Here is a 229,963-nt window from a genome sequence, read left to right as displayed (position 1 = left end):
TGACAGAACTTGCTAGACGGTACAAGTCTTCTGATTTGCTTCTTTGCTATAGCTACTGCAACATCACTGACAGCAAATTGTGCCCACTTGAATGCAGGTGTTGCAGATTTGTTGTGCAATATGAATAACTCTATTTTTTTGAGAGGTTGATTGATGCCTCATTTATAGTTGTCATTTTGTTGAGCTGGGTGTCCTTTATCACCAGAATAATCCCATCAGGTGTGTTGTTGGTAGCACCACAAGTAGTTCTATTAGTATTACTCAATTCTGATTTGATAACACTCCAAGCACCATTGCAGTTGTTTTGTGATTGCTGATAATAATTATCATTTGCCATTCGTTTCTGTTTTATGATTTCTGATCTGTATCTCTTCGTTAGTTGAACATACTGAAGTCTATCTTTGTCACTATTCTTTGCTCTATTATAGAAATGGATAACCTGTGTTCTTAATTTTTTGAGGTCAGGTGTGAACTGTTGATGCAAGGTTCTGTGACTACCTTTGATCTGTTACCCCTTGTATCTTTTTAATACTTTGGTACAGCAATTATTAAACATTCTGGAAATTAGATTGACAAACCTGTCAAAAGCTTCATCTGCTTTTGTAAACTGAGATAGGAAGCTGGACCATTCTAGGATACACAGTTATAGTGTGAATGCATTGATATGAGTATAACTAAAAATTCTAATGTATTTGGGTTGTTCACATTGCTCTGTAGGAATTTTCTCTGCAATTTTAACCATATCTCTTAATGATGTGGTTGATACACAGATTACCTCATGGTCAGGCAGAGATTCCAAAATCAAATGATGGATTGTGAGGCACACTCAGGAGCAATACATTTAGTAATAATGATGAGCAGGCTGATATTTGAGAGACTTTTCAGGAAGAATCAATATGCAAAGAAGTGGGATATGGAAGTATTAAGGAATGAAGAGACAAGTTTGAAGTTTTCTGAGGCTAAAGGTACTGCTATAGTGAATAGCACAGTAGGTACTTAAGCTGAAGAGGCATGCACATCTCTAAAAGAGCAATCACAGAAGTAGAGGAGAAAAACATAGGTGCAAAGAAGGTAAATGTGAAGAAACCATGGGTAACAGAAGAAATACATGAATTGATCAATGAAAGAAGGAAGTACAAGGGCATTCATGAAAATTAAGGAACACTGGAATACTTGGGAATGAAATAAGCAGGAAGTGCAGCAAAGATGAAGTGAAATGACATATGAAAAATATGATGAAATTGAAGAAGAAATGACTGTTGGAAGGACTGATCCAGCATACAGAAAAGTCTAAACAACCTTTGATAAAATTAAAAGCAAGGGTTGTAACATTAAGAGTGCAATGGGAATTCCACTGTTAAATGCAGAGGAGAGAGTGGATAGGTGAAAACAGTGTATTGAAGGCCTCCATGAGGGAAGGACTTGTGTGATGAAGTAACAGAAAAAGAAACTGTAGTTAACAGGGAAGAAATAAGGAATCTAGTATTAGAATCAGAATTTAATAGAGCTCTGAATGACTTAAGATCAACTAAGGGAGAAGAGATAGATAACATTCCAGTGGCATTTCTAAAATCATTGTGGGATGTGGCAACAAAACAACTTTTTATGTTGGCATGTAGGACCTATGAGACTGGCGATATACCATCAGACTTTCAGAAAAACATCATCCACATAATTCTGAAGACAGAAGAGCTGACAAATGCAAAAATTATTGCATGTTCAGCTTAATAACTCATGCACCCAAGTTGCTAATAAGAATAATATACAGAAGAATGGCAAAGAAAATTGAGGATCTGTGAGGTGACAATTGGTTTGGCTTTAGCAAAGGCAAAGGTGTGAGACAAGCAGTTCTGATGTTGCAGTTGATGATGGAAGCAACACTAAAGAAATATCAAGACTCGTTCATAGGGTCTGTTGACCTGAAGAAAGCCTTTGACAATGTAAGATGGTGCAGGGTGTTCAACATTTTTAGAGAAACAGGATAAGCTCTAGGGAAAGATGAGTAATTACAATTTGTACACGAACAAAGAGGGAACAATAAGACTGGAAGACCAAGAACAAAGTGCTGATTAAAAAGAGTGTAAGACGGTCTTTCACCCCTACTGTCCAATCTGTGCATTGAAGCAGTGATGATAGAAATAAAAGAAAGGTTCAACAGTAGGCTTAAAATTCTTGGTAAAAGGATATCAATGATAAGATTCACTGACAACATTGCAAAGCGAAGAAGAATTACAGGATTTGCTGAATGGAATGAGTAGTCTAATGAGTACAGAATATGGACTGAGAATAAATCAAAGAAAGATGAAAGTAATGAGAAGTAGCAGAGAAGAGAACAATAATAAACTTAACATCAAAATTGGGGATCATGAAGTAGATGAACTTAAGGAATTCCACTACCTAGACAGCAAAATAATCCTTGACAGACAGAACAAGGAGTACATAAAAAGCAGACTATCGCTGGAAAAAAAGGCATTCCTGCCCAAGAGATGGCTACTAATGTCAGATTAGGCCTTAATTTGAGAAAGAAAGCTCTGAGAATATTTGTTTGGAGCACAGCATTGTATGATAGGGAAAAAAGGGCTGCCAGAAAATTGAAATACATACATCAAAAAAGTTTTGTATTACCCCGGCTCCCAGAACTGCTGAAGATACACGTTGATTGTGGGTATTGTATCACAGACACAGTCCCTTTGACTGTTCAGAGATATCACTCAACCCACCTAAAGATGTAAACAACCATGCATGAGCAGTGCCTATTAGACAGAGGGGGTTCAACAGCCGATCAGCTCCAGTAATTCCACCAGGAAGGAGGTACACAGCTTGTGTTGTCTGTAGTTCAACCATGCCTAGATGGTCAATAGTGCAGTTCAATCGCATCCGCATTGTTACTTTGAGCCAGGAAGGGCTCCCATCAAGGGAAGTGTCCAGGCGTCTCGGAGTGAACCAAAGCAATGTTGTTCGGACAAGGAGGAGATACAGAGAGAGACAGGAACTGTCAATGAAATGCCTCGCTCAGGCCGCCTAAGGGCTACTACTACAGTGGATGACCACTACCTATGGATTATGGCTCGGAGGAACCCTGACAGCAACACTACCATGCTGAATAATGCTTTTCGGTCAGCAACAGGATGTTGTGTTACGACTCAAACTGTGTGCAATAGGCTGCATGATGCACAACTTCACTCCCGACATCCATGGCGAAGTCCATCTTTGCAACCAAGACATCATGCTTCACAGTACAGATGGGCCAACGACATGCTGAATGGACTGTCGGGATTGGCATCATGTTCTCTTTACCAATGAGTGTCGCATATGCCTTCAACCAGACAATCGTCAGAGATGTGTTTGGGGGCAACCTGGTCAGGCTTAACACCTTAGACACATTGTCCAGTGAGTGCAGCAAGGTGGAGGTTCCCTGCTGTTTTGGGTGGCATTATGTGAGGCTGATGTACTCCGCTGGTGGTCATGGAAGACACCGTAATGGCTGTACAATATATGAATGCCATCATTCGACTGATAGTACAACCACATCGGCAGCTTATTGGCAAGGTATTCGTCTTCATGGATGACAGTTCTCACTCCCATCATGCACATCTTGTGAATGACTTCCTTCAGGATAATGATGTCGCTCAACTAGAGTGGCCAGCATATTCTCCAGACATGAACCCTATCAAACACGCCTGGGATAGATTGAAAAGGGCTGTTTATGGATGATGTGATCCACCAGCCACTCTGAGGGATCTACACCAAATTGCTGTTGAGGAATGGGACAATCTAGACCAACAGTGCCTTGATAAACTTGTGGATAGTATGCCACTATGAATGCAGGCATGCATCAATGCAAGAGGACATGCTACTGAGTACTAGAGGTACTGGTGTGTACAGCAATCTGGACCACCACATGTGAAGGCCTCACTGTATGGTGGTTTTCATAAGCAATAAAAAGGGCAGAAGTGATGTTTATGTTGATCTCTATTCCAATTTTCTGTACAGGTTCTGAAACTCTCGGAACCAAGGTGATGCAAAATCTTATTTTGATGTGTGTAGAAGAGAATCAAAGCATTTGAGATGTGTTGCTACAGAAGAATGTTGAAATTTAGTTGGACTGATGAGGTAAGGAATGATGAGATTCTCTGCAGAATCGACAAGAAAAGTAATATAAGGAAAACTCTGACAAGAGGATGATAGGACATCTGTTAAGACATCATGGAATAACTTCCATGGTACTACAGGGAGCTGTAGTGGGTAAAAACTGTAGAGGTAGACAGAGATTTGAATACATCCAGCAAGTAATTGAGGACATAGGTTGCAGCTGCTGGTCTGAGACAAAAAGGTTGATACAGGACAGGAATTCATGGTGAGCCACATCAAACCAGTCAGAAGAGTGGTAACACAAAAAAAGGGACAACATGAAGATTTCAGTACAATGGCGAATGTATCATCAAGGACCAGACGCCAGCTGATAATGTGTTCGAAGTGTGTGGAGACCAGTGACATGATATAGGTGAACAGTGTAAAAGACAATATTGTGTATGCCTGAATTAGTTAGTTTTTCAACATTGTTTCCATTTTCAGTTAACATGACATGTCTGACACCATTTTGAAAATCATCTATGGACAAATAAACAAGTAACTAAGTGAACTCATTTCAAACTGATAAAATTCTGTTAACCATTCTTTTAAAAATCTTAATTATCCCTCTGACTGAAGTGCCAAGCATTTGACTGGATGTTACTGGGAAATGGACATGAGGGAGTGCAGGTTTTGAGAGGTGAAGGGTAAGTTAATTTATATCAGCTGCCCACTGAGGAAATCAACTGAATAAACCCATATTGAATAATTATGTCAACATCTTCTGTAATAATAAGAAGGCCCACACGACAGTTTTAGCAAATTCACTTTTTATTTTGAATTTTTGTGATGCGGGCCCCTATGCTGTAGCCTAGATAGCCTGTAAATAAATGTTGCACCGGTCTTCTGTGTGAGACTTTAATAGGGTATCAAAGGTGGCCAAAATATTTGCAATGTTTACAGGAAGAATGACACTAAATCACCACAGTAGTAGTATGCTTATACAACTATGAACTGAGACACTTTCACTTGATCAATAACTCACATTCAGGAAAGCCATCACCAGGCCTGATGATTAATCTGGTGACACATTTTAGTTGAATAAAGCATTATGAGATGTGTTGACATATGAGCATTTACATGATGTATAGCATTTGTGTTCTATGGGCAAGGTTAAAAAAAGTCATACATGGTTATCAAGCTTTAAACAAAAGCCAGAAAATAGAATGACTGACATTTTGCAGTGTTTTGTTTGCTCATTGTGAGTCAGCTCCTGAATAACATTGATCATTCCTGTACTACAAGGGGCATTGAATAAGTAATGTGACACCTTTTTTTCTGAAAGCAGGTTGGTTTTATTCAGGATTCCAATACTCCATATTATTCCCCAATCTCTTGGCTACAAAACCCTATTTTTTCAGCATAATCTACGTTCAATGCGATGACCTTACACCACCTTACTGGGAAGGCTTGTATGCCCATATGCTAGCACTCAACTGGTTGACATTGAAGCAGCTTTTGTATCAATCAGTGGATCTATTAGCTAGCTGAAGGTGGTGTTTGAATCCAAGAGATGATCATGAGAAGTGTAAAATAATAAATGGTGCTTGTTCCTGTGGACATTTGCAGTGTTCCCACATAGCTTTGAACTGTTATCCTGTTTTGTCTCCATGGAGATTTCTGTGGCAGTTGCAAGGAATCAGTTTGGAGAATATTTATTCTCTGTCAGCAGCATATCTTTTCCAGTTAAACCTCCATTCAGTCCCCATAGATTAGTCTGCTGTTGAAACTAAGTCATAAAGCAGAAATATGAAATTTCTCATTTTATAAATGTATCTACACATGATACTCCGACACCAATGTCTCACTGCTGCACAGGCTCCCAAATGACAGAGATGGCTTTGATTAAAATAACTTAATTAATTCATAATTGTCACAAAGGGACAGAAAGTTGGGTGATAGGCTTATACATAAAATGGCTTATAAGTCAGCTTTATCTGTTGTATTATGCTTGTCTTTTTTGGAAGTAAGTATCTCTTATGATGTTTTGAATGACATTTTTCTTTTACTTATTGCACTGTATTAAAACAGCCTTAATTTGATTGCATATTACTTGCTACAAAGATGCGAGTGAATAGTGTTCTTACAAAAAATGAAAATAATGACAGTAAAAGCAAAGTTTGTGCAAATTGTAGGAATGAAATCATGAAGTTAAAGGAGCATGTTTCTAGCCTTCATTTAATCATTAGTGCACTGAGCAGTGATATGTTCAAACTGAAAAGAAATGAATGAACTGTGCGGCAAAAAAAGTACACTTCTTTTCTGCCAAAAAATCCTAATGAGTGGACTAAAATACCATACAAAAACAAAACTGCGAACACAAAAGAAATCACCAGAAAGTGAAAGCATTGAATGAATGGCAGTTAAAAATGAATGTCATCCTTTTTCCATCAGTGATGAGACTGGGCCAATACTGGTAACTGAAAATGAACATTGAAACCAACTATGTCAACAGAACGGTAAAAAAAGTCTGAATTCAGTATTAGGAGAAAACAGTGATGGTGAGAAGCTGTTCATATTATTCATTCCACATAATCATGAAATGAATATTAAAGACACTGTTAACAAAAATGTACATTACAAACATGACAGTAGCATATTATTTTTAATGGACAGCCACAGTAGAAACATGACAAGACCTTTCAAAGAACACAGGAAATGCTATGTGACATGTACTTTTAAGCCAGGAGCAACAACAAAAGAGTATGGGGGTCAGCCCTCATGACAAAATGTTAACAAAAAGTGATTATATGGTGTGTCTATTAGGTACAAATGATGTAAAAAGTGAAGCAGGTAACTGTCTAGCAGAACTAAAAAAGTTCCTAGAACATAATAAACAATGCAGTACAATGTTGCAACATTACCACACAAATGTAACTTAATGAATCACTTCTATGTGAACAAACAAATACAGAAAACTAACATTAAAATAAAACAGATGTGTTCTTTGTTCAGATAATGCAGTGCCCTCGATATAGACAAATTATTGTTTTGTTTTATGGCACAAAACCAGCTAGGATCATATGCGCCCATGTCAGAACTGTAGAACATGACTACACATTAATCCTAAACAATGGAAGAGAAGACAGCTAAAAACAGAGATGTGGAGAAAGGTCTATGAAATACGCCATAGAGAAATGGGGTCTTGAAATAAAAGTTAATGGCTCTTGCCATATTGCTATGATGGATAAAAAGTAAAACGCGGTTGAGAGCCTGCATGTCATTTGCTAAAACAGCCAATAATTCATGTGGCAAACACAAATGAGAATGTAAGGGATTAAAAAATGCATTCCATCAGGAAATGGTGGACTGTCAAAGATTGAGTGCAGTGAGTACAAAGTGGTGGGGGAGCACCACTTAACAAATAGTGATGGCTAAAAAGACAGTGCCCGATGTGCATCCTAACTAAAATAACCTCCTCATGGCAAGAGGACTGAGAGGGGGTCGTCCAAACAGCTGGGAGAGGCTTGATAACCCAGAGCTTGTGCCTGTGAAGGGAGTACTGGTGGTGATGCCAAAGGGACACCACCTGCTGTCAGACAGCAGCACAGAGATCATCAGAGGGTATGTAAGAACTAATGGGCTGTGGTACAAGGACTGACATTATCAGGAATCCACATAAACATCACAGTGGCTCCATCAAGAGTGAGCGAGTAACAAGCTTTCCTGGACGTGTTGCACTAAGGGATAGATGGTGTACAGCACACAGAGGCTCTGAAGGGCACTGAGAGAGTCAGAGCAGATGATGCAATTGAAAAGCCTGTGTCGCCAGATGTACTGTGTGGCATGATACAGGGCGAGAAGCTCTGATCTAAATATGGAGCAGTGTGAAGGGAGTCAGTACTGAAAAACATCAGTGCCAATGACAAAGGCACACCTGACACCATGGTCAATCTAAGAGCCATCAGTGTACACAAGGGTACTATTGCAAAGTCCTACATGAAGGCCGTGAAACTGGAGGCAATAGAGCAAGGCTGGGGTAGTGTCTTAGTAAGTGAATGAAGGTCAAGATGAACATGGGCTGCCACATGAAGCCAAGGTGGTGAAGGGTTTATGCCCACCGGGAAAGTTGCAGGTAGAGTTTAGTTAAGATGCTGGAGCAAGAGCTGACAGCAAACTCCAGGAGGTAAGAGTGAAGAGGGACACACCCCATACTGGTGATCAAAGGAGTCATTGAAAAAGGAGGCATAGGATGGGTGGCCATGCATGGCAGACAAATGGCATGATTACTCCTGAGGAGAAAGTCATGGCAGTAGGACAGTGGTACTTCAGCATCTTCTGCATAGATACTCAACTGGGCTAGTGTGATAAGGCACCAGTGACCAAACAGATGCCATAGTATTGAGATGGTGTAAGAGGGATGGATGTGCAGATGCATAAACGAAACACCCATAGTCTAGTTTTGAATGGACAAGGGTCCCGTACAAATGGAGAAGGGTGGTTTGATCTGCTCCCCAGGAAGTATCACTGAGGATACGTAGAACATTGAGGGACTACATACAGCAGGCTGCAAGGTACAACACATGGATCTATCTAGCATGAGCCCCACAAATTTCATAGTTTCAACGAACAGAAGAGCAACAGGCCCAAGATGTAAAGATGGAAGAAACCAATTGTGCCACAAGAAATTCATAAAAACGGTTTTGTCAGTGGAAAAAGAAAAGCCGTTGTCAATGCTTCATGAGTAAAGATGATCAAGACATCACAGAAGAAGCTGCTCAATGAGACATGTCTGTGGAGAATGATAATAGGTCGCAACATCATCAATGAAAAGGGAGCTGAAGATGCCTGGCGGGAGACAGGTTAATGGTGATAGCAAAGAGGAGAGTGATCAGGATGGAACCATGAGGCACACTGTTTTCCTGGATAAAGGAGTCCAACAAGGTAGAACCCACATGTACCTTGAAAACTAAGTCCTTTAAAAAAAGTCCTGAAGGAAACGGGACAGGCAGCCATGGAAGCCCCATGTGTAAAGACTACGGAGGATACCAGCCCTCCACCAGGTGTTGTAGGCTTACTCCAAATTGAAAAAGACAGCCACAGTGCGGGATTTCCACAGAAACCCATTAATGACATGGGTAGATAAAGTGACAAGAAGGTCAACTGCAGAACGGCGTTCTCGAAATCCACACTGTGCAGGGGTTAGTACACTCTGAAACTCAAGCCACCATACCAGCCGGGCATAAATCATACGTTCCATCACCTTGCAAACACCACTTGTGAGAGAAATGGTGGCAGTAGCTAGAAGGAAGGCATTTGTACTTACTGAGGGTAGGTATGGATATGACAGTGGCTTCATGTCAGCGTGTGGGAAACATGCCCTCTATCCAGATGCGGCTGTACTTTCCTGCAAGATAAAGGTGCTGCAGCATGTGAATGTGAACACTGTCTGGCCCTGGGGCAGAGGATCGGGATGAACTGAGAGCATGATCTGGGTCCCTCATAGTAAAGGTGGCATTGTTTCACTCTTGATTCTGAGAACAGATGGGCATCGCCCTAGCCTTCTTCACACATTGCCAATGGAGGAAGACAGGGTGATAGTGGGAGGAGCTCAAAATGTCCACAAAATGGCAGTCCAAGGTGTTGGAGATAGCAATAGGGTCCACTATGACAATGTCTGCTACTGTCAGGCTGTAAATTGGGGAATGGATCTTGGTTCCACAGAGCCATCGGAGGTTTGTGTCATGGTATGCCTCAGCCCACCAAGGGACCAGGACACGGCAAGGTAAAGAGGAAATGCAAAGAATGGAATGTTCTGCGACAGTATGGATAACATTTGTAAGATATTCCATCCAGTCATTACAACTGGGGAATTGTTATTTGAAGGTCGCCAGAGAGAAGTAAAGCCCCCGATCAGCCTCAGTAAGATGCCATTTGGGTGTGGACATAGGTAGGGTAGGAGTCAGCAAATGGATAGCACATGGGAGATGGTCACTCAAGTATGTGTCAGAGAGAACGAACCACTCAAAATGATGGGCAAGCTGGGCAATCCAAAGGATAGGTCCAAATGGGAACAGGTGTGCAAGGAGCTTGAAAGGAATGTGGGTGCTTCCTGTATTAAGGCAGAGGAGGTTAAGTTGATTGAGAAACCAAGAGGGCAGCTCTCAGACAGGTTCTGGGAGAACCCCAAAGGGGATAGTGTGCATTAAAGTCAACGAGCACTAGAAAGGTGTGAGGTAGCTGCCCAATAATCTGCAGGAAGTCTGCTCTGGTGACATCAGATGGTGGAGGGATGTAAACGGTACAAAGGGAAAAGTTCAAGTGAGGAAGGAAAAGGCAAACTGTAGCAGCTTGAAGGCATTTAGTCAGGGAGATAGGTTGACGATGAACATCATCCTGTATGAACAGCATGAGTCCTCGATGAGATGGAATGCCATCCTTGGGGGGAAAGTCAAAATGGACTGGGAAGAAATGCGAGAGCTCAAAGCATTCATGAGGATGCAATTTTGTTTTGTGGAGGCAGAGAACAAGTGGATGCTGGGATTCTAAGAGCAGCCATAAATCCTCTTTGTTTGATCAAACGTTCCTTTGAAGAGGAGCCATAACGAGGAAAGGGGAGGAGGGAAAAAATGAAGGGGTGTCACCTCAGTGGCTGCCAAGTGCCAGCCTTCTAATACTCACTGTTACAGGGTGCAGAGGCTGGAGGATCCTGTTCCATGAGATGTACAGATGTGTTGGCACTCTCCCTCTATTAATCTGCAGAGTCCAGGGCAGAAAAACATTGGCGGCGTGCACCAGCGACGTGAAGCTCAGCAAGGCAAGGATATCACATGGTGACACCATCGAAGAGAATCTCTGAGCCAGTGAAGGAGAGGACTGTTTGCCTTTGTTTGAAGCCTTTCTGGTTGGCAGAGGAAGATTCATATGTGTGATGGCTGGAGGGATGTAGGAAGTCTACATGGGAGTATTCCTTCTATCCTCTCTGGCCTGCTGGTTGTGTAGCAGATGATTTTGTCCCAGGAGGTGAATGTTTGGTGGCTTGTTGCACAGCTGGACAAGGAGACAGAAATGCTACCATGACACTGGGCGATTCCACAACCTTGGCAACGAATTTGAGGTTGCATGTCTGTGTGGCCATGTCCTTCATGGAGCAAGATGTAGCAAGAGCAGTATTGTAAGTGCCAGATGGTAAAACACAGGGCTTTGGACTAACCAGTAACTTGCGAGTGACTGGGTAAGGCTCTTTATCCTTTACCCTGATCTCCTGTACAGCCTGCTCATCGAGATACATGGGACAGTCTTGAGAGGAGGAGGCAGTTGATACAGCATGGAGAACAAGGCGGACAATCGGCATGTTGCACATCCCTACCACAGGCTACACATTTTGCTGGGTGTCGACAAGACATTCGAATGTGGTTGAAATGATGACACTGGTAGCAATGCATTGGGGTTGGCATGTATGGTCGAAATATGATAAATTCATAGCCTGCTTTGATCGTGGACAGAAGCACCACTCTATCAAATGTGAGAAAAAGAGTGTGTGTGGGCACTAAGGATGCATCTACCTTTTTTTTATCACCCAATGAACTGCAGTGACACCATGATCAGAGAGGTACATTTGGATTTCTGCCTTGGTCAGACCATTGAGCAGCCTAGTGTAAATAACACCACAGAAAGAATTCAGAGTTGTATGGGCCTCAACACAAACAGGATATCCATAGAAAAGTGAAGCGGCAAACAGTTGTTGTGCTTGAGAATCAGATGTAGTCTCCAAAAGTTAAGTGCATTGCATAAACGAGAGAAGGATTTCAAAGGGACGGCAATTGCATCAACACCTTTCTGAATTAGAAATGGATTTACTGCTGCAAAGGACTGACCAAACTCAGTACGTGAAACCACGAAGAATCATTGTGCAGCTGGGGCGTCTTTCAATCAGGAGCTTCATTCCTTTAATGTTTGGTAGACATGGACTGCAAAAATGATGGGTGCGCTCCTTCCAACTGCCCCCCCCCCCCATCCCGCCCCCAGAGGGGGACTCACACCTGCCTTAGCTGATTGTTCACACCTCAGTTCACATCTCCCAAACACCTGACAGAGGGACCAGTCAGAAATTTGGGAAGGTAGCAGCTCAGGAATCACCCTCCCTGGACTTGGCCTGTACCAAGGGGTATGTGCAAACCCTACCTAACAACCCAGGGGTGGGGATTTTGCATTACCCAGTCACCTGTTACACAGACACGTGATCTGGCCTTGAGGAGCACAGGAGGAGGACGAAGAAAAGAAGGAGCCTCAAAAGTAGACACAGAGTAAGGATAGGAGAAGGTGAATGAAGAAAGGAAACAAATAAACCAAAAACAGTGGTGAGACTGTTTTTATGTCGGCTACGGGAAATGCAGAACATTCCCAAAAACACCCCAGACATGTTCCTCAAGGGAGGGTAAAAAGAATAGCAAGAGGACAGACAGGCAGCACGGAACAGGAAAGATGTTGCAAAGGCTGAGGGCCCATGGTAGCCAAGTACAAACCCACCAAAGAGCAGCAAGACCCCTTGGTGGGTACGGTAGGCAAATTAGACAGATGCCAGCATCCCAGGCATAGGATGCACATGAATTATGAAGGAAAGAGCTTTACACATAAAATAGTAAATGAAATCATGGCAAGCAGAGAAAAGGTGAAGAGGGTAATTCCATAGGTGGGCCTGATGTCATCATGAGCAGAAACAGCATCATCATGAGAAACAGTGGAGCCATCATTACCAGAGGTATCAGCAGTAGTGGCAATCACATCATTGAGACTTAACAATTTCAGTTAAGGTTCAGACATACAGTAATGGTATAAACAAATCAAAACATTCAATTTCAATAAATGAAACAGCGCCAGATTTTCCCATGGAAACGCTTTGGTTGGTGTGGGATATTACTCTGCCCCAAAAATCTGTTTTCATAATGTAAAGGGATTTAAGAATAAGCTAAATGAGTCAGAATGCTTAATAAGTAACAACAGTGAAATGTCAGATGCCCAAATTGTGTGTATTACTACACACTTCACAAAGTCTGTCAAAATAACATCAGTTGTGTTACCACAGTTCAAACTAGTGCATCACTTTTCAAGGAAAATCTTCAGAGATAGATGAAGCTGCATATTTGTAAAAGACAGTGTTTGTCTGTTATATGCAGAGAGAAAACTGGGAGAGTGTATACCACTCTCAAACAGTAGATGACCAATTTGAAACTTTTTAAAACATGTTCTGTTACTGTTTCAATTGCCATCTCCCTTAAAATCAAAAACATATGTGTAGCAACAGAGCATCCTCCAACTCGATCACAGCATGTATCTTAAGTTCAGCCAAGAGGAAGAGACAGCTTTTCTCCATCATAGGACTAACCTTGGCAAAAGTGAACAATTTAAGAAGTAATTCACTACGTACAAAAGACTATTTAGAAATGTGGTGAATGCTGCAAAAAAAAAAAAAAAAAAAAAAAAAAAAAAAAAAAAAAACTACACAATGTCTAATGTCTCTTATAATAAAAGCAAATGCTTGTTGCAAATAATTAATGCAAAAACAGATAGGAATAGCAATAGTGTTAGTAAATCTAAACTCAAAGCAAGTGGAACATTGATTATTGACCAAGAGGAAATAACTCAGGAATTTAACTCCTGCTTCATTGAAACTGTAGAAAAACTAACAGAGTATCTAAAAAGTAATTTCCCCCTCAATCAATCCCCAATAACTTCATCAACATAGTTTTTTATCAGCAACATCGAGAGCAGAGATAGAAAAGATAATTTATAATAAAATAAAGAAAACAATCATCAGCAGGAGAAGGCATGATGCCCTGCTTCCTTCTCCACAGATGCAGCAAACTAATTAGTAAGTCTCTGTTTCATGTAATAAATGCTTCATTTTCATACGCAATATTCCCAAGAAAACTTGAAACAGCGAAAGTCATATTCATACATAAAAAGAGATTTAAGGAAGATACCTGCTACTGTCAAGTTTCAGCGTTGTCTGTATTCAGCAAAATATTTGAATACGCAATGGCTGCCAGACTAAAATCATTTTTCTGAAAAAATAACATTCCTTCTTTTGCTCAGTATGGTTTCCAAGGAAGTAAAACGACTGCTGACGCAATATATTAATTTATTGATACTACTCTACATCTCATTGAAAAGAAATGCCGAGCTATAGGTGTGTTTCTTGGCCTCACAAATGTTTTTGACATGTTAAATCACAACATACTTTTGCAAAAGCTAAATTCTTATGGGATCAGGGTTCAGAATTTACATCAAAGACTGAGCACAGTCTGTTCATATAAATAAAGTCAATTAATCAGGAATCCTAAATGGGTTGCACTCGTCTACGCAAGTCATAATACATAGCATGCCACAGGGCTCAGTTTTAGGTCCCTTGTTCTTTCTACTTTATACAGATGACGTACCCTTTGTGCTTCTCTTCACTGATGATACTGATGTCCTTACCTCAAATACAGACAAATCTTTCCAGTCATCAGTTTATAGAAACACAGCCCAACTAGACCCATGGCTTACTTCAAACACACTTATCCTCAATGCCAAAAAGACAGTATACGCTAATTTTCCATACCGTTCAGAACAGAACTCTCCAGGTTCCAACAGAAACACTAAGTGGAAGCAATGTAGAATTTGTCACTGAGACAAAATTCTCAGGGATTCAGATCAGTGACACTTTCACGTGGAAAAACCACATCATGATTACAACCAGGCTAATCAAAGTTTGTTTTGTGCTCCACACACTAAGGGATGAGCTAAATGCCAGCACATTGACATGCATGTATTACGCTCTTGTCCATTCAGTACTATTCTATGGAATTATTTTTTGGGATCATAGTACTGAATCAAAGAAATTATTTATACTGCAAAAAAAGCAATTAGAATAATCCTGCAAAAAAGGAAAAAGAAACGTGTCAATCACTCTTTAACAAAATTAAACATGCTGCCTCTGCCTAGACAATATATATATTTGAATTGCTCTATTTTTTTAAGCAAAACATTAGTAGGCTGCACAGCAACATGGATAATCACTATCATGACACAAGGTCGAGACACTGTTGTTAAGACTAGCTCCCCATTCTACTAAGCTGTATAGTAGTAGTGTTAAATGTCTGGGAAGCAAACTGTACCACCGTCTCCCCAAAATAGTAGAAAGTACTCAAGAACTAAGAAAATTTACAAAAGTAGCTAAGTGCCGTCTTAATGAAGCATTGCTTCTACAACATACAAGACTTTCTTTAAAGTGATCTATCATAAACTAAATTATTATTTTCATTATCTTTCAAAACTAACCTGTTTTATTAGAAATATACTGTTGTCCATTAATGAGCTTTCACTGTGTAATTATGACCAGCATTATTATTTGAATTTATATTGTTATGAATGCACATGTATCTTCAGTGTGATGTTCACTATAAGAAACAATGTTATATGTGTGTGTGTGTGTGTGTGTGTGTGTCTATATATATATATATATATATATATATATATATATATAACCTTCCAGGAATTTCTCACTTCCAGCCTTGCCTCTCAATCCTTCTTGAAAAACCTTAATCCTACTCCCAACATCACCACAGCTGAAGCCGAGGCTGTTCGTGATCTGAAGGCTGACCGATCCATTGTCATTCTACTGGCAGACAAGGGTTCCACGACCATGGTACTTGATCATTGGGAGTATTTGGCTGAGGGACTGCGTCAGCTTTCAGACAACACTACATACATTGTTTGCCAAGGTAATCCCATTCCTGATGTCCAGGTGGAGCTTCTAGGAATCCTCAGAACCTTAGGCCCCCTACAAAACCTTTCACCTGACTCCATCAACCTCCTGATTCCACCGACACCCCACACCCCTACCTTCTACCTACTTCCTAAAATTCACAAACCCAATCCCGGCCGCCCCATTGTAGCTGGTTACCAAGCCCCCACAGAACGTATCTCTGCCTACATAGATCAACACCTTCAACCCATTACATGCAGTCTCCCATCCTTCATCAAAGACACCAACCACTTTTTCAAACACCCAGAATCCTTACCCAGTCTGTTAGCGCCAGAAACCATCCTTGTAACCATTGATGCCACTTCCTTATACACAAATATTCCGCACGTCCAGGGCCTCGCTGCGATGGAGCACTTCCTTTCACGCCGATCACCTGCCACCCTACCTAAAACCTCTTTCCTCATTACCTTAGCCAGCTTCATCCTGACTCACAACTTCTTCAATTTCGAAGGCCAGACATACCAACAATTAAAGGGAACAGCCATGGGTACCAGGATGGCCCCCTCGTATGCCAACCTATTTATGGGTCACTTAGAGGAAGCCTTCTTGGTTACCCAGGCCTGCCAACCCAAAGTTTGGTACAGATTTATTGATGACATTTTCATGATCTGGAGTCAAAGTGAAGAAGAACTCCAGAATTTCCTCTCCAACCTCAACTCCTTTGGTTCCATGAGATTCACCTGGTCCTACTCCAAATCCCATGCCACTTTCTTTGACATTGACCTCCATCTGTCCAATGGCCAGCTTCACACACCTGTCCACATCAAACCCACCAACAAGCAACAGTACCTCCATTATGACAGCTGCCACCCATTCTATATCAAACGGTCCCTTCCCCACAGCCTAGGTCTTCGTGGCAAACGAATCTGCTCCAGTCCGGAATCCCTGTATCATTACACCAACAACCTGAAAACAGCTTTCGCATCCCGCAACTACCCTTCCGACCTGGTACAGAAGCAAATAATCAGAGCCACTTCCTTATCCCCTCAAACCCAGACAGGATACTTTCCGGGACTGGATCAGACTCTGAATGCGGCTCTCCAGTAGGGATATGACTTCTTCAAATCCTGACCTGCAGTGAGATCCATCCTTCATGAAATCCTCTCCACTCCACCAAGAGTGTCTTTCCGCCATCCACCTAACCTTTGTAACCTCTTGGTTCATCCCTATGAAATCCCCAAACCACCTTCCCTACCCTCTGGCTCCTACCCATGTAACCGCCCCTGGTGTAAAACCTGTCCCATGCACCCTCCTACCACCACCTACTCCAGACCTGTAACCCGGAAGTTGTACACGATCAAAGGCAGAGCCACGAGTGATAGCACCCACGTGGTTTACCAGCTGACCTGCAACAAACTGTCCATTTGTATGAACGGACACAGACAGTCAGTGTTTGTTGGTAATGAGGATCACCCTGTGGCTAAGCATGCCTTGGTGCACGGCCAGCACATCTTGGCACAGTGTTACACCATCTGGGTTATCTGGATACTTCCCACTAACACCGACCTATCATAACTCCGGAGATGGGAACTTGCCCTTCAATATATCCTCTCTTCCCGTTACCCACCAGGCCTCAACCTCCGCTAATTTTGAGTTTCTGCCGCTCGTACCTCACCTGTCATTCAACAACATCTTTGCCTCTGTACTTCTGTCTCGACTGACATCTCTGCCCAAACTCTTTGCCTTTACATATGTCTGCTTGTGTCTGTATATGTGCAGATGGATATGTGTGTGTGTGCGAGTCTATAGCTGTCCCTTTTTCCCCCTAAGGTAAGTCTTTCCGCTCCCGGGATTGAAATGACTCCTTACCCTCTCCCTTAAAACCCACATCCTTTCATCTTTCCCTCTCCTTCCCTCTTTCCTAATGAAGCAACCGTGGGTTGCGAAAGCTTGAATTTTGTGTGTGTGTTTGTGTTTGTTAGTGTCTCTATCAACATACCAACACTTTCGTTTGGTAAGTTACAACATCTTTGTATATATATATATATATATATATATATATATATATATATATATATATATATATATCACCTATTTGACTTGTCCCATGTCATGTTGTACATTTCTGTACACTGAATTACTGAATGGATTTATCAAGATGCTATATAATATACAATACCACATCTGAAGATAACCATCTCTGTAATGCACTTTCGTGAGTCCATGTTACTTCTGTTTTACATTCTTAGCATAGCAGCTGATCAGTGCTACTTGTAACATTCATGGGTTGTCAGCATTGGAAGACAAACAATAAAATATTCCCCCTCTCACTTCTTTGAGCCCTTCAGTGGCTGCACTATGTATCACTCTGCACCTAACATGAGCAACAAACTTTACTCAGCTCACTGCAGAATTCACCAACATCAATTAAAATTAAGCACATCTTGAAATATTACTGTCTCAGTAAGATTTTTGTTTGTTATGAACAAGAAAAAGACACTCTTAAGAAGCTCTTAATGTCAGTTGATATTTTTGGATTCAGCTGTTAGTTGCCAGTAGCATATTATTATAAAATAGACTGAGAATTGTGGGTTGCATGAATACTTGATTCATGAAGTACATGGCCTGCAGGCTGCAGTTTGATGACCACTGCTCTAGAGTCTAGACTGTCAGCAAAGCTGGCAGCCATATGCCTATCACTTCTATGAGAGAATGTGGAGCAAACTGTTGGAGATGGTCCAAAATTACTCAACCATTAGAAGAAACCATCACTCAGCTCTGCGATTTGGTTTTGCACATCAGTGCAGAAAGAAGACGAAATGTGTGAATTAAATGTAGGCATAGAACTACAATCTTACTTAAGCATCTTCATACATTCTGCTATCTGTAAGAACTTATAAACAAAGAAGTGTGGCTATAAAAAACCTCCACATGCTAATGTAACTATGTTCATCAACATGGTAGAGAGTAAAACGCATCCCCATCACAAGTGTCTTGTAGTAACTGAATGACCATGTAATGATACTGTAAAATAGAAGAAGATGATGAATGTCTCTCTGCCACCTCCATAATATATGTACTTTCATTGTTGGACCTTCTGATTGCAGGAAGACTAATCTTATTCAATTACTGTTAACAGACCTGGAGGGGATTCACTTCAAACATGTATACATATTTTCACCCAGATACAAGCTATTACATGAGATATTACGAGGTGCATTCAAGTTCTAAGGCCTCTGATTTTTTTTCTCCGGACTGGAAAGAGATAGAAACAGGCGCATTGTTTTAAAATGAGGCCGTGTTCAATGTCAATACGTTCCAGAGATGGCAGCACCATACAGCAGATGGAATTTTACCGCCAGCGGCGAGAATGAGAACTGTTTTAAATACTTAAAATGGCGACGTTTTCCTTACTTGAACAGTGTGCAATCATTCGTTTTCTGAATTTGCGTGGTGTGAAACCAATTGAAATATATCGACAGTTGAAGGAGACGTGGTGATGGAGTTATGGATGTGTCGAAAGTGCGTTCGTGGGTGCAACAGTTTAATGAAGGCAGAACATCGTGTGACAACAAACCGAAACAACCTCGGGCTCGCACAAGCCAGTCTGACAACATGATCGAGAAAGTGGAGAGAATTGTTTTGGGGGATCGCCGAATTACTGTTGAACAGATCACCTCCAGAGTTGGCATTTCTGTGGGTTCTGTGCACACAATCCTGCATGACGACCTGAAAATGCGAAAAGTGTCATCCAGGTGGGTGCCACGAATGCTGACGGACGACCACATGGCTGCCCGTGTGGCATGTTGCCAAGCAATGTTGACGCGCAACGGCAGCATGAATCGGACTTTCTTTTCATTGGTTGTGACAATGGATGAGACGTGGATGCCATTTTTCAATCCAGAAACAAAGCGCTAGTCAGCTCAATGGAAGCACACAGATTCACCGCCACCAAAAAACTTTCGGGTAACTGCCAGTGCTGAAAAAACGATGGTGTCCATGTTCTGGGACAGCGAGGGCGTAATCCTTACCCATTGCGTTCCAAAGGGCACTACAGTAACAGGTGCATCCTACGAAAATATTTTGAAGAACAAATTCCTTCGTGCACTGCAACAAAAACGTCCGGGAAGGGCTGCGTGTGTACTGTTTCACCAAGACAACGCACCCGCACATCGAGCTAATGCTACGCAACAGTTTCTTCGTGATAACAACTTTGAAGTGATTCCTCAGGCTCCCTACTCACCTGACCTGGCTCCTAGTGACTTTTGGCTTTTTCCAACAATGAAAGACACTCTCCGTGGCCGCACATTCACCAGCCGTGCTGCTATTGCCTCAGCGATTTTCCAGTGGTCAAAACAGACTCCTAAAGAAGACTTCGCCGCTGCCATGGAATCATGGCGTCAGCGTTGTGAAAAATGTGTACGTCTGCAGGGCGATTAGGTCGAGAAGTAATGCCAGTTTCATCGATTTCGGGTGAGTAGTTAATTAGAAAAAAAATCTGAGGCCTTAGAACTTGAATGCACCTCGTACATGGTGTTGATGGAATGACCTACCAAAAATTTAGCAAAAGCAGTGATATTCCACCAACTAAGAAAATAAAACTGAATAGCGTGTTCTTATCTTATGACATAGTAGTCGATGACCAGGACCAGATGCACAAATACTGTTGTTTTGGTCATCATATGAAAGCTGATGTGTGTTTGAGCCAGACATATTCCAGGATTCTAAATTAGTCAATGAAATTGACTGTAATTGTCTGAAGTTGACAGGAATGAATAGGACTGTTGTGCTGGTTGACATCTGGTGGAATAGTATTCATTGAAAACTTGTCTTCTTTCTCTGCAATAGTGTACAGTGTGTTCAAGGTGCCAACAGTGGGAGCATACTGGCACCTTGCCTTTATGTTTCAAATATTTGTCCATTTGCAGGGAGCTATATTTGGCAATAGGAGGTGGTTGTATCTGCATCAGTAAGATGCTGGCCATCTTGGACTTATGTTGTAGTCATCACAGGACAATCCAGGACACACCAGCAAGGATGCACTTGGCCATCTTGGACTTATGTTGTAGTCATCACAGGATAATCCAAGCGCATCCTTGCTGGTGTGTTCGACTGCTGGCTGAAGTTGGTGCTATGATCGATACCCCTCCTCTTCAACATTCTCTTTTATCTCCTGCAATATGGGATCAACATTCAAGGCTGCTATCTCTTGCTTACTTAGTCCAATAGTTCTTTTGCCAAAAATGCTGTGCCTCTTCTCTTACAACCTGGCAAATGAGAGAATTGAGGTCATAGTGGATTCCCACAACTTGCTTAAGGACCACAGTCAGAAATCGGTCATACCTCTTTCATCAAATTCCTTTTCTTTTTTTTTCCTGTTGAATTTTGTCAATGTGCTGGCACCACTTGATGGGTACCCATGTTGCTGTGGTTCCCTTTATCAGAAGAGTTTGCCACATGTCTTCTGTGATTCATTTCATCCATTGTGAGATTTTGTCAGTTTCTGTCTTATTTGGAGTCAGAATTTGGCATAGGGTTGCATAGGACTGTGGTTTTTCCATGTCTTTGGAACTTGTTCTTAAAGTGTTCTGCCAAGCAGATTTGCTGCTGATTTTTGCCAAACATTTTTTTCAGTTTGGCCTGGAATTTATCCCAGCTATTGACTTTCTCTTTGCTCTTCTTAAATCACTGCTGAGATGTGCCATCAAAATAAAAGTAAACATTTGCCAAACACATCATGTCATCCCACCCATTGTATTAATCCTCCCAGCCATTTCATTGGTTTCTGACCAGCGTTTCCAGAAAACATTGATGGATGCCTGATGTGCAGGTGACTTACTGATGTTTTGTAATCCACTGGTATCCTGAATGTATGGACCATGGGAAAGATGTACTGATTGTGTTCCTGTTCCTGTCCTTGTAGATGACGGCTTTTACATAGCCTAATCAGAGCCACAGTGATGTAGGTATTTTGAAGTACATGGCATCTCCTCCAAACAATGTCACACTGTAAAAAAGAACCCAGTGCAAATTCAAAGGCAGGATGTCAGTGAAGTACAATGCTTAGCACTGAAAGCTCATTTTGATGAACACCAATGTACAGCCAGAACACAACTGAACTCTTGGTTGTAGCTATTTGTACAAAATATTGAATATTCCAGAATACATGATGGTGTGCTGAAAAGTAATCCCTCTGAATTTTTCATGTGAAAGCTCAAAGCTTTTTAAATAAATAAAGCTATTTATTAACATTCTACACCTTTATTCTTTATATCTGATTATTCACAGCCCTTTGTTACTAGAGGGTTCCAAACTGCAGCATGTAACATGGCGGTGTTTAACTAAATTATGTCGTCCGTCAGAAAGAGTGTGCTGTAATCCAATTTCGAATTCGAAGAGTTTTTCACACATGGAGCACCCTCTGCCTGAGTATGACAACCCCAGACTATACACTAGTGCAGTGACATCAGCAACAATCCGACACCTTGGGTTCACTGTACAGTCAAGGCTTGGCTCCATCCAATTTTCATCTGACTCCAAAATTTAAAGAACAGGTTCAAGGATTTCACTTTGATAGTGATTAAGCAGTGCAGGCAGAGGTGAGGTTGTTGCTCTGTCAATAAAGTCACAATATCAACAAACTGGTCTCTCTGATTTTCATTCCCATACTATCTGCAGCTGCAATAAACTTAATGAATGATTTCATGATGTCTTCAGCTGCTATTCTCTTTATTTCATGTGCGGTTGCACAGCTTCAGCCTTAGACTATTTTCAAGTATTTTATGGATGATTCTTTAGTAGTATACTATGCCAAGCAGCCTATCGGCGCCTACGTCTCCCCTTTAAAGCTGGGAAACAGCGGCTTTGCAGTCACTTCCGATTTCTCTGCATTACAGCACTGACCTCGCTGCACATTGTTATCTCGTTTCTGAATTCGCGATGTCTTAGTTTTTAATCTTGATTAGCTCACCGGACTTCTTATTTTCTCATCCCATCTTCATTGTCTGTCTTTTTCTCATGTTGTCACCTGTTACTCTTTCTCAGGTTGCTGTTGACACTCTCAGCCAGTTGGCCAGTTCCACTGGTTCTCGAGCCATTCCCGTTTTTGTCTGATTCCAGTTACTATAACTGGTGACGAGTTAAAAAGGTTTGTGCAACCCATGGTCGCAGAGCTCGTGCAACTCACAGAACATCAATAGCTACTCCTGCAGCAGCAATTGCTACAGCAGTCCCAACAGCAGTATAAGCAATGGCAGTTCCAAAAACAATTTCAACTTCTGTAGGATCTCTTACAGTTTCTGGTTTCCCAGCCATCCAGTTTGTGGTCACTTACAGGAAGAGTGCTGCCCACTCTCGTTTCCGCCATTTAAATACGCAGAGGAGGACTGGGACGCCTATTTGTAGTGGCTGAAACAGCACTTCGCTACCCGCCAGGGTAGCCGAGAGAGCTAACGCGCTTCTTCCCGGACTCAGGTAGGCGCGCCGGCCCCAGATCGAATCCGTCCAGCAAATTAACGACGAGGGCCAATGTGCCAGCCAGCCTGGATGTGGTTTTTAAGTGGTTTTCCACATCCTGCTAGGTGAATACCGGGCTGGTCCCCATGTTCCGCCTCAGTTACACGGCTCACAGACATCTGAACACTTTCACACTATTCCATGGATTACACTCGACGCAGACAGTTGGGTTACATTAATTTCGTCCTGGTGGGCACGGGGTGGTGGCAGGAAGGGCATCCGGCCACCCCTTAAACATTAACATGCCAAATCCGATTAACGATGGCTGACCCTGTGGGACAAGGCTCAAGCAATAGAAACAGCACTTCGCTGCTTTTCAGGTTTCAGATGATGCTCTCCAATGGTTGCTCTTCCTTTCCTGGGCTTCCCCATAGACGATTCTCTTGCTGAAGACACTGACTCCACTCTCAAATCCAGTCGTTCTCACGTTTGGGAAGATGTGTTTGTTGCTGTTCAATTATTTTCACAATGATTCCATGTGGTTGCATCCGACCTCACGTTCTGTCAACCCAGTCAGTTGTACCACACGTATGTGATAGATTTCCAATGGTTGAATCGACATCGCAGTTTCACTTGTACAACCTGGGTTTTAAAACTTCATATGTGGATTCTCTCCTCCGAGATTTCGTGGTCCAACTGACTCCCGATTCTGAAGTGCAGACTGCAGTCCTCAAACTGGACAATCCTTCCTTAGACGATATTTTGAAAATTGCACCCTCTTATGAGGTCGCACAGGCAACAAACGAACGCCTCATGGCATGATACCAGGCAGCAATCGTCCAGCAGCTGCCTTAGGGGCGGAATTTTCCTAAATATTTTTGCCGCGAATGACAAAGTGATCCATCAGTTTCGGATGACTCCATGGCTTCTGAACAGCCTGTTACACCCCATCAACTTAAGCAGCAGGGTCTTCCATCGTGTCCTGACTACTTCACTGCTCACCCTCGTCCAGAACGCTGGATCACTGGGCGTACTGCACCTTTGGTCAGAAAGACAGATACCTACACTTCGTTGCAACTGTCGAGAGAACCGAGCGAGGTGGCGCAGTGGTTAGCACACTGGACTCGCATTCGGAAGGACGACGGTTCAATCCCGCGTCCGGCCATCCTGATTTAGGTTTTCCGTGATTTTCCTAAATCGCACCAGGCCGGGATGGTTCCTTTGAAAGGGCACAGCCGACATCCTTCCCCATCCTTCCCTAATCCTATGAGACTGATAACCTCGCTGTTTGGTCTCTTCCCCCAACTAACCAACCAACAACTGTCGAGAGATTCAGATGCCATCCCCAGCATGCATCACAGGAGGATGCATGAACTTCAGGCAGTTGTTTCTCAGGGAGACACTTTCACCATTAAGTTGTTTATCTACCTCATAATTGCTAACCATGACATCTGCTTCCAGGTGGACATAGACCTACTGTTTCTTCCATTAACCTCCAAACGTATGCTCACTTTGGTTCCTCTGACTTGGTCCCACATTCCTGTGTGTTGATCACCTATGGTTACAGTTCAATTCCCCTCATTGTCAATGCTACATACAAACAGGTTGTATGGCTGTTAACTTTGTTGTCAACACTCACTCAGAGGGCACCATTTTTTATCTGTATCTCTTCTCGCAGTTTGGATTCTTCATCACTGACAAGGTTCAGGTTGTCTTAGACATGGCTCCCTTCCAGCAGCTTGACGACCTCTGTACCGCCTCTGCGACTCTATTTGATGGAGTGTTGAATACCCCATGGATTTTCAGGCCAATATCTCCTTACATCCAGATGCTGTTCCCCATTTCTGCCGAGTGTCGCCTCTTCCTGTCTTTTTATGGGTAGCCATTAGGAAAGAACTAGATCAATTCCATGAAGTCCGCCCATGGTATCTGAGTGGTCAGCGCAACAGAATGCCATACGTAACGGCCCGGGTTTGGTTCCCAGTTGGGTCAGAGATTTTCTCCGCTCAGGGACTGGGTGTTGTGTTGTCCTTACCACCATCATTTCATCCCCATCGACACACAAGTCGCCGAAGTGCTGTCAACTCGAAGGACTTGAACCAGATGAACGGTCTACCTGATGGGAGGCCCTAGGCACACAGTATTTCCATTTTTACCTCCATGAAGCTGGGATAAAAGAACCTGTCAAAATTAGTGCTTGTGCCATGGTCCTAACAGTGATCAAGAAACCTAATCGCTCTCTCCGGCTGTGTTGAGATTTTAAATCAACAGTTAATGCCGAGGTACAAGTGGGAACCTACCCAACCGACATCTGAAGGACCTCCATGAAGTGTGATGGATGAGAATATTTTTCCAAAATATGCCTTGCTGATGTGTATTTGCAGGTACCTCTGGTTGAGGAATCGTAATATATTATTGATATTATGGTTGTCAACACCCCCTTTGGATTATACAAATATAGGTTCTCGCCTTTTGGGATATCTTCTACTATGGCAATTTTCCATGTACCTGGAACAGTTAACCACGCCCATTCATGCTCGTACTAACTATCTTGCCAACTTAATGGTCAGAACCACCTGTGCAACCTTTGTACCCTCTTTACTACATTACATTATGCAGGGCTCAAGTGTTCCTTACACAAATGTCAGGTTTCTCAGGAGCAAGTGGATTACATTGGACACTTTCTCAACAACGATGGGATCCACCCCACTGACCACAACATTGCTGCCATTGTCTCTCTGCCCTATGCCCAAAACTTACAGGAGCTGCATGCATTTTTGGGGTAGGTGAATTATTATTCTAAGTTCCTTGCCAAAGCAGATCACATCACGCATCTGCCCAACCAGTAGCGAAACAAGGGCATTCTGTACATGTGACAGCCGGCCAGAGTGGCCGAGCGGTTCTAGGCGCTACAGTCTGGAACCGCATGACTGCTACGGACGCAGGTTCCAATCCTGCCTCGGGCATGGATGTGTGTGATGTCCTTAGGTTAGTTAGGTTTAAGTAGTTCTAAGTTCTAGGGGACTGATGACCTCAGGTGTTAAGTCCCATAGTGCTCAGAGCCATTTGAACCAAGCCATTTGTACATGTGACAGCTGCCTGTGCTTTCACACAGCTGAAGCGTCTGTTGCACTCGGCGCCCTGCCTTATGCCCTTTACCATGTTGCATCCACTGGTTTTGCCTGCAAATGTATCTCCCTAAGCCATTGGCACAGTATTGGTGCATAGGAACGATGATGGTACTGAGCTACCTGTCGCCTACATATCAAAGATGCTGACATCCACTCAAAAAACCTATTCACAGATAGTAGAAGCAGCTTTGGCAATCAACTTTGCAATCAAGAACTTCCATGTCTACCTACTCTGGACCCGTTTATCCTCACTGCAAACCATAAGCCACTAGTAGCTTTCTTTGGGCCCACTCTGGGCTTCAGAAACTGACTGCATGACTCCAGAATTGGCCGCTCTTCCTCAGCTCCTACATTTAGGACACTAAATACAAGCCCATAGCACAATGCACAACTGTGGATACCGTTTCTTGTCTTGACGCAGTGCCCGACCTGGCAGTTGACCAACAGGAAATCTGGTGTTTTCACATCTATGAGGAATGATGGAATGTCTTAGATGGGTTCCCCATGGCAACCAGCTCCATCTGTGCCTACTAACTCTTCTGCAGCCACTGACTGTCGGTCTGGGAATGCCAGCTCTTGCTGCTCCCTTGGCTGCACAGATAAAGCTTAAACTCTTGGGCCCAAATCGTGCTTACCAACGACTCAGTCATTGAAGTGGTCTCTCTATGACCTCCGCCCTCTCGGCTGTCATCACCCACAACGTAATTGACCATGCTGCCATGCCCCAGCATTTTACCAGGACCCTAGTTTTTTCCTCCCTGCTGGTGGGTTTCTGTGCTAGGCTTCAACCCATGCCACCTGTGCGCCTTCCCTAGCATTGTCTGGAGGCTTCCAATCCTATGTGCCCATTTCAGGTGGAAGCAATCTGGTATCCAAGCCTGGTGTGTCTGATGGCCTACTGGACAGTATGGAAATCGAGGACGACCGCAGGTGGCACTGCTACAACTGCGGGTGTTGCTGTCGCCACTGTGTGCACTGCCACCTAGACATGCCTACTGTGCTGGCTAATTGGCGCCTGCAGCTTCCCTTTAAAGCTGGCAGTGCAGCAGCTTCACAATCAATCCAGAGCCATGAGTGTAGTGCACGATGCCATGACCTACAGAACTAGAGGCGCATGTGGCTGAGGCAATTGCCCCGGTCTCGCAGGATGTGGCTGATCGCTGGCCAGCGGTGCTTGCCCCTCAGCAACCCCATTGGCTGCTCCACCTATGCTAACTACAGTACTGTATGGAAAGTCTTCGCTGATGACAACTCAGGCTATGGACATGGCTTATGAAAGGACAACACTATCAACCAGGATGGTGACAGAAACCGCAGATAGGACAGGGTTTGGTGTCATCTGCCAATCGGAGAGTACATACCCGTGTTCTGCAACACCGTACAACATACCTTCCTCTGCAGCACAATGGGAACAGCAATACAAATCTCACCAACACGCAAATGTTGACCCTCACAACATGGCACAACACCAACCAGATCCAGAGGCCGCAAATGAAGAAGATTACCACCCATCACCTGATGAAGAGGAAATGGAACAATTCCAACAATCATCGAGAGAGGAAGATCACGATCCACTGCTACAGGACAATGATGAATTCGTGACTGTGCAATATAAATGCACAAGTATTGGATGACCAAAACTCACGTAAATGAAGAGTGAAAGCAGACATGCAACTTTCCTGCTCCAAGAGAAGAGGTGCCATCCAGGCACACCATCCACATCCATCAACAGCCCCAGCAATGGCAGAGTCACAACAACGATGCCTTGTGGATAATGCCCGCAACACGACTGCAGCTGTTCCAAAAAATGGCTCTGAGAACTATGGGACTTAACAGCTGAGGTCATCAGTCCCTTGAACTTAGAACTACTTAAACCTAACCAACCTAAGGACATCATACACATCCATTCCCGAGGCAGGATTCGAACCTGCGACCGTAGCGGTGGCGCGGTTCCAGACTGTAGCCCCTAGAACCGCTCGGCCACACCGGCCGGCAGGTGTTACAATGGTCACGATTTATCACACATCAAGTTGCCTAGAACTCAACAAAGCTTTGAAGACACATCTGGAGGGTGGGCGCAAGGCGACATACCAATAAGATCGTATCAAATATCACTCTGAGACCTTTGCTGATCAACATAAAGCTCTCAGGTTTTTCGCGGTCAGTAAAATTTCCTTCTTTATCCACCAGTCACCCAAAAATAGAGAACTGAAGATTGTTATCAAGAGCAGATACCAGCTGCGGAAGTTCTGAAGGCACTCCAGGAACTTGCGTTTAATGTGATCAACGCCCATCAGTATAAAAATCAGGCCGAGAAGACAAAGTAGCTTATTTCACAATCAGCTTATGTGTGAGACTTCCGAAAGGCAAGGACAGTGCCAAAATTACTATCTTCGTTTATAATTTTACTCCAGGATTCGAGTGGAAACTTGTAATAGCTGTGTAAATTCTGTCAGCACTATGAACATACCGCAAACTTCTGCTGCCTGCCAGCGCGATGCATCCATTGCAGGGTCACCACACCTCAGCAGAGTGCAAACTTCCCAAAACAGAGAAACCGACGTGCACCAATTGCGGCGAGAGTCACCCTGCCTTGTACAAGGAATGTATCAAATACCAAGAACTGCTCAAGAAATATCAGCTGAAATCGAACAACCATCTCAACACACGATTGTGATTTCTCATAGAGGTCACAGTGCGGAGGTACAGGACCCACCAGACCAGGCATCAACACAACCGCGTGTGCAACCTCCGCCTCTGCCTATTCACCATGTAGAGCAAGAAACTCCAGTAGTAGCAATACATTGTTGTTGTTGAAGTATAAGGTTTCTTTAGTGTACCGAAATGTGTTGATTGATCACCAGGCAAATGAAATAAGATATTAACACTTCGTGTAGAAGGTTATACGTACCCAGAAATACCAAAAATATCAGGTGCAGGACTACAAAGTCGGGTGCAAGGAAAGTTTGCAACCGATATGAAGAAACTGGGTCAATGAAAACTGCTCCCAGAACCAGTAGAAAACCAGTATTGACTAATGAAGACTCTCGTACTGTCTGCCGTCTTTCTCTCCAATATCGTCAACGTACTGCAAAAGACATAAATGCCATCTTGGAGACTTCAGGAGTTAGAGTTTCTGATCAAATCGTCGGACAGGAGCTTTGTGAAAATGGTTTGCGAGCGAGAGCTTCAACAAAGTAGTCTTATCTGCACAAATTCCAGAAGCAGAAACAGGTACAGCGGGCATTAGCACACAGGGAATGGATGCAAACAGACTGCGCTAGAGTGTTTTAGAGTGACAAGAATAATATCTGCATCTCTGGAAATGGTGGAGTTGTTCGTTCGTCGTCGACCAGGCGGAGACTTTTGCCTCAGTGCACCGCTGCCACTATGAAGTGTCATGGTGGGGGACTGTACGGTGGGTCATGGCATTTGACGTCTGGAAGTGTTACAGGACAACGTTATCGTAAAAAAGTACCAAGAAGAAGTCTTAGTGTTGAAATTACTGCCCCTCTATCCACGATTTGCTTGAAGTTAAGAACCATCAGTGCATCTTTCAGCAAGATAGTGCGCATTTTCATACCGTAGAAATCAATAAGAAATGCTTCAATGAACAGCAAAGTAGTGTGTTACCATGACCTGGTAACGGTCCCGACCTCAACCCATTTGAGAGCTTGTGGTCAAGGCTTAACATCATGGTTTCATGACAGAATCTTATCAATGAGAGGGAGCTCCAAGAGGCCATCGTCAGTTCGTGGTTCAGAATGATCAAACCAGGAGATCCTCGACGTTTGGTGGACTCTATGCCACGCTCAGTCGAGGCAGTGACTAAATCAAAAGGATATCTCACAAAATACTAAGAAATATTGTAATAATTTTGTGCCAAGTAATTTGTAACTTTCTAAAATTGGTGGGTTGTGAGTAATTTGTTTGATCTTTTAAATATTTAAATAAATTTTTATATTTTAATTTTCAAATAATGGACTTTAAAAAATGTTTTCTGAAAATTTGTAGTATATTTTAACTAAAATAAGCTCCTGAATGGAATAAACACTGAATATCTACAAAGTATCCAGAATTAATGCCACTACTGTATATCAGATAAAGTTGCGTCACATATTCTGACAAGCAAGTGTCGAGTCTCATTAGCAAAAAGCTAGTGTAGGTACCTGAATCCAAATTGGAATACTTTCTATCTTTACTAGACTCCTATGATTTAATAAATGAAGATGCAAAGGCTAGCAATAATGGAAATAATCACAGGAATGAGAAGGGAATGAATCGGGCAACGCCGCCGAGTCAACAGTATGGCAACAATCCGCCAATCAGCTGACGTTCGCGCCGGATTTGTTGCCCCGTCGCCAATCCTCAGGTATCAGGTGCTGACTGATATGTAAATACTGACTCTCCAAATCATGAGAGAAGGAGAAGAACCGATGAGATGCATCAACCGAGAACACGCTCGGAATATTCACAACAAACGTAATCAGTGGTATTACAATACTCAAAACACACCACAGTTCAGTAAAACGCAAAGTACGAGCGTCGCCCAGAACGTAATGCACAGCATTTTGTTTTCTAAGATGAAAACAATGCTACGAATGCGAAACGTTACATATATATTATCTGAATTCTCTTCAGTGAGCGCGCGAAGTTTCCATCACTTCCGACTCATAGCGTAGCTGCAGGACAGTTTCAAAATGGCGCGTGTAGGTGATGCGCGTTACAAGCAACGTGTCGCCATTGAATTTTTGACTGCAGAGAAAGAAACTGTGGGAAATATTCACAAACGCTTGTGCAAAGTCTATGGAGCATCTGCTGTCGACAGAAGTACAGTTAGTCGCTGGACACGGAGGGTGATGTCATCAGAAGGCAGTTTGGCGGAGCTCCACGATTTGCAGCGGTCCGGGAGACTATCCACGGCTGTCACACCTGACATGTTGCAGCGAGCTGATGTCATTCGCGAGGACAGACGCATTATGACATGAGAAGACATTTTGAGGTCGATGAGGAAGTGATTCACACAGTGAAGTACTGGCTCCACCACCAGGACAAGGATTGATGCCGACAAGGCATACATGACCTTGTTTCGTGGGAGAGAGAGGCCATAAAACTGGATGGAGATTACGTGGGAAAATAGGGTGTGTACATAAAACACCATTCTTTCGTGTGTGTAATTCTCATTATCTTCAATAAAGAAATGTTGAAGAAAAAATGCAGTGTATTAATTTCCGGGCAATCTTCGTAATTCAAACACTCAGTGGCATTACTCAGATACCCTTTAATGGAAACAGTAATGCCTACCCACAATAGGATGCTGAAGTAAATCGTGATATTGACACTTACTGGAGTTATGAAAATGCCACAGTGAATGCTGTCGGCGTCCCAAATAAGACTTGTCCTGTGGTGGCTAGTTCAACAAACTTGTGTCAGCCACATTTAACCCCTGATGTTGACCATAAGATGGGGTGGGTGTGAAACTGATTTATGCGCTCACTTGTTAAGGTATAATGAAGATGTAGATTTTAGAGACGAATTAACGGATAATTTTCACACATGTGCTGAAGGTTCAAGGGAAACGGTGCAAGCACGTATAAAAGATACTACAGAAGCTATTCCAACTTTTACCTTACTCGACATTGGGGCGATGATCAATGTCATGTCTAGAGTGTTGTTTGATGAAATAGGTAAGTAAAATTCGAAAGCTGCCAACTTACCTGGTTCAAAACTGCAGAATCGTTGGTGCAGCGGGTAGTAAGTCGAAACCAGTAATAGGGCCTAATCCAAAACCACAGCCATAGAGTCTCTTTAGCAATAGGGGATTTGATAGCAAGATGTATTTTTGGTTCTTAAGGGAGAAGTGTGTCAAAATTCACTTAGAGATGAATAAATGCTATCTTCGAATTTATGAGAAGGAAGTCGCCGTGGATTTAATCAAAATTCCTCAGCGCGATGATAATTGTTGTCAAAACGAGATGGTTACTCACTGATGGTTCATCGCAGTTCTTCGAGTTGTGAAGATAAAAATTAGTTCAGGATAAAATCTTAACAGTCCACCAATACTACTCTCCAACAGCAGGAGCAATTGTAAGATTTACTGTCAAAGGATATTCATGTGTTTGATAAGAAGCTAGGCATAACTGGAACCTATGAATACCGCATGAGGTCAAAATCCCATGTAGCTTTCTGTGAAAACTCCTATTCAGTTATGTGGTCCAAGAGAGAGGCTGTGAGTCAAGAGATACGACGCACGTTGGAGTAGGAGGTCATCGAGCCTTATTTCTCCTCTTAATTCTGCTTCTTGCAGTGGTTATACCCAATGGGAAATTACACTTCGTATTCGACACAAGGGAAACAGATCGCACAACTGACCAGTACGAACGTCCCCTGAAAATTTGGAGGAGCAACTACAAAAGTTTTGCGGTGTTAAGTTATTCATATAGCATCGACATGCTATCTTCATAAGGCAGATTTTGCTCTTGGGAGACTCGAGGAAATATACTGCATTTATCTTCGCTGGAAGATATTACTAATACTGAGTGCTGCCGTTTGGATTGAACGTTAGTTCAGAAGTCTCTATAGCCGCATTTGACACAGTGCTTAGACAGAAGTATTGGATAAAATAACTGTGTATGTGGATGACATAAAGCTACTGAGCATGCATTACCTCACTCAGACATATCGCATCACCTTGACAAGTCAGAATTCTTTTGTCTTGCCTCTGATGCCTCATTTCCCTGGCTGGGGGCATGCCTATTTAAACTTATACCCAACAAACAAAAAGCGGAAATAAGGATAATCACCTTCTCCAGTAGGGCCCTGTCTGAGAGCGAATGAGGATATTCTACAACTGAACCTCGAATATTGTCTGGACATTTAAAAAATTTAATGATTATTTGTCTAGGAGACATGTCAAGGTTTACTGTGATCATCGAGGTTTGAGTTGTAATTTGTTATGTCGCCGTCTTGCCCGTTGGACAATGTTTCATCAGTTATATGATTTCGAGATCGTTTACATAAAAGAAGTGACAATATCACTGTTAAGGGGCTCCGGAATGCCCTATACTTGCAATGTTAAAATAACGCTTATAAATTACATCTTTCCTCACAAAGTATTTGAGGTAGGAAGTTGAACTTTTTACAGATTATTTATTGGAATATGGGCTACAACTTAACACAGGGATTTTACAAAATTTTAGTTCAGTTATTAAAGATGATTTTTTTTTTCAATTGTAATGAAAATTCACAACATTTTCTTGCAATTTTTTATTTATATATTCAAAAATATACAGTTTTTTGGAAAAAGGCTGTGTTAAATTATGCAGAAGGTACTGTGTAACATTTACTGAAAGTTTGAAACAAATATGTTTGGAAGATCCTTAGAAAACATGTAATTAGTATGAGAAAATAAAAGTTTTGTGAATCGAGCGACAAAGATTGGATTAACTTTTTAGTGCATTCCAGGTCCATAGGACGGATTATCTTCATCCTCTGCAAACTCCTCCTCCAGCTTCCTCTTGTTCCTCCTCTTGTTTACTCTTGCTTGTATTTCTAGACTCTTTACAGCCCTGTCTGCAGCCCGAAGGCGTTCCTTGTCTAAAGCAAGCATCGCTCGTTGTTGTGTTCGTAGATTTTGCTACCATTTTCTTCAGTTGCAGTTACTGCAACACTGTTCCAAAAGGTGGTCATGTATGAACACTTATCACATTTCAGTTGTATTTCACTAGCAAGTCCTACATGCTTTATTATGGAGAGTTCCAGACCAACTTCACTACAATGAATACATCTTACACAGTTTGAAAAAATTCCTTTCAGAACCGACATATCAAATATTTCATTCACATCCGATTCGCCCATAAAACTTTCATAGTTTTCACTCATTGAACCAAGCTTCTTCTGTGAAGTATTTTCTTTCCCACTTTGACTGCTATGGGCAGGTGTACTTGAGAGGTTAGGTTCACTCACTTGGTTATCATCTTTATTGTTTACAGTAATAACACATACCTTTGGCTTTCCAACATTTCTCCTTTTCTTAAAAGCCTTCAGAGGATTTCTAATAACTTTACTTTTACTCATTATTATACTTCAACAAAACAGAGACTCAAGAAACAGAATTAATTACGAATATTTTCGAGATAATGACAGAGTAAATAAACATGAAACAATCGACAATCACACCAGCGATATATATTGAACCATCACAGGTTAGCCACAACACATACTTTATCTCACATCACTAAAATGTACCTGATGAACACGGACGTTAATAATAACACCATTTGACAGCAGTTTAACAGCGCCACAGTGGGTCACGCCCATGTAGAACACATTTCAAAAAAAATTTAAAAACAGTTGTAGTCTTCGGAATTGAATAAATTATATATCTATTAAAAGGTAATAGTCTGCAGATTCAGAAAACGCAAAAAAGTAAAAATTGAACTTTTCATGATTTTGAGCCTTTGCGGAGCCCCTTAAAGTCTTATCATGATTTCCTCAGGGATTTCCCGAATTTAACATCTGTTAGAACAAACCTTCGAATCCAAAATTACGCTGATGAATATATTTTCTAAGAACACGAAGCGGTTACATAGTAACAATCCCAGGTGGAGTGAAGCTTCCTCTTCAACAAGGGAATAACCCCAAGATACAGCGACATCCCAGGTAGAGTGAAGCTTCGTTTTCGGCAAGGGAATAATCCCAAGATATAACAACATTAGCGATTATTCGGAGGTGTCTTGTTCTGCATGAGAGATGACGTATCTGCCACGTGGTGTGGTGTGTGTGTGTGTGTGTGTGTGTGTGTGTGTGTGTGTATGTGTGTGTGTTCCTGCCGCCTATCAAAATACTTTTGTGCGGCATACTCATTATATATGGGGCCATTGCGGAGCAAAGAAATGCTGAAGGAAATTGAACCTATATTGCTATTTCCCAAATATGTTTCGACACGCACAAAAAAATCTGAAAGCTTGTCTACTCTGCCAGAAGGCAAAACCTTCGAGAAAATTAATAAAAAACAGTCTCAATAGGACAGTCATTTATTAACAATAAGCTCGGCTTCGGCCTCTGGTGGTAGACCATCTTCGGATAATGTACTGTAAAACTAAAAAGTGCTGCTTTACATAGGAAAGTCAGAAAACATTAAAAAGAATATACGTTAAAATGATGTATCGTTACCCATCCGAATGGCGCTTGGAACAGTTGTGCTGACCCCAGTCGCAGAATTGTTGCTGTTGACGGTTGAGCAGCCATGGGTTAAATACAATGAAAGATGAACCGCATGATGTCAGTGTCGGCCAATGGGAAGCGATTTACGTGACGTATGTTAAGATTTGAATTACATATTGTATGCTAATATTTGAACGTCCATTTTTAAAAGTGTACATAAATGTAACTGTAAATGGCTAAAAAACAGGAATTCCAATACCCTGCGGATGTTATATACGTTGAAAATCAGTTTTACAAAACATTAAATAATAAGTCGACACGATAGGTTAAACTGTAACCCAGAACGCTGTCTGGTGGCAATAATTAACAGTAAGAAGACACTGTTTCCGCAACAACTGCTATTAAGTCAGCAATTACATATCCATAGTAGTATAAGAATGTACTTATGTAACAATTAAATACACCACTATTCACATTAGTATAATTTATGTGTTAAAAATATTTCAAAGTAGGCCTAATACCAAAAATTAGAAGCTTCGTGGTATATGAGCGCCGTCTTCTGGCATCAGTTATAATGCCAAAGGGCGCTGTTTGCACGGAAACATCGCGGTTGAAATGGCTATCGGTTGTCAAAGAAGTTTTCGATGGACGCCGTGTGGTCTTGATGACACTGGTCGATACCCACCGACAAATAGGAAGAGAGTGGCGTTGCTAACAGAAGTGGCCCAAGTGTGCTGGAATTTTTGTAGTCAGTAGCAAGACGTTGGTCGATGTTTACAGCAAAGAGACCAGCTGTTTAAAACTAAGTTGAAACCGAAGCTAGAATTTTTTCCCCAAGGAGTAAATTTCGACGTGTAAAGTTGCATTAAAAACGCATAAATATCAGTTACAAAACTGGAAAACAGCTAAAATCATTAATATGGTATTAAATTTTGTCAAATCTGCGTCTTTTACATACAAGAAAGGATTACCTCTAATATAACCAAGTATTTTTGTAAGGTTCTTTATCATTTTACCATGAAAAGATGAAAATTGGCTATGATATGGAAATTCCATGAAAAACAAAACATAAACATGAAGTAAATTATAATTTCATTTTCATGTTTTCCCACTTCCCTACGTAAATGAACACTTTTAATTTTTATCTTTACAGTGCATTATCTGAAGACGGCCACACCCGTCTACAAGAAGGGTAATAGAAGTGAACCACAAAATTATAGTACAATACGACATCGATTTGTTATAGAATCTTAGAACATATTCCGAGCTCAAACTTAATGAGGTATCTCGAACAGATTTACCTTCTCCACGCCAGCCAGCATGAATTCAGAAAACATCGATCATGTGAAACACAACTTGCATTTTTCTCAGATGACTTACTGAAAGCTTTGGATCAAGACAGACAGGTAGATGCAGCATTTCTTGGTTTCCAAAATGTACTTGACTGAGTACCACACCTATGCTTATTGTCAAAAGTACGATTATGTGTGATATCAAGTAAAATTTGTGACTGGATTGAGAACTTTTTGGTAGGGAGGGCGCAGCCCATTATCTTCGGTGGAGAGTCATCATCAGATGGAGAAGTAACTTAGATGTGGCCTGGGAAGTGTGTTGGGTATGAATTTGCAGACAATGTTAATAGTAATCTCAGACTTTTTGCAGATGATGTTGTTATCTATAATACCTAAAATCTGAAAGACGCTGCAAAAATATTCACTCAGATCATGATAAGATTTCAAGGTGGTACAAAGATTGACAACTTGCTTTAAATGTTCAGAAATATAAAATTATGCCCTTCACGAAACGAAAAAAGTAGTATCCTACGATTATAATATCTATGAGTCACTGTTGGAATTGGTCAGTTCATACAAATAACTGGGTGTAACACTTCATAGACATATATAATGGAATGATCACATATTGGTAGAATATGGGGAAAGTGCAATCAGTCTACAAAGAAGATTGCTTACAAATCACTCAAGTGACCCTTTATAGAATATTGTTCAAGTACGTTGGACCTATACCAGATAGGACTAACACGGGATATTGAACCTATACACAGAAAGGCAGCATGAATAGTAACAGGTTCATTTGATCCATGGGACAATGTCACATAGATACTGAAGAAACTGAACTGGAAGACTCTTAAAGATACACATAGCCTATCCTGAGAAAGTTTATTAACAGAGTTTCAAGAACTGGCCTTAAGTGATGACTCTAGGAATGCACTGCAGTCTCCTATGTATTGCCCACATAGATATCATTCATTCATTTCCGTGTCTGGTCAGCATTTCCAGAAGGTAGCAACTCTGATGGACTTCTTGTTTCCCTTGGTCAGGTCCTGTGTTGTGCAGGGTTGTTCAAGTTGAGGACAAATTAGCAGGTGGACCATGTCTTGTGTTGTTCCGCACTCGCAGGATGTATCTCCATCAACTGGAAGAATGCGCCATTTTCGCATGTTGGTCTTGCAAAGAGGAACGCCCACCCTAAGACGGTTGAGCGATCTCCAGGTAAGGCAGGGCAAGTCATTTCCCAGAGATGCTCGTCCTTTACAGGGATTTCAGGTGGTAGCTTGCTCTTCCACCTGCTGATGTGGTTAGAATCTGGTGTTCTGTCTAGTGGCTCAGTACTGGCGATGAAGATAAGATTAAAATAATTACTGCAAGCACTTTTCTGCAAGCACCCTTCCCATGAACCATGGACCTTGCCATTAGTGGGGAGGCCTGTGTGCCTCAACGATACAGATAGCCGTACTGTAGGTGCAGCCACAATGGACGGGTATTTGGAACCACGCGATCGCTCCTGCCTTGGGCATGGATGTGTGTGATGTCCTTAGATTAGTTAGGTTTAAGTAGTTCTAAGTTCTATGGGACTGATGACCTCAGATGTTAAGTCCCGTAGTGCTCAGAGCCATTTGAACCATTTGAACGGAGGGGTATCTGTTGAGAGGCCAGACGAACACATGGTTCCTAAAGAGGGGCAGCAGGGTTTTTAGTAGTTGCAGGGGCAACAGTCTGGATGATTGACTGATCTGGCCTTGTAACACTAACCAAAACGGCCTTGCTGTGCTGGTACTGCAAACAGCTGAAAGCAAGGGGAAACTACAGCCGTAATTTTTCCCGAGGGCATGCAGCTTTACTTTATGGTTAAACGATGATGGCGCCCTCTTGGGAAAAATATTCCGGAGGTAAAATAGGTAAAATAGTCCCCCATTGGGATCTACGGGCGGGGCTACTGAGGAGGACGTTGTTATCAGGAGAAAGAAAACTGGCGTTCTACGGGCCGGAGCGTGGAATGTCAGATCCTTTAATCACGCAAGTAGGTTAGAAAATTTAAAAAGGGAAATGGATAGGTCAAAGTTAGATATAGTGGGAATTAGTGAAGTTCGGTGTCAGGAGGAACAAGACCTCTGGTCAGGTGAATACAGGGTTATAAATACAAAATCAAATAGGGGTTATGCAGTAGTAGTTTTAATAATGAATAGGAAAATAGGAATGCGGGTAGCTACTACAAACAGCATAGTGAATGCATTATTGTGGCCAAGATAGATACGAAGCCTATGCCTACCACAGTAGTGCACGTTTATATGCCAATTAGCTCCGCAGATGACGAAGAGATTGATGAAATGTACGATGAGATAAAAGAAATTATTCAGATAGTGAAGGGAGGCGAAAATTTAATAGTCATGGGTGACTGGAATTCGATAGTAGGAAAAGGAAGAGAAGGAAATGTAGTAGGTGAATATGGAATGGGGGTAAGGAATGAAAGAGGAAGCCGCCTGGTAGAATTTTGCACAGAGCATAACTTAATCATAGCTAACACTTGGTTCAAGAATCATAAAAGATGGTTGTATACATGGAAGAAGCCTGGAGATACTGACAGGTTTCAGATAGATTATATAATGATAAGACAGAGATTTAGGAACCAGGTTTTAAATTGTAAGACATTTCCAGGGGCTGATGTGGACTCTGACCACAATCTATTGGTTATGAACTGTAGATTAAAATTGAAGAAACTGCAAAAAGGTGGGAATTTAAGGAGATGGGCATTGGATAAACTGACAGAACCAGAAGTTGTAGAGTGTTTCAGGGAGAACATTAGGGAACGATTGACAAGAATGGGGGAAAGAAATACAGTAGAACAAGAATGGGTAGCCTTGAGAGATGAAATAGTGAAGGCAGCAGAGGATCAAGCAGGTAAAAAGACGAGGGCTAGTAGAAATCCTTGGGTAACAGAAGACGGGGGCTAACAGAAATAGTTGAGTAACAGAAGAGATACTGAATTTAATTGATGAAAGGAGAAAATACAAAAATGCAGTAAATGAAGCAAGCAAAAAGGAATACAAACGTCTCAAAAATGAGATCGACAGGAAGTGCAGAATGGCTACGCAGGGATGGCTAGAGGACAAATGTAAGGATGTAGAGGCGTGTATCACTAGGGGTAAGATAGATATTGCCTACAGGAAAATTAAAGAGTCCTTTGGAGAAAAGAGAACCACTTGTATGAATGTCAAGAGCTGAGATGGAAACCCAGTTCTAAGCAAAGAAGGGAAAGCAGAAAGGTGGAAGGAGTATATAGAGGGTCTATACAAGGTCGATGTTCTTGAGGATAATATTATGGAAATGGAAGAGAATGTAGATGAAGATGAAATGAGAGATATGATACTGCGTGAAGAGTTTGACAGAGCACTGAAAGACCTAAGTCGAAACAAGGCCCCAGGAGTAGACAACATTCCATGAGAACTACTGATAGCCTTGGGAGAGCCAGCCCTGACAAAACTCTACCATTTGTTGAGCAAGATGTATGAGACAGGCGAAATACCCTCAGACTACAAGAAGAATATAATAATTCCAATCCCACGGAAAGCAGGGGTTGACAGATGTGAAAATTACCGAACTATCAGTTTAATAAGCCACGGCTGCAAAATACTAACACGAATTCTTTACCGACGAATGGAAAAACTGGTAGAAGCCAACCTCGGGAAAGATCAGTTTGGATTCCATAGAAATGTTGGAATACGTGAGGCAATACTGATCCTATGGCTTATCTTGGAAAATAGATTAAGGAGAGGCAAACCTACGTTTGGCAAACCTACGTTTCTAGCATTTGTAGACTTAGAGAAAGCTTGTGACAATGTTGACTGGAATACTCTCTTTCAAATTCTGAAGGTGGCAGGGGTAAAATACAGGGAGCTAAAGGCCATTTACAATTTGTACAGAAACCAGATGGCAGTTATAAGAGTCTAGGGGCATGAAAGGGAAGCAGTGGTTGGGAAGGGAGTGAGACAGGGTTGTAGCCTATCCCCGATGTTATTCAGTCTGTATATTGAGCAAGCAGTGAAGGAAACAAAAGAAAAATTCAGAGTAGGAATTAAAATCCATGGAGATGAAACTAAAACTTTGAGGTTCGCCGATGACATGTAATTCTGTCAGCGACAGCAAAGGACCTGGAAGAGCAACTGAAAGGAATGGACAGTGTCTTGAAAGGAGAATATAAGATGAACATCAACAAAAGCAAAAAGAGGATAATGGAATGTAGTCGAATTAAATCGGGTGATGCTGAGGGTATTAGATTAGGAAATGAGACACTTAAAGTAGTAAAGGAGTTTTGCTATTTAGGGAGCAAAATACTAATGATGGTCAAAGTAGAGAGAATATAAAATGTAGACTGGCAATGGCAAGGAAAGCGTTTCTGAGGAAGAGAAATTTGTTAACATCAAGTAAAGATTTAAGTGTCAGGAAGACTTTTCTGAAAGTATTTGTATGTTGTGTAGCCATGTATGGAAGTGAAACATGGACGATAAATAGTTTAGACAAAAAGAGAATAGAAGCTTTCGAAATGTGGTGCTACAGAAGAATGCTGAAGATTAGATGGGTAGATCACATAACTAATGAGGAGGTACTGAATAGAATTGGAGAGAAGAGAAATTTGTGGCACAATTTGACTAGAAGAAGGGATTGATTGGTAAGACATATTCTGAGGCATCAAGGGGTCACCAATTTAGTATTGGAGGGCAGCGCGGAGGGTAAAAATCGTAGAGGGAGACCAAGAGATGAATACACTAAACAGATTCAGGAGGATGTAGGTTGCAGTAGGTATTGGGAGATGATGAAGCTTGCACAGGATAGAGTAGCACGGAGGGCTGCATCTAACCAGTCTCTGGACTGAAGACCACAACAACAACTGCAAGCACAGAGGCATTCAAACAATCATTCTTCCCACACTCCATACATGACTGGAACAGGAAGAAACCCTAATAACAGGTACAGTAGGATGTGCCCTCGGCAGTCCACCTTATGGTAGTTTGCAGAGTATAGATGTAGATGCAAATGTAAATTTCAACTTACTGATTTGTCTCTCCCCAAGACTTGCAATGTTTCTAAGTGCAAATGTTGCTGAACTAAGTTGTTTTATGAGTTCCAGAAAATGCTGGCTCCAATTTAAATTCTCATCAATATTGGCAATTAAGAATTTTGATATTTCTACCCTATTTATTATTGCTTTGTAATATGTTACACTTTTCATTGATGTAGTGCTCCTAGATGTGCAGAACGGAATATGTTCTGACTTTTTTAAATTGAGGGTGCTGTCTCTGTATGTATTATGATGTTAGTGTCGTCTGCAAAAATAAATAACTCTGCTTGTTGTATATTGGACGGAAGATCGTTTACATATATGAGGAACAACAATGGGCCTAAGATTGAGCCTTGAAGAACTCCATATGTGATTTCTCCCCAACCGCAATTATGTCCCTAGAGTATGTTGGTTGAATTACTAAGAACAACTTTCTGCATTCTTTTGGTCATACATGACATTATCCATTGGTTGGCTATATCATCAGTCCTATAAAACTTCAATATATCTAGGAGAATACCGTGATTCACGCAGTCAAATGCCTTAGGTAGGTCACAGAAAATTCCAACCAATGCTGTTTTATTATTAAATTCTTGGGAAATCTGGTGAGTGAACTTGCAAATCGTGATTTCAATAGGACAACCCTTCTTAAACCAAAAATGTCATTCACTGAGGATATTGTTGTTGCTACAGTGAGATACTATTCTAGAATACATCACCTTCTCAAAAATTTTGGAAAATGATGTCAGCAGTGAAACAAGTCGGTAGCTGTTGACATCTCTTTTATCACATTTCTTAAAGAGAGGTTTAACACCAGCATATTTCAGTCTCTATGGAAACATGTCTAAGTTAGTGATGCATTACATACCTGTATTTCAGATAAGACCAGAGTATTTATATGGGAAGAGTTCTTTACTTTTCTATTGGAAAAACCATCAAAACCAGATAAGCTTTTATTTTTGAGAGAATGTGCATCTTTTTCTTTTTAATTTCAGGAGGAGAAGTTAGTGACACGTTGATATAACTGAATTTTATGAGAGTTACTTTTTCAACATACTGCTGTGATTTTTCCTCTTGAACACTTTGTCTCCATGATTCCTACTATATTTAAGAAATGATCATCACACACACTTCCAACCTGTGACTCATCATTTACAGCCGATCTATTCAGATTAATAGTGATGTTATCCTGTTCTGTGGTTCCTTGTCCTGCCTCTCGTTCACTACGCTACATCTAACCTGCGGAGTGAAAATCTCATTCTGGAAACATCCCCCAGGCTGTGGCTAAGCCATGTCTCAGCAATATCCTTTCTTTCAGGAGTGCTAGTTCTGCAAGTTTCGCAGGAGAGCTTCTGTAAAGTTTGGAAAGTAGGAGGCGAGGTACTGGCGGAACTAAAGCTGTGAGGACGGGGCGTGAGTGGGTATGGGTAGCTCAGTTGGTAGACCATTTGCCCGCGAAAGGCAAAGGTCCCGAGTTCGAGTCTCGGTCCGGCACACAGTTTTAATCTACCAGGAAGTTTCAGATGAAGAAACTATTTGGATAAGTGAAATTTTTCCTTCTTTTTCTAAAACCAAAGCCAAGAACATCCCAAAAGTATTGTCACCCCCAAAGACAAATGCTAAAATTGCGGCAAAAGAAATCGGTGTGTGTTACCTACTTATTACTGATGGGATGACTGACAACATTGCAGAAAATATAACCAGACGTTGAAGTTCAGTGTTCGAGAGAACAAGACTGCAGAAACACAACAAAACCAGAGATAAAGACTCTTTTAGGTCCATTATTTCTAATAGGTATAAAGAAAGGAGGACGCATGAATTGCTGTGAACCGCGGGATCCAGATGGCATAGGAATGATTATTTTACGAGCTCTCTTCAGCTATATGCCCTTTCGATTTCTGCTCCGAGCTCTTAGGCTCGATGACTTGGGCACTCGGAATGAGAGAAAACAAAGTGTCAAACTGACATCTATACGGGACTTCCATCAAGAATTTGTCAACGCCTGGCTTCCGTACTGCATGGTCAGCGAATTTGGCACTACTGAGAAGATATTGCATCCTTTCAAAGGGCGCCGGAGATTTGTACAGCATATCCCTACTAAGCCTGCAAAATATGTTATCAAAATTTATGCCTTGTGTGATGCCAAGACATTTTATACCCTGAACTTTGAATTTTATTGTGGCAATTTTATTGTGCCAGGAACCTACCTGAAGTCTACCAAGCCTGGTGACATTGTGCAAATATTAGTGACACCAATTGTGAAAAACAAACAGAAATCTTACGACTAACAATTACTAAAACAGCTACCCCCTGGCTGAAAATCTCCTCGGAAAAGGAGTGATTTTCTTGGGAACCATCATAAAAGGTAAGAAGGAAATTTCTCCAAAATTCCAAGCAAGTAAAACCAGAGAAGTCCAGTCATGTCTTTTCGGTTTTCAAGATGATTTTTGTATGGTCTCTACCGTTCCTAAAAGGAAAAAGCTGTGATTCTTTTTATCGACAATGCGTAGCACGAATGTAATAGATCAAGATACTAAGAACTCGAGCTTGAATGTGGACTACAGTGCTACCAAAGGAGTAGACACTGTAGATCAGATGTGCTCATTCCGCAGCACTTCCAGAGTTACGCGATGATGGTCAGCGGTACTATTCTAAAGACATCTATATTCTGCTTGGATAAACACAAACATTATTTTCAATTCCATCAATCCTTATAACACTGAAAGAAGAGGAATTTTTTTAAACATCTGGCTCTTGGCCTGATGGAAGAACATTTGAATCAGCGGACGATCGTTATTTCAAACACTTCCCAATGTCTTCCTGACCAATTGTGGCACGAAGGAGGGCGGACCTAGGAAACAGCAAAACCTAGAACAAAATCAGTATGGGTGAAATGCAAAAGAAACATGTGCACGAATCAAAGTGTCACAGACACAAAATGTGTGCAATGTGAAAATGAGCTGCAGGTGGATGTTGACTAATTTATTCACTGTCATAAACAGAAGTGGGAGTTTATGAGTGCTCCATTTCATAATGTGTACTCTTGTCACTGTCTTTTCACATGAATCAATGCAGTTAAGTGATACAATTGAAAAAAAAACTTGAAGGGAAAAAAGAATGTCGACACGTTATAAACTACAATGACAATAATAGACAATTGTGAAGGCAAGAAATAAATGAAAGATTATTTTTATAGAGCCACGTAATGTGATGTTATGTTTTCTCCGTTAAGATGCAGCTACAGATTATATGAAGATTATTTTTCCTAAGATTAAAAACGTAATATAGCTGTGGCACAAAAGCCGCATGGCGCCCACTCATTGATATTTGAAAGGCGCGCCCACCAAAAGGTCAAGTCTGTTACCGGAATTACTGATTTTTGACATTATGTTCTTGTTCCTTGACTTTTAATAACCTTTCTTAGTAATTTGGAGTAGTTTTTGTACTATGAAATTATTGCAGGATCCCTAGTGGTTTTGCCAAAAGATACAGTTGCCTTTTCCTTTCGCAAGATACTTTAATCCTTCTATTCATCCCTGGTTTTTTACGCTGCTGTTTAGTGGCCTTTCTGATCAGCTTATGCAGATAACTATTTTCAAATAGTGATATGAATTTATCATAGGGTAGATTAAATTTTACATTAGCATTTGGTTCATTATAAATTTTATCCCAGGTTATCTCCCGTAAATTATACTTAAAATCATTTGTCCCGGAGTAATTTATTATTCTAACCGATTTCCACTGAGGAGTATCCATACAGTAAGACATTATGTTATTTATCCTGACTAAGTGTGCATCATGATCAAAGAGAACACTAGTTTCTTACTCTGAGCTTCCCAAAAGAAGACATTATAGTTAGGGTCCTACGGTCTTTATCTATCCGAGTCGGGAAGTGAATCACTGACATCAAATTGTAAGATCCACAGAGGTTTCCAGATCATTTCTTTCTATCAGAATACCCTAGAAAATCTACACTGAAGTCACCGTGGACTATTAACTGCTGCTGCTCTCTGACAGATAGCACAGCAAGGAATCCAGATTCCTCATAAACAGTTCAAATCTCCCCATTGGAGATCTATGTACGTTAAATTAAAAGTGAACTATTTTCCAGTATTTATTCACAAGCAGACACTTCTACGTGCTGATCGTTACAAATTCTACTCGTCTCAATGTTTTTGAACTTTTTTCTACCTTAATATATGTAATAAGTCCTCATTTTCTCATATTAGTTTTCCACGAATAAGCTGCTATAGCGTAATCTTTTTTATGTAACGTATCTAACCCTGTCGTTGTGCGATACACAGATAGGCTGGTTTGGAGCAGAGTGGAAGGTCTAAACCAGAGGCTCATACGATTCTGCGACGGTATCGGAATTTTTCGACCTCCATTATCGGGTGCAGAATTGTAGGGTTCCCCTTAATAGGTCAGGCGTGCACTACACGCAGGAAGCGGCTACTAGGGTGCGGATTACGTGTGGTGTGCACATGGGGCTTTTTTAAGTTAGAGAATCTCTCCCTTCGGATCAAAGACGATTTGCCTGTTAAATCAGACACAGTGACCTCAGAGAATATTAGTCCTCGCAGGTCAGAGATAGAAAGATTAATATAATTTTAGTAAACTGCAGGAGCATCCAAGGAGAGGTCCCAGAATTAGTATGACTTATAGGCAGATTGAAATGTTCATGGTAAGGAAAGGTTGGTCGCCAAAATGTGGCGGCGTGTTTATTGCAGTAAAATATTCGATAAAGTCTACCGAGGTTATCACGGATTCCGAATGTGAATTAATCTGGGTGAAATTGATTATCTAAGAACGGTCAAAACTGGTGATCTGCTGCTTTTATAGACCACTTGGGTCAGGATCTGTAGCTGTAGAGCGCTTCAGACACAACTTGCAGAATATCATTAGAAATTTTCCCGGTCATGCCGTTGTGGTAGGGGGTGACTTCACTTACCAGGTATATATTGGGAGTATTATGCCATCAAAAATGGTGCCAGAGACAGGGATTCGTGTGGCATTGTTCTGGATGTCTTGTCCGAGAATTACCTTGAGCAGATAGTTAGAAAACCAACTGGTCAGGGTGACATCTTAGACCCCCTGGCAACAAAGAGACCTGAACTTAGCGAATCAGTTAACGTAGAGGAAGGTATCAGTGATCATAAGGCTGTGACAGCATCTATGACGACGGGTTCTACAAGGAATGTTAAGAAAGATAGGAAGATATATTTGCTCAGCAAGGGTGACAGGATACAAATTTCAGAATATCTCAGCAGTCATCATCAAATATTCGGTAAGGAGGACGAAGGTTTGGAGAACAAATGGAAAAAATTTATTTTATTTATTTATTGTTCCATGGGACCAAATTAAGGAAAAGTCTCCATGGTCATGGAACGAGTCAATACATGAAATTATAACACGATATTAGAAACAGATAAAATGAAGTATAAAAAAAAACATATTCAGGTGACAAGTCTTAAGTTTAAATGAAGAAAATCAACAATGTAACACTGGAATTTGCTTAATTTTTTAGCTCTTCCAGGAGCTCCTCGACAGTATAGAAGGAGTGAGTCATGAGGAAACTCTTCAGTTTAGACTTAAAAGAGTTTGGACTACTGCTAAGATTTTTGAGTTCTTGTGGTAGCTTATTGAAAATGGATGCAGCAGAATACTGCACTCCTTTCTGCACAAGAGTCAAGGAAGTGCATTCCACATGCAGATTGGATTTCTGCCTAGTATTAACTGAGTGAAAGCTGCTAACTCTTGGGAATAGCTAATATTGCTAACAACAAACGACATTAAAGAAAATATATACTGTGAGGGCAATGTCAGAATTCCCAGACTATTGAATAGGGGTCGATAAGAGGTTCTCGAACTTACACCACATGTAGCTCGAACAGCCCATTTTTGAGCCAAAAATACCCTTTTTGAATCAGAAGAATTACCCCAAAAAATAATACCATACGACATAAGCGTATGAAAATATGCGAAGTAGACTACTTTTCGTGTTGAAGTGTCACTTATTTCAGATACTGTTCTAATGGCAAATAAAGCAGCATTTAGTTTCTGAACAAGATCCTGGACATGGGCTTTCCACAACAGCGTACTATCTATCCGAATGCCTAGGAACTTGAACTGTTCCGCCTTGCTTATAATATGCCCATTCTGTCTGATCAAAATATCGGTTCTTGTTGAATTGTGAGTTAGAAACTGTAAAAACTGAGTCTTACTGTGATTGAGCATCAAATTATTTTCCACAAGCCACGAACTTATTTCACGAACTACATTATTTGTTACTGTTTCAATATTACACACAAGATCCTTCACCATCAAGCTGGTGTCATCAGCAAACAGAAATATTTTAGAATCACCTGTAATACTAGAAGGCATATCATTTATATAAATAAGAAACAGCAGTGGCCCCAGCACCGACCCTTGGGGAACGCCCCACTTAACAGTGTCCCATTGGGACTGAACATCACTACCACTCTCAATATTGCGGAGAATTACCCTCTGCTTTCTGTTCTTAAAGTAAGAGGCGAACCAATTGTAAGCTACTCCCCTTACTCCATAATGGTCCAACTTCTGCAGTAATATTTTGTGGTCAACACAGTCAAAAGCTTTCGTTAAATCAAAGAAAACACCTAGCGTTCGCAACCTTTTATTTAATCCGTCCAAAACCTCACAGAGAAAAGAGAATATAGCATTTTCAGTTGTTAAACCATTTCTAAAACCAAACTGAACATTTGACAGCAAATTATGTGAATTTAAATGCTCCAGTAACCTTGTATATACAACCTTCTCGATAACTTTAGCAAACACCGATGGCATAGAAATAGGTCTAAAATTGTCAACATTATCAATGTCTCCCTTTTTATAAAGTGGCTTCACTACCGAGTACTTTAATCGGTCAGGAAACCGACCACTCCTAAAGGAAAAGTTACAGATATGGCTGAGTACTGGGCTAACATACATAGAACAATACTTCAGTATTCTGCTAGATACCCCGTCATATCCATGAGAGTTCTTGGTCTTTAGTGATTTAATTATTAACTCAATCTCCCTCTTGTCAGTATCATGGAGGAGCATTTCAGGTAACAGTCTCGGAACACTTTTTTCCAAGAGCGCTATATGATTCCCTGTTGGGACTAGGTTTCTATTTTGTTCACCTGCTATATTCAGAAAGTGATTATTAAATACTGTACATATATGCGACTTATCAGTAACACGGACATTCCCACTACGCACTGATTCTATATACTCGACCTGTCTCTGCAGACCAGCAACTTCCTTTACGACTGACCATATGGTTTTAATTTTATACTGAGACTTAGCTATTCTATCTGCATACCACATACTTTTTGCCTTCCTAATAATATTTTTAAGCACCTTACAATACTGTTTGTAATGGGCTGCTGCATTTAGATTTTGACTGTTTCTAACGTTTTGATATAATTGCCACTTTGTTCTACAAGATATTCTTATCCCTCTAGTCAGCCACCCAGGCTGCCTGTTTGTGCTAGTACCCTGTTTTAAACGTTCTAACGGAAAGCAACTTTCAAAGAGCATGAGAAAAGTCTTGAGAAAAGCATTATATTTATCGTCTACTGTATCAGCGCTATAAACATCTTTAAAGGCATGGTTCAAAATTCCCCAGACAATTATGTTCCGAGTAAGATTTTAAGGGATGCGAAAGATCCACCATGGTTTAATAGCCGCGTCAGAAAAGGGCTACATAAATAAAAAGCAGTTGATCTCAGATTTAAGAGAAGTAGGAACCTAGCTGACAAACAAAAGCTGAACAAAGTGAAAATGTGCATAAGGAGAGCAATGAGAGAAGCATCAATGATTTTGAAAGTAATACGTTGTCAACCGACCTGAGTAAAAACCCTAAGAGATTTTGGTCGTATGTAAAATCAGCAAGTGGGTCAAAATCATCTATTCATTCTCTCAGCGACGACACCGGCACCGAAAGGGTAGATAACAGAGAGAAGGCCGAAATACTGAATTCGGTCTTCCGAAACTGTTTCACCGCGGAAGATCGTAATACTATCTCCCTTTTCAATCGTCATACGAACATCGAAATGGCACATATTGAGATAACCGATCGCGGAATTGAAGAGCAGCTATAGTCGCTCAGTAGGTGAAAAGCGTCAGGACCAGACGAGATACCTATAAGATCTTGATTGAGTAAGTAATGATTAAGTACTGATTAAGTAATCAGTAATTTATCGTAGATAATTGAACAATGGAAGGTACCTAACGAGCGGAAAAAAGCGCAGGTCATTCCCGTTTTTAAGAAAGGCCGTATGACTGATCCACACAATTATAGACCTATGTCCTTGACGTCAATCTGTTGTAGAATTATGGAACATGAATTTATGCTCCAAAATTATGACGTGTTTGGAAAATGAACATCTCCTCTATAAAAGTCAACATGGATTCCGCAAACAGAGATCCTGCGAAACTCAGCTCGCTCTGTTCCTCCATGATATCCACAGCGCAGTGCACAACGGCGCTCAATCTGATGCCGTGTTCCTTGACTTCAGTAAGGCATCTGACACCGTCCTGCATTGCTGTTTAATGAAAAAAAAATACGAGCTTACGGAGTATCGAAGCAGACTTGCTATTGGATTCAAGACTTTCTTGCAGATAGAACTCAACACGTAGCTCGTAACGGAACTAAATCGACAAATGTAAAGATAATATCCGGGGTACCATAGGGAAGTGTGATAGGACCGTTGTTGTTTACAATATATATAAATGATCTGGTAGAAAGCGTCGGATGCTCTTTAAGGCTATTCGCGGATGATGCAGTCGTTTACACCAAAGTAACAACGCCAGAACATAGTAAGAATTTGCAGAACGGCCAGCAGAGAATTGATGAATGGTGCAGGCTCTGGCAGGTGACCCTGAACGCAAATTAATGTAACATATTGCGCATACATAGGAAAACAAATCCACTATTGTACAGCTGCACTATTGATAACAAACCGTTGGAGACAGCGTCTGCCGTAAAATATCTAGGCGTAACTACCCAGAGCAACCTTGAGTGGAATGACCATATAAAACAGATAGTGGGAAAAGCAGACACAAGACTCAGACTCATCGAAAGAATCTTAAGGAAATGTAACTCAACCACGAAAGAAGTGGCTTATAAGGCGCTTGTTAACCCGATTGTTGACTATTGTTCATCTCTCTGGGATCCCTGTCAGGTAGGACTGATAGAGGAGATAGAGAAGATCCAACGAAGAGCTGCGCGTTTCGTAACGGAATCGTTTAGCTGGTGAGAGAGCGGTACGGAGATGCTGAACAAACTCCACTGGCAGACGTTACAAGACAGGCATTGTGCATCACGGAGAGATTTACTATTGAAATTTCGGGACAGCACTTTTCAAGAGGAGTCGGACAACATATTACTTCTCTCCCCTTCCCTCCCCCCCCCCCCCTCCGCACACACACACACACACACACACACACACACACACACACACACACACACACATCTCGCGTATTGACCACGAGGTGAAAATTCGAGACATTAGAGCAAATACAGAGACTTACCGATAATCATTCATTCTTCCCACGCACTATCCGCGAGTGGAACAGGGTTGGAGGGATCGGATAGTGGTAACCGGAAGTACTTCCGCCAGACACCATTAGGTGGCTCGCGGAGTATGATGTAGACGTGGGTTATCAGCACGTTGTACAAACAATTCGCTACATCACTGCATTTGAACTGATGGCGATCAGAAAAATCCATTGATCTAACACACTATGTTAGTATTCGTCAAAGCGTGAGTGTAGCATAAATTCTAATATTATTATTAAGGCCGGTACAATAAAGACTATCCAGACAATATTTCTTTACTAGCATATAACCAGCTTTCAGAATGTATTTAACTGAACCGACTACTTTGTTGTTAATGATTGGCATTGTACACTACACATTTAGTGTTAATACAGCTCAAATAGAAGGCAATTAATTGTTCTAATTAATTTGGAATCTTAGAGTAATTCCTTCACATCAAGTATCTGAATAATAAATGAACCCTCTTACAGAAATGCTAATCGGAAGATACTTCTATATACGCAGTGGATTCATCTACATCTTTGCTATTCACGTTAACGTGAGATGAAATCGAACTATATATTGCAGTCACTTACCCAATAACAACTTCCTTCTGCCTGCAATACTACGTTATCACCTTATATATCTAGCAAATAACTGATTGCTTATGATGCATTGAATTTCAAGGCGTGAATATCGTCATTTACATACATCAAGAAATTTAAAATGCCTAGATGTACCAAATCGTCCAGTCAGCTATAAAATTATCACACTTCAAATTATCTTGTTTCTTTCCTCCCCATATGGAAATCAGTATATTTGCTAAGTGCTTATTTCGTTTATTTCTCTTCCGGGTAAATTCTGTACTATTACTTCTATTCCCTATCTTTCAGTTAGAGAAACTAATTTGAATATTTCGTAATCTTTAAGAAGAAAAGAGTTTTAAATTATTTCAGATTTGCTGTTAAACTACAACTTTTCTAGCGATTTGTGACTTCGCACAGATGAATGTTAGCATCAAAGGACGTCTCTGATTGACAATTCAATAATAATTCTTTTCATGCAATTTTAACATTTCTTCGTTTCGATAATTTCTTTACTTCCTTTGGAGAGAAAATATGTTGTACTTTTCTTTTTTGTTAGAGGATAAATCGAGATTCCGAGTTTCATTTCAGTTAAACGCTCCATAGCTTTAATTGTTTTCACATGTAGAAGTAGTCGATGACATTGAACGAGTGACCACGAAACTCTAAACCCCTATCAATGATTTTACCACAACATTTAAACAGATTAAAGTAAGATAAAGTCTCTTCAAATGTTGGCTGATCGCGACCCACTATCTGTTCCTAACTTAAAGTCACTCATCGAAAGGAAAAGATACGCAATGGTATACCCTTGATTCGTCTGTTAGATTGTGTTGTTACTCAACTTTCGAGCCAAGATCTTTGCACTCAGTGGGAAAAACTTTACGCTGTAAGTTCAACCAATTATAATGTTTCTAAATTAGTTAGTGCCAGCAAAATACTACTTGTAGCTTCCGAATCCCTATCACTAAAGCGAAAATACTCGTAAATAAACTTTTCAATTATAGTGCACCACACTATTACCTCAGTCGGTGTATAATTACACAATTCCCTAAGTTGAACACTGTGTCGAATTCATTCACCAAACAACACTTACAACACTCAACAATAAATGCGTCTGCAAAACTGGAGCACGAAAAAAGGCATTTAGGTTGCTGTTCCGAACAGCGCATGATCGCTCGTTGCAATGGCAACTCATCAACCAGACTGGCCTCTGTACAATCTACGCTACTGAATACTCGCTTCCAACGAAATACCCTCACGTTTTATCTTCTCCTACTACGCAATAACAAAAGCCAGATCCCAGTCGTTATCTCCACTGTATACCACAATAACCATTTACCATGAATTCACAGACTGAACTTGCAGTATCTATCTTTCGGCTGTACCGAATAAGTCAGTACTCTTACCAAAAAAACTAATTCATTCCACACTGCCACTGCTACTGTTTCGCTGCGGCTAATACCAACATAGCTAGCAATATGGACTGACATGTCATCCATACTGAAAATACCGAGCCCAGCCAGGCACTTCTGCGTTGACTCTCCCCAAGAATAGCTCATCCACGACTGACAAAGCCATATGAAACAATTTAGGAACAATTTAACAAACAAATGTAGAACGATACCATCACTTTTAACAATTACTTCATTTTTTTAGACGGCCGTCTGCTCTTCTACTCGTGGTCGGCTGCTACTAGCGTAGGCTTTGCCGTTCGACCCACTCACACTGTCTGCTCCCGGTAAGTAGCATCTTTGCCGCTAAAATTTATATCCCGGCTACTCATCGAACGACACATATAAACAATAAATAATAATAACATCAAACCCACAGTCAACGCATCTTATTTACAATCCGGCCACTGGAACAATAAGTTATGACAAACAGACAACGGTGATGACTCTTCAGGTGACTATTTCCTTTCGACCTGTCTCAATGTCTTCCCAGGATTTGAAGGGATTTAGCGGAAGTGGAGATCCAGGCAACGGTGGCGTAAGTGAGGATGGGGAGGATGAGAGATTTATAAATGAGAATAATGGTAAAAAGGTGTAGACCTGTTAGTAGTTTTAGTCAGGTTTGGGCTTCGTGTTGGATGGTAAAGAGCTGTGCATTCCACGTTACTTTCCTGTTGAAGGTTAGTCAAAAATGGTTCAAATGGCTCTGAGCACTATGGGACTTAACATCTGAGGTCATCAGTTCCCTAGAACTTAGAACTACTTAAACCTAACTAACCTAAGGACATCACACACATCCATTTCCGAGGCAGGATTTGAACCTGCGACCGTAGCGGTCGCGCAGTTCCAGATTGAAGCGCCTAGAACCACTCGCCCACCCCGGCCGGCGAAGGTTAGTCCTAAATAATTTACTGCGTTAATAAGAGGAATGGGTTGGCTGTAGATAGGGAGATGGCGATCTAGACAATGGAAACGCTGAGTAGTATGACCAAATCTACATCTACATCTATACTCCCCATTGCAACGTATTATGGTGCACGGCGGAGGGTACCATGTACCGCTACCAGTCAATTTCTTTCCTGTTTCACTAGCAAACAGAGCGAGGAAGAAACGACTGGCTATCAGCCTCCGTATAAGCCCTGATTTCTTGAATCTTATCTTCGTGGTCATTACGCGCAATTTACACTACTAGCCATTAAAACGCGAAATTTAACCGTCAGGAAGAAGATGCTGTGATATGCAAATGATTAGCTTTTCAGAGCATTCACACAAGGTTGGCGCCGGTGCCGTCACCTACAACGTGCTGACATGAGGAAAGTTTACAACCGATTTCTCATACACAAACGGCAGTTGACCGCGGTTGCCTGGTGAAACGTTGTATGATGCCTCGTGTAAGGAGGAGAAATGCGTACCATCACGTTTCCGACTTTGATAAAGGTCGGATTGTAGCCTATCGTCATTGCGGTTTATCGTATCGCGACATTGCTGCTCGCGTTGGTCGAGATCCAATGACTGTTAGCACAATATGGAATCGGTGGGTTCAGGAGGGTAATACGGAACGCCGTGCTGGATCCCAACGGCCTCGTATCACTAGCAGTCGAGATGACAAGCATCATATCCGCATGGCTGTAACGGATCGTGCAGCCACGTCTCGATCCCTGAGTCAACAGATGGGGACGTTTGAAGACAACAACCATCTGCACGAACAGTTCGACGACGTTTGCAGCAGCAGGGACTATTAGCTCGGAGACCATGTCTGCGGTTACCCTTGATGCTGCATCACAGACAGGAGCGCCTGCGATGGTGTACTCAACGACGAACCTGGGTGCAGGAATGGAAAACGTCATTTTTTTCGGATGAATCCAGGTTCTGTTTATAGCATCATGATGGTCGCATCCGTGTTTGGCGACATCCCGGTGAAAGCACATTGAAAGCGTGTATTCGTCATCGCCATACTGGCGTATCACCCGGCGTCATGGTATGGGGTGCCATTGGTTACACGTCTCGGTCACCTCTTGTTCGCCATGACGGCACTTTGAACAGTGGACGTTACATTTCAGATGTGTTACGACCCGTGGCTCTACCCTTCATTCGATCCCTGCGTAACCCTACATTTCAGCAGGATAATGCACGACCGCATGTTGCAGGTCCTGTACGGGCCTTTCTGGATACAGAAAATGTTCGACTGCTGCCCTGGCCAGCACATTATCCAGATCTCTCACCAATGGAAAACGTCTGGTCAATGGTGGCCGAGCAACTGGCTCGTCACAATACGCCAGTCACTACTCTTGATGAACTATGGTATCGTGTGAAGCTGCATGGGCAGCTGTACCTGTACACGCCATCTAAACTCTGTTTGACTCAATGCCCAGGCTTATCACGCCGTTATTAAGGCCAGAGATGGTTGTTCTGGGTACTGATTTCTGAGGAGCTATGCACCCAAACTGCGTGTAAATGCAGTCATATGTCAGTTCTAATATGATATATTTGTCCAATGAATACCCGTTTATCTTCTGCATTTCTTCTTGGTGTAGCAATTTTAATGTCCAGTAGTGTATGTTGTCGGTAGTAGAGTCGTTCGGCAGTCAGCTTCAAATGTCGGTTCTCTAAATTTTCTCAACAATTTTTCTCGAAAAGTACGTCGCCTTTCCTCCAGAGGATCCCATTTAAGTTCCCGAAGCATCCCCGTAATACCTACGTGTTGTTCGAACGCTTCTGATAACAAATCTAATAGTCCACCTCTGAACTGCTTCGATGTCTTCATTCAATCCGACCTGGTACGGATCCCAAACACTCGAGCAGAACTCAAGGATAGGTCGCACCAGCGTCCTATATGCGGTCTCCTTTACAGGGGAACCACTCTTTCCAACAATTCTCCCAATAAACCGAAGTCGACCATTCGCCTTCCCTACCTCAGTTCTCAGATGCTCGTTCCACCTTATATCACTTTGCAGCGTTACGTCCAGATATTTAAACGACATGACTGAATCAAGCAGGACACTATCAATATTGTATCCGAACATTACAGGTTTACAGGTTTAATTTTTCTACTTATCCGCATTAACTTACATATTTTCACATTTAGAGCTGGCTGCCTTCATCACGGCAACTAGAAATTTTGTCTAAGTCGTCTGTATCTTGTTAAAGTCACTTAACTTCGACGCCTTACCGTACACCACAGAGTCATCCGCAAACAACCGCAGATTGCTGCCCACTCGGGCCGCCAAATATTTTATGTATATAGAGAAGAACAGCGATTCTATCACGCTTCCCTGGGGCACTCCTGACGATACCCTTGTCTCTAAAGAACATTCGCCATCGAGAACAACATACTCGGATCTATTTCTTAAGATGCCTTCGAGCCACTCATATCTGTGAACTTATTCCATATGCTCGTACCTTCGTTAACAGTGTGCTTAAAGGGCAACGTGTCAAATGCTTTCCGGAAATCTAGAAATATGTTCTCTGCCTGTTGCCCTTCATCCATAGTTCGTAGTATATCATGTGAGAAAAGGGCAAGCTGAGTTTCTCACGAGCTTTCTAAAACCATTATGATTGGCGGACATAAGCGTCTTAGCCTCAAGAAAGTTTATTATATTCGAAATGAGAATACGTTCATGGATTCTGCAGCAAACCGAATTTAGGGATATTGGTCTGTAATTTTGCTGGTTCATTCTTTTACCCTTCTCATACACCGGAGTCACCTGTGATTTTTTCCAGTCGCTTCGGACTTAGTACTGGGCACGATAAATGCAAGCTACGTAAGAGGCCAATGCGGTAGAGTATTCTTTGTAAAACCGATTTGGGAATTCATCCAGACGTGGTGACTTACGAGGGCCACTCCAAAAGAAATGCACACTATTTTTTTTAAAATCCATCTTTTATTCTACATGTCTGAAAGTTTTACAGTGTGTATATACATCCTTTAGGAACAATATTTTCATTTCCCCACATAATTTCCATCCCTCTCAACTGCCTTACGCCATCTTGCAACCAGCGCCTGTATACCCGCACGGTAAAATTCTGGACCAACCTGTTGGAGCCACCGTTAGGCAGCGTGCACAAGGGAGTCAACATATTCAAACCTTGTTCCACGAAGAGAGTCTTTCAGTTTCCCAAACAGATGATAATCACATAGAGCCAGGTCAGGACTGTAAGGCAGGTGTTTCAGTGTTGTCCATCCGAGTTTTGTGATCGCTTCCATGGTTTTTTGACTGACATGTGGCCGTGCATTGTCGTGCAACAGCAAAACATCCTGCTTTTGCCGATGTGATCGAACACGACTCAGTCGAGTTTGAAGTTTCTTCAGAGTCGTCACGTATGCATCAGAATTTATGGTGGTTCCACTTGGCATGATGTCCACAAGCAAGAGTCCTTCGGAATCAAAAAACACCGTAGCCATAACTTTTCCAGCAGAAGGTGTGGTTTTGAATTTTTTTTCTTGAGTGAATTTGCATGATGCCAGTCCATTGATTGCCTCTTCGTCTCTGGTGAAAAATGATGGAGTCATATTTCATCACCTGTCACAATTCTTCCAAGAAATTCATCTCCACCATTCTTGTACTGTTCCAAAAGTTCGCTGCATACCGTTTTTCTTGTTTCTTTGTGAGCCACTGTCAACATCTTGGGAACCCACCTGGCACAAACCTTTTTTAACGCCAAAACTTTCAGTATTCTGCAAACACTTCCTTCCCCTATCCCAACGTAGCGTGACGATTCATTTACTGTGATGCGTCTGTCAGCAGTCACCAATTCGTTAACTCTCTGCACATTGTCTGGAGTGTGTGCAGTACGAGGCCCGCCGCTGCGAGGACAATCCTGAATATTGCCATGCCCGCTTTCATCACGTAACCTGCTTGCCCACCGACTAACTGTACTGCGATCGACAGCAGCATCTCCAAACACCTTTTTCAACCTCTTGTGGATGTTTCCCACTGTCTCGTTTTCACAGCACAGGAATTATATGACAGCACGTTGGTTCTGACGAACGTCAAGTGTAGCAGACATCTTGAAGACATGCTGTGACGGCGCCACTCACGGGAACAGGTTGAACTAAGTGTGAAAACAAGCGGGAAGGATGTATCTACACACTGTAAAACTTTCACACATGCAGAATGAAAACTGTATTTTTACAAAAATGGTGTTCATTTCTTTTGGAGTGACCTTCGTATTTGTTTTCAACTCCTTCACTTGTTTCTCTACGATAGTGATGCTTGTTAATATGAATCCAAAAATGGAGGCTTAACTTTTCTGTGGATTAGCTTGAAGTTTCCGTGTATTACAGCTCTCGACAAGGGGATACAAGTAACGATGGAATGAGGGATGGGAGACGTGGAGGGTTTGGTGAATAGCTAGGTAGTAGGTGTTGCCACATATTGTAAGAGGTAGGTGGGGGTGGGGGGTGGTTTGGGAATGTCTGCAGTCTACAAAATGTGAAGAGGGGTAACAGGACAGAACCACGAGGCACATCTGCAGTGGGGTGGAATAGGTGAAGCAGGAGTAGCTGATTGTGAATACGTAGAGCGATGATGAAGGAAGGATAAGGCCGACAAATGACAATTTGCGCGACGCCACATCGCTAGGCACAAGTAAGGGGAACTTGTCAGACACAATGAAACTTTAATTAAGCCAGTACAACATCAGCTGTGTGTACCGTACTCGTACAAGTAAACAAATACAAAAATATGATTCAAATTTTGTACGTGTGCTGAAATTTAAAGTGTCCCTGTTGACAGGAATAATGCCTCATAGCTTCCAATGTGTCAAAGAGAGGGCGCGATACACGCGGGACGTCTCTGATGCCGAAAGCGTCCTCCAGGACGGACCTGTTGCGACAGCAAGTGAGCGAGGCAGTCTGCTGGACTCCGAGGAGCGGTGCCCAATCCACGATAAACGAGAAGTGGCAGCTGCGAGGTGAGGGAGCAAGAAGACGGCCCTGTGCTGCGGCCTGCGGGAACCGGTACCTTGCCAGGTGCGCAGCGACAACTGTCCTGCAAGACAGCGACCGTGACTACAGCAGCCTGGCCCACGGCAGCACGGGTCTGCCGCCAGAGCGACTGCAAGGACGGAGGCATCTCTACCCAGAAAGCGACATAACTAATATGGTTCAAATGGCTCTGAGCACTATGCGACTTAACTTCTCAGGTCATCAGTCGCCTAGAACTTAGAACTAATTAAACCTAACTAACCTAAGGACATCACACACATCCATGCCCGAGGCAGGATTCGAACCTGCAAACGTAGCGGTCGTTCGGTTCCAGACTGTAGCGCCTAGAACCGCACGGCCACACCTGCCGGCCCATAACTAATATTACTATCACGTTTACTTCTGGTATACGCATTTAACACGCTGTCCTGCTAAACTTGGATGCCCCTAAAGATGATGTCGGAAACGATTCAATATATATGCTGAGTCACTAACTATTGCCACCAAGAATAACTCCGAAAGTATGATAGGAGCGGAAAAGTTTGTGGGACAAAAGTTGCATGGGACAACGGGGGCCATAGTATGACGTTGGTTTTTTGTTCAAATGGCTCTGAGCACTATGGGACTCAACTGCTGATGTCATTAGTCCCCTAGAACTTAGAACTAGTTAAACCTAACTAACCTAAGGACATCACAAACATCCATGCCCGAGGCAGGATTCGAACCTGCGACCGTAGCGGTCTTGCGGTTCCAGACTGCAGCGCCTTTAACCGCACGGCCATTTCGGCCGGCGGTCTTTTGTTGCTAGGTGGGGTCGCTTCAGAGATATGAAGCTCAACTTAGTTTTTTTAAATGGGATGCTATAGTTTGGTACTTATTTTCTGATAGCAGCTCTCGAGACAAATCCAATGATGTGTAACAGTAAGGTCTTTGAAGGTCAACGAAGGTCACAAAGGTGACGTGAACGTCCATTTACAGAAGGTGTTCTAAGTGATGGCCCTAGGTATCAATGCAGTGCTGCAATATTCTTACCATGGATTGAGTGGTATTCCTTATCACATCGGCACTTATCGAAGCACGTGGTCTGACAATTCTCTCTCGCATATCTTCAGGTGTATTTCGAACGTCTTTATAAACAATGTCTTTACGAATCCCCACAAGAAAAATCCAGAGGCTTCAAGTCTGGCGAACGAGCAGGCCACGACACATCTCCCCCCGCGTCCAAGTCAAAGATTTGGGAATTGTCTCTACAACTCATTTCTATCCATCAGCGAAAAATGTGCCGGACACCCATAGTGTTGATGCCACATTCTGTTCCTTGTTCCTAAAAGTATTTGTTCCAATAACTGACCTAACGTCTCTTGTAGGAATGTGGCGTACTTCCTACCATTAAGATTTCCTTCGATGAAATAGGGGTCTATAATTCTGTCCTACAGAATCCCACACAATACATTCACCGACCACGGTTTTTGGTATGCAACTTGCCGCAGCCAACATGGATTTTCAATTGCCCAATAATGCGTGTCATGCAAATTAACATTTCCATGGTTCTTGAATCAGTCAGTAGAGAAAATCAAATTAATAAAAAATTGTTCAAATGGCTCTGAGCACTATGCGACTTAACTTCTGAGGTCATCTGTCGCCTAGAACTTAGAACTAATTAAACCTAACTAACCTAAGGACATCACACACATCCCTGCCCGAGGCAGGATTCGAACCTGCGACTGTAGCGGCCGTTCGCTTGCAGACTGTAGCGCCCAGAACCGCACGGCCACTTCGGCCGGCTCAAATTAATTAATGTGTCATCCCTCTGAATCTGAAGTTGAGCCCATCGACAGAATTCAATGCGATGCATACAATCCGTACCAGTTAACTCTTATGGTAAGGATGATATTTATGGCGATGCAGAACACCAACAACACTACTCTGGCTCATGCCAGACTCTCTTGCAATTTGACGCGAACTAACACAAGGATCTTGAACCACAGTGACAAGAATACCAATTTCCGTTTCCTCGTTAGTAACTTTCCATTGCCGGATATGTTTCCGATGCGTTGAAGATCCAGTCGTTCTCCATCTATCATCCACATTTTTAAATGCACGACGTGTAACGTGAGTACGCTGAGGGTATCTTTCAGCCTATTACTCTCTAGCTCTCACTGAATTTCGTTGGCATTCTCCGTAAGTGAGAAGCACATCGACTTGTTCTTCGAAGGAATACATCATTCACATTCGTTTGATTCGACGATACTAGTCTTACCGTTCCTATTAGTGCTGCATTGCGAAATCGTCGAATGGTGCTTACATGTCAATGGCACATTAGATGGATACACTGTATTCGGCGAATATTTGCTATTTGCACGATATACGAGAGAGAACTGTCAGAGCATGTGCTTCGATAAGTGCCGAAGTGATGAAGAATACCACTCAATCCATGATAAGGAGATTGCAGCACTGCATTGATACCTACAGTCATCACTTCGAACACCTTCTGTAAATGGACGCTCATGCCACCTTTGTGACCTTCGTTGACCTTCAAAGATCTTATTGTTACACACCATTTGATTCGTCTCGATAGCCGCTATCAGAAAATAAGTACCAAACTGTAGCATCCCACTTAAAAAAACGAAGTTGGCTTTCATATCTCTGAAGCGACCCCACCCAGCAACAAAAACCAACGTCATATTATGGCCCCCGTTGTCCCATGCACCATTTGTCCCACGAACTTCTCAGCTACTATCATACTTTCGGAATTATTCTAGGTGGCAATAGTTAGTTACTCACCCTGTACGCCCAGAAACCAACATATATTGAGATTGACACATTTTACTTGTGACAAACAATGTGTCTTACTGTTACAGTAATGTACGCGACAAATTACCAGAGACACTGGCTAACTTAACTCTTGCAGAAAGACAACAGCTGTGGTTCATGCACTACGGGGAACCAACCCGTTTTTTACGGATCGTGCGACGGTACGTCACAGCAACATTTCATGGACGATGGATTGGTCGAGGAGGAGCTGTAGCACGGCCTCCTCGTTCACAGGAACTGAATTCGTTGGATCTCTGGCTGTGGGAACATTTAGAGGCATTGGCGTATGCCTAACACATCAACAGTGTGCAGTCGTTACATGACCGTGTGACCAATGAGGGCGAAGCAATCCGAACAGAGCCAGGTGTACCTGAAAAAGCGCGTGATTCATTACAAAGAAGGACTGAAGGATATGTCTGAATGTTTGATAACCACACGCTGCACTGCCCAGAGTGTCTACTTTTACGTAACATATGGGAATGAGAGGACGGATTTACCCAGATCTGAGCAGGTATTGGTTTCCGAACATGTCATTACAGAAACTTTTCTTCCACTTTTTACTAACACTACCTGCTGTACGAATATGTAACTTTTTTAACACACTTTATTTCCGCAATCTACCTAGAGTCTAAAGCAAACAAAACGTTTCTAAATGGCGTGATATACGTTTCTTATGTTATTTGATAGCAGTGATCAGCATCTGCACTCCACAATTCACCGTATGGTGTGTGGTGAAGAGTATTAAAATCTCCCTCCCTGATTCCATCCCTTCCTGTTCCAAGTAAGGAAGACTAGTGTTTGACGTTCCGTCAAGGTCATTAGAGATGGATTACCGACAATACCTCTTCATAGGGACCTCGGCGACAGTTGCCTCAGCGATTCAGGATAATAACAGAAAGCCTAAATCAGGATGGCTGGGCGGGGACTTGGATCGCTGTCTTCCAGAATATGGGTCCCTTGTCTTAAAAGGCCTCATTATTGCTGCCGAGTTCTGAGTCCAGAGTGTGCATTCGGCCGATTGCTCGGCTCATATAATGGATACACGCAGTGCTCGGCCTACAGTAGTTCTTGGCGAGCGATCCGGCTGAGACGGTGGATAGACAAATGTCCATTTTCTCCTCCACTCAAGACTTGACCTCGGCGCTCGTCTCACTGTTCACTCGATCAGTGTGATCAGTCTATGAGTGGGCTGAAGTGAATCTTTTGTTGCAAGCGTTTTTCTCTGACAAATTTCTAAGCTGTCTCACAACACATTTAGTGGTTCAATGAAACGACACTGAAGTCTGTCCAAAAATACAAACCACATAAATGTTTGTGAGACTTAAAAACGGGCTATGTATACAGACAAAAATGTGCAGGATGCTGCTTATCTAAAATCGGTAGAAGCAATGAATTTACCGCAATTTGGTGCGCATGGAGGAAAAATAAAATTAAAAATTCGCGTGGCACGTACGGTCAGGAAAAGAAAAAAGTAGAAGATTCTGAAAATCTAGGAGTGGACATAATTCTGTCAATGAATCTAGTGGCTCTCGAGTTTGAAAGAAATTTGTAGTATGATTAATACTCCCAACTTGATTATTGTGATCCTACTCTTCGAGGACTTTCGAATAAGAACTTATGCCGGCTGGAACTAGCGTTGACTGCTTGTGTGAGATACATTTGCGGCGTTCGCTATTTTGACCATATCACCCCCGATTACATACAATTATCATGTCTAAATGTCAATAGGTGTAGAGACTATCAAGCCCTGTGTTTGCTCTGTCATCTCACTCATTGTGCTCTCTCTTACTTATCTTAAACTCTTACACTACTATCTAAATAGCGCATCATAAATACTCGTTCTCAACTAAGTAAAATACAAGAGAAATTAAATTCCTTTCAAATTGTGGAAGACAGTTAATGGTCCTCCTTCTATTACAATAGCTATCTCTTCCACATACTTGTCTATACCTCACTCTTGCAAACATCCACTCCCCTCCTATTTCCCTCCCCTTGTCGCACAGTCTTCCACTGAAAGTCTATTCTTTCTTAACAGCTGTTATCACCGCAATGTTCAATTTCCTCCTCTTTCATCGTCTCATATGTTCCTGATAATGCTACACACGGCTTTGAGGGTGCTAAACTAATCGATGTTATTGTTATTATTAATGTTCCTCTTTATTGTTATGGACGGGAGTACGGTACATACAGATAAAAAAGCAGTCAGAAGATTGAAAATAATAACACATCTATTCAGGATACAGTTACAGGTAGAAATAACACTATGAAGAAACTGTACACTCAATGTGGATTACGGGAAGACATACGACCTAGAAAGCAACCACCTAGGGAGTTATTAGAAGAGGCATCACCAGGCTGGTAACTTTGCTGAAAGTGTGTGATGGTGCCCTAACAGTGAGGCGTAGTTCAGCAGCTAGGTCTGCGAGTGGGAGTCTGCCAAGAGAAGGAATTGTCAGGTTTTCGAAAGCCGGTGCTGGACGAAAGTTATCCTGAATGAGGAACCGCGGAGTGGTCGGCCCTATTGCCCAGCGTAACTCCCAACAACGACTGACTCAGTGGCCATGCACGACCTCACGTACTGCCGAGCTCGAGATACACAGTGCGGACTGTTTTCAGCCACGTGACTTGCGGAGTGCGTAACCTGTTATCGACTGGGATGCCACCTGTCGGCGAGAGCAGCGCCTGATGTGGTGGCGTCCTGAGTTCCCGGTGACAGCAGGTTGCGTTATTACTATAGTTCTTGTGCTAGCTTGCCACTCGGAAACTATTGTGGACGTAAGAGAGCAGGTACGAATATCACATGCCTTCATTCTTGGTGAGAAAATGGCAGAACCATCTTGATCATAGCCGAAGATCGTTCATCTCCTTCCCTCTTGGGGAAAGAGATGGTGAGGGGATTGAACTGTTGCTGTGGAGCCTGTGTCTCTGCGTCCTGCAGGGAGAGAAATGGTAGTGCGTGCGTAATGCCAGAAGGTGCGCCGACTGGAGTGGCAGAGCGGTTCTAGGCGCTACAGTCTGGAGCCGCGCGACCGCTACGGTCGCAGGTTCGAATCCTGCCTCAGGCATGGGTGTGTGTGATGTCCTTAGGTTAGTTAGGTTTAAGTAGTTCTAAGTTCTAGGGGACTGATGACCTCAGAAGTTAAGTTCCATAGTGCTGAGAGCCATTATTGAACCAGAAGGTGCGATGCCGATATGTGTCCCACAGGGTTGGGGCCTCCACCTGGAGACGTGGAGTGTCTGTTCGTGTCTGGAGAGCCCGAGGCAGTTGCATTCCAGACGCCGCAACCGATTCACGAGATTGATAGACGTCGCCATACAGCCATCACGGACAGCATGGTGGCGACAGTAACAGCGAGGTGGACAAGAACGGGTGGGGTTGAAAAAGAGACAGATTAAGTGTGGTGTCACCGCCAGACACCACACGGCCTTTAAATCGGCCGCGGTCCGTTAGTATACGTCGGACCCGCGTGTCGCCACTATCAGTGATTGCAGACCGAGCGCCGCCACACGGCAGGTCTAGTCTAGAGAGACTCCCTTGCACTCCACAGTTGTACAGCCGACTTTGCTAGCGATGGTTCACTGCCTACATAAGCTCTCATTTGCAGAGAGGATAGTTTAGCATAGCCTTCAGCTACATTTGCTTGACCTAGCAAGGCGTCATATTCAGTTACTATGTCTTCTGAACAGATAATATTGTGAATCATGTACCGTTAAGAGCGATGTTTATCATTAATGGATTAAAGTTAAGTATGAAACTAATTATATCCGCTTTCTGAATTCTAATTCCTTGTCATGTTCCAGACCTCACGTCAGTATAGTCCTTCCCTCCGCACGCCAGCCTGCGTGAGCTAAAACGCGTGCATTTCGGCCTCCTCTAGTAACACGGTGTTGGCTCTTCTGCCAACACAACATTAAGAGCAGGATGTTTTGAAAGGACCGATGGTAGAAACCCGGGGAAGATGCAGCAAGGAAGGAGTGTGGAAGCAGAAGGGCGGAGCACCACAGGAATCCGCTGAGAGCGGAACTGCCTAAGATACGACGTGGGGAAGCAGAGCAGGGAAAGGGGAAATGCTGTAGCATACGTGGGAACAGAGACAGTTAGATGGCGGAGCAAAGGAATAAAGGGTTCGTCTAGCACTCGTTGCCGTGACATGCATTAAGAATGGGAGGTAAAAGGAGGGTAGGCATCAAGTAAGGGATGAGGAATAAAACGTCCTGTAGAAACTGAGAAGACCAGAGGAGCCAGGGGGCGGTGGAGAGAGGACTCCATTGAGTATGAAACCACCAAAGGCCAGCAGACCCTGTCCCCTGGAAGCTTTTTAATACCAATGGCTCCAGAGACCCGTGACACTGGAGACCAAGGACCTCGCAGACCGACGACTTCAGAAACTGAAGACGGCTGGCTACAAAGCGACTGTGCTTTAGATCTGAGCTGGAGCCTCTTGGCCAACTGAAGTCCGTTGCAGTGCTTCCATGGCTGCAATGGGCAGACGCAACAGAAGCAGTATTGGCGGGAGGGCGGCAGCCTGTTTGTGGATGGGACTCGACGCTGAAGGGACATATTGCAGCCTGTCTCCGACAAGACAGAAAACGCCAAGAATGTCGGGCGTGTAGACAGTGCAGAAATAGTCCTGCACTGCCTGCACCTCCTGTTGATGATTGGGACGCAACCGTCAACGAGGTTAGCGCATGCTGTGCTGGACGTCTTGAGTTCACAGCGATAACAAGCCACGTTGTTCTGATTGTTGTTGTACTAGTTTGCTACGGGGAAACTGTAGCTGGTCTACAGGCGTCTATGCAGGAAGTGGGCTCCGCGTGAGGCTGGGACACGGATGTGTATGCAGTTGCACTCCAGTCGGACTGTAGGTGCAGATATGGGAGTAATTATTATTATTTTGTTGTTGTTCCATAATTTCGGGCGAGCTGCGATGTCAGCAACTTGCTGCCGCGGTATTTCAGTTCAGAGTCTTCTGGCCATCTTCAGGTGTTTTGGAGACAATACGCTGAACTCTACCGTTTAAACCGCGCTGCCGCATGCGTGGCGTACCAGTTGTTAGTCACTGCTCATGTGCAAGTGCTTACTGACATCCGGCAGATCGCACGGAATTTTATGGGACCATATATACGCGAGAAAAGGTTTCAATTTTACATTATTATTATTAATATTACTATTATTACTAATGGCAATTATTATTATCGTTATGTATGCGTATTATTGTATGTGTATATATTGGTCTGTGTAAATCCTGGACCGATGTAAGAGACGGCCTTTATGCCCTAATCTGGTCAGATAAAATAAAGGATAAATAAATATTTAAGAAACACTGGGGAGACGAGGAAAACGTGTGATAATGTAAGTTACATTATTTGTTACATACAATATTATTTCAAGTAATTTCGTAGACTTTCCCGGCGTAATAACTGCTGATATTCTTCACGGGTTTGCAGCCGGATCATGTGTCTGGACGACGACAAGATCCGGCTGCAAATCCGTGAAGAATATCAGCATTACTTCAAGTAGATTGTTTAATAAGCAGATAAATTTGGACATTGGCAATATTTTTCTCTTTTCATCTGGGATAAATTTGTTCATCGTTGGTTGGGACTCTGTGAAGAAATATTGTTGAAAGTGATGACCAGTTTCTGTTACAAGAAAAACTTTTGCTGGAATAGCTGTTCGTAAAACAGCGCTTTTATTTTTCAAATTTTAGGAGTTATAGCGAGCCGGCCGCTGTGGCTGAGCGGTTCTAGGTGATTCAGTTCGGAACCGCGCTGCTGCTACGGTCTCAGGTTCGAATCCTGCCTCGGGCATGGATGTGTGTGATGTCCTTAGGCTAGTTAGGTTTAAGTAGTTCTGAGTCTACGGGACTGATGACCTCAGGTGTTATGTCTCATAGTACTTACAGCCATTTGAACCATTTTTTAGTTATAGCGTCAAGTAAAGAATCGAACTGCTGTAATTCCACCGTCAGAAAAGTTCTGTATTCTCTGAGATGTTCCGTTTTCAGTCACTTTTGAGTACTAGTTCCTCCTCTGGTATATCTTCCTAGCAACCATGGTCTTCTCCATGATCGTTTCTATTATGACTACCTTCATCTTTCGATTCCTTTTGCCATGCGAATTTAAATACAGTTTCTATTCTTTTCAGTTTTCTGATTTTACCTCGCCACGAAACCATGGTTCAGATCCCAACTGATCACGTCGTTAACGGAAATCAGACTGACTTGTCCACTTCCTGTTTCGAATGTAATCACCCTGCTCTCCTCCAAAAGTTGTTTGGCCGATTACTCGTCAGATTAATTCTGCATTTTCCTCTATATCACATCGCTTGGTATCGTGAACAGTTCTGGTCCAGTCCCACATCTTTCAGCTACAGAGTACACTACCATTTGTTCACAAGGTCCTCAATGAAGGCTGCCTAGTTATAGATCGGCCGAAGCCGATAGAAGTTGGTCGACTTTCGCCCACGAGTGTTTTGTGTCTGGCCACTACCAACATTGGCGCTCTGACTAGACAGTACCAATAAGTACCGTAGCTATTATGAATCAGTTGCAGTGCAGCACTAAACCAGTAAGCACGGGTGTAGTGCCAACACTGCGTTAACGAAAGCGCGGTTTGTTCCCTCTTGGCTTCCCATGTGCTGGAAGCTGGTGGGCGGGGCTCACTTCCTCCACTCCCCACATCTCACTGAGAATTTGTTCTGGACGTTGTGAAGAAACTATACTTTCGTTTCTGACGAAGGTAGAAACTACTCAGTCTATCTGCATATATGCTTCGATATTCCTTGTGCAAGTAAATTATTCGCTGGATGACGTTGCGTAACTGTACTAAAGGCTTTGTTGAAGTCAAGGATCATCACGACCAGCCTTCTGGATCTCGTCAACGAATAGACGCAGTTGGATTTCACGAGGCCGTTACTTGCAAAAGCTCTGGTGGTTCGTACAGAACAGGCATCACACGTGAGAACAAAATATTCTCTATAATTCTACAATTACACAACAGTAGTAAGAAGGGGTATAGCTACGCATACCCTTCCTACATAGTGGAGCGACCTAGACTCTGTGAAATGCCTCTCTCCATTATTACAGCGCCCCACAATAAACACGATGATATTTTAACTACTCGCTAAAAGAGACAGGTATTTTGTAGGTGTGAACGTGAGGCTATTGGCTCACTTTTTTGTCCGACTATTTTCACCGTATTTATCTGATAATGAAGGTGGAACTGTGGTGTTCCAGTCGGCTGGATTTTACGTTATTATAAGCCTCCTTTTACAAAAAGCTTTACTTCAAACATTATCTTGGATTATATCACTATTTCAGGGGCTCTAGAATGCCTTTTAAAGGACTATATTGTTGTATTCAAAAAAAGTGATTGGTTCTTCATCGCCTAAAGTAAAGTTGTCAACACTTGAATATGACAGTGCTGTACTAGACATGGTCCTATTGAAGGTGATGTACTCTTATCTTCCTCTGACCTTTGAAGGCACACACCCATGACAGCTATAGGGAAGACCTACGTCCACTCCGAAACACGGTGCAACACGGCGTTTTTCACATCAGCAGACATGGCCGGAAGTGAAAGAAGTGGTAAGCGACAGATAAAAATTCTTGGAGTGACCAGGGATCGAAGCCATGAGCTTTGTATTTGTAGTCTGGCACTTTACCACAGGAAAAGTATGACACATTCAAGTAGCAAAGAAATTCACCAGTTTGCGAACTAGGACTTGTCGAAATCTGTTTTTAGACATTTTGGACCTTTTAAGAAATATTAGGTGTCTCCAAGTTAAACGGAATATACTTGGTAGCAGTACGGGTTCGTCGAGGGTTTTCTTCTTAGTGTTGGCTGCTGGACGATGCACAGTTAAGTTGTAAATGAAATCCTACACTAAGTAGTGTACAAAATCCTACACGGAAATACGTTTTCCCTACGCTAAATCCTCGTAGGAACAATCCATCCTCCTTTCCTCAATTCGTCAGTGACACATTCGTTGAAATCCTTGTCGACGCAGAGATCTGCTAGAACTGTTCGTCTCTCTTGAGTCATAATAATTCACAGGTGAAGTTTGACTCTCGTCAGAGGCGAGTAAGATGGCTCCTTCTCAGATCATAAAAATCACTTTCAGAACTTTATACAGGCTATTAAAGGAGGAATAGTAAATATATTAGCATGTACTTGTATAGACTAATTCGAATATAACTTGTGTCTAATTCTCGTTGGTTACAGATGTATAGGTGCCAGAATGTAACCTAAACACATACTCATCGAGATCCTAAGCAATGGAAAATGACTTGGTTCAGAGATTTTCATAAATTCAACTTACAACTTAAATACACTTTCGAATTTACTTTCTGACGGCAACACTGTCTATAATGTGAACGATCTATTTGTCTATCGTGTTTACTTTTCCTTTGTAGACTTTCAAGCACCCCCACAGTCACAAATATAAAGGGATAGGGTCATGAGATGATGATGAGTCACGCGAGGCTAGAATGTGTAGGAGTCTATATCTACATCTGCATCTACATGGATGAAAATCACATTTCAATGCCTGGCAGAGGGTTTTTTTGAACCACCTTCACAATTCTCTATTATTCCACTCTCGTATAACGCGCGGAAAGAATGAACACCTATATCTTTCCGTACGAGCTCTAATTTCCCTTATTTTATCGTGGTGATCGTTTCTCCCTATGTAGGTCGGTGTCAACAAAATATTTTCGCATTCGGAGAAGAAAGTTGGTGATTGAAATTTCGTGAGAAGATTGCGTCGCAACGAAAAACAACTTCCTTTTAATGATTTCCAGCCCAAATCCTGTATCATTTCTGTGACTCTCTCTCCCATATTTCGCGATAATACAAAACGTGCTGCCCTTCTTTGAACTTTTTCAATGTACTCCGTCAGTCCTATCTGGTAAGGATCCCACACCGCGCAGCAGTATTCTAAAAGAGGAGGGACAAGCGTAGTGTAGGCAGTCTCCTTAGTAGGTCTGTTTCATTTTCTAAGTGTCTTTCCAATAAAACGCAGTCTTTTGTTAGCCTTCCCCACAACATTTTCTATGCGTTCCTTCCAATTGAAGTTGTTCGTAATTGTAATATCTAGGTATTTAGTTGAATTTATGGCTTATAGATTTGACTGATTTATCGTGTAACCGAAGTTTAACGAGTTCCTTTCAGCACTCATGTGGATGACCTCACTTTTCGTTATTTAGGGTCAACTGCCACTTTTCGCATTATTCAGATACTTTTTTCTAAATCGCGTAATGCTGCAAGAACATACCCGTCCTTGCAGCCAAAAGGAACCTCTTGCACTGATGCTGGAAGCTCGTTCTCAAGAATGTGTAGATAACAGGACCCTGTAACACGATGCGGTAACACAAGAGGCCCAGTCACCTGATCGTCTGTCGTACCACACCGCACATTTACAGAGAACCGTTTTTGAAAATATGTCTCCACAAAGGAATGTGGCTTTTCTTCGGACCATCGGTGTAAGAGATCACTCGGGGATTTTCAGCAAACCACCGACATGATTCGAACCATCGACTTTCGGTATTAACTTTCTTCTAGAAGGTCTGTAAACGGTAAGGGTAGCGGCAGTGCATTCGTAATATCCGCAACATTCTTGTATGAGGAACGGCGAACATGCAGAAATTCTGCGTATGCTTGTTGAAGGACTAAATGGCTCTAAGCACTATGGACTTAGCATCTAAGGTCATCAGTCCCCTAGACTTAGAACTACTTCAACCTAACTAACCTATGGACATCCATGCCCGAGGCAGGATTCGAACCTACGACCGTGGCAGCAGCGCGGCTCCGGGCTGAAGCGCCTAGAACCGCTTGGCCACAGCAGCCGGCATTGACTAGGTTCCATCAACTGCATCAGGTGCTCTACTTCATCCACACTCTGCTCATCTGCACGTTCATCGGCACGGCAGCAGTGTCGCGCAGCTTAGTGAAGACACAAGTACACGCTCTCGAATTTGCCGTTATACGGTTAGGAAATGGTCTATCGTATTCTCTACAAGCAGCAGCGTTTCCATTGCAAAACACATACACTCATACCAGGGTCAATGGTTTGTTCTGGAAAGACGTCAGTTATCTGTGACAAAACTAAGCATTCGACTGACAATATGAAGTTGCTTATGCAGGAACTCACTTGCACAGACACTTTGTTTCCGACAGGGCTGCAACTGTTTCTTGAACTGACACTCTGCTGTGCATCCTTTAAAGTTTGAGGCGTTGTGGATATTCTTCGAAAATGAATCATGACTGCGAACAAGGATCTAACAGAGCACGAGATGTCTGCCATTTACCACTATTATCTCCAAAGTTTATTCACTAGGAGCACTCGTCTGCCTGGTCTGACCTTTAGTGAACAGCGACTCGATGTCCTTGACTGATTTTTTTTTTTTTACATTGCATTCGTGTTGCGTGTCAGTCGGACAATCCTTCCATTTCCCATCTTGTGCGTGTTGTAATTCTTGGTGTAGCAACATGTGGTGTCGTTTCCCACGAGCAAGACAGCTAATCGATGTACAATTAGAAGCTCTGTGATCGCTCTTCAGATAACTGTAGCACAAGCTGTTGCGCGTTACAAGGGCTTCCCGTTTGCTACTTGCGGCTTCCCTGAATTTGCAGCACTTAACGCAACACATAATGTTGGTAGCACATGAGTGACATGAATTTTGGTTCGAAAATTTAGGTTAAATAGGTGCAACGAATGTGCTATAATATAGTCGAAAAAAGTGCAGAAAAGATGCAGATTTTACATACTAATATGTCAATCGTCAAAACCACTTCTCTATCGCATCTGACACGAAATTCTCTCGTGTTATCACGTATTAAAAATCTGCATAAAGAAGTCCCAGGACGAAATACACTAATGGCCATTAAAATTGCTACACCAAGAAGAAATGCAGATGAAAAACGGGTATTCGTTGGAGAAATATATTATACTAGAACCGACATGTGATTACATTTTCACGCAATTTGGGTGCATAGATCCTGAGAAATCAGTACCCAGAAGAACCACCTCTGGCCATAATGACGGCCTTGATACGCCTGGGCATTGAGTCAAAAAGAGCTTGGATGGCGTGTACAGGTACAGCTGCCCATGCAGCTTCACACGATACCACAGTTCATCAAGAGTAGTGACTGGCGTATTGTGACGAACCAGTTCCTCGCCCACCATTGACCAGACGTTTACAATTGGTGAGAGATCTGGAGAAAGTGCTGCCCAGGGCAGCAGTCGAACATTTTCTGTATCCAGAAAGGCCCGTACAGGACCTGCAACATGCGGCCATGCATTATCCTGCTGAAACGTAGGGTTTCGCAGGGATCGAATGAAGGGTAGAGCCACGGGTCGTAACACATCTGAAATGTAACGTCCACTGTTCGAAGTGCCGTCAGGGCGAACAAGAGGTGACTGAGACGTGTAACCGATGGCACCCCATACCATCACGCCGGGTGATACGCCAGTATGGCGATGACGAATACACGCTCCCAATGTGCGTTCACCGCGATGTCGCCAAACAAAGATGCGACCATCACGATGCTGTAAACAGAACCTGCATTCATCCGAAAAAATGACGTTTTTTTCCATTCGTGCACCCAGGTTCGTCGTTGAGTACACCATCGCAGACGCTCCTGTTTGTGATGCAGCGTGAAGGGTAACCGCAGGCATGGTCTCCGAGCTGATAGTCCCTGCTGCTGCAAATGTCGTCGAACTGTTCGTGCAGATGGTTGTTGTCTTGCAAACGTCCCCATCTGTTGACTCAGGGATAGACACGTGGCTGCACGATCCGTTACAGCCATGCGGATAAGATGCCTGTCATCTCGACTGCTAGTGATACGAGGCCATTGGGATACAGCTCGGCGTACCATATTACCCTTCTGAACCCACCGATTCCATATTCTGCTAACATTCATTGGATCGCGACCGACGCGAGCAGCAATGTCGCGATACGATAAACCGCAATCACGATAGGGTGCAATCCGCCCTTTATCAAAGTCGGAAACGTGATGGTACGCATTTCTCCTCTTTACACGAGGCATCACAACAACGTTTCACCAGGCAACGCCGGTCAACTGCTGTTTGTGTATGAGAAATCGGTTGGAAACTTTCCTTATGTCAGAACGTTGTAGGTGTCGCCACCGGCGCCAATCTTGTGTGAATGCTCTGAAAAGCTAATCATTTGCATATCACAGCATCTTCTTCCTGTCGGTTAAATTTCGCGTCTGTAGCACGTCATCTTCGAGGGGTAGCAATTTTACTAGTACCTGCTTTGTAGTACCCTCCTGCACTCCCTTCACATCTACATCTTCATACATACTTCAAAAGCCATCGTACGGTGCGTGGCCGAGGGTAACCTGTACCTCAGCCAGTCATTTCCTTTCCTGTTCCACTCGCATATAGACTGAGGGGAAAACAGCTGTCTATGCGCCTACATACGAGCACTATTTCTTTTATCTTTTCTTCGTGGCCGGCCGCGGTGGTCTCGCGGTTCTAGGCGCTCAGTCCGGAACCGCGCGACTGCTACAGTATAACATCTCAGAAGTCACATATAGCCTCAAAACGGTTACTAAAAAATATACCTTGCCTTTATAGAATCAAATTTTCACTCTGCAGCGGAGTTTGCGCTGATATGAAACTTCCTGGCAGAGTAAAACTGTGTGCCGGACCGAGACTCGAACTCGGGACCTCACGCCCCGCCCTCACAGCTTTAATTCCACCAGTACCTCGCCTCCTACCTTCCAAACTTCACAGAAGCTCTCCGGTAAAGGTCCCGAATTCGAGTCTCGGTCTAGCACACAGTTTTAATCTGCCAGGAAGTTTCATATCAGCGCACACTCTGCTGTAGGGTGAAAATTTCATTCTAGAAACAACCCCAAGGCTGTGGCTAAGCCATGTCTCCGCAATATCCTTTCTTCCAGGAGTGCTAGTTCTGCAGAGTTTCGCAGGAGAGCTTCTGTAAAGTTTGGAAGGTAGGAGACGAGGTACTGGCGGAAATCAAGCTGTGAGGGCGGGGCGTGAGTCGTGCTTGGGTAGCTCAGTTGGTAGAGCAGTTGACCGCGAAAGGCAAAGGTCCCGAGTTCGAGTCTCGGTCCGGCACGCAGTTTTAATCTGCCAGGAAGTTTCATACCTTGCCTTTACCCAAGTACATCATCTAGTAGGAACTGGACAAACTGGAACAGGGAGATCTGCAATTTCAACATAAGTATGTATCCTAGCAGGAGCCGTTTTTAGCAATTTCTTAGTGCAAGACAGAAATGTATATGCACATAAATTTTCATCTTTTAGTGTTTCACAGACTCGCAATTCATGTGCAACACAGGTCATGTGCCTTAGATTACAGAACATAGGTTTCAGGCTAGCAAATGGTTAAATGCTTGATCCGTAAGCACTAGCCACACTCGATCATATTGTATTCCTTCAGGCCATTATACAACACCTGCATCATTGAAACTTTGCATCACAATCGCGTTGTCTGTGTTATTCACCAAGTAGATTTTCAACAGCATGGGTTTCACTTGTTGTCCATATTTAGGAAATACCTATTTTGCATATCACTGGCTTCATCTAGTAGAACCTACACCGGATTTTCAGAAATTATTTACCTCATCTCTTACAATTTATCTTCGTGCAGAGGCTGAACATATGATTCTCGAGGTGCTATCATTTGGAACAGACTTCCCTATATATTCCTGCAAATATGTTTTCTTAACAGGATTGGTGGAAATAGGAATACCACATGCCACAAATGTAGCGAATTTCAAGAAGCCATTGGGCATATTCCCGGAGCTCACTTCCTGTTGCGGCATACTCTATTACTGAAGCTGTTAACACATGAAAACAAAATAAATAAATTTCGTGTGCCTGACTGGCCTGGCGCAAGTCTTTGAATTTAATGGCACTTCAGCGACTTGTGTGTCCTTAACGTACCCCAGTTATCCAACCGCCAAAAAGGAGCCAATAGTAGTCAAAGCGCATTTTGTAACGTCACCTATGTAATACTGACAACTCTGACAGTCTCACCAGGTTCGTTCTTACAACCCCAGTAGCACAGTGTAGGGAGCCTACGGTTCTAGCCGCGAACTGAGGAACTACATAGAACCAAGCTTCGCAGACGGAAACTTCTCCGTTTCTAAGCCTTTACAGTAACGTTCATTTTTTTTATTTCTTTAAGAAGAAAATGTGGCAAAAATACAAAAGACACTAAACAAGTGGAAAAAGATGTTCATATTACGAAAAGGTGCAAAATGGTGCAACCAAAACTCAATTAGGTATGTTCATTTAATGTTTTATTTGCAAGACAAGCTAATTTGGGCATTTTCATAGCAAAAACATTAAGGTGCGGCATTTAAAATTCCTAGCTCTACACATTCAGCACTAGTAGCAACGTGCGTCTGCCTCGAACATACAATCTGCCTGGCGTTGGAGGTATTCTGCTATTTATTACCAGGTATGCTGTAAAATAATGTGTGACTAGGGCCTCCCGTCGGGTACGCCGTTCGCCAGGTGCGAGACTTTCTATTTGACGCCACTTCGGTGACTTGCGCGTCGATGGAGATGAAATGATGACGATTAGAACAACACAACACCCAGGCCCTGAGCGGAGAAAATCTCTGACCCAGCCGGGAATCGAACCCGGGCCCCTAGGATTAACATTCTGTCGCGCTTACCACTCAGCTACCGGGGGCGGACAGGGATGCTGTGATGTGGTGGTACTGTGTTCCTGACGATTTCTAGTGACTTTTATCTCTTTTCGTAAAAAGCACACGTTCCTTTGAATGTCGGAAAGCTTTCGTAGCGCCATTCAGTAGCGCATCGAGCTCACTTGCAAATGCCTTTGTCATTGTCGTTAGTGTTAAGAATTTCTTTAAGTGTGCCGATGCAATCAAACAAAAACTGTTGTAGCTGCTACAAACCAAATTAAAAAGCTAACTTAAGAAAACCAGAAAGTGAAAATCCGTCGAAATAACGAAGAGTTTTTTTAATTGTGTTAAGCTATACTCCAGTCTTTGAACAGGAATGTGAGGTTTTTGTATGTTTGGTGTACATTGAACGGAAAGAGAGAGCATTTTCTAAACAACGACACGCCTCCCGCAGCCGCCCCCCCCCCCCCCACCCCCCCCACCCCCCCACCCCATTTATCTGTTGCCAATTCAGCTGCGTTTATACTGGCAGCGGCAGACTTTCGTTGTCTTTATTTATTCTTTGACCACTACTTTTCAAGTTGCCCTCCCCTTTGATACGCGAGTGTAGGTTTCAGCTGAACATCAGTTCAACGATCTGTTCACGTTTTACTCGTCTAGTGATTTGAAGAGACGCTTGATTTGAAGAAGTAATCTTAATGTGTTTGTAATTATATTTTATCCGTATAGATCGTAAGTATAGGTAGAACAACACGAAGAAATACTAATAATATAGAAGAAATGTGCCGCGCGGGTTTAGCCGAGCGGTCTAGGGCGCTGCAGTCATCGACTGTGCGGCTGGTCCCGGCGGAGGTTCGAGTCCTCCCTCGGGCATGGGTGTGTGTGTTTGTCCTTAGGATAATTTAGGTTAAGTAGTGTGTAAGCTTAGGGACTGATGACCTTAGCAGTTAAGTCCCATAAGATTTCACACACATTTGAACATTTTTGAAGAAATGAGAAAAGTGTGTGGACCACCTACTTTCACTGGACTGCAAAACTTACTTGCTAAATGCATCCATAGGAGGATTCAAAATTCCAACGGAAGTTTCAATAACTCTGTGTGGAAATGCTCGCCTAAAATCGTACTTGTGGGCCTCAAAACCCTAAAAACTCGTGTCATTGGCGCAGTGCTATGTTTCAACTTTTCAGTGAAATCAGTATAGAATCAGGGGCGAAGGTGAAGACTGCGCTTCTGTCAGTTGACCAGCTACCGAGCGAGGTGGCTCAGTGGTTAGCACACTGGACTCGCATTCGGGAGGACAACGGTTCAAACCCTCGTCCAGTTATCCTGATTTCGGTTTTCCTTGATTTCCCTCAATCGCTTCAGGAAATGCTGGGATGGTTCCTTTGAAAGGACGCGGCCGATTTCCTCCCTCAACCTTCCCTAATGCCAGCTTGTGTTCCGTCTGTAATGACCTCGTTGTCGACTGGACGTTAAACACCAGTCTCCTCCAGTTCACTAGTTGAGGGTGCGGGTGGCTGAGAAAAGTACCCTACAAATGACAACAGAGGTCAGGATTCAAATGAGGGCATCCAGACATAAGCTGGAAGATACACAAAGCCGCAACGATGACGGTTGTTATGGACCTGGCGAGTTTTAACTTTGAGTGCAGAAGGTTGCTTGGATCGTATCAAAAACTTTATATGTATCTTCCCAAAAATATGAAATTTTTAGTTCTAGATACAAATTTCTCCGATAGTAATATGGTTATGTCAATGAAACATGGTAAAGAAATTAATTATACTACTTTCATTAAAATATACTAGAATTGTGGTAGTCAAGTAAAAGGCACGAGAAATATTTAGATTTTTTAAATGCCAATTTTTTTTAGGTTATCTGTTTTTTGGGACTTTCTACTATGGTAAGAATGCCTCCATCATATAAGAAATACTAGTTGAAGGAGATATGATAACTCACACACTTTTGAAATCTGATTTTATCTGAACAAATAGTTTTTGAGAACTATATACTAACTTTAGTATGGTCCCCTTAAAGTTAGCGTTATTTATCGAAAGATGAGCAATTACGTTGCGTGCTTCGCCTGATAATGAACCAAGCAAGTTGGTTGGTTGGTTGGTTGTTTGGGGAAGGAGACCAGACAGCGTGGTCATCGGTCTCATCGGATTAGGGAAGGATGTCGGCCGTGCCCTTTCAGAGGAACCATCCCGGCATTTGCCTGGAGTGATTTAGGGAAATCACGGAAAACCTAAATCAGGATTGTCGGACGCGGGATTGAACCGTCGGCCTCCCGAATGCGAGTCCAGTGTCTAACCACTGCGCCACCTCGCTCGGTACCAAGCAAGTGATTAATACTTTGCAGTGTCCTATAACTCAACATTATGAACGGTGAGATACGCAAAAGTGTCGTACAATGTCTGAATTGCACTATATCACCGTAAAGTGATGGCATTTATAATACGGGCATCTTGATGCTGTTTCATGCACTCAAGGCAAATCCAGCCTCTGACGAAACCTTGTCAGCTGCGATGGCGTGATTCAACTGAATTGCTCTCTTTTTATTCAAAACCTCTGAGATCAACTTTTTGAAGATTTCTTTGTCCTCAGCATGTTATGCCTACGTCTTCGAACAATTCGAACTGTGTATGCGCGTCTTCATACTTCATGCTTTTTGGTAACTGTTCTAGCCTCCCAGTAATAACCAAAGTGTCCGATTTACCTGTTACGTCAAAACGTTTGAAAACTTTAACAGCCTCGTGAGGCTTTCTTTCGCCACCGAGAGTTCAGTAACAAGTTTCTTTCTTAAAACCTTGTCCATCCTTGGTGGTGGCAAGCAACAGCAGAAGCAGCAATTACAACGAATGGGAATTACAAGAAGCAGGATATCCAGACCAGGTACTAAGCTTACACAAGTGTCGTGCCGATGCTGCTGGGTGCGTATCCGTGCTGTTTCGCCGAAACTCGTCGCTGCCGTTCCTCCAATGGATGGCTGCGCTGTACGTTGCTTCGCCGAATCAACCACAATCCAGACCGGAGGCAAACATTGTTTGCGTCCGCTGACGGAAATTTACGTGTCACCGGGGGACTAGGACTTCAGGACTGCACAATGGTTTAGATTCATTCAGATGTTAATGAATACCGATAGGTGTTGGTGACTCATTCATTATTCGCGATTAAATGAATATTCACACATCAAAATAGCCATGTTCGTCATTTAACGTTCAAGGCGCGTGAACTACGAGTTTACACGTCATAACTGCGTTCACTGCTGTTCTTTCGCAGTACGCAGTACGCTAGGAGCCATCGGACCGGGGTTACCTGCTATTCATTCTCCAGCGGGGCTAGCACTCACTAGTGACTAGGTCGAATGTAGTGACTAAACACACACTATTTATAAATACATGTGGCACGCATAATCATATTGTGGTGCAGTTCTTCTTGTTGTGTCCGTGCCTGATACGAAAATGGGATGGGAAGTTCCGCCTTATGCAAGACACCTTTTTTTGTTTTGTTTCACCCATACATGTTTCAGCATTTCTGTGCTTCGTCATGGGTTCAACTTTTATTTTTAACTGTAAAATTGTTGTTACATATTAACATTTGTGTTGTTTACAACATTATGTAAAAGTTCCATTTATAGCTTAATTGGCAAAAAGTTGATGTAAGCATTAGTTAACATGATGTTATTGTCCATTTATTTTTGTAGCTGTTCTGCTACACGATATACAACTTGTCATCTGCAAACAGCAAAACGTAATTTATTTTCTGTTTGTTATGCATTTACAAACGGAAATGAGTCTGTACCACGTTTTTTGTGTGTAACTTACAGTTTTGAAGTTGTGGTGTGTTCTCCTCTGTTGTTGGCGAAGTAAATAGGCTTACTTCTTAACCTATGGTCGCTTGGAGGTGCACTTTTTTCGATTTCTCAAAACATAGGCAGAGTTTTCGCTGCCATTACGTGTTGTTGTGGCTGAGTGGTGTTCATTTGTTTCGTAGCGTGTTTTGCTGAGTGAGGCGAGCGAGTTTCAATTGTACTTGGTGTCAGTGGTGTATGGTTTGTGTGGGTTTGCGTGCGTGTGTTGAGTACTGGAGCAGAGAGAGAGGTAGATAGATAGATAGATAGATAGAGAGAGAGAGAGAGAGAGAGAGAGAGAGAGAGAGATAGAGAGATGGAGTGATAGAGATAGAGGTAGAAAGAGAGAGAGAGAAAGAGAGGGAGAGAGGGAGGGAGGGAGGGAGGGAGAGGTAGAAAGATTTTTATTTTATTTTTTTTTCCCACGAGTATTTTTGGTGTGGGTGTTATTTGCATAGTTCTTCTATTGCGGCAAAGAGGGTTTTGTTGCACAGTGATGTGTATTCACTGAGTACTTTCTTTCCTTGGGTTACTGATTTTTGGCTGTGATAGTTTTCTTCTAAAGTTAATTTTTGATATAGGCTGCTACTAGTTTTTAGGATGTATAAGTTAGGTTCAATGTTTGTTGGGTGGTGATTGTGTGCTATCAGGTGGTCCGCTTTTCAGAGCTCTGAGGTGCTCTGTGGTATGCTTGAACGGTGTAGCAGAACTGGTCAACAAATCACAACCACAGTGGAAAAATTCAGCTACGTAAACTCAGTCACAACTTCGCAGCTCGCACTTTAAAATAAAAATGGAAATCGCTAAATAAACTGATAGCAATTGCAGAATCAACATGTAAAATGAAAAGTTATCTCTGTAACCAACAAAAACTGAACCCCTGGTATAGGGAATGTTTTATTCGAATTAGTCTCCACTACCACCTCATAAAAGCTTTTGTTATTCCTCTTGAAGCAGCCTGTACATTGTGCCGTCTCCTGTCATATTTTTCCCTGTGAATGTACTTGAGAAAAGGACTTAATATTTTTCTGTAATATGTGAAAAACATTGACGGTTTCTCATGTGTGTGAAAAGGACAAAGACAATAAGCACGATTTATTATCTGTGTAGACAATGATTAAAGACGACAGTATATAATCTGTTAACTTCGATTTTTCTGATAAAAAAGAAGACATTGTACGTTTCCGAGTAGTGCTGCTTACCTTGCAAGACGCACTCTTCCTACTTTTCCTATTAAAACGTCCGTGATAAGAGTAACAATTGTTAATTTATCAAAGTCTTATTCAGAATACAATATGTTATTTGTTACTGTTGAAACATCTTTTATCTATAAGAGAATAGTGTCATTTCCTGCAGTTGTTGAAAGTTTTATGAGTTTCTATCTTACCCCGTTGCTGTCCACTGTTATGGCCGATATAACTATTTTTGGTAATTACGGCTCTTCTAGCCCAAATATTACTAAGAATGTCTATTCATTTTATATATTTATGAAAGTAGTAAGGCATCTCCGTCATTATTTTCATTTTATGATGTAAATTTTAGTGTACAGGGCCATTAATATCGGGTACGTTGTTTTTCACGTAGGCGCCATTAAGAGAAAGCTATAACTAAATCTGCTTCATGCACAAACCAGTACGATACAAATAACTATACATATAGGTCCCTACAGTTTCAAGCCCGGAGACCAAAAGAGATCATGTTCATGTGTTGTTTCTGCTTTGGTGTGCAATATCGAATCTGTACGTTAACGTAATTTCAACAAAAGAAGTAATTAAAATCAGTTATTTATCTCACCGAAGTCTGCGTTAACACTTTTTAAAAATGGAGGAATATCTGTGATACAAATAATTAATAGTATCTGTTCAAAAGACAATTTCATACAACACGTTACTATTATTATGCTACACACAGATCATTCATTCACATTTATATGCACAGATTATATATACAGGGTGAATCATCTAACGTTACCTCTGGATATATTTCGTAAACCACATCAAATACTGACGAACCGATTCCACAGACCGAACGTGAGGATAGAGGCTAGTGAAATTGTTTAATACAAACCATACAAAAATGCACGGAAGTATGTTTTTTAACATAAACCTACGTTTTTTTAAATGGAACCACGTTAGTTTTGTTAGCACATCTGAACATATAAACAAATACGTAATCAGTGCCAGTTGTTGCATTGTAAAATGTTAATTACATCCGGAGATATTGTAACCTAAAGTTGACGCTTGAAACCTCCGACGTTCAGTTGCGTGTTGTAACAAACACGGGCTATGGTCGGCGAGCAGCATCTGCACGGACATGTTTACGATGACGACCGTGTATACGAGTGTGGCTGTAGTGCACTGTTGTGGTTTGGTCTAGCTGTCGCAGTGTCCGCATGTAGCGCTTGCTGCTATTGTTATTCTGCATTCGTCTCCGCACGCAGACCAACTGTAGTACACCGTGTTACCAGACGTCTGTGATAGTGTAGTGTTGTAGGAACTGTGACCATGGCAGCCGGCCGAAGTGGCCGTGCGGTTAAAGGCGCTGCAGTCTGGAACCGCAACACCGCTACGGTCGCAGGTTCGAATCCTGCCTCGGGCATGGATGTTTGTGATGTCCTTAGGTTAGTTAGGTTTAACTAGTTCTAAGTTCTAGGGGACTAATGACCTCAGCAGTTGAGTCCCATAGTGCTCAGAGCCATTATGACCATGGTGTATTCGAACTCTGAAAAGGCGGAGACGATACTCGTTTATGGCGAGTGTCGACGAAATGCAGCTGAAGCCTGCAGGGTGTATGCAGAACGGTACACGGACAGAGAGCATCCAACGTGCCGCACATTGCAAAACATTGCAAAACATCTACCGCCAACTGTATGCAACAGGTATGGTCGTAGCACGCAAACGGGTCCGTAACAGGCCCGTCACAGGAGAAGCGGGTGCAGTTGGTGTGTTAGCTGCTGTTGCCATGAACCCACACATGAGTACACGGGACACATCGAGAGCCGGTGGACTGAGTCAAAGTAGTGTCATGCGCATACTTTATCGTAACCGCTTTCACCCGTTTCATGTGTCGCTACATCAGCAATTACATGGTGATGACTCTAACCATCGAGTGCAATTCTGTCAATGGGCATTAATAGAGAATGTGTTGCAGTTCTACCTGTTTACCGATGAAGCGGGTTTCACAAACCACGGGGTAGTGAATCTACGGAACATGCATTACTGGTCCGTGGACAATCCTTGCTGGCTCAGACAGGCAGAGCGACAGCGACCGTGGACTGTAAATGTATGGTGCGGAATCATTGGCGACCACCTCATTGGTCCTCACTTCATTGCAGGGGCCCAAACAGCTGCAACATACATCGCGTTTCTACAGAATGATCTGCCAACGTTGCTCGAAAATGTCCCACTGGAAACGCGTCGACGTATGTGGTATCAGCATCATGGTGCACCAGCACATTCCGCAATTAACAGTAGGCTGACCCTTGACAGGATGTTCGACGGGCGTTTCATAGGACGTGGAGGACGCATAAATTGGCCAGCCCGTTCTCCTGATCTTACACCTCTGGACTTCTTTCTGTGGAGTACGTTAAAGGAGAATGTGTACCGTGATGTGCCTACAACCCCAGAGGATATGAAACAACGTATTGTGGCAGCCTGCGGCGACATTACACCAGATGTACTGCGGCGTGTACGACATTCATTACGCCAGAGATTGCAATTGTGTGCAGCAAATGATGGCCACCACATTGAACATCTATTGGCCTGACATGTCGAGACACACTCTATTCCACTCCGTAATTGAAAATGGAAACCACGTGTGTACGTGTACCTCACCCCTCATGGTAATGTACATGTGCGTCAGTGAAAAAGACCAATAAAAAGGTGTTAGCATGTGGACGTAATGTGCTGTTCCAGTCTCTTCTGTACCTAAGGTCCATCACCGATCCCTTTGGATCCCTACGTAATTCGGTTCTCTCCGATACACACGATCGAACAGTGGAGGGGTAGTACTCAAGCGTCAACTTTAGGTTACAATATCTCCGGATGTAATTAACATTTTACAATGCAACAAACGGCACTGATTACGTATTTGTTTATATGTTCAGCTGTGCTAACAAAACTAACGGGGTTCCATTTAAAAAAACGTAGGTTTGTGTTAAAAAACATACTTCCGTGCATTTTTTATGGTTTGTATTAACCAATTACACTAGCCCCTCTCCTCATGTTCGGTCTGTGGAATCGATTCGTCAGTATTTGATGTGGTTTACGAAATATATCCAGCGGCAATGTAAGGTGACTCACCATATATATATATATATATATATATATATATATATCACTACAATGTTTCAGTGCAAGGCTGCAAATTATTTTGGAGCAAGAACTGTCGACGCACGACAGTGAGAGTTAAAACCTCTTTCATCGTATAACGTAAATGAAATGGAAATGAGCGCTTGGCGTCATTGGCACCAGCCGCGGTGGCCGAGCGGTTCTAGGCGCTTCAGTCCGGAACAGCGCGACTGCTACGGTCGCAGGTTCGAATCCTGCCTCGGGTATGGATGTGTGTGATGTCCTTTGGTTGGTTAGGTTTAAGTAGGTCTAAGTTCTAGGGGACTGATGACCTCAGATGTTAAGTCCCATAGTACTCAGAGCCATTTTGAGTGTCATTGGCCGGGAGGCCCCTTACGGGGCAGGTCCGGCCGCCTTGGTGCAGGTCTTATTACATTCGACGCCACATTGGGCGACCTGCGCGCTGGACGGGGATGAAATGATAATGAAGACAAAACACCCAGTCCCCGAGCGGAGTAAATCCCCGACCCAGCTGGGAATCAAACTCGGCCCCCTTAGGACGGCAGTCCATCACGCTGACCATTCAGTATGGGGGCGGACGTATAACGTAGATGAAGATGCATTTTCAATTTACTCAGCTTACTATATTTCCTATTCATTATATAACTTAACGACACATTTCAGTCAAGTGCGAGAAGAAAAACAGGGGATTTAACTGAGGTCAGCAAAAGACTCTGAGTTCTGTACTCTGAATCGTTGCTTGTGCCAGAAGTCTGGTACATCGTATGAACATAATATTGAATGTACTGAACAAGTTTAACTGTTCTTTCAGGATAGCGTGGACATCTGAATAAAGATGACTTTGCACCACCTTGGTTCTGATAAATAAATTGTTGTTCTTTATCTAAAATGTATGGTACAGTGTAGCCATGTATGGAAGCGAAACATGGACGATAAATAGTTTAGACAAGAAGAGAATAGAAGCTTTCGAAATGTAGTGCTACAGAAGAATGCTGAAGATCAGATGGGTAGATCACATAACTAATGAGGAGATATTGGATAGAATTGGGGAGAAGAGGAGTTTGTGGTACAACTTGACTAGAAGAAGGGATCGGTTGGTAGGACATGTTCTGAGGCATCAAGGGATCACCAATTTAGTACTAGAGGGCAGCGTGGAGGGTAAAAATCGTAGAGGGAGACCAAAAGATGAAAACACTAAGCAGATTTAGAAGGATGTAGGCTGCAGTAGGTAGTGGGAGATGAAGAAGCTTGCACAGGGTAGAGTAGCATGGAGAGCTGCATCAAACCAGTCTCAGGACTGAAGACCAAAACAACAACAATAACAGTTTTCTCAAGGAGTTCTGCTCATTTTTGGAACTATGTTCTCGACGATTGACGAGAGTCCAAAACCATTATACATGCTTCTATACTCTGTTCAGAACTGGAGTTGGAACTTATTCAAATGTTTGTATTATGTACTTATATGTACTTACAGACTCTATCTCTGATTCCTCTTATTTTATTACGGTGATCGTGTAGGTGGGCGCCCACAGAAAATATTTTCGCATTCGGGAAAGTTGGTGACTTCTTGAGAAGATCTCACTGCAACCAAAAACGCCTTTGTTTTAAATTACTGTCACCCGAACTTGCCTATCGACGGCAGCTGCTTTCATGGAAAAAATCCGTCAAGAATGTGTTCGCCGTTCTGCATGAAACTGTTTGCCAGGGAATCACTTGTAAATCTGCCGGAGCGGTAAGCGTTACAAAGCGTAAAGGCGGGTCAATCTGATGTTCGTAATAGGCATCCCTGGCATAGAGAGTGCAGCTTGAAGAGTTGAAAACAAATAAGCCTCCAGGTCCGAATTGAACCCAAATTCAGTTTTGTACACTACGGCACTGGCTCCTTACTTAGCGAATCTGTCGACCAGCGCAGAGTCTCAAGCGACTGGAAAAAAGGGACGGTGACTCCTGCACGTGAGAAGGGTAAAAGAATGAACCCACAAAATCCTTAACATAGATTTTCTGCAGAATTCTTGAAAATATTCTCAGTTCGAGTATTATAAATTTCCTTGAGACGGAAAACTCGGCACGGATCTAGCAACCGTCGCTCGTGCGATATTCAGCTTGCCCTTTTCTCGCGTAATATCCTGCGAACCATGGATGAAGGGCAATAGGATGGTTTCATATTCTTATATTACGGGAAAGCGCTTGACACGGTGTCCCATTGCAGGGCGTTAACAAAGGTACGAGCATGCAGAATAGGTTCCCAGATGTGTGAGTGGCTCTAATACTTCTCGAGTAATAAAACCCAGTAATTTGTCCTCGACGGCGAGTGTTCATCAGAAACAAGGGTATCGTCAGGAATGCCCCAAGAAAGTGTGATACGGGCGCTATTATTCTCACAGACAGGGTGAGCAGCAATCTGGGGCTGTTTGCAGTGACAGTTTAATACATGGGAAGGCGTCCAAGTTGGGTGTCTGTGGGAGGAGACGAGATGACTTAGACAGAATTTCTCATTGGCGCAGCGAATAACAGACCGCTCTAAATGTAGAAAAACTTGAGTTAATGCAGACAAGTAAAAATTAAAATAAAGAAAGGATTATAGTAGAGAAGGAAAATGGTCGACTTCGGTGTATTCGGAGAACTCTGGGAAAGTGTAGTTCGTCTGTAAAGACGACCGCGTGTCTTGCTAACCACTTTCATATTGCTCTAGTGTTTGGGATCCCTACTACTAGATTTGTTACCGGTAAGCTCGATCAGGATGCCAGTATTACGGAGATGCTTCGTGAACTCGAAGGGATTCCCTGGGGGGGAAGACTACATTGTTTTCGCAAACCACTATTGAGAAAATTTAGTGAATCGGCATCTAAAGTTGACTGAAGACCGATTCCAGCACCGCCAACATACGTTTGAAGTAAGGATAACTAAAATGAGAGAAATTAGGGCTCGTACGCAGCCACATTCACAGTCGTTTTCCCCTTGATCTGTCTGCGAATGAAACAGGAAAGGAAATGACTAATAGTGGCAGTGCGCCGAACGGTGACTTGCGCAATGTGTATGTAAATGTACACTGAAGCGCCAAAGAAACTGGTGTAGGCATGCGTATTCAAATACAGAGCTACGTAAACAGGCAGAATACGGCGCTGCGGTCGGCAGCACCTACATAAGCCAATAACTGTATGGCGCAGTTGTTAGATCGGTTACTGCTGCTACAATGGCAGATTATCGAGATTTAAGTGAGTTTGAACGTGATGTTACAGTCGGCGCACGAGCGATGAGGCACAGCATCTCCGTGGTAGCGGTGAAGTGGGGATTTTGCCGAACGTCGATTTCACGAGTGTACATGAATATCAGGAATCCGGTGAAACATCAAATTTCCGACATCGCTGCGGCCGGAGAAAGATCCTGCAAGAACGGGAACAATGACGACTGAAGAGAATCGTTCAAACGTGACAGAAGTGCAACCCTTCCGCAAATTGTTGCAGATTTCAGTGCTGGGCCATTAACAAGTGTCAGCATGGGAACCATTCAACGAAACATCATCGATATGGGCTTTCGGAGCGGACTACCCATTCGAGTACCGTTGATGACTGCAACACACAAAGCTCTACGTCTCGCCTGGACCCGTCAAAATCGACATTTGACTGTTGATGACTGGAAATGTTTTGCCTGGTCGGACAAGTTCAAATGGTTCAAATGGCTCTGAGCACTATGGGGTCATCAGTCCCCTGCAGGATTCATGGTATCAGTTCCCTCCAGCACTACTTCAGACATTAGTAGAGTCCATTCCACGTCATGTTGTGACACCTCTGTATGTTCGCGGGGGTCCTACACGATATTAGGCAGGTGTACCCGTTTCTTTGGCTCATCAGAGTAGATGTAGATGTAGACGCCACTACAAGACACTGATGAGCTCGTAAGCTTCGATGCCGTCCTAAGCTGGTTTGCTGGAGTTTTCCGTCACACGTGTGAAATTCACAACCAGCAGGAAGTTGGACGTTGGTGCAAATTCTGTCTGGATTTATCCAGTCCGCCGTGGGCGCAATAGCGTGCTCATTACCTGGCATAACAGTAGATTAGTGTTAATGTACGACGTCAACGTTATATCTTTATTTAGCTACCTGTAAGAATCGGGCAGAAACGATAGGGTGGCACTGTTTGAAATCAGTATGTAATATAACTGCCGATCTGATGTCGATTATGCCTATCTAGAGTTTTCGTTAATTTTCTTGACCCATTACAATGAAGGGTATCATAGTTCCCACACGTGTGCAACAATCGACATCTCTCCTTCTGTTCTCTGGTTTTTAACAACAAATCGACTTTAAAAGAGAAAGTGGCACTCTGTTCCATTCTTGCAGTGATGGCACTACTCTGAAACATACGGAGCAGAACGGGTTTACAGCGTCTGACGCACAAAAGGCCGGATGTGAAGAGCGAAGGAGGAAATATTACCAGTAGTTGTGCAACCGTGCCGCACATCCAGACAGACTGACGGCGTTGCAGCAATGTCTGATGGCAGGAAGCAGTATTGTACAACATCTAATCAGAATGTAGTTACTGCACTCTGGTTTCTAGTCCCTGCGATTGTGTTTCCATACCTATCAAAACCGAAGAGGATTTAAACGGTTGGCAATTAAAAGTGCAACATCAGGTAGGAAAGAAAATAATCAAATTTTACTTATTGTATGTATGCAATATAGTAGAAAGAATACATGTTCAAATTGATAGGTGATTTGGTGGTGTCCAAAGTGCGAAATTTACCGTATAGAACTGCCACCTCTGGCAGTGAAAACGCTCCAATTCGGATTGGAATCGAATGGAGCTGATCTTGGATGACATCTACAGATACCCCATTTGCTTCAGCTCTATGTGAGGGTTCATCATTAATAGTGGCTGGCGAGTAATAGCAGCCCAATCTCTCGGCAGGCAGTGACCAGATGTTTTCTACGGGTGAGACGTCTGACGAACTTCCTGGCCAGGACATAAACGAATACACTTTGTATCGAGGTAGGTCAGGACAGCAGTGGCCACATGCGGTCGCGTATTATCTAGTTGAAAGATAACGCCACAAAACCCAAAGATAGAGTAGAGCCATGCGAACCAGAGGCGATCGTCTTGAGCAACCGTACCATCAAGACAGGTGCTGGTCAGGTACGACTATGAAAAATGTAAATGCAATATAGAAACAGTTCTTTACACGAGGCCAACGGCCTTGCCGCAGTGGTAACACCGGTTCCCGTCAGATCACCGAAGTTAAGCGCTGTCGGGTTGGGCTAGCACTTGGATGGGTGACCATCCAGTCTGCCGAGCGCTGTTGGCGAAAGGGGTGCACTCAGCCCTTGTGAGGCAAACTGAGGATTGAGAAGTAGCGGCTCCGGTCTCGGAAACTGACATACGGCCGGGAGAGCGGTGTGCTGACCACATGCCCCTCCATATTCGCATCCAATGTCGCCTATGACACGGCGGCGGGCCAGTACCGTTGGGTCTTCATGGCCTGTTCGGGAGGAGTTTAGTTTAGTTTTAGTTCTTTACACGAGAGCACCCACACATGGGTACGTCCATCGTGATGTTGTATGCAGAATCGGAACTCGTCCGAAAAGACGATGCGGTGCCACTTTTGTGCCCGTGTTGTCGTTGGACGCACCACTATCGCTGCACGTGTCTCTGCAGCAACGATATTCGCCTTGCTGATAGTCCGTGGTGCTCCACACATCGACACACCGCTCCGTATGGATACTTGTCTTGCTCGCAACAAACACTTTTCCTGGCTCAATGTGAGGTAGCTGTATAATCCTACGCAGCAGAGAAAACAATATATCTGTTCTCTCAGGGGCTAACGTATGGACCCGTTGAGATCCTGCATGGCGTTGAGTATGGTCCTCATGAACCAACTGATTCAGCACTCGCATGCCAGTCATCGCATCTCGACGAGCGCGAGCAGCAATATCGCGGTACGATAAACGGGTGTCTCGATAGGCCACGATCCTCGTCGCTGTCGAATTCCGATTTGGAATAGCAAACTTTTAACTACTAGCTTCTGTGGACGAAACTCCTCACGGTCTAATTCAGCGTAGGCAGCAAAACTAAATGTGTGGTCTTCAGCTGTAGGTGAGTGGTACGTACATATGTTCTCCCAGCACATCATACATGTGCTGTCTGCACTATCGGGACATTTTTTCAGTTTCCTACGGGGAGCACTCCTTCAGGTAAGAAGAGGCATGTGGTTTATGCATAATGGGCCACCAGCATTTTTCATTCACACTGTTCGAGGTGCACTGAATGATATCTACTATGGCCTATGGATAGGTGTGGCAGCACCATTTTATTGATTCGATAGGTTGCCATCTTCCCTCGACCTCAGACTTTCTATATGCAGCTCATCTATGTGGCACCGAAGTCTGTGAAAGTACAGAGAGAGAGAGAGAGAGAGAGAGAGAGAGAGAGAGAGAGAGAGAGAGAGAGAGGCGCAGGTCATATCCGTTCTCAAGTAGAGTCGTGCTCATAGATGTAGAACTTGACTGACAACATCTGTTGTAGAATTATGGACCGAGCGGTCTAAGGCGCTGCAGTCACGGACTGTGCGGCTGATCCCGGCGGAGGTTCGATTCCTCCCTCGGGCATGGGTGTGCGTGTTTGTCGTTACGATAATTTAGGTTAAGTAGTGTGTAAGCTTAGGGATTGATGATCTTAGCAGTAAAGTCCCATAAGATTTCACACACATTTGAACATTTTTTTTAACTGTGTGCCGGACCGAGACTCGAACTCGGGACCTTTGTCTTTCACGGGCAAGTGCTCTACCATCTGAGCTACCCAAACATTACTCACGCCCCGTCCTCACAGCTTTACTTCTGCCAGTACCTCGTCTCCTACTTTCCAGACTTTACAGAAGCACTCCTGTAAAGCTCTCCCCCAGGCTGTGGCTAAGCCATGTCTCTGCAATATCATTTCTTTCAGAAGAGCTAGTTCTGCAAGGTTCGCAGGAGAGCTTCTGTAAAGTTTGGAAGGTAGGAGCCGAGGTACTGGCAGAAGTAAAGCTGTGAGGACGGGGCGTGAGTCGTGCTTGAGTAGCTCAGATGGTAGCGCACTTGCTCGCGAAAGGCAAAGGTCCCGAGTTCGAGTCTCGTTTCGGCACACAGTTTTAGTCTGCCAGGAAGTTTCATATCAGCGCACACTCCGCTGCAGAGTGAAAATCTCATTCTGCTAACCATCCTTTCTTCCGAGAGATGGCTCACTGAAGTAGATATGGGGTGTAGCTATACCTGTAGTTTAAGTGGACCCTCAATACGCACTCGCTCTTTGACGGCGGGTGTGTTGCACCATGCACGTGTTTTGTCCCGTCACTCAAGCATAAGCGTGGAATAGCAGTCAGTTGACGTTTTGGGATTGCACACGCGGCTGGCGGATTTCGTGTGATTAGCGGGGCCCACTGCACTGACGGCCTACCCCCTCCAAAGCGACTTCCCCCTCCCCTCCCCAGAAAACTGTTTCCAGCCACGGCTCTGCGCTCTGCTTTGGCCGTCAGTCCGCTCACGACCGCCGCTCGCCTGCGACGAACTCCAACCCACAGGCAGGTGAGAAGCGCTCCACACCCCCCATCTCTGCGATCACCATTCTCACTATACGCTACAGTGGCGACATTCCGGCCGACAAATCAACATCACAAACAGTTTCATCTGCTGTTCTGTGTGGGCTATTACTTTGGACACCTGACGTGTTGCACAAAATGTAGCTGTAGCAGTACGTCGCGTTACAGTCAGGCGTATGCAGATAGCGAAACAAAAATCAGCTCTGTATAGCACTTACGATTATTTGTCGAACAGCTTATGAAAAAAGATTCATCATGCCGACGATAGGAACATATTTGTTTACATATTCCATACGCTCATGCTTGTGATGTGGCTTAAATTTCTCGCGAGAGGCGCATAAATGTCGAAGATCGCTTCGGAGCACGCCTTTTAAAAGATAAGTTTCTTTCTTCTAAAGAACTTCGCAAAATTCTAACTGAGGATGGCAGTAAGTGTTGTTCCGAAAGAGCTCTAAAGAAACGTATTCCAGAATTAATTCTTACCTATGCATTTATTTTATGTAGCAGAAGGCTGTAACAATGCTTTCCAACCTTTCTAAGATCATTAACCTTAAAACATTTTAGTTGTCAGCCAACACCCCTACAAAATGTACCCCTAAAGTTTAGACTGAACAAGTTCTCGAATTTTAATAATTTTTAAGGGTAAACAAAGGAAACGGGTATTTTATTAGAACCGCAAATAACGAATTACTGATACATCTGTTGCTGCAAAGTACTAATCGTAATTTTGACATTCAGTTTTATTTCGTCTTCATGCAAATCCTTCACCTTCATGCAAATTGTGGCAGTCGCTGCAAGAGAGGGTTTCTGCATTACGAGGTGATTTACTGTCAATGCTCAGAGAGCTTACGTTCCTAGATGAGTCTCCTATGTACATCTCGCGGAAAGACCATGAACGTGAAATTACAGAGATTCGAGCACACATGGAGGCCTACGTGCACTCGTTCTCCCTGCGAACTATTACAATTGGAAAGTACCCACTCAAAAAAAAGAAAAAAAGATTCGAACCTGCGAAAATAGCAGTCGCGCGGTTCCGGACTGAAGCGCCGAGAACCGCTCGGCCACCGCGGCCGGCTATCCTACCCACCAATCGTAAGGTAGCTTGTGGAGTATAGATTAGATGTAAAACTATATTCGTACTCCAAATTCATTCAGTTCCACCCTTCTGTTTTCATTGGTAACATACGCACCCTGTTGCGAATGGAGCCAACATTCTTAAATAATTCTTTAGCAATAATGGATATTCTCTACTAACTTTTCACCAAAAGACAAACAGGTTTGGTGCACCAAAAACTGTTTTCGACCGTGTTACCATCGTAGTGCCAAGAAGTTTTACTAATTTTACTTCGACTCGAAATTCGCTATCTGAGAATATTCATTCTTTCACTAAATATGGGTTTATAACTTAGACATTTGCTTGTCAATTTTCCAGACAAGGAACCTGTTGCTAATAGGTTTTATTACTAGTGAGTGCTGACTTATTTCACCTGCCAACGAACATTGTTCATTGTCTGCGTCGAGTATTACTACAGACTGCACTTTGCTGCCATATAAAAGGCAGGTGTCACTGCGCCGATTATAGTATACAATTTTGCACCTTTTTAAGTAATAAAATCCCTCTTTTAACATCCGTGATGCCAATTAAGGAGCTACGTGATTGAGAGGCAGCGGCTCCAGGGTGGAAACGTTAACAACCGCCGGGAGTGCGGTGTGCCGACCGCATACCTCATCCGTAGGTAACTCACTGAGGATGACACAACAGTCAGTCAACTAACGCGTGATCTTTAGGGGCTATTCGCCGAATTTACTTTCCTTTTTTATCAACATGTTGCATATCATGCCGCACCAAACGTTGATCGAAAAACGAACTCAGAAACTAGTTTGCACTCTAGCCTATGGATTTTCTTGCAGCGATCAATGGTTACCACATGTGTTGTTGATTGTTTTCCTCGTAAACGTGGTTTCGTCGGTGAATAATATTAATGGAAGCAAATGGCGATTGTCATTTAACGTATGACATAATTCAAGTCGTATGGCATGGTCACTAATGTGAACATTGTGGACACGCTGTACGTGAAACGGGTACAAGTTTTCCGCATGTAATGTTCGCCATCATATCTTCGTGGGACACTGATTCGTGCAGAAAGTCACCATGTGCGGGTAGCGGGACTAGCTGCGCCATTTGAACAATGCAGAGATTGTTGAACTACACGTTCTGAAGAAAACTGCGAACTTGAAAGAATACCTGTTTCACGAAATGTGCTCAAAACCGCGGTAAATTCTACGTTCAGGAGTTCGACATATCGGAAAGTGCCGAAGGTATCCTTAGACAGCAGCAGGAATACCACCACCGCAGAAACTGTAAACATACACCATTTACCTGCATATTCTTTATTAGTGTAAATGGCATTTTATTCAGCGCATGTACAGACGCAGTTAACCGATGCATCTGTCTGATATACTCTCAACCCCTCGCATTACTTTACTCACAGCACATCATGGATCCGTCCAAGGGCTAGTTTAATGGTAGAAAGACATTCCGACCAAAGACGGTAATGACGATATTTGGTTTGTGGCCGCTCAACTGCGCGGTTATCAGCGCCCTTACAAATTCGCAGGCCGGCCGGGGTGGCCGAGCGGTTCTAGGCGCTACAGTCTGGAACCGCGAGACCACTGCGGTCGCAGGTTCGAATCCTGCCTCGGGCATGAATGTGTGTGATGTCTTTAGGTTAGTTAGGTTTAAGTAGTTCTAAGTTCTAGGGGACTGATGACCTCAGAAGTTAAGTCCCATAGTGCTCAGAGCCATTTGAACCATTTGAACAAATTCCCAATCCTTTTAACATCCAGTGTCGCCACTTTCCCCAATGATGATGAAATGATGTGGACAACACAAACACGCAGTCACGGGCAAAAAAATCCCCGATCCGGTCGGGAATCGAACTGAGCAAAGAGAGCAAAAGGGTACGTTCGGCTAGAGTAAAACATCAAAGAAGTTGGGTGGGTGAGACACATACATGAGGGCCACTATGGCATAAAAACAAATGTGCACTAAATATGTTCTATCTCGAAAACTATTCGGAATAGGGCATATGTCCATATGAAGGTCTTTGCTTCAGATGAACACTCCTGTCGTATTCCTGAAAATTAACCATTCTTCCTGGGACACCCTGTACATTATGTTCGTCTATGACGACTTTTTCGGAGACAGAACGATTCCTATTCAGGAACAAATATGATTTCAGCAAGCACTGACTGCGCGAAACGCAACTTGCTTTGTTCGTTCACGATGTCCAGAAAGTGGCAAGGAGTGGAGCACAGGTTCATGCTGTGGTCCTTGACTTCCAGAAAGATCCGATACAGTTGGGCATCGCCAACAATTAAATAAATTACGTGTACACGGAGTATCCTAACAAACGTCCCATTGACGACATAGTTTTCGCCGCGACATTCTTGAATAAATGCTTCACGCACTTGTAGCCGTGTCAGATTTGTATTCAGACTTCTTCCGTAATTATTGTCAGTAGTTGTCTGTAGACCGTGCGTTACTTCATTTAGCAGGCCGAATTACGCCGTGGAGACGGCACAAGGTCACAGAACTTCCATATGCTACGAGAGACTATATCGATGTCTGTGATGCAAGAATATTGGCAGCGTTCTTGATTTCATGAGATGGTGCATGACTCACTGTCAGTTTATTTCTCAGTTACCTTTCACCATCAAGCGCCCGTTTCCATGTACCATTAAGAGTATTGTTGCTCTCCCGGTTGAAGTTGTTGCACCTTCCGACCTCAACGTCTATCCAATAAAATGCGGTGCGTTTCGTCACGGGATCGTTTACTCCGCGTGAGAGCGTTACGAAGATAAAAAAGAAAAAAAGAAAAAAACTCCTGTTGCAGACCCTACAAGAGGCGTTCTGCCTACGGAGAGGTGCACTGTTGAACATTCGAGAGCGTACGTTCCAACAAAATTCGGGCAACACGTTACTTTCCCCAATAGGCATCTAGCGAAATAACCACGACGAGAAAAGCAGAGAAATTAGAGCTCATACGGAGATATGCCAACAACCTTTCTCACTGGTCGTTCGTGAATGGATCAGGGATGGGATGATCAGATAGTGGTACCAGAAGTACCCTGGTACTTGCGGCGTATATATGTAAATTTAGAAGTAGTACCAGAAGTACCCTGGTACTTGCGGAGTTTTTATATATATATATATATATATATATATATATATATATATATATATATATATACACACGTTTAGACGTAAGCCTGATGACGACGGGACGCAGCGTTGCACTGACCCCTCGAGATACTGGAAGGGTTGGAAAGTCATTGTGAAACATAACCACCCAACAACCGTCCATAAATCACGTATGCTGGCTGGAACTAGGTCCAAGGGGTACATATTTCGCTAGATGGCGTCATAGATTTGCTCAGTCGGCGACCTGGGTGAGCACGCGAGCACCCTAATGTCGGCAGGGTGTTTCTCAAATCATGCCAACTTGATTTGGGAGCGACGAAGAACAGTACTGTCTTATTGAGGACACAAGATCTTCTCTGTTTCTATTAATACTCACGGTTAAGGGTACCAGACTGTAGAACATTTCTCAAGAATAGGTCGAACGAACGTTTTGTAAGTCGCTTCTTTCGTGCATGAATTACATTTCCTTAAGATTTTCCCAATGAATCTCAGCCTGGTATCTGGTTTTCCAACAATTTTTTTTATGAGATCATTCCATTTTAGGTCACTCCAAATGGTTATTCTTACGCATTTTATGGTAATTACTGTTTTCAGTGATTGTCGCCACAGTGGATTCGAACAGTACTGGGTTAACTTACATTTATTTAACTTCAGGATCAAATTCCTATCAATCGTCAATCTCCTTCAGGTCTTTCTGCATTTCTCTTCTTACTTCTTTCGGCGTTGCAACTTACCTATGGACAATAGCATCGTCCAGCAACTGCCTTCACTAGATCATTATTACATGCCAACGGACATGCTGCGACTGACACACCGCCCGTCGGATCACCGAAGTTAAGCACCGTCGGGCGTGGCTAACAGTCCTGGTCTTTCGTGCGGTGTCGGCAGTCGGGGTGTACTGAGCCCTTGTGAGAGCAATTGAGGAGCTACTTCACCGAGTAGTACCGGCTCCAGGTCACGAAAACTGTCAACGGCCGGGACAGCGGTGTGCTCACCCTACGCCACTCCACATACGTGTCCAGTAACACCTTCGGGTTGATGATGACACGGTGGTCGGTCGGTACCGTTGGGCCCTCAGAGGCCTGTTCGAACGGAGATTGAAGATCATAAATATAAATTATAAACAATACGCCCTTATAACACTACCTTCGGCTGCTTCCGGAGATACCTTGACACCTGTCGATTTTGTTACATTAACAGCATGTTGAGTTTTTTCTGCAAGGAAATCCTGATCACGATTTTTTTTTGGTCATCAGTCTACTGACTGGTTTGATGCGGCTCGCCACGAATTCCTTTCCTGTGCTAACCCCTTCATCTCAGAGTAGCACTTGCAACCTACGTCCTCAATTATTTGCTTGACTTATTCCAATCTCTGTCTTCCTCTACAGTTTTTGCCCTCTACACTCCCTCTAGTACCATGGCAGTCATTCCCTCATGTCTTAGCAGATGTCCTATCATCCTGTCCCTTCTCCTTATCAGTATTTTCCACATATTCCTTTCCTCTCCGATTCTGCGTAGAACCTCCTCATTCCTTACCTTATCAGTCCACCTAATTTTCAACATTCGTCTATAGCACCACATCGCAAATGCTTCGATTCTCTTCTGTTCCGGTTTTCCCACAGTCCATGTTTCACTACCATACAATGCTGTACTCCAGACGTACATCCTCAGAAATTTCTTCCTCAAGTTAAGGCCGGTATTTGATATTAGTAGACTTCTCTTGGCCAGAAATGCCTTTTTTGCCATAGCGAGTCTGCTTTTGATGTCCTCCTTGTTCCGTCCGTCATTGGTTATTTTACTGCCTAGGTAGCAGGATTCCTTAACTTCATTGACTTCGTGACTATCAGTCCTGATGTTAAGTTTCTCGCTGTTCTCATTTCTACTACTTCTCATTACCTTCGTCTGTCTCCGATTTACTCTCAAACCATACTGTGTACTCATTAGACTGTTCATTACGTTCAGCAGATCAGTTCAATCTTCTTCACTTTCACTCAGGATAGCAATGTCATCAGCGAATCGTATCATTGATATCCTTTCACCTTGTATTTTAATTCCACTCCTGAACCTTTCTTTTATTTCCATCATTGCATCCTCGATGTACAGATTGAAGAGTAGGGGCGAAAGGCTACAGCCTTGTCTTACACCCTTCTTAATACGAGCACTTCGTTCTTGATCGTCCACTCTTATTATTCCCTCTTGGTTGTTGTACATATTGTATATGACCCGTCTCTCCCTATAGCTTACCCCTACTTTTTTCAGAATCTCGAACAGCTTGCACCATTTTATATTGTCGAACGCTTTTTCCAGGTCGACAAATCCTATGAACGTGTCTTGATTTTTCTTTAGCCTTGCTTCCATTATTAGCCGTAACGTCAGAATTGCCTCTCTCGTCCCTTTACTTTTCCTAAAGCCAAACTGATCGTCACCTAGCGCACTCTCAATTTTCTTTTCCATTCTTCTGTATATTATTCTTGTAAGCAGCTTCGATGCATGATCTGTTAAGCTGATTGTGCGATAATTCTCGCACTTGTCAGCTCTTGCCGTCTTCGGAGTTGTGAGGATGAGGCTTTTCCGAAAGTCAGATGGTATGTCGCCAGCCTCATATATTCTACACACCAACATGAATAGTCGTTTTGTTGCCACTTCCCCCAATGATTTTAGAAATTCTGGTGGAATGTTATCTATCCCTTCTGCCTTATTTGACCGTAAGTCCTCCAAAGCTCTTTTAAATTCCAATTCTAATACTGGATTCCCTATCTCTTCTAAATCGACTCCTGTTTCTTCTTCTATCACATCAGACAAATCTTCACCCTCATAGAGGATTTCAATGTATTCTTTCCACCTATCTGCTCTCTCCTCTGCATTTAACAGTGGAATTCCCGTTGCACTCTTAATGTTACCACCGTTGTTTTCAATGTCACCAAAAGTTGTTTTGACTTTCCTGTATGCTGAGTCTGTCCTTCCGACAATCATATCTTTTTCGATGTCTTCACATTTTTCCTGCAGCCATTTCGTCTTAGCTTCCCTGCACTTCCTATCTATTTCATTCCTCAGCGACTTGTATTTCTGTATTCCTGATTTTCCCGGAACATGTTTGTGCTTCCTCCTTTCATCAATCAACTGAAGTATTTCTTCTGTTACCCATGGGTTCTTCGCAGCTACCTTCTTTGTACCTATGTTTTCCTTCCCAACTTCTGTGATGGCCCTTTTTAGAGATGTCCATTCCTCTTCAACTGTACTGTCTACTGCGCTATTCCTTATTGCTGTGTCTATAGCGTTAGAGAACTTCAAACGTATCTCGTCATTCCTTAGTACTTCCGTATCCCACTTCTTTGCGTATTGATTCTTCCTGACTAGTGTCTTGAACTTCAGCCTACTCTTCATCACTACTATATTGTGATCTGAGTCTATATCTGCTCCTGGGTACGCCTTACAATCCAGTATCTGATTTGGGAATCTCTGTCTGACCATGATGTAATCTAATTGAAATCTTCCCGTATCTCCCGGCCTTTTCCAAGTATACATCATCCTCATGTGATTCTTGAACAGGGTATTCGCTGTTACTAGCTGAAACTTGTTACAGAACTCAATTAGTCTTTCTCCTCTTTCATTCCTTGTCCCAAGCCCATATTCTCCTGTAACCTTTTCTTCTACTCCTTCCCCTACAACTGCATTCCAGACGCCCATGACTATTAGATTTTCGTCCCCCTTTACATACTGCATTACCCTTTCAATATCCTCATACACTTTCTCTATCTGTTCTTCAGCTTGCGACGTCGGCTTGTAAACCTGAACTATCGTTGTCGGTGTTGGTCTGCTGTCGATTCTGATTAGAACAACCCGGTCACTGGACTGTTCACAGTAACACACCCTCTGCCCTACCTTCCTATTCATAATGAATCCTACACCTGTTATACCATTTTCTGCTGCTGTTGATATTACCCGATACTCATCTGACCAGAAATCCTTGTCTTCCTTCCACTTCACTTCACTGACCCCTTCTATATCTAGATTGAGCCTTTGCATTTCCCTTTTCAGATTTTCTAGTTTCCCTACCACGTTCAAGCTTCTGACATTCCACGCCCCGACTCGTAGAACGTTATCCTTTCGTTGATTATTCAATCTTTTTCTCATGGTAACTCCCCCTTGGCAGTGACCGAGCGAGGTGGCACAGTGGTTAGCACACTGGACTCGCATTCGGGAGGACGACGGTTCAATCCCGTCTCCGGCCATCCTGATTTAGGTTTTCCGTGATTTCCCTAAATCGTTTCAGGCAAATGCCGGGATGGTTCCTTTGAAAGGGCACGGCCGATTTCCTTCCCAGTCCTTCCCTAACCCGAGCTTGCGCTCCGTCTCTAATGACCTCGTTGTCGACGGGACGTTAAACACTAACCACCACCACCACCACCCCTTGGCAGTCCCCTCCCGGAGATCCGAATGGGAGACTATTCCGGAATCTTTTGCCAATGGAGAGATCATCATGACACATCTTCAATTACAGGCCACATGTCATCTGGATACACGTTACGTGTCTTTAATGCAGTGGTTTCCATTTCCTTCTGCACCCTCATGTCGTTGATCATTGCTGATTCTTCCGCTTTTCTTTTTTAACGTATATAGACTTTTATTTACAAAATAACAATTTTCGTTTCACAAATACATTTTGCATTTTACTTGTAAAGACGAGTCAATCCATTCTTTCCTTGTATTTTCCTGTTACTGTACTGTTCAGGTAATTATTTCGTTTGGTGCTTTTTTTTGTAATATTTTTCGAGAGTCTGTCAGTCAGAGTTCGTTATTTGTTTCTTGCACTGTTTATTGTTGCGGTTTAACTTTTCTGAGTCTTTGTACACTACATTTGTACGTGTGGCAGAATGAATTTTGAGTAATCATTGATTGTATGATGTAGTTATTAACAGAGAATAATTAGTAGAAATAATTAGTAAAAAAAAGTTATTTTATGGAAATTTTACTTATTACTAGTTATGGTATTATTATTATTTCTATTATTTTGTAGATATTTTGAGTGGTGGATGTGCTCTATTCATTTTAAAATAATGTTGAGTTATTACTATCTTCTTATTAAATCTTCTGTTGGAAAACAAGGGGGAGGCATTTTAAGTTGGCTGTTGGAAACGAGACCTTAGTGGGACATGCACTAGGCATGAAATCAATTTGACAGTAATATTAACGAGTGTATCAGTTGTCAGCTGTTCTTTGATGAGTAAAGTGGTATCCAAGGGGGATCACTCGTGAGAAACTATCTTAACATATTAAACAATCCATGACAAAGGAAAAGGTCATTACTATTTTAGCGAATTCTTTAACCTATTGTTTTTTCTATTGAACAAAGAGCAGTACACTCGGAAGCATTATATAGTGCAATTGTAGAGCTAGTTTAATATAGATGTTGCGTGAGAGTAAGGAAGACTGAGAGGAGGAAACTGTTCGTGGTGGAAAGACAGACATATACGAGTATAAGCATGTGAGTAAGTAGTTTGTTGTACTCTTAGAACTGTAATAGTTTTGTGGTACTCACAGTTACACACACCTCTCGATTGCACACGATGGAGGGTAGAAAACAAAAAAACAAAAAACACAAAACTTTTACGCGTTCGATCACTTTTCACTGTCACTTCTTTTTTTTTTTAAATAAAAGCACTTTAGCACTTAAACACACGTATCACTGTTGGTGCTTTTGGGATGTGGGAGGACATCTGCGACTGCGACAAGGGCGTGGGGGGTTTGTGGCGGTGGGCGGCGGCGATGGCAACGGCAACGGCGGTGGCGGACACGTTACGTGGAGGCAGACAGGGCGTCCCTGAAGGCGGCGGTCAGCGGGATCTCCAGGAAGTTGTGGAAAGTCTGACGATATGTAGCGCGTTGTTTTGCCTTCTTGTGCTTTTCCCACAAGTCCGCGAGGAACTGCACGCTGTCTGACTGCTTTTTGGTAATGACTGCGTGTGCAGTCATGGCGAGTATCCACATCGTGGCCGTTCGTTTTGGCCTAGGGAACGGTTTCGCATCAGGGACGGTGAGAGCCGTGACTTGGATGCTTCTTAATTTCCCACCCCTAGGACAAGAGTGCCCTGAACCTCTATCCGCTCCTCCGCCCTCTTTGACAAGGCCGTTGGCAGAATGAGGCTGACTTCTTATGCCGGAAGTCTTCGGCCGCCAATGCTGATTATTTATCAAAATTTAGGCAGTGGCGGGGATCGAACCCGGGACCGAAGACGTTTTGATTATGAATCAAAGACGCTACCCCTAGGCCACGGGTACGATTACAAATACAATTCGTATTTTGTTCGCTAAACGACGGTATGAAACTTTATCGGATGCCTTGCGGAAGTCAAGGATCACAGCATCAACGTGGACGACTTCGTCTAGGACGCTTTATATTTCATAGACGAAAAAAGCGAGCTGAGTTTCGTAAGATCTCTGTTTGCGGAATCCATGTTGATTTTTGTAGAGGAGATTTTCGTTACGTAATAACGTCATAACGGATGGGCAAGACGGCACTGTGCCAACGGCCTTGCCACAGTGGTAACACCGATTCCCGTCTGATCACCGAAGTTAAGAGCTGTTGGGCTGGGCTAGCACTTGGATGGGTGACCATCCTGTCTGCTGAGCGCTGTTGGCAAGAGGGGTGCACTCAGCCCCTGTGAGGCAAACTGTGGAGCTACTTGATTGATAAGTAGCGGCTCCGGTCTTGTAAACTGACGTAGGGTCCGGAGAGCGGTGTGCTGACGCCATGCCCTTGCATATCCGCATCCAGTGACTCCTGTAGTTGAGGATGACACGGCGGCCGGTCGGTACCGTTGGGCCTTCATGGCCTATTCGAACGGAGTTTAGTTTTAGTTTTATGACGGCACTGTAATAAGGCAATCCCGGCTTGAGCTAAGTCTCTAATGACCTCATCGTCGACGAAATGTTCATCCCTAATTTTACTTTCTGTTTACGAAAAATGAGAGGAGAGGAGGGGAGGTAGGTGGAGGGGGGCAGCAATACGCTACTGGGTAGGTGTGTCAGTGTATTCTTGTTCAACGCAGTATCCCTTCCCCTACGCTCCCACATTCAATCGGCAAGCATTTTTTGATTGGGCAGAAGAAACCGAAACCTACCATAAATACGGACCACTTTTTTCGAGTAAGTCTTCCTATCTGTTTTTAACATGTGGGAGGAAGTGCTGTACTCCCGTCTGTCCCTCACTAGGAAGAAAGGGATATTAGGGTTTACCATTCCGTCTACGACAACTTCATCAGAGACGGAGTAGAAGCTTGAATCCGCGAGAGATGGGGAAGGGGATCGGTCGAGTCCCTTTAAAAGAGCGATCCCGGCAGTCGCGTTAACCGGTTGACGGAAATAACAGTAACAATCGGGGTGTTCCGACAGTGAGACTAATCCCGGTCCTCCAAAAAAGTTTCTTATCATTGCGCCACTTCGCTCGGAATAATTATTGAAAGATTGAAATCATTTGGTTCAAATGGATCTGAGCACCATGGGACTTATCTGATGAGGTCATCAGTCCCCTAGAACTTAGAACTACTTAACCCTAACCAACCTAACGACATCACACACATCCATGCCCGAGTCAGGATTCGAACCTGTGACCGTAGCAGTCGCGCAGTTCCAAACGGTAGCGCCTAGAACCGCTCGGCCATCACGGCCGGCGAAATATTTGGCATGGGAATTGATCCTAGATGCATCGAGCAAATGTGCATCCAATAGTACACTAACTAGTATTATGTATAGTTATTTTCTATATTGTTGGTCTCCCTTCCCTTTTTCTTAGCAATGACCATATATTTTGAGCATTGATCATGAGCGTGGGATCCTAATAAACTAGTATTGATAGAATGGAGAGAGAAGATCCAACGAAGAACGTTTCGTTCCGTCACGGGACCGTACACTGGAATGACAAGTCATGGGATAGCGATGTACAAATATACAGAAGGCGGTAGTATCGCGACCACAAGGTAGAAAAGGGCAGTGCATTGGCGGAGCTGTCATTTGCACTCAGATGGCTCGTGTGAATAGGTTTCTGGCGCGATTATGGCCGCACGACCGGAATTAACAGACTTTGAACGCGGAATGATAGGTGCAACTAAATGTATGGGACATTCCGTTTCGGAAACAGTTAAGGAATTTGTTATTCCGAGATCCACAGTGTCAAGAGTGTGCCGAGATAGCAAAAAATGGTTCAAAAGGCTCTGAGCACTATGGGACTTAACATCTGAGCTCATCAGTCCCCTAGACTTAGAACTAGTTAAACCTAACTAACCTAAGGACAGCACACACATCCGTGCCCGAGGCAGGATTCGAACCTGCGACCGTAGCCGCAGCGTGGTTCCGGACTGAAGCGCCTAGAACCGCTCGCCCACAACGGCCGGCGAGAAAACAAATTTCAGGCATTTCCTCTCACCACGGACAACGCAGTGGCCGACGGCCTTCACTTAGCGACCGAGATGTCAGTGCTAACAGGCAAACGACACTGCGTATGGAATAACCGTGGGACGCACGACGAACGTGTCCGTCAGGAAAATGCTGCAAAATTTGGCGTTAATAGGCTATGGCAACAGACCACCGGCGCGATTGCCTTTGCTAACATCACGGCATCGCCTACAGCGCCACTCCTGGGCGCGTGACCATTTCGGTTGGAGCCCAGACGACTGGAAACCGCGGCCTGGTCAGATGAGTCCTGATATTAGTTGGTAAGAGCTGATGTTAAGGCTCGAGTGTGTTGCAGACCCCACGAAACCATGGACCCAAGTTGCCAACAGGGCACTGTGTAAGCTGGTGGTCGCTCCATAATTGTGTCGTGGAATGCCCCATGCCTCTAGCTCCATCTATCATTCCCCGTTCAGTCCGCCCCCGGTAGCTGAGTGGTCAGCGCGGCAGACTGTCAATCCAAAGGGCCCGGGTTCGATTCCCGGCTGGGTCGGAGATTTTCTCCGCTCAGGGACTGGGTGTTGTGTTGTCCTAATCATCATCATTTCATCCCCATCGACGCGCAAGTCGCCGAAGTGGCGTCAAATCGAAAGACTTGCACCAGGCGAACGGTCTACCCGACGGGAGGCCTTCGTCACACGACATTTCCATTTCCATTCCCCGTTCAAAATCTGGTTACTTCACGAGGTGTGGCCATAATCGAGTCGGAAACCTATTCACATGAACCACCTGAGTACAAATAGCTTCGCTAATGCAGTGCCCTTTTTATACCTTGTGTACGCCATACTACCGCCATCTGTATATTTGCATGTCGCTATCCCATGACTTCATCATTTCAGAGTACGTCCCCTTGACGAAACGCGACGTTCATCGTTGCATCTTCACCATCCATTCTATTGATTCTACTTTTAAAGGATTCCAGGCTGATGGACAATACTATTGTATATGTTTGCATGGAAGTATTAATTCCTCTGGCCCGACTGAACCGGTCGTTGACTGAAAATGGTTATGTTCGGCTACTTGGAGACCATTTGTAGCAATTCATAGACTCAGTGTTCCCAAACAACGGCGAAACTTCTCTAGATGACAATGCCCCATGTCACCGGGCCACAATTGTTCGCGATTGGTTGGAAGAACATTAGCGACTGGAGCAGAAATTGAACATCCCTCTCCCTATGTACGAACGTATTACTTTAACCATGCCGCCACCGCATTAGGTGTGTTTGGTCATAAATATCGTTCCTGCAACTTACTTCACGTACAGTTAACACAGTTATCTCGTGAAAACACGTCTAGAAGACTGCTCAACCAATAAGCAAATTTGGACCCTTCTTTCGTGCGACACCATTCCTGTAATAGTCTCAATCACAAGGCAGCGATAAAGCGAGACATTCGTCGACAGTGTTTTTTACACCACTTCGTAGAAAATAAATCACTGATATACTTCAAAGGCGTGCCAGCGGACTGCAATGGAGCAAAGGCGCGCCTGGTGTTTGCTAATGTCGTTGAAGCTGCCTACCCGGTGGGTACACGTCAAAGCCAATTCGATATCTTGACCGTAGATAACGAAAACCTTGTGCTTATATAGATATTACTATCATCTCAACTTATCCTCTCTACAAACACGGAAAAGTAAATAAAGTACCTGATACAAAATTAAGTACACTAAAAATTGCGCAATAAATGGTGAAGTTGAGAGCAGCGAACGTTAACGTTATGGTCCGCGTGTCAGGCTATGAGCTTGGAAAATTTGGAAATTTGTAGTAAGGTCTTATGGGACCAAACTGCTGAGGTTATCGGTGCCTATGCCTACACACTACTTAAGCTAACTTACGCTACGGACAACACACTCACCCATGCCCTAGGGAGGACTCGAACCTCCGACGTGGGGAGTCGCACGGACCGTGACAAGGCGCCTAAGACCGCGCGGCTACCCCGCATGGCCTATGAGCTTGTGGACGTGTTTCAAACTGTTATTGAGCTACGTCTTACACATTCTCGGTAATGAAATACGAAGGAACGACAGCCGAAAATGTAGTGAAAATGTATTAAAAAGATTTCAGGCGAATAATGTGGCAGAGTCCCAATAAAGTATCAGAGACGTAAGCACTTACCGAGCTAGTATATTAATGATCGTTCTATTTGGTGTAATGTTTGGTACGCCTCCGAATAAGATTTTGCTAATGCATGTTGCTGTACTGAAACTTTTTATGGAAGTAGCCATATCGAATTCCGCTAGTGAAAAAATTTTCAAAACGAGCTTAAGACAAAGAGGGAGGAGAGACATCGTGGGGCAGAGTTCTTGATCACATTGTAGACCATCAAATAACAAAATTCTATGCTGCAACAGTATGGCCATGCACTAAACCCATCTTTCTGCTAATATCTGTTCTAAGATCAACTTATACCAAGTTCAGCGTAGGAATCGTGCGTACCCCATGAGGGTGTCTAGATGGATCTGCACTGTACGCTGGTTCAGTCGAATGTCTATAGCGAACGGCTGCCCCTCAAAACACAGTTGGAGATGGTGGCTGTCCATGTTCGAACCACCGTTGTTATCACAATTTGTAACATCTCGTGTTGCTTAACCTGTTGGAGCAACTCCTTCCCACCTTTCTTGCATCTCAGGCACTTAAATGCGCATAACCCCCTATGGAGGACTTCAAGACAAGCTGGTAGGGATCTCCTCATCAAAAAGTTGCTTGATGATTTTGAACTGTGTTATCTCAATGACGGATACTCGACATATATTAGCGTAGCACATGGCTCTTTCTCAGTCGTTGATCTTGCACTTTGCTCGTCCATCTTAGTCATCCTATTAAGCTTCACAATGGGCTGTACATAGTTGTCTGTGACAATGACCAGATCTCAGTCCTGCCTAACCCATCCCCTTGCCCCCCGCGCTCCCTCTCTCCCCCACCAAACCTTCGGGCATTCCAGAAAGCAAACTGGAACACTAAAATTTCCAACGTCACTTTTGCTCTCTGCGCATCTGAACTAATTGACGATGATCTTATGTAGCAATTGGAATCCTCGGCACTACTATGACGTGAAGCCAAAGGGCCTTCATCACCGATGGCCGATGCTGTGGTGGAATTAGGAACTTTCGTTTACGACCTGAGTCCACCAGCCAGATTTTCAAAGATTTAAACGAGGCTCCTTGACGCTCAGTCTCATAATCTTCAAACGGTTGCCCGCAATGGAGAAATAATTTTTATTTTTTATTTTAAGTATCAGAAGAAAGAATGCTGGGAACTATGTCACCTCCCTGGGAATGAATGCATCCTGTTACCCGATGTGGGTCGGACTCTGTGAGATAGTTGGCTATCAACGACCGACGATTATTTCTAGCCTACCCCATCATAGTAGTATTTCCACTGAACCAGCTTTCTTTGCGGAATATCTTGCGATCCCTTTTGCACTGGCACCAGCGAACGTCTCTTACCCTTCCACTTTTCAGGCATATAAAAAAAGGACAGAAGGCACATTCTGTAGGTTTCTGCAAGGCAGCTTCACGATTTCTATATTTATTCATTGTTCCCATTTTTACGTGTTGGAAACATCTGCATGATGAACTAAACTTCACGTATGCTTGTACAGCGGACAGCAGCGAAGTGTTGCTAGTGACTGGGGAAAAGCGCACATCATTCCTGTTTTCATAAAAGATATTCGAACAGAGGCACAAAACTCTAGCCTATATCGTTTACATCTGTCTGTTGTAGAATTTTGAAACAAATTTTATGCTCCTATATTATGACATTTCTAGAAACCGTTAGCAATCAACATGGATTCCGCAAGCAACGACTGTGTGAAACCTAGCTCACGCTGTTTGCCCTCGAAACCCAGAAAGTAGACACTGGCGCTCATGTTGATGCAGTGCATCTTCACTTCCAGAAGGCGTTTCATACATTTCTGCAGTGTCACATAATGACAAAAATACGACCATACGGAACATCAGACCAGCTGTGTGATTCGATTGAAGAGTTCGTAATAAATAGAGCACAGCATGACATTCTTAGCGGAGACAAATCTTCAGACGTAAAAGCAACCGGGCGTACTGCAAGGGAGTGTTACGGAATCATTGCTATTCATAACGTATGTAATGGATAGTTGATAACATCGTTCCATGAGGATTTTCGCAGATGGGGCTGTTGTATACAGGGAAGTCGCAACTCTATGAAGTTGTAGAGAAACCCAGGAAGGCCGACAGAATCGATGCGTGGTGCAGGGATTTGCTATTGACTCTAACCATAAACAAATGTAACGTATTGTGCATAAATAAGAAGAAAAACCCATTGTTCTGTGATTACGGGATTGCAGCGCTGTAAGCAGACACAGCCATTAAAATCTAGAAGTACGCGTATGGAGCGATTGAAAGTGGAACGGCCACGTAAATCGTAGGCAAGGCAGATGCCAGAATGACATTAATACGAAGAATCCTCGGGAAGAGCAGTCCATGCACCAACCAGGTTCCCTACAAAACCCTCGCTCGACCAACATTTGAGTATTGGTCGTTAGTATGGGATCCACACCAAACAGGATCGATAAAGAAAATAGAGAAGCCCAAAGAAGAGCATCGTGTTTCGGTCCAGATTCATACAGAAGTGCGAAAGCAGCACGGCGATTCTCACCCATCTCCAGTGGCGCACGCTTGAGGAGAGGCGTTTTGCATAAGAATGTGGTCCACTGCTAAAAATCGGAGAGTGTAAGTGCCTAGAAGAGTCAACTCACATATTACTTCCTCCTAGGTATACCTTGCAGGAAGAACAAGAAGGCTGGAGATCACCCAGAGGCCCACCAGTTATCGTTCTTCGCGTGAAGCATTCGCGACTGGAACAGTAAATATGGAAACTGACACTGTTACACAAGGCACCATCCGCCATCCACCAAAGAGTGGCTTGCGGAGTATAGATGTACTGGAGGACCCTCGCTGCCGTTCATAATTATACACTGAAGCGCCAAAGAAATTGGTATAGGCATGCGTATTCAAATGCAGAGATATGTGAACAGGCAGAATACGGCGCTGCGGTCGGCAACGCCTATATAAGACAAGTGTCTGGCGCAGTTGTTAGATCGGTTACTGCTGCTACAATGACAGATTACCAAGATTTAAATGAGTCTGAACGTGGTGCTTAGTAGGCGCACGAGCGATGAAACGCAGCGTTTCCGAGGTAGCGGTGAAGTGGGAATTTTCCCGTACGACCATTCCACAAGTGTACCGTGGATATCGAGAATCCGTAAAACAAAAAATTTCCGACATCGCTGCTGCCGGAAAAAGACCGTTCAAGAACGTGACAAAGTGCAATCCTTCCGCAAATTGCTGCAAATTTCCATGCTGGGGATCAACAAGTGTCAGCGTGCGAACCATTCATAAAAAAATCATCGATATGGGCTTTCGGAGCTGCAGACCCACTCGTGTACCCTTGACGACTGCACGACACAAAGATTTACGCCTCGCCTGGGCCCGTCAACACCGACATTGGACTGTTGATGACTGGAAATATGTTGCCTGGTCGGACGAGTCTCGTTTCAAATTGTATCGAGCGTGTACGGGTATGGAGACGACCTTATGAATCCATGGCGCCTGCATGTCAGTAGGGGACTGTTCAGTTGGTGGAGGCTCTGCAATGGCTAGCAGCGCGTGTAGTTGGAGCGATATGGGACCCTTGATATGTCTAGATAGAACTCTGGCAGGTGAGACGTACGTAATAATACTGGCGAATCACCTGCGTCCATTCATGTCCATTGTGCATTCCGACAGACTTGGGTAATTCCAGCAGAACAATGCGACACCCACACGTCCAGAATTGCTACAGAGTGGTTCCAGGAATACTCTTGTGAATTGAAACACTTCCGCTGGCCACCAAACTCCATAGACATGAACATTATTGAGCGTATCTGGGATGTCTTGCAACGTACTGTGCGGAAGAGATCACCACCCCCTCGTACTCTTACGGATTTATGGTGTCAGTTCCCTCCAGTAATACTTCAGACATTGGTAGATTCAATGCCACGTCGTGTTGCAGCATTTCTGTATGCTCGCGGGGGCTCTACGCGACATTAGGCAGGTGTACCAGTTTCTTTGCTTCTTCTGTGTGTATCTAGTTCTAGTTCCAATCAGTAGATAGCATTTAGTCAGAGTTTTCCCTACAAGAACAACCGTGTTGACTGACGTTCGCCGCGTCACAATCAATGTAGAGATTGAGAACCTACAGAGTGAGTTAAAAACATGAAGAGATGCGCCATACACTGATACACGTCTGTTTCCTGAATGTCTTGTTTTTGCGTAGTCGTCTTATGAAATTCCGGAGATGCTTATCCCGTTTTCTCCTTTTCGGACGGTTCAAGTGATTTTTCTCCTCCAGTTCCTGAATCGTTTTGAGGAGTTCGTAACGGCTATTCCTAAACTTGATTAGGGATTGACTCACTACCGACCGACAAAATAGTCGTTTTGGGTAACTACTGTTCTACACTTAGTGCACGGGTCGTAGCAGACAACGAATAAGAAAATTAAGAAAAAGAAAAAGAAGAACGTTCGTACCAAGAGGTGTGACACAGTGGCTAAGATAGTCCGATTAGGAAAGAGTGAGTTTCAGATCTCGTCTGGCGATCCAGATTTAGGTTTTCCGTGATTTCCGTAAATCGCTGAAGACGGATTCTGTGATGGTGCCTTTGAAAAGGACGTAACCGATTTCCTTCCTAATACTTGTGCCATACGTCTTGCTGCTTCAGCTCTAAATAACATTGCGGTCAACGTGAGATTAAAGGCTCACATTCCTGCCCTAACTATTCATTCCAGATCACAACATTCAGTGCGTATGTACTGTGTGCTATTGGTGTTCCTGCGTTGATATGAGGAGAAGGGAGAGAATTCAACCCGACGCAGCTGCACAGCCACTAGCACACCAAGTCCAACGTTCCCGTCCAACGGACAGATCGCTACCAACGTTATTTTCCGACATAAATCTGACACTCCGTAGAGATTTTTGGACCGTAACTGAGAGCACTGAACATAGTGTGGTCGTGAACCGTAAACTCAAATAGTGGAAATTTTTTCCTTCGTCAGAATTCAGTCCGGTTTGCGACGTCCTCGTTCGCTTGCCGATGTCAGGTAAGCCATGGATACCTGTAAAACTGGTTCCGCGCCACTAAAATGCTGGAAGGGATGCAGCATTACCTTTACAGGGAGTCGATGCTAGCCTCTGCTTACTATCCTTGACATAGTCGGCATCGGGAAAAGAACGTAATGGCGGCCGCGCTCCTAGTAGTTGAATCTAGCCCAAAGCAGATGGTACGTAGAGGAAGTATCGTATAATTTGATATTCTGTGTAAACATTCATTTGAAGTATGTCAATAGATCATAACTAGACATAAATTTACAACAATATCCAAGTTTGGTTTAGCTTCTTACATACGGTATGAAACTTTTTTTATCTAGAAACTGTAATTGTTATTAGCTTCAGAAAGACGTACGGAAATGTGCAAAGCTGTATCTCTGACAATATTACCCTTATCTATATTTCTTTTTGTAAAAATTGCAAGGCAGTCTAATGGAACTCTATTATCGTTATCATAAAATCGGATATGTAGCCTTACAACTTGTATTATGAAAACCCTTATTCTGACATGTCAGTATTCAAACATTTTCTGGGATCCCCAGCTATCTGAAATGTCAGTATTCTGATAGAGAACAAAACTAGAAATTAATTACTCTTCCTATAAAACATGAGAAATCAGTTCTCTAGTATCTGATTCCGATTTTTAAAATAATCTCTAACGTCTCTTAACAATTGTACTGCAATTCCCCTGCATGCAGCAGACAACTTACCTCGTCTATCCACTGCAGCTGCAAAAATATTCTCAGCAACGTGCTAAAATTATTCAAAAGAAATGCTTCGATCCGTGCAGAGTGCAATGCATGGTCACAACTACTGCTGCAATTGTTCCTTTATTTTATTTTTATAGAAATTAAATGCTCCGGAAGGATTTAGTCAACAAGCTTTAAGCAGTGCAAAAAAGATGAAAGGAATCAATAAAAACTTTTAATTTACTATATTCTAAAAATTGAAGATTCATACACTGACAAACTTCACTGAGACCTTTTTTCCTTGGACCGTTTGATTAGCAAAAACCTTAATTATTCCACAATGTCTATAATCAACCACGCATCTGGTCACAACAAAGATGTGAATATTACTTTCAACGTACGCATACACAAATCTGATAAAATACCGCCAGTGTGCAAGCAAGCAACAACCACGTGCAACAAAATGGGCGAATTACCAAAAATACTCGATTAATACCATAATCTCCTAAGGCGCTACAAGCACGGTCAGAGCAGGCTGCGTCCTTTCCTGATGAGACATCTCTGCGTGTCACTCTACGTCCGACTACTCTTCAACAACTGTTCGTTCGCTACCACTCAAGATAATATCTCTGACCCAGAGTTCGTGTATGCACGCAACAGCAGAATCAGTAGCCATCTTTCCAAGAAAACAAAAAACAAAAAAAAAGATATGAACGTCCAACTTTAGGTACCCTAGCAAGTACCAATACAGTGCACTTTAAACAGCCGATGCAAAGTTTACTGAAAAGAATGCTCCCACACCGTAGTTCTAGGGCCGGTTCTAGGACATTTTTCACAAAAGCAACACTTATCCGTCATCATAAGTTGGATTCCTGTTTTTTCTGTTAGTCTTGTGACTGGTTTGATGTGACCCGCCACGAATTCCTGCCCTGACCAACTCCTTCATCTCAGAGTAGTACCTTCACCCAAGGTCCTTAATTGTTTATGGGATACATTCCAACTTCCGTTTTCCCATATGGTTTGTATCCCCTAAGCTCCTTCAAGCACCATGGAAGTTATTCCTTGACGTACTAACAGGCGTCCTACAAATCCTGTCACTCCTTGTAAATGTCTTCCGCATGTTCGTCTTCACCAACTCTGCAGAGAACCTCTTCATTTCTTATCAGTCCACCTAAATTTCAACACCTGAAGTGCGGTTTCAGCCGAACAAAACTTTATTAGTTTTTCTACGTATCTGTAGTGTGTCGTGACCATATGTCAATGAATGGAGCTACAGTGAATTTATGAAATCGCTTCAATCATTTGTAATAGCCCTGTATTTTTACCCCACGTGTTGAAAATGATTTCCATGTATTCGAAGACAGTGGCATGCTCGACTTCTTACCGCTCTCGTAATATTGCCGGCTCCGTCCATCACATTCTGGACACTGCACAACCGTTTCCAGTTCGCCGCTGTAGTTGTGCCACATCCTCAGTTGCAACACTATAGAAGAGCTCCTTGAGACAGTCCCAAAGGTAAAAGTACCGGTTTAAAATCTGAAATCTGGTCCTGCATGAGCGGTCCTCATATCCGGATAAGCAACTTTGCGACGCTCTCTTGCCTCCCGACTGAAATGTTCAGGGGCACCGTCGAAAAAGCAATATCAGTCGATATGCAGGCGAACACGACGCGCCAAAAGCCTGTACAGGCCCGTGATGTAAAGCCTACCACAAATGTCACTACGCACCATAATTCGGAAATAAAAAGAGACAAAACTTTATTTAATATTTTACTCTTATTTTGACTGTACATTACACATACGAAGTGTGAACAGTTACTTTTGAATCATCCTATATAAAGTGTACCAGGGGTCACGGGAAACAGCGCAGTCGTGATCGTAATGCGGAAACGGAGCGATTTACCTGACGTGCGAAAGGTCGTGACCAATGTCTTTTGGATCAAGGGTGGAAGAATTTCCGAAACCGTTAAGTTTGATAAATGTTCACTGCCGCCGTGGCTAAAGTATACCGTGCGTGGCAAAATGGCGCCATCCAAAACAGGGGCCGATGCAACTGTGGTGGACCACGGGCATAGGTGACAGGAATGAACGATGGCTGCAGAGAAGTCAATGGGCGAATACATAGGTGTCGCAAGTTAAAAAGCGATCCGAGGAACAGAATCGTTCGGAAAGTGAAAAACCTGATATCAGACGCCTATAGTCAGTGGGGTTAACTCGCGACTTATTTTTTAGCACGTCATTTATCTGGCAAACTCCGACATCTAGTTGGTCAAACAAATACTTTTATGAAAGGTTCGAAACATTTTTTTAGAAATTATACGCACACTGAAGATACCTGCAGGTGACATTCTTGTTAGCTTCGATGTGACATTGTTATTTACTAACGCCCCAGTATCAGATACACTGGAGATCATAAGGGAGAATGTTGCTCCAGATGTTTGTGACTAATTGAATTATGTCTTCGTTCGAGCTATTTTAAATACAATGGTGAATTCTATGAACAGGCCGACGGCCTTCCTATGGTCTCAACCATTTCGCCAGTTGCAGCTGACGTTTTTATGGAACATTTTGAGCAACAAGCGTTAAGTAGTGTTCCTTTGAAGTCTTCTTGTTGGCTCCACTATGTAGACGATACATTTGTTATATTGCCACAAGGCGAAGAACAGCTTCACACGTTCCACAACTTCTTAAATGGAATTCATCCCAAAATCAAATTTACCTTGGAGGCTGAGGGTAAGGTCGGTCTCCCGTTCCTAGATGTGTTGGTATACAGAAGATCTGATAACACTCTAGGTCACAGAGTGTACAGAAAGCCGACTAACACAAACAGGTATTTAGATCCAGAATGAGATTTTCACTCTGCAGCGGAGTGTGCGCTGATATGAAACTTCCTGGCAGATTAAAACTGTGCGCCCGACCGAGACTCGAACTCGGGACCTTTGCCTTTCGCGGGCAAGTGCTCTACCAACTGAGCTACCGAAGCACGACTGCAAGGTTCGCAGGAGAGCTTCTGTAAAGTTTGGAAGGTAGGAGACGAGGTACTGGCAGAAGTAAAGCTGTGAGTACCGGGCGTGAGTCGTGCTTCGGTAGCTCAGTTGATAGAGCACTTGCCCGCGAAAGACAAAGGTCCCGAGTTCGAGTCTCGGTCAGGCACACAGTTTTAATCTGCCAGGAAGTTTCAGGTATTTAGATGCCTTTCGCACCACCACCCAGCACAGAAGAAAGCAGTACTCAACACTCAGTCTTCACGTGTCTTTCGTACAGTGATGACAACTTCGAATCAGAGTTGATTTTTTTAAAGAGGATATTGAAGGCAAATGGGTATGATAGTTTTCAATCAACAGGGCTTTTAGGCGGAATATTTATACCGCTATTAAGAATGACGAGGAACCGCCTTCTCGCTCCCTCAGGTTACCGTTCGTTTCTGGGAACACTGACCGCATAAGCAGAATTTTGAAGAAAAATGGTTTTCAGACATCTTTCTTTAGCCAAAACAAAATAAAAGATTTTTTCCGACGGAAAACGGATGCACCTGATTGCCTCCACAATGCAGGCGGCGTCTATCTAGTGACATTTGACTGCGGCAAAGTGTATATAGGCGAAACGGGAAGAACTGTTAAAGAACGCATTAAGGAACACGAACGGCGTATGCGGCTAAAACAAAGTTCAAAATCGGCAGTAGCGGAACATCATGAGAACTGTGGCCCTGACATCGAATTTAATAACGTACGTGTGCTGGCTAAAGAAACAAACATTTATAGAAGAAAGGTCCGAGAAGCGGTTGAAATTTATAAGAATGCACGTAATTTCAATAGAGAGGACGGCTATAGGCTTCCGGTTTCGTGGCTCACCGCCATCAAGGAAGTAAATATGCGGCCGCGGTGTGTGAGCGGCATAAACAACGCGCTGCAAGTCACCTCGGCGGACAATTATATTTTGGGTAAACATTCCCCCTCTCTTGGTCTGTCCGTTTCGAATCTAGCCAATGATGACGACCAACCAATAGCGGTAGCAGGAATTTCAACCAATAACCCTTCTCAAAAATGGTTCAAAGGGCTCTGAGCACTATGCGACTTAACTTCTGGGGTCATCAGTCGCCTAGAACTTAAAACTAATTAAACCTAACTAACCTAAGTACATCACACACATCCATGACCGAGGCAGGATTCGAACCTGCGACCGTAGCGGTCGTGCGGTTCCAGACTGAAGCGCCTAGAGCCGCTTGGCCACCACGGCAGGCTAACCCTTCTCCAGCGTAAGTGTGGTATAGTGGTTTTCTATCCAATGACGATAGGCGGCCAATGCTATCCACAGGAAGTTAGCTAACAACACCCCTTCTACTGCATCAGAGCGGGAATATTAGCCTATGACTATGGCCCACCAATGGAAGCCATATGAATTTTAACCAATACTATCACTTCCTCAGCACGAATACGTGAAAACTCCCCCTTTCTAAGAGGACGCGACACTCGTCTCTGACAGTGGTTCAAATGGCTCTGAGCACTATGGGACTTAACATCTGTGGTCATCTGTTCCCTAGAACTTAGAACTACTTAAACCCAACTAACCTAAGGACATCACACACATCCATGCCCGAGGCAGGATTCGAACCTGCGACCGTAGCGGTCGTGCGGTTCCAGACTGTAGCGCCTTTAACCGCTTGGCCACACCGGCCGGCTCACTGCTTCTGTTACAGAAGAAATGTTTCATCTTGTGTTTGGAAACATGATTAAACGAATTGAATTGTATATTCAACAGGAGGGCACTTTCAACATTTCATGTGAAAATTTGTAAGTAAAATGAATATTCAATAAATTAATAACTTGTATTTCACCGAGTTTCTTTTCGGTATACTCATTGCGGCATATGGAACGCGCGGCTAACAATCATACAGCACTGCGTAGAGGCTTTTTGAACACCCCGTATAATGAGACCTCTGTTGTTCATGTAGTATGTTAATGACGTCAAAGCCAATAGTAACTTCAGACTTTCCGCAAACGACCTACTGTCTGAAAAAAAAGCTATCGAGATATTCAATCAGATCTTGATAAGATTTCAAAGTAGTGCAAGGACTGTCAATTTTCTTTAAATGCGCAGCAACGTAAAATGATGTAGTTCGCAAAACCAAAAACAGAAACCATAGTGTTATACAAGCTAAACGACAGTGAGTCAGTCAGAATCGGTAAACTCAAAAAATTACCTGAGTAAAAAATTTGTAGGATGTAAAACAGAATGACCAAATAGGTTCGATCGTAGGTAAGACAGGCGACAAACTCCGTTGCATTGGAAGAATACTGAGGAAATGCAGTCAGTCTGCGAAGGAAGCTACACGCAGTCACTTCTGCATTCCAGCTGTGTCCTTCCACGTGCGTGATCTATTTGACTCACGAACATACTGAAAATCGTGAACTGCCAGGATAGACGCAAAATATCCCGCAAAAGTCTACTTATAAAATTCCGAGAACAATGTGAAGTGAAACATCGAGAGATTTTCTTCATCCCGCTTCGTATCGCTCTCTTTGGGTTCGTGAAGACAAGGTAACGATAACTACAGAACACACAGAGGTATTCAAATAGTTATTCCTTACACATTCCGTATGCGACTGGATCTGGAAGAAACCCTAAGATGTAAAATGCTAAGTACTCTCTGCCACGCACATCACACTGGTTTTCAGAGTACGTGTCTGGATGGATATCTGTATAAGAAGATATGCTCACGACCCTAAAGCTATATCATTAACGTTTTAATATTTCGCAGACGATACCTCGCAAATGATAGACGAAGACGAAGAGACATGTTGTATACGCTTAGATTTCCCAAAGTCTTTCGACACTGGATTACTTTGTCAGCTGATACACAAGCTCGTGGAGTACTGATTGGGACACAGAAAATTAAGATTGACGGTAGCGACTCAGTTGCTCTGCTTGATGAATGTCCAATAAAAAACCAAGAGAACGTTATGAGGGTGTTAAGGAAGTGTGAAGGAGCTTGTCTGTTCCCAGTATATGTAAACGACCAGGCGATGTGAGTGGCGCACGTGGATTGTTTGCATACAATACAGTTGTGTTCTCCGAAATACCAGCCGTGAATAATCGAAGGAAACTGGAAAGACTTAGAGAGAAAATATCCACGGAGTCACAGCATGCTTTTAATTCGGAAGGAGCTGCATGATTATGAGCATAACTGAGAGGAAAAATCAGTTCTTAATCGCTCCTCTTGATAGATTGAATTGCAAACGTCGGTTTTATTATTTGGCTTGGGTGTATTAAATTATATCGCCAACAGATCGGTACAAATATAAAATTGTACAGAGTATTACAGAATGACGTTTTTAAAAATTTGGGAGAGTGTAGAGCGTGAAGTTTCGAACGCAGGTGGCTGCCTTTCTGGAGAAAATTGAGAGGGCTGTGGCGACACACAGTATGCAACCAGCCTCGCAGGATCAAGGCGACCATTTCGAACTAGAATACTACCCCCCCCCCCCCCCCCCCGGCCCCCACCTGTCACCTTCCGGAATGTAACCTTGCAGTCTGGATCAATGGTGTCGGCAAGTATTCACCAACGAATTATACACACCTGACGATCGCCACGGAAGAGTCAACAGGTGGCCAGATATTAACGCACGTGTAAACCAAGCAGTCTCACCAGATCAGCAGAGAGAGAAATCAGCCACGCTTTGGGCCTTCGTAGTGTACGAATGTGAGTCCTTTTCATCACGATAGAGACTAAGTTGCGGGCCGTGCAGTATCAGGACAGAACCCCCCACCCTGTTTGTCCAACCCTTCGGTAAACATTTCGGCGATGTGTTATTCTTCCAAGACGATAATGCATGAGCATACCTTGCTCACCTCGTGAACACCTTCCGAATCAACCGAATGGAATGGCCTGTTGTATTAGGTGACTCCAACGTACTTGGAATCAGTTGAAATTTGCAATGCTTGTTCGAGGGAACCCTCGTCACAGACTGGACGACGTCAGGGGGGCCGCCATTGGAAAGGGTTGAGCAGCTACGTCTTAACCGTCCAACGGGAGCATGCCAACGATGATCCAGTCATGTTACAGTGCACGAGTTGCAGCAACGACGTACCGAATTCTATGCAGAATTAGTCTTTGATTTCAGTATGTACCAGGTTGTGCACTTACGAATAGACTGCCAATATTTTTATGACTGGTTTGTTTTAATTTTTCAACAAAATGTATATTCTTTCATCACAAGTTTCTCTTTAATCTAGGCAGACAGATATCGTAGAAATGCAAGTGGTGCATAACTTTGTTTTGAGCAGTTTATAACGTCCTTTTTGTATTTATCTCACGCGCTTTTAACAAGTACGAATTTCCTTTTTGTGGCAATGACATCTGCTTTAAAATCTCTGTATATATCGCGTAAATACGTCCGTTTACGAAAGAAAAAGAGGAACACTTGAATTTGGCGTGACATTAATGATGAAGTCAATTAGAAACGAAGCAGAAGTCTGAAATGGACAAAAATGGGGTTAGATAATCTTCGCGTCATTTTCAAAGGCATCACAACAGCCTTCACACTTATCAGTTTCAGTAGATTAAGAGAAATAATATATCTCTGACCGGATGGGGCTCATGAGAACTTAGTTTTGGTACTTTCGAAATATATTAGGCTAATAGTTCAAGGGACTAACGTACTTCACCCAATGTATCAACGTTATAGCTTGTGGCGATTCCCTTACCTGTCGGCCATCTATTATCCACGGGTGTAGTTGTTCCGTCCACCTCCCGACCTACGTGTAACCTGAGGGTTTCCACTGTAATTATAATTACAGCCTCAGGTGAAATACAAACCAGGGGCTAAATTATACAAAAATATAATCCCCTTCCCATAAACGATTCTTGCTAATCATTACTAGGCCCTGACTTCCAGTTTATTCTGACTAATCAGCAGCAGTCGTGTGTAAAATTTCGTTAATCCACAATTCAGGAAAAATTCACAAAAGTCGAGGAATAATTAGCCCAGAATAAATCAAGTATAACTCGCCAAATAATCACTAACTTATTATCATAGTTAAATTCAGCGAAGCATCACTGAAAAATCCTCACGGAACACATTACACTGCCCATCCATCGCAATTAATACTGTCTGTGCTACTGAATCCCTTCCAATAGCAGTTAACAATAACGCCCTTATATTTTCTCATAACTAATACAAGTTTACACCAACCAATCCATCACTGACTACGAGGTTCAGTAACTACAATCAGAGTTCAGTTGAAAAGCATTCCAGGCGCTGTCAGAACATTACAGTAATAATGACGTATCAGGCCAGATATTAATTTCTTTATGTTTCATGTTCATTTTCAGCGGCAGCCGTCGATAATCTTCCTCTTTTGTGTTCGCAGCATCCTACATCAACACCGGGAACTACCTTTACTGTCATGTTAATATGTATTTTATATGTATATTTTTTCAATTTAGGCTCTCAACAGGCGTATTTCCAGTTTTACTACTTTTTCGTTTTATCTGTTAACTTCTGGTGCCGTGTAAAATTCAGACACGGCATGTTCAATACCTTTGTCAAACGGATGCGTGCATCTTTATTCTTTTGTGTCACTACAACAACATTAATCATTAATCTTGTTGTACTTGTATCACTGTTATGTCATCAGTTTATGGTTTGTACTATATGTCTAAATGGCCGTTAGCTGCCGGAAGCGAGTAAATATATAATTCCTCGACCGGCCGTCGGTTACATGCAGTCAGTGGCTAGGTACTCACTCCACTGCTCGTGGCTGACAGCTACGCCCTCTTATATCCCACCACTTAGTAGCATATTTTTCATAAATTAAAACATGGAGAGTTCCTTATATCTGTTCTCTTGGCTGCCCATCCAGCAACTACCATATGCAACTGATCCCGTCACTAGAACGTCACGTGGAATGTTGTAACATTCTGGCAACCTGCGACCCTTGCAAGCTCCAGAAAATGTTGTAGAGATCTGGGTGTGTCTCGCCTACCTACATAGTTGTCATTAATTTCTACCATGAATTTTTGCCTTGCATTTAATTGTTCAAATTTTTGAGCAGCGTGAAAGCAGACCCATTATAAATTACACAACGGGTTTTTGTCCGAATTTTCACGCCCAAACGATGAATTGGAAGTGGGAAAATGGGATATCAAACTGAATATCGAGATGTCTATTTTACAACAACAAAAAATTAATTCCTTTTAAAATAACTGTGATAGTTAACAAAACCTTAATTAGTGATTTGAGAAAAAAAATTGATGTATTTCACGAGTAGCTACTGCTAACTGTGTAAATGAAGAGCCAAAAAGTTCATCTCTTCAATGCCTAGACATTTTGCACACAAATTGGTTTGGTATTATCTGTCAAAAACGCTTCCTCCTAATCAAGGACATTTCAAGAACAGAAGACACTAGGAAAGCGAATGTGTCAATAAGATCATACTTTCTGAACAAAACATGAAAATAAAAGAAAATGAAAAAATCAGTCAAATATTTTGTGGAACAATTTTTCTAAATGTAAGAAATAAAAATAGAGAAACATTTCACGCACGTTTGAATCTGCAGCAAATGAGGTGCGTCAAACGTGTCTGTAATCTATATTATTACTTATTTCTAGGCAGATCGGTTCATAAAATATTTGACCGATATTATTCAGTTCTCTTTCTACTTTTGTTTGCCTCAAAGTACACAATTCACATGTTTGATCTACGGACAAGCCAACTCTTCAACGATAGCTTTTACAGAGTTAAGCGACATTTACAGAGCTTCTGGTTCACCTTGAGTGTCCGTGACTGCGGTGCTCCTAGAACGAACTCAGCAGGCGACATTAGTGCTGGAGCTTCAATTTCCTCCAGGCCTGCACGCCTCACAATCGGCCGCAGTCAGCCTTGTGAAGTCGGCATTGAGTCTCGGATATCGCCTCTTACGTAAGCAATTGTTTCCTTTTGCAGGTCACTGTGTCACCTCTCGGCAACAAGAATGGCATCCCTTGACGAGGTAAGTTTACAAACATGCAACGCCACAAGTCTTGTTAGCAGCACGTCTCCGGGGGAGAGCATAAGCACATCACGTCCAGAGTCACCGGAACACGTACGAATATTAGTAAGCCGTGATGCCTACTTCCTGGTGAAGCGGACTGACTGACGCATAACGCGTTGGGCTGCTCATTATTTATTTCGCACAACACTGCGTCTTATTAACAGCATCGAATGTTCCCTGGAGGATAGTAAATTCAAAAGACCCTATCGATCGCACATTTTTACAGTTAATATTTATATTTGCTCTATAAAAATTATTAATATTTATTTTTGTGCTACGAAAAATCATTAAACGCACGCTAACGGAAAAAAGCAAATCAATTTACCGTAATTCTACCAGTTAAAGACTTTCTTTTTATTTTTGTGCCCTGTTTACATAAAGGCAAAACTCCGTTACATATTTGTTTACCGGACAAGCTACATTATAATCGCGGTATTCTCAGTGAGCATTTAGACAGATTTTCTCTGAGAATATAATTGATAGAAGCTTCCTGTATTGGGAGTACGTGAATGCTAGGTTATTGCTACAGTTTGTATTATGTTTACATCTCGTATCATTTCCACGTTACTGTCTACCCATTTCACTGAAAAATCTATTGCTAATCCACTGACGGAATGGAAAGTGTTACACTTTGAGATATGAGTCCGATAATTATGAAACTCTGTGGAGACGTTCATCACAAAGCGCATTTAATTGATTAAACTTTCATTCCATTCGGAATTGATACCAGTCATAATCAGTACGAGATGTGTCCTCCAAGCAGACGATCACGCTCTTGTATTCGTTGTCGCCTGGAAGTAAACAGACACCGCATGTCATCTTTGGGGAGGGGGGGAGGGGAGGGGGGAGGTTTCTTACCATACCTGAAACACAAGCTGTATCTGTTTTTGAACACAAGTGCCTGTTAAAGTATGGCATGAAAATATTGTTATCACATACCAGACGTGCTCTGTAAGTGAGAAATAAGGGGGACCAGACACATCTGTCAAGGATCTGTAGATTCCTCACGACTTATGTACTGAATTGCAATCTAAGACCTTGCACTGTCCTGCTAGGATATGTTATTTTGTATCTTGATCATGAACGGTGTGACAACAAGGTTTGCCTTCTTACCACATACTGGCGAGCATTCAGCCTCCCTTCAGTGATGATAACAAATCAGTCGTGTTGTCTTATGCAACATCTCCCTGTAAAATGATCCAGGAGTTGGCGATGTGTGTCTCGAAAATCGCTTCTGTCCGTGACTACCGTGCTCCTAGTAGGAGCCCAGCAGACGATACTAGTGAAACTTCCTGGCAGATTAAAACTGTGTGTCAGACTGAGACTCGAAATCGGGACCTTTGCCTTTTGTGAGTCCTCTACCATCTGAGCTACCCAAGCACGACTCACGACCCGTCCTCACAGCTTCTTGGCCGCGAAAGGCAAAGGTCCCGAGTTCGAGTCTCGGTCCGGAACACAGTTTTAATCTGCCAGGAAGTTTCATATCAGCGCACACTCCGCTGCAAAGTGAAAATCTCATTCGGGAAACATCCCCCTGGCCGTGGCTAAGCCATATCTCCGCAATATTCTTTCTTCTAGGAGTGCTAGTTCTGCAGGTTTCGCAGAAGAGCTTCTGTGAAGTTTGTAAGGTAGGAGACGACGTACTGGCAGAATTGAAGCTGTGAAGAGGGGCCGTGAGTCGTGCTTGGGTAGCTCAGATGGTAGAGCACTTGCCCGCGAAAGGTAAAGGTCCCGAGTTCGAGTCTCGATCCGGCATACAGTTTTAAACTGCCAGGAAGTTTCATATCAGCGCACACTCCGCTGCAGAGCGAAAATCTCATTCTAAACGATATTAGTGCTGGCGTTTCAATTTCCGCCAGCCATTCACTAGATCGTCTACAGACACACTGGCGTCTATCTGCCCAACAGATCGGAAGAGACATCGCTGAACATAATAGAATGCCAAACGTTGCCCCATTTTCATAACACACTCTTTACGGGACATCCATAACTCTAATCATTTCTTTGGATAAAATCGTACACACGACCCATGTGTCAAAACGTAAATCCCATCTTCAGGCGCTACAAAAACAGTGGAAACTAGGAGGGATGCTTCATAAAATTGACATTAAAAGGATCTGTAAAAATGTGAACATCGGTTCATAAATATTGATTGTGTACGAGAAAGTCGCACCAGTCATCCAAAAACTGCTGAGTAGCATGCGAGATCCAGTCGGACTGAGGCAATGAAAGGTTCTGTGAGTCAACCAGTACCACACCCGGTAATGGGGATCTAACCGAAAAACCATGAATGTAACAACAGATAGGCACATACGGCCAGCCTAACGTAACCTATGAACCAACTGCGAACAAGCAGACGTGTGGCATGGGCTCAAGAAATAGAAATGAAGGCATACAAGCCGTAGAATGCCAATTTGTGAATCACAACAGTAGCTTACCATGTAAATTCCCAGTCCGCCGCATGTCGTGAGAGCCCAGAAAGAGCGTCTGGTAAAACTTTCTCGTACGCAATCAAGGTATAACTTGAAGTTCATATTTTATAGGCCCTTCTAATGTTAATTGATTCTATGAATCATCCCACTTAGTTTTGTTTTTTGTAGCGACTGAAGATGGGATTTAATTCCAGAAACCCGTGTCGTTTGTATGACTATTTGGATGAAGGATTATTCAGGTTCAACTGGAGCGGATTTATCCATCATGAAAAATTGTTCCATTTGATTCTGGCTCTACAGCAAGAAAGTCCCTGTCGTTTGTGGCGTGGTTCGAGCAGCAGCCACGGGGCACCCCTAGGTCTCAGCCCAACTTCCTGCAGTATGCCTCTGAAGGTTCGTGGTGACTGTAAGCTCTGCCTGGGCGTCAAATGATGTCAGAGCTATTCCAATAATCCTATCATCTTCTTCATGTCTAGTTTCTCTGGAGGTACCCATGCATGTTCTTCTTTCCTCACCGTCGTCCTGAGTCCATCTAGCCACCACTTCTTCTTCAGTCATTGCATTACAGCCAACTATCTGCGAGATCTGTCTGTATGATGTTTCTATGTCCTTCATGTCAATGATTCTGCTTTCCCCATAGTCCAAAATATGGCGACACGCAGCAGTTGCAAGTTCTCTGGGCACACTATTGCGATCAGCACCAGAAAAGTTTCATTAATTTTAGACACATCTAATAACCATTATGTAGCAATTAATTCTTTATGTGGTAACGATAAGCCCTCATAAACAGCAAATTTTAAGTAAAATTTCTTATTAGCATGGAAATACAGCAGGATCCGTTTGGTAGCTTTCGCTCAATGTGTTTGTCATGACACTTCCCTTTAGGTGAAAGAAATGTGACTATTCGTGCTGCCCATCATTGTACACTTGAATGCCTTGCCAGTCCTGTTTGGTACGGTTTCCACATACTTGAGTAATATTCTGTGGTGGATAGCATGAGTGTTTCGTCCCCAGGGAGCTCGCCACTCTTTGCAGGGTTCGTGCTTAGCTACCATGAGGCCCCAGCCTTTGCAGCATTTTTTCCCTTCCATGCTGCATGTCTATCCTCTTGCTATTCTTTTTCCCCTCCCTTGGGCAATATTTCTGGGATATTATTGGGAATGTTCTGCATTTTGTCGCTGACGTAAGAACAGCCTCACCTTTGTTTTCGCCCCCTTTTCCTTTCTTTGTTTCCCTTCCCCTCTCGTTTCTCCATTTGAGGGTCCTCTGCTTTCTTCTTCCTCCCTGTGCGCTCTGAAGGTTGGCGTATGTGTCTGACGCGTAACAGGTGACTGGGTAACGTGTAATTCCCAGCCCCGGATCGACAGGTAGGGTTTACACGTACCCCCTAGTACAGGCCAGGTCCAGGGAGCTCACCGCTCAATGTCTATAAAACGTAAATGTAATGAGGCTACTGATTCAAAGACCCTTCCCGCTGCCCAACGGTTCCTCGTGGTCTCACGTACTGAAGACAGTCAATCCTTCGCTACAGTAAATCCGTTTATTATTCAGAAAGGTGTAGATACAGTTGCTGACCCTGTGAAATCCTGCTCTCGTTTACGGGATGGCACTTTGCTTTTGGAGACCACTTCTGATTCTCAAGCACAACTGCTTGCTGCCTCTCTTCTCCATGTTCACCCTGTTCGTGTCGAGGTTCAAATGGTTCAAATGGCTCTGAGCACTATGGGACTTAACTACTGTGATCATCAGTCCCCTAGAACGTAGAACTACTTAAACCTAACTAACCTAAGGACATCACACACATTCATGCCCGAGGCAGGATTCGAACCTGCGACCGTAGCGGTCGCGCGGTTCCGGACTGCGCGCCTAGAACCGCTAGACCACCGCGGCCGGCTCGTGTCGAGGAACATTGAATTCTCCCCGTGGTGTAATTTACACCAGGCTGCTCGACAGTCTAACAGAGGACGAAATCCAATCTTACCTCTCTGGTCAGGGTGTCATTGCCTCCGTTGTGTAATGAAAAAGGTAGATTCCTCCTTAGTGCCCACACGCACTCTCTTTCTGCCCTTTGATAGTGGCGCTTCTGTCCAAGCGCAAAGCTCGCTATGAAATTATCACCATCCGGCCGTACATTCCGAACCCAGTGTGCTGCTACCAGTGTCATCGTTTCAACCACACTAGAACGTCTTGTCGACACCCAGCCAAATGTGTCACCTGTGGTAGAGATGCACTTCCTGCTACCTGCTGTATAAACTGCAATGGCGGCCATGCCGCCTCCTCCCTGGATTGTCCAGTGTATACTGATGAGCAGGCTGTTCAAGAGATCCGGTAAAGGAAAAGGTGCCTTATCCAGTCGCTCGAAAGTTACTGGTTAGTCGCAAACCATGCGTTCTCCCGTCTGGTACCTGTAGTTCTGTTCTTGTTACCCGTCGCTCCATGAAGGACATGACCATGCAGACATGCGACTTCCAATTCAGCTCTGAGGTTGTGAAATCGCCAAATGTCAAGGTAGCATCGCCATTCCCCTGTCCATCTATGCAACAAGCCGTCAAACTCTCGCCTCAAGGGGCGAAGCCACCATCTACACAACAGGTAGGCCAGAAAGGACAGAAGGAGTACTCCCATGAAGACATCCTCAGTCCCTCCAGCCAAACAACAGCCAAGTCTTCATCTAACCCGAGAAGCTCGAAGAAGTTCGCCAAAGGCAAACGCTCTTCTCCTTCGCCACCTCGAAGATCCTCTTCGATGGTGTCACCATGTGATACCTTAGCCCGTCCAGCCTCCGTGTCGCCGGTGCGCACCAACAACCGTTTTTCAGAGTCGGACTCCACAGACCGATTTCAAAAGCAAACTGATGCTTCTGTGCCGGCCGGAGTGGCCGAGCGGTTCTAGGCGCTACAGTCTGGTGCCGCGCGACCGCTACGGTCGCAGGTTCAAATCCTGCCTTGGGCATGGATGTGTGTGATGTCCTTAGGTTAGTTAGGTTTAAGTAGTTCTAAGTTCTAGGGGACTGATGACCACTGCAGTTAAGTCCCATAGTGCTCAGAGCCATTTGAACCATTTTTGAACTGATGCTTCTGTGGACCCCGTGGAGCAGGATCCTCCTGCTTCTGGGCCGTGCAGTAGTGCCTCTTCCCCAGCTGTCACTCAGCAGCTGCCGAGCTGACACCCCAACATCTCCTCATGACTCTCCTCCAATAGAACGTTTGCAGCCTCCAGCCCCACAAAGAGGATTTACAGATGCTTTTAGCGTTACAGCGTCCCCTTGTACTCTGCCTTCAGGAAACGAAATTGTGCCGTCTCGACCACTTTGAGCTATCATATTTCTTACCGATTCGTTTTGACCTTCCCCCTGAGGACTGCATTACATCTCATGGGGTGTCATGCTGTTCATAAGGGATGACATTCATAGTCATCGTATCTCCCACCTACCAATCTTCAAGCTGTTGCAGTTCGCGTTTCCCTTCCCCACCTGTCTTTTTCCCTCTGTACCATATATGTCCCTCCGTCGTTCACTGTCACCAGGGCAGACTTCAACTTTCTTGGCAGCTACCTCCCCCATTTTTGCTACTCGGTGATTTTAATACGCATCATCCCCTTTGGGATTCTCCCAGGACCTGTCAGAGAGGTGCCCCCTTGGCTGACCTTCTTAACCAACTTTATGCATCTGCACCCCCATCCCTTTTACGCCGTCTCAACACTACCCACCATCATGGCATCCGTTTGGCCACGGGTGCCTTTTACACCAGCCGAGTTGAGAGTCTGTATGCTGAAGCTACTGAACTACCACTGCCCTACGGCTGTGACTTTCTCCTCAGCAGGTATACATGCCGTTTGTCTGCCATGCGTGGCCACCCCTCCTATGCCTCCTTCTTTGGTGATTCCTTTGATCGTCAATATGGGGCTCGTCTCGCTTCTCTGTTACTTCCTGGAGTCAGCTTTCTCCACTTACTACGGCCGTTTAACTTCACACTACCTGCAACATTCCCGGCGAGTGTGAACCCTTCACCACCTTTCTTCGTGAAGCGTTCCATGTTAACCTTGGCCTTCATTCGCTTTCTAAGGGCACTACTCCACCGTCGGTCTATCACTTTCTGTTTCACGACCTTCGCGTGGAACTTCGCGATAGTACCTTTGTATACACTGATGGCTCTCAGACTGACCGTGGGGTTGGGTGTGCCTTCGTCATTGGCATCTGTGTCTATCGATATTAGCTTCCGGTACACTCCACAGTATTTACAGCCGAGCTCTTCACCTTGTACCAGGCCACAGAGTACATCCGGTAACACAGCCTTTTCAATTGTGTCCTCTGCTCATACTCACTCAGTTCCCTTGAAAGTCTATGTGCGCTGTACACTGCCCATCTCTTAGTGCAGCGGGTCCAGGAAAACTGTCACTTGCTCTCTCTTGGTGGAGCCAGTGTCATGTTTCTGTGGCTTCCTGGTCATGTCGGTCTACCAGGAAACGAGGCTGCTGACGCTGCTGCCAAGGCTGCCGTCCTCTTATCTGTCTGCGAGTACCTACATTCACTCCGATGACCTCTGCGTTGCCGTCTGTCAGGAGGTGGTGTCCCTTTGGCATCGCCAACGGTCCTCGCTTCACGGGAATAAGCTTCGGCTTATTAAGCCTCTCCCGGCGTCTTGGACGACCTTCTCTCGGCCCTCTCGCCGTGATCAGATTATTTTGACTCGGCTGTGTATTGGGCACTGCCTTTTTAGCCTTCGTCATTCGCTAAGTGGCGCTATCCCACCACTTTGTACACATTGCGCCCTAATTTTAACTGTTCGCCACTTCCTGATGGAATGCCCTTTTTTTTTTTTAACCATTCACATTCCAGCTTGGGTTTGCCGTCTGATTTGTCAGCCGTTTTAGTGAATGATGCGCGGGCTGTCGATCGCGTTTTGTTTTTTATCCACCGAAGCAATATGGTGAAGGCCATTTAATTTTTAGTTTTGGTCCTCTGTTTCTGTATGGTGTCTTTTTTAGCCCTTTTTCCACGTGCCTGTTTTTAGCTGTCTTCTATTCTGTCAATTGGGACTGACGTATAGTCAGTTAACTCCTTTCTGTGTTCGTGTCCTATAGTTTTGACTTGGGCGCGTATGACCCCAGTTGCTTTTTGCGCCCTGAAGCAAAAGAAAACAAATCAATGAGTGTTTCGGGACCACCATGGAGGACTGGTGGTTCCACTTACTGTGGGACTTTTCTTCCCCTACTCAGTGCCTACATGATTCTTAACGGAATTGATGTAGGAATAGTCTGAGTAAGAGTTGCTGTGATTGGAAGGTTTGGGGGCCAACAATGCGTTCATCTACAACTAGGCCAAATTAAGCGCTACACATCTGCTGTTACAAACGATCCGTCCCGCAAGCTAAGCGTGTGCACAAAATGATGATGCACGTTGGGCGCAAAGAGAACAACACTTACATTGTAGAACCAAACAGGAAGCCATGTAAAAAATAAACAAACACAGATACGATAATACACACAAAGAAGACTGGTTGGAAGGTGTGTTGGCATCATTGGGTGCAGAATATGTAGAGTGAGTATTACAAATATGTGCGTTTAAAGACTATACAAACCTTTCGGCGCCATCTTCTCGCAGATTCTTTGAGCTAGCTGTGTTGCCGGTCTCAACATAATCGAGAGCACACTGAATGTTCGCGGACGCATTCCTAGTCACACACATCGGCACCATTACACGCATCAGAACGCAAGTTCAATGTGCCTACGTTGTCTAAAGACTCGGTGAGACATACCGGGTGATCAAAAAGTCAATATAAATTTGAAGACTGAATAAATCACGGAATAATGTAGATAGAGAGGTACAAATTGACACACATACTTGGAATGGCATGGGGTTTTATTAGAACCAAAAAAATACAAAAGTTCAAATAATGTCCGACAGATGGCGCTTCATCTGATCAGAATAGCAATAATTAGCATAACAAAGTAAAACAAAGCAAAGATGATGTTCTTTACAGGAAATGCTCAATATGTCCGCCATCATTCCTCAACAATAGCTGTAGTCGAGGAATAATGTTGTGAACAACACTGTAAAGCATGTCCGGAGTTATGGTGAGGCATTGGCGTCGGATGTTGTCTTTCAGCATCTCTAGGGATGTCGGTCGATCACGATACACTTGCGACTTCAGGTAACCCCAAAGCCAATAATAACACGAACTGAGGTCTAGGGACCTGGGAGGCCAAGCATGACGAAAGTGGCGGCTGAGCACACGATCATCACCAAACGCCGAGCGCAAGAGATCTTTCACGCGTCTAGCAATATACTTTTTTGAACTTTTGTATTTCTTTGGTTCTAATAAACCCCATGTCATTCCAAGCATGGGTGTCAATTTGTACCTCTCTATCTACATTATTCCGTGATTTATTCAGTTTTCAAATTTATATTGACTTTTTGATCACCCGGTACTTATCTTTCCCACTGTTTTTCACTGATTATTTTGTCATTGCACTAGATATGGCTCATTTATATAGTTTTTTCACTGCTCATTTATTGCACCTACTGGTGTGCAAAACGTGAGGACGAAAGTAACTTTCGCATGATATGTCGCTGCCTAGTAACATGGCTCAATGAAACTGGGACCATACATAGGAAGAAATGACGGAGGCCAAATGAAAGAAATACGCTGAGAGAGGAACAGAAATGACACTTTTCCTCAAAGATAATAATCACACTGTAGTCACTGTGATTCATGATGTTCCCCTGGACATTACAAAAGGCGGAAGTTGGTACTTAATAGGGTGTATGATCACCGTGGATGACAATGCGCGCTCTGCGACGTGGTCTTTTTCTGATTACAAGGTTGGTAGGGTGTTCTATTTCTCCACCAGCGCGGCTGACAACTAGATGGTCGCTTTCTGGACAACATGGTTGTGGAGAGAAGCAGCGATTAGTATGACTAATTAGTAATTCAAGAACAGTCTTAATCGCATTTTTTTTCTTTTTTTTCGCATCAGTCTACTGACTGGTTTGATGCGGCCCGCCACGAATTCCTTTCCTGTGCTAACCTCTTCATCTCAGAGTAGCACTTGCAACCTACGTCCTCAATTATTTGCTTGACGTATTCAAATCTCTGTCTTCCTCTACAGTTTTTGCCCTCTACAGCTCCCTCTAGTACCATGGAAGTCATTCCCTCATGTCTTAGCAGATGTCCTGTCTTCCTGTCCCTTCTCCTTATCAGTGTTTTCCACATATTCCTTTTCTCTCCGATTCTGCGTAGAACCTCCTCATTCCTTACCTTATCAGTCCACCTAATTTTCAACATGCGTCTATAGCACCATATCTCAAATGCTTCGATTCTCTTCTGTTCCGGTTTTCCCACAGTGCATGATTCACTACCATACAATGCTGTACTCCAGACGTACATCCTCAGAAATTTCTTCCTCAAATTAAGGCCGGTATTTGATATTAGTAGACTTCTCTTGGCCAGAAACGCCTTTTTTGCCATGGCGAGTCTGCTTTTGATGTCCTCCTTGCTCCGTCCGTCATTGGTTATTTTACTGCCTAGGTAGCAGAATTCCTTAACTTCATTGACTTCATGACCATCAATCCTGATGTTAAGTTTCTCGCTGTTCTCATTTCTACTACTTCTCATTACCTTCGTCTTTCTCCGATTTACTCTCAAACCATACTGTGTACTCATTAGACTGTTCATTCCGTTCAGCAGATTATTTTATTCTTCTTCACTTTCACCCAGGATAGCAATGTCATCAGCGAATCGTATTATTGATATCCTTTCACCTTGTATTTTAATTCCACTCCTGAACCTTTCTTTTATTTCCATCATTGCTTCCTCGATGTACAGATTGAAGAGTAGGGGCGAAAAGCTACAGCCTTGTCTTACACCCTTCTTAATACGAGCACTTCGTTCTTGATCGTCCACTCTTATTATTCCCTCTTGGTTGTTGTACATATTGTATATGACCCGTCTCTCCCTATAGCTTACCCCTACTTTTTTCAGAATCTCGAACAGCTTGCACCATTTTATATTGTCGAACGCTTTTTCCAGGTCGACAAATCCTATGAAAGCGTCTTGATTTTTCTTTAGCCTTGCTTCCATTACTAGCCGTATCGTCAGAATTACCTCTCTCGTCCCTTTACTTTTCCTAAAGCCAAACTGATCGTCACCTAGCGCATTCTCAATTTTTATTGTTATAATACCGCCAACCGGTTTCAACCCGACGTAGGGGTCATCTTCTGGGCGTTTACACCATTGGTCGACTGCTGGTGGTGTCACTCCTGGATAGTTTCCTGCCGTTATGTAGACAGGAGTGACACGAGCAGCAGTCGACCAATGGTGTAAACGCCCAGAAGATGACCCCTAGATGGTCGCTGCTGCATATGGACGTACTGTAATACCTCTCTGCAACGCATCCCATACACGTTCGATGGGGTCGGGGGACCATGCAGTCGCCGAAAATCCTCTGGTTCCAAGACCACCTCCACGAGCGCTGTTCGATGCGGTCGTACATTGTTATCTACAAAAATGAAGTCAAGGCCGACTGCACCCCTGAAAAGACTCACATGTACAGTGTCACATGGTATTCGCGGGTGAGTGTTCGGAGTTCGAAGATTTGGAGGTTAGCACGTTGATGTAACATTATGCACACCGCACCATCATATTCGACAATGTTACTGGATGCATTATGGTTCCCACAGCTCGCCATATGCCGGCCGGGGTGGCCGAGCGGTTCTAGGCGCTACAGTCAGGAACCGTGCGACCGCTGCGGTCGCAGGTTCGAATCCTGCCTCGGGCATGGACGTGTGTGATGTCCTTAGGTTAGTTAGGTTTAAGTAGTTCAAAGTTCTAGGGGACTGATGACCTTAGAAGTTAAGGCCCACAGTGCTCACAGCCTTTTTTTTTTCCTCGCCCTATGAGGGAACGTCTAGCACAGGAGAAAGATAATCGTTTTGGTGGTGCAGGTGATACGCTGTGGGGAGGGATAATGTTGCATGGGCTTACTGACCCCAAATCTTTTAACACGGTATACCCACCGTTTACCGCTATTGTAACACTGCTCCTTCACCATGTGCGTCATTTTTGGGGTCAGCTGATCCTGACATTTTGTGGACTGCGATGAGCTACCACCTCGAACAGCGCAGCTGGAGGTACTCTTGGAACGGGAGGATATTCGGCGAATGGACTGGCCTGTCCGTTTACCCGACTTAAATCCCGTCGAACACGTGAGAGATGCGTTTGGGAGATGTATTGCAGCGAGTCCACATGCACCAGCGACCATCCTGGAGTTGACAGGTGCTGGAGGACGGAAGGTACGTCCTATCAGAAGAGCTACTTGTCGGCTTTGTCATCAGCATGAGGGCACATTGCAGAGCACATGCACTGTCGTCCGTGGTGACCACATGCCCCACTGAGAACCACGTCACGCCTTTTATAATGTCCGGGGAACCATCATGAATCACAGGACTTCCGTGTACCCTTTGAATAAAATTGTAATTTCTGCTCATCTCAGTGCGCACTTCTTTTAGTTACATTCTGTACTACACTGTAGTAGCTCCTTCCATGTACGGTCCAAGGTTCATCGAGCTGTGTTACTTGGCAGTGTTACAGCGTGCGAAAGTTAATGTCTTCCTTAAGTTCTGCTTTCATTTTATAGCAAGGTCTGCGGGCATATGAGAGTTTCCTAATGTAACGCAAACATTATGTCTCGCATCAAAACGAATATCATAAAAAGATTTCATGACGTAATAAAACACGCTGCATTACTCGCGCCGTGTATAGGTTATAGTTTAAAACATTAACAACTCCGAAACAAAACACTGTTCAGCAGACTAAGTTAATTGTGAAACTTCACACAATAGGTGCTAAAGCACGCGCACCCACTCAATGAGGTTATCAATAGCGGTGGTGGAGGAGTACACACACACACACACACACACACACACACACACACACACACCTCTCTACGTACGCCTTTCCACGGACGTAAACAAAAATTACTCTAACGCCAATAAAGCCCATCCTAATACATTCAAAATTTCGCGGACAACGATCGCAGCCGAAAGGACGGTAGAAATGACTGACCCAAGCAATGCAGTGCAGCAGCCTGGAAATGGTTGTTTTTAAGCGAGTAAAAGCCTAAAAAACACATCTTACAAGGCTCATAAGAATCCCAGTACAACAACAATGTATCCAAGTTGACATGTGTTAATGTTTCTTGCCCCTAAAGTACGTTTCCTGTATGTCATGGTCATAGGCCTAATTTTTCGGTAGAGGGACTGACTCTTGAAGATAGACCCAAATTATCCCTAGAAAGAGTATATACAACGTTAAAAGAGACAACTTTGAGGATTCTAGACTACAGCAGTAGAGTCAGTGTCGTCGTAACCGCCGTCTGCTTCACGTCTGCTGTGCAGCGAGCTACCTTAATTTAAGTATTAACTGTATTTTTCTTACTTGTCACTTCTTCTTCCGTGTGTTTTTGCTTTTAGGAAGCTTTAATTGTCGAGTGCTAGTAATAGTGTTCCATAGATTTCGTGATTGTTTTGAATACAGTCAGAGAGAGTCCCTTTAGTCAGCCATAGTGCCAGTAGAGTCAGTGTCGTCGTAACTGCCGTCTGCTTCACGTCTGCTGTGCAGCGAGCTACCTTAATTTAAGTATTAACTGTATTTTTCTTACTTGTCACTTCTTCTTCCGTGTGTATTTGCTTTTAGGAAGCTTTAATTGTCTGGTGCTATTAATAGTGTTCCATAGATTTCGTGTTTGTTTTGAATACAGTCAGAGAGTCCCTTTAGTCAGCCTTAGTGCCAGTAGAGTCAGTGTCGTCGTAACTGCCGTCTGCTTCACGTCTGCTGTGCAGCGAGCTACCTTAATTTAAGTATTAACTGCATTTTTCTTACTTGTCACTTCTTCTTCCGTGTGTATTTGCTTTTAGGAAGCTTTAATTGTCTGGTGCTATTAATAGTGTTCCATAGATTTCGTGTTTGTTTTGAATACAGTCAGAGAGAGTCCCTTTAGTCAACCATAGTGCCAGTAGTGCTAGTGTTTGTTTTCAATACAGTCCAGAGACAGGTAGTGCAATTTTCATTGTTTTCTACAAGAAGTGGCTAGCAACCCCAGTTTAGTGAATAAACAGCCGCCTTTAGTGAATTAGCAGTCTAGTTAAAGTTTGAACAACTCTCTTCAGTAAATTGATTCCTTAGGATGGATAGGATGTGTGACTGCTGTGTACGGACGCAGGAGGAGCTGGCCACTGTTCGCGAACAGCTGAGCGTGTTGATGGCCGCGGTCAGCCGTCTTCAGGCTGCTGCCTCGGAGTGTAGCGGCAGTGGAGAGTCTGGTGCGTCGCAGGGTACACCCCAGGTGTTACATGCTTCACACACTGTCCCTGCTGTCGAGACATCTTCGCCGGTACCGGGCGCGGTTGGGCCACCCTCTCCCCAAGGGGAGTGGCGGGTTCAGCGGCGTTCGCGGCGCACGAGGCGGAGGGTAAATGTGGAGGCTGGCCGTGTGGCATCACCCGCTCTGCCTGTGAGTGGACATGTGGCTGCTCCTTCAGCAAGGTCCGAGCAGGCACACGGGGGGAGGGGTTTATTAGTTATTGGGAGCTCCAACGTTAGGCGGGTGATGGAGCCCCTTAGGGAAATAGCGGGAAGGTCGGGGAAGAAGGCCAGTGTTCACTCTGTCTGCTTGCCGGGGGGCCTCATCCGAGATGTGGAGGAGGCCCTACCGGCGGCGATAGAGAGCACTGGGTGCACCCGACTGCAAATTGTTGCTCATGTCGGCACCAATGTCTCCTGCCGTCTGGGTTCAGAGGTCATCCTCAGTTCGTACAGGCGGTTGGCGGAATTGGTGAAGGCGGAAAGCCTCGCTCGCGGGGTGGAATCAGAGCTAACAATTTGTAGTATCGTTCCCAGAACCGATCGCGGTCCTCTGGTTTGGAGCCGAGTGGAAGGCTTAAACCAGAGGCTCAGACGATTCTGCGGAGATCTGGGGTGCAAATTTCTCGACCTCCGCTATCGGGTGGAGAAATGTAGGGTCCCCCTGAATAGGTCAGGCGTGCACTACACGCCGGAAGCGGCTACAAGGGTAGCGGAGTACGTGTGGAGTGCACATGGGGGTTTTTTAGGTTAGAGAATCCCCTCCCTAGGCCCGACAAGACGCCTCCTGAGACGCGGCAAGGTAGGAGTAGGCAAAATGCAACAGGGAATAACAATATTAATGTGCTAATAGTAAACTGCAGGAGCGTCTATAGAAAGGTCCCAGAACTGCTCTCATTAATAAACGGTCACAATGCCCATATAGTACTAGGGACAGAAAGTTGGCTGAAACCTGACGTAAACAGTAATGAAATCCTAAACTCAGATTGGAATGTATACCGTAGAGACAGGCTGAACAGTGAAGGGGGAGGCGTGTTTATAGCGATAAGAAGTGCAATAGTATCGAAGGAAATTGACGGAGATCCGAAATGTGAAATGATTTGGGTGAAGGTCACGGTTAAAGCAGGCTCAGACATGGTAATTGGATGTCTCTATAGGCCCCCTGGCTCAACAGCTGTTGTGGCTGAGCACCTGAAGGATAATTTGGAAAATATTTCGAGTAGATTTCCCCACCATGTTATAGTTCTGGGTGGAGATTTTAATTTGCCAGATATAGACTGGGAGACTCAAACGTTCATAACGGGTGGCAGGGACAAAGAATCCTGTGAAATTTTTTTAAGTGCTTTATCTGAAAACTACCTTGAGCAGTTAAACAGAGAACCGACTCGTGGGGATAACATATTAGACCTTCTGGTGACAAACAGACCCGAACTATTTGAAAAAGTTAACGCAGAACAGGGAATCAGCGATCATAAAGCGGTTACGGCATCGATGATTTCAGCCGTAAATAGGAATATTAAAAAGGGTAGGAAGATTTTTCTGTTTAGAAAAAGTGACAAAAAGCAGATTTCAGAGTACCTGTTGGCTCAACACAAAAGTTTTGTCTCAAGTACAGATAGTGTTGAGGATCAGTGGACGAAGTTCAAAACCGTCGTACATTATGCGTTAGATGAGTATGTGCCAAGCAAGATCGTAAGAGATGGGAAAGAGCCACCGTGGTACAACAACCGAGTTAGAAAACTGCTGCGGAAGCAAAGGGAACTTCACAGCAAACATAAACATAGCCAAAGCCTTGCAGACAAACAAAAATTACGCGAAGCGAAATGTAGTGTGAGGAGGGCTATGCGAGAGGCGTTCAATGAATTCGAAAGTAAAGTTCTATGTACTGACTTGGCAGAAAATCCTAAGAAATTTTGGTCTTATGTCAAAGCGGTAGGTGGATCAAAACAAAATGTCCAGACACTCTGTGACCAAAATGGTACTGAAACAGAGGATGACAGACTAAAGGCCGAAATACTAAATGTCTTTTTCCAAAGTTGTTTCACAGAGGAAGATTGCACTGTAGTTCCTTCTCTAGATTGTCGCACAGATGACAAAATGGTAGATATCGAAATAGACGACAGAGGGATAGAGAAACAATTAAAATCGCTCAAAAGAGGAAAGGCCTCTGGACCTGATGGGATACCAGTTCAATTTTACACAGAGTACGCGAAGGAACTTGCCCCCCTTCTTGCAGCGGTGTACCGTAGGTCTCTAGAAGAGCGTAGCGTTCCAAAGGATTGGAAAAGGGCACAGGTCATCCCCGTTTTCAAGAAGGGACGTCGAACAGATGTGCAGAACTATAGACCTATATCTCTAACGTCGATCAGTTGCAGAATTTTGAAACACGTATTGTGTTCGAGTATAATGACTTTTCTGGAGACTAGAAATCTACTCTGTAGGAATCAGCATGGGTTTCGAAAAAGACGGTCATGTGAAACCCAGCTCGCGCTATTCGTCCACGAGACTCAGAGGGCCATAGACACGGGTTCACAGGTAGATGCCGTGTTTCTTGACTTCCGCAAGGCGTTCGATACAGTTCCCCACAGTCGTTTAATGAACAAAGTAAGAGCATATGGACTATCAGACCAATTGTGTGATTGGATTGAGGAGTTCCTAGATAACAGGACGCAGCATGTCATTCTCAATGGAGAGAAGTCTTCCGAAGTAAGAGTGATTTCAGGTGCGCCGCAGGGGAGTGTCATAGGACCGTTGCTATTCACAATATACATAAATGACCTGGTGGATGACATCGGAAGTTCACTGAGGCTTTTTGCAGATGATGCTGTGGTGTACCGAGAGGTTGTAACAATGGAAAATTGTATTGAAATGCAGGAGGATCTGCAGCGAATTGACGCATGGTGCAGGGAATGGCAATTGAATCTCAATGTAGACAAGTGTAATGTGCTGCGAATATACAGAAAGATAGATCCTTTATCATTTAGCTACAAAATAGCAGGTCAGCAACTGGAAGCAGTTAATACCATAAATTATCTGGGAGTACGCATTAGGAGTGATTTAAAATGGAATGATCATATAATGTTGATCGTCGGTAAAGCAGATGCCAGACTGAGATTCATTGGAAGAATCCTAAGGAAATGCAATCCGAAAACAAAGGAAGTCGGTTACAGTACGCTTGTTCGCCCACTGCTTGAATACTGCTCAGCAGTGTGGGATCCGTACCAGATAGGGTTGATAGAAGAGATAGAGAAGATCCAACGGAGAGCAGCGCGCTTCGTTACAGGATCATTTAGTAATCGCGAAAGCGTTACGGAGATGATAGATAAACTCCAGTGGAAGACTCTGCAGGAGAGACGCTCAGTAGCTCGGTACGGGCTTTTATTGAAGTTTCGAGAACATACCTTCACCGAAGAGTCAAGCAGTATATTGCTCCCTCCTACGTATATCTCGCGAAGAGACCATGAGGATAAAACCAGAGAGATTAGAGCCCACACAGAGGCATACCGACAGTCCTTCTTTCCACGAACAATACGAGACTGGAATAGAAGGGAGAACCGATAGAGGTACTGAAGGTACCCTCCGCCACACACCGTCAGGTGGCTTGCGGAGTATGGACGTAGATGTAGATGTAGCACAGGGTAGCCAAAATAAGAAGCCCCTGACTTATGAACAGAGTACCACCAAACAGTCGTTTATTGTAAATACAGAATAGCAAATTATCATTGTTATGAAAAACAACGTAATCACATTCAGTAGGTCAATAGTTCGCAGCATGTCTCAACATGATTCTGGAAACTTTTGTCAGTGCATTTGGTCTCATTTCTGCAGTCTATTGCGATGTTTGTTTTCAGCCCTTCAGTTGTATGTGGATTGTTACTGAAGACTTTACCTTTTAAAATAACCTATTAATAATAAATCACAGGTAGACAGATCGGGAGATGTGGAAGGCCATAAATCTGCAGAAACTGTATTTTCTTCTCCGAAAGCTTCTTGGACGTATGACGTTGAAAACCGTGAAGTATGATGCGGCGTATCGCCATCTTGCTGGAAAAATGCACACCCTCATTCTCCCCCCATTAGCTGCACTATGAATGGCTGCAATAATTTCGTTATATACACTTGAGAGTTCACAGTATTGTTAAAGAAATTAGGGCCTGCAAACTGTTGGCCTGAAACTGCACACCAAACGACTACTTTCAAATGATGCACACACACTTCAAAGCGTTCCCTGGGAGTGTCTATTGACCAATAGCATGTGCCTTGAGTGTTCGCCTTCGTCTGAGTTGAAGTAAAGATTTGGATCCAGATAACCACCAGCGACATGCGTGAGTAACCATTCGCAATAATGTTCAAATGGTTCAAATCGCTCTGAGCACTATGGGACTTCTGAGGTCATCAGTCCCCTAGAACTTAGAACTACTTAAACCTAACTAACCTAAGGACATCACACACATCCATGCCCGAGGCAGGATTCGAACCTGCGACCGTAGCGGTCGCTCGCAATAGTGTTGTCGTTGTGCGTAATCCGTAGGTTATAATGCTTACTTTGTATGCTCTCATATATAACAGCTTCAACACGTTCCGGTATGACGTTCGTTTGATATTTAGTTAGGATGGACGTGTAGTTGATTTCCGTGAACTTTTTACCATAGTCAAACACGCCCAATATTTTCCGGCGAACAGTCTTTCATTACAGGATTATGTTTGGCGTTAGCGATTGGACTGTTACTCTAACTTCAGTCATCCGTTTCTGCATAATACTTTTTCCAGGTGCAGCTGTGTATGGATATTGTATTGTGAACCTTGTAAAGATTTACATCCAAAAGAAGTTTCAACAATAAACACTCTTTGTTGGATTGAGAAAGGCATTCTGCCAAATTGCATTGACAAGAAGCTTCAAAGTGACTATCGACAACACAGCACTGATCACTAAATCGCTGCTGTACATCACATGACCCCGCTCGAGCGCCGCCCTAGAGTTAAGAAATAGCAACTCTCACATAGCTTCAAATATCACGTTCAGTTAGAGTTACCTTCCGTCGCGATATATCTGCACCGTCCCGTTATGGGACTTCTTCTCCCGACATCCCGACCCCTACTTTTCTCCCGATTTTGCAAATTACTTTTACGAGCTTGGATAAAGTATTGAACTAACGCCGTCTGTTTGCGCAACATGTAAATGAGCATTACTTAGTTTCACTTATGTCAAGTTTATGTTGACAAGGTCGCTTCACAGACGGCATTCCATGCTGCGTATCTTGTATCGACGATGCAAGCACCTTCTAGACCAAGTGTCATCATTCGAGAAAATACAGAATTCTCCAGTAGTGCGTGGTTGGGACTATTTAAGTACCGCCATGCGGAAGAATCGGCCAGTTCTCATTTAAATAGCGATCTGATAACAAGAGTATTTGTAAACGTAACGCGAAAAACGAGTGCAAGTAAGTAATGTTTGAAGTGTTGAATATTGTTATATAGGGCGTGAAGTGTGTAGTGACGTGTACTTCAATGACTGAAGTGTTACTGTCGACTGTTCACCACCTAATAAACTTACCACAACCCAAGAAAATGCCAAGGGATGGAAAGAGAAAGTGTCACTTTTCGGTGATTACACAAAAGAGTGGTCCTTCATCAAGAAAAGACGCACGGACCAGGAGGCACTGTGTGAGATTCGAATCTGATTTGTCTCAGTAACTCACGGGGGTAAGGCAGAAGTGAGGTATCATGTTTCTGCGAAGGTTCATACAAATTCATTCCCGGCATCATCGACATCAAAGCCTATTTCTGTATTCATGATTACAGAAGACACCCAAGAAGAATTGCTCATTGCTGCTGCAGAACTAAGAGCAGCTTATAAAATTGTCGAGCATCATCAGGTCTTTACTTTTCTTGACTGTACTGTAAAACTGAATGCCGTAATGTACCCTTCGACTTCAAAGCCACCGTAAAGCAGTGTACAGTCAGGAGTAAAGCTACAGTGATTGTTAAAAATATTCTCGCACCACACTCCGTGCCAGAATGCGTAAAACAATTGCAAGAACTTTCACTTTACGGCACAGGTACCGACGCATCGAACCACAAGGCTGAAAAGACGTGTCCTTTAGTTGCTAAACACTTCACTGAAACTGGTGGAATCCAACAGAAGCAGGTAAAGTTTATTCGCTGAATAACGAAACATCAGAGACAACTGCAAAGTTTTGTCCTGAAACTTTGAGACAACTGCAAATTCCATTAGATAAATTAATCGCTTTTTTGTGGAGACAGTGCCAATACCAACTTCTGAGGGCTTCATCGACGCGACCAGCGGAATGCGTTTGACCACATTAAACAAGAACTAGGAAAAAATGTAAAAGGAATTGAGTGCCCTGCCCATATTCTCCATCGTATTATGGCATGCGCCGCTGGAGTCGTAACTGTCGACATTGAAATAATCGTCATGAAAATATTTAATTATTTTTCAATATACACGGTAAAGACAGAAGCTGAAAAAGTTCTGCTTACACGTTGATGTCAATCACCAGACTCTCCTATCTCACTAAAAAACAAGATGACTGTCGTTAATGCAAGCAACTGAGAGAATTCTTAAGCTTTGGATTCTATTACAACAACTTTTTCACGCCGAAGGCAGGCAGCCGAAAATTTTTTTCAGTAGTCTGATCAGTAAATTTTGCTTCATGTTTCTGCAGTCAAACTTGACTCTGTTTGAAAAAAATATAAAAAGCGTGGTGAAGAATAAAGTCTCGAAAACTGAAATAAATATATTAATCGATATTCAAAGATGTCTGAATGAAAGGAAGACTGCCTATTTTATTGGTATGCGACCCAAGATTATTTTGAACAAATTAAAGAATGAGAACCCTAATCAAGAAATAATTTAATTTGATTTCGAAATTTGAGGAAGAGACAATGACTTTTTGTACGTAGTCTTTGATTACTTAGAGAGATGGGCTATTTCTTTTAATAAATATCAAGTGTTTGATTGGATGACGCTATCTGAAACCCCAGATTGGGTGATGATTGAAGACACTGCTATATACCTGACTAAAAATGGCGTGAAAATTTCAGGCGACAACTGTTTTCAGGAATATATGTCTCTGGAGAGGTCTCTCTTTAGAAACCAAGCGTGACTCGGAAGACTGGAAGTCTAAACACTCCGTGGAAGAAAGGTATATTTACTTTTTTAAGGAAATCAAAAATCTTGATCGCAAGTGCCAACCGCTAAAACTATGCGAGAATTTTTTTTTTCTATTCCCGCACACAACGTTACTGTGGGAAGAGTATTTTCGCTGATGTCGGCCTATTGGACTGATGAAAGAAATCCACCGCTGCCAGGGAGTGTGGAATCATTCTTATACAGTGCCAATTTAACAAGAAGTTGACGTGCATAGAGATTTATGAATACGTAAAAGGGAAAAAAAGACTTGCTGAAAAAGTTGAAATCATCCGAAAAATATGGTGTACCAACTACTTCTTCAGCAACAAGTTCTATGTAATTGTGTTCTTAATAAAAAGTAATTGTATTAATTAAACTTCATTACTACAACCTCATCTCAGAGTTCCGACGAGGTCCCACCTAGATATAGCAACACTACATTCAGTATAACATGGGGCGTCTTATCTTGGCCATCCTGCACAACCTCCTACGTACCGTTCCCGCAGAGGTCGCCTCGACAAGGCTAGACTAATTACAGCAAGCAAAAAGGTGTTTAAGCAATTATTCTTCCCGCGATCCGTATGCGAATGGAACGGGCGCAACCCTAATAACCGGTACAATTGAGAGCCGCCTGCGATGCATTTAGCAGTGGTTTGTAGAGAATGGATATACAGAGTGGTCCATTGATAGTGACCGGGCCAAATATCTCACGAAATAAGCGTCAAACGAAGAAACTACAAAGAACGAAACTCGTCTAGCTTGAAGGGGGAAACCAGATGACCCTACGGTTGGGCCGCTAGATGGCGCTGCCATAGGCCAAACGGATATCAACTGCGTTTTTTTAAATAGGAACCCCATTTTCATTACATATTCGTGTAGTACGTAAAGAAATATGAATGTTTTAGTTGGACCACTTTTTTCGCTGTGTGATAGATGGCGCTGTAATAGTCACGAACATATGCCTCACAATTTTAGACGAACAGTTGGTAAGAGGTAGGTTTTTTAAATTGAACATAGGTACGTTTGCACATTTTATTTCGGTTGTTCCAATGTGATACACGTACCTTTCTGAACTTATCATTTCTAAGAACGCATGCTGTTACAGCGTGATTACCTGTAAATACCACATTAATGCCATAAATGCTGAAAATGATATCCGTCAACATCAATGCAGTACGTGTAACGACATTCCTCTCAACAGCGAGTAGTTCGCCTTCCGTAATGTTCGCACATGCATTGATAATGCGCTGACACATGTTGTCAGGCGTTGTCGCTGGATCACGATACCAAATATCCTTCAACTTTCCCCACAGAAAGAAATCCGGGGACGTCAGATGCGGTGAACGTGCGGGCCATCGTATGGTGCTTCGACGACCAATCCACCTGTCATGAAATATGCTATTCAATACAGCTTCAACCGCACGCGAGCTACGTGCCGGACATCCATCATGTTGGAAGTTCATCGCCATTCTGTTATGCAGTGAAACATCTTGTAGTAACATCGGTAGAACATTACGTAGCAAATCAGCATACATTGCACCATTTAGATTGCCATCGATAAAATGGGGGCCAATTATCCTTCCTCCCTTAATGCCACACCATGTATTAATCCGCCAAGGTCGCTGATGTTCCACTTGTCGCAGCCATCGTGGATTTTCCGTTGCCCAATAGTGCATTTTATGCCGGTTTACGTTACCGCTGTTGGTGAATAACACTTCGTCGCTAAGTAGAACGCGTGCAAAAAATCTGTCTTCGTCCCGTAATTTCTCTTTGCCCAGTGGCAGAACAGTACACGACGTTCAAAGTCGTCGCCATGCAATTCCTGGTGCATAGAAATATGGTACGGGTGAAACCGATGTTGATGTAGCATTCTCAACACCGCCTTTTTTGAGATTCCCGATTCTCGCGCAATTTGTCTGCTAATGATGCGTGAATTAGCCGCGACAGCAGCTAAAACACCTACTTGGGCATCATCTTTTGTTACAAGTCGTGGTTGACGTTTCACATATCCTGAACACTTCCTATTTCCTTAAGTAACGTAACTATCCGGTGAACGGTCCGGACACTTGGATGATGTCGTCCTGGATACCGAGCAGCATACATAGCACAAGCCCGTTGGGCATTTTGATCACAATAGCCATACATCATCACGATGTCGACCTTTTCCGCAATTGGTAAACGGTTCATTTTAACACGGGTAATGTATCAAGAAGCAAATACCGTCCGCATTGGCGGAATGTTTCGTGATACCGCGTACTTATACGTTTGTGGCTATCACAGCGCCATCTATCACAAAGCGAAAAAAGTGATCCAACTAAAACATTCATATTTCTTTACGTACTACACGAATATGTAATAAAAAATGGGGTTTCCTATTTAAAAAAAACGCAGTTGATATCCGTTTGACCTATGCCACCGCCATCCATCTAGCGGGCCAACCATAGCGCCATCTGGTTTCCACCTTCAAGCTAGACGAGTTTCGTTCTTTGTAGTTTTTTTGTTTGATGCTTATTTCGTGACATATTTGGCCCGGTCACGATCAATGGACCACCTCGTATATTTCATGTGACCAAGACTACCGGAAATACGAGCGCCGATCGAGGTCTCTCCGGCGCTTCATTTCCTCTCGGCGGCTCCGCAGCAGCAGTGGAGCAGGCAGGCAGCGTGAGGCGGCCGCGGTTGTCCCCTCCTCCTCCACCTGCACCCGCACCAGTACCTTGTACCCGCTCACCGCAAGGACAGAGGGCGAAGCCGGTTGCGGGGAGTCGACGACCTCCCGAGCCGCCCGGCTGCCTCCGTGCCGAATGAGTCGGCGGTCTAGGTCGTTGCCGCCAACCGCCACCGCAGCGGAGAATTCCGTTCCTGGCATCAGGGATGATTCACACTGGGGTCAACGGAATGCCACAGTCAAATGTTGGCTCTCCGCACTACACGTAGCGATAACTAAACGTCACGTTCCTCAGCTCAACAATTAGCGGTGCAAGTGAGCTTAGGAGATATCGCTCCTCGTGTAACTGTTTTACACTTACATAATACACTGAAGAGTCAAAGAAACTGGTACATGTGCCTAATATGGCGTAGGTCTACCACGAGCACACAAAAGTGCCGCAACACGACGTGGCATGGACTCTACTAATGTCTGAAGTAGTGCTGGAGGGAACTGACACCATGAACCCTGTAGAGCTGTTCACAAATCCGGAAGAGTACGAGGGGTGGAGATCTCTTCTGAACAGCACGTTGCGGCGCATCCCGGATATGCTCAATAATTTTCGTGTCTGCAGAGTTTGGTGGCCAGCAGAAGTGTTTAAATTCAGAAGAATGAAGAGCGTTCCTGGAGCCACTCTGTAGCAGTTCTGGACGTGCAGGGTGTCGCATTGCCCTGCTGGAATTGCCCAAGTCGGAATGCATAATGGGCATGCATGGATGCAGGTGATCAGAGAGGATGCTTACGCACGTGCCTCCCGTTATAGTCGTATCTTTAGACCTATTACGAGCCCCATATCACTCCAACTGCACACGCCCCACACCATTGCAGAGCCTCCACCAGCTTGAAATCCCTTGCTGACACGCAGGGTCCATGGATTCATGAGGTTATCCCCATACCCGCACACGTCCATTCGCTCGATACAATTTGAAACGAAACTCGTCTGACCAGGCAACATGTTTCCAGTCATCAACAGTCCAATGTCGCTGTTGACGGGTCCAGGCGAGGCATAAGTTTTGAGTCGTGCAGTCATCAAGACGAAAGACCATAAAGCAGCGGTCCGTGGACAATAAGATTCCTGAAGTGGAGTGGCCTACCCAGAGTCCCGACGTGAAACCAACGGAGCATCTTTGGGATGAGTCGGAACGTCGACTGCGCACCAGAACGCAGCGTCCAACATCAATACCTTACCGATTTTAGCTGTTGAAGAATGGGCTGCGATTTCTCCACAGACAAACACATTATGGAAAGTTTTCTCAGCAGGTTTTAGGCCGGACGAAGAGGGAACACACCCCATATATTGTGCACTAATAAGTGTCCGGATACTTTTGATCAGATACTGTTAGGCCTAGCACGTCCTAACTGTGCCGTTTACGGTTTCAAACTAACATTCAAGTCACATGTCGGAGGGCAAAAAGCAGAGTGTCACTCATTACGCACCATGCCAAACGGAGCTGACAGTTTTTTTCTACTTTTTCTGTAATTTATAACTGGAATAATGCACCGCTTTTAACAACTGAACGACTTGTTAACGTTATCCATGTATAGTATACGAAGAGATACCCAAAAAAACCGGAATAACACTGCCGTGGACGGAGCTTGTGTAGTACGCATTTCTGCTTCTAGGCGTGAAGCGCGCATCTCATTGCTAGCTCAGAGCAGCCTGTGTTGTCGACCTGGCTTGCTCTGTTCATCTGCAGTGACTCTATTCGCTAGCTAGCGCTGTTTTGTTCTTGTTCCTTTTATATGATGGCAAGTTTAAGTGAATAACGTGCAGCTGTGAAATTTTGTTTCCTTCTCGGTAAAACTGTTTTAATGATGGAAACAGCTTACCAAGATCACGCTATGAGAAAACTCAATTCTACGAGTGGTTCGCTCAATTTAAAAGTGGCGACCTTTTTCTGGACGTCTATCAACTGCACGAATCGGCGAAAATATAGGAAAAATTCGAGAGCTTTTGCTCACAGAACGTCGACAAGCAGTTGATCAACTGTCAGAGATTAGTGGGTTATCTTGGAGCTCCGTTTAGCGAATTTTAACGAAAGATTTAGCAGACAGGAGACTGGTTTTCCACCCCGACAATGCACATCCACACAGCTGTTAGTTTTTTGCTAGAAGTCGCATGGTTCCGCTGCCCCACGCACCTTTCTCGCCTGATCTGTCTCCGTGCGACTTTTTCTTATTTCCACGCATATAAAGGGGCATGAAAGAACACCGATTTAACAACACCGGAGAAGTCGAGAAAAAAAGAGGGAGGAGCTGTCAGCCATTTTTCAAGATAACTACAAAAAATGTTTCGGACAGTCGAAACACCGGTGGGACGAATGTATTAGTTGTAATGGAGAGTATTTCGAATGGGATAAGATTATTTTGTAAACAATTTGAAAATATATATCTTTTCAAAAATAATTCTGGTTTTTTTTTGGGTACCCCCACGTAGCTAATCTAATTTCTCCGAAATTGCCAGCATTAATATGTATCTTTTTTGCATTCGGTCAGGTGACATGATGACAGGCACTTCTAAAGACTCTACTGACAATTCTTTCTTTCTACGAACGACAGAATTTCAGGACATTAGTGAACTCCTGTTTCTGTTGTACTGTAAGCAGAAGACAAAATATCAGTCTGGCGGTAAGCATTTTGTTTACTTCCGATTCCTCGGTAATACGTGCTACATGTTTTATTATACTTTTATAGTAAATACTTGTGGCCCCTCTCGCCAGAGGTTCGAGTCCTCCCTCAGGCATAGGTGTGTGTGTGTGTGTGTGTGTGTGTGTGTGTGTGTGTGTGTGTGTGTGTGTGTGTGTGTGTGTGTGTGTTCTTAGTATAAGTTAGTTTAGGGTGGTTTAAGTAGTGTGTAAGTCTAGGGACCGATGACCTCAGCAGTTTGGTCCCTTAGGAATTCACACCTACACGCATTTGACACTATATTTGTCCATAACGTCCCGTTTCCACACAAAAGAAGCGTTTATTTCGTGACTTTTGTTTAATCCAGTGTAGATACCGAAACAATATCAATATAAGAAGCATTATAGTTCAGAAAATTCTTGTAGTGTGTTAGTCATCAGTATTCGGTCGTCTCATAATCTTCGTCATTCAACGAGTGTTAGATCTGAGGAATCCTAACTTTCAACTTTTCAAAGCAAGGGTCCAAATATTCCATTGTACTCAATCAGTGGGAAAACTGTAACCAGTTTAAAAAATTATTAAGTTGAACAGAAAACAAAAGAAAAGAAATACCTTCCGAGTAATATTTAATAAATTTCCACACTTACTTTTTCGTGACAGATGTATATATTGACCTTTATTATTCAGTTTCTAAAATTTACACACACATACTTTCGAATAGAGGGCCATTCGCATCTGCTTGGTAAGATATCACTTCTTAGCTTCAGTACTTAAATTCACTGACTTAATCTCGAAAAATGTATTCGCATTTTTTTTTTACTTCCTTTCACATTTCTTTCGGCTCAACCAAACGCTGCTCGGGATATCACCATTGTAATAAACAAATCTTTAATGAAAATTTTAAAGTATTAAGATACAGTGAAGAGTACTGCAGATGTCGCTTGCAAATCGATGCTGCTGCCAGTCAGCTGACCGGCATGTTGGTTTCAATGTAATCACGACATGTGCGATCCATATGATTTATGGTAAAAGGCTTTTTGCTTCGTAGAGGATTCTGTCTCAGTGACGGGTGGGAGGGAGGGAGGGGAGCGGAGGGAAGCGACGAGGTGAGAGGGGAGGCATTTCTCTGCCTGTTTGTAGAAAAATAGATTATAATTCCATTATCTGTCTTGACTGTGTAAGACAGTCTGTGGCGGCTCGTACCTAAAATTAGTGGGATGCTGCTCCAGAAAATTTTTAGCTTGCATTTTTAAACTGTGTAAAAGGAGGCAAACACACATACCGCATCACCGAATTTCTCCTTAATACTTACAGTTCCTAAAAGTGACAATGAAACTACATATTCAACCTGTCTCTTTCGTTCCTCACCATTTTCAGTTTTTTCTTTCATTTCACATTTCTAAAATGTTCTTTTATGCACGTTAAATTACCTCCAAATAGTAAATACAGAAAGCAAGACTGCAGATTTTACTTCACAGCAGCAGAGTCAACTTTTTTGTTGGTACCATTCAGAATTAAAGTTATAGCTGTACGAGTATTTCTTGTTCTTGCTTATGCCTGGCTGAAATATTAGAATATCAGGTGCTGAACGATCTATTTTCTTAACCTTAACTTTCTCACGGATGGACAGCTGCGAAAACGTAAGCTGTTAAATTTCACTTAGTCACATAGTTCACTCCTTGAGGATGTAAGGCCTTGATTAAAGTGTGTGTAAAATAAAGAAACCGAAAAAATTATCAGATAGAATAGCTGGATGCTAATTCTACACATTATCACATTCAAGACTATGGTTCACAATATTAGAGAAAAATACACGCGAAATAAAAGCAAAACTACTTAGCACCAACACGCCAGGGTGGTCTAGCCATAGAGCCCGTACCTGGAAACCGATATGTAGCGTGATCGAATTCCACTCAGACCACAGATTTTTCAGTCTGCTTTTTAACCCAGCCTGCACCTCTCACGAGGTGACCAGATGGCAGAAACGAGGGGTGGTTCTGATTCCACGTCAAACTGCAGGTTCCCTTTCTCCAGGGTGGATAACTGGGGTAGCTTAGGGACACGCAAGTCGCCGAAGTGGCATCTCTACAGAAAGACTTGCAACAGACCATTCAAGCACACGAGGAGCAGCTGAAAGATTTAAAAGCAAATAAGTCACCAAGTCCGAATCCCAGTTTGGTTTTACGAAGAGTACTCCACGGCATTTGTCCCTTATCTGTCGCGAATCTCTCACCCAGCACAAAGTTCCAAGCGACTGGCAAAAAGCACAGGTCACTCCTGTGTGTAGGGTAAAAAAACGAACCCGCAAAATTACAGACCAATATCCCTAACTTCGGTTTGCGGCAGAATACTTGAACATATTCTCAATTCGAATATAATAATTTTTCTTGAGACTGAGAAGCTTATGTCCATGAATCAGCATGGTTTTAGAAAGCATCGCTCGTGCGAAACTCACTTTGCCCTTTTCTCACATGATATACTGCAAACTATGGATGAAGAGCAACAGGCAGGTTCTATATTCTAGATTTGCGGAAAGCATTTGACGCGGTGCACCATTGCAAGCTGTTAACGAAAGTACGAACGTATGGAATAAGTTCGCAGGTATGTTAGTGGTTCGAAGATTTCTTAAGTTATAGAAACCATTGTGTTGTCCTCGACGGCAAGTGTTCATCAGAGACAAGGTATAGTCAGGAGTACCCCAGGGAAGAGTGGTAGGACTGATGCTCGTACATAAATGATTTAGCGGACAGGGTGGGCAGCAGTCTGCGGTTATTTGCTGTTGATGCTGTCGTGTACGGTAATGTGTCGAAGTTGAGTGACTGTAAGGAGATAGGACTTACAAGGGGACTCTCCATACTGTAAATCACGAATTTTGATGCGCTTCAAATGTGTTGTAGAGGCACTTACCCTGAGTACCTGGCTATCCGGTTTTCTAGCGACGGGCCCTGGTTTTTGAGAAAATCGATTTTGAAGTTCATTGCACGCTTTGTATACCCGTAACATTACATATATTCCGAGCAAGTCAGCGTAGCGTAGCTCTAAAGGTTCACGGGTACCACGCTGGAGGTACCGTGTTCGAATCCTGCTCCTATATGTTTTTTATGTATGCGAGAACCGTCCGGAAAATTTGGTCCTAACGTTCGAAAACTAGTAGACGAATTAACTGGGAAATACAGAAATGTAGTCGTGTCCTGCACGAAATCCGAGAAGTTCACGAAACTGGTGTACGAAGAATTTTTGCGTTCTGTAATTCTTCCGTACGAAGGATAGAATATTTTTTTGTACATTATCAATTCGTGGGGAGGGCAAACCGATTCAGCTTTATACGATCATCTATTCACTGATGAAAGGAAAGCGAGCACCTGCACCCTAAAAGTGTTCCCACCAAAGTGCACTCCTTACTGCCAGCCCTGCGATGATTATTTTTACCGACAGGTGAAAATCTTCACGAAAATTATTCAGAATGCTCCCTACTTTATGAAAGACAATAGGAAGATCGCTTCTAAGAAAGATTCGATAAAATTACATTCGCTAATCCTACATCAATTCAGTGCACCTAATTTTGAAAGCATGATTAGATACGCATGGTTCGCATCGAAATTAGCGGATGAAAGAGACATTTTTTTTAATGCGAAAGAATTGTGTTTCCCGGTATCGCCCATAAAGAAACCGTGCGCCTGCAAGACGGTTGCTTTCATAAAATGCGCGTGGTGCTGCGAAAATTTGTGCTTCTGTTGTTTCTGTGATAAATATCATCCACAATATTGTTCTGGCACATCCTGCAAATGTGGACGATGAAAAATAAGATTTTGTAATATTGTATGACAGAAAAAATTAATAACTGAATATATATTTATAATTTCGAACACCTTACACTGTGTTATTATATGAAATAAAATTGAAAAATTCGGTCGATTTAGAAGAAGAAGAAGAAGAAGAAGAAGAAGAAGAAGAAGAAAAATACACGAGTAGGATTCCAACGCGGTACCTCCAGCGCAGTAGCCGTGAACTTTTACCACTGCGTTTCACTGACGTGCTCGGAATATACGTAATGTTACGGGTATACAAATCTCGCAATGAACTTCAAAATCTATTTTCTCAAAAACCAAGGCCTGTCGCTAAACAACCGGATAGCCAGGTTCTCAGGGTAAGTGGCTCTACAACATATTTGAAGCGCATCAAAATCCGTGATTTACGGTATGGAGGGTCCCCGTGTTAGACAAAATTTCTACTTGGTTTCATGAATGCGGATGCGAAAGAATAGAAAAAAGAACCTGTAATGTTCGGATACAGCATTAGTTGTGTACTGCTTGGCACAAAATCGTTTAAATAACTGGGCGTAAAGTTGCAAAACGAGACGGAATGGAACGAGCATGCGAGACCTTCGGTAGAGAAGGCGAATGGTCGACAACGGTTTATTGGGAAAGTTTTAGGGAAGTGTGGTTAATCTGTAAAGGAGATCGCATATAAGACGATGGTGCGACCTATTCTTGAATATTGCTCGAGTATTTGGGATCTGTATCAGGTCAGATTGGAGTAGGACGTCGGAGCAATTCAGATGACGGCTGCTAGATTCGTCAGTGGTAGATTCGGACAACACGTAAGTGTTATGGAGATCCTTCGGGAACTTAAATGGGAATCCCTGGAGTGAAGGCGATGTTCTTTTCGAAGTGCACTATTGAGAAAATTTAGAGAACCGGCATCTGAAACTGACTGCCGAATGATTCGGCTGCCGCCAACATACACTGCGCGTAAGGAGCGCTAAGATATGAGAAATGAGCTCATGAGGAGGCATATAGATGATCGTTTTTTCCTCGCTCTATTTCAGAAGGAAATGACAAGTAGTCGTATAGGGTACCCTCTGCCACGCACCTTACGGTGGTTTTCGGAATGTCGATGTAGATGGAGAAATAGTACTAATAATAACAATACAGAATGAGATTTTCACTCTGCAGCGGAGTGTGCGCTGATATGAAACTTCCTAGCAGATTAAAACTGAGCCGCGCGGGATTAGCCGAGCGGTCTCAGGCGCTGCAGTCATGGACTGTGCTGCTGATCCCGGTGGAGGTTCGATTCCTCCCTCGGGCATGGGTGTGCGTGTTTGTCGTTACGATAATTTAGGTTAAGTAGTGTGTAAGCTTAGGGATTGATGATCTTAGCAGTAAAGTCCCATAAGATTTCACACACATTTGAACATTTTTTTTTAACTGTGTGCCGGACCGAGACTCGAACTCGGGACCTTTGTCTTTCACGGGCAAGTGCTCTACCATCTGAGCTACCCAAGCACGACTCACGCCCCGTCCTCATAGGTTCGCAGGAGAGCTTCTGTAAAGTTTGGAAGGTAGGAGACGAGGTACTGGCAGAAGTAAAGCTGTGAGGACGGGGCGTGAGTCGTGCTTGGGTAGCTCAGATGGTATAGCACTTGCCCGTGAAAGGCAAAGGTCCCGAGTTCGAGTCTCGGTCCACCACACAGTTTTAATCTGCCACGAAGTTTAAATAATAACAATAATACTAATGATAATAGTTATGATAATAATAATAAACAGGCAGTGGTTACAAATTGGCTGACACCGTGTTGTTATTTTCGAACCTAAATTTAACCTCTACGCTATAGGTACCGTTGGAGAAAGATTTCGAGTTAAACCACACTCATCTGAGAGGCTATTGCAGCCGTGAGAGATCAGTCGGGGCGACAATGCAGGGAGGTTGCAATGTGTTCTTACCACACGGTGATGTCGATGATGGTTTGCAGTATCAAGGCTGGCGCTTTATCGCGGGCGGCATTACGTGTCTCTGTCCAAGGTAATGAACAGGAAAGCCGTAACGGCACTCTAGGCGGCAAGTCGAATGCGATAACCGTTGGCGTCTTCCGACCAGCAGCCGCTGATAAGACAAGTACTACAGTAAGATATGGAGGAGATGGCCGTGAGTCGGACTTCTATGACATTGGTGTGCCCTCTCCTAGACAAGTTCGCCCGGTCTCCTGCCAACTGCCGAGAAAGGCAGTGGCCACTTTTTGCCGTCTGGGAAATACAGTAGAAGGCAAATAATGCATTCGTTCCTCAGAGCTTTCCTGCATATCAGCCAACCGACGCAAAGAAATAAGTCTTCTGTAGCAAGGTGCCTCTTTGGAGGAAAAGAATCCGATCAAACGTTCAGCGGATTCTAACTGTTATCGCCATTTTGGAGAAATTGCTACGTTACCTCATAATGATATATCTTAAATCAGATTCCGGGGTGCTGCTCGGCCGTATGTAAGGAATCCGGCTGCGAATGTCTCGTTACCAATCGGGTTTTCTTTGAGGAGCAAATCTGCACGTGAATATTTATCATTTGCTAATCTACGTGTGAATTTTTAGCATTTGGATTTGGTGCTCCTGCATTTGCTTGTGTGCTGGTAACATTATTGGTTATACGATGGTGTTTTGGTAAGTCTGGCAAAAAAATAAGGAAAACATTTTGTTTCGTAAACAAGTCACCTTACGTTCCGACATAGTCTCCACTGAGGGATATACAATCGTCGTAAAAGTAGGTTCTGTCAAACACTGCAAAATTCTCGTTGACTGCAACTATCACTTTCTCATTTGATGAAAATTACCTCCCAGCAAAGCAAAAGTTTCACTTTAGGGAACAGGAAGAACTCACTTGGGGCTAAGTGTGATGAATAGGGTGGATGAGGAACTAGTTCAGAGCCCAAAACATACATTTTCGACATTATAATGTTTCTGTGTTTTTCCAGCTAATCTATGAGGATTATTCCCTGGGAATCCCACAAAACAGCGGCCATCACCTCACCAGCTCATAAAAATGGTCTTTACCTTCTTCGGTGCACTTTCATCAGCCTTTGTCCATTGCTTTGACTGATGTTTTGACTCTGGAGTGCAATGATAGATACAGGTTTCACCAACAATCACAAACCGGCGCAAAAAGTTTTGCGGAATGTGATTAAACGTTGCCAAACACTGTGTTGAAATGCTGTGCCGGATACACTTTTGCCCGACTGTGGGCAATCGCAGCACCCACCTCGCACGCAGCTTCTTCATAGTCAATTCTTTGTGCAGGATATTATGCACTCCCTCACTTGAGATGTCTACAGTCTTAGCATTCTTAAGAATTTTTATTCTGCGCACTTGAATTACCATAACATGGATTTCGTCAGTGGATTCCTTCGTGGAGACCTGAATTTGGCAGCCGGAGTGTGCTTCGTCTTCAGTGCTTGTCCGACCACGTTTAAATTCATTAATCCAAAAGTAATTGGTCTTCAACCGAACTTCATCCAGTCGTTTTGATCTGTACTACAGTCCAACCCTTCAAATGAATAACAGCACTAAAGTCGGTTTTCTCAGTTTTAAATCGCAGTCGACACACTGAGGGTTGGGCTGATTTGGGGGAAGAGACCGAACAGCGAGGTCATTGGTCTCATCGGATTAGGGAAGGCTGGGAAAGGAAGTTGGCCGTGCCCTGTCAAAGGAAACATCCCGGTATTTGCCTTAAGCGATTTAGGGAAATTACAGAAAACGTAAATCATGTTGGCCGGACGCGGGATTGAACTGTCGACATCCCGAATGCGAGTCCAGTGTGCTAGCCACTGCGCCACCTCACTCGGTCACCCTAACTAATTCAGACGGCTAACAGTGAACTGTACACTGCACATTGTTGGAATTTTTTATACGATGCTTGGAATAATCAAGCCTACCAATCATGAAGGCGCAACAAAAATACTCCATTCTTTCATGGAAATTTACCAGAGGTATCAAACCATCCTTGTAACGTCCGCCTGCTATGGAAAACACGGGCCATACGCAAAAAGTGTTTTGCATAACAGGCGGACTTGATATCCAATAACTTCTGCATGTGAAGCCATACAGATACCGAAATAGTTATGTTAAAAAATGAAATTTATCACAGTGTGAGTTGTAACATGAATGTAAGTATTAATTTCGTTAATTGGTGCTTATCTTTGCTATGTGACATAACGCGGGCGCCGTTGTGCACGTCTCGACACGTGGTATTATTCAAGAGTCACCTGTACAAAAAGTCAGAATATCTACACATCTACTGAATTAAAGGTCCTCGCTGCGTCTTTCTGTCTGTATGTTAAGGCTAATCTCAGGTACTACTCTAGAGGTTTAGATACGGTTTTCACTAATGGAATGACACACGAAGAAGGTCTATGTGTATTATCATTTGTAATGATAGTAATGTCTAATGTGTATTATTTGTGTGTATATTACTAGGCTTATATCCCAGAACCTAGAAATCTGTACCAGTTGCAGGTTGCCTATCTAACAGCCTTCAGAGGCAATAAAAATTTGATTTTCAATATTTCTTGTAATTATTGACCAAATTTAAAAATTTAAATGGTACGATCGCTTACTCATTAGAAGGTAGCCTATATTCTTATTTTAGAAGTTTAACATAATAAAGTATTACTGTATGTTTGTCTTGCGGCAGCATAACTGACGAGCGCGCAAATACTCTGTCTTTATTCACCCAGTATCTGAGAATGCGACCACCTAGCGACTTTCAAGAAACTTTACATATAATTTCAAACCTTTGCGAAACTTTTTCTCGTTGACATCGTGCAAAATATTATGAAATGAAGGAAAGCTTATTGTTTACTACGTTTGCGCTGTTCATACACTAAAATTTGAGCATCAGACATGATGCAACATAGTTTGTAGACAGTATACACATATATCACTGAATGTACATGCAGAATTGCGTCGTTGAATGACACATACTTGAGGAAATGTGAAGCTCCTGCTTACAATGGTGCGCAAACCGCCCAGACTCTCTATCTAGTGGGTTCATAATGATGGCACTTAGCGACTTCCAACGAAGTTTAAACAAAATTTAGAACCTTTTCTAAGATGGATCTCGCTTACATACACTAAAATTTCAGTATCAGACATGATGCAACATAGTATGTAGACAGTATACACATATATCACTGAATGTACATGCAGAATTACGTCGTTGAATGACACATTAACTCGTTTGTAATGTAAGGAGCTTTTTCATGCATGGGAATTCGATCCTGTAAGGAACCGGGGCTTACTGGTTGTTACCTGTTCCACCGTTGTCAGTAAGTGACATCTAGTGAGAGTGACAGGAGTTACGAGCCCGTTAGCTACAGAAGAGACGGTATCTGTCGGGAAAAGCATTAAACGGCCGGTGAACACTTACAGACCCACAAACCTTGACCAGAGTCCAAACTTCTCACAAATCAGCTACTCCCCGCATTTTTCCGTTCTTACGTAGAGGCTAATCTCAGCAACGACTGTAGGGATTTTGATACGGTTTTCACCAACAGTTAGACTGATGCACGAGGTTGGTTATTATATCTAATTTAAGAGGAACGCCCAGAAAGTAATGCACGGCACTTTTTTCCTCAGTTCGAAAACAATGTTACGAATGCGAACCGTAACGATGTAATGTTTGAAGTCTTCTGAGTGTGTGCGCCAAGTTTCCGTCGCTTCCGACAGATAGCGTAGCTGCAGGACAGTTTCAAAATGGCGTCTGTAGGTGATGTTCGTTACAAGCACCGTGCCATCATTGAATTTCTCACTGCAGAGAAGAAACTGTAGGGAATATTCGCAAACGATTGTGCAGAGCCTATGGAGCATCTGCTGTCGACAAGAGTATAGTTTGTCGCTGGGCACGGAGGGTGAGGTCATCAGAAGGCGGTTTGGCGAAGTTCCACGATTTGCAGCAGTCGGGGACCATCCACGGCTGTCACGCCTGACATGTTGCAGCGAGCCCCCTCGGACTTCCACTTGTTTGGGCCATTAAAGGATGCCATTCGTGGAAGAAATTTTGAGGCCAATGAAGAGGTGATCATACAGTGAAGCACTGGCCCCGCCATCAGGACAAGGATTGGTACCCACAGGGCATACGCGCATTTGTTTCGCACTGGAGGAAGGCCATAGAAAAGGATGGAGATTACGCGAAAAATAGGGTATGTAGATAAAACATTTTCTTTTGTGTGATTAATTCTCATTACATTCAATAAAGAATTGTTGAAGAAACTGCGGTGCATTACTTCCTGGACAGCCCTTGTATTACCACTACACCTGACTATTCATCCAACTGTAGATACTTCATGCTATCCTCGCGAAACTGGGGTGGATCAGTAGCACACAGCTAACAAGGAGTTTAGCAACTCTCATGACTTGCATAGTTTATGGTTTTTGATCAGAAACCTCTTTCTCAACATTCATTTGGTGACAGGAAGTGGCTACCTGTGTAATGGCGATGAGACTAAAGCTGTAGTCTCAATGCATTTAAGCAGAGTGTGCTGTGTCTCCAGTAGTCTCCAGAGCAGTTTTTGTACAGTGTTCACTCTCTCAACCTGCTGCGAAAGATCACTTCCAGGTTAGAACGGGCACACTTCGTCAGTTCACAACAGCAACGATTGTCTTCCACAGCTCTTGTAATCCCAGGCAGCAAAAATGAAAAGAGCTAGCCCCAGGTTTGGGCAAACAGTAACAGGCTATCGGGATTTCAGACTGATTTCTTACCCAGTATCCGGCCCATGATTGGTTTCAATCTAGTCCACAGAAGAAATTCGTGGGAGAGCAAGGTGCTACAGGGTTTGGCAACAAAAGTTCTTAAGACAGCTATTGTAAAACGTTGTAAGGAAATAATGTTCACGATGTGTAAATAAATACAAAGATCTGAAGATTGGGTAAGCATAAAATAATGAATGAACTCCCAAAATCGCGAGGCATAATTCGCTGGCGTGCAATATTGGGAAATGAGTGCCATTCATATAGGTGCGATACTCCATAAACATAACGTCACGGACGCTACAGTTTTGACTTCAAGCGTTAAGAGCGCTGCTGTCATTTCATGTGACGAGGTGGTCCACGAGATTGAGTATGTAGATCAGGTCTGCAGGTTACAGACGTTGCCCATGCCTGGTGCAAGGTGTCGACAACATTCCAACTTGCAGTGGGTCCTTGATATGTTTGGATACTGGGAAAGGTGGGATCATCTAATTTTGTTTCTTAACATTGCTCAGTAACAAACAAGAATACCTTCAGGGACAGTATTTTTTTAAGATGAGCTTCATTTTAACTGACTTTGGTGAATTCGACCACGAGCCGACTAATGTTGGTTGGTTACTTGATTGAGAAGTGGCTCCAGTCACGAAAACTGACAACACAGGCAGAGCGGTATGCTGACCACACATGCTTAATATCCGCATCCCCTGACGCCTAACAGCTGAAGATGTCACACCGGTCGGTCTGTACTGCTGAGCCTTCCGAGTCTTGTTCGGACAGTGTTTCCAGTACCGAGCACTCAGGGGTGTGTGTGCCTCGCACTCAGGTTCGTGAATGCGCATCATAGTGACAGTCATCTTCAAAAGCGGTATACATTTGTAGCAAGCGATACGAAATTAAGTTAAGGCTGTTGTAAGACGATGCAATGAATGGAAGAAACCTGACATTCGAAGCATTTAGCACCTTTTGTAATCGTGACATATTTAAATGCATTATGCAATATAAGTAAAATTCTTCATATTAGTCCATTAAACATCGAGTCACTCAGGGATCAGAATAACAACACATCAGGCAATTACAGTCTCATTATCTTGGAGTAGGTTTAATGAGTAAAAAAAATAAGGATGCGGATAAGCTACTTATAAACAGCACAGTGAACACATTATTGCATCCAGGACAAACGCAAAGCCCACACCCACCACAGCAGTACAAATTTATATGCCAAATAGTTCCGCAGATGAGGGGGGGACTGAGGAAATGTATGATGAGATAAAAGAAATAATTCAGATAGTAAAAGAAGCCGAAAATTTAATAATCATAAAGGACTGGAACTCGATAGTAGGAACAGGAAGAGAAGGAAAAGTAGTAGGTGAATATGGATTGGGGGAAAAGAATGAAAGAGGAAGCCACCTGGTAGAATCTTGCATTGAGCATAATTTAATTGTAGCTAACACATTGGTTTAAGAATCATGAAAGTAGGTTTCAGATTGATTATACGAGGGTTGAATGAAAAGTAATGCCTCCACCTTCGTTAATTGACTTTGGATGGGAATATTTTAATGAATCAAAAGCAGAAATAATCCTTAGAATGTGATCTTTAATTACCAATATTCACTTCTCCACAAAATCACCAGCGAATTGGATACATTCCTGCCAACGATGAACAAGTTTTCTGAATCCGTCACACAGGAACTCGACACTCCGCTTCCGCAACCACAGTTTCACAGTTCTCTCAACGTCTTCATCAGAAGCATAATGATGTTCCCTCAAATCGTCTTTTGTTATCGGGAACAGATGGAAGTCAGACGGTACTAAAAAGAAAGCAAAAAAGTTTGATGGTCAGTGTTCGAGACAGTTCTCCGGCCATAAAGCAGAAGCGTTCCGGTACGCTCACTGCAGCTGCTCGGTGCCCGTGTTGTGGGGATGCTACCAGTATGAGGTCAGCGATCAAGGCGTGGCGGTGATCACAAGGCTCCAATGTGCCACAGCAGGTATATTTTAGTGTCGACGATGAGCGACAATGCTCGAAGATGTATGCCAGTTTGGAAAAGTGTGGATCATGCTTTCACGTCCGCGCTACCAGGTCGCTGCCTTCCGCAGACTGGGGTTTATCGTTGATATATTCCGAAATTTGATCTGCCGCACCGCCAATGCCCCTTGCAGATTCAACTTCCGACGATCTTTAACTTCGTTAAAAAAATCAATGAGGTTTGTTTCTTTGCAAGAACTTCCTGAACTGTGAACACTTTCTTGCAACGCAATTCGTTGCTACCTTTATAACCTCATATTTCTCCGCACTTTCATATTTAGGATTCAAAATCTTTTCAAGTTTGGGCGTTGTTGTTTTTTCCCACTTATTGATTAAAGGTGTTTTTGCCTTAGTCTTCAAAATGGTTTAAATGGCTCTGAGCACTATGAGACTTAACATCTGAGGTCATCAGTCTCCTAGACTTAGAACTACGTAAACCTAACTAACCTAAGGACATCACACACACCCATGCCCGAGGCAGGATTCGAACCTGCGACCATAGCAGCAGCCCGGTTCCGGACTGAAGCGCCTAGAACCGCTCGGCCACAACGGCCGGCCCTTAGTCTTCAAATCTATTGGAAATGAGGTTTCGCCCTCGTTGATTTCTAGAAAGGAAAGCAGTATCAGCTTCCACAAGACACATATATACAGCTTCGGTGTTTTGAGGTTTCGAGATCACAGGAGGCTTTGTTAAATGGTGTTAGAAAACATCTCCCAATATTTTTTTATTAATAGCGTCAATTAAATTTTCTTGATTTTCCTCGGACAAAACTGCTATAACTTCGAACCATTGCGAGTTAATTGGCGATCTGTTTGGATAGAAATATGCAATCAGTCGCTTCTTTGGATTTTTGATAGATTTATTGAACCGTTAATTAATTTTCGAGACACTGCAGGCTCATCATCAGTTGAAGGTGTCACAGGGACATTGTACTGAAGACAGAGCTGATCGACTCAAACACGACTAGTTTGCTGTTCCGTCGTGTGTCCACATATTCTTCCAGTGACATCTGTAGGCGGTCCTGAGAGCCAGATCTTTTAAAACAGTGGTGACAGCTTGACAAGGATTTATCAACATTAGATGGGTAGATCACATAACTAATGAGGAGGTATTGAATAGAATTGGGGAGAAGAGGAGTTTGTGGAACAACTTAACTAGAAGAAAGGATCGGTTGGTAGGACATGTTCTGAGGCATCAAGCGATCACCAATTTACTATTGGAGGGCAGCGTGAAGGGTAAAAATCGTAGAGGAAGACCAAGAGATGAATATACTGAGCAGATTCAGAAGGATGCAGTAGGTACTGAGAGATGAAAAAGCTTGCACAGCATAGAGTAGCATGGAGAGCTCCATCAAGCCAGTCTCAGGACTGAAGACCACAATAACAACAGCTACTACTCTTATCTATCGAGTGTTGAGGATGTGCGCTGGCCACGAGTCTCTCTTATATCGACGAAGTGTTGCTACAATATTTGGACATCTGTCGGCAACAAACACGACGTTTTGCACAGTGCTGAGAAAACGGAAGGACCGTAATATCTTTATCAGTTGATGTTTAATACTTTCTCCAGTTGTTTTTAAGTCACTCTCGAAATTTTTGGTGCACAACACTGCATCCTCAACTGTTGCTTCTTCACTGTTAATGTAATGTGCAGTCGTTCCGCTGAAGTTTATTTTATGTTACGGATCACACCACAGATCTGTGTTAGTGCTCTTCCTACGTCAATTGAAACAATTCTCTAGAAAGTGTTTCACATAGACGACCGGCGGTTTCCGTTAATTTTCTCGTAATATCGAGAAATAGACTTCCACATGCAACTTCTAGGGGTAAAATGTCTTTGCTGACAAGATGATGAGTTTTTTTTTTTGTCGCCGCTACCTAATACGGTGAGACTTCAGAAACTTTCGCGTCTCTCTTAGTATTTTTTAAAAAAGTCCCAGGTTTGTATCCTGTGTAGGAATATACTTTTTACAACCAAAATTAGCTACCATACCTTTGAATTTCTCCTTGTCCCAAAGTACACAACCAAATTTCTTCCAAATTGCTGAGTTTCAATTTGGCTTATCCCAATAATACGAAATCGCTTTATCTCACCTTACATGAAACTATGTAAAATGGCTCTGAGCACTATGGGACTTAACATCTGAGGTCATCAGTCCCCTAGAACTTAGAACTACTTAAACCTAACTAACCCAAGGACACCACACACATCCATGCCCGAGGCAGGATTCGAACCTGCGACCGTAGCGGTCGCGCGGTTCCAGACTGAAGCGCCTAGAACAGCTCGGCCACTCCGGCCGGCTGAAACTATGTACATGGTGTTCGTTTTATTAAAGCTCTCTCTCTAGTGTTTACTCCGACGTTCTTGCTACGGCGTCGTTCAATCACTACAAAGCGTTAAGTGAAGGCACCAGGAGCTTTGCAACCCCCACCTTTCAGGTAGCCAGTGACCAGGATTGTCCTCCAGACCCTGCACAATGTTCAGGAACACAACCTCCGCTGTTTTGCTGGTGTTGTAGCCATCTGTTATGTGGTTTGCTACAGTCTGCTACACTTTTTGCCAAGTTTAGCATCAGCGTTTAAGAAGAAGTAGTGCTAATAGATTTCCTTAATATTCAAAGGCAAGTACATAATGTAAATTCTTGACGAATCGTGAATCCACACACCAAAGAGAAACTGAAAAAAGTTCTAAAAGTATCGTACAAACATTTAAAAACATCAACATGTATTTGTTCGAGAAAATATGTAAATATAAGCACAACAGACAATTAAGACAATTCTATTTTCACTTTACTGTATTATGATCACAACCATTTATTTCACACTATCAGCTGATTTCGGCACTGTGCCATTTTAAAGTGTTTTTTTTATATCTTCTTAACTTTACACAGTGTCTGTGTGGGTATATACGAGAGGACTTAAAAAAGGAAGTTATACGAGGGTCACTCCAAAAGAAATGCACACTATTTTTTTTTAAATCCATCTTTTATTCTACATATTTGAAAGTTTTACAGTGTGTAGATACATCCTTTAGGAACAATATTTTCATTTCTCCACATAATTTCCGTTCCTCTCAACTGCCTTACGCCATCTTGGAACCAGCGCCTGTATACCCGCACGGCAAAATTCTGGACCAACCTGTTGGAGCCACTGTTTAGCAGCATGCACAAGGGAGTCATCATCTTCAAACCTTGTTCCACGAAGAGAGTCTTTCAGTTTCCCAAACAGATGATAATCACATGGAGCCAGGTCAGGACTGTAAGGCGGGTGTTTCAGTGTTGTCCATCCCATTTTTGTGATCGCTTCCATGGTTTTTTGACTGACATGTGGCTGTGCATTGTCTTGCAACAGCAAAACCTCCTGCTTTTGCCGATGTGGTCGAACACGACTCAGTCGAGCTTGAAGTTTCTTCACTGTCGTCACATATGCATCAGAATTTATGGTGGTTCCACTTGGCATGATGTCCACAAGCAAGAGTCCTTCGGAATCGAAAAACACCGTAGCCATAACTTTTTCAGCAGAAGGTGTGGTTTTGAATATTTTTTCCTTGGGTGAATTTGCATGATGCCACTCCACTGATTGCCTCTTCGTCTCTAGTGAAAAATGATGGAGCCATGTTTCATCACCTGTCACAATTCTTCCAAGTAATTCATCTCCACCATTCTCGTACTGTTCCAAAAGTTCACTGCATACCGTTTTTCTTGTTTCTTTGTGAGCCACTGTCAACATTCTGGGAACCCACCTGGCACAAACCTTTTTTTAGCGCCAACACTTTCAGCATTCTGCAAACACTTCCTTCCCCTATCCCAACGTAGCGTGACAATTCATTCACTGTGATGCGTCTGTCAGCAGTCACCAATTCGTTAACTCTCTGCACATTGTCTGGAGTGTGTGCAGTAGCCTACGAGGCCTGCCGCTGCAAGGATAATCTTCAATATTGCCGTGCCCGCTTTCATCACGTAACCTGCTTGCCCACCGACTAACTGTACTGCGATCGACAGCAGCATCTCCACATATCTTTTTCAACCTCTTGTGGATGTTTCCCACTGTCTCGTTTTCACAGCACGGGAATTCTATGACAGCACGTTGGTTCTGACGAACGTCAAGTGTAGCAGCCATCTTGAAGACATGCTGTGACGGCGCCACTCACGGGAACAGGTTGAACTAAGTTTGAAAACAAGCGGGAAGGATGTATCTAAACACTGTAAAACTTTCACACATGCAGAATGAAAACTGTATTTTTACAAAAATAGTGTGCATTTCTTTTGGAGTGACCCTCGTACATTAATATGGCGGGCGAGTAAACTTTTACTGAATGCTGCATTACACTTCAAAGTGACTCGATAGCGTGAAAATTGTGGTCGATATCGATGGGCTCCATTCCCGATCTTCGTCTCCCGCGTCTGTCCGGCCTTGGTTGAATTGTTGGCACCATTTTCACTGAGGCTGGATGCGACATTGGATTTGGTCTGAATACCGCCAGAATTTAACGTTGAATCTGTGTGCAATGTAGACGTCTTGCCCACAAAAATCCTACTGTCACGCGCACTTAAACTTTGTTGTACGTTTCCTGTTGCCGCGCCACTTCACTCCCGCACTGTGACGCACCTATTATCCGTACCGCAGCAAAACTGTGTCTGCAGGAAACAAAGAACATGTACTCTCCTTTGATATTTCGCCGCTCTTGTTGCGCAATGGTCTTTGCGTGAGACGTCATGTGTAACTGACTTTCTGCAGTTCCCTCGCATGTCTGTTATTATAATTTAAATATACCTGCTCCCACATCGTTGATGATATTTGGCCGGCCGAGGTGGCCGTGCGGTTCTAGGCACTTCAGTCCGGAACCGCGTGACTGCTACGGTCGCAGGTTCGAATCTTCCCTCGGGCATGGATGTGTGTGATGTCCTTAGGTTAGTTAGGTTTGAGTAGTTCTAAGTTCTAGGGGACTGATGACCTCAGATGTCCCATAGTGCTCAGAGCCATTTTTTTAATGATATTTGGTTTGTGGGGCGCTCAACTGCTCGGTTATCAGCACCCAAACAAAGTCCCAATCTTTACACAGTTCAATCTCGCCATGCTCACGAATGACGATGATATGATGAGGACAACACAAACATCCAGTCCCCGGGCAGAGAAAATCCCCAACCCCGCCAAAAATCGAACCCGGGACCCCGTGATCGAGAGGCAGCAACGCTAGCCACTAGACTATGAGCTGCGGACGACACAACGTTCATAGTGTGAAATAAACGACTGTCGTCATATTACAACCAAGTAGGAAAATGCATTGTTCTAATAAATTTAGGGCTGTGGCACACGATATGAAAACAGTTATCCAACAAACAAACAATATTTCAAATATAGTAGACATCACGTTTTTGCTTTGTCTTCTGTGTCTAGACTTGTTTTTAATTACGAAATTGTTGAGTCTTTCGTGGCCACTTGTTGACAAACATTCACTTGGCTTCTGTCTCGCCATCTTCGGCCGACATTTGTCTGACGATTTTTCTAACGTTTCACCAATACTTTTGGCTGGCATTGTCAATGCTTCTCCCCGTAGTTGCGGACACCAGCGGTAGAGAGTGAAGCTTTGACAATGCCAGCCAAACGTATTGGTGAAACGTTAGAAAAATCTTCAAACAAATTTCGGCCGAAGATCGCGAGACAGAAGCCAATATTCTTTTTAATTGTCAAATATAGACAAAAATTTATATTTTCTTTCAATGGATCTGTTCCTTATTTACGCTCAGTGTAGGCTCTTTCTTCCTGTAAATGAACAAATAATAACAGGCGTTCGTATACTAATCTGTTTAGTCAGTGAATACGCGAATTAAATTTATCGTGTCCTCATGGAAACTTCGCAATATGCAATGAGAACAAACTAAGCAATAAAAATGCAAATTAAGACACAAGAGCATGAAGTCTGTTAGTGTAACCTTACGCAGTGCAACAAAACACTTTAACATCCAAGGCTAGCAGATGACGTCAACGTACAAAGTTTCTTTCCAAGAATCCTGGACGGTGGCGTTCTGTTCAGTTGACATTCTATGTGTTTGCCTCCATTTGAAATGCATTGTGCAATGCTCGTAAGTTCTGTTTCTTGAAGTCCAGCGTTAATTGACCTTTACATGGAAAGGCTCATCGGCGCATATCGTCTCCGTATTTTTGGAACCAGCCTGACGCACACAGAGCTATCTTATCATCGATAAGTCTGCTCGATACAGATTAGACGCAGGCAGTAATCTCGGCTCCCCTTGTAACAGGCTTGAAATATGAGTAGTTTCATACAGGGTCCAAGTTTTTATAACACTGAGCGGACGCATCAAATGAATGTGGTGAGATCGGTTGTGGGACACAGATCTCCATCTCGCAGTCAAAGATTTCGACTATAAAGATTCGTTTATGAAAGAAAATATCATCCGTTGCAGGCTTTAATGTGAGCGTTCTTCATTTAAATCGAGCGATTAGCTAATTTCGATCATAATTGCCCCTAAAGGCGGAAGAATCAGCAATGATCAACGACATGAGGATGCAGAAGGCAATGGAAACCACTGCATTAAAGACACGTAACGTGTATCCACAGGACATGTGGCCTATAATTGAAGAAGTTTCGTGATAATCTCTCCATTGGCAAAAGATTCCAGAATAGTCCCCCATTCGGATCTCTGGGAGGGGACTGCCAAGGGGGAGGTTACCATGAGAAAAAGATTGAATAATCAACGAAAGGATAACGTTCTACGAGTCGGGGCGTGGAATGTCAGAAGCTTGAACGTGGTAGGGAAACTAGAAAATCTGAAAAGGGAAATGCAAAGGCTCAATCTAGATATAGTAGGGGTCAGTGAAGTGAAGTGGAAGGAAGACAAGGATTTCTGGTCAGATGAGTATCGGGTAATATCAACAGCAGCAGAAAATGGTATAACAGGTGTAGGATTCATTATGAATAGGAAGGTAGGGCAGAGGGTGTGTTACTGTGAACAGTCCAGTGACCGGGTTGTTCTAATCAGAATCGACAGCAGACCAACACCGACAACGATAGTTCAGGTTTACAAGCCGACGTCGCAAGCTGAAGATGAACAGATAGAGAAAGTGTATGAGGATATTGAAAGGGTAATGCAGTATGTAAAGGGGGACGAAAATCTAATAGTCATGGGCGTCTGGAATGCAGTTGCAGGGGAAGGAGTAGAAGAAAAGGTTACAGGAGAATATGGGCTTGGGACAAGGAATGAAAGAGGAGAAAGACTAATCGAGTTCTGTAACAAGTTTCAGCTAGTAACAGCGAATACCGTGTTCAAGAATCACAAGAGGAGGAGGTATACTTGGAAAAGGCCGGGAGATACGGGAAGATTTCAATTAGATTACATCATGGTCAGACAGAGATTCCCAAATCAGATACTGGATTGTAAGGCGTACCCAGGAGCAGATATAGACTCAGATTACAATATAGTAGTGATGAAGAGTAGGCTGAAGTTCAAGACATTAGTCAGGAAGAATCAATACGCAAAGAAGTGCGACACGGAAGTACTAAGGAATGACGAGATACGTTTGATATTCTCTAACGCTATAGATACAGCAATAAAGAGTAGCGCAGTAGGCAATACAGTTGAAGAGGAATGGACATCTCTAAAAAGGGCCATCACAGAAGTTGGGAAGGAAAACATAGGTACAAAGAAGATAGCTGCGAAGAAACCATGGGTAACAGAAGAAATATTTCAGTTGATTGATGAAAGGAGGAAGTACAAACATGTTCCGGGAAAATCAGGAATACAGAAATACAAGTCGCTGAGGAATGAAATAAATAGGAAGTGCAGGGAAGCTAAGACGAAATGGCTGCAGGAAAAATGTGAAGACATCGAAAAAGATATGATTGTCGGAAGGACAGACTCAGCATACAGGAAAGCCAAAACAACCTTTGGTGACATTAAAAGCAACGGTGGTAACATTAAGAGTCCAACGGGAATTCCACTGTTAAATGCAGAGGGGAGAGCAGATAGGTGGAAAGAATACATTGAAAGCCTCTATGAGGGTGAAGATTTGTCTGATGTGATAGAAGAAGAAACAGGAGTCGATTTAGAAGAGACAGGGGATCCAGTATTAGAATCGGAATTTAAAAGAGCTTTGGAGGACTTACGGTCAAATAAGGCAGAAGGGATAGATAACATTCTATCAGAATTTCTAAAATCATTGGGGAAAGGGGCAACAAAACGACTATTCACGTTGGTGTGTAGAATATATGAGTCTGGCGATGTACCATCTGACTTTCGGAAAAGCATCATCCACACAATTCCGAAGACGGCAAGAGCTGACAAGTGCGAGAATTATCGCACAATCAGCTCAACAGATCATGCATCGAAGCTGCTTACAAGAATAATATACAGAAGAATGAAAAAGAAAATTGAGAATGCGCTAGGTGACGATCAGTTTGGCTTTAGGAAAAGTAAAGGGACGAGAGAGGCAATTCTGACGTTACGGCTAATAATGGAAGCAAGGCTAAAGAAAAATCAAGACACTTTCATAGGATTTGTCGACCTGGAAAAAGCGTTCGACAATATAAAATGGTGCAAGCTGTTCGAGATTCTGAAAAAGTAGGGGTAAGCTATAGAGAGAGACGGGTCATATACAATATGTACAACAACCAAGGGGGAATAATAAGAGTGGACGATCAAGAACGAAGTGCTCGTATTAAGAAGGGTGTAAGACAAGGCTGTAGCCTTTCGCCCCTACTCTTCAATCTGTACATCGAGGAAGCAATGATGGAAATAAAAGAAAGGTTCAGGAGTGGAATTAAAATACAAGGTGAAAGGATATCAATGATAAGATTCGCTGATGACATGGCTATCCTGAGTGAAAGTAAAGAAGAATTAAATGATCTGCTGAACGGAATGAACAGTCTAATGAGTACACAATATGGTTTGAGAGTAAATCGGAGAAAGACGAAGGTAATGAGAAGTAGTAGAAATGAGAACAGCGAGAAACTTATCAGGATTGATGGTCACGAAGTCAATGAAGTTAAGGAATTCTGCTACCTAGGCAGTAAAATAACCAATGACGGACGGAGCAAGGAGGACATCAAAAGCAGACTCGCTATGGCAAAAAAGGCATTTCTGGCCAAGAGAAGTCTACTAATATCAAATACCGGCCTTAATTTGAGGAGGAAATTTCTGAGGATGTACGTCTGGAGTACAGCATTGTATGGTAGTGAAACAAGGACTGTGGGAAAACCGGAACAGAAGAGAATCGAAGCATTTGAGATGTGGTGCTATAGACGAATGTTGAAAATTAGGTGGACTGATAAGGTAAGGAGTGAAGAGGTTCTACGCAGAATCGGAGAGGAAAGGAATATGTGGAAAACACTGATAAGGAGAAGGGACAGGATGATAGGACATCTGCTAAGACATGAGGGAATGACTTCCATGGTACTAGAGGGAGCTATAGCGGGCAAAAACTGTTGAGGAAGACAGAGATTGGAATAAGTCAAGCAAATAATGGAGGACGTAGGTTGCAAGTGCTACTCTGAGATGAAGAGGTTAGCACAGGAAAGGAATTCGTGGCGGCCCGCATCAAACCAGACAGTAGACTGATGACAAAAAAAAAGTCTTTTTCAAGCACGCATTACTGAACCATAACGTTCATTCAGCTTCAGTATCTTTATCCAAGTATCTTGGCATTTAATTACATTATCCCAAGTTGTACTCGGCAAAGTCACTAAAATTTTGTTTCGGTGAGAAACATGTTTTTCTTTCATAAAGTATTTAGAGGCTAAGGATCGTCACAGAAACAAAAAAAAAATCGAACAAAATGATTAGCTCCGTCTTTTGCTCAGTTTTCGTTACAGCTCTGAAACCATTAGTGGTAAAATAAAATCTGCAGTTATCAAAGATACAGCGAAGAACACCACTTTGATTTTAGCATCAGCGTAATAGCAGCAAGAAAAGCAGTAAGAAAATGTAGGGGAATATCTATTAAATCAAAAGCCACGTGACATCGAGGTGATGAATGAAGCAGCGCAAGTTGGTATTGGGCGATGACAGGAAAGTAATTAAATGGTCTAGCTTATATTTCCGATTTTGGGAAACCGTGGAAAACCTGGAAAGTTTGGGATTCAAACTCTCGCTAAGCGGTGGTCAAAAGATGGCAGCAAAGCTCCTATTCTGAATTTACAAAAACGATCGGTATTACGTCTACCCCTATACATCTTACTACTGGTATTCAGTATTGCGGTACTACACTGAAGCGCCAAAGACACGTATATGCGTGCGTATTCAAATACAGAGACACCTAAACTGGCAGAATACGGAAACGCCTATATAAGACAAGTGTCTGACGCAGTTGTTAGATCGGTTACTGCTGCTACAATGACAGGTTATTAAGATTTAACTGAGTTTCAACGTGGTGTTACAGTCGCCGCACGTGCGACGGGACACGGCATCTCTTAGGTAGCGATGAATTGGAGATTTTCCCGTACGATCATTTTACCAGTGTACCGTGAATATTAGAAATCCGGTAAAACATCAAATCTCCGACATCGATGCGGCTGGGAAGAGATCCGACAGAAGTGCAACCTTTCAGCAAATTGCTTCAGATTTCGATTCTAGGTCATCAACAAGTGTCAGTGTGCGAACCACTCAACGAAACATAATCGATATGGGCTTTCGGAGCAGAAGGCCCACTCGTGTACCCTTGATGACTGCAGGACACAAAGCTTTACGCCTCTCCTGGGCCCGTCAACACCGACATTGGGCTGTTGATGACTGGAAACGTGTTGCCTGGTCGGACGAGTCTCGTTTCAAACTGTATCAAGCAGATAGACGGGTACGGTTATGGAGACAGCCTCATGAGTCTACAGTGCCTGCATGTTAGCGGGGGACTGTTCAAGCTGGTGGAGGCTCTGTAATGGCGTGGGGCGTGTGCAATTGGAGTGATATGGGACCCTGATACGTCTAGATACGACTCTTGACAGGTGATATCACCTGCATCCATTCATGTCCATTGTGCATTCCGACGGACTTGGGCAATTTTAGTAGGACAATGCGACACCCCACACGTCCAGAATTGCTAAAGAGTGGCTCCAGGAACTCTTCTGAGTTTAAATACTTCCGCTGGCCACCAAACTCCCCAGACATGAACATTGTTGAGCATATCTGGGATGCCTTGCAACGTGCTATTCAGAAGAGATCTCCATCCCCTAATACTCTTACGCATTTATGGACAGTCCTGCAGGATTCAAAACGGAATAATAAGGTTTATAACTTAGCACAGCCAACAGCCACGCAAGTGGTTTTAAAAAGTTAATTTAAATCAAGTAGATACAGGCGTCCAGGTGGATGCCGTGTTCCTTAACTTCCGAAAGGCAATAGACACAGTTCCACCTAATGAGGGAAATACCAGCGTACGGAATATCAGACCAAGTGCGTGAGTGTATTGGACATTTTCTAGCAAATACAACACACCATATCATTCTGAACGTTTAACACATTTTGTTACGCACCCTCCCAAGAATGTCACATGTCGTGATGAGCGCGAGGGCGGCGCGCAAAGCCGGAAGCAAAGGAAGCGTCGAGAAGTAATTGATGAATATGAAAGCAGGTGACACATTCGGGACCTTTTAATGAGGAACAACCACTCCTGTATGCATAATTCGCTTATCAATTTCAAACGTCCCTTAGAAAAATTAATGAATTACAGTGGAGATAAACGTCTTACGTCATTTGTTTTTCAAACAGCTGAGCAAAACTGAACGTACTCAGACATTACTCTCTTTACTTATTCTAATCAACACTAAACTGACACACAATTTTTTAGCGCAACGCAGTCTGACTTTCAATAATCCCTACCAAAGAATGGCCCTGAATAACAATAACCTATTCCTTTCATGAATCACTTACCTCACAAAAATCTTCGTTACTCGAACTACTGCAATACAGCGAGCGCCACTACTGCCAGCTAAATAAAAGATTCTATCTACTGAAGGCACTAACTACTGATAGGCATAGTCAGCAAATGAAAGATTTTGATAGAGAACAAACAATGTATTTACCTTAATAACGTTCAAAAGTCATCGTATATATATTAGTTCATGATATACAGTATTACAAATTTACTCTTTCTGATGGACACACGTCCACATCGTCCACACTCAAAATTCTGCCATCTCTCTCCCCAGGTTCACCACTGCTGGCGGCCCACCTTCAACTGCGCAACGCTAAGCGCTGTTCACATCCAACTGCCCTACACTACAATAGCAGGGGGGCGCAGAAAGCTATGCGCAGAAAGCAACGTGTTTTCTCAGCTGTGCGCATGACGTCACGGTGGAAGCAGCTTTCCCAAACAGTACACAGTGCGAATTGTGATTTTTTTTCCTTGTGTTGTTTTGTGTTTGAAGGGGTATTTTGATTGAGTTCTTTCTTCTGAGGTACTCAGTCAACAGCGGAAACATTCGGAATTCGGGAGTGTTAACGGTTTTTGCTGTAATTGATATCTGATTCGGAACTGAAATAGTTAGCGATAGTGGACAGCGGGATCAACATTGTGTGCGCCAGCTCTAAAAGCTCTATAATTTATGGTTCGTCAGTGAAATTCTTATTGCAGAATCTACAAGTGAGTGAGAAAATTAAGTTTTACGATGCCAGGCTGTGCTGTTACGGGCTGTTTTTCCTACAACCGGAGCACAAACGGAACTGACGTAATGTATCACAGTTTCCCGCCTAATGAAACATTACAAAAACTATGGTTGTCGAAATGTTGTAGGAAAGACAGTGTAAATGTTGCGCATGCACGAATATGTTCTCGCCATTTCGCAGAAACAGATTACTTAAGGGATTTACAGTCTGAATTGCTTAATTTGTCCCGAAAAAGAATGCTCAAGCCATATGCAGTTCCTTCGTGCAATTTGCCGTGCAGTAGTGCGACTGTCAATGTGTCACCCGCAACAGAAGACAGAACCAAACGGTATAAGAAACGAGAACTACATAAGAGATCTCTGGAAACTCTGGAAAAGCTGTCACCAAATAAGAAACATCATAATAAGAGCACATTTACAGATGACAGTTTTTTTTCAGACACAGATGAAGTTACTTTGATGAATACTATAGCGGCTTTAGAAAGAAGGAATGCTGTTCTTACAAACAAGTGAGTGCAACTTCGAGCTCTTAAGTAAATTCATTTCAGTGCGACCAAATGAATAGTTTCTGATTTATTTGAGCCGAGGTTTCGAATTTCAAGTGTGTGTCAGTGTGGTTGTGATCTGATATTTTACCGTATTTTACCGATGTGTGAGGCATAAGCTGCGAAAGAATATAACTCATCAGTTTTAACTGTAATATTTTAGCAGCAGAAAAGCAGTTTAGACATCTCAATTCTGGTATAAACAAAATCTTCCGCCAAAAACTTGACGTAAACGCGCATGCCGTGTCTGCTTGTGAGCGCTTGCTTCCACGCTGACGTCACTAGACCAGCCAATGGTAGAGCAGAGCGCTTACTGCCCAACCTTATTATTTAGTAACCTTGTACAATAGCAAATATTCCAACAATGCAAACGAGCCACAGACTTCACACAGCACAGTCAGTGATTTTCATACAGAGCGCAACGTGGCGTTACCAACATAAAAACCTAAACAGCCTACTTACAGATTTTGTTTCGAAGTGCCTAAAGATTCAACCAGGAATCTAAAATTACAGAAAGGAAGAAAACCTTGTAATAATAATACCGTACATACAGAGGAACCGACAGCTGTTTTGTAAACAGATTTTGGCTGCTGTCATTTTGACAGAAATTAATAATTTGTTCAATTTGGCGGCGATCGTTAAAAAGATTCTGTATTAAACGGATCTTCTTGTTGGTCCAGAGACGCGCACTAGTAGTGGAAAGTCCGCCGTTCCAACGGGCGAGGCTGCACCAGGTTAGGAAACCTCGGGGGCGAAAAGTAAGCGGCCAATTGTAACGCCCAGTAGGCGACAGCTTAACCGCTTGACTGCCCAGCAAGTTGGCACCATGCCTACTTTTTTCAGTCGTAGGAACATTAGTTTCAGGTGCCAGCAAACCTAACAAAATCTCTGTGCACCGCTCTCCTGGCCAGTCTGCAACCTTATAGAAGGAACGACCAGCTGCCGTCTCGCCAGCGACCGCGTGTTCTCTATGGGTGCGTTCCGCCATGCTGCGGTAAAGTTTAACGTTTCTTTGCTACGGACGCAGTCCAGCAATAAAGCCGGGACTCGATCACCGTTTCGGTCGTTTGGCGATCGCGAAGATTTTGCTATACTACGGAGACCAGGAGCGCCAGCAGTGCGGTACGACTCATCGAAATCTGCCACCCCTCCCCCCCCCCCTTTTTCTGGTTAAACTTACTTCTTGTGCTTCAGCACTCTCTTTCCGAAGTGTTTCATTCAAAGTTGAGTAATTACAGGTCAATTCTCTCTCTATGTGTAGTTCTGTGAATTTTTTATATCGGTTAAGGCTGCCGTCGGTTAATAGTACCATGTCTATGCTGATTTCATCTCCTTATTTTCTAAATCTCATGTTTATTAGTATTGCGATTCCTATCCCTATCCCTTTCCCTAGTATCCATTCAAATCGGTGGCTCTCTACAACAAGGGTCGTAATCCATGCCTTCCCACGGTCTGATACTGGGTAGAATATTAATATGAGATCCTGACCCTCTATCAATATTTATGGCGGCGACTAGCCGGGGCAGCTCTTTTCATTTATGTCGCCTGGGATACGAGAGCTGTGGCAGTCGGCTTACGTGAGACAGCAAAATTTTTCAGTCTAAAAGCAATATGGGCCTGTTACAGTGCCATTACTTTGCACAGTACTTATAAACGACCTTTTAATATTGACAGCCTACAAGACGAAAGTATCAGAACACTCTTTGCGCCCAGGATGGAAACTGATTGAATCATTTGAAGGAAGTATAGAGTAAATACACTCCTGGAAATGGAAAAAAGAACACATTGACACCGGTGTGTCAGACCCACCATACTTGCTCCGGACACTGCGAGAGGGCTGTACAAGCAATGATCACACGCACGGCACAGCGGACACACCAGGAACCGCGGTGTTGGCCGTCGAATGGCGCTAGCTGCGCAGCATTTGTGCACCGCCGCCGTCAGTGTCAGCCAGTTTGCCGTGGCATACGGAGCTCCATCGCAGTCTTTAACACTGGTAGCATGCCGCGACAGCGTGGACGTGAACCGTATGTGCAGTTGACGGACTTTGAGCGAGGGCGTATAGTGGGCATGCGGGAGGCCGGGTGGACGTACCGCCGAATTGCTCAACACGTGGGGCGTGAGGTCTCCACAGTACATCGATGTTGTCGCCAATGGTCGGCGGAAGGTGCACGTGCCCGTCGACCTGGGACCGGACCGCAGCAACGCACGGATGCACGCCAACAAAGTAGGATACTACGCAGTGCCGTAGGGGACCGCACCGCCACTTCCCAGCAAATTAGGGACACTGTTGCTCCTGGGGTATCGGCGAGGACCATTCGCAACCGTCTCCATGAAGCTGGGCTACGGTCCCGCACACCGTTAGGCCGTCTTCCGCTCACGCCCCAACATCGTGCAGCCCGCCTCCAGTGGTGTCGCGACAGGCGTGAATGGAGGGACGAATGGAGACGTGTCGTCTTCAGCGATGAGAGTCGCTTCTGCCTTGGTGCCAATGATGGTCGTATGCGTGTTTGGCGCCGTGCAGGTGAGCGCCACAATCAGGACTGCATACGACCGAGGCACACAGGGCCAACACCCGGCATCATGGTGTGGGGAGCGATCTCCTACACTGGCCGTACACCACTGGTGATCGTCGAGGGGACACTGAATAGTGCACGGTACATCCAAACCGTCATCGAACCCATCGTTCTACCATTCCTAGACCGGCAAGGGAACTTGCTGTTCCAACAGGACAATGCACGTCCGCATGTATCCCGTGCCACCCAACGTGCTCTAGAAGGTGTAAGTCAACTACCCTGGCCAGCAAGATCTCCGGATGTGTCCCCCATTGAGCATGTTTGGGACTGGATGAAGCGTCGTCTCACGCGGTCTGCACGTCCAGCACGAACGCTGGTCCAACTGAGGCGCCAGGTGGAAATGGCATGGCAAGCCGTTCCACAGGACTACATCCAGCATCTCTACGATCGTCTCCATGGGAGAATAGCAGCCTGCATTGCTGCGAAAGGTGGATATACACTGAACTAGTGCCGACATTGTGCATGCTCTGTTGCCTGTGTCTATGTGCCTGTGGTTCTGTCAGTGTGATCATGTGATGTATCTGACCCCAGGAATGTGTCAATAAAGTTTCCCCTACCTGGGACAATGAATTCACGGTGTTCTTATTTCAATTTCCAGGAGTGTATATGACTATATAAAAACTAATGTTAAAATCATAGCAACAGAGGTGTTGGGTAAAAAAGATAGCAACCACAACAGTGCAGTAGAGTGGTGGTCAGAGGAAATAGAGGTCCTCGTTAGAGAAAAACGAAATGCGTTCCTTCAGTGGTTGAATGATAAATCAGAAGAAACAATATCAATATACAAGGAAAAGAAGAATGAAGTGATGAAAAAAATAAGGATGGCAAAAAACGAAGCATGGGAAAGTGACAAAGTTAATAGCAAATTAGGATTTGGGAGAGCAAAAGAAGCGTGGTCAGTATTAAAAAGGCTTCGACAGGATACAAAAAGCAAAACAAATCTCCAACTGATAACACAAAAGGAATGGGAAGAGCACATTCAAAAATTATTAAATAAGGACAGAGAAGAATATCTAGAAGAAGGAACAGTGGAAGAAAATGGACATGAAGATGATGCGATTGAGATTTTAGAATGTGATGTACTTCAGGCGTTGAGAACAGGAAAGAATGGTAAATCACCTGGACCGGGCAATATCAGTCTGGAGTGCCTGAAATATGGCGGTGACGAAATTGTGAAACTGATAACACAGCTCTTCAACAAAATGATACATGGAGGTTAAATACCCTACGAGATGAAGCTAGGCCACATTAATACCATATTTAAGAAAGGGGATCGCAAAATTTGTTCAAACTATCGAGGAATTTGTGTTACAAACACATTAATGAGAATTTTTGCGAAAGTAACTAAAAAGAAACTGGAAAAAAATTTTAGAACCCAAGAAGAACAATGTGGTTACACGGCTGGGAGATCATGTGTAGACCATATTTTCACATTACGACAGATTTTGGAGAAACATAAGGAAAAATAAAAAAATATAGGATTAATTTTCATAGATCTAGAAAAATCGTATGATACTGTTCCAAGAAAATTACTTTGGAGAGCACTACATATGGCAAACATTAACCCTTCCTTGATTGTGTTCCAATGTGTGTGAATTCCTAAGGGACCAAACTGCTTAGGTCGTCGGTCCCTAGTCTTACACACTACTTAAACTAACTTATGCTAAGAACAACACACACACACACCCATGGCCGAGGGAGGACTCGAACCTCCGGCGGGAGGGGCCGTGCAGTCCGTGACAGGACGCCTCGAACGGCGCGGCCACACCGCGTGGCCCTTCCTTGATTAAAATAATACAACAAATGTATAAAGATAACATTTGTCAAGTGAAAGTTGGTCATAAACTTTCACAGACATTTAGAACAAGCAAAGGCCTTTTACAGGGCTGTCCCATGTCACCATCATTATTTAAAACCTATATAGATATTAGCCTAAGAACATGGTCTCGTAAATGTAATAGTATGGGATTAGAAATAAGAGATGGAATTTACCTACATCATTTAATGTTTGCTGATGATCAAGTAGTCGTAGCGCAATATCGGGCCGCTCCGGTCGCAGGTTCGAATCCTGCCTCGGGCATAGATGTATGTGATGTCCTTAGGTTAGTTAGGTTTAATTAGTTCTAAGTTCTAGGGGACTGATGACATTAGAAGTTAAGTCTCATAGTGCTCAGAGCCATTTGAACCACAATATCTGGAGGAGCAATCAACTAGCAGTTGCATACAAAACTTGGGGTTTGAAGATTAATTACCAAAAAACAGTATACTTGACTAATGATTCAGATGATTGAAGGAATGAAAATGAAAAAGATAAACAATTTCTGTTATTTGGGATCTATTTTAGAAATCGAGGGAAAAATCAGAGTCAGAAATCAATAAAAGAATTAGTAGCGGACGGAAGGTCATTGGGATACTTAACACAGTCTTATGGAGCAGGAATGTAATGAGCAGAACTAAAAAATTAAATTACAAATCTATATTAGAGAGTATGGTTCTGTATGGAACGGAGACCTGGAGACCTGGACAATTAACCTGAAGTACATTAAAAAATTACAAGTTCTAGAGATGGACTTCTGGAGAAGATCGGCAAGACTCTCCAGGAAAGAGAAGATAAGTAACACCGAAATAATAAGGAGGATGGAAATAAAAGAAAGAATATATGACGTAATGGATGGGAAGAAATTACAATGGTACGGGCATTTCGACCAATATTTGAATATTGCTCGTTAGTATGGGATTCGCACCAGATAGAATTGGCATATGAAATACAGAAGATTCAAAGAAGAGCGGCGCGTTTCGTTACAGGTTCATTTAGTAGGTACGAGAGCGTGACGAAGATGATCAACCAACTACAGTGGCAGACGCTGCTCTCTAGTCGTTCAGCATCACGGTGTGGTTTGTTGTTAAGTTTCGAGAGCGTAGATTCCTAGGAGAGTAGACACACATTGCCTTCTGCTATGTGTATCTCGCGAAAAGACCATGAAGATAAAATCAGAGGGCTTCGAGCCCACACGAGATCGTTCTTACCAGAAACTATTCGCGCCTGGCACAGGAAAGAGGGGAACTGTCATTGGTACACAAAGTACCCTCCGACACAGACCGTAAGGTGGCTTGCAGACTATAGACGAAGACGTACAAACCATCAAACCATTATTTATCGCCTTAGGTTTTATTACAAATTACTCTTCAGGTTGCTCTTACACATATCGCAGTTTTTTTTTGTTTTTTTTTTTTTTTACAGTCGTCAGTCTTCTATCTAGTTTGATGCGGCCCGCCACGAATTCCTCTCTTGTGTGTCAACCTTTTCAGCTCAGAGTAGAGCTTGCAACCAAACCAACGTCCTCAATTATTTGCTGAATGTATCGAATCCGTCTTCCTCCTCCGTTTTGACCCTCTGTATCTCCCTGTAGTACTATGGAAGTCATTTCCAGATGGTTTAACAGATGTCCTACCATCCTGTCACTTCTTGTCAGTATTTTCCATACGTTCCTTTCCTCGCCAATTCTGCGGAGAACCTCCTCATTCCTTACCTTATCAGTCCACTTAATTTTCAAGTCTTCTGTAGCACCACATCTCAAAGGCTTCAATTCTCTTCTCTTCTGGTTTTCTCACAGTCGCCGGCCGGAGTGGCCGAGTGGTTCTAGGCGCTACAGTCTGGAACCGCGCGACCGCTACGGTCGCAGGTTCGAATCCTTCCTCGGGCATGGATGTGTGTGATGTCCTTAGGTTAGTTAGGTTTAAGTAGTACTAAGTTTTAGGGGATTGATGACCTCATCAGTTAAGTCCCATAGTGCTCAGAGCCATTTGAACCATTTGATTTTTCTCACAGTCCATGTCTCACTGCCATATAATGCTGTGCTCGAAACGTACATTTTTGGACATTTCTTCCTCACATTTAAGTCCTGTGTTAGACACTAGCAGACGTCTCTTGGCAAGGAATGCCCTTTTAGCCAGTGCTGGTCTGCTTTTTATATTCTCCTTGCTCCGTGCACGGGTTGATTTGCTTCCTAGGTAGCAGAATTCATTAACTTCATCTACTACGTGATCCCCAATTCAGATGTAGTTTTCCGCTGTTCTCATCTCTGCTAATTCTTATTATGTTCCTCTTCCTTCGATTTACTGTCAATCCACATAATGTACTCGTTAGGCTGTTCATTCTATTCAACACGTCCTCTAAATCTTCATTTTCACTGAGGATAGCAATGTCATCAGCGAAACTTATCACTGATATCCTTGCACGCTGAATATTAATTACATTCATGAACCTTTCCCTCATTGCCTATTCGATATATAGACTGAACAGTATGGGCGAAAGACTATATCCCTTTCTTATACCCTTTTAAATCTGAGCACTTCGCTCTTCGTCTTTTTATTGTTCCCGCTTGATTCGTGTACATATTGTATATTACCAGTCTTCCTATAGCTTACCATATTTTTCTCAGAATTTCGAACACCTTGCACGTTTTTACATTATCGAACGCTTTCTCCAGGTCAGCAAACCCAATGAACGTGTCTCGATTTTTCTTCAGTTTTGCTTTCATTATCAACTGCAGCATTAGAACTGCCATTCTGGTGTCTCTCCCTTTCCTAAAGTCAAACTGATCGCCATCTAACACATCATCAATATTCAATTCTTCTGTCTGTTATTTCTGTCAGCTGTTAAGCTGACTGTGCGATAATTCTTGCACTTGGCTCATGCATTCTGGTGAGGAATTTTGATGTATGAGCTCATGAGCTGATTGTACGATAATTCTTGCACATCTCGGCTCATGCATTCTTGTGAGTAACTTTGATGTATGAGCTGTTAAGCTGATTGTGATAATTCTTGCACTTGTCGGCTCATACTATCTTCGGAACTGTGTGGATGATATGATGGTATATCGCCAGTCTCATGTAATCTACGCACCAACGTCAATAGTCGTTTTGTTGCCATTCCCTTCAACGATTTTAGAAATTCAAATGGAATGTTACCTGTCCCTTTTGCCTTATTTAATCTGAAGTCCGCCAAAGCTCTCTTAAATTCTGATTCTAATACTTGTTCCCCAATCTGTTCCCCGTCGATTCCTGTTTCTTCTTCTATCACGTCATCAGACAAGGCCCTCACACAGGCCTTCAATGTACTCCTTCTGCCTGTCCACTCTCGTCTCTGCATTCAACAGAGGAATTCCCATTCCACCATGTTACCGCCCTTGCTTTTAATTTCGCCGAAGGTTATTTTCACTTTCCTATGTGCTGAGGCAGTGCTTCCGACAAACATTTCTTTTTCGATTTATTCACATTTTTCATACAGCCATTTCGTATTAGCTTCTCTGCGCTTCCTATTTATTTCACCCCTACGTGACTTGTATTTCTGTATTTCTGAACTTCCCTGAACATTTTTGTACCTGTTCTTTGGGCGATTAGCTTGAAGTACTTCATCTGTTATTCGTTGTTTCTTGCCAAATGTCTTGCTTCTACCAACGGTTTTCTTTTCAACTACTGTGATTGCCCTTTTTAGAGGTATCCATTCCTCTTCAACTGAACTGCTTACTAGGCTATTCATTATCGCGGTATCTATAGCCCCAGAGAACGTCAAGCATGTCTCTTCACTTTCTCTTCACTCCTTGGTACTTCCGTATCCCACTTCCTTGCGGAGAGTCTACTTTCGACAAGATTTGGTCTTTCACGATTTTTTGCCTTGCATCAGTATCATCTATTGCAGCTATCATCGTTTCCGTTCTGTCAAGAATACCAATTACAGCGGAGTAAGGCAATGGCAAATTAAAATCAACATACCTTTCCCAAGAAGCAACTGGCGGCGACACTGTGCTGTAACTTCAAAATGGTTCTATGGGACGTAACATCTGAGGTCATCAGTCCCCTGGATTTAGAACTACTTAAACCTAACTAACCTAAGGACATCACACATACATGCCCGAGGCAGGATTCGAACCTGCGACCGTAGCAGCCGTGTGGTTCCGGACTGAAGCCCCTAGAACCGCTCGGCCACAGCGGCCGACCGCTGTAACTTCCACTCAGCGTAATCTACCTAACGGTTTAGCCAGATCCGCCTCTGAACATCTTTATTTCTGTTTGCAGCAGAGGACAACTTCGATCGCGACAAGGGACTTGGTTACGGGGCGTCTATTTAAACTCCTGCATACACGGAATCCGGAAAATGAGGGAATCGAAGCGTCTGATATTTGTGCTTTAAAAGGATGTTTAAAAACTAGGTGGGCTGATAATAAATGAAGCGATTCTCGGTAGAATCGGGAAGAGAGGAACATGTGGTAAAGATTGAAAAGATGAATTGACAAGATGATAAGACGTGACTAAAGTCATTGTTGTGTACATAGTTCGGTGTAGTCAGCACGTACACAACTTTCCCACTAGAGCGCGCCCCGCTGAGCACAACAACGCAGGCGCAGCGCTCGTCCGTCTCCGCACTACGAGATGGCGGTGCCATGAAGACGGACCAAATTCTGCTTCCGCCTATCCGCGTATAAAATATGTAATGCAGCCAATGAGATTGCTACTAACGTAGAACCTTGTCTCCTCGCGGATCACACTCGCGCAGTGATACCTGAACGCGCGAGGTATTATAACGAGTGTACAGACCTCCGTTTGGTCAGTCTGTACCAGTCTGCATTTGTCTGTATCAGTCTATAGTCAAGTTTCAGTCTGCGCCTAATAAGATCATCGTATTCCTGTACATAGCCATGAAGATAAATGTATAGACACTTTGTCAAGTATCAGAGATATGAGAGAATAAGATTCACGTACCAAGACCAAGGGAACTTCAGATTGTCAATTGTAAATAGCATCCAGAATCAAGTTACGTAATATCTATCATTTTTATTATTTTAATAAATGTGTGTGAAAATTAATCAAGTTCTGTTTAAAGTTGGTCACCGTCAATCTGCTACTCTAAGCGTGCAAGTGGCATTTCTATCGTCTGACCTAACGGCAGAAGATAAACACGCCACGATAAGACCACGAGACATATTGCTGACACTCGCCTACTTCGTTAGAGCGACAAGTCAAATAATCCGATGGTGTGTGTACCGAAGGTCTTACAGTACGCACACCACAGTCATCAAGGAATAACTTCCATGATACATGACGGAGCTGTTAGGCTAAAAACTGTAGGATAAGAACGAAACTGGACTGTGCCCAACAAATAACTGAGGATATCGGTTGCAAGCGCTTCTCTGAGATGGCACAGGAGAGGAATTCGTGGCAGCGACATAAAACCAGTCAGTAAACAACAGCACGAAATCATATCTAACGCTGCCAAAATTTGTCATGTACACATAATTTAATAGTGTCTGGCCTTGCGGTCATCACCAATGCACTTACGTATTCTACCACGGCGTTAATGCCTCCTTCGTTCAGATGGAATGGTGATGTGGACATCACATCATTACTCTCAGTACGAAACATTACTTATTACCAATATCCAACTTCAAATTCAAGTAGTAACTTGCAGTAGTGTTCACTGATATACACTCATGCTCATAAATTAAGGATAATTGCACAATGTGGTGCCACACCACGTGGCACTATACAAAACTGGCGCTAATAGCATAGGCATATAGGGAACACACACGACACAGATCTGTAAGTCAACGGTATTGGTGATAAGTTGAGAAGACCGTTCCGAAACACATATGCTACAAAAGGCCACTGTTTCCTGCGCAGGTACCCCGACATCAATATAGGATATGATCAGCATGCACACGTACACAGGCCGCACAACGGGTTGGCATACTCTGGATCAGGTGGTCGAGCAGCTGCTGGGATATAGCCTCCCATTCTTGCACCAGTGGCTGTCGGAGCTCGTGAAGTGTCGTAGGGGTTTGAAGACTTGCAGCGATACGTCGACCAAGAGCATCCCAGACGTACTCGATGATGTTTAGGTCTGGAAAACAGGCAGACCACTTCATTCTCCTGATATCTTCTGTTTCAAGGCACTCCTCAGCGATAGCAGCTCGGTGTGGCCGTGTGTTATCGTCCGTCAGGAGGAAGGTGGGACCCACTGCACCACTAAAAAGGCGGACGTACTGGTGCAAAATGACGTCCCGATACACCTTACCTATTACAGTTCCTCTGTCAAAGACATGCAGGGGTGTATGTGCACCAATCATAATCCCACCCCACACCATCAAACCACGACCTCCATACAGGTCCCTTTCAAGGACATTAAGGGGGGTGGTATCTGATTCCTGGTTCACACCAGATGAAAACCCGGCGTGAATCACTGTCCAGACTATACCTGGACTCGTCCGTGAACATAATCTGGGACCACTGTTCCAATGACCATGTATTGTGTTCTTGACACCAGGTTTTACGGGCTCTTTTGTGACCAGGGATCAGTGGAATGCACATTCCAGGTCTCCAGGCGAATAAACCATGTCTGTTCAGTCGTCTATAGACTTTGTGTCTGGAGACAGTGCCTGCGGTAAGGTCCCGAGCAAGGCTACCTGTAGTATACCGTGGCCGTCTGCGGGCACTGAAGGTGAGACAGCGGTCTTCTTGTGGTATTATACACTGTGGACGTCCCGTACTGTAGCGCCTGGACACATTTTCTGTCTGCTGGAATCGTTGCCATAATCTTGAGATCACACTTTGTGGCATACGGAGGGCCCGTGCTACGACCTGCTGGGTTTGACCAACCTCCAGTCGCCCTAGTGTTCTACCCCTCATAACGCCATTAATACGTGTTCTTTGAGCCATTTTCAACACATAGTCACCATTAGCACGTCTGAAAACGTCTGCACACTTACTCGCTGCACCGTACTCTGACATGCACCAACACACCTCTGCATATGTGGACTGCTGCCAGCGCCACCGTGCGACGACCGCAGGTCAAATGCACCGCATGGTCATGCCCCGAGGTGATTTAAACCCACAAACCGCCCACCAGAGCGTTGTTTCAACATGTATCAGCATGAGCATGAGTGTAGTTAATGCATAAGTTAATATGGAAACACCACAATCGCGAAACATTATGTCTAACGCTGTGTAGGAAAACAGTTTCCGTTCAAAACAGCTTCCAGTCCTCTCGGAATAGATAATCAAAGGCCCTGTTTGATTTTTATGGGAATCTTGTACCATTCTTGCTGCGAAATGGTGGCGAGTTCAGGTAACGATTCTGGAGATGGATGGCGATTACGCAAACTTCTCTCAAAAGTAGACCACAAAGGCTCAATAACATTGAGATCTGGTCAATGTGGTGAGCAGGGGAGATGCGACAAATCATCCTCGTGGTAAGATAACACAGTCCTGGACGATGCGAACTGTTTGAGCAGGGGGCCTGTCGTCTTGGAACACAACATAATCATCCTACATCTACAGCTACATCCATACTCCGTAAGCCAGCTGACGGAGTGTGGCGGAGGGTACTTTGAGTTCCTTCTCCCTTCTATTCCAGTCTCGTATTGTTCGTGGAAAGAAAGATTGTCGGTATGCCTCTGTGTGGGCTCTAATCTCTCTGATTTTATCCTCATGGTCTCTTCGCGAGATATACGTAGGAGGGAGCAATATACTGCTTGACTCCTCGGTGAAGGTATGTTCTCGAAACTTCAACAAAAGCCCGTACCGAGCTACTGAGCGTTTCTCCTACAGTGTCTTCCACTGGAGTTTATCTGTCATCTCCGTAACGCTTTCGCGATTGCTAAATGATCCTGTAACGAAGCGCGCTGCTCTCCGTTGGATCTTCTTTATTTCTTCTATCAACCCTATCTGGAACGGATCCCACACTGCTGAGCAGTATTCAAGCAGTGGGCGGACAAGTGTGCTGTAACCGACTTCCTTTGTTTTCGGATTGCATTTCCTTAGGATTCTTCCAACGAATCTCAGTCTGGCATCTGCTTTACCGACGATCAACTTTATATGATCATTCCATTTTAAATCACTCCTAATGCGTACTCCCAGATAATTCATGGAATTAACTGCTTCCAGCTGCTGACCTGCTATATTGTAGCTAAATGTAAAGGATCTTTCTTTCTATGTATTCGCAGCAAATTACACTTGTCTACATTGAGATTCAATTGCCATTCCCTGCACCGTGCGTCAATTCGTTGCAGATCCTCCTGCATTTCAGTACAATTTTCCATTGTTACAACCTCTCGATATACCACAGCATCATCCGCAAAAAGCCTCAGTGAACTTCCGATGTCATCCACAAGGTCATTTATGTATATTGTGAATAGCAAGGGTCCTACGACACTCCCCTGCGGCACACCTGAAATAACTCTTTCTTCGGAAGACTCCTCTCCATTGAGAATGACATGCTGCGTTCTGTTATCTAGGAAGTCTTCAATCCAATCACACAATTGGTCTGATAGTTTATATGCTCTTACTTTATTCATTAAACGACCTTGGGGAACTGTATCTAACGCATTCCGGAAGTCAAGAAACACGGAATCTACCTGGGAACCCGTGTCTATGGCCCTCTGAGTCTCGTGGTCGAATGGCGCGAGCTGGGTTTCACACGATCGTCTTTTTCGAAACCCATGCTGATTCCTACAGAGTACATTTCTAGTCTCCAGAAAAGTCATTATACTCGAACATAATACGTGTTCCAAAATTCTACAACTGATAGACGTTAGAGATATATGTCTATAGTTCTGCACATGTGTTCGACGTCCCTTCTTTTTCGGGGATTACCTGTGCCGTTTTCCAATCCTTTGGAACGCTGCGCTCTTCTAGAGACCTACAGTACACCGCTGCAATTTTGCATCAATGGGCAAAAAACACTTCTACCGTGGGAATGGCTTGATCTACCAAAATGGTCACATAATCTTTGACAGTAATGCGATCTTGCAGAGTAACCATGAGGCCCATGGAACACCAAGGTTTGGCTACCCAAATCATTCCGAACGCTCCGCCATGCTTCAATCTTGGGACGTAAACTCAGCCAGAAGTGGGATACAGTGTGAAACTAGACTCATCCGACCAAATGGCTTCCTTCCATTGCTCTATACTCCAGACATTATTGCTTCCGCACCATGTATTCGTGTTACAGGCAACTGTATCACCAATAAGTGGTTTTGGAATTAGAGCTCGCCCTACAATTCCCTGTTTGTGGAGCTCCATTCGTGTTGTTTTGATGCTGACAGGGTTCGCGAGTGCGACATTCATTTCTGCAGTGATTTTTCCAGATGTCGTCCTCTTCAGTCACCGGCACGATCGCTCTACATACACTTTCGTTGACTTTGTAGCTTAGCGGATGGCGTTTTTTCGCTTTCCCTGTTTGCTGTTTATATCTTCGATACAATGACACTTCAAACACTTCGGCTCCCTTGGTTACTAAAGCATCCACGAAAACACTCACCACATGAGCACCGACAATTTGCCCGCGTTAGAATTAGCTCCGACATAATGCACTTACAACCACACATAACACTTTCTCACCGTAACTGACGCTAGTAACGTATTGACGACATTGCACAGGTGCCGTTCGTGGATACATACACCACTGGCCATTAAAATTGCTGCGCCAAGAAGATGACGTGCTACACACGCGAAATTTAACCGACAGGAAGAAGATGCTGTGATATGCAAATGATTAGCTTTTGAGAGCATTAACACAAGGTTGGCGCCGGTGGTGACACCTACAACGTGCTGACATGGGGAATATTTCCAACCGATTTGTCATATACAAACAGCAGTTGACCGGCGTTGTCTGGTAAAACGTTGTTGTGATGTCTCGTGTAAGGAGGAGAAATGCGTACCATCACGTTTCCGACTTTGATAAAGGTCGGATTGTAGCCTATCGCGATTGCGGTTTATCATATCGCGAAATTGCTCCTCGCGTTGGTCGAGATCCAATGACCGTTAGCAGTATATGGAATCGGTGGGTTTAGGAGGGTAATACGGAACGCCGTGCTAGATCCCAACGGCCTCGTATTACTAGCAGTCGAGATGACAGGCATCTTATCCGCATGGCTGTAACAGATCGTGCAGCCAAGTCTCGATCCCAGAGTCAACATATGGGTACGTCTGCAAGACAACAACCATCTGCACGAACAGTTCGACGACGTTTGCAGCAGCGTGGACTATCAGCTCGTAGACCGTGGCTGCGGTTACTCTTGACGCTGCATCACAGACAGGAGCGCCTGCGATGGTGTACTCAGCGACGAACCTGGGTGCACGAATGGCAAAACGTTATTTTTTCGGATGAATCCAGGTTCTGTTTACAGCATCATGGTGGTCGCATCCGTGTGTGGCGACATCGCCGTGAACGCACATTGGAAACGTGTATTCGTCATCGCCATACTGGCGTATCACCCGGCGTGATGGTATGGGGTGCCATTGGTTACACGTCTCGGTCACGTCTTGCTCGCATTGACGGCACTTTGAACAGTGGACGTTACATTTCAGATGTGTTACGACCCGTGGCTCTACCCTTCATTTGATCCCTGCGAAACCCTACATTTCAGCAGGATAATGCACGACCGCATGTTGCAGATCCTGTATGGGCCTTTCTGGATACAGAAAATGTTCGACTGCTGCCCTGGCCAGCACATTCTCCAGATTTCTCACCAATTGAAAACGTCTGGTCAATGGTGGCCGAGCAAGTGGCTCGTGACAATACGCGTCACTACTCTTGTTTAACTGTCGTATCGTGTTGAAGCTGCATGGGCAACTGTAGCTGTACACGCCATCCAAGCTCTGTTTGACTCAATGCCCAGGCGTATCAAGGGTGTTATTACGGCCAGAGGTGGTTGTTCAGGGTATTGATTTCTCAGGATCTATGCACCCAAATTGCGTGAAAATGTAATCAAATGTCAGTTCTAGTATAATATATTTGTCCAATGAATACCTGTTTATCATATGCATTTCTTCTTGGTGTAGCAATTTTAATGGCCAGTAGTGTACAACAGCGCAAGCTGCAGGCTTGGCTAACATCGCCATTTATTTTGAAGAATGCATTTCTTGCGGTAAGTAAATTTGTCCTCAACCTGAAGATTAATTTAAACGTAGCAGTGCTGTACTAGGCATTCCATGGTTGGAGTTGGCATGTACTTGCCCTGCTACGACCTTTGCAATGACTTACCCATTCAATTATAGAGGGACCTATAGTTTAATGCCGATTTCAAACCGCTGTGCAATTTGGAATTTTTCAGATCAACACTTTATTAGCAGAGGTGAAAGAAGAGATAAGTGACAGAAAAAGAAATCGTAGGATCGGCTGCAGATCAAACCTCGAAACTTTGGGTTTGCTGTCTGGTCCTCACCAACGCAGCCAGCTTCCAAGAACTAGTAATCTAAACTAGAGAACAAAGTGCAGGAGTAATGTAAATAATGTTAAATTTCTCAGCCAAAACACACTCTGTTTCTCACATCTTCTTCTTTCAAAAAGTAGTCGATTCACAGTGAAAGTAGTTGCCATCGTACCTTTGTTCTGCCAATGTCTCTCCTACCATTTTTTTGCGGGCACTTTTTATTTTAAACTTCTTTAGTTACACTATATGCGCTTTATGCATTCTTTCTCTATTGCGGCTTCTTACAAACCATTTTCTTGCATTATTTCCCCATGATACTGAAATTTTTAAATTTTTTCTATTTCACCGGTATTTGTTCTCAGTAATTTCGTTGCATTAACCCTTGTTAAATTTTTATTTTTTCCTGTATAAATTATTAAGCCGATCCAACCCACTTTCTTCTAAAAGTTATTTTTTATTACAGCATGGGTCAAATTTTAGGAAAGTATAGTACAGTCATCTGAAAATGCGAAACGTTTATTCTCGTTTCCTGTTCCAAATCTCATTGGTGAAATCTTACTCATTCAGTTTTTCTTTCCATATTCTCACTGTTTTTTCTAGAACACAATTAAAAAGAATTGCAGATAGACCATTACCTTACCCTAAACCTGTGTTCCGTAAATTCAGTTTAGGTACTGTGACTGCAAGTGTTTCACGAATAAGATTTGCTAATTTAGACTTTATGCCAAAGCCTCGGGTTATTTTATGTTTACTGCCTCTGTCAACAAAAGTAATGACCACCTGAAATCAGCAGACATTACTAAAATATCTTTTTAATTCCGTAATCTGTGGCATATGATGGACTTCAGACTACATATTTCTTCAGAACATGAGACGCCCTTTATAAAACCACCTTGGAGTTCACTGTCTATTGTTTCTACTCTGTTTAGTAGAATCTTGGAAAATACTTTATATGCAACTAGCAGCAAAGAAGTTTTTTTAGTCGATGTATCGAGGCTGTCTTCCACTCTCCTGGAATTTTTTCAGTTCTCCAAGTTTTTGGTAAAGGCCATTTCTGAAGTTCCGCTGTAATAATCTTCTCCATTAGCTTTATTGTTTTTCAGGGTTTTAACTACTTCTTGGATTTCTTTGATAGTCAGTGGTGAATCATCTTCTAGATTTTATGAGTGTTTGAGAATTCCAGATTATGGATTCGTTCCGGAAATTAAGAAACTGATCAAAATATTTTGAAAGTATTTCGCAATTTTCGATGTGGCTTATCGAAGCCTGCCATTTTCGTTCATAAAATAGACACATGGGGTTTTGTTTCCTTTCAGTCTGCCCTCAAATGTCTAATAAAAATCACGTGTATTGCTTTTTCAAAAGTTTTCGTCAGTTTTCGCAAGTTTTCTCTTTTCAGAATCTCTTTCTATTTTTCTAGTTAACTTAGCTGTTTCCTTTCTTTACTCTTTAAACTGATCAGTGTTCAGTGTTCCTTGAACGTTTCTACTTTTTCCTTGTTGTTTTTTTTTTTTTTTTTTTTTTTTTTTTTTTTTTTTGGCACTCTGTTATAGTTTCTCCCCATATTTCATCCAATATTTTTTTTTTGTTTACTGTTCCAGTATCTATCCTATGTGGTCTGCTTTCCACTCTTCAGATCTATGTGACTCATTAGCATTCCAAATTCACCGAAATGTAAGTCACAGTTCCACATTACAACACTGGGCATAGTACTGCTTACAGTGAACACACTTGGAGCTCCTGATACATCCGTATATTTTTCATTTCACTGTATTTCCCTTTCACTTCCTGGTTCTCTGCGCATGTTCGCCTGCTATTCACAAGGGACACTTCCCATCGCACCCCTCTCAGATTTAGGGGTAAGGTAGGTCAGTGGACAGCCCATCAAAAACTGAACACTGAGCAAGCATGAAAACAGGAAGAAGGTTTGCCGAGCTGTGAAAACAGAAGAAAACAGAAACAGTGAACGCTTGAAGGGCAAAAAGTGCAATATAGAGCGGCCTAACACAGCAATGGCGTTGTGATTATTGCCGGCGCGGTAGCTCAGCGTGTTGGGTGTCTTCTGTAACAAAAAAAGAAAAAAGAAAAGAAAAACAAATGGACCACCGATGAACCTGAACAAGTGTCATGGGACGTCCACTTCAAGCAAATAGAACGAACCTTGACGAACAAAATGAGATCATCAAAAAAAGAAAAAGTAAGTGGTCACGGTGTTGGACTGCCAAGTGTGTGACCCGTGTTCAAATCTCTATCGCGTCCTTTATTTTTTTTCCAACATTATGCGTTTTCCGTACGGTCACTAAAATGTATGTTCTCCTTCTGTGGTCTTGGCAGTTGTTATACAGTAGAGTCTCGATTATCCGACCTAAACCGGCAGCGGCAAGGTCGGATAAGCGGGAAGGTCGGATAACACGGAAAATAATGCAACAAAAACACAATAATTAAACTAAAGTAGGCCAAGTGAGTTAAACATTTAATACTATACAAATCAAATTAGACTGAATAGATATTTACTGTTAGTAAGTGTCTTTTGTTAGCCTGCTGTTCGCCGTTTTTTTGCCGCTAAATCGCGTAGTCTCCTAAGAAGTAAAACCTCGGTAGACGATGTTTCCTCCAGTTGCTCTACATATTTCAAAGCAGTTTCTAAGGCCTTGTGTCCTTCGTAATGAGAAATCTTGGGAGCACTTTCCTCCACTACAACCGCTTCTTCGTCTTCCTATTTTCCGTTTACCATGCTGACTATTTCTTCATCTGTCACTTCAAATTCTTCATCTTGGGCAATCCATTCATTTACGTCATCTTCTGTGGCGTCAGCACATCCCGAAACTTTTCGTAACAATGAAAGCAGGGTAGTATTTTCTGGTTAGGTCTGCTGCTGTAGATTTTCATCATCTGGAGAATTTTCTTGATTTTCCTGTAGCAAAATTTTCCATGACTTTGCAATTGTATTTGCTCCAACACTCTCCCAAGATTGGGCCACGGCATAAGCTACGTCTTTCAAATTAATACGGAGCAACTGCTCTAGCATTTCTTCTCCCTTGTCCACAGCATTAATTAAAGAGGAAAGCAAGTTTCTGCGGTAGTTTCTCTTCAGTGTCTCTAAGGTCCCTCGGTCCATAGGCTGACATAAGGATTTGACATTTAGAGGCAAAAACATGGCCTTTATATCTTGATCTTGAAGTTCATCTTCATTAGGATGACAAGTGGCATTGTCTAGAAGCGGGGCAAGTTGTAGGCTTTCAAAAACTTTTCAGTTTGTGGCACGAACTCGTTAAAAAATCATTCTTTAAAAATGTCTGAGCTCATGTCTGGTTGTAATATTTCACCGGCAAAGCAATTTTAGATACATTTTTAAATGCTCTCGGTTTTTTTGGCTTACCTATCATAGACAGTGTTATCTTCAAATTTGCTGTGGCGTTACTGCATGCAAGAATTGTCAGTCTTTCTCTGCTACGTTTGTAGCCTGGCGCTGCCTTTTCGGCCTTTGACGCTAACGCTTTTTACGGTAACATTTTGTAATTGAGACCAGTCTCGTCGCAGTTAAAAATTTGATCGCCTGTTAAGTTTTCCTTGCCCAATACCTTGTGGAGTTTATTCCTAAATAATTTAACAGCTTCAAAATTTGCTGAAAGCTTTTCACCACTGACATTTTCTTCCATCTATCGAACCAGCCTATACTAGCTGTGAAATCAGGTTCACCTTAGTTTAGTTCGTTACGAAACTTTAAGGCTTTTTCCTGCAAAATAAGTCGCGACATGGGTACACCTTTCTCTCTATGTTGAGTAAACACCTTTCTCTCTATGTTGAGTAAACCAAAGGAACAAAGTTTCACTTACTTTTTCATAATCACATTTTTTCATGGTTTTCCCATCTTCCAAAACAGCCGAAGTTGCTCGCTGAGAACACCACTTCTCAATTTCATTGCGGTTCCTTTTCCAGTCTCCAACTTTTGTTTTCCCGACGTTATAATCTTGCGCCACTTTATTAAAAGTTTCACCATTGTCTATTATTTTTAAAGCTTTAAGTTTTTCTTCCATTGAAACGATCACCTTTTTCCGTTTTGAAGCCATCACCACAAATCTTTACAATAAACAAAGTGCATCACGTCCACTCCACTACATATCTAAGTTAGCACTGAGGAGTGAGGAGTAGCAGACGGCGACAATGAACTGAGTATCAACAAACAACACGTTAATCACTGACCCGTAGTCGGCTGGCGCACGGCCGGCGCGGTGAAAGGGTGGGTCGGATAACACAGAAGGTCGGATAATCGAGACTCTACTGTACTATTCATTGGTTGTAGAATATGCGTCATGTAGTAAGAACTCGTTACCGTCGCAAGTAAATAGATGGATGTGATCTATGTTACAACAAAGTAATTCAAGAGTCAAAACTTCCAAAACGCAACGCAACTTCAAAAACGTTAGAAATATATGTTTTGACAGACCTCAGAGAAACCAAGTGACAGTGAAACTATTACGTTGATCTGTTGCAGCTTATGTGACAAACTATTACGTTTTCATCATTTCCTTGAGAATGATCACATTCACATTCAAATGAACACTTAAATCGGACAAGGAGGCATATCTCACTCACTCATCAGGCGTACAAATTAGGTGCGTCGGTAAGAGATTCTTGTCATATGACACACGTACTGTCACTAATGCTGTGTTTGATATACTAGACGTGTTTTCCTGTGGAGGATATGGTTGACTTGTCCCTTGTCATCAAACGTTTGCGGTTCCCATTCGAATGCTACCACCTTTCGGCTGCCAACAGAGTAGTTATGCAGACTCAGCTGTCATTACAGGTGCCTTCCTTGCACCTCGCTGATGCAAACGGACCTTACACTACGACACACACACACACACATTTGAATACAGCGAACAGCGGGGGAAAAAAAAAGAAAATTAGCGCAAGGGAGGTTTGAACTAGGCTCGCCCGGGTGGCAGTCCAACACCGTGACCATCTTTTTCTTTATCTCATTTTGTTCGTTGTATTTGTTCAGGGCGGACGTTCCATGACACCCTTTCAAGTTCATCGTTGATCCGTTCACTCAGTTTTGTATTACAGAGAGCAGCTAACACTCTGACGTTAACCACGAAGCCGTTGCTCTTTTAGGCAGTTGTAAATTGCACTTCTTGTCCTCCGACCGTTCACTATTTCTATTTTACTTTTCCTTCAAAGTTTAGTATACCTCCTCCCTGTTTTCATACCTTATCTGTGTTCAGGTTTTGACGGGCTTTTCACTGGGCCCGCTTACCACTAAATCTGAGGCGTGTGCGATGGGGAGTTCCCCTTGTCAAAACAGTTGTGTCTTCCGTGTGTGAAATCGTGTCAGTCTTCTCCGCGAGCCGTTTGCCACTCCATTGCAAGTTCACTTGCTGTGTTCCCTTCCCTCGAAAAACGTGTTTTCTGCGTCTCTAGCAGAGAGAGGACACTGCCCTTTCAACGCTGCATGAGTGCAGACCAATGCAGAACGACACACATTTCCCCGCCAACAGTGTGACTGTACAAAGAGATGCGGGCTTGGTTCGCTTCCTTTTCCCTCTCCGAACTGTAGGGTTAACTTAGTCCGCCCCGATAGTAGCTACGCGATCAGCGGATCGATAACCGAAAGGGCCTGCGTTCGATTCCCGCCGGGCCGAGGATTTTGTGCGCTCAGGAAGTGGGTGTCGTATATTCCTCACCTCTGTATCGTTATAACTGGCATTCCACTACTGAGATGAGCACATCCCAAAAACCAAGGAAAATAAATAAAAAGAAAGGATATACGTAACTGAGACGAAACTTTCTCCTCATCCTTCTGCGAAGTCGAAAGAAAGGATGCGTTAAGTGCTCCATATTCCCTCACTGTTTTGCTGCCCTGTAACTGTGCTGTGATAGGTAAAGAAAACACTATCGGTGACACCGATGCGCTTCCTGTGCTGCCTTCCCGAATTGTGTTGATAGCGGTCGCCAATATCATTTTATCGAAGAAAACAGTTCACTCCAACGTGACTCATCTGAGACCTGTTACTGTGTGTGTGCACTCGGGAAACTCCTTATTCAACCATTGGACCAGCAATAAATAATACACTGCTAGCAATCTCTCAGCTTTAGCTTGTAACAACTAAACATCCTCACAACACACGGTCCATTACCACGTGCCGTAAAGTGGCTCTCACTGTATAGATATAGAAAGAAGTAGATGAAAGAAAGGAATTTAATATCTCACCAACCAACAGCCAACAGTTAGGAAAACTATGAAGTCTTCTGAAAGAAAGACCCTTTTCCCATAAGTTAGGAAATATTATTTTTAAATTTCAACAGCAATTTAGCACTGTAGCCGACCAAACGAAAGAAGTAACACCAGAAGCGTTATACGAACGCTTAGACACGCGAAAACTACCGGTTTTGATCTTCTTCCATAGCCTGCTGGTCAAAAAAGTATCGTGTTTCTCAAGAAATTTGCTAAGAATCCAGGGATTCTACTATCGATTCCGTGTGGCCCTCGACCACAAATCCAGATGTTTCTAAATTCTGCCTCACTGGTATCTGCCGGCAAGTAGCATTTCTCCAACACAGTATCGTAAAAGGATATCTTGCATGACAGCATACGTCTGACGTATAATTCGCGAGAAGCAGTGGAAGAGACACATTATTACAGAGAAGTGTTCCCTTCTGTCAGAAGTTACCAAGTTCCATTAAATCTGTAGCACTAAATGTGTATGCGGCAGGCATCAAACTTTGGTTTTGCTTTACGCCAGTGATTAACCAACCTTTTTGAGACTATGACCCCTGGGTGCATTTAGGTTCTGGCTATTACCCACCCCCGTCTCCCAGCCATCAACAACGTTAGCGCCTAAGGAAACTTTAGAAAGAAAGAGCATTATCTGTGAACGCTTTCATTTTTTAAATGATAGTTTAGTACGTGTCTTATTAAAAACCCGAAATAATGAATTAATGACACAACTGGTACTGCTTAATTGTGACAACATTTTATTTATATTCATAGAAAGATGGGGTAATTCTCAATTCATTGTGATGATTACGTACAACGCCTCCCCAGAAAAGAAAGCTAATTATCCAAATTGATGGTAGATACTTATTACAAAAAGTGCTCTCTCTCACTTGCTTTACTCACACCCAGCAACCCCATTTTAAAATCAAGCAAGTCAAAGGGTGTACACTACACCACATGCTTGTGTACCATGAGATTCTTGGACTGCTTACCCCTAAAATGAGTGTACATTATACCTAATGCTCGTGTATCACTAGATTCTTGGACTCCTTACCCCTAAAATGACAGACATTGGAAGACTTCAGGGTGCCAATGCTTTGCGTCTGACCACTTCCGCACAACAATGTACAGTTTCTGGTCCATTGTAGGAGCTACATATAACTCGAAGAGGGCATTGTCATGAGATATTTAAGCAAATATATATGGACTATGTGGGGAGCAAGGGAGGTGTTTTTCAAGCATTCGTTTCACAAGCTGTAACCTCCGCCACGTTCTCTCACGCTTTAATGCTAATATTTGAAATAAAAAATTGTAATTATTGGTAGCTTTTGTAATCAGTATTACAGTTTTTTGAAATAGTGATGATAATAATAATAATGATCTTTTGAAAATAGTTCAGTTTCGAGACCCAAACACGACTGAACAATTTTTTTTTTCCTTAGAAACTTTCATTTTACTCCTCAGGGGATAATTACCCCCATGTTGGGAGCCCCTGCTTCAAGCTGTGAGAATTTTAACATCGCTTTCCTCTCCTTGACGTACTGATAAGTGGTACGTTTCTTTTCGGTAAAGAGAAAAACTTTACATATAGCAACTGCTCCTGAAATACGATTATTGGATTTTTACACCGTTTGGTGCTCTGGAGGTCAGTAGCTTATAACGTTTAGCCCATCAGTCATGCGACCGTGGCCATTGTGTGCCATGGATAGCACGTGAGAGTTCACTTGCGACACAAAGGTGAGGAATACAATAGATTTCTCACAATGAGACATCAGTAGTTCGACAGGCTGTCTTCGGTTGCAATGTTTCTGGGATGGCATCGAAGCGTTTGCTACATTAAAAAAAAGCTAGCGTCAAAAAGATGCGTTAATATATCATATATATCATTTCTCAAATCAACATCCCTTTTTCTCAACACGTACTAATCGTTCAGCGATGAATGAGGTATCGTAGAAAGATTTTTTTAACCGGCATTTGACATTCCATACCGATTTTCCACTAAAACTTACTATTTGTGGAAAATTCTAACGTAAGAGACTTTTAACTATCATAGGCAAAAGGGGATCATCGATGCCCAGCTTCATACCTTTACGAAGCTAACTTATTAATCAAAAGTAACAGATTCCCTTTTCATATTGTCTTGTTACAAATACCCTTTTATTTATTTTAAAATAGTTTTTAACTAGATAATTTGTATACAGTATTGTCATATATAATAACGGTGACCAACGCGGTAGTCCACTATCTCTGTCCGCCGTACAAGTTGACTTTTCTGAAAGAATATGCGGTGTCACCGCCAGACACCACACTTGCTAGGTGGTAGCCTTTAAATCGGCCGCGGTCCATTAGTATACGTCGGACCCGCGTGTCGCCACTATCAGTGATTGCAGACCGAGCGCCGCCACACGGCAGGTCTAGAGACACTTCCTAGCACTCGCCCCAGTTGTACAGCCGACTTTGCTAGCGATGGTTCACTGACAAAATACGCTCTCATTTGCCGAGACGATAGTTAGCATAGCCTTCAGCTACGTCATTTGCTACGACCTAGCAAGGCGCCATTACCAGCTACTATTGATGCTGTAAAACATGTACCGTCAAGAGCGATGTTCACCAATTATGGATTAAAGTTAAGTATTCCAGCAGCTACGTACGTTTTTTGTTAGTCTCATTTCCTTGACCTGTTCCAGACCTTTCGGCTTCCTCTCATAGTGGGTTGGCTGTCTTGCCAATCCACAACAGAATACACTTTCCGAAACGACGAACACATGTCACTGTCGCCAACTACACTTATTCAACGACTTCACTTATTTCAAATACTGTCATTAAAGTGCGAAAGTCCGGCGCAGGTTTCCTGGTGCGTACATATTTCATCTCCATTGAAGAACATTGAAAGTGTCAAACGATAACAACTATTTTTTCTGTATCTAGTGCAAAACAATTAAGTTTTTGGTAACTGAAACGTGTTCTCATGCGTATTTTTACATTCTCGGGTTATCCTCACGTGGTAGGTGATTGTCAGTATTACGGTCGCCGTATCAAATCCTCCATATCCTACATTTAATGGGACATTGGGATTCATAGTGTCAGATGTAGTCCTGTTCACAATTACAGCATGTTAGCACCATAGCGTTAAAGAAGCTTGGTGTTTTTAACAGGGTAATACGTTGTGATATTCGTAATCAACAGAGAAAAGAGTTAATTGCTACACATCTTAACCAGTACAGTGGAATACAAGCGCGACCGTCAGGTAATCACAGATAACTTACCGATTTAAAAAATGTAGAATGGAAGCAAGGTGAGAGAGTCATGTTATGGACATCACAGGCAGCAAGGCTGACTTATATACAGATACTGAACACTACGAATGCGTGCAAAATGGACGACAGAAAAATCAGACAACGTAGTAATGCAGTGCTACACGGGAGAAAGATATGAAACGTATGTGCTATAACATAAAAAGAACAAACTAAAAAATAAAACCCTTTGTGAAAGATAAAATGGAAACACAACCTGGAAGGGAGATTATCGGAACTACACATTAGGAATCATGCAGATGACACAGCGGAAAAAAAGAATTTGATATTGAACGAATGCTAGGACGCAGAAAGGGCTTTATGTACAACAAGCAACTCTTTACCCTCCACAATTTTCGAAGAGATATTTATAAGTGTTCCCTGTGGTGCCGGTCACAGGGGGAGCCTTCGCACATCTGTCGGAGCCTTAAACAGAACGGTGAGACAGTCGGGGGTGAGGTGTTCCAAATAGCCACCGCCTCCATAACGTCGGGCTAGAGTTGCTTCCTCGAATCCTGCACACAGAACGAGGCATCTGCTTCACTTGACATTCTTTTTGATACCCTAAAGATATCTATAATCTATTTTCATGTTGACGCTTAGTCATTGGGGCCTCTTAAAAAAGCGAACGGCGTGTTATCGTAACCTTTTTAACAACCGAGATGCAGGCATGAAATTACTTTTCTTCAGATGAAACTATGAGAGTCTTTGTCTCCAGAATAATAGCTCTAGACGATCTCTTTATGTATCTCCATAAGTTAGTACAGTGACAGCTAATAACTCGTAGTTAAAATTCATAGTAGAGCTAAACAACATTTACAAATTAATAATGCTGTGAGACTCTTTTACTAGTGGTATAAATTAAATTAAATTTGGGGTGTCTCAATACATCTGCACAAAACAATTTGATCGGGTATCTCTGTCTCGGTGAATCAGTTTATTGTTGAGAAAAGAACAAAATTCCTGGTGGTGTGTGCTCGACCCATCGCGAGACAATCAGGAGAAACTAACTTTGAAAGCATTTTATCTTCACAATTGTATTCACAGAAATACGAAATTGTCATATGGTCAGAACCGTAACAGCGTAGTTTGACATCCGGTGCGTTGTTTCAACTTGTCACCTTCCCAATCCCCACCAACTCCACAAAAATATCAAATATTTTTTTAGGGGAAGGCAACACTTCGATACAAGTGGTTAAGTAAGCAAAGTATATTGTTAACTATTTTGTAAACAGTTTTTATGAATGGAAAAAATGTAACTTTTTATAAGTAATACGGTTTAATTAATTAATGAAGCAGTACAGATAATCTAAAACCTTCTTAGTGATAGATGACTTTATCATGTAGCTTAGAATCTCTTCTAACTTTTTCTGCTGCTAATTTTGAAACTGTATTATCATAATCGATGCGTACATTTAGCTACGTTATCTTTCATTGACAAAACTGACTAGAGAATAATTCTTGATTCATGTGAACCTAAGTTGTGAAAAACTTCTCTCACATGACGCTACAGGAACATACAAAGTTCAGAAAAATGTTAACACAGAAATAAGGTTAAGAAAAGAACTAAATCCGTATTCAGTCAGGAACTAAGATATCCAACGGTACTTCTGGACTTCAGAAACTTGCAGAAATCTTCTGAGGCGTGGTATCAGAAATCACATCTTAACTGTCAACTGAACTTTTTACGCCCGGGAAGTCAAATTTCTGACGTTTTAATCAGACCACTGGGCTCTAAAATATCAAAACGATTTGATATAAATTCCATGGTTTTGCAACGTGTTTCAGATTCTTGTACAAACCTGTCGTTGCACTATAATACTGAGCTTTTCAGTTATTAGATAAAAAAAACACGAAAGAAATGACGAAAAAAATATTTCTGAACTCGTGCCACAGAACATGCAAAGTTTTGTCATCCCACAGGCCTGGTACCTGGTACCCGGTACCCTCCCCCCCCCCCCCCCCCCCTCACACACACCGACCGACCTATGCCCTATGCATATGGCTGAATTATATACATGCAGATATTTCTCCTGTTAGATGTTTTCGATACATTTGCATACGATTATTTTCAGAAATGTTGATGTACATTCTTTCTTTTTCTTATTTAAAGACTTAATTATTTTCATAGTCCCTCTTCATTGTAATAATCTTTGTGGCATAGTTGGGGGTTAGGCATTCCTCCATATGTGACATAGGACCACCCACACAAACTACATATAACTAGTTCTTCCTTGTCCTCCAATGTTTCAAAAATCTGCTATACGTGCTATTTCCGTTTGGTATAAATTAAAATGGCTCTGAGCGCTATGGGACTTAACATCTGAGGTCATTAGTCCCCTAGAATTTAGAACTACTAAAACCTAACTAACCTAAGGACATCACACACATCCATGCCCGAGGCAGGATTCGAACCTGCGGCCGTAGCAGTCGCGCGGTTCCGGACTGAAACTCCTAGAACCGCTTGGCCACCGCGGCCGGCCCCGGTATAAGTAATGGAATTTTATTTTTCTAGTTACAAATGTAACAATCTCAGTAAAAGCACTTTTTCAGGGCGAATCGACGAATATGTGTAACCTGAAATATACTTGCTCTCTGTTAACACGTCAGATATATTAGAACAGACATCCTCTTTTCGTCAAACGATTGCCTCATAAGTTTACCCATCGCTTCCTGCGACAGCAATGCAGAATGCAGAATACAGTAGTTGGAAGCACCGATTTAATCGCCTGTTAATCGGACCAACTGACCACAGCGTTACTATTCATTCATTTCTGTTGAGTGAAACCAGTCTGTGAGAGCAACGGAATGAAAACCGTCTACGCATTCTGGCGCTTTCAATTCTGAGTTGAAATATTCAGTCGTTATTGTTGACTGCATTCTGTTATCGCTTGTCATTAGTGTTATTGCCGTTCCGATATTTGCTTTATATTGAGTACCAATAGAAAATTTTTAGCTCAACTTTTCGTCAACGTTTATAAATAGGTGTCCTTTTAATAACGAATTTTGTGTTAGGATCAGACTGCCGAAACGACCAGTGGTGTGGGAGTGGAAGAAATCAAACGACTGGATGAAAAGTGATGACCAGATGAATTCAATGAGATGTACAGTATTAGCAAGCATGATTCATATTATGAAACCACATGTCCCAGAAATTCAAGGAAAACTAATGAATGATGTCAAATATTTCTCAAAATAAAAAAAACATCTTCCGACAAGCGACAGTTTGTTTTAAAAGCAAGTGATTAAGTAACCAAACAATCAAAAAAATTATATATTAAAAGCTTTCTGTTCACGTTACTTCAGCGCTTACCGAAATAGAATCATCGGTACTGAGTGTAAACCAGCGGGACAGGAGTCAGTTCAAATATATTTAAATTAACAAGCTTTGGGCCACACACGGAATATTGAATGAAAACTAATTTATATAAATTGATTTTACTGAAGTGTCATGACGAACTGAGACTCCTATTTGTACACGATTTATTTTCGTGAAAGCTACATAACCTGCCTCTGGACGAGTGAATTCTAAAGTAAAAAATGCTGCTGGCAGCTGGCACTAACATCGACAAGAATTGGAATTCAGTGTACAGGCTGTCTGGAAATTCCCGTTACAGACTTCCAGGACTTGGAGCACATAATAGTGTTTTGAATAGAAATCCATGTCCGGAAACTTTGTCCAACTACTGACTTTTCCTAATATGGGTTCCCGTTCAAAATATTGAGACCTCATTCCTCTCTCCAAGTCCTAGAACTTTGCAACGGTAATTTCCGAAAACTCTGTAGAAAGAGAGAGAACTGACTACCATTGTGGACCAACAGATGGCAGCATGTTAGCGGGATGTAAACCACGGAAAAAATGTTATAGCCCAACTGTTCAAAGAATACCATTAATTTATTTATTATGTATTAGGCTTGAACAAACAAGACAATAAATGTGAATAATCCTTAATAAATCTACCTTTTCTTCATTGTAAAAAGAAAATATAAAAATTTAAAATATGTCGTCCTAGTTTTTGGTTGGTGTATCGAAGGAAAAGCTACGATAGTGAGAGTAACTATCACTGATGAGCGTTTCCCTAGCAGCAGTTAAACTGTACTATTAAAATCGTGACATATCCCGAATAAAACTGCACGCCATGAATCTCTAGAAAAAATATCCCTATAAATCAACATTTTCGTTCTGGTTACATAATAAGGATCCCAAGAGTTCCATTAGCTCACATATTTTTCGCAAGAGACGCCATATCTGAGACTGTTCGAAACTAGTTCGTTTAATAACCGGAAGAGGCGCTACAACAGCCGTTGTTTATCGTTGCAAAGTTTTCTTCCCTTCGCGTTGATAACGAATTTTAGCGTCTAACACGCTATTATATCTCGATAATCCGTAGCAAAGCTGTTTCACAATCACAGAGGATTTTGCAGCTCTGGGTCACAATGGTAAGAAGTAAAACATATGCCGCTGGCGGAAGATTCTTTAAATTCTCTTTATCTACAGATGTGTGAAATTTGGTGGTTCAGTTGACATGGTTCACACACACACACACACACACACACACACACACACACAGTACGTCTGCGAAAGCTGTGTCAGTATCTCACTACAATGAACGAGTTGTTGAGCTCAAGAAAAGGGAAAGGTTTAGAATCACAGATCCTGTGGATAGTATTATGCAGTAAGATTCATGACATGGACAGTTTACTGTAGAATAATAGTTTATTATTTAATAATATTAATTTTTCATCATTCCTCGCTCTGTGTTATCTAAACAATCCTTGACATTGTGGCATGAAATGTTCAAATAGTGTAGTTTGACTATTTAAAAATTCTGTTTTAGCTGATTCGTTGATCTCCTTGGAGAATGTATTGTATAATCTTATTTCCTTGTGCAAAATTCTGTTTTTTATTTACTGTTGGTGAATTTAAGTTTAGAATTGCCTTTGTTCCATTATTATTTGGGCTCCAGCGTGAGTACACTATCAACTAACATTTGAAATTGGTATTTCTTTAACTTAGACATGAGCATGATCCATTAACATAACTAAACATTATTTTTTCAGTGTTGTGTGAACAAAGGTACACCTATGGTAATTTCTAAACGCTATAAATTCTTTAAAAATAGAAGTTGCACTTTAACTAAGGTTCTACAGCCAGATTTTATAACTGACCACTAAGTCTTCAAAGACATCGAAGCACTGCTCTATCAGTCCTTATTAAAAACTAATAGTACGTGTTGGGGATGGAACCCTGAGATTGTTAACATCTGAAAAGGAATTGTTCTCTATGTTGATAGTACTTCGAGCAGGGGAAGACCTCCTGCAATCATCGATGTCAGAATTTCTTAGACGAAATAAATGCGAAGGAAAACTGCTGTCATTAAAACTCTTCCTCGTGATTGCAGAGAAGTCTGCGGTTTACAGACATGTTGTGAAACTATGCTTAGCTGGATATGTGGGTTGTATCCAACTGTAATATTTTCCTTCGTTTACAGCTGATGTTTTCCAGTCTTCTTACCACTGGGATATGGCATCCATTTTAATATGAAGGAATATGTCGGTGTTAGGTAACTTGATATCTAAGAGGGTTCCGGAAATGGCAGCCTGGCCTACAGGTCTACGATTCCGTTATACGAAATGCCTGCGTGACGTTTAATCCAAAGTACCTAAACATCTTGTTCCATGATCACGAATTCTACTGTTTGTGAGTACTGCTTATGCTTTTCGTCATGTGCATAACACACTGGTAGATGTGCTCACATGGTGCAGCTAGAACCACAACTGTTTGAAAGTATCTCCACTGCTACGGTCGAACCAACCTCTGGGTTGACGACAGCTTTTACTTACCCTCCAGATGTTCACCACTGATCATATACTACCGCGTTCTTGCTCTTTATGTGCATCAAGTAGATTCATCTTTACTCACTACTAGTGAACGATGAAATAAAGAAGCATTCATTCTAAAATTCATAAGCGCTGAAGGTAGTAAAGTAGTTTCAACTTTCAAAAACATTTTTTCATGATCTGTAGCTTTAGCCTCGAACGAGAAAATAATGGTAATCATTTACGATGAATGAGTAGTTGTTTAGTGCTGGATGCAATTTGCTAACACAGCTGAAAAGAGCTTTCTGTTCTGTTCCAGCGCTTCAACCAGGCAGCCGAGGATGTAAGGAAGCTGACAAAGATGCCCTCGGACCAGGAGCTGCTTGAACTGTACGCGCTCTTCAAACAGGCAACCGTCGGCGACAACAACACAGGTGAGCTGCGACCCTAGTATCTATTACTTTGCTTTAAAATTCCAACAAATGGAGGGCTGTGGTACCCTACATGAAGAAAATTATTGATGCTGGCTCACTTGGCGAGGGATAAAGTATTACACCAACAGACGAAGATTAAACTGTTGAAAACAACTGAGTCCATTAGAGTACGTAAATAGTGTGTTAAACTAAACATGATCCCTAAATTTTGCAGTCTTAAAATTAAGCCTAAAACAAAGATAGCTCATTTAGTAAAACGTCTAGTGAATTACTGTGATTAAAATGTGAAATTCGTGCTAAATTTAAGCATAAATAACAACTGAGTCACCAGTTTTGTGTGTCATATCTAAAATTAGGGAAAGTATTGTCGCTCCTTCAAACCGATATTTTTTACGTTAATTAATAACTTTTCTCATGTTGTCTGTAAAGATATTAGAACGAGGCACAAAAATAAAAGTACTGAGCTTACAGAAAAGAATCAGTGTAACAAGTACAGTGAAGATAGATCACATAATAGTAATTTCAGATTTTTAAAGAATCAAGGAATCTGACGTATACAGTTCACTAACGCAGAAACAGACCTATTAAACAAATGCTTAAAATTTAAAATGCCCTCAGAATTACGGAGTAGTATGGTAAACGATATTACCGCTGTCACCTGAGTATCCATTGGTGTGGTATAACCATGGACGTGGGAGGGGAGGTGGCTACTTCACAAAATGTGTGTGTGAAATCTTATGGGACTTAACTGCTAAGGTCATCAGTCCCTAAGCTTACACACTACTTAACCTAAATTATCCGAAGAACAAACACACACACCCATGCCCGAGGGAGGACTCGAACCTCCGCCGGGACCAGCCGCACAGTCAATGACTGCAGCGCCATTAGACCGCTCGGCTAATCCCGCGCGGCAGCTACTTCACAAATTGAAGCCGATGTCCGCCATCTTAACTAGCACGAAACATTAGGTTCACCGCATTCACCGTGACGCACTCTTACTGTGTCGTATTACTAGAGCAAATACGCATTCAAGGACAGAAAAACGTTCGAAATTACCATCCCTGACAATATGTTATTCATGTAAGCTTTACAATTCTTAGTATTTAAAACAGTTATTGCGCGCTTATGACAGATGTAATGAACAAGAAGTACTCGTAAACAATAGTAATCTGCTACTGTTTCGGGCTACTTAAAATGGCGCCCACTCTGGCATCAAAACAGAGTACAGCGTAAGTCTCTAGTACCACCCCCTTCTTTTTTTTTTTTCACCCATAGGTGCAAATCCCAACACTGGAGCAAAACGAAATTACCTGTAAAATCGCCAGAATGATTTCCAAAGAGGAGAATCGTGGTGCTAATTCCATTAGCGATCAAATGCACAAATGTAGTACTTTGTGTGACATTAACAATAAATTAAAAACAAGAAAAGTCGTAGAAATTGAAATCAACAAAGGCAATATCTTAATTATTATACTGATTAGTGATTATGAAAAGAAAATTCATCAATTCTTTAACAATAATTGTAATACAAAAATTAACCACAATCCAAGTAAATAATTTAACACCCAAATTAGAAAAGCAGTTAAGAAGTGCAGTTTAATTTTTGTGAGAAGGAAAGTAGGGAGTGCGTAATAATGAACCCTAGGACCCCCTTACACTAAGAGCTGAACTGAAGATTGAAATTTCGATTCATCTCATAGCTATTGGTATAGTTAGCCCTGCATATTTATCAAATACAAAATTGAACAGTTCGATAAACGAGCTAGCTGTACACATATGAAGAAAAATGTAGAATTAGTAACTCACAAGAACTGGGTGACCAAACCAGAAACATCCCCATCCCAGAGGAAGGTAGATTAGCCTCCTTTAATGAAGCCAATCTATGTACGAATATATCAGTAACTGAAACTTTGAAATTATGAAAGAGAGTTTGATTAAAATGCAAAAAGGCAAGCATGGGCGAAATATGACAATCGTTGAGATTCTACAGCTTATTTTATCGAAGACAAACCACATGTTTCATATACAGATGTAGTTAAATATATGTCACTGTAGTCACTTGCTTCTGTTATCTTATTATTATTATTATGTGCCATCTGGCAGACTTATATTTTTAATTAATTTACGTCCAAATTCCAATAAAGAAAGCCTTTGTCCTTTTCCTAACTTTACCCCATCCTGCAGATGCATTTGATACTTTGACATGCTGTCCATACTGGAATTGTTTGTTAAAGTTTCGACCGTCTAATACGCCTATAACATAGATGTAGTATGTATATATGTGACACATTTATCGATATATGAACACACTTTTGGCTTGATGCCTCTACTAACATGTTATCTCGCTTGGTCCTTCATAAAAACACTTGTGAACATGACTCTATTAAATAAAAACTGAAAACTATTAAACTATGTACCTCACAAAACAGGTCAAAAAAGGGCGTGTAGCTGTAAACTAAGCTGATGAGCAATACATATAATTCTTAAATAATGGGTAAAAGTTTCAAACATGTCGCTATTGGTACGATCTCTGATCGACCTTCACTAACCAAATATACAATAAGAATAATAAAATATCAGAGTGGAGTTATAGGTGACGTTCGTACATCAGCCAGTTAAATACAATAATCAGTTTAGTAAAGTACGCAACACAAGAAACTGTAGTGAAATAAGTAACATCAGAACGTGAAAGAGCGTAACTTATTTACATATAAAACTAAACACAAGTTAAAAGTAGCAACAGTAATGTAAAGTATACCTGCAAGTACAAAAGCGAAGGAGAAATATGTGTGAAACAAACAGGCATGTTCAGGTGGCTGTCCAAAATGAGATTGGAGCAGGCAGTTCATCAGTTATGTCTTAAGATATACTGAGGGCTTCCAGATCGTTTTGATATTTGTGAGCTACGCGGATGTCTTTGATGGTAAGCTGCTCATAGAATAAGGGCAGATCCTTATTGTGGGAACCCTATAGCTATGACTGGATGCTACTACAATGTACTGTTGTTTATAGGCACTTAAAATGTCGAAGTAGACAGAGTGCTGAAATGGTGACTAACAGCCAGATAAGATTTATTATTTCGTGGGTGGTCAACTCCACTGACACATGGCTCGACAATAACAAGCAGCCAGTACAGAAAAGGTCTGCAATATACTGAAACCATCACTTGACCAAAACTATATTTAATGTTGATTTGTTCAATTAAACTTGCGGCAGAGACAGCCCAACTTAACAGTAATCAACAAACTGTGTTAGTAGACAAACCAAATCAAATAATACAAAAGAGATTAAAAAATGCCCAAGAAATCAACCAATAACGAACACAAAGTACAACAAAAAATATAAAAAGCTCCGCAGTAGTAATTCTCTGCCAACTCAGACGATGGAAATACTATAGTGATGACAGTAAAACACAAATATTATCAATCAATCACTGAAAATTCAAAAGATCTAATACCTAGGTTCCAAGATAAACATAACAGTAAAGAAAATAAATGGAACTTCTATCCACCAGCAAAGGAATTCAGAGAATTTTGTCAATGAATCAAGTGGTCCCTAGATTCATAAAGCAATCCTACATAAAGGGGATGCACCATCTAGACTCATAGGCTCTGTAAGCAGCCCAGAAAATTATGAAGAAGCTGCAGACCATATTGGCAAAAGCAAGCACTTATGAAACAACTCACACAGTTAAACAAGGGAACTATTAAAAACAGAGAACATACAGTTACCCTCTCAACCCAAACTTGCCTTCTGAGACAAAGCCTGTATTAATGTATCCCTGTAGAAGAAACTATGGAAATAATAAGACAGAGCATCTTGAAACATAGAACATCATCTTTATCAGAAGTAACTGAATTTACTGAAGTGCTATAACTTCTACTGCCCCACAGCTACACAACTAATAAAATATATTATCAAGAATTGGGCCAAGCAACAGGGTGTCTTCTAACTGGTCTCTTTGCAGATTCAGTGATGCCAAAATAATATATTCTGGATATCTATATGACACATTACTTTCACATTACCTGATCAAATGCATCTGGACACCTACTAGTGGATATTAATATGGGGTTTGTCCACCTTTGGCCTTTATGAGGACTTGAACTCTACTAAAGACAATTTAAATGAGGTGTCTAACGTCTATGGTGGAATGGCAGCCCATCCTTAAAGATGCGCAACCAGAGAAGGTAGTGGTGTTCGATGCTAAGGTCTGGAATGAAGTCGACGTTCTAACTCATCTCAAAGGTGTTCCGTTGGGTTCAGGTCGGGAGTCTGGGCAGGAATGTGGAATATTACTGTGCACAAACCACTGCTTCACAGATGCCACTTCATGTTAGGCAACAATGTCATGCTGATACTGTTAATCATTGTCTTCGAACTGTTCCTCTGCTGTACTCAGTACTGTAAAATTTGTTCATATCCTTTCAAGTTAAGCGTTTCCTTAAGTACAATAACATGATCACATCTTAACAATGAAAACACTTTGTACTTCAGTGTTGGCTTGAGGCATTCGCCAGACTCCGACCTTTCCAGCGGATTGCCTCTGGTGATTCACTACTCCAAATGACATGTTTCCAGCCATCCGCTGTCAGTGGCGTCGCCTGTAAACCACCACAAGTGTCGCTTAGGCCGGTATTACACTATCAAATTTCTTTGTCAAATATATTTGTCAAAAATCTTTGTCAAAGATATTTGATGGTGTAGTAGGGAACTTTGTGAAATGTCGTCCAATATTTGATCAAATCTAGGGCCTCGCTGTAGATTAGATCAAAGAAGTCGCTTGTCTTCTGTTCACCGCAATGTGACATGATACCACAAGGAGCGCTAGCATCACTGCAGCGTTCTGTTGTCTGTAGTGTTTTTAGAAACATTGCCGGTAACTACAATTGGTGTGTGCCGACAACTATAAAATTAATAGAGATGTATGAGGCTGGTGAGGCGCTTTACAATGTGAGGCACCCTGAATACAAAAATAGATTAAGAAGATTGGAGACCTGACCTGACCTGACCTGACCTGACCTAACCTAACGTAACCCTCTCCTGAAGCAAGGAATGGGAGTGTTATCGTAAGCCTGTCTTCTGCAGATGTAGCAGTTCTTAAGTGAATATTGTGCCTTGTGATATGAGGATACACTTCACTGGGCACATACAGAAATGTATGCTCATCCATTCTTAAGTAATTGATGTACGACTTCACGTCCTCCACTACAAGCTCACGTAACAAGTTTTGTTGAATGCTTTTATCGTGTCGTCGTAAAACCCACGGCTTCACCCAGGATGTTTCCTTTTTTTCCCCCGCTTCTCTTCCGCACGTGCACACAGTGAAATTGTGATAGATGCAATTGCTGCGGTTAATAACAAGTTGTTGTTGTCAGCCATCTTGAACTTTGACGAAAAATATGATGACAGTGTAATACCCCTTCTAGCACTACGTCAGAGATCTTTGTCAAATATATTTGACGGAATATTTGATCACATTTTTGATCAAATCTTTGACAAAGAAATTTCATAGTGTAATACCGGCCTTAGCTTGATCAAAGAAATGTGTGGCACTGAGGAGCAACTCGACCATTGTGCTCTTATTCTTTTTAACTCTCTAAACACATTGTGCTAGCTGCTAGCACTTCGGAACTCACGAATTCCGCTAATTTAATGCTACTTTTCGCAACAACTCTGCGTAGTGCTCGACGGTTTCTGTTCGTCAGTACATGAAGTCTGTCTGGTGTTGGTTTAGCTGTGGTTGTTCCTTCACGTTTGCACCTCAGTAACATCACCAACAGTCGAACTGGGCAGCTTCAGAAAGGTTGAAATATTCATGATGGATTCGTTACTCAGCTGATGTCCGATGACTATTTCACGTTGGAAGTCACTGAGATCTCGTGAACGACCTGTTTCTCTATTGACAATGCAGTAGTTCCCGCCTCCTTTTATGCTGGCGGGTCAGCTTCTAGTGACGTGTAGTGGTCAGCTACACCTTGCATAGGATTTCATATACTTTTGATCAGATTGCCTATTTAAGGGGAGTTTGCCAGGCCTGTGCTGCCAATGTTAAATAAGCCATGTTTATGTACCTTTATCTATGGAACCAATGAAGATAACTCTATATTTCCTTCTGGTAACATATTCTTGTTATTTTCGTTGGGTGAAGCAGAATTAAGAAATGAAATGCACAAGAACCAAATACACTAATTTATTAAAAATATGCAATTTTTTACATTCTGTATTTGCATATACAAATAGCTAACTTCATACCCATTCAGACTATGGTCGTGCTTCAGTAGGCGTAGTCAGTTATGATAAAGCAGCTAACAAAGCTATATTTCTATGACATGTAGTTTTTCGAATACGGGAACATTAAAAAAGTCATATTGAGAAATTAGAGTTTAAAATTGAAAACGATAAAAACTCGGTCAGATATTTAAACTGAGGTCCAAAATCACCCTGCATCGTAGTCAAGAACTTATTGCTTGTCTCCCACTTGCTCTAGAAGCTACTCGCATCGGGCTGACCTTGCTTCTCTAATGCTGAACTCTGCTTCATGCTGTGACTTGGCAACTCTTAATTTGTCTATACGTTGCAGCCCCTTTATGGTATGACAGCCAAGGCTGATGCAGAGGTGCATTAGCACCCTTAATCTTCCCAAATTTGCGTCACAGAGTGACGACATAGCATCACTGACACCCCATTTCAGGTTATTTAACCCCACAAAGATATTTTTGGTCATCTCTGTCCCAGTCATATTTTTGAATGACTGATTTGGATGCTGAGTGTGCTCATGTACACATTCAGAGGAGGTCCGTGTGAGCTATGCCCTCATAAATTGGCGTCATGGTTGCCATACAAACTTCAGCAATAGAATCCTTGTGCTTGAAACACGCTCCTGAACATCAGCAGTCCAGAATGTACTCCATGATGTAGGCCCAGAGGAACAAAGTGAATGCATTGGTGTCCTGTTATGTGAATGTCTGTGGAAGTATGTGGCCGAGAAAGCTTCTTTCATACCTTATAATCATTTCTCTTATTCCTGGAAGCCGTTCCATAATACAGCTAAAGACCATTTATTCTTTTACCAGCCAGAGTTTGTTTGAATTTTGTGAGCCAAGGCGGATCCTATTGTAAACAGCAGGATACCTAACATTGAGCGCTGTGTGTATTGTATCGGTAGATGAAAACCACAAGTGTGTCCGAAATTAGGTCGCTTCATAGATAGTGAGGTAATGTAATAAAATTTAAAAAGAAATTCTATGCACCATACAAAGGTAAATATACCATTTTACGAAGGAAAAAATGAGAAAAAACACCAAAAATTTCAGCTTTTTGCTTGTAAACTCCCCTGCATGGTTTAACACATTACATGCTGAATTTAACAACGCACACAAATTTCACAATAGAAACCGGGCTAGCAGTTACCTGGAAATGGTAGTATCTGTAGTTGACAACACATCATTCTTTAAGGTCTCTAAAAATCCACAACTATAGCCGTGCAGGCTACACATACAAACTCTCATAAATTAACTGCACTTAAAATCTTCATTCTTGGAGTCTATAAATGATGGAGTGTGTAAAATTACTTTCAGTGTCAACGCCTTTACATAGGTCAAACGGGAGAAGGGTCAGAAAACGGTTCAGATATGATAAAGCATACAAATCTGCAATGATACCGCAAACAAAACATGAGCCACCTTGATTTGATAAGCGATCTTCATCCATTCCAGAGCATTAAGAAATGAAAGAAACTTGATAATGTCTTTTGTGTTAGTATTGAGCAAGTAGGGTACCAGATGATGAACGAAAGCCCCTAAAGCAAAGTGCTGTGTACATATAAGGGATAAATCATTTTAGTTATTAATGTCTTCGGACAAACGAAAACATGTTTACGGCCACCTTCAAAGTCAAGGACTAAAAAGACTGATTATGGCAGAATGAATTTTCACTGTGGAGTATGCGCAGGTTTTTAAACTGGCTGACAGGTTAGAGCTGAGCGCTAGACCAGGCTCAAACCCAGAACCTTTGCCTTTCACTGATAAATGCTCTCCCGACTGATCTGTCGTTATGGTCCCAATAGCCTTTCATTGTGCTGAAATACATTGAGCTACAATGCCGTACAAATGTTTATACACAGCTTATTCATTATCGCGCATCCTTCGGAACGATTTACGTTGCGGAAAGAATTCAAAAAATTAAACTAACAGTATCAGTGTAGATTTTGTATCCAGAAGAATACAAATATTTTTTAAACAAAATAATTTGATTTTCTTCATGACGAGCATTTTCTCTCTGCTATTTTGATATATTGTGTGATCTTGTTTTAGATGCAGACTAGGTAAATTAAACAGGAAATTTGCTACAATTGCAGTACAATTGAAGGTATCCTAGAATAAAAATTTTACATGTACTACAAAAAAAAGTGACATCTGCTATTTATGTTGGTGATGTGATTTGTTCAAATCTGTTGTAGTTGAAAGCCATGCAGCCACACCTCATCACCCGCCCACACTGCTTAACTTTCACTAGCAAGTACCTCCTACCTGCCAAACTTGGCAGGAGTCCGTCTTTATACCTTGCTGGACTACGTGGGAGATAGGCGCTGATGTAGGTAAAGCTGTGAGGTCAGATCGTAAGTTGTGCCTAGATAGTTCAGTCTGTAGAGCATTTTCCCGTGAAAGACAAAGGTTCCGGCTTCGAGTCCTGATCCGGTACACAGTTTTAATCTGCCAGGAACTTTTAAGAGTCATTATGTCTCACAGCACTTTTGTATAGCTAGTATGCGAGAAATCACCCTCTAATGTTCACTCTTTATCTCTGGTCATGGTCATGATGAACATTTTATCAATTATAGAAAGGCTTCCATACTTCAGAAAGCTATCAGTGTTGTTGAGGAAGTGTCTACGTGTTGTGCTGAATTCCTCGCGTATTATTGGCAACTTTCTTCAACCGATTAGTCGTTCGACTGGCATGACACAGCCATACGCCTAGTTTTTTCCTATCCTGTGTCCTTATCTTCATGCCTTCATTGCTTGTGCATCCAACGACAATGATATGTAAAACATGATCCAGTCTTAAGTCTCCCCTGTCATATGTGATTCATGGTGCAGCCTTTACAGTCCTCTCTATCGCCAGTTTAGTTAATTTGGGTACTGATGTTGATACTGTCAGTGATCTTCATTTCTCTTCATCAACCTCTTCAGTAAACTCAAGCATCAACGTGTTCTTTCCAAACTAACAACTCTTCACTTTGCACTTTATCCGTCCACTCTCTATAACAGGACATTTCAGATGCCCCAACTCTTGTCTTCCCTAGTTCCTAAGCTGAACACATTTCGTTTGTACATATTGCACCAAATATTAAGCTCTACAGACTGCTTCTGAAATGCTTTTCCCATGTTACAGTTCTTAACGCGAAAATATTTTCTATAGCTTTCTCTTTTATGCCGTCCTCACATTTGCTATTTATCTTGTTGATACGCGCTTTCCTGCCACTGCTCAGTTCTACCATCATTTTTGACTCTTTTGTTAATCCTTAGGCAAAATTATGTGGTAACCAGTTCATCAACTCCATTTAATAGTTCCTCGAAAATGCTTCGAAAAAAAGAAGGGAAGAAAACCTTATCTGCTCACATTAACGATGATGATTAACTCACTCCTCTTTCACTCTCATTAGTTATTTATCTCCTTTCATTTCCTTCATTCTTTTATTTATTTACAAATAGAGGAGACAGTAGGCAGGAATTGGGCATATACGTTTGTGGAAAAGTACTAGTGTTTAATCACGGGCAGTTTTATAGCTCCCCTCTGTTTGGAAGGTACATCATTAATCTGTTCCTGTCCTAAAACTAACCTCGACTGGAACATTCCTGCGACCTTTATAAGACTCACAACCGACGTGACACGCCACACCAGACATTCTGTTTTGGGGCTAGAACAAGCGTTGGCCAACATTTGGTGATATCCACATCCCGCTATAATGCTTGTACCAGGCAAGAAGCGAGGGGAAAATCACTGACTGACGGCCTGCCTGTACGCGTGCCATAATTATTTATGTTTTTCTCAAGATCCCTATGCAAGGTGGAGGTAACAGAATCATCACACAGTACCCATCGACCACTGGTTCTCTGACTTTACTTAGCATCTTGAAAATTGGCTGTGCTGCCTGTATGTACGGCAATAAACGTTTATCACACTTACTTTCATCAAGCATCTAGCACTTCGTCACCCTTCAGCAGACGAAATATCTCCTGAAATGAAGAAACCCTGTCCCGAACAGGAAACTCTTTGGGCATTACAAATACAAGCGTCGTTCTTAAGTTTCCCAGAGAATTTGGCGATAACTTCCGGTTGCGCAGAAACGCAGGTATAACTCTTTTTGTGAGTCGGCGCTTTCCTGCTGATAGCGAATTACGGTCCCAGCTGTAGGTAATGAAACCTCCATTATTGTTAGTGTTGTTTAGTCTGGAACCGCGCGACCGCTACGGTCCCAGGTTCGAATCCTGCCTCGGGCAGGATGTGTGAGACGTCCATAGGTTAGTTAGGTTTAAGTAGTTCTAAGTTCTAGGGGACTGATGACCTCAGATCTTAAGTCCCATAGTGCTGAGAGCCATTTGAACCATTTTGTTATGTTTGTTTCGGGAAATGCTTTTGTTAATTCTTATTATTTGTATTGTCAGTACAAATTAAGTCCACATTCTTGTGTATTACGGTCGCAGAATTCCGATTAGTTGGTTTACGTGAAGCTTGCATAACGACCAATCTGTAACGAAACACTTGTTCTGGCCCACGTGGATGATGTTCTTTTGCATATTCATTCTTTGTGCTCTTATGCTCATCCTCAATGTATTTTTCAATGCCATGTTACGAAGTCTATTTTTTTAAGGTCCGATCTAACCCAGAATTGAAACCGTAGTGAAAATCGGATGAACTTTGTGCAGATATGCTGCGCAGTGTCTCTAATATGCCCGTCGATCGCGTCACGTCGTATTTTTTGAGTTTCGAGTGCACAGTGAGCACGTGAAGTTGCCTAGAAGAACAGATTCTCCCGCCAAGTAAGGGATGTGTACTGTGATGCGATTTCTTCATGCTGAGGGATTCCGCCTATTTCATGCAGACCACCTAAAGTAACGGTCATGCGTGAGAACAGTCCTTTGTGTCAATGTTCGGCTGCACACTGCAGCTAATGAGAATAACGTTTTGGCACAGACAACGAACTGCAGAACATCATAGAAAATTGACGGAAAGCACCGGCGGCTGCCTTCTATGATGGGAGTATTGTTAAATTGGTACAAGACTACGACAAATGTCTGAAGTCGAGCGGCGACTGTGTAGAGAATTAGCTGGGATGTGTCGTTAAATGTTGCAAATAAAACAATTTTTTCGCTGTGGTTTCCGTTTCCTTTTCGCTACCGACTGGACCTCAGAAAAAGCCCGTGTGTAATTATAATCACTGTAATTCCACTTTCGGAAACGCATGGTCATGCATTATGTGTCTTCAGAATTTTACAATGTATATGCTTATGTGTTTATGGGAACCCCCAGTGTTTTTGCTATTTTGAGCTAAACAGAGATTTAATCGCAACTGTTGTTACTGATTATGCATACGCTTCGCATAATCTTCAGTAATCCTCGGCCCATCTTTCCCATGGTCACAGTTCCAGCTTTTTCTAACAGACTGGGTTATATACATAAAGTTACATAAATGTTCTCTTTGGGTTTGTTGTGATGTTTGGTTTGTGGGACGCTCAACTGCATGGTCATCAGTGTCAGTACAAAATCGAACACGGGACGATCCAGAGGCAGCAAAGCTAGCCTCTAGACCACGAGCTGCGGACTCTTACGGTGTGTGAACTAAGTTTGTCGCTAAGTTTATCTACGAGATGCCTGACAGTTTCAGACATATATCGTTGCACAAATTATTGACTAATTGTTATGAGTCATGATCAGTAAGACGAATCGTTAGTACACATTGTTTTCGGGCATTACCCACTAGCAGAGGCAGTTACCAATAAAACGGATTGATAATCGTCAGTAAGAAACTAAGCAAGCAAACACATGAAACGTTCAATCTCGGTTACACTCGCGTATGGTCTATACCGACCTCTAGCACTCTTAGCAGCCCCTCTGAATTCGTTAGATGTCCGACTTCAAGAAGTTATTTACCCTCATCAGGTTTCACTATTATTATCTCATTCACTCCACATTTGTCCATCACAAAGCGAGCACATCATAATTTCACACAACCACTCGTTACAGCCATCTACCAGGGCCTTAAGTACTTACAAATTTGCACATCATTAACAGGACTGTCTCAACTAACACTTTGTCCAAAACAGCAATGAAGTATTATCGTGCTCTCCTAAACTGTCAGCCATGTTGTTCTAATTATCATCATACTCAGCGCCTCATTAGGGCACCTGTGGAAGAGTGTGATCCACCAATCTTCTGACTGTTGTGATACGGCCCGCCATTAATTCCTCTTTGGCATCAAACTCTTCATCTCGGTTATTTGTTGGATGTATTCCATTCTGTCTTCCCCTACAGTTTTTACCCTGTATATGGTATGCCATGATGTCTTAAAACATGTTTATCACCCTCTTCCTTCTTCTTGACAATGTTTTCCGTATGTTCTTCCTTTGCCGAGTCTATCGAGAAACTCCACAATCTTTATCACTAATTTTCAACATCATTTTGTAGCATCAAATCTTAAACGCTTTAATTCTCTTCTTTCCCTATTTTCCCACAATACGTGATTCACTTCCATATATTGCTGTGCTCCAAACATTCTCAGGAAATTCTCCTTTAAGGTAAGGCCGATATTTGATTCTAGTAGAATACTCTGCCTGCGTTATTCTACTTTTATGTCCTCTTTGTTTCGTCCGTCGTATGTTATTCTGCTTCCAGGAAGGGAGATTTCCTTAATTTCGTCTACTTCGTGGTCACTGGTTTATCGCTAAGCTTATTTCTGCTACACCTCAACCGCTCCATTTTTCTTCCTTTTTCTCACAATCCATGTTCTGTACTCGCTGGACTGTTCATTCCATTCAGTGGGTCCTGTAGTTCAGGAAACGTATTCGCAATTGCGAATTTGTGGCGAACCGGGACTCGAACTCGGATTCCCACTTCAAGCGAGCGGTCATCTTCACCGCTTCTGCTATACACCCACGAATCACGGCAACCCCAAACTTCCATACGTCGTCACCCATGTGTCACAACCTGCATTCGTACGTTACGTATATTCCGTCCAAGAAGGGCGTGTTTATTGGGAGTTGAGGACCTGGTATTGGCAAATAAATACGGAATGCATTTTCGAAGGAATACTGCATCGAACACAGGCATTGCTGTTTCGAATTTATTGACCAATACCAGGCCCTTCCTAGACGCGAATATACGTAACGTACGAGAGCAGGTTGTGACACATAGATGACGACACATGGAAGATTGGGTCTGACCGTGATTCGTTGACAGACAGCCGAAGCGGTTAAGGTGACCGCTCGCGAAAAACGGGAAATTCGGGTTCGAGTCACGGTCTCGCACAAATTTTTGTCGTCATTCCAATATACAGCCAATGATGGTTCATATTCGAAATTGCGAATAAATTTCCTTTATTTCTTGACCGCTATGGTCGCTGGATTGTCTGTTCCTTCGGACATGCATGCATATCCGACGAAGCATTGCATTGTACACAGGCACCGCTATTTCGTAGGTCGTGTAGTCACTTTCACTGAGGGTAGTAATGTTATCAGCGAAAATTATCAGTGACATCCATCCATCACGCATTTAATCCCACCTCTGAATCGGTGACATCCACACATCGTGCGTTTTAATCCCACCTTTGAATCTTTCTTTTATTTGCGACATTGTTCCTTCGACGCATAGATTAATGGGAGGAGCTCACCGGCACACGATTTTCAAATTGAGTACTTCATTCTTGGTCTTCCATTCTTTGTTTCTCTCTTGGTCTATCCGCGGGTTAGCCGTGAAGTATGAGGCATCTTGCCACTGTTCGCGCGGCTCTGCCCATCGGAGGTTCGAGTCCTCCCTTGGGCATGGGTGTGTGTATTGTCGTTAGCGTAAGTTAGTTTCATTAAGTAGTGCGTAAGCCTAGGGACCGATGACCTCAGCAAGTTGGTCCCACAGTCCTTACCACAACTTTCCAAATTCCGTTCTGGTGATCTTAGCATGCTGTCCACAACAACAGCTTCATGAGCACGCGAGTTATCATCCATCAAGATGAAACTGACACCAAACTGTTGGCTATGCAGTCCCGTTGTTGGTTGCAGAATCTCGTCCCTGTACCGTAGAGCAGTGAGAGTACCGTCAACAACCACGAGAGGTGTTCGGTGGCCCCTTGTAATGCCACCCCAGAACACCACTCCACCACAGGGCGCGCGGGATTAGCCGAGCGGTCTGAGGCGCTGCAGTCGTGGACAGTGCGGCTGGTCCCGGCGGAGGTTCGAGTCTTCCCTCGGGCATGGGTGTTTGTGTTTGTCCTTAGGATAATTTAGGTTAAGTAGTGTGTAAGCTTAGAGACTGATGACCTTAGCAGTTAAGTCCCATAAGATTTCACACACATTTTTTGAACCACTCCACCACCACTTTGTTGCACATGTGGGACGCAGTGTTGGAGGTGTTAGATCTAATCGGGTTGTTTCCAAACACTTCGTCTGCGTTTGTCATGGTACAGGTACGAGATTAGTCAATAAACAACGCCCAGCGACAATACTGGGGCGTCCATTCAGCACAATTTCTTGCCCATTTGTAAAGGAGACATTGGTTTTATGCGATACACATCCTATAAAATCTTATAACGTCGAATTCAATTCTGGAGCATTCAGCCTACCGTTCCTTTGACTCCAAAGTTGTGGATGTGATCATCCTGCGCACCTGTAGAAAGTGGACGGCCTATACAGTGAAGCCCTCAACACTGTCTTGTCAATTCGAACCGATTCCGCGTCGGTACGACACTTTGACTCCGGTACATAAGTCGAGGAACCTCCCTGATTGGCAAGCCTTCTGCACCTAACGTGGTGATGTGGATTCGAACGTGTCGCCACTGTCTTTCGAGGCGTGGTGGATATTTACTCTACTGTTGCACTGGCGTCTTTAATGCGTCCCTACTGGTTCTTTACTTCCAAGTGAAATGCTACAATCGCTTCGAGTAAGTCGTTCTACTCCTAGGTAGCGCACATAGTAACTGTGTGTGTGTGTTTGTTTACAAACAACGTCGGTACAGGAACAGTTACAGTAGCAGCACAGCTGAACTACATATCAGTGTGTTGCAAGAGGAAACTTGGTTAGTTTTCACAAACACTGTTATTTACAGTACGGCCTCTTTCATTTAGGGTGTGCAGCGTCTCCTTGAATTACCAGTCACGCCTGCTGATGGTGAAGTTACCCTTTTCTCGAAGCCGTTGCGTAATTGTGGCGAAGAGGGTATGCCCTGTGCTCCGACGTTGTGGATAACGATCTTAATAAAGGCTACGAGGAGCTCTTCCATTACCGTAAGCTTCGCCATACAGATGGCTCATGCCGGGGTGTTCTGCAAACGTGTACTCAACCATGTTGCTCTAATACTCTCAGACACGAGGAAGAAGCTCGAATCAGGTCAGAGTGGCAGGGTAGACGTCAAATGACATCAGCCGATCCACCGTAAGCATTTCCCGTTGTAACTACCCTGTTGAGTACGTACCTAGCAAACATGTTTTGAAACGGCTGTAGCTACTCATTCCCCTCTACAAGTCTTAGAAGTATGTAACGGATATTTGCGAACACCCTGTATATCCTTCTATCAGTAACATTACATTCTCTCCCGACCACTCAATCATTCACACAGCTCATTTCAGCCATTAAAGTAAATCGTATGCAAAACATCTCTTTCCTACTAGCTTCGAAACGGAGAAGGTGCGAACATCCTTTGATTGTTCGCTGAAAGACCGACGACGACTGGGACACGAGCGAGCACCAGCGAATGCAAATCGAACGCGGCCGAATTAGAGTGCGCCTACAGTTTGCACTAGAGACCATTCGCTGATGCTCACTCGCTTGTGTTCGCTCCGGTGTAAACCGAGCTTTAGATTAGTGATTAATGTTACTGCACATTGTTTGCGTGGAGGTGTGCGTACGAGAGGGATTATATATGCTTGTGCTGAATTATTTGTGACTGGTTTGTTTCAGAGAAACCGGGCATGCTGGACCTGAAAGGCAAGGCCAAGTGGGAGGCATGGTCTGGCAAGAAGGGCATGTCTCAGGACGAGGCCAAGGAGAAGTACATTACATTCGTCAGGGACACGCTCGAGCCCAAGTACAAGTGATCCAATGTTTTTGTTATAACCAAATAAAATAAACATTTATTATCGTTCATAGTTATTTCTGTCCCGAACAAGTACCAATAAAATCCTCACCCTACGCTTACCTCGGTGGACTGTAATTCCTTAAATTTTCTGAATGTAGAGCAGCATGATGTTCTAAGATAACCATCACTATACGGATAAACCCCACGTTTCGGCCATGTTTGCACCGGCCTTGCTCTGGGTCGAGTGATGGACATTGTAGTGTACTGTTTTTTTCTTCATACTTCCGTTCTCTACCCCTTGGGTAGAGCGAGCTGTTTGAGATAGTACCTATTGAACAGTCCAGTTCTATTCATCCGGTACCAGGCTGGGCTATGTGACAGTGGGGCGCAGAAGGAGCCCAAGTTGTAATATGTGAGAGGAAGGGCATCCACTCATCTCTACCACTAACATTGCCAAATCCAGAGTAACATGCAGACCCCGTCACGACGAGGTCAAGAAAAAGGAATAAAAAAAGACTGAGAAATATGTTACGGTACTATCACTAGAGCCAGCCAGTTTCACAACTCGTACGGGATTTTTGTAGTGGTTTCTTCATCGAAATGCTATTAATGTTGTCTTCTAAGCACATAAGTTAGTCAAAGATAAGGCCTAATGCACATTTTCCAATCATTTTAACATTCAGAATACTAACACCTGGGTCTGCTGGAAGTTAACTGAATTAATAAAAACATGAACTGAAGTACTCTGTTTCTGATTGTATGCCAGAGCTGCGATAATAAGTCAACAGTCGTTAAGTTAAAGCAAAGCTGCACCGCAATAAAAAGTAATTGTCATAACGAAAAGGGAAGTATTTCATACTGTGAAAGTTAGTAATCTGACAGCGAGAATTTTCAACAGTATAAACTGCCTGAGTAATTAACTTGGACATGAAACCTAGAGTGATTGGCTTTGCAAAATTTGATCACAAAAACTGTGTCTAAATAACGTAAGTTGGTCCCGATTGAATAAATTAAAAAAATGATAATATTTTCTCCTTACCTCTATTCTGCGCAAATCTGGATAACGCGTTGCAGTACTACTGTCTTGCGCGCCGCTATGCTAAAGGTGCAAATTATTGTATCTATACAGAGATAATCGAGAGGTGCAATGAGTTCTTTGTTAATTGCAAATCGAACATACTTGGTTGGGTCATCCATTAAAAAGAATTGTAAGAAAAAGGTTGGTAATGAAATATGCGCAGAAATAACACTGTTTTTTTGAATATTGAGACAAAGTGCTCAAGGCAGATTTTAAATTTAATGAACTTCTTAACATCCAAACAATACAGTTTCCTAACTCTCAAATCTAACAACTTTGAGTACAATAACCAAGTTCGTTCGATGGCGCAGCAATAGTGAAAAAAATAACATTGTTATTGTATTTACCTGACATTCCATTAGATTTCTTCCTTCACAAATCAGTTTTATAATCATGTCGATTGAACAAAATAATAAACTTACACATTAAATTTGAATCATAATATTCCCGTGGCTTCGTCACTAACACAGGTTAACATCATCAGCCTAACTCTCACACACCTGAACTTCGACTCTGTCTCAACCACAGCTAAACAATGTCTGGTTCCACTGCACCCTAGCGCAGTTCAAAGTTGTTAGCTAACTTCTGCGATGCAGCTTACAACATCGATGCTCGCTCACAATCGATTCAGATACCAAAAATTCATATAAAAAATTATATATGACACCTATCACTGTGAGCCCCCATAACATTGCTATTAGATCTTTCCGACGAAGGTTTTTCGTGAACATAGGTTTGGGAAAACTTGATTATATTTTAGGACCTGAAAATCTCCTGCAGCTTAGCATCAGTATCACACTAAGCCACTTGCCGAGCTGCTGGACACTCTACAGCTTTCAACGCGCAGCAACCTCTGTATCGATATCAGCATACCATGATGTACATCTTGGAACCTCAATTTCACGTTGTTCTTTAATGGTGTGGCCATGACTCAGGGAACAAGAGGTCTGCAGCTCAAACATGGCTTGTCCGATATGTCAATTATTCCATATTATTCATTTGTTTCTCACAGGAACACGGACCACATAAGAAATTAACAAATACACCAAAAAGGGTAAGGGTGGCAGCCATTTTAATGTAAAAACTGTAGGCAATTATGAAGCAACAGATTTATGTACCAGTTTCAAGACCATACGGCTAATAAACAAGGTAGCTCACACATATAACAGTATGACGTCGGTCGAAATATTCGACGTTTCATGGCGGTGGCAACGACAGACGACTCAACCCTAGTGGGACTGCGTACTCAACGCCGCAACTGCAGATCATACGGCCAACTACTGTTTTATACATTGGTCGACGCTTCAGAAGGTAAGGCATCATCACAGGACATCTTAAAGGACTATAAGTCTCACGACTTGTCAGGGTCTGATATAAATCCAAGCTAAGTTTTGTATGAATTTAGACACGCAAAAAGAATTTGACTCAGTACCACACCAGCGCTTATTAACAGTAGTTCTTTCTAACTGCATATGAAACAGTATTTGTTAGTAGAACTGTGTTGAGACAATATCTGTTCATGTTCTACATTGACGCCCAGGCAGAAAATATTAACCGTAATCTTAGGCCCGTTTCACACTGGAACACTGGTGACTGTCACCGACGAAGGTGACCATCTTAGTTTGTTTGAACTGGAGCGTTCACACCGGAACACTATACTGTCTTACCGAGCCACTGTGACCCAGCAGTGACTCATCCTCGCCACATGTGACGGACAAGGTCACTGTGCTCCCAGCAGTCACCGCCGTATATGCATTAGATTGAACTGGAGTGTTCACACTGGAACACTGATCACAGACACAGCGCTGCAGATTTGCCAACTGACAGCCAGTCATTTCTGAGACAGTGGCGAGAAATATTCATTGTACATTGTACTGTACACACTGTACCCATGAGTTTAGATTTAATTAACACAGAAGATTTTGTAAGTGAAGTAGAAAGCCGTCTTGCGATTTGGGATGTGAAAAGCGATGACTATAGCAACAAACTGATGAAAACGAGTGCGAGGCAAGAAATTATAACGAAGTTTGTGCCTGATTTCAATGAGAAGAGCAAGGACAAGAAAAACAGAATTGGTAAGTTTTATGTCCTTTTTTCAAATTTAATACCTTATTTTACGAACCATAAAAGGCAAGCGAATTTTAGTTGCTACCTCTGTACGAGTCCATTTCACTAGCTAATCAGTTGGCAATACCTGCGGTATCGGACACCAGTGATCAGAGTGTGTTCACCACAGTCACGGGTGACCATCACTGGCGACCATCACCAGTGTCGCAGTGTGAAACGGGCCCTAAACTTTCGAAAATGATGCAATTAACAGTGGTAAAGTACTTTGACATAAATTGGCAATTAATGTGGATATGAGTTGGAAGCAATCACAGTTTTTTTTTTTAAATTTTGATCAGATTTATTTTCTGTACCATTTAGTAGTTTCCAGCCACTGCAGGCTACTCAATACATGGAGGTGTTACAGGAACATTATACCGTGGACCATATGCAGCTGGAAGCAGTGATCGTGGCGCCGGCGAAAATAATGGAAATTTGGTTACTGGTAACGAAAAATGTTTAAAATGGAAAGAACTTACGTTTTAGGATTCTGTACTAAAATATAACAATTATTTTTGTCTTATTGACTTTTCTTGCCTGTAAATAAATTTTCGTCATATTTACTATCAAAAACGGTCTTGATCACAATTTATTTATTACGGTACCGGTTTCGACCACTACTGTGATCTTCAGACCAATGAGAGAATCCAGCAGAAGGAGGTTGTTACTCATTGGTCTGAAGACGGTCACAGTAGTGATCGAAACCGGTCACCGTAATAAATAAATTGTGATCAAGACCGTTTTTGATAGTAAATATTTGTAACACATTGATCACTGTTCACTCCCATAATGTATTAAAAAGTAAATTTTCCTCAGTCCCGCTGACACCACAGTTATTGCGTGCAGCTACCCATGGTCCACCATATAATGTTCCTGCAACACCTCCATCTAATAATGAGCAGGCAGTGGCTCGAAAACCAGTTAACGGTGCAGAAAATAAATGATTACAAAATTCAACAAACAAACCACTGGTTGCATATTTTAAACACGTAAGTTGTCGATTTGAAATTCGTGCAAAGATTGGCAACTCGCTTTAAATGTTCATAAATGTGAAACTATGCGCTTCACCAAACTCAAAAATGCAGTTTTCTACTATTTCAATATCAACGAGACACAATTACATCAGTCAGCTTATACAAATGCCCCGGTGTAACAGTTTGTGGGGATGTGAAATGGAATTCAGTCTTAGGAAAATGAACTTTAAGAATTCGGTTCGTTGGCAGAAGTGTGCGGAGCCCATACCAAACAGGGTACACTGAAAATCCACAAAGGACAGTATGAACTTGCCGCAGGTTTGTTAGACACAGGACAGAGCTGCATGGAAACGCTGAAATATGTCTAGAAGATAGACACCAACCATTTAGCTGAAACCTATTTACGAAGTTCTAAGAATCAGCATTAAGCGAAGATTCTAGGTACTACATACAGTCCCCAGCATATCGCTCCGTAGAGCTTGCAAAGATTAAACTAATTAAAGATGTACAAAGCCATTTAAGTTCTAATTCTTCTAGCACTACATATGTGGTGGTATGAGAACAAATACAAATACACTACTGGCCATTAAAATTGCTACACGAAGAAGAAATGCAGATGATAAACGGGTATTCATTGGACACATATATTGTACTAGAACTGACACGTGATTACATTTTCACGCAATTTGGGTGCATAGATCTTGAGAAATCAGTACCCAGAACAACCACGTCTGGCCGTAATAATGGCCTTGATACGCCTGGGCATTGAGTCAGAGCTTGGATGACGTGTACAGCTTCAACACGATACCACAGTTCATCAAGAGTAGTGACAGGCGTATTGTGATCAGCCAGTTGCTCGGCCACCATTGACCAGACGTTTTCAATTGGTGAGAGATCTGGAGAATCTGCTGGCCAGGGCAGCAGTCGAACATTTTCTGTATCCAGAAAGGCCCGTACAGGACCTGCAACATGCGGTCGTGCATTATCCTGCTGAAATGTAGGGTTTCGCCGAAATCGAATGAAGGGTAGACCCACGAGTCGTAACACATCTGAAATGTAATGTCCACTGTTCAAAGTGCCGTCAATGCGAACAAGAGGTGACAGAGACGTGTAACCAATGGCACCCCATACCATCACGCCGGGTGATACGCCAGTATGGCGATGACGAATACACGCTTCCAATGTGCGTTCACGGCGATGTCGCCACACACGGATGCGACCACCATGATGCTGTAAACAGAACCTGGATTCATCCACAAAAATGACGTTTTGCCATTCGTGCACCCAGGTTCGTCGTTGAGTACACCATCGCAGGCGCTCCTGTCTGTGATGCAGCGTCAAGGGTAACCGCAGCCATGGTCTCCGACTTGATAGTCCATGCTCCTGCAAACGTCGTCGAACTGTTCGTGCAGATGGTTGTCGTCTTGCAAACGTCCCCATCTGTTGACTCAGGGTTCGAGACGTGGCTGCACGATCCGTTACAGCCATGCGGATAAGATGCCTGTCATCTCGACTGCTAGTGATACGAGGCCGTTGGGATCCAGCACGGCGTTCCGTATTACCCTCCTGAACTCACCGATCCCATATTCTGCTAACAGACATTGGATCTCGACCAACGCGAGCAGCAATGTCGCGATACGATAAACCGCAATCGCGATAGGCTACAATCCGACCTTTATCGAAGTGGAAAACCTGATGGTACGCATTTCTCCTCGTTACACGAGGCATCACAACAACGTTTCACCGGGAAACGCCGGTCAACTGCTGTTTGTGTATGAGAAATCGGTTGGAAACTTTCCTCATGTCAGCACGTTGTAGGTGTCGCCACCGGCGGCAACCTTGTATGAATGCTCTGAAAAGTTAATCATTTACATATCACAGCATCTTCTTCCTGTTGGTTAAATTTCGCGTATGTAGCACGTCATCTTCGTGGTGTAGCAATTAATGGCCAGTAGTGTATTTGGTGCTATGTGAAGTACGCTTCGCCATGCAATTCACAGTTGTGTTTGGATGTCAGTGCAGGTATAGCGAGGAACAGAAATTTAATTATGGAAACATAATCATACAAACAAATGATATAACCTGGGGGGTACCATCAGACCTCGACATTCTAGATATCCACTCTCAATGTAATTTCAATAAGCTCCCTCTCCCCGTCATTACATAACCCGTGCTTCTCAACCTAACATACTTTTACCTTTCCCTTCCCTGGTCCTCCTACTTACAGACAGTGAGCCTGAGGACCCTATGCGCTAACTCTCAGCACCATTCCCTTTTGTCCTGAGCTTCCCGTACACCTGCTAATCCTGTCTGCTCAGTCCTCTACCACTAAGGTGACAGCCACGACAGCAACATCGCGACTGTTCCCGCCGTCACTGCTTTCAGCAATTGCTCCATCACCCGCATCCTCAGCAAGCACCAACCCCATCTAAATTTATGCCATACTCCTCTGTATCATTCTGCGGATGTTGTTGTTGTTGTAGTTGTTGTGCTCCTCAGTCCTGAGACTGGTTTGACGCAGCTCTCCATGCTACTCTATCCTGTGCAAGCTTCTTCATCTCCCAGTAACTACCGCAACTTACGTCCTTCTGAATCTGCTTAGTGTATTCATCTCTTGGTCTCCCTCTACGATTTTTATCCTCCACGCTGCCCTCCAGTACTAAATTGGTGATCCCTAGATGCCTCAGACCATGTCCAACCAACCGATCCCTTCTTCTAGTCAAGTTGTGCCACAAACTTCTCCCCAATCCTATTCAATACTTCCTCATTAGTTATGTGATCTATCCGTCTAATCTTCAGCATTCTTCTGTAGCACCACATTTCGAAAGTTTCTATTCTCTTCTTGTCTAAAC

General features: G+C 42.9%; 1 protein-coding gene, 1 non-coding gene and 1 pseudogene across 2 annotated transcripts; 2 read left to right on the top strand and 1 right to left on the bottom strand.

Moving 5' to 3' along the window:
• The first annotated feature begins 90,265 nt into the window (after positions 1-90,265).
• Positions 90,266-90,383, top strand: LOC124790705 (annotated as a pseudogene).
• A 2,177-nt stretch (positions 90,384-92,560) lies between these two features.
• LOC124789709 (acyl-CoA-binding protein homolog) lies at positions 92,561-223,019 on the top strand. The gene is made up of 4 exons (XM_047257161.1): positions 92,561-92,634; positions 123,052-123,097; positions 206,554-206,668; positions 222,836-223,019. The coding sequence occupies exons 2-4, from the start codon at positions 123,080-123,082 to the stop codon at positions 222,970-222,972; spliced, it is 270 nt and encodes an 89-aa protein (XP_047113117.1). The 5' UTR covers positions 92,561-92,634; positions 123,052-123,079; the 3' UTR covers positions 222,973-223,019.
• On the bottom strand, positions 116,015-116,089 carry Trnas-cga. The gene has a single exon. It is a non-coding gene; the product is annotated as a tRNA-Ser (tRNA).
• Positions 223,020-229,963: the final 6,944 nt, after the last annotated feature.

Source organism: Schistocerca piceifrons, chromosome 3, assembly GCF_021461385.2.
Source record: "Schistocerca piceifrons isolate TAMUIC-IGC-003096 chromosome 3, iqSchPice1.1, whole genome shotgun sequence".
NCBI classification, from domain to species: Eukaryota; Metazoa; Arthropoda; class Insecta; order Orthoptera; family Acrididae; genus Schistocerca; species Schistocerca piceifrons.
This window is presented reverse-complemented; position numbering and strand designations above follow the sequence as displayed.

Bases quoted from the DNA above. Each gene is read 5' to 3' on its own strand.
- LOC124789709 (XM_047257161.1), top strand. The intron at 206,669-222,835 runs GTGAGCTGCGAC...GGTTTGTTTCAG, and splicing joins CGTCGGCGACAACAACACAG to AGAAACCGGGCATGCTGGAC.